Here is a 246470-nt window from a genome sequence, read left to right as displayed (position 1 = left end):
GGGGGCCCTTTACTTACAACATTCTCTCAGGAGGAAGCCTGCGGCCTCCGGGGCAGAAGTCTAGCTCTGACTCCGGGAATTGTATCATATGCACATTGATGGACAGGGAACTCGATTCTTCAGCCCCCAAAGAGGAAGATCTGCCTGGGTAGACAGAGCCTAGGAACCGTCAAGGACAGTCTGTCCCTCCTGCTGAGTCCTGTACAGAACAAACTCTCTGACTGTGGGGTGGAAAATAAAATCGAAGTCACTCGCAAACTTGAACAGCAACCTTCAAGGTTTCAAACGTCCTACAGCAGAGGGTGCGCTGAAGTCAGAAAGGATCGTGTCAGCTGGTCCAGAAATGAGCGTTTTGCTGTGTCTTAAAATGGCTTTGGGGAGAGCGTGATATCGTAATCGGATCAAGTCAGTTGTTCAAAACAGGCGGACGCTGTCTTCGTCCCGGCAGGTTCCATTCCTTGCGACTCATGATGTGGAAATGTTAAGCGCAGCCACCGGAGGTGTCAGCCCTGTGCAGCTCTGCTGAGTGGAGGAGGCTCGCAGTGTGTCTAGCCATAAGGGGGGTAGTAGGGCAGAGAAAGACAGGTACACCCAAAGTCTTTAGTCTCCACGTTAAATTCTATTCAGTTACATTAACTTTGCTTGGCCAGGTATGTCACTTCAGGAGCAAGTTCAACTACAGTGCTTGCATGGGTTTAGAATAGTGGTCGGCAAACTCATTAGTCAGCAGAGCCAAATATCAACAGCACAACGATTGAAATGTCTTTTGAGAGCCCCATTTTTTAAACTTAAACTTCTTCTAATGCCACTTCTTCAAAATAGACTCGCCCAGGCCATGGTATTTTGTGGAAGAGCCACACTCAAGGGGCCAAAGAGCCGCACGTGGCTCGCGAGCCGCAGTTTGCCTAACCACGGGTTTAGAATATAAGATTTTAAGCTCCTCCAACATTGCGCTAAAGCATTTCAATAAAATCATGCTGTCTACCTCTTCCTTTCACACACACACAAAAAAGTACTCAATTCCCACAAATCTATTCTCTGTAGGACAAAGAGTGTCTAGTTCACTATTGGATCCTTGCGCCTGAAAACCCGCCTAGCATATAGCAAGCCCTCAACAAGGGCCTGTTCACCATGGAAGTGGTTGGGGCAGCCGCAGGAGAGAGTGGGGTCCCTCTTACACAGAAGAGTGACAGCCTGAGATGGGAAGCACAGGGCTCAGGCTGGGGGAGGGTCTGGAGTCCTGGGAAATCGGTTTGGGTGACAGGAAACAGAGGAGACAGAGCTGGCCATTCTTTGAGATAAAAAGATTAAAAGTCACTGGTCTAGCGCTAGCCGGTTTGGCTCAGTGGATAGAGTCTGGGCCTGTGGACCAAAGGGTCCCAGATTCAATTTCAGTCAAGGGCATGGACCTTGGTTGAAGGCTCCTCCCCGGCCACGTCAGGGCTCCTGCAGGAGGCAACCAATTGATGTGTTTCTCTCACATCGATATTTCTCTCTGTCTTTCCCTCTCTCTTCCATGCTCTCTAAAATGGAAAAATATCCTCAGATGAGGATTAAAAAGAAAAAAAAGTCGTTGGTCTTTGTGAAATTACTGTTATCGGATGAAGTGGGGGGTCCTTTGCCCCCGTGGCTGCTGGAAGTAGAATCTTAGGTAGCTGGAGTAAAAGAATTGTCTGAGACTCGAGTGGGAGAGTGAATGTGTCTGCTTTATTTTTTCTCAACTTGAAATTCTCACGATTGACTGTATTTGGGGTTGTGCCATTTTTCAATCCATCTTGTCCTCAAAGGTGGAGCGGAATGCTGGGTGCCTCCGGCCTTCAGGATGTGAAACTCTGGCTCTGAGCCCAGCAGCTGTGCCCACGGGTGCGGTGTGACGTCACACTGGAGGCCCAGGAGGCTCTGTCACAATGGTCCTGGGTGATATATAGCTGGTGCCTGGTCCTGACGGCCACTCTCTGTGCTGAGCGTTTAGCAGGAGACATTGCTAGTTGTGTGACGACAAATCTTGGAATGGGGAACCTGGTTTTGTGTTTCGGAGGTATGTCCGTGGGGACCCAGGGCGTGCTGTCCCTTCTAATGGGCGAGGCGGTACTTCTCTCCCTGTCTTCTCGGCGTGTTCATTCCTTTCTTGACAGCTGTCATGTAGAGTTCTAAATACCTAGTGTCCTGTGATGTTCGGCACCCTCAGCTCTTAGAAAAATGCTCATTGGGAAACATGAAATGTACATTTTTACTTTCTCAAAAAATGTATTAAAATCATGAATTACAGAAGCCCTAAGTGAATCCAGAACTGTAGAGATGTGTAGGTAGGTAAGCATTTCACGCAGTAAAGGAAAATTAACATTGTGTTTAGCCCTCCTTATCTCTGTTTTATCCTGGAATGTTTATTGTTTTCAGGATAATTGGGGCATGTTGCTTCCATTGCTGTGATAGTTTCCCATTCGTGTCCTTAGAATGTGTGTCTAGGTGTCAGTTGGTGACATGGAATGCATTTCCTTTTCTACCTTCCATGTTGTCAAAAATTCTTCTGTTACAGAGATATCTTTATCTCATCACTCAACTTATTTACCTCCACAGAGGTAATGATTGTGAGAATGTAGTGTTTGTTTTTACTTAATTACCAACCAATAGCCAGTGTTTTAAACAAGCAATGACAGGTGGAGAAATAGGCTCGTGAAACGATGGGGACAGAGAGATGATCAAGTAGATAGAGGGTTAGACACAGAGAAAAGTAGGTAACGTCCACAGGTGAGAGAAATAAAACGTTATATAAATAGAAAATTACCTACTGTTTTATATACATTTGTAGCTCTAAGAAAAAAGGGGTCTCCCTTAAGGATATCTTAAAATAATGTCTGGCTGTGTCCATTCTCACCCTTCACGTGCATTTTCTATGGGTGGTGACCTGTCTCATTTCAGAAAAACTCCTGTTTGGGCGGAAGAAATACTACATGGGGATACTGATTCACGGGTCTGAGAATACAGACTTTTCCTAGATAAGACTCCTCCTCTGGGAAGCTGGGGTCCGACTTCTCTGCACACACAGCCCATGACCGTGTCAGGACCTGATTATGACTGTGCGTGTTTGTGACCTCTGAGTGTGGGCGGGGCATTCCCCAACAGCATTGTTGACACCTTTGCCTGATTCAGTAGAAGTGGGGTTGGCTTCAGGTAAATTGGTTGTTATAGAAAGAACAATGGCCTAGGAATTTTAAATCCTGAACTTGAGCAGATGTCTGAATCTTTTTTTTTAAATATATTTTTATTGATTTCAGAAAGGAAGGGAGAGAGAATCATTGATCGGCTGCCTCTGGCACGCCCCATATTGGGGATATCGAGCCAGCAACCCGGGCATGTGCCCTTGACCAGAATAGAACCCAGGACCCTTCAGTCCACAGGCCCATGCTCTATCTACTGAGCCAAACCTGCTAGGGCTGAATCTTCTAAAGTTGTGAGATCTAAGTGCATGCGTTTCACAATAAGGAACTTCTCTGACTTTGCACATCTACTTCCTTAACCCCCCAAAGCAGTGGTCGGCAAACCGCGGCTCGCGAGCCACGTGCGGATCTTTGGCCCCTTGAATGTGGCTCTTCCACAAAATACCACGGCCTGGGCAAGTCTATTTTGAAGAAGTGGCGTTAGAAGAAGTTTAAGTTTAAAAATTTGGCTCTCAAAAGAAATTTCAGTCATTGTACTGTTGATATTTGGCTCTGTTGACTAATGAGTTTGCCGACCACTGGTTTAGAATATAAGATTTTAAGCTCCTCCAACATTGCACTAAAGCTTATCAATAAAATCATGCTGTCCACCTCTTCCTTTCAAAAAAAACAAAAAAAGTACTCAATTCCCACAAATCTATTCTCGGTAGGACAAAGAGTGTCTAGTTCACTATTGGATCCTTGCGCCTGAAAACCCACCTGGCATATAGCAAGCCCTCAACAAGGGCCTGTTCACCATGGAAGCGGTTGGGGCAGCCGCAGGAGAGAGTGGGGTCCCTCTTACACAGAAGAGTGACAGCCTGAGATGGGAAGCACAGGGCTCAGGCTGGGGGAGGGTCTGGAGTCCTGGGAAATCGGTTTGGGTGACAGGAAACAGAGGAGACAGAGCTGGCCATTCTTTGAGCTAAAAAGGTTAAAAGTCACTGGTCTAGCGCTAGCCGGTTTGGCTCAGTGGATAGAGTCTGGGCCTGTGGACCAAAGGGTCCCAGATTCAATTTCAGTCAAGGGCATGGACCTTGGTTGAAGGCTCCTCCCCGGCCACGTCAGGGCTCCTGCAGGAGGCAACCAATTGATGTGTTTCTCTCACATCGATATTTCTCTCTGTCTTTCCCTCTCTCTTCCATGCTCTCTAAAATGGAAAAATATCCTCAGATGAGGATTAAAAAGAAAAAAAAGTCGTTGGTCTTTGTGAAATTACTGTTATCGGATGAAGTGGGGGGTCCTTTGCCCCCGTGGCTGCTGGAAGTAGAATCTTAGGTAGCTGGAGTAAAAGAATTGTCTGAGACTCGAGTGGGAGAGTGAATGTGTCTGCTTTATTTTTTCTCAACTTGAAATTCTAACGATGGACTGTATTTGGGGTTGTGCCATTTTTCAATCCATCTTGTCCTCAAAGGTGGAGCGGAATGCTGGGTGCCTCCGGCCTTCAGGATGTGAAACTCTGGCTCTGAGCCGCAGCAGCTGTGCCCATGGGTGCGTTGTGACGTCACACTGGAGGCCCAGGAGGCTCTGTCACAATGGTCCTGGGTGATATCTAGCTGGTGCCTGGTCCTGACGGCCACTCTCTGTGCTGAGCGTTTAGCAGGAGACATTGCTAGTTGTGTGACGACAAATCTTGGAATGGGGAACCTGGTTTTGTGTTTCGGAGGTATGTCCGTGGGGACCCAGGGCGTGCTGTCCCTTCTAATGGGCGAGGCGGTACTTCTCTCCCTGTCTTCTCGGCGTGTCCATTCCTTTCTTGACAGCTGTCATGTAGAGTTCTAAATACCTAGTGTCCTGCGATGTTCGGCACCCTCAGCTCTTAGAAAAATGCTCATTGGGAAACATGAAATGTACATTTTTACTTTCTCAAAAAATGTATTAAAATCATGAATTACAGAAGCCCTAAGTGAATCCAGAACTGTAGAGATGTGTAGGTAGGTAAGCATTTCACGCAGTAAAGGAAAATTAACATTGTGTTTAGCCCACCTTATCTCTGTTTTATCCTGGAATGTTTATTGTTTTCAGGATAATTGGGGCATGTTGCTTCCATTGCTGTGATAGTTTCCCATTCGTGTCCTTAGAATGTGTGTCTAGGTGTCAGTTGGTGACATGGAATGCATTTCCTTTTCTACCTTCCATGTTGTCAAAAATTCTTCTGTTACAGAGATATCTTTATCTCATCACTCAACTTATTTACTTCCACAGAGGTAATGATTGTGAGAATGTAGTGTTTGTTTTTACTTAATTACCAACCAATAGCCAGTGTTTTAAACAAGCAATGACAGGTGGAGAAATAGGCTCGTGAAACGATGGGGACAGAGAGATGATCAAGTAGATAGAGGGTTAGACACAGATAGAGAAAAGTAGGTAACGTCCACAGGTGAGAGAAATAAAACGTTATATAAATAGAAAATTACCTACTGTTTTATATACATTTGTAGCTTTAAGAAAAAAGGGGTCTCCCTTAAGGATATCTTAAAATAATGCCTGGCTGTGTCCATTCTCACCCTTCAAGTGCTTTTTCTATGGGTGGTGACCTGTCTCATTTCAGAAAAACTCCTGTTTGGGCGGAAGAAATACTACATGGTGATACTGATTCACGGGTCTGAGAATACAGACTTTTCCTAGATAAGACTCCTCCTCTGGGAAGCTGGGGTCCGACTTCTCTGCACACACAGCCCGCGCCCGTGTCAGGACCTGGTTATGACTGCGTGTTTGTGACCTCTGAGTGTGGGCGGGGCATTCCCCAACAGCATTGTTGACACCTTTGCCTGATTCAATAAAAGTGGGGTTGGCTTCAGGTAAATTGGTTGTTATAGAAAGAACAATGGCCTAGGAATTTCAAATCCTGAACTTGAGCAGATGTCTGAATCTTTTTTTAAAATATATTTTTATTGATTTCAGAAAGGAAGGGAGAGAGAATCATTGATCGGCTGCCTCTGGCACGCCCCATATTGTGGATATCGAACCAGTAACCAGGGCATGTGCCCTTGACCAGAATAGAACCCGGGACCCTTCAGTCCGCAGGCCCGTGCTCTATCCACTGAGCCAAACCTGCTAGGGCTGAATCTTCTAAAGTTGTGAGATCTAAGTGCATGCGTTTCACAATAAGGAACTTCTCTGACTTTGCACATCTACTTCCTTAACCCCCCAAAGCAGTGGTCGGCAAACCGCGGCTCGCGAGCCACATGCGGATCTTTGGCCCCTTGAATGTGGCTCTTCCACAAAATACCACGGCCTGGGCGAGTCTATTTTGAAGAAGTGGCGTTAGAAGAAGTTTAAGTTTAAAAATTTGGCTCTCAAAAGAAATTTCAGTCATTGTACTGTTGATATTTGGCTCTGTTGACTAATGAGTTTGCCGACCACTGGTTTAGAATATAAGATTTTAAGCTCCTCCAACATTGCACTAAAGCATTTCAATAAAATCATGCTGTCCACCTCTTCCTTTCAAAAAAAAAAAGTACTCAATTCCCACAAATCTATTCTCTGTAGGACAAAGAGTGTCTAGTTCACTATTGGATCCTTGCGCCTGAAAACCCACCTGGCATATAGCAAGCCCTCAACAAGGGCCTGTTCACCATGGAAGCGGTTGGGGCAGCCGCAGGAGAGAGTGGGGTCCCTCTTACACAGAAGAGTGACAGCCTGAGATGGGAAGCACAGGGCTCAGGCTGGGGGAGGGTCTGGAGTCCTGGGAAATCGGTTTGGGTGACAGGAAACAGAGGAGACAGAGCTGGCTGTTCTTTGAGATAAAAAGATTAAAAGTCACTGGTCTAGCGCTAGCCGGTTTGGCTCAGTGGATAGAGTCTGGGCCTGTGGACCAAAGGGTCCCAGATTCAATTTCAGTCAAGGGCATGGACCTCGGTTGCAGGCTCCTCCCCAGCCAGGTCAGGGCTCCTGCAGGAGGCAACCAATTGATGTGTTTCTCTCACATTGATATTTCTCTCTGTCTTTCCCTCTCTCTTCCATGCTCTGTAAAATGGAAAAATATCCTCAGGTGAGGATTAAAAAGGAAAAAAAGTCATTGGTCTTTTTGAAATTACTGTTAACGAATGAGGTGGGGGGTCCTTTGCCCCCATGGCTGCTGGAAGTGGAATCTTTAGATAGCTGGAGAAAAAGAATTGTCTGAGACTCGAGTGGGAGAGTGAATGTGTCTGCTTTATTTTTTCTCAACTTGAAATTCTCACGATGGACTGTATTTGGGGTTGTGCCATTTTTCAATCCATCTTGTCCTCAAAGGCGGAGCGGAATGCTGGGCGCCTCTGGCCTTTAGGATGTGAAACTCTGGCTCTGAGCCGCAGCAGCTGTGCCCATGGGTGCGTTGTGACGTCACACTGGAGGCCCAGGAGGCTCTGTCACAATGGTCCTGGGTGATATCTAGCTGGTGCCTGGTCCTGACGGCCACTCTCTGTGCTGAGTGTTTAGCAGGAGACATTGCTAGTTGTGTGACGACAAATCTTGGAATGGGGAACCTGGTTTTGTGTTTCGGAGGTATGTCCGTGGGGACCCAGGGCGTGCTGTCCCTTCTAATGGGCGAGGCGGTACTTCTCTCCCTGTCTTCTCGGCGTGTTCATTCCTTTCTTGACAGCTGTCATGTAGAGTTCTAAATACCTAGTGTCCTGTGATGTTCGGCACCCTCAGCTCTTAGGAAAATGCTCATTGGGAAAACATGACATGTACGTTTTTACTTTCTAAAAAATGTATTAAAATTATGAATTACAGAGGCCCTAAGTGAATCCAGAACTGTAGAGATGTGTAGGTAGGTAAGCATTTCACGCAGTAAAGGGAAATTGACATTGTGTTTAGCCCACCTTATCTCTGTTTTATCCTGGAATGTTTATTGTTTTCAGGATAATTGGGGCATGTTGCTTCCATTGCTGTGATAGTTTCCCATTCGTGTCCTTAGAATGTGTGTCTAGGTGTCAGTTGGTGACATGGAATGCATTTCCTTTTCTACCTTCCATGTTGTCAAAAATTCTTCTGTTACAGAGATATCTTTATCTCATCATTCAACTTATTTACTTCCACAGAGGTAATGATTGTGAGAATGTAGTGTTTGTTTTTACTTAATTACCAACCAATAGCCAGTGTTTTAAACAAGCAATGACAGGTGGAGAAATAGGCTCGTGAAACGATGGGGACAGAGAGATGATCAAGTAGGTAGAGGGTTAGACACAGATAGAGAAAAGTAGGTAACGTCCACAGGTGAGAGAAATAAAAGGTTATATAAGTAGAAAATTGCCTACTGTTTTATATACATTTGTAGCTTTAAGAAAAAAGGGGGTCTCCCTTAAGGATATCTTAAAATAATGCCTGGCTGTGTCCATTCTCACCCTTCAAGTGCTTTTTCTATGGGTGGTCACCTGCCTCATTACAGAAAAATTCCTGTTTGGGCGGAAGAAATACTACATGGTGATACTGATTCACGGGTCTGAGAATACAGACTTTTCCTAGATAAGACTCCTCCTCTAGGAAACTGGGGTCCGTCTTCTCTGCACACACAGCCCATGACCGTGTCAGGACCTGGTTATGACTGTGCGTGTTTGTGACCTCTGAGTGTGGGCGGGGCATTCCCCAACAGCATTGTTGACACCTTTGCCTGATTCAGTAGAAGTGGGGTTGGCTTCAGGCAAATTGGTTGTTATAGAAAGAACAATGGCCTAGGAATTTTAAATCCTGAACTTGAGCAGATGTCTGAATCTTTTAAAAAACATATATTTTTATTGATTTCAGAGAGGAAGGGAGAGAGAGAAACATCAATAATGAGAGAGAATCATTAATCGGCTACCTCTGGCATGCCCCATATTGGGGATATTGAGCCAGCAACCAGGGCATGTGCCCTTGACCAGAATAGAACCCGGGACCCTTCAGTCCGCAGGCCCGCGCTCGATCCACTGAGCCAAACCTGCTAGGGCTGAATCTTCTAAAGTTGTGAGATCTAAGTGCATGCGTTTCACAATAAGGAACTTCTCTGACTTTGCACATCTACTTCCTTAACCCCCCAAAGCAGTGGTTGGCAAACTGCGGCCCGCGAGCCACATGTGGCTCTTTGGCCCCTTGAGTGTGGCTCTTCCACAAAATACCACGGCCTGGGCGAGTCTATTTTAAAGAAGTGGCGTTAGAAGAAGTTTAAGTTTAAAAATGTGGCTCTCAAAAGAAATTTCAATCGTTGTACCGTTGATATTTGGCTCTGTTGACGAATGAGTTTGCCGACCACTGCCCCAAAGTAACAGCCCGCATGGTAACGCCCTCAGCTCTTTTCAGTTACCGTCTTATTGTCAGTTGTCTGACCGCAGATGCTGTCAGTTAGAGGCGAGTTGCTTCTCCCACAGCCGTCAGTGGCCTTTGCTTTCGAATGCTCTGAGCTCTGGTCGCCCTGGGAAGCAGGAAGAGCCCTGGTCCCTCGGAGTGGTCGCTAATCTTCATAAACAGCAGGAGGCAGCTGACAGTGTAAGGAGAGGAGAGAAAAAGGTCAACTGTGTGCCCTCTCCGAGGTCACTCCCTCACGGGGCTTCCACTGGAGGAGAGGCATTTATTCAGGCGTCTTTTCCAGGGCTCCCATTCTTCCATCTGTAACCTGAGGTCAGAGACGATGAAAAACTGCTCAGTACAGTTTGTCAGGAGTCTCTGTCTCCAGGATTTAAAAAAAAAAAATCCCGCCGGGCCGGCGTGGCTCAGTGGTTGAGCGTTGACCTATGAACCGGGAGGTCACCGTCTGATTCCCAGGTCAGGGCACATGCCCAGGTTGCAGGCTCGATTTCTGGTGAGGGGCTTGCAGGAGGCAGCTGATCAATGATTCTCTCTCATCATTGATGTTTCTCTATCTTCCTCTCCCTTTCTCTCTGAAATCAATATAAATAATAATTTTTAAAAATTGTAATGACAGCCCTGATCCGTTTGGCTCAGTGGATAGAGAGTCAGCTTGCAGACTCAGAGGTCCCAAGTTCGATTCTGGTCAAGGGCATGTACCTTAGTTGCAGGCACATCCCCAGTAGGAGGTGTGCAGGAGGCAGCTGATCAATGTTTCTAACTCTCTATCCCTCTCCCTTTCTCTCTATAAAAAATCAATAAAATATATTTTAAAAAGAAATAAAACAAGTAAAAATTGTAATGACAGTGAAGAAAATGGAGGACAATGGGCCAACACGACTTTCCCAGGTTCTTGTGGCTTCTGTGTGGGATTTGAACCCAGGTCCTGAGACACTAAGCACCCAGAGTCTATGTTGTTATGATCCGCTGCCTTCCAGATGGTCTCATCTAAATAAAGTGTTTATCCCACACTCACTCTGATAGGTGTTCTATTGGGGCACACAAAACTCCGTGATATTTCTGAAGTCCAACGTTGACTCAGATGGCACGTCTGGGAACCCCTTAAGCAACGGGTGCTAACTATTGAACTGACAATGATTCATGCTTTTCCTCTGGTCTTTTACCAGCAAGGTGTCCATAGCTCTGTGTGGTGTGAATGCCTTTCTCACCATCTCTCCTGATGGGTTTTCTTATAGGAACTAGGGGCCCGGTGCACGAAATTCGTGCACTGGGGGTGGGGGAGGGTCCCTCAGCCCAACCTTCCCCCTCTCACATACTGGGAGCCCTCAGGGGATGTCCTACTGACAGCTTAGGCCCGCGCCCCACTGGCCTCCCTTTGTGGGAGGCAACCGGGCTGATCAGGGGAAGGCACCAGCCCCATCACCCCGCTGCTGCAGCCACTGCCAGTCACCACAGCCACCAAGGTGTTTTCATCAACATGGACTCCAGTGCCTTCACCAAGAAAAAATGACAACTTTCTTTAGGCATTTTCAAGATGTGTCTTTCATAGGATATGCACTTCTTTATTTTTTTATCCTTACCTGAGGATATGTTTCCATTGACTTTTAGAGAATGTGGAAAAGAAAGGGAAAGACAGAGAGAAACATCAAAGTGAGAGGAACACTTTGATTGGTTGCCTCCTGCATGAGCCCTGATCTGGGCCCCGGCCAGGGAGGAGCCTGCAACCTAGGTACAATGCCCTTGATCAGAATCGAACCCAGACCATGCTGTCTGCAGGCTGAGGCATTATCCACTGAGTCAAACCGGCTAAGGCAGGATATGACATTTCTTAGCCCTCCAGCATTTTTTTCTCCAGAAGTGTGGTGGAAAAACCCTAGATCACCTTTTTGGATTCTTATTACCCAAGTTACTAAGAATATTACCAGTGGCATACAGGAAGCTTAGCCAATGAGCAGTCAGAAAAGGTGTTTCCTCTATAGTTCACACCAATCGAGGGTTGGGCCCTGCCCAGGCCTAAAGCCTCTGGCCGAAGCTTTAGGCCTGGGCAGGGCCCCTCCAGCTCCCTCTGATCACCGGCTCTGCCCCTGCCCAGGCCTGCCCAGGCCGAAAGCCTCTTGGGCAGGAATGGACTCTCAGCTCCCTGCGATCAATCACGGGGGTCCACTCGTGCACCAGGCCAAAAGCCTCCAGCGGACCCCCAGTTCCCTGCAATCGATCGCAGGGGGTCTGCTCTGGCACCAGGCCGAAGCGACCCCCAGCTCCCTGTGATCGATTGCAAGGGGTCCGCTCCTGCACCAGGCTGAAGCTGATTGGCTATAGGCGTAGCGAAGGTACAGTCAATTTACATGTTTGTCTATTATTAGGTAAGGTATATCCAGATGACCAAGAAATTCAGTCTGTCCATAAGGATTTCTACTGGCGAACGATCCAGGTCTACCCTATGGATCAAATAAAAGGTACTGTGGGAATTCCATCATTAACTTGATACACTTTTAATAACTGCCACATATTCCATTTCCCATGTGTAAGAAAATATCTATAACAAGATTTCTCAGCCCAGCTGGTGTGGCTCAGTGGTTGAGCATCAATCAGTGAACCAAGAGGTCAGGGTTCGATTCCCGGCCAGGGCACATGCCCTGGTTGCATGCTCCATCCCCAGTGGGGGGCGTGCAGGAGGCAGCCAATCAATGATTCTCTCTCATCATTGATGTTTCTATCTCTCTCCCTTTCCCTTCCTCTCTGAAATCAATAAAAATACATTTAAAAAAAAAGATTTCTCAACTCATACCTTTACTTCTCTTCTTCCTTGCCATCTTTCCCACCCAGTACGACAACCCAGCAGTGGCTCATCCATACTTGGTACCCAGCCCCCTCCCTACACCATGGCCCCTTGTCCACAGCAAGCCGAGCTCCCTGAGGAACTCATGGTGAGCAGCCACCCGTGTGCTGACCGTTGTTCTGTGTTCCCCTAGCTGCACCTGAGACCTCCTCGGAGGCACGTTCTCGAGGGAAAAGAGCTGGTCCTCCGGTAAGCCCCCTTCGTTCTGTTCTGTGGAAATGTTGCTCTCACAGTGTCGCCCTGTTAAGTCCACTTCACATACAAGAACCTGACGAGGTGAGTGCACAAGACATGCACGCTGCCCTGGATCCTGTGAGTGAGTATTGATGGGAAGTCTTTCACGGGCTCATCACCGGTAGAAGGAGACGTCTTGAAGTGACAGCACCCAGGACGTAAAGTACAGCCTAAGGAATGTAGCCCATCATATGGTAAAGCTATGCATGCTGACCGGAGGGGACTAGTCGTGCTGGAGTGACATGTATGCTTGTACGGTACATGCATGTCTGATCAGTATGCTGTAACCTGGAGCTAGTCCAATATATATATATTTTTTAAGTATAAGTTTGATTTGGGGGCAAGGAGACTTGTCATGTGTGACCTTCAGTTCTGTTAGGTTTTATACTGGTCACTCTACTTACCTTAGCCTCTGCTAAGCAAGAGTTTTCTTTCAATCAACCCTATTGTCCAATGAGAACACAGAGGCTCATACATGATACGATTTGGGTAATGATACTAATATAGGAATGCAGAGTGCCTGTCTGGGATGGTGCAAAAGTGCTGGAGATGAATGGTTGTGATGGTCACACAACAAGGTGAATGTCCTTAAGGCCACTGAACGACACTTTAAAATGAGCCCCGCTGGTGTGGCTCAGTGGTTGAGCATCAACTCATGAACCAAGAGGTCACAGTTCAATTCCTGGCATGGGCACATGCCCAGGTTACAGGCTCAATCAGTGGGCCCTGAGCAGCTGTGGGGCCCTGAGGACCTGGAGTAGAAGGGGACAGAGAAAAAGGACAGAATGCCCTGGCCGGGTGGCTCCGTGGGTTAGAGCGTCATCCCCTACACCAAATGGTTGCGGGTTCGACTCTAGGTCAGGCACATACCTAGGATGAGGGTGTGATCCACGGTGGGTAGGTGTGTACGGGAGGCAACCAACTGATGTTTCTCACATCAATGCTTGTCTCCCCTCACCCCCAGCCTCTCTCTCTCTCCTGCTTTCTCTCTGTAAACACATCCTCCTGGCAAGGATTAAGCACTGAATAAATAAAAACAAAATAAAACAAAAACACCCCTCTCCTTTGGTTTTAATGTGGTTTATTTTTGGTATCAAGTTTGTAAACTGTCAGGTGCTGTAAGCAGAAGATAAACCCGTCCTAGTTTTTGGTTTTTTTCCCCCCTTGAGAGCTGAACGCTTTTGTGTCCATTTAAAACCTATATGAGATATCCAACTTTTCAAATAGAACCTTCCTGAAGGTTTTCATTGACAACCTTCCTGATGAGGGGACACAGACGCTTGTATTTATTTGTGCAAAAAGCTCAGCACAGACTGGGGCTCAGCGAGGGGAACGGGCCATGATCCCTGGACTTGGAGAACCTCTGACATTTCACATTTCAGCAACGTTTCCCCAGCTCCGCCTCCCTGCCGGAACCCGCAGCGACCATATGTGCAAGTCAGTATTGTCTGCGAATTCCCTCGGCATTCTAGTACAAAGGCTGTTTTAACAGTAAGAATAGGAAACTGGCAAAGTACAGTAATTCAAGGCTTTCTATGTGATAGAAATCAAAACAAAGAGTGTGACATTGATTTCTAATTCATATTTTATGTATATTTCATTAAATAACGGTTAAACCGCTCACATTGGAATTATCTTTAAAAAGTTATATTTGATCGCATAGATAACATGTCCTGGTATATTATAGACAAAGAGTTGATTTATTGGTATTTTCTTAGAGTCATTAAGCGTTGGCACAGGGAAGGCCAAACAGATGGATTTTGTTTGGGGAAACCAATGAATGGCCCTGGAAATGAATGAAACAACTACCCTACAATGGAGATTCTAATTTAAAATACATGTACTTACCTGATTATGTTTCTTTCACAGCCCTTTTATCCTCCTATGAACTATCTCCCCACCGAGGATGCAGTCGTTGTCGTGAAAGCGAGACGTAAGAAAAATCGTCTCTGGTCAACTTGCGGGTGCTTCTCCCCTTCCCACCTCTTTGTGAGGAGGCACTGAAGAGGCAAGTGAAAATGAGCGGGCATTTCCCTGCCCGAGTGAGAACGATGTCAATGCTTATTCTACTAGGAGAGCCGCTGCATCCTGGTGTACTCATAGAACCAACAGTCCATCCCCATTCTAGTCTCGGTCAGCCTCAGTTCCTGGTCCCATTTGAAGTGTGCGGAGACATGGTGGGCACTCGTGGGATGTCTGTGTTTGTGATGTTTACACATGGGACGATGCTGAAGAACGCAGGGTTTGGGTCAGGCTGCCGGGATCCAATCCTGGCTCTGTGTCTTATTCGCATCATGTCCGTAAGCTTATTTCTTGACTGTCTATAAAATGACGATGAAATGTGTACCTGTTTTATGAGGTTAATAGAGGCCCCATGCACGAATTCGTGCACTGGTGGGGTCCCTCGGCCTGGCCTGTGGGGATTGGGCCAAAACTGGCTCTCTGACATCCCCCGAGGGGTACCGGATTGCGAGAAGGCATAGGCCAGGCCAAGGGACTCCATCTGTGTACAATCGGGGCCAGGGAGGGACCGTGGGACTGCTCCAGGGCGTGTCTGGCCCTTCTCGCCCAGTCCCGATCGGCAGGACCCCAGCAGCAAGCTAACCTACCATGGGAGCGTCTGCCCCCTGGTGTTCAGTGTGCATCATAGCAACTGGTCAAAAGGTGGAATGAACAGTCGGACACTTAGCATATTAGGCTTTTATTATATAGGATTACAAGGTTGAATCACATAAAATAAGTGAAGTGCTTTGAAGAAGGCCTAGCACACAAGTATTCCAAATATGCTCATTACATTGTGATTAATGCACGGTACAAGGATTACTGTGGACCATGTCCATTGTTCTTGAGTGGTCCCTGTTGCTATGATTTCCCACCACAGAACATGTGTGGTGAGTTTCATCTCTCTGACCCCTGCACATGGTACTTGATATTCGTAACGAGGTCACAGGGATTCAGACTCCAGTCTCCCTCCATTGGTAGCCCATGTTGATCTCTCTCCCATATTGCTGTCCTTAAAGGGAATATCTTGAGCAGGAAACACAGGGCACACATTTCCACGTCTATTGACTGCTCAGAGACACTAAATGCTTCCATATTTTTTCAGAAACGTAATGGAAGAGTCAAAATGATCAAAGCTCAGCTCTGTTTATCCCACAAAATTAAATAACATATTTAGAAATATAGATACAAATAATAATAATCCTATATAATAAAAGCCTAATATGCTAAGTGCCCAGTCATCCAGTTGGCCATTCAACCAATCAAAGCGTAATATGCTAATGATATGCTAAGGCTGCTCAACTGCTCACTATGACATTCACTGACCACCAGGGGGCAGACAGTCAACGATCGACCAGTTGCCATGACATGCACTGACCACCAGGGAAGTGGACCTAAGCCATCAGTCATACATCCCCCAAGAGCTCCCAGACTATGAGAGGGTGCAGGCCAGGCTGAGGGACCCCCGCCCCTTCAAGTGCACGAATTTCGTGCACCGGGCTTCTAGTAATAATAATAATAATGGAAATGGTCAGCCTGGGTCCGGGAACCTTGTAGTGTCCTGGAACTGGAAATCAACAGTGAAGTGATGTCAGGCTCATGGGAGCAGCCCCTTCCACACACCCTCCCTCTCTTGACAGACAGGTCTTAGAAACCCACCCACTTTGATAGTGTGGCAGTGACAGCTATGACTTAACGGAATAAATTTCTCCCATTTTCTAAAACTGTGCTTTTATATTTTTCTTTTACAGGGGGTCGTGCTCTGGCTGCAATTATTGGGCTGTGGTTGGCCTCATTCACATGATGCCAGAGCTCATCTCTGAAGCAGGGGATTGCCTGGCTGCCAGTCTGTCCTCGGGGTATCTGTGGCATGAACTACCTGTACTTTGCCATAATCACATCTCGAAGTCTGTCCTGGGTGTCCTGGGATGTTTCATGGTCACTAAACCCATTCCTGTTGTACGTGTGAGTAATGAGCAATAACTTATGTTCCTTTGAAAATAGGGTACTTTGCCTTCTAGCACTGCAAGTAGACTCCAAGTCCTAGGACAATGGGTTTTTTTTAAAAAAAAAAAAAAAAAACTAGAACAAGAAGAAACCAAAAATACTTCCATCTAGTCATTCAGCTTCACAGTTTGCACCTAGGATAAGCAAAGCACCAGTGAATTAAGAAATACACAATTAAAAAAGAGACTTCTACTCAGATAACTCCACAATGCATTCGGAGGGCCGTCTCCACCCTTGTGGATAGGAAACCAGATAGAGAAGAATTTGTGTTGCCTAAGAAACTGAGAAAAACTAGATAGCTGAGCTGACATCTGGGCTGAAACTGGATCAGGGCGAGTAGGAATTCAGCTACCACATGAACACTGGAAAAGGGACAGTAACAGAAATAAAATTATAACAATGACATGCATTGGTGTGACTTTCAGCTTGACATGTATTTAATATGAATAATGCCCAGAGTGGGTGAGAGTGTAAAGAATGCCCGCTCTCCAACGTTGCTGGTGAGCATTTTGAAAGCCTCATGAACAATGAGTCAACAATCTCACTACTTCTACTTCCAATCTCACTTTTTCTACAACTAAAAATATTTGTCCACGTAAGAAAATGTACATAGAAATATGTCCATAGCCTTGATTGCTGCATTCAGCGTCACGTTAGTATATTTGCCAATAATATAATTACAGTCTAATGTGTGTGTGGCTAGGTGGGACAGGGGGTCGGGCACCAAATACTCAACATGACTTGCAAGACATCACCCCATTTTAGCGATGAGAAAACTGAGAATCACAGGGGTCAAGTCATCAACTTAGAGGAGTAGGGATCCAAGTTCTGAGGTTACTTCTACGCACATTTATGCTCAGGGTCCATAACAACGTCTATGTAACATAGAACTCGCCAAGGAGAGGCGTGCCTTCTCTGAAAGCGCCCTCCCGGTGTCTCATGCTGTGTTGTGTTTCCTGGTAGGTTACTGTGCGGAGCTGCCTCTCGGTCAAGGACACATTTCAGGTGAAGGCCTCCTGCCTCGTGTGTGGTCCCCTGAGCTGCTGGCCGTGTTCCTCTTGGAGATGCTGAGCTGCGTCCTTACACAGGCAAGTCTGATCCCTGTAGCTCCCCCCTTCATGTTTACATTCTGAGGTATGTTTGTAACAGGCTGTGAAACCTTTATGAATTAGGAACTCATATATATATATATTGATTTCAGGAAGGAAGGGAGAGGGAAAGATAAAAACATCAATGATGAGAGACAATCATTAATAGGCTGCCTCCTGCATACCCCCTACTGAGGATTGAGCCCACAACCCGGGCATGTGCCCTTGACCGGAATCAAACTCAGGACCCTTCGGTCCGCAGGCTGATGCTCAATCCACTGAGCCAAACCGTCCACGGCAGAACTCATTTCTTAGGAACATAGAAACAGAACTTCAGGGGGAAGGAGCGGGTCACACAGAGGTTCAGAGGCAGGAATTCTGGCCCATCTGGTGCTCTGTTCACTTAGAACTTTTATGCCTCTGTATGACTCTTGCAGATGTTTGTGTGTCCTGTTTAGCTGAGGGTTTGGATTTAAGAAAGCCTTAGAGTCAAGAAGAGGACTTTAGAGCAGGAGCCCGAACTGGGCAAATAGGAGTGAAGTGAGGTGGGGTGGCAGTTTGGTGACGTCATGGACCGAGGCGGCCTTCTGAGATACACGGTCACTGCCTTGTCACTCCGAGGCATGTCTACCATCGCAACACATGTCACTGCCTTCAGGTCATGTTGCTTCAAGTACATTAACTTGGGCGTCAGCTGAGAGGAAGCTCTTGTGTTGAAACCGTTCTTTAAAAAAATCATCCTTTTTCTTTATGATGAAGAATGAAGGAAGTAGAAGCTTAATTAGCTAATCACTGCTGCTGATTATTTTGGGAGAAAGTCATTAGGTTCCACTGAGCCCACGCGAGGTTTTCTCAACTGGGCGCTTTAGTGGGAAAACATGGTTGCAGCGTCCCTTGCAGAAGGAAAGACTGTGCAGATGGTCACCCAACAGGAAGCGACTCCAGAAATGAGTGTCTACGCTTAACTGAAAATTGCACACCCGAGAATGCCATTCTTCTCAAAGCCTCTCTCAATCACGGTCTAGAAAAGAATCTTTAGACAATAATAAGTGGATGGGCGTAGTGTTCTGGACGGTTCTTTATCAAATTAACAAATGATGCTTCTTTAACAGCCTCTGACAGCGGGCGGAATGCAAACAGCAGTCCTGCTCCTCTCCTCCTACCCCAGAACCTCCGGTCCTCCTCGGCGCTCTCACTGACTGGGGTCAGGGGCCACCCAGGTAGGACCCCCTCAGGGCACCCCGGAAGGGCAGTGCTTGTGCAGACCACTCTTCCTCGGGCACTGCTGGGTGTTCGGTGAGAGACGGTCCGGGAACACGGACCGCCTGCCTGTAAGACTGTGATTTGTGGGTGACCATGATGGTCGTTTTAGTACATCAAACCCTTGTGGCTGGGAGATTCCAAGGTCTCCCCTTGCCCAGATCTGGGCGAATGCTGTCAGCGTGGGAACAGTAAGCCCTCAGGGTCTGTGCTGGGGAAGTGCTGGCCTGCAGTCCAGGAGGCCCCGCTGCAGGGGTCTCCTCCATAGCTATACGGGGGTCGGCACAGAACCTTTTAGTGTCAGTGATAGCCCAATGGCCCTTCCTTGGTCTCTCCCTCTGTGAGCGACGTCTTCTCTTCCCCACGTCACCTTACGTACGTCTTTGGGGGTGAGACAGACAAGTGGTTCCAGTGGCCCCCCTCGGAGGGAATGAAAGAGCAGGATGGCAGCTCGCTAGCACAGGGGCTCCCTGAGTCCTCCTTGAAGAGGAGGCACCTGAGCCAGAGCCCCGAGGAAGTGTGGAGGGAGCCCCGGGGCTCAGTGGGAGGAGCGGTGAGTGCTGGTGCTCCCCAGTCACCTGTGGGCGTGAGGCAGCAGGAGGGGAGGGTGGCCCCTGCGCAGAAGTGGGGCAGCGGCAGGAAACAAGGTGGTGAAGGTGGTGGGAGGGGAGGACACGCAGGACCGTTTCGGCCCCCGCAGGGCTCTAGATTTTATTCCTCACGTGACACTAGGGGAACTGCAGCGAAGGGGCTGGGTGTCACAGGGTGTGATGTCTGATGCCGTAACGGTTAGACACGGGAGGTGGTGGTCATGGACTCCTCCCTGTGTCCTAGGTGCTGGGCTCGGATTCCCAGGGTTTCTCACGTTCGGTCATTGGAGGTCACAGGAGGTTCGTAAAGCTGATGGGGTCACTGAGCCTCAGTCTCCTGCCCACATGTCTGCCTTTCTCTTCTCCCAACCCCCACCTCTGTCTCAGGTGAGCACGGAGCGCTGCTGGCCTTTCTTTGGCAGTCTAGAAAATTCTTTTTGTTTTTATTCTCCACACACAAAAACAGGATAATTTGGGTTTTGAAAGATCAGTGAGTCATTCTCCATGGACTTCAGGAGCCTCTATTAGGTTTTTGCTGCTCCCCATCATTAATCAATTCTTTCTTCCTGTGGGAGTTCATTAATATTAAAATGCAGCCCTAGCCGGGTTGGCTCAGTGGATAGAGTGCCGGCCCTGGGAGTGAAGGGTTCCGGTTCGATTCTGGTCCAGGGCATTTTAAAAAAAATATATTAAAATGCACAAAAATATCCTTTCTTCCCAATTCACTGTGGAATTGGCTGTTATATTTATAATATCCATGAACTGACATAGTTTGCTTCATGCATGTAAAAACAAACACAAAAATTGCTATCTGTTTTACGATACAAATCATTACATATGAATAGAAAGAATATGTTTTTCATTTTAATTAATAATCAATTATGTACTTCGTGTTACAGGATGATTTATCCATTGCTTACCTGTTAACCATTATCATCAACGAATGCTTAATCCAGGGGTCCTCAAACTATGGCCCGCGGGCCACATGCGGCCCGCCGAGGACATTTATCCGGCCCGCCGGGTGTTTTTGCCGCCGCTGCCTGTCCTGCTTAGTAGCCGACTCGTCCCAGGCCCACAGTGCGCATGTGTGGAATGTGCGCCCCGCACTCTCCGACTCCCCTCCTTCTCTCTGAGGGACAGTGAACTGGCCCCCTGCTTATAAAGTCTGAAGACCCCTGGAGACGAGACTGTTGGTCCTGGGCATTCTCCTAACTGGTCATCATGAAGCATAAGGTGGGTTCGTGTGCGGTGAAGAAGTTGATATTGTCTGGAAACTAACCAACGGCCCCAAATAAAGGCAAGAACTAAGCACATTGAGCAACAGCCCCCCTGGACACCAGGGGTCTGCCGGCTCCCCTGCCCCAGGCCCCTGGTGCTCATGGCTCCCCTCTTGATGATTGCTAGGCCAGGAACGCAGGTGGGTGACCATGAGGACCCCTTATTCTTCCTAAAATGCCTGGTGGTGGTGTTTCTTTACAGGCGGCCTTCTGCAGACAAACCCTGCAATCTACGTCCGGTGACGAGTTTCCCAAGAGCAACCCCCAAACCTCGACAGGCCCAGGAGTACAGCCCTGAGCCCTGGTGTGGGACCTCAGAGAAGCCCCGGGTCTGGAGCACAGAGGGGCCAGAGGCCCGGGCACAGCCCTGAGCCCTGGTGTGGGACCTCAGAGAAGCCCCGGGTCTGGAGCACAGAGGGGCCAGAGGCCCGGGCACAGCCCTGAGCCCTGGTGTGGGACCTCAGAGAAGCCCCGGGTCTGGAGCACAGAGGGGCCAGAGGCCCGGGCACAGGCAAGGCACGGCCTGCATCCTCTGCCTGAGAGGGGGCTGGGCAGGTGTGGCCTGGCGCAGGCACTCAGCACACCAGGCCGTGGGTGCCCTCCCCTGGGGTAAGAGGCTGGGGGAGCACAGCATGGGGACCCTCCCCTGGCCCACGCCACCCTCAGCCACTGCTGCTGCCACCGCCGCCACCACCCTGGACATGATGCTCCCTGGCCACTGTGCTGCCCGTGACCGCCTTCCGTGGCGACCGCCCTGAGGCTGGTGCAGCCGCCGCCCTGGACCTGCGGGAGCCGCGAGCGCTGCTCAGGGAAGATGGAGAGCCCGCGCCCGCTGACCAACCGCCTGCCCGTCGGAGGGTCGTCATGTCTTCATGTGTTGATTTGGGAATGTTATATTTACTCTGTTGATTTGGGAATGTTATATTTACTCTGTTGATTCGGGAATGTTATATTTACTCTGTTGATTCGGGAATGTTATATTTACTCTGTTTTTCTTCAATTTCTACACATTTTGAATTTGTTCCTTATGTATTGCATTTTATCTCTGCTGTCCTATAGTTATGTATTCCTTTCATTTATAATAAAACTTTGTTCTTTTGTCTTTCATATGTCTTTTCATATATCACACAAAAATGTCCATTATATGTTTTACAAAAATTTAATTTTGGCTTTGCCATTTCTTCCTACTATTATCCTATTTTCATTAGCTTCGCTGTACATTTCCCTGTGCCCATCCTTTTTTGCTTTATCTAACATTTCCATATACATCCTTTTTTAAAAATATATTTTTATTGATTTTTTTTTTACAGAGAGGAAGGGCGAGGGATAGAGAGTTAAAAACATCGATGAGAGAGAAACATCGACCAACTGCCTCCCACACACCACCTACTGGGGATGTGCCCACAACCAAGGTACATGCCCTTGACCGGAATCGAACCTGGGGCCCTTCAGTCCACAGGCCGACGCTCTATCCACTGAGCCAAACCATATGGTCAGGGCATATATACATCCTTCTTCCCCCGGATTTGTTTTCCCTTCGGCACTCATATAGACGTGTTATTCTGAGAATTATAATTAAGCATTGCGTGGATGATGCTCGCCAGGTAAGTGTGGGCAGCCTAAGGTTGACTGCCGCAGCATTCTGACCAAGAGATGGAGCAGAATGGTCCCTGTGCCCCCACTTCAACAATTCCCAACTCATAACTCCCACCGGCAGGAAGAGGGATTCAAAGGCCAGAGAGCAGAATGGGAGACCCTATGGACAAGTCCTTCCAACCGGAAACCAAACCCTGGATGCCTGGTGACCTGTGACAAGCTGTGGATGGGGGAGGAAAGAAGGGACCCGGATGGAATGTCTTTCATTGCTTAGAATGGAGCAGACACCCCACTTCTAGCAGCACCTGAGAGCTTGCACCAGCTCCAGGCTAACTCTCCCTGCAGAATCTACTTGCATTTCCTTTCTTTCTCAAAAACGTCAACAGCTCCCACCTAAATCCTTCCCCTTCTTGATCCTGTTTCTTTCCTGTTTGAAACCAACTTTCTTGGTTCTCTTTTCATGAAAGCTTAATTCGGATTTCTACCGTCTCCAGCTATCCCATCCTATGTAATCACTTTCCCAGCTCACACTCCTCTGTAGGCCTACCATTACCTGGTACTACAGCTACTAAATGAGGCCTTTAAGACAGAAATTACTTTAAAGTTTGCAGCATACCCATACCCTGTCCCCCTGCAGTGCCAAGCACAGTTCCTTACAGAGAATATGCAATCAAAACAGAAGGTATTTGTCATAGCTAAAGATGTATATTTTAGTCTCTCTAAACCCTGACTTGTAGTTAACAAAATATTTTGGTTAACAAAATATTTTTCTGTAGAGATGAGGGGATGGAGTAATACAATGGCCATTTGTAACAAGGTTCTCTATAAAGTCTCCATCTTTGAATATTACTTTACATCTACTTTCATAAATCATAAACAATGCTTAGTTAGTAAAACTAAGTAATTTAAGGAAACTTTTAAAAATTCCTCTCCCAAGGACATGCTTTTATTGGCTTTAGAGAGAGAAGAGAGAGGGAGAAACAATGATGTGAAACATCGATTGGTTGCCTTCCAACCAGGGATCGAGCCCACAACATGGGTATGTGCCCCGACCGGGAGTCGAACCTGCAACCTTTGGTATATGAAACGACACTCCAACCAACTGAGCCACACTGGCCGGGTCCAGGGAACTATTTTTTTTTAAAAGCCAATTAGGTCGAGAGTTTTTTTGTTTTGTTTTTTACTCTAAAATCTAGTTAAGTGTTTAATTAAATATTTTTAAATACATTTTTAAAAATAGTTGTAAAGGCTGAGAGACAGAATAAAAACCAACTTCAGTGGAGCTTGAGATGGTACAGAAAGGGATAAATTTTATTTATCAATCAAAGACCTTTAAAAAGAGGAACAGCTTCATAAAACAAAAAAATGTAGATAGAAAAAATATACCCCAAGTACTTCCTAGAAAGGGTTCTAGAAACTTTGAACACTATTTCTAGATGCTTCTTAAAAAGAAAGCAATATTCAAAGTTCCAGGTCGCCTAAGGCCTTGATTCAGGTGGTCCAGACGTCTAGACCCTAAGTCACGGTCAGGGCCACGTTCCCCTAAGGCCCCATTTACCTCACAGGTGTGCTACGGAGGTTCACCCACAGAAAGGAAGTGCGCCCACAGGAACCTGCGTCTTCAGCTGAGGTGCAGGAGACGGAAAAAGACAGGCCGCTTCCTCCACTTCCCCTTTCCCACGCCTTTGCTTCATAAATAGAAACACCCTGCACGGAGCACCCAGCTTCCGGGAGGAGGATCCGGTGAACCAGCACCCGCAGGCAGACCCAGACGACGTGGATGCAGAGAGGACTACGGTCGCTGACGTGTCATCATCAGTCACCTTGAGCTTCAGGAAACACAGCAGTGTCCTCGGGACACGCCACCAAGGCCGCTCCTCCAGGCCTCCGACGCCGCCGAGGGAGGTCCTCCTAGGAGGGCTCGGTCCTGTGACCTTATTCATGACTCATTTGTAACAGAACCGTCCAGAGTGGGCCACTCGACCCTAATTCAAGTGCACAGTCCACACCGTGGCAGGGCACGTCTAGGCTACTGCTGAAGCAGGCTTCGCGAGATCAGCATCCTCATCACCTCGTTGCTGCCTGGAAGAGGGGGGAGTCAGGATGAAGGAGGGAGTAGCAGCAAAGTCGGCCTGAGAACTCGGCAGCGTCTGACCAGAGTGTCCATGCCTCGCTCAGGGTAGGCATGATGCAAACTACGATAGTTGCTTTTATCCCGGCAGGGGACCAAATCACCACAGACTTCTCTCCAAAGTACAGGGGAAGGTCAGAAAGTGAGGATTCAATTTACTTTCACAAAGACCTCTCCTGCCCTGGCCGGTGGGGCTCAGTTGGTTGCGCATCATCCCGTGCACTTGAAGGGGGGGTGCTGGTTTGATTCCAGGTCAGGCACGCGCCCAAGCTGTGGGCTGTCCCCAGTAGGGGGCATGCAGGAGGCGGCTGATGAATGTTCTCTCTCCCTCTCCCTTCCTCTCTCTAAAAATCAATAAACTATTCTTTAAATAAAGAAACCTCTCCTGATGGTCAAGTGCTTATATTAGGTAAAAGAAGAAGAAATGATAAATATAGTATAATTCTATTTTTTTTAATGTACCTATCAAAGCATAGAAAAAGACCAAAGGAGATATTTTTGGACTTACATAATTAATTCTAGATGTGGAAACCTAAGTGATTTTTTTTTTTTTTACTTATCCTATATTTTATAAATTTTCAACAATAAATACACAAATTTCTTTGGTAATCAGAACACTCAATTTTAAAAGAACAAACATTTTCCCTGACCCAGGGTGTGTGTGTGTGTATGTGTGTGTGTGTGTGTGTGTATGGATTGCTTCATTTTTACAATGGATTTTTAATGCAAAGAGAGATAGAAGCCCCTGTGAGGGACGAGTAATCACACAGCTCAAATAAAATCAAGTCTAAAATTCCTGATTTACGCAATAACAAAGCCCATGAGAGATAAAGATCAGTGCCGGGTTTTTCCACGAGTGGATGACGTGTGGCCTGATACAAAAGTGCCTGGCTTTTCCCACTTACTCTGAGGGGGTAAAGGCTGGGTTAAATGAAGGCAAACTTTCCTACACTCACAACGCTGGGTGAGAAAGGGATGGCAGGAGCAGAGGACCCTGCAGTAGAGGAGTAAGACTGAATCATTTGAGCGCTGAAATTGAGCTCACAAACACACATTGGGGTGAGGTGTGCGAGTGTGGTCCTCAGGCGAGCAGCAGCAGCCCCACCTGGAAACTTGCTACAGATACAAATTCTGGCCGCCCAAGACCCCGAGACAGAAACTCCGGGGGCGGGGCCAGCCACCTGCTCTCACAGCCCTCCAGGCGACTCTCAGGGGGGCTCAGGTCTGAGAAGGCGGCTCTGAAGCGAGGGGAGCCAGTGCTCAGAGGCCTCTGCTACGCCCATGAAACAGCCCCCCATTCTTCCGCTGAAAGCGGCTTAGACCAGCCGTTGCCCATGTGCTTTTCCTACAGTGTAACAACCCCGGGCACCTGCACCGGCTGGAGCAACAGGGACGGGACTTCAAGGCGTGTGCACTGGTGTGGAGCGTGAAGGCCATGCTCTGAGCGTGACTAACAGCTTACAGTGTAAGCCTTACTCATTTCCCACCAGAACATGTGATGACCAAGAGGATGCCCATATACTGATGACGATTTCACTGGAAAAAGCAGCAGCCATATTGACAGAAACGTCTTTTACCGTCTGGCTGGTCACCAGTCTGGAAAGGCAGTGGTGGTCACACTGGCTCCCATTTGACCTTTAAATCACTGTACAGAAGTCAAGGGATTCCTGAGGACCAAGTACTTACTTTACAACAGTCAAGAATAGTCGCTGCTAGAGTTTTCAAAGTGTTTTCTCATATATCATCAGCTTAAGCCTTCTCTAAAATTTACAAAGAACAAGACGAAAAGAGAAGTGACTCCCAGTGGCTGCCCTCTGGGGGCGGCACAGGCCCTCCCGGAGCAGGGCAGGAGGCGGCAGGCAGGAAGGTGCCGCCGCCAGGGCCTGGCTGGCGATCCTGTGAGCGCCCTGGAGGGAGAGAACCGCCTCTAGGAGGTTTACCTTCCAGGATCTGATGGACCCTGCAGTCCCGCATGTACTGCTGGACGGCATAGTCCTTCAGGTAGCCGTAGCCTCCGTGCATCTGCAAGGCCTGGTTGCAGATCTGCAGGGGGACACAGATTAGGCATCTTTAACTCAGGAAGCCGGAACCAGGGGCTGCTCTCTCCACCCCAGCCCGCAAGCTGCTGTGAGCTAATGTGAGAAAGAGAAGAACCACCTCCAGATGACCAGCCAAGCCGAAAAGGGCTCCACGCTCTGTGGTCAGAGACAAAGATGTCCACCTGCTGAACGTCAGTCCCCACCGGACAGGCAGAGCAGAGGCCCAGCTTCCTGGCTCGCAGGGAGGAGCCATCTGCAACCGCCCCGGCTGGGATTCTATGAAGCTAAGGTGCCATCTAGTGGCAACAACACAGCCTCAGTGTGGAATGGCCTTGCCCCTGACATTGTAAACACAGCACATGGGAGCAGGAGGCGCTGGGCTGCTCTGCACCTTCTTCCAAAGGCAGGTCTCAGCCAGCTCACAACCGAAGGGCAGGGACAGAGGAACCTGGGTGGCGGCCTGGACCAGGTGCAAAGCCAGCTGGGGCGCCCCTTGCAGGCCCTCCCGAGTTAACTCTTATCCCTAAGCCCCAAGGCGCTCGGTCCCTGCAGCATCCCAGGAGCTGACCGAGCAGCTGCTCCCGGGTCCCAGGAGAGCCGAGCGCATCATCACTTACGGCGAAACATTCGTCTGTAGCAAAGAGCTTGGCCATGGCGCACAGGGCCACCGCATCGTCCCGCTCCTCCTGCAGAGCCACCGCCGCGCTGCGGACCAGCAGCCGCGAGGCCACCAGCCTTGTGGCCATATCAGCCATTTTGAACTGCAGGTACTACGGCAAGAGGGGAGAAGAGAACCAGTCGAGCAGCCGGCTCCCAGCAGCACCTGATCCGGGGCCTCTGTAAGATCTCCAACGAGGCGCTTTTCCTAAGTGACTCGCAGCCTCAAAGCCTCCTGCCTCTCGCAGAGAAAATGCACTGCCTGAAGTTCAGTCCCCTGCACTGATATTATTGCCTCTGGCAAAAACTACTGACAGACAGAGAGCACAGGCTCCGGCTAAGACGGCAGAATTCCACACTCTCCCGGGGAACGTGGGCCACAGACCAGGTCTCGGGCCAGGACTGGGCAGTTACCTGGTTACTGGCCAGAAGCTCTCCAAACTGCTTCCGGACATTGAGGTGGTCTCGGGCGAGGATGACTGAAGCATGAGCAGCCCCGACGGAGCAAGAAGCTAGGAAGGAAAAGTGCAGACACTTGGACTCAGCCAGAGGGCAGTGCTGCCCGCCCCAGCCCGCTGCCCGCCCTGGCCCTTCCCTTCGAGTTCTCACCGACATTGATCCTCCCTCCATTCAGGCCTTTCATGGCAATATGGAAGCCCTGCCCCTCGCTCCCAATTCTGTTGGCCGCAGGGACAGCACAGTCTTCAAAGATCACGGCGCGGGTTGGCTGTGAGTTCCACCCCACCTGGCAAAAATCAGGGACTCCGTGGCTGCCCAGCCCCTCCCACTCAGGGCCGTGCCCGCTGCTGACAGAACCTGTGAAGTGCAGGTTCCCTTATCCTGAAATTAGACCCTTGAGAACTTAAAACGAAGAAAGTTCAGACTTACACATCTGGCAGATTTTTTTCTCAGCTAAACATTTTTTAACACACGAAAGCATCCATTTTCTAATGTCCACTCTCCCGAATTAACCTACTCAGAAGCATTTCTCACAATTTCCCTTAGGATTGGGCAGGACTGCTACCGTTTTTTGATGTCTCGATGTGACACTTTATAAAGAACATAGATAATATGAGAATTATTTGGGTGATTTGTTATACATGGAAGGACAATATTAGGATTGTTAACAATAGCTACACTTCTCCTCTTATGAGCTGAGTGTCCTACGAGGGTGGTGTGACTGGCACTCACTGTGCGGGCAACACCTAGTGAAGCGCTTAGCTGCAGAGCCAATGACGTGTGGGCACCGGCTCCCGAGAGCCAGTTAAGCACATGTCCTAACTCGGCTTCTGTGACATCACATCAGTGGCTTGACATCGGCCATGGTGGGAATATTTAAACCACAGAAACTGGCAAACCATGAGGGTTTTTTGGTTTTGGTTTTTCCTAGATAGCTGATTTGCCAGGACAACCTTGAATATGCCAGTCATAAGCCCAGAGAAAATTTTGAAGATCTAAGATCTAGTCCATGTCATGCAACTAACTAGCTAGCTGTATTCTTCATCTTTCGCCAAATCAACCTGGATTTTGTGTGGCCTCGCTATTCCCTTACATAAGGGAGTTGCACTGGAAAGCCAGCAAAGCCACTTTCTCTAAATAAAACCTTACTCAGATGTTTCATATAAATAAAGGCTCTCAGGACTTGACCCTTCATCTTCTCTTTGAGGTTTGAGATGCAGATTTTATTTTCTTTAAATGTTTTTATTGATTTCAGAGAGGAAGGGAGAGGGAGAGAGAGATAGAAACATCAATGATAAGAGAGAATCACTGATTGGCTGCATTCTGCACACCCCACACTGGTGGTTAAGCCCACAACCCAGGCATGTGTCCTGATTGGGTACTAAACCGTGACCTCCTGGTTCATAGGTCGATGCTCAACCACTGAGCCATGCCAGCTGGGCAATACAGATTTTAAAATGACACTATATAACATGTCCCAGTTCCCTTTTAGCTCTGAGAAAACTACTGCCTTCCCATCACCATCACTTCCTTATTTTAAAATTCAATAGCTCCCTTCCATTGGGGTGATAAACACTCCTCATCCCTTCACTTAGAGTGAAATGTAGCCCAGCCTTTCTCCCCAGCCTTCTCTGCTACACATCTCCTGTCAGTATCGCCCCCCAACCCCAGTCTGGTCTAAACGAAGCCTCTACGTCTCCCTGGTCACCTGGGCCAGCAGTGAGCCTGTTCTCCTTCAGACTCCTGTAATCTGACCACAGGTCAGATGCCTTCAGTACTGGCTTGCATTATCTGTGAACTTGTCTCCCCCTCCCCATCTAGGCCACAGACACATGAAGCGAGAACAGAAAGTTCTGATCAACAGTATCTCATGATGAAAGAACCAAAACTAACAGCTGCCACCTTGTAACCTCTGCCTCTAAGCCTTATGGGAACACCTCTTCCCCTATGCAGAGAGCGCGCTCCTAACCCCAGTGGAGCCCCTGGGAAGCTGCCCTCGGTGAGAAGAGATGATGGCCCCTCACCCTTCTGAGGGCCCCCAGCCCTGGACCACGACCGCTAGAGCCCGTTCCTTCTGTCTGTCTTGTCTTCTGTCCCACAGATTACCTTCATACTCTCTTCCAAGAGGTCTCACTTCCACCCCTCCCAGGGGAAAATGCATTTTTCTACTCAATTAAATCCAAGACAAGGCTAGCCTTCATTACGTTCCCATAAAGTCAATGCACAGTTGCTGGTGTAAAGCTCTTAGCTGTACAAGGTTTTAAATATGCCAAGTCCAAGCACGTGCTGGCAGGACAGAGGGCCACAGAGCAGGGAGGGGCAAAGGCCAGCGGCTCGGATGCCCAGAAGTCTATTTAGGGGTTATTTCATTACCTGACTTCTCCCCAAAGGTCCTAACCAGAACAGTACGTGTCACAGGCAGGTAACTGTGCCAGTCATCTGGCCTAACAAACCTGAATGGGCCTCACCTTAACTACCAGCCACAGTTACGTAATTACAGCTGTACTGTTCATGGCTTGGCGGTGAGCTTTCTTCATCCTATCCATGTCTTCCCAAAGCACCCAGGGGAATACTCTCCCTTTGACCCTGGCTGAAATACCCACAATCATCTCCAATGAGTTATACTTCGCTTTTACGGAAAGAAGAAAAGTGGCCCATCTACATCATTCCCGAGACTTCTAGTCAACTCCAGACCTTCCATACGTATGTATTCTTGGGATAACAGAAGCTGGATGAGAAATACAGGCCACCATGGCAAGAGGAGAGAAGACAGAGCAATCACTCACATTGAAGCTCAGGCAGCTGTGGACTGACGGGCCAACTGCCACTGTCACCGGCGGCCTAGAGTTGTGTTGACGATGCCTTATTCTGTGTTATGTTCCCGTCAAAGTCCTACTAGAAGCAACTGCCTCCAAGGCAAGTTGGAAAACATGAGAAGCTACTTCGTAGCGCAACAGAGCAGAGCGTAGTCTGGCAGGGGTGTCTCATAGCTTGAATCACTTGTCAATAGCCACTTACCTTTTTTTCCTTCTTGCCAAAGCTGAGGCCAGGGGTCCCCTTCTCCACAACTATGCACGAGATGCCTTTGGGGCCTGGTCCTCCCGTCCGGCACATGACCACATAGATGTCTGACTCCCCTCCACCACTGATGAAGGCCTGTGGGGTGGCAGGAGGTGTGCACAGGTATCAGGAACGCCGGGGTTCTCAGAGCCTGCCATCCGGGAAAACACCTGGGGGCCTCCCGACCATGGGACACTAAGACAAGCATGTCAAACTCGTGTAGCCGCAAGCCTCGTTTAATGCGGCCCGCCAGCGCGAGTTTGACATGCTTGCACTAAGAGGTACAGTGGCACAGATATAAGGGGCACAAAGAAACGGCACTGACTGGGAAAGCAGGGGTCTAGCTGATGAGACTATAAGAAGCATAGACAAAAACGAATGAAATAATCTGGAACCAATCAGAAGAGAGAGAAACAGGGAAGGGGAATAAAGGGAAAAGGGTCAGAGGCTCTCTTCCCAACATGTCAAAATCCTACGGGAATATCAACTCGCAGACAGCAAGGATCCAGGCGCTGTCAGCAAGGAGATGGGAACAATCTCAAGTTGTTCTGGAAGGAGAGCATGCTGGTACCTTGGAGCCATTGAGGATGTAATGATCTCCTTGCCGTTTAGCTGAGGTCAAAAGGGAGGCAGCATCGCTCCCACTTCCTAAGGCAGGGATCAGAGAGACAGCAGAGGGTGGGGGAGAAAGTCAGTGAAGTGAAGGGAGCTCCAGCTTGGTCCCATCTCCTAGGAAACCTTCCCTTACAAACAAACTCAGAGCTTGGTACTTTAAAATCCCGATGGCCAAAGGAACGCTCTGTACTGGGTAAAACTGCATAGACGTTCGGACTGTTTCTACCTTCCTCTCCTAGGTTAGAGTGAGCCGCCTAGAACAGCGGCCGCCAACCTGTCGGACCTCACGGGCCACCAGCGGTCCGCAGCCCACCGGTTGGCGACCGCTGTCCTAGAGAAACGGTGCCCTCAAGGCTCCTTAGTCTTGTACCATCAAGTCACGACAATCTGCTCCTCTTGGCAAGTACCGGGTTCTGTGTGTCAATGGGCTCAGGGGTGCTCAGTGACCGTACCTGAGGGACATCCCACCTGGAGAACGGCAAACCCACCTGGCTCCGTGAGGCAGTAGGAAGCAAACTTCTCCATGGTGCAGAGCGGGGGGCAAAACCGGTGCCTCTGTTCCTCATTGCCAAAGGTATCGATCATCCAGACACACATGCTGACAGGCACAGCAAGAAGAAGAGACATTCACGGAGATAAGGATGGAAAAGGACATTTGAGGGGGCAGGGGAGGGGGAAAGGGAACAAAGGCAGGAAGGCAGACAGAAGCAGAAGAGACAGTGAGAAGGGAAAAGTCACAATTGAGAAGATTCAACTTCGCCCTGGCTGGTTTGGCTCAGTGGCTAGAGCGTCGGCCTACGGACTGAAGGGTCCCAGGTTCGATTCCAGTTAAGGGCACATGCCCGGGTTGCAGGCTCGATCCCCAGTGGGGGGTGTGCAGGAGGCAGCCGATCGGTGATTCTCTCTCATCATTGATCTCTCTCTCTCTCTCTCTCTCTGCCTTCCTCTCTGAGATCAATAAAAATATATTTTAAAAAAAAAGTTTAAAAAAAAAAAAAAGACTCGACTTGAAAGGAAAGGCCTGGATTAGAAACCTATTCCTGGAACTCGTCTCACCCAGAGAGAACCAAGCCGACGTATTTCTCACTTGGATGTTCACGCTGCTTCTAATTAGGTTAACGGAGCTCCCTAAAGTTCACAGAGCTTAGGTACTTTCCCAAAGTCCTGGAGGTTTCCTCTTGGGGCTGAGGAACAGGGGAGCAGGGCCCTGATGGGTGCTTGGTCCCTCTCCACCTCGGCCGTGGGGGAAGGCAGGAGGCCTGACTCTCTGAGAACATACTAGATAACAGACTCGAGTCCAACAGGCAGCAGCAGACCTCCTGTGAAAGAAGAACTCTTAACAGTCTGGTTCTGAGAAGATAAACCTTTTCCCTGTTTATCGGAAACTTCCTAGTCAACCCAGGCGAGACTTCGCTGTGCTTTTCAATGCGGGCACTCACTTGTGGATGCTTATGTAGGCGGTGGTGCTGGTACAGCCCGTCGCCAAGGCTTCAAAGATGACAGAGGTATCGAGCCGGGACAGTCCAGACCCACCTACATCTGTTCGTACGTAGACCCCACCGAAGCCTAGCTGGGCTGCCTTCCGCATCACGTCCACGGGGAACAGTTCCTGTGTACGAGAGAGGGGGTCAGTAGTAAGTGATCCACGGATGGACTTTTCTTCAGAGGGCTCACTGAGGGGTTAGGATGTTTGAGTTTGGGAGGGCGGGGATTCTCTCCACTTAATATGCCCGTCTGTCATCTATGCCGGGGTATCAGTTAAAATGCCTTCTGTGAGAACCGGTTTTCCGGCGTTCAAGTTTCTTTCATTATCTACAACTGCCTTGGTTTCAGAAGTGGTCTGAATCTTTGCACAATATAAACTAAACAAAACAAAACAAAACAGGTATCTGCAGGATGAGGAGGATGCCTCGAGGAAAGGAATCACATCATTACCAGTACTCTCGCACGCAAGTGGAGATTAAACACCGAACACTTAAGACGACAAGCAGAGGAAGGAAAGGCAATTGTTGGAACATCGAGCCGCAAGGAAAACTCCTACCTTCTGGTCCCACTCTGCCATATGTGGAGCCATCTCCCGGGCTGCAAAGTCAAAGGCCACTTTCTGATATCCTTTCTGTTCCTCATTTAGTCCGATGGAAGCTGTGGGCAAGATTGCATGCATGCAGTTCCAGAACAGGGGTCCGGGAAGAGGACCGCTAATAAGGGTCACCAGGAAGCTGGGACGGTGGCCTTGCTATAGCATTTTCCATACACAGTCTTTCCCTTGACACCCAAAGACGGACATCACTCACCATCAACCAGTTCTGTTGAAATAGTGTCACCTTTCTCCTTCCTTTACTCCCAAGTGGATCAGCTGACTTTACTGACCTACCAGTTTATTCTTTCAATACTCACCTCTTCCTCCGCATAAATCCACATTGAAATCCTATCTAATAAAAGAATATTCAAATTGACCATCACTCCAAGACACAAGATGGCCACCCCCATGTGGTCCAAGATGGCTGCCCCCATGTGGACACAAGATGGCCGCTACAAGATGGCCTGCAGGGGAGGGCAGTTGTGGTCAGTCAGGGGTGACCAGGCCAGTAGAGGAGGCAGTTGGGGGGGACCAGGCCTGCAGGGGAGGACAATTGTGGGCAATCAGACCAGCAGGGAGGGCAGTTAGGGGTGACCAGGCTGGCAGGGGAGGGCAGTTAGGGGCAATCGGGCCAGTCGGGGAGCAGTTAGGCGTCGATCAGGCTGGCAGGGAGTGTTTAGGGGTGATCAGGCTGGCAGGCAGAAGCAGTTAGGGGCAATCAGGCAGAGGCAGGTGAGCGGTTGGGAGCCAGCAGTCCTGGATTGTGAGACGGATGTCCAACTGCCCGTTTAGGCACTAACGTCTTTTTTTTGTTTGTTTTTGTTAATCCTCACCTGAGGTTATTTTTCATTGGTTTTTAGGGAGAGTGGGAGAGAAAGAGGGAAAGACAGAAACATCAATGTGAGAAACACATTGACTGGTTGCCTCCTGCATGAGCCCCGACCAGGACCAGGGCCCGGGCTGGGGAGGAGACTGCAACCTAGGTATGTGCCCTTGACCGGAATCCAACTTGGAACCCTTCGGTCCGCAGGCCGACGCTCTGTCCACTGAGCCAAACCGGCTACGGCGGCACTGAAGTTGGGTTTTTTAAAGTCTGCATTGCCTTGCCAAACACGAAACATATTTTAGGTCTTTCTTCACTAGCCGGTTTATTTGCAAGCTCTGCTCTCCAATTCACTCCTCGCTCTCACTCTGCAGATTTTTAAAAAGTTGTGAAAAATACATAATGTTCATGTCATTAGGGGAACTGACTGGGTAAGAAAAACTTGTAAAGTAATGATATTGTACGTTGAATAGTCACTGTTTTAAGCAGGCAGATATAGGTATCTTCCTCCGGGAGGGAACCACCCCTGATGAACATCCAAGTGAGAAATATGTCGCCTTGGTTCTCTCTGGGTGAGACGAGTTCCAGGAATAGGTTTCCAATCCAGGCCTTTCCTTTGAGATCCACGGGCAGTTGGACATCCCTCGAGGGGTCCCAGATTGGAGAGGGTGCAGGCTGGGCTGAGGAATTTCGTGCACCGGGCCTCTTAGTAGTAATAATAAACACACACTGACCCTCAAATTACGGTAAACATATTTTTCCTTTAGGATGTCCTACCTGTTCTGTGCTAGTGTCCTGGGAAAACCCTGTCCTATCTATGTATACTGGTACCTGTCCGTAGCTGTCTATCTGCACCAATATTCACTTTAAAAAATCAATTGGGAAAGGAAAAGCTGTATACTTTGGCTAACGTTGCAAATAAGGACAAGGTCCTGAAATAAGGCCAGGCATTTGGCAAGTCTCGGACGCTCACTGAGACGTGCTGATGGGAGTGTTTCAGCGCTGAAAGCATGGCTAAGGCCTTACTGAATCTGTGTTCATCCCATGGACTGGGAATTCTCAGAACACTCTCTCTCCTAACTATCGGTGCTGTGCCTGAGTAATTCCTTCGCTTCTCGTTCTAAGATACTTAGAAGCTAAAGACAATGAATAACTGAGCAACGCCAACGGGAGAAGTTTCTCGAGAGCCTACACGCCATGTGGAAGACTGCAGCCCGTGTACTGCATCAGGGTGGTTCCCTCCCGGAGGAAGATACCTATATCTGCCTGCTTAAAACAGTGACTATTTAATGTACAATACCATTACTTTACAAGTTTTTCTTACCCAGTCAGTTCCCCTAATGACATGAACATTATGTATTTTTCACAACTTTTTAAAAATCTGCAGAGTGAGAGAGGGGAGTGAATTGGAGAGCAGAGCTTGCCAGTCAACCGGCTAGTGAAGAAAGATCTAAAATATGTTTCCTGTTTGGCAAGGCAATGCAGACTTTAAAAAACCGACTTCAGTGCTGCCCTAGCCGGTTTGGCTCAGTGGACAGAGCGTCGGCCTGCGGACCGAAGGGTTCCAAGTTGGATTCCGGTCAAGGGCACATACCTAGGTTGCAGTCTCCTCCCCAGCCCGGGCCCTGGTCCTGGTCGGGGCTCATGCTTCAAACACATGCGGCTCATGTTTCAAACACATCGATGTTTCTCTCTGTCTTTCCCTCTCTCTCCCACTCTCCCTAAAAACCAGTGAAAAATAACCGCAGGCGAGGATTAACAAAAACAAACAAACAAAAAAAGACGTTATTGCCTAACACCAATGCACAGCCCTTCCGGCAGGGAGCGTTTCAGGTGGCAGTGTTTCTCTGGGGCAGGAGGAAGCAGTCTGTCTGTCCCAGGCCTCTCATTAAATGGGAAACTCAGAAATGAGTCACTGTGAGGATTAAAGATTAACCCTCACAACCTTGAGAAGCCCAGAGCAGAAACCTATGGTAGGTGTTACTCGCAGGAACATCATTAGGGATAAAATCATGAATTCCCAACTGGGAGTCAGGTCACTTATCTGCACAGTCTTGCAGAAATGCCCTGTAGAGATCGCTTAAAGACCATTCCCCAAAGAGAACTTATTGACTGTCTACTGTGGAGCAGTGCTGGGATTACCAAGGTGAACATGGGCCACTCACACATACATGGCAACAGTGCAAACATCTCACTAGGTAAAGAGACGTGCTACAGAATTTCAGTCCCAGCAAGGGCTCCATAAACGCTTACAGTCATTATTGACAGAGTAAAACAAGTAGTTCGAGGAAAAAATAGACTTAAATGACAAGCTAAGTAAAAAAAATAGGGAATAGGTGTATGCAAGTCATATGTATAAGTAAATACAACATCGTCACATTTTTTAAGATGACCAAATAGTCGATGTTAGCTAAAGGGATGCTAACGAGAGTATTACTTGAGGGGGGAAAAAGTGGAAGAAGTAAATTAAAAGGCAAATTATACACATGAAAGCATGGTTACTAATGAAAAATACCTACAGTTCCAGAAAACACACACCATAAACATGAAACAAACACCTCGTGATGTTGGCTGGAGTTACTGGCAGAGTTCAAAAAGCCAGCACGCGCGCGCACACACACACACACACACACACTAAAATGGTAAAGCCAAGTGGAAAAAGAGTCCAAATGAGACGAGGAAAGCCATCACTGTGCAGCAACTGAAGTATAATAAGAAAGAGGTGAAAACACACAAAGAAAAGCTCCAAATAATATAAACCTTTAAATGCACCCACAGTACAGAATCAATGCTCTATTTGAGAATCCTGGTGTCCAAGGAATGTGCGGGAAGGTGCAGCACCGGACAAGGAATTAGCCATGTGAGCTCTGATTCTGAAATGATTAACCATGCGATGTCCATAAGTCAGGTGCAGCTTGAACCTCAGCTATCACAATGTAAAATGAGGGGCTCCACTAGACACGAAATAAATTCCCTCATTTGTAAAATGATAGTACCTGCAAAAGGAGGAAACTTTAGATAAATGCGTACTATATACTGAACTATTATAAAACCAGCTTTCTTCAAAATTATTTTTCACATTAAAATATGCAATGAGGAAAACAACCAAGATGGCGGCATAGGTGAACACCTATACTTGCTGCCTCTCACAACCACATCAAAACTACAACTAGCCGAAACCGGTTTGGCTCAGTGGATAGAGCGTCGGCCTGCGGACTCAAGGGTCCCAGGTTCGATTCCGGTCAAGGGCATGTACCTTGGTTGCGGGCACATCCCCAGTAGGGGGTGTGCAAGAGGCAGCTGATCGATGTTTCTCTCTCATCGATGTTTCTAACTCTCTATCCCTCTCTCTTCCTCTCTGTAAAAAATCAATAAAATATAAAAAAAAAAAAAAAAAAAAAAAAAACTACAACTAAAAGACAAAATGGATATCACCCAGAACCACGGGAAAGCTGGCTGACTGGAAGTTCTACAACTAGAAGGAAAGAGAAAAGCACACTGAGACTGGTAGGAGATGTGTAGATACGGAGGTGCACGTGAAACGGGCTGACAATTGGGCGCGCTGTTATTGTTTTCAATCGGGAGAGAGATACAAGCTCCCGACTGCTCTGAACTCCAGTTCTGGGTGAGACTCTGGGGACCCAGACTCATACGGGGAGAAACTGGACTGTCTGGCATCGGGTTGGAACACAAGGGAGGCTTTCTCTCAGAGGTGCTTGCAGTGATCATTGTTCCTGCACGGGGCCGTGGGACACAGAGACCCGGGGACATCTCCGGGGCAGGACTGACTGGCAGCCATTGCTGTTTGCTCCACCCTGGTGATTCCCCGAGACCCTGCCCCACCCAATTTACAACCCCACCCAAGCTGTGCACAGAGGCTTTTGCATAGGAATGGCCTGTCCTTTTGCAACCTAAAACCTAACAAACTGCAGCTGGGTCAGAGAGCTCCAAAGCTTGCAAAAGAAGGCCTAAGGCTCTGCAGCAGCAGCCTGCATTGCTTCACAGCTGGGCCTCATCTGGGCACTTCCAAACCCCAAACAAAGAGGAGGAATCTGCAGATCTTTCTGTAGCTCCTGCTGAGTGGCCTCAGGCAGTGTCTGACTTTGCACCTCCCTGGAGATCCAAGAGCCAGTGTACCCAGTGGTCAGTGTGAGACCATACCAGATTACAACTCTTCACATCCATAAGCGACACACTCAAGGGGCAGACTCAGTGAGCACCAAAGCCCCACTGAAACAAGTCCTGCCCCACAAGGGTGTCTCAAGCACAGCAGATCTCCCAATGTAGACACAGCTGGTCCTCACAGTCAATTGGCCTGGAGGTCAATTCCTCCCAGTGATACCAAAAGCAATCAAGGCTTAACTACAACAAGACTGTGCACCCAGCCCACAGAGGGGTGCACCAAGAGTGTCCACCTCAGGTAGCTGGGGAGGCTGAGCCACTGGGCCCTATAGGACACCTAGCACACAAAGCTACTCTACCAACACAGGGAAGCAGCGAAAATGCGGAGACAAAGAAACAGGTCACAAATGAAGAAATGGAGGAAAGCAAACGACTGAATAGAGTTCAAAACCACAGTTATAAGGTTACTCAAGAGTCTTCTAGAAACCTCTGAGAAATTTAGTGAGACCCTCAAGGATATGAAAAAGGACCAATTAGAAATTAAGCACACACTGACTGAAATAAAGAATAATATACAAAGATCCAACAGAAGACTAGAGGATTCCAAGAATTAAGTCAAAGATATGAAATATGAAGAAGCAAAACAAAACAAAGCAAAACAAAACAAAAAAACACCCAACTGGAAAAGCAAAAATAAAAAAAGAATCCAAAAATATAAAGATAGTGTAAGGAGCCTCTGGGACAACTTCAAGTATACCAACATCTGAATTATGGGGTACCAAAAGGAGAGAGAGCAAGATATTGAAAACCTATTTGAAGAAATAATGACAGAAAACTTCCCCCAACTGGTGAAAGAAATACTTACAAGTCCAGAAAGCACAAAGAACTCCAAACAAGAGTAATCCAAAGAGGACCACACTGAGACACATCATAATTAAAATGCCAAGGGCAAAAGACAAAGAGAGAATATTAAAAGCAGCAAGAGAAAAACAGTTACCTACAAGGGAGTACCCATACGACTGTCAGCTGATTTCTCAACAGAATCTATGCAGGCCAGAAGGGAGTGGCAAGAAATATTCAAAGTGATGAACAGCAAGAACCTACAACCAAGATTACTCTACCCAGCAAAGCTATCATTCAGAATCGAAGGTCAGATAAAGAGCTTCACAGACAAGAAAAAGCTAAAGGAGTTCATCATCACCAAACTAGTATTATATGAAATGCTTAAGGGTATTCTTTAAGAAGAGGAAGAAGAAGAAAAAGGGAAAGATAAAATTTATGAAAAACAAAGTGACAATACATATCTATCAACAAGTGAATCTAAAAATCAAGTGAATAAAAAATCTGATGAACAGAATAAACTGGTGAATAGAATCGAATCAGGGGCATAGAAAGGGAGTGGACTGACAATTCTCAGGGAGGAAGGGGATGTGGGGGGTGCGGGAAGAGACTGGACAAAAATCTTACACCTATGGATGAGGACAGTGTGGGGGGGTAAGGGCATGGGGTGGGGTGGGAACCAGGTGGAGGGGAGCTATGGGGGGGAAAAAGAGGAACAACTGTAATAATCTGAACAATAAAGATTCATTAATAATTTTTTTAAAAATGCAATGAAACAATGAGAAACATTTTTTGATCACTTCCATTAATTTGATATTTTAACATGCAGGATGATATATTGAAGCGACAACTTCCTCTTATTTTACCATTTAAAAAAGACAATTTCCTTTAAAAATGTGAAAAAGCACCACATTGGCTGAAGCTATACCACAAGGTTCTGGAAATCTCCATATTTAACCTATTTGTTGACAGAACTACTCCCTGTCCCCTCTGGCAAGGTAATCCTGTTTAACAAGTTCAAGTGCTAGACCAGGGCCAGCCGCACCTTGTGAAGGTGGTTTAGAACACTGAGAGGAAAACAGTATCCTATACCTTAGTGTACTTTCTACATCTAAGCGTCCATCTAAAGCCGTGGTCGGCAAACTGCGGCTCAAGAGCCACATGCGGCTCTCTGGCCCCTTGAGGGTGGCTCTTCCACAAAATACCACGGCCTGGGCGAGTCTGTTTTGAAGAAGTGGCGTTAGAAGAAGTTTAAGTTTAAAAAATTTGGCTCTCCAAAGAAATTTCAATCGTTGTCCTGTTGATATTTGGCTCTGTTGACTGATGAGTTTGCCAACCACTGGTCTAAAGGATTCACAGGCTCTCCTGCTGTAAAGAAAAGTGTCACTTATTTAAAATTTAAAAATGTATGTTTCAGAAGAAAAAAAGTAGTTCGGTGCTTGACAGAAGCACAGAGTGGCTAGGTGCTCCTGTCAGCTGGGTCCTCACCCTCCCTGTTATTCACACCTGTGCTACCTGCCTGACCCCCCCCACTGAAGACATTCAGCTCTGTAAACTCTGATAGTTTCCCATTTGCAATACTCCCTTTTCTTTGAGGAATTTCAAGAGTAAATGTGTTTTCTAGCGATAGATGTAGTTATAAAGTCTGATTAGCAAATCTTGTATTACCTAGAGCTTTTGTTCCTCTATTACCACCAGCACCAGACTTTTTACATTCTTACTGCCTCTATGACTTACTAGAGGCCCGGTGCACGAAATTCATGCATTGGGGGGGGGGCGTGGAGGAGAGGGTCCCCCTCAGCCCAGCCTACACCCTTTCCAATCCAGGACCCCTCAGGGGATGTCCGACTCACAATCCAGGACCACTGGCTCCTAACTGCTCACCTGCCTGCCCTGCCTGATCACCCCTAACTGCCCTCCTGCTGACCTGGTTGCCCCTTACTGACACACACACACACACACACACACACACACAAACCAACCCACACCCCACCCCCCCCACCCCCCACCAGCCTGGTCACCCTTAACAGCCCTCTGCTGACCTGGTTGCCCCTTACTGCCCCACTCTACCAGCCTGGTCGCCCCTTAACTGCCCCTGCTGCTGGCCTGGTTGCCCATGCAGCCTGTTTGGTCGTCGGTTTGGTTGTTTCGGTTGCAATGGTCAATTAGGCTTTTATATATATATAGATTGTCATGATTTTTTTTTTAAAAACCACCACCAAAATCACGGGTTTCAACACCCATTCCTTATCTAAACGCTGGAATAATAACAGAGGTTGTGAGGGTAAATGTAAGGCCCTTAGCTATTGCACTTATTTCATAAGTGAACTTATGAAACATATCAAGGGGTTAACAGAAACTAAGCTTAAGGATGGTCTGAACAATAAAGGAACGGCATTAGCGGCCAGGAGTAATCTGTGTTAGCTGCCAAGTACTTTCACATCTTGATCTAGCTTCAGAGGGCCCCACGTGGTAGGAAGACACTGTTTCAGCCAAGAATCTCCATATGCCTCTAGAGCAGCGATTTTCAACCTTTTTCATCTCATGGCACAGAAACTAACTACTAAAACTCTGCCGCACTGGATTCATTCACACCAACACCAGACGGCTATGGTTGTGTTGGCTGTTATCACTTTTTTTTTTTAAATCTGGCAATCTAAGGAAAAGCAGGTCAATGCCGGTGACTAAATAGCCCAGGTACTGCATGTTTTAAACATTCCCGTGGCACCCGGTGGAAAATCGCTGCTCTAGGCGGTGCGGTGGGCGGCGAAAAGGACGGGGCTCCGGAACCCGTGAGGCCTGGACCACACGGTTCAGAGCCGGCTCCGAGGAGGGGAGTGGGGAGGTAGGGGGGGTGCGGAAACAGCAGGTGAGGCCGAGGGGCGCAACAGGCTGACTGAGGTCCGACAGCGCGAAGTCCGCTCGGAGGCCACCCAGGTGGATCGGACAGGGTGACCGCCATGGGTGACAGGCAGCAGCGGGCGCCGGTCTGGGGTGACCGCGGCGCCGACCTCCCGGGGCAATAGCGCGCTCCGCGGGCGCGGAGACCACGGCCCCAGCCCGGGTCCCGGACACCTGTTCCCCAGGGGGAGCCTTACGATCGATGCAGGAGACCAGGCTCCGGTGGCCGCGCTCGGCGGGAGCCCGGGCACCGCCGCGAGGGCAGCAGAGCCGCGCTCCAAGTCGCAGGCCGCTGCTCCGCCACATCGCTCCGCTCCCAGCTCCGGCCAGGGCCCGAGAACTCCTGACCTAGGCGGGCCCTCCCCACCCAACCCCGCGGCTGCGGCCCCATTCCCGGCCACGGCCCTGCCCCGCACGCTGGGGGCCGTGGTGCACTCTGGGAGTTGTAGTGCACTCTGGGAGCACCCGCTCTCCCGGCGGCCCCTGCGATCCGGGCTCAGGCGAGGCTGCGTCAGGAACAGGGACTACAACTCCCAGAGATCCCCGCGGCCTGGGGGCCGGAGGGATGCGCGTCGAAAGGCTTGTCTGCGGATTAGTGTGTAGGGTTCTAGATAGAGTGGCGAACGAATGAGCAAGGGGTCCAAGGAAAATTGGAGAAGAGTTTAAGGGTTAGGTTAAAAGAGATGGAAAGTGGGGGTGTAGATAATTGGAGGAGGATTTGAAGGGTGGGAACCCAGTCTGTTCTTGGCTAAGGAGCCTCAGGGCGGAAACCCTCTTTAAATTTCATTTTCTCCATCTTGCTCGGCGCACGTCTAGGGCTGGTGCAGAGCTGCCTCTTGTGACTCGTAGATTCCAGAATCTTCCGCTCTTGAGCCCAGTGCAGGGAGACCATGCCGAGACCCAGGAAGAGGCTGTATGGGACTGCTGGGCAAGGTGAGCTTGCACCCAGGCTGCAAAAAGACGGCCTCCCTGAGAACGTTTCTCTGTTTAATACTGTTCACTTCCACTTTCTGCTCGTGGGGAGAGTCCTCTGTGGCCCTCCGCCTTCTTTACCTCCTGCCAAGCTTATACCCAGAGCCCCTTCTGCTTGTTTGGTAAGCACACACAATAGTTGATACAGGGTGGCGTGTACTAAGGTCAGTAATGTAGTTCCTGCCCTGGCCAGTGTGGCTCAGTTGGTTGGAGCATCGCCCTGTACACTGAAACGTTTGCAGGTTTGATTGCGTCTTGGCACATACCCAGGCTGGGGGGAGAAGGGGGGCGATGGGATGCCGGTGGGAGGCAACCCATGGATGTTTCCCTCCCTCCCTTCCTCTCTCTAAAAATCAATGAAAACATAACCTCCGTGAGAGTTTAAAGAAAAAAAAGAATATAGTTCCTGCTCTCAGAGATCGCAGACAAGTGAAAGGGTCCAGGAAACTGGATTGCTAGGTGTGAGAGAGCAGGGAGGAATCACCGGGAAGTCCTTGGAGAAGGAAGTGGAATTTGAGACTAGCCTTAAAGAATGGGAAGGCTTTCCCCAGGCAAAGAAAACAAGGTGTCCTTTTTATATTCATAAGGATAAGTGGCATTCTGAGTACGTAGATGAATAGCAGGAACAAAACAAGGTAGAGAAAGTACCTCTTTGGGGGCATGGCAGTGCTATTGAACAACACATGGGTGTTTAGGGTGCCCGTTAACTCTGAAGGGACCACTAGGAACCAGGCTAGGAATGCTCAGAGCATTAGACATCCACAAGTGATGTTTAGGGATGATTGACAAGAGGAGCTTTGACGTGATTCAGAGGCTGTGAATCGAGTGTCATAAAGTGTGGATTCAGAAAGACCAGATTGATTACTGGTCTTTGTAATCTGGGCTATATTTTCCAGATGCATAAATCATCCCATAGAATATATAGATTAACTGAATTACAATTAGGGTAACAGAGCTTAGGGACTGTCATGTAGTAAGAATGTCACAACTGTTAGCTACCGAGTGCCTACTATGTCCCAGGCACATTTTCTCCAATTCTCTTCGGATGAAAGCCAGTCCTTATCATGTCTACAAAGTCCAGAATGAGTTGTTTCTTCCAACTTCTCTTGACAACCCTCAAGGAGCAAAAAAGAGCAGGCCACGAAAGCACACTGATCAAGCAGGAAAGAAGTATGAGATGATGATAATTAGCGCTAATATTTATTTTAATGCCAGGCACTGTCTAAGGCCCTTGTTTCTATTATATAATTTTTCAGAACAAGTCCATGAAATAGGGTCTTACTTTTCCTCATGGGAGAGGATAGCTTCAGCAAAGACGCAGAATGAGGGAAGGAAAAACACCGATTTACAAGGGGTGGGGAACCTTTTTTCTGCCAAGGGCTATTTGGATATTTAGAACATCATTCACAGGCCATACACAATTACCAACTTGAAAATTAGCCTGCTATATTTGTTCAAACATTTAATTAACTCACCCCTAATGCCTTGGCAGGGCCAGACCAAATGATTTCTCAGGCCTTATGTGGCCCAAGGGCCGGATGTCCCCCACCCCTGACTTAATTAATGTATGCCCTAGTACTCTGCTAGGACCCTTCATTGTAAGCCACAACCATGTAAGGTATTCTTATCCCATTGAATGGATGTCCCAAAGATATCCTGTGAGGTAGGCACTCTTCTTCCATTTTTGTAGATAAGAAATACGTTCAGCAGTTAAGCTGCCGCTGCTGGTAACAGAGAGATCCAGGATTTGAATCCAGTCTGACTCCCAAAGGCTGTGCTTTTGCCACAATGGAACCTTGCCTCTCAGCAGTCATGACAGCTCTCTTCTTGCTTCTCCGCTGGCAGACAAGCAGGGACCGGCAGGAAAGCGTACCAAGACTAAGAACCCTGGTGAGGCCCCAACTACAGTGGAGAGATCCAGCCCTCAGGAGACTTCAGCCCTTAAAAAACGTGGGAACAGTGTAAGCAGCTACTGGCTGATGAAGTCAGAGCCAGAAAGCCGCCTAGAGAAAGGTGTGGATGTGAAGGTGAGACCATGTCCCTGGCTCCAATCCCGTCAAGCTCTTCGTATTTTATTTATTTATTTACTTATTTATTTATTATTTTTAATAAGAAATGAACATGGGACACCACAGGGTTCCATTACCAACTTCTTATCTTTGAAGGGCAGGGAACAGGTAATAAGGAATAAAATCAGCAGGACTTGCTACCATCCACTGACTTTTTGGGTGAATCCTCTAACTAGGGCAGGGATGGCAAACTTTTCTGTCAAGGGCCAGACAGCCAATACCCTAAGGCGCTCTGGTCTTCTAGCTGCTCTTGCAACTCCGCTGTTGCAAGAACGTGGCATAGACATGAAGGTAAACAAATGATGTGGCTGTGTTCCAGTGAAACTGCATTTACAACATCAGGCTTGGAGCTAGATTTGACCTGAAGGCTGTAGTTTGCCAACCTGATAACCTTTCTCTTGCCACCTGTCATGTTCTAGCATTATCTCACACTAATCCAGGGAATTAATGTAAAGCAATTTCAAAATAGCCCAGAGGAAACAGAATTAGATATAGATAACATTTTAATATGTCAAATGCAAATAACCAGATTACTTGATGCTCTGGATCATCCATTTAACTAATCCTCTTAATTAGCGAGGTTCAAGTCACACAAAGCTCACTTAATATTCGCCCACTACAGGTGCCTCTCTCGAGCTATTTCCTGGTTAACTGCATACTCCCGCTGTAGCTGGAGCACCCGCAATGTATGGGAGGGAGTGGTCAGCTTCCCTGTATTCTTGCCAATTGGCCCAGGATTATTTAATGAGCGGCTTTCTTTCCTGTTGCCTAGTTCAGCATTGAGGATCTCAAAGCGCAGCCCAAGCAGACAACATGTTGGGATGGCGTTCGCAACTATCAGGTAAAAGCAGGACCCTGAGGCCTGGAGTGGGAGGAACGCCTGCCTCCTTCTTAGGCCTTATTCGGAAGCAGAATCTCAGCCAAGGTTGCATTTCCCCAGAACCCAAGCCTAAAAACGTCCTCAAAAATAATTACTCGGATTGCATGCACCTTACAAATGGTGTGTGTTTTAGCCAGCGTCCCGATACAAGTCTGGGTATCTTGGCAAAGGCAAGAACTGAACTGGGGGGATGCCCTGACTGGGTGGCTCAGTTGGTTGGAATGTCGTCCCGCACACCAGAAGGTTGTGGATTCGATTCCCAGTCGGGGCGCATACCTAGGTTGTGGGTTGGATGGCCAGTCAAGGCATGTAAAGGAGGCAACAGATCAATGTTTCTCTTTGTCGCTCCTTTTCTTCTCTCTAAGCATACCCTCTGGGGAGGATTAAGAAAAAATCGAATTTGGGGAAACTGCAGTAAAGGAAAACTCACCTAATAAAAGCAGACCGGAGTTCTGCTCACACGAGCGTCTCCCAGCGGGCGGGGAGGGTAGTTCTTGTTTCTGCTTCCCTGGGGCAGGCCCGGAACTTCCTGAGAGCCATGAAGCTGGGGCAGGAAGCCTTCTTCTACCACAGTAACTGCAAAGAGCCAGGCATCGCAGGACTTGTGAAGGTGAGCCGCACAGGCTTGGGTCTGCATCCCTCCCCCCTCAGGAGCACCTGCTCAGGTAGACAGATTCAAAGGGTTCTAGCTTCAATAGGTAGCGGGGAAAAAAGTCCTCCTCCCATCCCTGCCCTCACAGGAATATGGGAAACTGCCCTGGCCCTGTCATGTGACCAGGACTAGGCCAAAGATAGGCCTTCATCTCAGGTCCTAGACGTCTCTCTGTTTCTACACCTTGGTCTCTTCACTCAAAAACAAGCCTGATGGCCCTAACTGGCTTGGCTCAGTGGATAGAGCGTCGGCCTGTGGAGTGAAGGGTCCCAGGTTCGATTCCGGTCAAGGTCATGTACCTTGGTTGTGGGCACATCCCCAGTAGGGGGTGTGCAGGAGGCAGCTGATCGATGTTTCTCTCTCATCGATGTTTCTAACTCTCTATCCCTCTCCCTTCTTCTCTGTAAAAAAAAAAAAAAAAATCAATAAAATATATATATTTTTTAAAACACAAAAAAACAAGCCTGATGGTAGCTCTTCTGAGCCAGGCGTTATCAGGATAAAATTATTAACCAACAATAACCTTGAATATTTGGTTTTAGAACATCCTTTTAAGATTTTTGTCAAGATGGGGTTGACATCCTGTTTGCCTTAGACCGTGTATTATTTCCAGATATTGGAGCCCGCATTGGCTCTAAAGCAAGGCAGATGGGGTAAGAATGTGCAGGGCCAGAAATGAACATTGGACTTGAGTTAAAGAATTGCCAGCTCTGACTGGTTTGGCTCAGTGGATAGAGCGTCAGCCTTCGGACTGAGGGGTCCTGGGTTCGATTCCGGTCAGGGGCATGTACCTTGGTTGCGGGCACATCCCCAGTAGGGGGTGTGCAGGAGGCAGCTGATCGATGTTTCTCTCTCATCGATGTTCCTGACTCTCTATCCCTCTCTCTTCCTCTCTGTAAAAAAAATCAATAAAATATATTTTTAAAAAAAACAAGAATTGCCATGGAGCCGACTATACAGGCAAGTGATTGGAGACTTGGTTTTGGTTTCAGATTGTGAAGGAGGCTTACCCAGACCACACACAGTTTGAGAAAAGCAGCCCCCATTATGATCCATCCAGCAGGAAAGACAACCCCAAATGGTCCATGGTAAAGACGATTTTTCCTATTTCATGAGGGGAAGGATGGACAAAGAGGGAGGAAGGAGGTTGGGGGAAGAGGGGGGGGTGTTTGTGACAGGTTACAGAGCTCAGCTTGGACTCCTCGGACGGGGTTACCCCGACTTTGGAGAACAGAACACCTGCAAGCAGCTAACACAGCGGACAACGTGCAGCAGCATCCCACGCATTTGTCGTGCAGGTGGATGTCCAGTTCGTGCGGATGATGAAGCGCTTCATCCCCCTGGCTGAGCTCCGAACCCATCACCAAGCTCACAAAGCCTCTGGTGGGCCCTTACAGCACATGGCCCTCTTCACTCTGCAGAGGCTCTCAGTTCAGCCCCTGACCCGAGGTACGACGGGTCCTGTCCTCTGTCACCCGCACACCGGAGTGGCGCCGGCAGCTCCCATTTGCTAACTGATCAGACTGGGGCACAGTCCTTACCCTGCGTCCGTCCTCGCCTTTCCTGTCCCTGCGGGAGGACGTATGCCCTGAGTCGCCCGTCACTGTGCACTCGGGGCCCAGCAGTGCTGGGCACACAGGGAAGCACTCCATAAGTGGTTTTTGACTAGCACGAGCGATGCTCAGCTTAACTTCCCCGTTCAAGAGGAGACCCAAGAACTAATTCTTCCTTTCCTTTCCCCCTTTGGTAGAGGAGTTCGATTTTATTCTGAGCCTGGAGGAAAAGGAACCGAGTTAGCCGAGATACCTGCTGGAATGGGCAAGACATGACTCCGACGACAACAGGGTGTGAGGAGGCTTGTTAGGCTCATCTGAGGTTGTTTGTGTACATCGGTGGGTTTTCTGTACTTTTCTCAATAAAACGCTAACGTCAGAGCTGGAAAGTGTTTCTTTTCCAGCAGCACCGGGTAGTGGGATACGCCACTGCAGGACTTTCATCTCCGGCTGGCTGTTTACCCCTTGGCAAATGCAGGGCTGTCTCTGTCATCTTCCTTCACAAGCAAATACCAGGGTGTGGGGCTCTGTCTGTTAACACCCCCTGAAATGAACTTTTGTCATATATATATAAATATATATATATATATATATATATATATGTTTTTATTTTAGAGAGAGGGATATCATATAATTTTATATATATTGATTTTATCCCTCTGCAGAGATAGAAACATCAATTGGCTGCCTCCTGCATGCCCCCCCCGCCCCTGGGGATCGAGCCTGCAACCCAGGCATGTGCCCTGATGGGGAATCGGACCTGCAACCTCTTGGTGCATGGGAAGCCTCTTTGCTGAGCCACACTGGCCCGGTGAACTTCCTGTCTTTTTACTAGCCCTGGAGTCATGTAGGCTCCACAGGGGTTTAAACCATCAGGGGCTGCAGGACAAGTTGCTAGATGGAAGTACACGGGGCTTCCTTTCTCAGTCGCGTGCTGGTCTGGAACAGGTATTAGGAAAGCGCCCATCACTGTTCACAGCCACACAGAGCGGGCAGGCGTCTGGCTGGCACCGTGGGATCTGTCTTCCCCTGTGTGTGAGGTGAGACAGCGTAAGGCAGAAGAGACCACAGAACCTGGTGGACCGTGGGCACGATGCCTCCGAGCACAGGGCTTCCTTTAATCAGAGAGACGACTGAAACAAGCGCTCTTTTTTTAAAATACAGCCATTGAAAAGACGATACATTAAGAAACATGTAAACACCGCAGCTGCTTACTTACAAGTTGCACTGCTTGGTTTAGTACCTATGCACTCCTAGGTGTGGAGACCTGTAACGGAGGGACAGGAGCCTCCCCTCACCCCCACAGTTGGGCAAATTAGTGGAGAATGAGGGCGGAGTAAGAGGAAACCTTAAGGTCTAGCTTGTGCACAGGTCCTGAGAGAATAAAAGCAAATTCTATCTTCTAGTTCTCCCAGAAGAAAGATTTAAGATGTTACAAAAGTCGGAGGCTGGATCTGTGTTGTCTGTGGGGACGCAGAGGAATTGTCTGGTGCTTTCCAGCTAGAACAGCATCTACGGGAGGCACACCAGAGCCTAGTCTCAGGCTCTGCAGAGAAGGCCAGGAGCACAGAGCCCACCTCCCCCACACACTTGCATCCCAGCCTTGCAAATCCAGGGACAGCTGGACGAGTGGCCCTGTCCCCAAGGGGATTGTCCGTTGTACTGAACTTGGGGCCCAGCCCAGGGAAACCACCTCACCTTCCTTGGTGCTGCCGCCCCCAGTGTTAGCCGAAATGCCTTTCTAGTCTCAGTCCTGATCCTCGGGCCTTGCCCAAAGGCCCACGATTGTACTGAAATTTGAAGGCGCGTCATCCCTATTTCCCACACTAACTGAAAAATGACACAGGAACCAACCAACCCCTCTCCTTGCCAAATTACAGAGACCCGAGACCACCGAATATTGCCCTTTTGGCCAGTGGGGTCTGCTTGTCTTCCAAGAAGGGACGGGAGGCCAAGAGAGGAATTCCTGTCATTTCCAGGTGAAGCAGAAAAGGATGTCAACACTGTTCCTGCAACAGGCCCAAGGGCAGCGCAGCGGCGGGAACCCCTCTAGTGGAACAAGAACACCCACCAGAGTGTTTTTAAAGAAAAACGGCAATGGTCCTCAACCCTGGCCAGTCACCTGGGGGAGACATGATTTGGCAAGCCGGTTCTGAGGCTGTGGCAGGTCCTGCTGAGTCCTCATCGCCCTCCTGAGGGTTAGGTGGGGAGTGGAGGGGCGTGGGCAATAGTAAGAACAAAATGTCCGAGTGTTTGAAAGCCAGCCCCAATTCTCAAAGTAAATGGAGAGCAAGGAGTGAGAGGATCCACGCTTAGGGAAGTAAGGGGTCAAGGCCCCTTCCTGGGATCTGTTCTTAAAGGAAACGTGTCCCTGTTTAGGCTTGTGGGCTGGGCACACAGAACAATACCCCAGAACCACACAGCCCCCAGGGCTGACGGGAGTGACATGGAAGGCAGACAGCTCCATGCAGTGTTGACACTGCTGCCATCCATACATGACAATGACCCCAGGGCGTCTCTGAGCCACGATTTTTCGTGGGTGAGGGGACAGTCAGCTAAAGGCCCTTCCACAGGCTCTGTCCCGGGATGTTACCGACAAGAGTCCACAGAAGATGGAGAGGAGAGGTGTCTGGGTCCCAGCAGGGAGGGAAAGGCCAGAAAGGAGGTGGCTTGTGGAAACGTCAAAGCACCACATCCAAGACTCCCAAAGAGGTAGCTTCCTAATCTCGAGTCTCACCCTGGCCACCTGGGATGGGGCAGGCCCAACTCCTGCCCCTCCCTCAGGGACGTAGAGGGGAGGACAAGAGGTGACTACCCGGGGCGCGTTGGCAGCTCAGGCTCCCAGGGACGTGGTCAGATCCTGCATCAGGAAGCCAGAGGCTGGGCCGAGGACGCTGGCACTCTGTCTTCCTATGCGACGCGAGGCAGCCCCGTGCGAGGCCCCTGCAGAGCCTCTTGCCCCAGAGGGACACTCGCTTCTAAGATGCTACCTCTCACTACTCCGCCAGCTGCAGAACCCCAAGGAGAGTGCCTCCTGGCCCAAGCCCCCAAGGTTCTTCAGAAAAAGAATTTAAGTCAAAAACATGATTTGTTTTCAGGTTGCAAGTAACGGGTCAGCTGAGCTCACACCATCCTCCCCTCCCCCAGCCGCTGGTGTCCGGTAGATGGGGCGCTGGGTGGGATCCCAGCAGCTCCTTGGCCCTGGGGGCCTACTGCCTGCAGTTGTTGTCAGACAGCTGGCTGGGGGTCCGCACTTCACCCAGGGAGGTCGTGCCCTCGAAGCGCTGTGAGGCGATGGCTGCCTGGTGGGACATGCTCTTCCGTATGATGTCGCCCTTCCGCCACAACACCACTTCCTGCAAAATGGGGAGAGGGGCAACGTGACGGCACGAGAGGAAGGCATGCGGTTGGGTTGCCCGGGGGCTCTAATGTTCTCTTGGGGAATCTTAGGCAAAACCCTCCTCTGCTTATCTCCCAGCAAAGACAGCAGCTGTCCCACCTCCGTCCCAGGGAACTCTGGAAGCTTTGGGCTGGAAGGCAGAGTGGTTGTGGGGTTGGGCCGAGGAAGCAGACTCTAGGTACCTGTGGGAACCCTCATTCTTGCTCTGGGGCTCTAGGTGACCCGTTTCCACCTCTGGTACACTAACAGTGGCAGAGACTTGCACCATACTGCTTAACCTGCCAGACAGGAGCCTGATCTTTGCAGAACGACGCCCTCCTGTTCTGTCGCTAGGCCCCCAGGGGTCGGGCGGAGGTGCCAGGCCTCACCTGCTGTTTGAAGTAGCGCCGCTCCTCCTCGTCTATCAGCACCAGGTTGAGATAGTAGCGCACGGAGAACTTCTTGTTGATGTCCCGCATGGTGGGGGTGAGCTCGTAGCCCGCCAGGAAGAGCCGGATCGGGATAGACTCTCCTGTAAGGGCCAGGCAGGAATCAGAGCGAGGGACAAAGTGGCCACTCGACCTTACACAAGTCACTCTGGCCAGCGTAGGGAGTCTGGGCATCTGAGCATGGCGTGGAACGCAGGACACTGCTGCCGCCTTTGGGAAGCTGCACTCTGCTGCCCAGTGATGTGCTGAAGCTAAAAGGTGACTACAATTCCCTTCTAGTCCAGCTGTGCTTCTGAATGTCCTCCCACTGTCCCCACACAGGACCGTGAGTGGCAGTGGGGATGGGCAGCCACTGTCAAACATCTTTTGATCACATGGAATGTGTCTCCTTGTTGGGTTTCCAAGAGCCAACTGTCAAACTCTAGCTAACTCATCATGTCACCCAGCAATTCTGATGCTACGTCCTTCCATCCTAATTAGGGCATGCCCCCCAAAATACATCACTAAGATGGATTGGCGGATGGTATAGTGGTCTGGGAAACATCCTCATTCTAGTCCCAGTTCTCCATTAACAACTAAGTCTGTTGCTTTCCCTGGACCTTAATTTTCTCAGGTGGAAAATTACGGAAACAAACTACAGACCATTTTAGATCCCCTCCAGCTCTAACACCATGCCTTTCCTAGCATAAGTGGGACAAAGTGAGGGCAGTAGTTGTACTAAGAAAGGCCAAACCTATAATGCAGTGTAAAGCTAAATAGAAATGATCTTTTCATTATCTGCTGTTTTGTATGTTTCTCATTGCCCCAATTCATTTGTACAAGGACAATGACAACTGGTTCTGCTTGCACAGCTGGTGGAAAACTGGAACGCGGGGAGTCTGGAGAGCTCAGTCCTCCCTCCCCAAGGACCTGGCACGGTGCTACTCAACATTGTCCCCAGTGTTCCAGGCTGCTAAGCTACGACACTCCTTCTGCGTGGATTAGACCTTGGCATCAACAAGCACTTCTCAGTGAAAGAATACACTCTTCATGGTCAGCTGCAGCAGAGCCAGTGCAGAACATAAGTGATGGCTTCTCCCAAATAATCACAGATTCCCCAAACAAAGCTCTCAACCCCACCCATCCCACAAGTAATGTTAGCTCCGAGGGGTGAGCGGGGGAGGACTAGTTCCCGTCCCGTCCAGTTCCCAGTGCTGACTGTAGCCCCTGATGGTGCTGGCCAGAGTATTTATACTTGGTGAGTGAATGCAGAGAATTAATCATTTTACCAGAGCCGGAACTAAGTAACAAAAATGACTATTCTGTATTAATCTCTTGCCCCTTAACAGCAAAGAGTGTCAGAATGTCAACAGGCAGAAGTTACAACATGTTCAAACTGTGTATGTTAACCAATTTGCAAGCTTTTTGTAACAGGGTTAACTCAGTCTCCAGTCCAAGCTCATGATGTAGTCAAGGCAGAAGCGGAGCTTCTCTGGGGGAAGGCAGGTGGCAGGCTGGAGTGTCACAGACTCAGCCCAAGTGTACCATTAGAGCTTAGGAAGTTATAGGTTAACAGAAATCTCACTTTGGCAGTACAGTCCCTCACGCCCCTCCACAGTTTTGTGCAGGGCCTGGAGACAAGGTGTGGTGGTGGGGGGGGGGGGGGGGGCCACGGGGCCACGAGGCTTACCTCTTACTGGTGCTCCATCCATGATCTCATACTTGGCTATCGTGTCGTTCTCATGGTACACGTTGGGGCCTGTGCCCGTCGTTTCCCGCTTGATGATGTCTATCTCCATGTGCTTGATTTTGATTCTCACCAGCAGGAAGTATATCTTCCCCACAATGACATCTTTCAAGTGGTATCTGGGGAACAGGAAGTAAAGAAAATAAGATGTGTGTACAGCAGCCAACCCTTTGTGTATTTCCAGGCCTTTCTGGTCTCAGGAGAAGGTACCCTATCCTGCGTGCTGGCTAAAGGTGGGGTCACAGTGCACACTCACCCACATTCCACCACGCTGCCTTGCAGCCTAATTTCCCAACATGTACTTTATTTGAATCAAAGTAACTTCTGTTCCTTCCATTCTTCCATATACAGCTCAAAGGATGTTTCTCCAATATGTTACATCACCCATTCAGGCTTGCTTATTTTATCTATCTGCTCAATTATAACTTTTTTTTATATATTTCATATTTGTTTGTTTTTTTAATTTATTTTCGTTTCTTTTCAATATGTTTTTATTGATTTTTAGAGAGAGAGGAAGGGAGAGGGACATAGAGAGAGAAACATTCATGAGAGAGAAACATCCATGAAAGAGAAACATCATTGATTGGCAGCCTCCTGCACCCCCTACTGGGGATGGAGCCCGTAACCTGGGCATGTGCTCTGACCTGGAATCAAACTGGTGACCTCTTGGTTCATGGGTTGACACTCAACCACTGAGCCACACCAGCTGGGCATGTTTCATATTTGTGTATGTTTTTTCGATATCCTAATGTATAAGAGGCCAGTCCCACAAATGCAGAAGCCAGGTCTTTCTATTCCTCTCTCAGCCCCATAGATGTCCTTTGGGAACTGGGCCTTGACGGCCTGCAGCCAAGTCTTGTGTGCTATGGACCTGACAGGCCAGGCAGGAGCAGCAGAGCAAGATGCCACATCCTATCCCATCCACCTTCTCTCTGGGCTCTGCTTACAAGGACTGTGCTCTGTGAGCTGTCGGGAATCTGGCCACGTAGGTCTCTGGGTCAGACAGGCATTCTGGTGGCCTGTACAGGCACAGCCCTATATCAGGAATAGCAGGCAGAGAGCAAAATCTCCAAACCTGAAGATCAGAGTCATAGGATGTGAGTGTTGGCAGGGACTTCAGAATTTAACCTCCTTATATTATAGGTTAAGAAAAGGAAGTTTGAAGAAGGTAAGTCATTTAACCAGGATTTGAGTAGGGGACAGACTCAGGATGTGAACCAAAATCCCTAATTCCTAAGCTTATGTTCTCTCCATTATTTCTTTTTTTGTCTTATGTTTTTACTGATTTGAGAGAGAAATGGAGAGGAAGAGAAGAAACAGTGATTGGCTGCCTCATGCACACCTCCTACGGGGATTGAGCCTACAACCCTGGCATGTGTCCTGATTGGGAATTAAACCCGAGACATCTCAGTGCCTGGGACGATACTCAACCAACTGAGCCACACCAGCCAGGGCTTTCCATTACTTCACATCACTTAGGCTAATAACCTAATTGGGAAGACTGCAGACACCTAAGAATAGTTACAAAAGCAGAATGTAGGCCACTGAGCATTTTGGAAAGAATGCTTAGAGAACACAGATTCTAGGGGTTTTCCAACTTTCCTAAGCTGAACATTCCTTTATTCTAAATACAATCTCATAAGAAGCATTAATATATAAGAGCTGCTCGGTGGAGGGTGGGCCTTGAGCCCTGGCTCCCCTCCCCTCTTTCACTTACCCTTTCTGTGTGTGCTTGAAACCGCTAACCTGATGCAAGCCCTTCATTTTTTCAGGAACCAGAGGTACAAACATTTTCAGAACCTGCTAACCTTAGCCCACGTCCTTAGTGACAGAACAGAACCTGGCTCACAGCGCGGCCCTTTCTGTTACGTCATTCAGACCTGCGCTCACGGGGTGGCTGCTCTGCGAGGGCAGGGCCAGATTCTGGGAGCGTCCAGTCCTCCACGTCACGCACTGACTCTGAGTGCCTTTCACATCCACGGGTGGTCCTGAACTCACTGCTGACTGGCTATTCTGAGCTCCTGCAAGTGGCACTGCCTGCCAGCCACCCCCTTTGTCTGGTGGCCAGGGCGTTGGTGGGCATGCACTTCGGTGGCTCCTTTTCAGGAAGGCACACAGAGCCCCAAAACTGTGAGGAGAAAGGGGAAGAAGTCTGTTCCCTTACACGTACCTTAGATCAACCTTCATTTCCTGTCGCCCTGCCCGTTCGGTAGGAGGAGCCCAGGCCACGCAGGCTCGCTCTGGGACACAGTGATCACTTTACTGACACCCCACTTGGTTCCAGACCACGGGGCAGGGGAAAAAACACACCTTTCCCTCACCCTGTGCTGAGAAGCACATATGTTCTGGTTTAAAAAGCCCCTGTTCCCTGCCCCTTCACAGGTGAGCCTCTGGCTCAGCTCCCTCTCCCCTGAGCTGGCTGGCTGTGGGGCTGTGGTAAGGGCGGTCCTGTGACTAGAATCCACTCTTCGCTCTGCACATTTGATCTTCAAACATTTTCAAGAATGCACTATGTTGAAAAGAAGCTGTGGTGCCTTTTTGAACTGTACACGGGATTTACAAGCCCTTAAGTATTTTCGTGTTCTAACAGTAAACACGGTTTAACACAGAGAAGGCTTCCCAACTTGCCAGTAAAAGTTCTTTCAAGGCCTTCCTGAAAAGGCAGCAGGTACTCTGCTACAATTCATTTCAGTTCAGAGAGGAAGCAGCGGCCTGAGGCGGTGTCTGGTTTCCTCATTCGCCTTCTAAGGGCATACTGGTCACAGGAGACAGATGACAATGGACCGGTATTTGAGGTGATTCTCAGCAGTAGAAGGAAACAGCTGTACTTTGAATCCAAAACCATTAGTCTTAAAGCTAGTTTAATTGACTCTGAAAGACATCATAAGCTGTTTATTTTAAGGTACCTTCTTAATTTAATAGAGTTTAGTTTAAGTCAAATGAGGTTTGATTTCCTGGCACATATATGCCCTGTTTATTTCTGTGCTCGCTCCTGCAGCATGAACCAGCCGAGGCAAGGGGCTTCCATCACTTTGCGTTCTGATCAGCTTCTATCTTAACCCCCCGAAACAGTTCTTCCACAACCCGGGGCACCGGGCACTTACTTGGACTTGTTGTACTCAAACTCGATGTGCAGGCAGTCCTCGATTCCAACCTCCATCTTGATGGAGGAGTTCAGCTCTGGGTACGTGCTGAGCGTGTGAACGACAATGTCCATCTCTTTGACAACATCGTTGAGGCGGCGGCTGATGGTGGCGCGGAGGAAATACCTGGAGAAGATGGACGTGGGGTGAAGGAACACTCCCTGTTTCCAGGGCTACCTAGGTTCATGCGCCGAACTGACCCACTTGAGAGAACCCCTACAGCGGTTCTTATTCCTTAGAGAATTTACCTCTGTGGATGGACCCTCCTCCCCGAAAAAATGCCCAGATGCACTTACACACAAGATTTTGCAGTTACAATTCCAGGGTGTGCAGAGACCCTTCCCCGAACCCCTTTTTGAGCTCATGCTCTGGTGGAGAACGCTGCTCTAATCAGTGATTCCTCCGCTCTGTATTCGGGGCGCATGTCACTCCTCTGCCTTTCGTGGCCCTCACCACTCTCTACCATGTATTTGTGCGCAGGTTTTATGTCCTCAAGTAGCTTCTGGCTCTTTGGGCACAGGAATCTGTCTTACACTCTTAAACTTGCACACCCGTTTGTTTAACAATATTCAAGCAAGAAGCATTTTTCAAGTCCCTCACAGTTAAACTGAGGAATAAGGAATGGAGAAACTAAGTCAGCTCTTCATTCAGAAAGCCTTCATTGCGAGGCATAGGGTGAATAAGAGACACCATCTCCGGGGACGCTCGCGGACCACTGCAGGAGGTGGGCAAATAAATGGGAAAATCAGAACAAAGTGCTAACTTGGATCCAGGAATGCCGGCCTGGGGGAGAGAGAAAAGGGCATTCGGGAGAGCAAGCCTTCTAAGTAAGCAGCAGAGGGAGAGAACCTGGTGTGCTCGGACAAAGAAAATCTCCGGGGAACTAGGCTCCTCGGAGAAGGGGGTGGGCATGGTAGGGGCAAGTCCGGAAGTTTCAGAAAGTATGCCAAGTCTGACTTCTACCGCCAGCCACTTAGGGTGGCCTTCCCCATCATGCCTGTCCCCTTGACTTAACTCTAATACCCGGGGAGGGAAGAAACACCCCTTTGATTCTATTTTCTTCTAAATAAAACTTAGAGAATGCCCCCTGTCTTTCAAGCATTCCTGGAGAAAACTGCTAACCAGATCAACTACAGACCAGGCCACTCTCTTCTGGGTGGCACCAACTGCTGCTTGGCAGTCTTCTTATTCATCTCAGTAACTTCCGTCACACTCCACAAGACATTTGTTCCCAACTCTTTTCTAACTGCTCAGGCTCCCCGCCTCCCCCTCCCCCTCTCAGGGGAAGACACTGCTTTTGCTATACTAAGATGAAGGCCTTCCAAGCCAAGGTTTATAATTCTCACCCTTCTCTGCTTTGAGCTGTTCCCAGGGCCTAACGTGTGTGTGTATCTGCCCATCCTTTCCTCCTTCCCACAGCACCTCATGGCCTCCTCCCTCTGGCGGAATGATGCTCCATCTGGGTGCACATCAGAACCACCTGGGGGAGGGGCTTTACAAATCCCGGTGCCCAGGCACGCCTCACATTTAACTGCTCTGGAAAGAGACAGAGGCTTCAACCCGAGTGACTCTAATATGGGAGCCTTGTCTGGCCATCTCGATCCTTCAACTTTTCCAATTTTCTTACCGCATCCAATCTCTCTCCAGCTAAAGGCTTCTTCCTTTGAGTTTATTAAAAAAAAAAAAAAAAAAAAGTCCCCAAATCATCAACCCCTTCCCCTCCCTCCACACCCACCCCCAAATACTGCCCAGACCTCACACTCCTGACCTTCCTTCAGAGACAGCTGTCACAGAGGGACCCACCCGTGCCTCACCCCTGGCTTCTGTTGCCACCACCCAACAGACACTGCCCTCCTGAAGTGACCGCCCAGCCTCCCACTTGCCAAATCCAGTGGCGTGTTTTTCAGCGTCAGGTCTGTGCTAGCGTAAAACGCGTCCTCCTCTTTGAAATGCTCTCCCCAGCGTTGCCCAGGAGCGCATTGCCAGGCTTCAGCTCCTACCATCCCCGCCCACAGGCCCTGAGCTCCCCTCCTGGAAGAGCGGATCAGCTGTGGGCTGAGCAGATGTTTCCAGCAGTGCACCCTGCGTGCCAGGCCTGCATTTCCAATCGGCCTGTGAACTCTCACACCTCTCTTTGCTGCCAGCGCTCCAAACGTTGAAGCTGGATGAGTCATTTTATCTACGAACCATCTCTTCCTCCTGGCAGCCCCCTCTGCAGCTCCACTCGCTAGGAAACTCTGTGGATGTCTACTAAATTCCTGGTTTTCTGCCTGTTCCCATCGTGTCCCCGAAAGCAAAACTCTTAGGCCCTCATTCCAGCCTTGTAACAGTTCTGTGTCCACATTCTACCCACCCACCAAATACCACATATTGACTTTAAATTCTTCCAAAATAACCACTCCCCTGCTTACAAAGCAAAAAGAGCCCCAAACAATCTTTTCACGTTTTCCCTCTGCCTTTGGAATAAGATACAAGCCCTAATGTGAAATTTATACCTTCTATACACTGCCCTTAGCTGATTTTCCCTTCTTGGCCTCCTCTTTCTCAACATGAATCCTAAAGCCTTTAATTTGTACAGCAACACCTTCCTTTATTTGCTTTTTTTATTGTGGTAAAATGAACACGGGGTTCGGAGTATGCCACCCCCAAATAAGCCACTCTGGCTCATACAGAGCTGAAAGGAAGTGAGAAGAAGCAGGCACATGAAAAATTCTTGTCCCGCCCCTCTTTCTTCTTTCTTTTTTTTTTTTTTAATATGGAACGCTTCACAATTTCCATGTCATCTTGCGCAGGGGCCATGCTAACCTTCTCTGTATCGCTCCAGTTCTACTACATGTGCTCCCGAAGTGAGCCGGATGTTCTTAAGCACCAGAGACAACTCTACACTCTCAGCAGCCCAGGGAATACACAGAGAAATCTATAGCCAGCCTCGCTAAAACCGCCCTCATCTTTCCCGTTTCCCCACAGGTTCACCTCCCACAATTAGTTGCCCCTAGGAGCTCAAAGTCCCTTTCCTTTGTCTTGTCACTTCTCTTTAATATTCATTATTGTTCTTCTGGTTAAATGCTTGCAAAAGCCCAAGTTCTGACCACCCTTTTGAGTTACTCATCACAGTTCCACGTGTATGCACAATGCACATGTGAATAAACTTGTTTTTCCTCTTGCTAATCTGCCTTTTGTCAAGTTTATTTTGCAGGGCCCAGTCAGTGAACCTAAGATGGGTAGGCAAAAAAAAAGGTTTTTGTCCTCTACAATATACAGGGATGGGCAAAAGTAAATTTACAATTGTTGTATAGAAAGTAATACAATAATTAATAAGTAATAATACAAGAATAAACTGTTTCATGTATTCATAACTATAAACCTACTTTTGCCCACCCTGTACATAACATTAAATTTACCATTTTAACCATTTGTCATTTGAAGTATACAGTTTGGCGGCATTAAGTCCATTCACATTGTTGTGCCATCATCACCATCATCCATCTGCAGAACATTTTTAACTTCCCTAACTGAAACTCTGTTCCCATTAAACACTAACTCTCCATTCCTCCTCCCCTCAGCCCCTGGCAACCATTGCTCTACTTTCTGTCTCTATAATTTTGACTCCTCTAAGCTCCTCATATAAGTGAAATCATACAGTATCTGTCTTACAACTGGCTTATTTCACTTAGCATAGTTTTCAAGATTCATCCGTGTTGTAGCATATGACAGGATTTCTTTCCTTTTCAAGGTTAAATAACATTTCATTGAATGTTTTGTTTTATCCAGTCATTTTCTTTATCCAGTCATCTGCCGATGGACATTCAGGGGGCATCCACATTTTGGCTACTGTGAATATGCTGTTATGAATGTGGATATACATACGTCTATCTGTTTGGAGTCCCTGCTTTCACAGAACAAATTGATGATTGTCAGATGGGAAGGGAATTGTGGGAGGGTGAAAAGGGGGTAGGGATTAAGAAGAACAAACTGCCTGTTATAAACAAAAGTCACGAGGATGTAAAGTAAATAATAAGGAATATAGTCAATAGTATTGTAATAACTATGTATGGTATCAGGTGATTATTAGACTTATTAGGGTGATCACTTTGTGTTATATAAATGTATAATCACTATGTTGTACATGTGAAACTAATACAATATTGTATGTCAACAGTAACTAAAAAATAAAAGTATAAGATAAAATAAAGGGGGGAAAAAAAAGTCTGCAGCAACCTAAACCCAGGCCTTCAGGTGAGAACAAGCTGATCTTAAAGACAGTACCAAGACCTCGAACCAGGTGTCCAGAGCGAAGGAGGAAGTCTGCTTCATCCCAGTGACATCACATAATCCTGGGTTACATCCAAGAGACTAGAGCTGCTCTGGATTTTTTTTTTAAACCCCAGAGCCCCTGGGATGAGTCCCTATCCTCAGAGTTTCCAAGACTGGAACAATAAAAGCAATCCTATGTCCTCAAATTGTATTCATTCATCTTTGAAGAACTTGTTACACTGTTACATTTTATTCTCTTATCAACCCCCCGAAAAAATGGAGCAGGCAGATCTAGAATTAGAAACAAACCTATTACCCACTTTTCTAGTGAAAAAGCTGAGTGACAGAGCTCAGGATCACACTGCTGTCCTGAGAACTGGATGGAGGGTCAGTATGTCCTGATGAAAGTCGACTGTTGAATTTTTAGGGATTTTATGAACCGGTGGTTAAACGCAGCAATTATTTGCAATTATATAAACTTACAATTGAATGAATTATATTAAATTCAATGGTAATACATACCAAAACAATGGTAATACATACCAAAAATTCATTGCTTCCTAATTATTTTGCTACAATTTTCTGCTCTTGGGGAATTTATATTTAGTGTCCCCGTATGTCGGTAATGTTTGCTAAATGTGGTTACTGTACATGTCTCCCCACCTGTGCATTCGGGATGTCAGGTTGGTAGCCTGAAATTGGCCATGGTGGGAATATCTACACTACAGCAATGAACAAATGCTAAAGCAGGGGTGTTCCTCCCGGAGAGCCTGTTGCTAACCATCTACCAGCATACCACTGCTCTCTGCATTCTTCCTTCTCGATATCTTCACAGACTCTCGAAAATGTGGGCAGCTTCAGGTCCTGCTCCACAGGGGCCAGTTTCGGGGGCGAGGTGGGGCACAACTTACCGGAGCTTCACATTCTGCCCTGTGTAGGACTCATACGGCTTCTCCACGTGGGTGAATTCGAAGTCGAAGGCCTGTGACTGGGTAATTTCTCCCGGCCGGGCCAAGTCCTTCACCAGCGACACGAACTCGTGGTGGTTCCCGCGGTCATAGTAGAGTTCTGGGGAGAGAGCATCGGCCTCCTCGATCAGACCCTGAGCTACCCCGGGGCCTGGCAACGGGCTTCATCCCAGCTGTGGGCGCCTGTCTCCTAAGAGACCTCCCCCCTCAACAGACCAGTGTTTTTCCTTGACCCGCTCTTTCACTGCATTCCTCATATACTGGTCTCGCTCCACCTCCCCCTTTCCCAACACTTCCGTTTTATATAGAGAAATCCCGTGGCACAGTAAGAACCCCATATAATCCTGCTCAGGACAGCAGGGCAGACCTCAGTAAGGGACACTTCAGGGGAACCACTATCAAAAACACCACATTTTTTAAAGCACATTAAAAAAATTTTGTAACTCTTAAAGCATATTCATCGGCATTTATCACCAGTTTAAAAGATAAGGGAACGGAGTCACAGCACGGTTAAATAACTGGCTTAGAGTCTAGGGTTGGCTGCTATGGGACTGAGCCTGTTTCTACAACCTAGTAAAATGGGGGTAAAACAACTCACTTCATAAGGTTTTGTGAGAATTAAAGGAGGCAATGAAGGGACATGACTTAGAATAGTACCTAATAGATAACAAACACTCAAAATATTAGCTATGCCCTAGCCAGTTTGCTCAGTGGATAGAGCGTCGGCCTGCAGACTGAAAGGTCCCAGGTTCGACCGGTCAAGGGCACGTACTTTGGCTGCAGTCTCCTCCATGGCTGAGGCCCTGGTCAGGGTATGTGCAGGAGGCAACCAATCGATGTGTTTCTCTGACATCAATATGTCTCTCTCTTTCCCTGTCTCTAAAAAATCAATGGCAAAACATCCTCTTGGTGAGGTTAATACACACACACACACACACACACACACACACATATATATGTATATGTATTAGCTGCTAGCTGATCCATGTGGCCAATCTGACATAGAAGTTTTAATGTTATTACCTCCATCTAAAACAGTGGCTCTAAGACTGCAGTGGGCATCAGAATCACTTAGAGGGCTTATGAAAACATAAGATTGCTGGGCCTCACCCCTAGTCTGATTCAGGGGGTCTGGGGAGTGGGCTGATCTCGCTGGTCCCGGGACCCCACTTTGAGAAGCTAGGCTCTAGGTTCACCCTCCCCTAGAAATAGTTTTGGTATATTTCGTTGATATAAGTTCATGCCACCCTCTATCCTATATTATTTTTAGCCTCTTTGTACTCTGCTATTTAAGTATTAACTTCTGCTAGTACTCTATACATCGTGATTAGAGGTAAGGCATATATGCCCAGCTTCCCCGCGTCCTCCCAACCCACCCGGCTGCATGGCAGACATTCAATACTGACTGACTACACATGGCCAAGGTGCAGTCCAGGTGCACCCCTGGGGTATTTCTGAGCTGCAGGCCAATGCTAGGCTGCACCCTGAAGTAGGAGAGACCATACGGGAAAATGGAGCAGGCAGAGCGCACTCGCCACTTCCGCTGCTTGGGGATGAAGAGACAGGTCCACAGGGAGGGGTGTCTGGGACAACCACCCACAGGCCTGGTCCTGGATCTTCAGGACACAGCAGGCAAGCTCTCTCAGGGAGACCTCAGCATCAGGGGGTGTGGGGCGGAGACGTATTTGCTCTGGGTCCACCCTGGACAGTGCAAGGTCTGAGTCCTCTAACAATCAAGGCCATCCTGGGTCAAAGAACCAGCTCTCCTGCCTCCCTAAAGGTGGCGGTGGTGTGGCTACATACAGTGCTGCTACATCTGTGTGAATGTACATTGTATTCTGTGATTACAGTTGTTGCTGGTTTCCTATGTAGTTACACTTTGATCCATCTTATCCATCTTATATTACAAACAATCCACCTTCTCTCCCAAACACTAAATGGAACCAGCAGTGGGCACCATTCTGGGTAGTGAGTGATAATCCACAAAGTTGCTAAATGGGAGAGGACAGTTGCAAACTATGGGGGGGGAAGGTGAGCAACCAATGCTAGTTCTAAAATCAGTAACTGTGCTCAGGAACATGATGTGCAGTGACTGGGTAGGAGCAGAGCCACTGGCCAGCCCACGTCAAGGGCTCCTCCACTTCTGCTGGTCCAGGGCCACCTGAGCCCTAGTGGATGATCCTGGCTCTGACGTGGGCTCGGACCCCTCCACTGGGGAACCTGGTACCTCGATTCCCAAGCACTGGATTCCAGCCATCGTTTCAGGGGACAAAAGCAGGCAGAGCAAGGCCCCAACATCCATGACCTTTATGTGGGAGATCCCAGAGCCAAGAGAAAGATGGGAAAAGGAGGATGGAAAAACACACGAACGTGATTACACAGCTCAGAGGCACCATGAGAAACAAAGCAGAGGAGGCCCCGTGAGCCCTCAGAGAGCAGTGAGGCTGCCAGCATCCGAGGATCCTAGCAACGGGCTGCCTGACCCAGCGGGGGGACCTGGTGGTGGCCAGGACCTCTGGCGGAAGAGGGCCTTCCCTGCATAGCATCACGCTCTGCTTCGGTTCTTTCCTCCTGGACACACACCACTACAAGCTCTTCTACCAAATGTCACGGAAGAGTGATCAGTGTCTGAGTGGGGCCGGACTGGACTTTCTCATTTGTCATTTAAAAGCTGTTTGCAGTGCTTTGGCAAACACTGCTAAGGCAAAGGGGCAGAAATAGCACCGTATTTTGCTCCTTGCCAGGAAGTTTGGTTTCCTCTGACAGGACTTAAATAAAACAATCCAAGGCTGTTCTAGTGAGAGGTTTGGATCCTAAAGAGGCAGTAAACTGCCTCTATTTTTTTTTCCCCCAAAGATGCAGGCACAAATCATGCCTAGCTCTTCCGGGCCCCCAAGACCCTCGGGGACTAGCCATTTCAAGCTAAAAGTCGGAATTGACCAAGTGGTTTTGTTAAGGTAACTTCCCTGTCTCCAGCCTCCCAGGAGGAAATGAATTTTGCAGGAAGGATGCTTTCATGGTGAAACCTGCCACCAACGGCTGAGGAGCGAACCTGCCACTTTGGGAGGAAATGGAGCTGGCTGGGCAGCCCAGGGTCATCCCCTGAAAGAAGCTGAGACTTGCTGCTGGTCCAGGCTCCATGGTGGTCTTGGAAGAAAAGAAGTTAGCAAAGGCAAAAAGACCTGCAACGAGCCTCCTCTTCACCCTGATTTTCCCGAGCACTGTTTGCTAACTGGCAACCCGTTACGATTCGTGCTGGCCACTCTGCTCAGATCTCCTGGACCCCAGTAAATCTGCCGGGCAGTCACACCCCTGAGCTGCTCTGCTCCAAGCCCTGCCACAACTTATTAACAGACTACAATCAATCGATTTCATCTCAATGTGCCTTTTACTTAGCATTTCCTGGGTAAATTAAAATAGAGAAATCCTCTGGAGTTTTTAAAGTACAGGCTTGATTGGTGAGGATGAGCTCAGATACATCCAAAGGCAGGGGCCAGCTCAGGAAAGAGTTATACCTACTTCCTCCCCTTTAACCCTGTACGGAATCGATAAGAATTTTAAGGAGAGGACTGACAATGTCAGAATGGCCTTTTAGATAGTTTACTGTTATAGACGGTGAACTGAAAGAAGAACAAAAACAAAGGCAGGAAAACTAGTTAGGAGACTACTTGCTACAAACAAATAATAAATGCATTAAGAATGGAGAGGAAGCCCTGGCCGGTGTGGCTCAGTTGGTAGGGTGTCATCCTGTGCACCAAAAGACTGCCCCTTCGATTACCAGTCAGGGCACATGCCTGGGTTGCAGGCTTGATTCCCCCCGTAGGGGGTGTGCAGGAGGTAGCCAATCAATGTTTGCTCTCACATCAATGTTTCTCTTTCTATCCTTCTCTCTGAAAGGAAGGAAGGAAGGAAGGAAGGAAGGAAGGAAGGAAGGAAGGAAGGAAGGAAGAAAAAGAAAAAAGAGGCCAATTAGATGTATGGGGGGAGGAATGAAGAGTCTCAGATGATTCCCAAATTTCTGAGGCTGAATGGATGCAGGTGCCATAAGCCAAAATGGAAAACAAAACAAAACTACAGAAGCGGTAGGGCTGGAAGAGAAAGGGGTTTCTGTTTTGGATGCCTCTTTGAGGGACCTGTGGGGTGGGGGTATTCAGGTGGTCATACTTAGCAGGCAGTGAGAAACACAGGCATGGAACTCAGAAGAGAGTACAGGTCAGAACACAGAAAGGATTTGGGAGTCACGTGAATATAAGAAGCCACTGAAGTCATGGGTGCAGATGAGATTACTAGAGCAAGTTATGGAGTGAGAAGGAGCCAGGAACAAAAGTTACCTCTAAATCATCATCAAGATAGGAGCATTGGCCCGTGGACCAAAGGGTCCCAGGTTCGATTCCAGTCAAGGGCACGTACCTTGGCTGCAGGCTCCTCCCCGGCCCAGGCCCTGATCAGGGCTGGTGCAGGAGGCAACCAATCGATGTGTTTCTCTCACATCCATGTTTCTCTCTGTCTTTCCCTCTCTCTTCCACTCTCCCTAAAAATCAATGGAAAAATATCCTTAGGTGAGAATTAACAAAAACAAAAAAGATAGGAGCTTTTCTGAGCAGGGCCTGGGCCACTAGGAGAATGGGGCACAAAGGGGTCCGGGTAGCTGTGTCTGCAAGGACCCTGTGCAGAGTCCCTTCCATAAAGTTTTGTGTGGGCTACTGTAACTTCCAGGAGAAGACACTAGGAAGGCAATGCGGCCAGGCCGACGGAAGGGGAGGCTAACCTGCTTTGAACATTCCCCATGGACAGTCTGCATAGGAATCAGGGGTAACTACAGGTGGAATGATTTACATGCCTGGCCCCTGGAAACTTCTTGTGGGTCCAGCTTACCATGGAAAGAGAAAAGGACAGTGATCATCTTAACTCCTTTTTACTGAGTACCTACTACGCGCGCCAAGCCTTGCACTTCATGTATATTATCTCTAGTCCTTACAAGTCTTGACCTCAGCAAAGTCTGTTTTATTATAAACTGAGCCTTTTCTAATTTACATAACCAGCATAGCTGCCCCTGCATGTACCAGGCTGTCCCTCTAATGAATACACAGGTGGGACAAATATACTTTCTTTTTTAAAAGTAATTCTTTTTAAAAATATATATATATATATTTTATTGATGTTTTTACAGAGAGGAAGGGAGAGGGAGAGACAGTTAGAAACATTGATGAGAGAAAGACATCAATCAGGTGCCTCCTGCACACCCCCCACTGGGGATATGCCCGCAACCAAGGTACATGCCCTTGACTGGAATCAAACCTGGGACCCTTGAGTCCACAGGCCGACACTCTATCCACTGAGCCAAACCGGTCAGGGCTTAAAAGTAATTCTTTATTGTTGAAAGTATTACATACGTCCCCTTTTTTCCCTCACTGACCCCCTCCAGCCAGCGACAAATACACTTTCATCAGGAGGAAAAATAAATTAGTCATAAGGATAAGGTTAATTACATAAACCACTTCATTTTCAAAATATGGAACTAACTCTTCTGATGGAGGAAGGAAGAAAGGAAGGATAGAAAAAAGGAAGAAAGGAAGGAAGGGAGGAAGGAAGGAAGGGAGGGAGGAAGGGAAGGAAGGGGAGACAGAGACAGGGAGAAGAAAAGAACCAAAGACTACGCTTTATAAGAAAAAAATTTGAGTTAAAATGGAAATCAACGAGGAAGGGAGGCAGAGCGCAATGATATCAATCAACTTCCTTACCATACAGCCAGATCTCAGAAAGAATCTGACCAAGTTCCACCCACTTCATACACAGCCAAGTGGTGCAATGAAGGAGAAAACCACAAGACCACAACTTCAACAAAATTACTCACTGGCCTCGCTCTGGTGCCCTGAGGTCAGCTGGCACACTGTCTCAGGTATATGGCACAGATTCGCCACACTCCGCAGGAAGCACAACTCTCTGACCTCACGACATTCCCACGGGGTGATTCTGTTATCCTCGTCTTACAGGGAAGAAAGCAGCCCAGAGAAAGGCACAGCGTCCCCAAAGTCACAAGGTCAAGTCAGCCCAGAGTGCTCAGGGGCCCAGGAAGAGTTGTCAGGGGGAGCAATAAAACGTTCTGAGAAAACTCGCCAGGGACGCTATTCTGGGATCCAAGGAGTTAGACAAGAAACCAGCCGGGGCAGGTACAGGAAGCAGCCTTCTTCGATTAGACTAGAACAGGGGTCGGCAAGCTGCGGCTCTCGAGCCACATGCGGCTCTTTGGCCCCTTGAGTTTTTAGCAAAGGCCAGCTTAGGAGTACCCTAATTTAAGTGAATAACAATGTACCTACCTATATAGGTTAAGTTTACAAAATGTGGCTCTCAAAAGAAATTTCAATCGTTGTCCTGTTGCTATTTGGCTCTGCTGACTGATGAGTTTGCCGACCACTGGACTAGAAGGTCTTGATCCCATCCCCCCTGAGCAGCTCCTTCAGTCCTGCTGGGGCAGCAGACATAGGGGTTACCTTTCTGTGTTGACGAGGTTTTGCCACCTGGAACGGTGGTTCAGACACAGGCTAAGCCTGCCTGTCTCCACTGGTATGACAGAGCCAAAGAATCCATGCAACAGTGTTCAAGCTACTACTTGAAAATCCGAATGCTAAGTAGGCAAGGACTTCACTATCTCATATGTTACACTCAGCTGAAAATATTGGGGATTCATCCTATCTACTCAGTGGCTCTTTATTAAGGGGGATTTTACCCTGTAGGGTACGTAAGGCAATATCTCAAGACATTTTTGAGGTTACAGCTAGGGGGTACTTCCGGAATTGGGTGGGTAGAAATAGGGGGGGGGGGGGGGGCATTGCTAAACATTCTACACCAAAAAGGAATGACCAGGCCCCAAATGTCAACAGCATGCTGTTGAGAAACCCTATGTAAGCTAGATGCCGGAGAGCAGCGGGTAATGAAACTCATTCTTTAGACCCATTTCCGATACATAAAAGGCCACACTCGTTCTGGATTTGACATAACTGACAAAAGGGTTCCTTGCGGGATCAGCTGGTCTTCCACCCGATTTCATTTTCTATGAAATGCCAGAGGTAAACAGTTCAGGCTGAGCACCGGCTGCAGAGACCTGCACAGGGACTCCCACCCCGCCCAGTGTTTCTGGCCTTTGTAAAAAGGGAAAACAGATTCTTCCCTGAACTCTGAGGACCTGAGAGAGAAGCTAACGAGCTTTCCCAGGAAGTGCCTAAAAACAGAGCTAAACATGCAGCATGTGGTATAGGGCATGAATTCCCTGCCAGAGGTTTTCAACCCACAGCGGGGGATTCACTGAGAAATCTGCTCCTGACCTAGGACAAAAACAATGTATTTCAGAAGTGCATGGGAGTGTTTAATAAACAGGAAACTCCAAACAGCCTTAGAATTGGAGACAATTGCATCTAGACTGGCAGCTTCCAAAATCTCCTGGCAGTTGTTTAACTGCCTTTCACTGTCCAGTTCCAATTGCTAATCACCATGATTAAAGACTGTGGGAGCATTGAGAAATTTTGACCACTTAATTTTAGTCTTTGGAGCATCCGTTCTTTGTCTTTAAGGAGAAAACGAGTCACCTGAAAACGAACACTCATCGAGAAGGCTTAGAAATACAGGCTTAGGTAGACAAGAAACGCTGGATCTGAAGACTGCAGCGTTTTTTCCCTCAAAACACGTATAAGACAGGAAGTTCAGAGATGAGGTGAGGGAGGAGGCAATGGTGAGCCATCCCTCCTCCCACATCAAGTCTAGAAGTAACAAGGGGTGGGTGAGACTGCAACTGAGGCACAGACCAGCTGAACTCGGGCCCCGGAGGAAGGCCAGGCTCCCCTCCCGCTAACAAGCCCACCTGCAGCGAAGGCTGGGCATCTCGCTCCGAAAGCCCCGGAAGGGTTTATTGAGACTTTGGTGGGTCCGTGTCATCTGAGCGGCATGTGGAAGGGACAACTGGGCATTCTGGGCCGCGGTGCCCGCCACCAAGAGGCGCACAGCAGGGTCGCGCCCGGGGCCCTGGGCACCGCCACGCCTCGTGGCGCGCTGTCCCTTTGGGCAGGGAAAACGGTAACGCAGGGGAGGCCACCACGGGCGGGCGGGCGGGCCTCAGACCGCAGGGGACGCAGGGGACCGCAGGCCTTCGCCGGAGCGGCCCGGGGTCCCGCCCCGAGTGGGCGCCTGGCGCGGCGCGAGGACGTCGGGGGTGCGGGGGGGGGGGGGTAGGGGGGGAGGGAGACCCCGGCCGCCGACTCACCGATCTGCCCGATGAACTCGATCTTGATGCCCTGGTGTTCCAGCCGCTTGTTGGGGTGCTTGAGTGCGAGGCTCACCTTCCCGGAGACCGTCTCGCCGTCGTAGAAGAGGAAATACTTCTCCTTCTTCCCGTCCTCCGTCTTGTGCTCGGCCCGCTTCCTACTCTCCGCATCGTTGAGCACGATCTCCACCTCCACGCTCTGCCCGAAGCCGAAGAAGCTCATCTCGCCGCCGGCCGGGCGCGCCGGGCTCTCCGGGGCTGGGCTGCCCTAAGGGAAGGCCAGCGGGCTGGACGCGCAGCCAGAGGGGGGCGCGGCACGACTGCCCGCTACACCCGGAGGGCAGGGCAGGGCCGGCTGCGCGCCCAGAGCGCAGATGCGCCGCGGGCCCGCCAGTCCCGAGCGGGCGCGAGCAGCGGAGACGGCGAGGGGGTGAGGGCGGCCACGCCACGCTTACGGGGGCGGTGCAGGGCCGGGGCTACCGGCTGCTGCCGCCCACCCGGTGCCCTGCGGCTCGGGGCGGCGGAGCGAACCTGCCAGCTCCTGCGGTGCGATGCCCGAGCAAGCTCCGGAGATCCCGGCGGGGGGCGGGGAGGAGGAGGCGGCCTTCAGCGGGAGGCTCGGGAGACGCCGCGCGCAGGCGCACGCCTCTGCCTCTGTAGCCCTTGCCACCCGGCAGCCGGGCCGGGTGCTCACTGCGCATGTGCAGTGGGGCGCAGGCGCTTGCCTTTCCCTTAGTTGACATGGTAGCTACGGCCTTTTCCCAGCATTCGGGCCCACACATCCCGTCAAATTAAGAGACCTGCAGATGTCCTGTCGCAGGGCTTCATTTCCCTGCTTTCCCTCTATTGTTTTGGTTCGGTAGACGTTTACCGTCCACATCTGGATACGTACAAACGTTCGACTGCTGTTTGACGGGGTAAAGGAAGCCCTTTGACACTCACGCGAAATGTCACTTGACAGGGGGCAAAGGTGACAATCCCTGTAGGAAGTCTCTTGTCTCAAATTCCCTTTAAAGTGCCCTCCCGTTTAAGGAAAACGAGGCGGGAAGGGCACTATTCGAATTTAACTTATTTCTTAACCCCCCTACTTTAAAGGGAAAACGAAAAAAAAAAAATCCCTTCGCGGAGCCTCGGTTTAAGTCTCCTTTCTTGGCCCGCCCCTTCCGCTGCGCATGCGGCAGAATGCCCTGCTGATTGGCTAGTGTCATGGGACCGGCGGGGCGCGATGATTGGTCCGTGGGAAGCTCTACGTGTGGTGACTGGCCCGCAGGGGCGGCTCGGAGCGCGCGCGGGAGCGAGCTTTGAAAGTTGACCGCAGCGCCGGGGAGCGGGTTTCCGGGTGATCATGGTGGCGCTGCCGGGCCTCGGGAGCGGCCTGCAGCCCTGGTGCCCGGTGGATCTCAGCCCAGGTGAGGAGACGAGGCCTCGAGAATCGGGGAGGCAGGGCGGTGGTATTCTGCGCCCGTGATGCTCTTCCAGCCTAGGCCTGGGCTGGGGTGGGGTGGGGTGGGGTGGAAGTGGGTCGTTTGGCTGTGCAAGGTCTGGGCCCTGCAGATCTGCACTCTCAGCGAGCCGGGTTTAGAACAGAGCTAAAATAGAATCACGTCAAAAAAAAAAAAAAAAGAGCTTATGTTGCCCGATATCGTTTAGTTCTTTTGCATGTTTTCTCGGCCTTCCCCTTCTTATTCTGCAAATCTGCACGCTAGGATCCCCTTGGAAGACTCAGATGTGACCTGACAGGTCTTTCAACCTTTCTCCTTAAGGTCTTTTAACCTTTCTTCTTCAGGTCTTTTAACCTTTCCCCTTGTCTCCTTAATAAATGGCCAAATCTTGGGCCTGCCATAGGAGAGCCTTCACTCTTCACCGCAATCTTTTCCAGTCGTGTCATCTTTGGAGTCAGAGATAACTCGGATTGATCTCTTGGCTCTACTGCTTAGCATCCATCAGCAAGTTGCTTAACCTTGCTAAGCCTTGGTTTCCTTATCTGTCAAATGGGACATCATAGCTACCTCTTAGGGGTTTGTGAAGATTAGTACCCTGTACTGCTGAAAAAAAAAAATACTAATAACTCACGCTTTACATTTAATATCTGCGCTGTAGCTATTTTGTTCATTTTCAATCATGTAGAGGAGACGCATTATATTTTCCAGGTCTTCTTTCAGGCAGTGCATTTTATACCTTTGGAAGCAGTGCTGTGGGAAGCTGCTTGAGGTAGAGTGAGACTCCCTCCTTCAGGGTCAAGTTCAAGTGCAAAAGACGATGGGCAAATTGTATCTAAGGAAGATGGATCTAGTTAACTGCAGGCTTTTTACCCGTTGAGCACAGTATACTGTCAAAACTGTGCAAGAAAGGTTGAGGCCTACCATCTCTGGGTGTTCTTCATCCATAAAACCCTGCCCAAGGTTTCTATATCGGTGTGAGCAAATATTTAAAGAATATTCATTTGAAGGAGCACCTGGTTTTGTGGTGGTGGTGGTTTTATTCAAACATGTTTGTTAAGCTCATCACCGGGGTACAAAAGAGGCTGGGGAAGATGCTCCCAAAATGCAGAAAAAACGATTAGGCCCTTTCCATTCAACACAGGGAGGCCGTGCCCCTCTCGAATACTGAGGTGAGGCCCCCCACCCCTCCAAACACACTCCGCTCAAACACAGGGACACGGCCCTGGTGCATGAGGAAGGATCGGACTTAAGGCTTCTCTATCCCAACATCATCAGAGAAAGGTTAGGTTACAAAGGCAGAGTCCACCTCTCCTGCCACTCAGGGACCCAGGGTGGGGCCTGGAGTGATGGTTCCTTTTGCACCTTTCTTCTGTTTGCCTTTTCCAAATCATATCTTTGCGGGGGAGGGGCGGGGGGGAGGGGGGAGCGATGGATATGTGCCCTGACCTGGAACCTCTGGCGTTCAACCACTGAGCCACACCGGCTGGGCTCTGTCAGTGTATTTTGAAATCACTGAATATTTCTCTGAGTGTGGATCTGGCTTGCCTCCTCTAGTTTAAACTTCTTGGGGAAATTGTGTCTTTTTTTTTTTTTAACATGCTAATTATTCTCCAAGGGCCCAATAAAGTATTTTATATGAGCTTATTAAAATAGTTATAAGACTTTCACAAAGGGACATCTGGAGCCATCTTTGATTAACTTCTTTCTTCTCCAGACTGAATGTATGGGACAGCTGGATAATTAAGTATTTTGAAATTTCATTCCCCCTAACTGTTTTATGTAAAAAGTGTTTTTCTCCTTGATATTTTTAGACGATAACAACCTAATAACCAAATGTCAGTTATAATTAAAAATATATATATTTTCTTAACTTTTTCTGCTCTCCTTTAATTATGCTTATATGATGGTATAATTAAATGTGAGTTGTGCCTAATAAACTTTTCTTGAATCTACCTGGAGTCCAAAAATGATTGGTTTCTTACTTTCTATAGAGCACTTACTGGTTTAATTGCATTTTCCTACCAGAATGGGTGGAAACAGTTTGGGAACTGGACTTCACGGAGACTGAGCCTTTGGATCCCAGCATAGAAGCAGAAATTATCGAGACTGGATTGGATGCATTCACAAAACTCCATGAAAGCCTTTTCCGCTTTGCTACTGAAGAACATGGATCTACAGAGGTAAAAGTTTTTAAAAAAAGGAAAGCAAGGAAAATCAAGCTAGCCACGTTTAGGCATTAGAAATAGAATATTAAAAGTCATTATTATCTTTTTAGTGAACAGTTCATAAGGAACATGAGAGGAGTAGCATAAAGAATGTGAATCATTCACTGGACTATCCTAATAGCTTTTTTCCAGAAGGTTCAGGTATTAATCTGTGATATTTTTTCAAGTCATGACTTAAAATTTTTTTTTTTCTTTTTACTGATTTTGGAGAGAGAAATGAAGTGGGGGGGGGGGAGAGAGAGGAGAGAGACATTGATTTGTTGGTCCACTTATTTATACATTCATTGGTTGATTCTTGTAAGTGTCCTGAGTGGACATTGAACACACAACCTTGGCGTACCAGGACGATGCTCTAATCAGCTGAGCTACCCGGCCAGGGCTTCAAGTCATGACTTTTTCTAACAACAAATTAGAGGAAAAGAATATAGGCCAAAACAAGGGGGATGGGGGCGGGGTAGGCAGATAAAACGAAGGCCAAGGAAAATGCAATAACAATTTCAGTATGCCTTAACTTTAAGAAAACCTGATATTATAAATGGAGTAGTTAATTGAATTCAATTGGAACAGAGAGTTCCTTTATTTATTTATTTATTTTCTGAGAGTTCCTTTCAATATTGAGTTCTACCTAATGTGTTTATTAGTATTTAGTTCATTGATTGCTTTTCAGAAAACTGAAGGGCTTGGTGCCAGAACAAAATGTACCCAAATTCATCAATGGTTCTAATTCCTAGCTGAGGAAATCAGAAATTTAAATGTACATTGATGAATTAGAATGATTGATGAATTTGGGTACAAGGGGTAACTTGTCTGAGTAATCACTAATATAGGTTGTCCGAAAAGTCTCAGTGTTGTTTTTAACTGTAATAATTTTAGAAATATATATGCTTCAAACCTAGCAAAATTTTTTTAAGTTTAATTATTTAAATCTCATATACTTACTTATCTTTGTAATTTTGAATAATGCATTTTTAATTTTTTGTTTTAGACCTTTGAAGATGGCAAATGTTTATAATTAGGAGCCAGACTGGTCTATTCCCCCCTTTTAAGGCACTAAGTAGTTATTAAAATCAAATAATAGGAGATTTTTACATTTCTGTAATTACTGGCTTTTGTGATTTACTCCTCCCCCCAGATCTTTTGGACCTTCTTCGCCGAGAACAATATTTCTCACCGTGCGCTGGTGGCTTTATTCTATCACTTTGTTCAAACAGTCCACAAGAAAAACGCCAATGTGCAATATCGAGAATATGGCCTTCATGCCGCTGGTCTTTATTTTCTGCTGCTAGAAGTACCAGGTACGTAATTTGACGTGATAGGGCATATCTTTTGTCATTTAAAGTTTTTCTACATTGTTTTGAGCTCTTTTAAAAAAATTTTTTTTTTTAATCCACACATGGGGATATGTATTTATTTATTTGAGACAGAGGAAAGGAGACAGAGAAAAACATCGATGTGCGAGAGAAACACTGATTGCTTCTTGTACTCGCCCCAACTGAGGATCAAACCCACAACCTGGGCATGTGCCCTGACTAGGAATCAAACCTGCCACTTTTGGGTGTAATGGACGATGCTCTGACCAATATCATGCTGTGTCGATAACCTGATAGGACTAATCCGACAGGGCCAAGGCTGGAGGGGGAATGTTTCCACGCTATAGGGCCTCCACTGCACCCACCCCCACCTCGTATAAAATTCTGTTATTTCCCCCGACTCCCTGTCCACACTGAGGAAAACTGCCGTGGGGCATCTTTGTGTTATATCTCTCCTATGTGCTGTGGAAAAACAGGCTTAAACCATTCTAAGAAAGCATGAGAAGACTAGCTAGTAATGCTTGATGAGGAAAGCCTAGGCAAGGAATCTACTTATGAGCTTGTTCCACTTCCTTTGTTGTCAGGACACTTAGGTGGCTGTTCCTCCTGTGCGCAGTGAGGGAGTTCCTCCTCCCGATCACAACTCAGAGCAAAAGAGGGCTGAACATAGAGGGGGATGTAGCCAGAGAACCCAAAGGTTATATAATAAAGAAAAATCACAGCATTGGTCAGCTTTCCCCCTCGTCATGGTTTACATAAGTGCATTTGCAATAAATGTTAAGGATTTATTCTCTGTGATTTGAAAATTGATTAAAGGATACATAAAGCCTTGAACATTAATTTGTACTGGTTTTTTGTTTTGATTATTTTTTTGTTTGTTTTTTTCATTTTTTTAAGTGTTATTGCTTTGTAACAAATTAGCACAAACTGAGCCATTTGCCCTACGTAACTTCATTATCTCAGTTTCTGAGGTCAGAAGTCCAGGCACAGTGTGGCTACTAGACTCTCTGCTGGGGTCACACCGACTGAGATCGAGGTGTCAGCCCCAGCAGGTGCTCCTCTGGGGCTCAGTGTCTCCTTCTAAACTCAGTTGTTGGAAGAACTTGTTTCTTTATGGTTGTAGGACCGAGGACCCCTTTCTTGCTGGCTGTTAGCGAGGGAGCTCTCAGCTCCTAGAGGACCCCCACTTTTCTTGCCACATGGCCCCTCCAGCAATGGAGACTCTACCCGGGTTGAATCCTCCTCTCATTTTGATTTCCAGTCCTGTCTCTGACTTCCACGCTCAGCTTTAAAGAGCTCAATGATTTGATCAGGCCTCTCAGGAGGGTTTCCCTCTCTTAAGGTCTATGATTTGGGACTTAAATTACCTCCGAAAAATCCCTGCAGAGTAGGACTTAAATTAGCATGTGATTGGATAATAGTATTTACGTATGTTTTAATATCAGTTATTGGTGGATTAACCTCATCTGTTTGCAACGTGTGTTGCTCTCCAAGGTCTCCATTGAGTGCTCCAGGGATTAACAAGGTCTCTCTATTGTGCTGGCCAGACTCAAATGTGTATCAGCCCTGTGTGAGCTCTGAAGATTATTCCTCTTCTGACTCCTTAGAAATTGTTGTTTGCTCACTTTTTGCAGTTTTACCCCTGCATGCATAGCTTGTAATCAGCCCTCTGCAGATTGCTGGAGCTGTTTTTCTATGTAGCTTCCTCTTCTCCATTATTCTGCCCCATGAATTCCAGCTCCCTCTGCCTTTCTGCCTTGATTTCTGTAGTCTCACTTAGTAAGACCATAATGATGTGCCTGGGTTCACAGTTTTTCTACTGCTGTCCAGAAATTGCCTCAAAAATACAAAAACGGGCAATTTTAGGGTTTACTTCATTTGTTTCCCTTATCTTATTTCTATGCCGTGTCTTGCTCCATGTCTTAAAATGATTATTTTAACATTTTTTTGGTCTAGTTTTATAGTTGTTCACAATTAGGAAGACAGGAATAAAACCAGTTACTCCCTCCTGGCCAAATACAGAAATCTTGTTATTTATTTCTGATCAGCGCTTTTGCTAACCTATGGCTAAAGTTGAAAATGGTACTTTTTTTTTTTTTTTTGCAAAAGTGTCATTGTTACTCAAAGTTAGTGCAAATCCTGTTTTTGCTTTTGACATTTTTATCTGTTGTTACAGACATAATTGAAGACAATTCAATCTAACCTGCTTACTCTTTATTCTTTATGAATAGGCAGTGTAGCCAATCAAATATTCCACCCAGTGATGTTTGACAAATGTATACAGATTCTAAAGAAGAGCTGGCCTCAGGAATCTAACTGGAGTCGGAAAAGAAGGAAAGAACATCCTAAGAACTCTCAGGCTAATCCAAGAGGGCATAGAAAGAGAGGAAAGCCACCCAGGAAAGAGGATATTGAGGTAAGAAGTAAGAGGAATAATAAAGCATATCTTCACCAACACGTGATTTAAGAACTAACTTATATTGAAATATGGTTTCAGGCATAATGATTATAATCAAACGGTCCTAAAGTATCATCAGCTCTCCAATAGGACCAAGTTCATTTCTGTTTGGCCAGCTTTCAAACCTCCCTATCATCTCTCCTCAGCCTTGTACCCAGGTGTGCTTGACAACTTGCTAACAGGTATATTTGCCACATTATCTCGTTGTCATTAGAGACGGTGGTTGAATTATCCTGAGGACTCAGATCCATAAGAATGTAGAAGAATAGCATTAATTCTAAATTCTTGTATGATTAGGTAGGATGGTAGAGGTTCATTGATGTGAAAATGAAAACTTCTAAGACACATAAGAATCCTCATTGACACAAAAATATAGAGCTAGAAAGTATTGTAGCCCTCATCTAAATCCAGTGATTTGCCATTGTGAGCCTGGAGACCTGGAGCAGTCAGGGTCACCTCAGCAACTCAGCAACCCCCTGGCGTTTTCACGGGATTTGATTTGAGTAAATTGAAAACCCTGGGGAAAGTGTTAGGCCTTATTTTACAGCCAGCTATATATTTCTTCATAATCTAGATGGATGAAATTGTAGAAGAACAAGAAGATGAAGAAGACATGAGTTTTTCTGCCTGGGACCTCGGTCAAATTCGAAAAGCCGTCTTTCATCTTTTAAAGAATTTTTTAAGGCTTCTGTCCAAGTTTTCCTTGAAAGAAAAGCCACAGTGTGTACAGAATTGTATCGAGGTAAGTGAAAATTCCAAGAAACTTGGGACAATCTCAGAGGGCACAGATGAGGGAAATACTTAATGAGTAAGAAAAATCAGGCTGCTTCTTGGTATCTGTTTTCTAGGTCTTTGTGGCATTAACTAATTTTGAGCCAGTTCTTCATGAATTTCATGTTACACAAGCCAGGTGAGCCATTAAATCTCCCAGTGTTAAAATTTAAACAGTATAATAACTTTTGCTCTTAGCTGAAGTATGAATGTCATTTTATTCTAAGTGGCACATAGGTAAAATTTATTCATTTAAATATGGCTTATTAAATAGGGCCATATTTTAAGTAAAATCATACCCATTAACTAATCTTTGCTCTTTTTTTCTTTAGCAACTTTAACCAAGCGAAGTTCATCCCAGAACTGGCCTATCATGGATTGTATTTGCTCTGCACCCCAATTCATGGAGGAGACAAGGTAAAGGAGACAAGGATCTAAGTTAGTTATTGATTAAATTGAAGCATGCAAATCATGTAATGGAAAAACATTAGAAGTATTTGATGTAATGGCATTTCAACTTACCAGGCTATTTTTCATGACCTTACTATATATATCTTCTGTATAATAGGAAGTATAATTTATTATATTATTTTTATGTGCTTGAAATGTGGATGTGATAGAATTCACAGTAATACTTTCAATTTCCATGCCCTTTTTAACATTTAAAAAATAAAATGGATGGAAAAATCTATCCTTTTAGGTCCACAGTATCTCTAAAGATGCAGTGGTTTTTAACTGTGGAAGTACTGACTTGATGTTGGACAACTTTGGTTTTAGCCAGGCCTTTAATTAATTAACTTTGGACAGCTTGCCTTTAGAGTCTGTTTTATTATTATAAACTAGAAACAATAATATTACATATAAAATGGAAATGCCTTGCTTACCTCATGGAGTTGTTGTGAGGTTTTAAGATTAAATGTGGTAGCCGAAACCGGTTTGGCTCAGTGGATAGAGCGTTGGCCTGCGGACTCAAGGGTCCCAGGTTCGATTCTGGTCAAGGGCATGTACCTTGGTTGCGGGCACATCCCCAGTAGGGGTTGTGCAAGAGGCAGCTGATCGATGTTTCTCATCGATGTTTCTAACTCTCTATCCCTCTCTCTTCCTCTCTGTAAAAAATCAATAAAATATATTTTAAAAAAAAAAAGATTAAATGTGGTAAAATCTAGTAATATACACGAATGCGCTTAATGCAATACCCGGTACATTATTAGGTTTTTAGTAAATGTTTTACTTACTGGAGGAATGAATGAATGATCTGAGTAAATTATATGAGATGATACATGGGAAGGTCCTTTGTAAACTTCAGGTAAAACACAAGTGTGAATTATCATTCCTTTTCCCCCCTTGCTATAACGGGATCAGCAGCAGCATCCTTTGCCATCTGGAAAGAGAGCATGCAGAGAGAAACTAGATGATATTCCTATCATTATCTGCAAGCAGTGTTCTCACAGTTTCCATTGTGCGTTTATTGGTAATTATTTAAGAAATACATTCCTAATGGTCAGCCCCAAACCATGTCAACTTGACTAATCTTTAGACGCTGCAAATGGTTGCCTGTCATCTTCAAGGATTCTCTGTTATGCCTTAAATGGAATTTTCTCTTCTCTTCTAGGTCATCAGCTGTGTTTTCCATCAAATGCTAAATGTGATATTAATGTTGGAAGTGGGTGAAGGGTCCCATCATGCCCCCCTTGCTATAACTTCCTCGGCCATCAGCAGCAGAAACCAGGCAGTCCAGTTTATCAGGTGACGCACACGGCTTGGATTGTTACTCTCTCCTCTTTATCACTTTCCCCTTCATCTTCCGGGCCCTGTACTACCACCAAGATTTCTGACACCTCTGGGAACCAACAAATTTCTGGCCTGTTTATGGTTTGGGGGGGCGGGGGGGGGGCGGGCAAAATAAAGCACCTCGTAGCTCACCTAGTTCATGTGGTCGGGGTCACTGTGGTGACCTCCGCCTTGGGGCCTCGTGGAAAGGATAAGGAATCTAGTTCACCGGCCAGCACCGGCCTCCACCTTGATTGTCCCCAGCTGTGAGGTCAGCCTCTCCAGGTGATGACAGCGGCTTCTCCTCTGCTCTCCATCGTCTGCTTCCGTATTGACCACTCCTGCAAGTCTGCCGCCTCCTGTTCCTTTTTCTATTTCTCCCTCCTCCCGGCCTCTTCCCTTTTGTTCTTTGCCACTTTCCTTGTTTCTTTTCCCTTTCCTATTCCCTTCCCCTACAGAAAACACTTTCTTGATTAAAGGAGTTCGTTGGTTTTTACTTCTGTAGCAATAAGCGATAGACTAATTTTTCCCGCACGAGCCACTGAGCTTCACCTAAAAAGTTTCATGTTTTAGCATTATTGGGAAAGACCTATTTGCCGTCATTGGCCATATTGAATATTTGGTGGGAAAAAAAACGTGGCCAGTATGCACCTGAGAGTGTGTACATTTACGGTACGTAATGTGCTTGACGATTTGAGGGTGGTGGAATCCATATAGAGACTGTCATTCAATAAATAAAACGTTGCAAGTGGAAACCCTCACTTTGGCTTTTCTGTCAGAGCTCATGATGCAGAAGTATCCATATAACACTACAAACAAACTTCACCCTACACATGGGTCCAATCTGGGCATTATAGTAATTTCTTCTTGGGCTAAAGTTTGGAGAGGTACTATTACAAATGCACTGAAGTGGTTGCATTTCAACGAGCTACCATGAGGTGGTACTGTGTCTTAGTCTATTTACCCCAAAATGATGTCTTTTCGAATCTTCATACGAAATGTACTAAGTAGTGCAATTAGTCCTGTGGAGATTGCACATTTGCTCCTCCCTGACCGCCGCTGTCTACTTGGCAGCAACTCTCCACAACCATGCCTGAGAGGAGGGCATGGGGTTCTGCTATGGCACTTTATGTCTTTACTCTCTAGTCACTGAAACAAACAGGTGTTTTTTTTTAAAGTTTATGACACTAATGCTTTATATTTCATTTTGCTATTTGCTTTCTTTTTTAAAAAATATATTTTATTGATTTTTTTACAGAGAGGAAGGGAGAGGGATAGAGAGTTAGAAACATCGATGAGAGAGAAACATCAATCAGCTGCCTCCTGCACTTTCCCTACTGGGGTTGTGCCCGCAACCAAGGTACATGCCCCTGACCGGAATCGAACCTGGGACCCTGCAGTCCGCAGGCTGACGCTCTATCCACTGAGCCAAACCAGTTAGGGCAAACAGGTTGTTTTTACTATTGAGGATTTCTAACACATAGGATTAGTGGGTTTTAGAAGAGTCAAGGAAAATGTGACTGTTTCATTGTAATTATAGGTATATTGTAAACAGAGGATGTGCTTTTTTTTTTTTTCATAGCTCACTTGTGGATGAACTAAAGGAAAGTATATTCCCAGTTCTTCGTATCTTACTCCAGCACATCTGTGCCAAGGTACCAGTTGCTTTCGTAATAATAAGAATAATTGTTAAATATTTAATATGTATGAAGTTAGATGTGTGTGTTTGTGTGTTTGTGTGCTTGGTAATGAGTCGGTGTCATTACTAAACATAGTTTTACTTAATATATTCACTAGCTGTTCTCCTGGACAGTGTCCTTTCGGGAATAAAAAAAAACTTTTAATTTTGGAAGTTTTCAAATGTATCAAGAAATGAAGGGACTAGGGTGATGAGCACCCATCTTCAACAATTTTGTGTCACTTGTACCCCAAAAAGATATTACTCCTGCACACTGGATTTTTTAAAACAAATTCCTTCATATTCTTTTACATATAAATATTTCTGTGTATCTCTAAAGAATACACACTCTCTAAGAACATAATCACAAAATACACAGTGATACTTTAAAGCCACCAAGTATCCAGTTAATGTTCCCATTTCTATGATTATCTCGTGAGTTTTTTATAACTGTTCAGAGAAATGATTCTTCACTTAAACTTGATGGATTCCAGGGGTTCATAAACTCCTTGCAGTCATGTGTTAAATTTGTATTTCTGAGGAGAGGTCCTACAGATTTCTTAGAGGTTAGTTTTTCAAGGGCTCTGAAACCTAAAATGTGTTGGCCATGTCTGTAACACTTGATCCCCGAACTAGTCGCGGTTACACCCACTAACTTTCCACTTGTGTCACAGCATGTTTCAGTTGCCAGGTGAGCAGCTTCTCAACCCTTGTGTTCCAGGTGGTAGATAAATCGGAGTATCGGACCTACGCAGCTCAGTCCCTGGTACAGCTGCTCAGCAAACTTCCTTGCGGGGAATATGCTACATTTATTGCCTGGCTTTACAGATATTCACGAAGCTCCAAGGTAAGGGAATACATCTGCAATAAAATCTTGGTTCCTGGTTCTGCAGCCTTCTAATGACAGCCAGATCCCAATGCACACGGGATCCTTCGGTTTTCATGACTGTGTGATGGAGATTCTTACGATTTTGCTCCACCAGATCCCACACCGGGTTTTTACTCTTGACGTTGCCTTGGCCCTGTTGGAACTGCCGGAAAGAGAGGCGGATCACACGCTGTCCTCGGAGCATCAGAAGTTCTTAAAGCATAAGTTCTTGGTGCAGGACATAATGTTTGACCGCTGTTTAGACAAGGCACCGACTGTCCGCAGCAAGGCATTGTCCAGTTTCGCACATTGCCTGGAGTTGTCTGCTAACAGCACATCGGAGAGCATACTGGAATTTCTGGTTAACAGTAAGTGACATGGAATTGGTCTTACGCTTGTCAAAAAATTGGACTTCAACCAAAGGACTTGTATGCATGCATATAAGCTTAACCAATAGACACAGACACCAGGGGGGTGAGGTCATGAGTGAGGGGTGTGGGGGGGGGGGACAAAGGGGACATAAGGACACATATGTAATACCTTAATCAATAAAGAAAAAAAAAATTGGACTTTAGGGGAATCATTCTTTGTTGTGGCAAAAATAGTTGTCTTTACTCTTGATATACTTTCATTCTTATAAACGTATCTCAGTATATTGTATTGTTGAATAACTTTTTAGACAGGCCTGAGGCATCTGAAAGGCCTATTTTATTTATTTATTTATTTATTTATTTATTTATTTAATTAAATATATTTTATTGACTTTTTTACAGAGAGGAAGGGAGAGGGGTAGAGAGTTAGAAACTTCGATGAGAGAGAAACATCGATCAGCTGCCTCCTGCACACCCCACACTGGGGATGTGCCCCCAACCAAGGTACATGCTCTTGACCAGAATTGAACCTGGACCCTTCAGTCCGCAGGCCGACGCTCTATCCACTGAGCCAAACCGGTTAGGGCTGAAAGGCCTATTTTAGAGGTGAGACTGGTGGCTGCCTTCACTGTCGCTGTGCATTGTTGGGTATTGGCTGTATGGGGCCTAATATCCCTTTCAAATGCGTTCCCAAGGAGAACGTTATTAATTGTTAGCAGTTTAGAATCGGCCTTCTGTTCAGGCCTAATTATTTTTATTTTGATTCCTCTGTGAATATTTACTTAGGGTTTATGATACTCTGGCTTTTTCCCTCTAATCTCTCTGCTTATTTTTAGGTCCTACAATTTTAGGACTAGAGAGCCAGCCTGGTACTTTCCTGAGAAATTCATCAGGTAATGAATGGGTCAATATGCTTTCAAATATTGAATAATTGTCTTTTTATTTAAAGGACTAGCTGGATATTTGAAATGTGTTTTTCATCTCCATATTTTTCTATTTTCATATTGCACTTGTTTCCTTCATCAAAGAAATTGAGATTCACTTCAGTAATGATGTGATAACTTAAATGTGTACTATGCCATGCTTGCATTATTAAAAGGTGTAATAAATTTTTACCTTAATGACTGAGCCCTTTTTCTAATTTATTATTTTTAAGCTTTTTCCTGTCAGAAGCAGACACTGAACTCTGGAGACTCAGGGGTGATCAATACAGACAGCAGTGGTGAAACAGTTGGATCCAGGGGTATGTCAGATTTTATCACAATCAAATGCATAATAACTATAAGTAGAGTCTAAAAACCTTGGATTTTTTTTTTTTATTAATTCACCTTAAGAATTGGAGCATCTCTTTTTCTTAAAAGTGGAGTAATTTCTGTTTTTTTATTATATCTGTACTTGATGTCCTTGCACTAGACTGTATTTGATTCTAAGATAAAGAATAAGCTACATTTCACTTTACATGTACCGAACACCAGTATTTCTTTAATACTTAAGAGAAGATTAGCAGATATTTTATTTTCTTATTAAAATCAACTGTTGTGAACTGTTGGAATTACTGACCAAAAAAGGACCAGTTACTAGGGAAAGTGCAGTAGAGATTAAATTTGTGTTTGGAGAAAAGTCGTCACAAAAAAGGGAATAGATGAACAATACTGTGGGACCCAGTCTTGTTCCCGGTTTTCGTTCCTTGTTCATTTGTCTACCATGTCATCTTGACTCAGCCATCCCTGAGGTTACTTTTATTTATTTATTTTTTATTATATTTTATTTTTTTATAAAACCTATTTCTTTGCCTATGGATTGCTCCCATGTGACAGAGGCCTAGTCTACCTTCAGGTGAGAGGATAATGGTTTTATTTTTTATTTTTTTTATCCCTACAGATTTACATTTTATCCAATATTTTTTTTTAAATATATTTTTTTTTATTGATTTTTTACAGAGAGGAAGAGAGAGGGATAGAGAGTTAGAAACATCGATGAGAGAAACATCGATCAGCTGCCTCCTACACAACCCCTACTGGGGATGTGCCCACAACCAAGGTACATGCCCCTGACCGGAATCGAACCCGGGACCCTTGAGTCCACAGGCCGACGCTCTATCCACTGAGCCAAACCGGATTCGGCCCTGAGGTTACTTTTAATGCATAGTAGGACTGTGAGTCCAAGCTTCCACTAAAAAAGACAATTCTGAATTTATATTTTAATTTCCCTTCACCAACAGAATGAGCCATTTTTCAATGGGTCCTACATATCGTACGGAGTGATTGTGGGGTCCTCCGTGGACTCCAGCACAAGATTCTGAACATAAGTGGTGCCTGATCACTTCCACTGACTTACTGAATCTGGGATGGTTTAAGTCTCAGTGTGATTCAGGGGAAAAACAAACCTGTACTAGGCAGTGGGTAGACCTGGAGCCTGCTCAGATTCTGTTGCTGTCTGGCTGTAAGGTCTTGGGCTCCTTTGTCATCTGTAATATGACATCAGAAAATAGTGGAGAAAACACTTACCACTATTAGAAATGAGAAGCAGTCTGAATTCTTGTACAGTTTTGTTACTAAATAGCTAAGTGACCTAAGACATGGAAGTCCTAACCCTTCCCTACCTTTCACAGGGGGCTGTTGTCAGAGTCTATAGAAATAAGGTTTAACGAAGTGATTTTAGAAGATGGATAAATAGATGAGAGAGAAAAGAGAGGGAATGTGTGTAAAGGATTAATTATATAATTAGATTTACTTGTTTATTTTAAAAACTTTTATATGGTCCCTTCTGTCTGTGCTGGGTATTGTAGATACAGACTTTAATAAAGTTTCATTTCTTAAGGAGCAGTGGGAGAGGCAGATATGTGTGTATATAAATTGGTGTTAATTTTTGTTTTCACATTTGGTAGGATTCTTCAGTAATGCCTGGACTTTTGTGCACCATGTGGGAAGTTTTTTTGTTAATTCAATATCTGTACTTGTTGTGGGTGTATTCAGACTATTTCTTCTTTAGTCAGTTTCCATACTTTATATCATTGTAGAAATTTGTCCATTTCACCTGGGTTTCTTAATTTGTTAACGTAAAATTGTTCATAGTATTCTTTTACAATTTTTTTTTATCATTGCAAAGTAGGTAATAATGTTCCCTTGTTCATTCCTGATTTTACCTATCTGAATCTTCTCTCTTATTTTCTTAGTCTGCCTTAAAAGTTTGTTAATCTTGTTACCTTTTTCAAGGAACTTTTTAATTTCATGTATTTCCTCTGTTGTTTTCCATTCTCTAGTTCATTTTTTATTTGTTTTCTTGGGGATCAGCAGTTCTCCAAATGTGTTTGAGTCTCTCAGTCTACTTCAGCATATCCTTGAAGTTAATACTGCTTTCATAATAATATCAGGACATCGTTCGCCTCTGCTCTCTAATTTTCCCACAAGTGTAAGTTGAGGTTTTCCGGAGATCCCATGACATGAAAGTGACAGGTTGAGGGCTGGAGAGATGAGAATCAGCTCTCTTCTTATTAAGTCAGACATTAAAAGAATTTGCAAAAACAGTGCCATTCTTTTTAGTTTTTGTGTTTTGGTTTTTTGTTGTTTTTTTCTTGCAGTATAATTATTTTTTATCTTAAATATATATTCTTCATAGTGGCATGTCTAATTTTTAAATTCACATTTAAAAAAGCTCTTAGGAATCTTTAGTAATTTTAATAGCGCAAATTGGCCTGTGATTGAAAAGTTTTAAAGCTGCAGGTATTTAGTAATATTATTTTATTTAGTCTTTTAAAAACTCATGGTTTAGATACTTCTACTTGTAGTTAAACAAAATAGAAGATCTAGATAATTTATTTAAAATTTTAGGCATAGGAGCCAGGATTTAAAACTGAATTTTTAATATTCCAGAATTTTTGCCCTTTTTTTACACAAATTTTGCCTTTTTCATTATTGTGAATAGCTAATTATTTCAAATGTTTTTATTTCTACCTCATTTCATACTCTGATTTAAAACAAGCGTATTAGTCAGTTTTTTAGAATTTGTCGGTATTGCGTGTGAGATGTCAGATCTGTATAGTCTGTCTCTGACTCTAATGAGGGGCATTTCCTCAGCGGAAAGGTGTGTCATGGCCATGCTGAGAAAGAGAATCCGGGATGAGAAGATCAACGTGAGGAAGTCTGCGCTCCAGGTGTGTTCTTCCAGACATTCTTTAATGCAGTCTCTCTTTCTGTTTTTAAATAAATTTTTATTGATTTCAGAGAGGAAGGGAGAGGGAGAGAGAGATTGGAACATCAATGATGAGAGAATCATTGATCGGCTGCCTCCTGCATGCCTCCCACTGGGGATCGAGCCCGTAACCCTGGCATGTGCCCTTGACTGGAATTGAACCTGGGACCCGTCAGTCTGCAGGCCTATGCGCTCTCTTTTTAAGCAGTCGGAAGTGCAAGAGAATATTTTAAAGGTCCCTCTGCCATATTTGTTATTTAATTTGCTTTTCACTTAACATTAGTTCATCTTGATCCTGTTATGTCTAAATTATATAGATGAACTAAGGATTATCTGATTTTAAGCTTTCCCACTGGGTTGCTTGCTGGCTTTTTAAGAATCATGACTTTATATCCTTAATGTCATTTTTTAGAGTAGGGATTCTTAGCTTAAGGCCATGGACAGATTTTGACTGAAATTGTTTGAAAATACTTGTGTGTATAAAATGTATGTCAGATTTTCTCTGGAGAGAAACCTTAGCTTTCATCAGATTCTAAAAGGTGGGATGCTCGTGGGAGGAGGGATGGATCTTTGACCTTAAAGATGTCAAGAACCAAGAACTCGAAGGAGGTATTTTTGTGTGTATTTGCCTCTTTGCACGCATACCACGCATGCATCATCACTTCATGTTGTGTGTGCACTTTCTAGGTATTGGTGAGTATTTTGAAGCACTGCAGCGTGTCGGGCATGAAGGAGGAGCTTTCAATTCTTCAGGAGCAGTGCCGGGACCCTGCCGTATCTGTCCGGAAGCAGGCCTTGCAGTCTCTTACTGAACTTCTTATGGTGAGGGGCTTCTTATTATGTGTCTAATGCATGGTGTTTTACATTAAAAATCAATTCAGCATAGTAATTGCTTTTTGCTAAATATTAAGTTGACCAGTAGAAACTCTACCAAGTCTATTATACAGTGTAAGAGAAAGGAAGAAGTATCTTTTACTTACATATGATAGACTGCATTTCATATTAAATGTAATTATGAACTAATGCTAGAGAATGCTAATGGTTAGCCTTTCTTTTTTTAAATATGTTTTTATTGATTTCATAGATTTAGGGAGAGGGAGAGAGAGAGAAAAATCAATGATGAGAGAGAATCATTGATTGGCTGCCTCCTGCACACCCCCTCCTGGGGATCGATCCCACAACCCAGGCATATGCCTTTGATCGGAATCGAACCTGGAACCTTTCAGTCTGCAGGCTAACGCTCTATCCATTGAGCCAAACCAGCTAGGGCTAGCCTTTCTAGACTTAAGCTCAAATCTCACATAGAAATATGAATTTTAAAATTAATTTGGTTAGGCCAGAGGCCTAGATTAATTTTTGTTCATTAAGACCTGTATAGATGATATCGCCAAAAGAGCAGTACCAGTGATCCTAGATATAATTTACTTCTGCCAAGTAATTCGCTCTTGAAGAATTTTTTTATTTATTTATTTATTTATTTATTATTATTTTTTTTTATTATTATTATTTTTTTTAATTTCTTTATTGATTAAGGTGTCACATATTTGTCCTCATCCCCCCATTCCCATCCCACCCCTCTCCCCACGCATGCCCCAATCCCCTGTTGAACTTAACCGTTGGATAGGCTTATATGCATGCATACAGGTCCTTTGGTTGAACTCTCCCCCTCCCCCCCACCCTCCCCCTACCCTCCCCTATCCTCCCTCTGAGGCCCGATAGTCCGATCGATGCCTCCTTGCTTCTGGTTCTGTTCTTGTTCCTCAGTCTATGTTGTTCATCATTTCCCCTAGATGAGCGAGATCATATGTCACTAGATATATACTAATAAGCACTGAATGTGAGACGAGCAATAATAGTTATGCTGACAGGCAAATGAATCAGTCTGTAGCGAGCTTCCCCCTGGACCAACAGTTCTTTTGAGACTCAATTTCAATGTCCAGTAGTTCCTTATGTGTACATGTCAGCACTGACCCCCCAGCTCTGGATGGTGGACAAATGGCGGTAACGGAGGTCCGACTCCCTCTGGTTTGGTCTCGGCCGAACCCAGGGGCACGGCGTCACCTGGACTAAGGGGCACGTGGCCTCACCCATACCCAAGGGGCGCGTGGTCTCACCCGGGCCTGGGACCCAGCCTCACCCGGATGGATCCAGGGGCACACGGCCTCACCCGGACCCAGGCTCTGGCTTCACCCGGACCCAGGGACACTTGGCCTCTCCCAGACCCAGGGCCACTTGGGCTCACCCGGGCCTATGTGCACGAGGCCTCATCTGGATCCAGGGACACATGGTCGCACCCGGACCCAGGGACGCTTGGCCTCTCCCAGACCCAGGGCCACTTGGGCTCACCCGGACCTAGGTGCACGAGGCCTCATCAGGATCCAGGGACACATGGTCGCACCCGGACCCAGGGACGCTTGGCCTCTCCCAGACCCAGGGCCACTTGGGCTCACCCGGGCCTAGGTGCACGAGGCCTCACCCGGATCCAGGGACACATGGTCTCACCCGGTCACAGGGACGCTTGGCCTCTCCCAGACCCAGGGCCACTTGGGCTCACCCGGGCCTAGGTGCACGAGGCCTCATCCGGATCCAGGGACACATGGTCGCACCCGGACCCAGGGACGCTTGGCCTCTACCAGACCCAGGGCCACTTGGGCTCACCCGGGCCTAGGTGCACGAGGCCTCATCTGGATCCAGGAACACATGGTCTCACCCGGACCCAGGGACGCTTGGCCTCTCCCAGACCCAGGGCCACTTGGGCTCACCCGGACCTAGGTGCACGAGGCCTCATCTGGATCCAGGGACACATGGTCGCACCCGGACCCAGGGACGCTTGGCCTCTCCCAGACCCAGGGCCACTTGGGCTCACCCGGGCCTAGGTGCACGAGGCCTCACCCGGATCCAGGGACACATGGTCTCACCCGGACACAGGGACGCTTGGCCTCTCCCAGACCCAGGGCCACTTGGGCTCACCCGGACCTAGGTGCACGAGGCCTCATCTGGATCCAGGGACACATGGTCGCACCCGGACCCAGGGACGCTTGGCCTCTCCCAGACCCAGGGCCACTTGGGCTCACCCAGACCTAGCTGCACGAGGCCTCATCCGGATCCAGGGACACATGGTCGCACCCGGACCCAGGGACGCTTGGCCTCTCCCAGACCCAGGGCCACTTGGGCTCACCCGGGCCTAGGTGCACGAGGCTTCATCTGGATACAGGGACACATGGTCTCACCCGGACCCAGGGACGCTTGGCCTCTCCCAGACCCAGGGCCACTTGGGCTCACCCGGGCCTAGGTGCACGAGGCCTCACCCGGATCCAGGGACACATGGTCTCACCCGGACACAGGGACGCTTGGCCTCTCCTAGACCCAGGGCCACTTGGGCTCACCCGGGCCTAGGTGCACGAGGCCTCACCCGGATCCAGGGACGCATGGTCTCACCCGGACCCAGGGACACTTGGCCTCTCCCAGACCCAGGGCCACTTGGGCTCACCCGGGCCTAGGTGCACGAGGCCTCATCCGGATCCAGGGACGCATGGTCTCACCCGGACCCAGGGACGCTTGGCCTCTCCCAGACCCAGGGCCACTTGGGCTCACCCGGGCCTAGGTGCACGAGGCCTCACCCGGATCCAGGGACACATGGTCGCACCCGGACCCAGGGACGCTTGGCCTCACCCAGACCCAGGGCCACTTGGGCTCACCCGGGCCTAGGTGCACGAGGCCTCATCCGGATCCAGGGACGCATGGTCTCACCCGGACCCAGGGACGCTTGGCCTCTCCCAGACCCAGGGCCACTTGGGCTCACCCGGGCCTAGGTGCACGAGGCCTCACCCGGATCCAGGGACACATGGTCTCACCTGGACCCAGGGGCGCTTGGTCTTTTCCAGACCCAGGGGCACGTGGCCTCACCCGGGCCTAGGTGCTCGAGGCCTCACCCGGATCCAGGGACACATGGTCTCACCCGGACCCAGGGACGCTTGGCCTCTCCCAGACCCAGGGCCACTTGGGCTCACCCGGGCCTAGGTGCACGAGGCCTCATCCGGATCCAGGGACGCATGGTCTCACCCGGACCCAGGGACGCTTGGCCTCTCCCAGACCCAGGGCCACTTGGGCTCACCCGGGCCTAGGTGCACGAGGCCTCACCCGGATCCAGGGACACATGGTCTCACCTGGACCCAGGGGCGCTTGGTCTTTTCCAGACCCAGGGGCACGTGGCCTCACCCGGGCCTAGGTGCTCGAGGCCTCACCCGGATCCAGGGACACATGGTCTCACCCGGACCCAGGGACGCTTGGCCTCTCCCAGACCCAGGGCCACTTGGGCTCACCCGGGCCTAGGTGCACGAGGCCTCATCTGGATCCAGGGACACATGGTCTCACCCGGACCCAGGGACGATTGGCCTCTCCCAGACCCAGGGCCACTTGGGCTCACCCGGGCCTAGGTGCACGAGGCCTCACCCGTATCCAGGGACACATGGTCTCACCCGGACACAGGGACGCTTGGCCTCTCCCAGACCCAGGGCCACTTGGGCTCACCCGGGCCTAGGTGCACGAGGCCTCACCCGGATCCAGGGACACATGGTCTCACCCGGACCCAGGGACGCTTGGCCTCTCCCAGACCCAGGGCCACTTGGGCTCACCCGGGCCTAGGTTCACGAGGCCTCACCCGATCCAGGGACACATGGTCTCACCTGGACCCAGGGATGTTTGGCCTCTCCCAGACCCAGGGCCACTTGGGCTCACCCGGGCCTAGATGCGCGAGGCCTCACCTGGATCTATGGACCCCTGGCCTCACTCGGACCCAGGGGAGCGCGGCCTCCCCCAGACCCAGGGGCGCTTGGCACCTCCGCAAGAGTCCCGCCTCTCCCCGCAGGCATCTGGGTCTCCCACGGGTCCCCAGAAGCTGGATTTCAGTGTGATGGAGAGCTAATCTCCCCTAGGTTTGGAACAAAAGCCCCTTTCCCCCGCCACCAACCAGACCCACGCGCCTCCACACCTCATCCCCTCCGATTTCGCTGGTTTCCTCTTCCCTCTTAGCTATAAATCTACCATTCAGCCATCTCTCCTGTAGTTCTGGATGGCAGAGGCTCTGTCCTCCATTCGTGCCCCTGAAATTGCTGTGTGCGGTGGAGTTCGCAGTTCCTTTGTTTAACTTAGCCGCCTTCTTGATTCTCCTCTGTCAAAATGGCTTAAAGGGCTTGAATGTAAGATGAGAACTCCTAAGAATCCTCCAAATCGGTGTTGGCGGCCTCCGGGGCCTCGAGGATCTCACTGCGCAGTTCGGCCAGGTCGGTGGCGCGGATGCGCCCCTCCTGCAGAAAGATGGTCTCTTCCTTCACAGAGAGCCGCTGCGCCGAGTCCGCGGCCGCCGCCACAGCAGCTGCTGCGGCGCCCACGAGCCCATGGCCCCGGCTGCGGTGCTGACTGAGAGGAGCAGCCGCCCGGTCTGGGGAGACGCGAGCAGCAGTCGCCACCCTCACTAGTCCATGTTCCAGTTGTATTTCCGAAACTGCCATGTGAGGCAACCCATCAGCCTTCACCTCCGCCGTCATCTTTTTCGAATTCCCCAATTTGTTCTTCTTAATCCCTTGAATTCAGTTAACTCTACTGGGGTCTAGTGGCGCCGGGAGGTGCACGGAGAGGGCGCCCGGGCCTCCGTCCGGTGTGCGGGGCGCGCGGCCCGCGGAACCAGGCGCGCGGGGGCCTCGCGGCGGGGATGGGCGCTGGGCGGCCGCCGGGCTCCGGGCGCCGCTGCCGCCGCGGCGTCCCCAGTGCCCCGGGCCGGGCGGCCTGCGGGGGTGGCGCAGTTGCGAAACTGAGTGAGTATCTACAGTTAAGTCTTGATTGTTGTTGGTGTCACTAGGAGGAACTGTCCTCCAGGCCAATTGTCCATGAGGACCCTCTTTGTCTATATAGGAAGAGTTGCTGTGCAGGAGACATGAGGCTCCTGTGTCTGTGTCCCTCTGTATTCCTTGCAAACACCTCTGAGAGAAACGCGCCCTGGAGTTTCGCCCGCTGCCTGGAACTGGGTTTCAATGTAGTTGGGACTGGGTCTCAGCGCAGTCTGGCGCCTTTGTCTCCTTCCCAGCAGGGCCGTTCAGTGGCGCAGGCAACAGTCCCTCCTCTGCGCGCCCTCCCGTGTGCGCCTCTGGAGCCGCCGCTCCTCTGTGCCTCTGCCCCACAGGCCAAATTCATTCCCCCAGCATGTGCCTGGCTTCCCAGGGTTTCGCCCGGAACTGGGGTTCAGTGCAGTCGGAACTGGGGTTCAGCACAGTCCGGAGCCCTTGTCTCCTTCCCGCTAGGGCAGTTCAGTGGCGCAGGCAACAGTCCGTCCTTTGCGCCCCTTCCTGCGCGCGCCTCTGGAGCTCTGCCTTCCGCCGCTCCTCTGTGCCTGCGCCCCACAGCCCAGATTCATTCCCCCAGCCTGCGCCTGGCTTCCCAGGGTTTCGCCCGGAACGGGGTTCAGTGTAGTCAGAGCCGGCGCTCAGCGCAATCCGGAGCCTTTATCTCCTTCCTGCCAGTGAACGCCGGCCAGGCCGTCAGCCGCCCCTTCCTCTCCGGCTCCATCCTCCCCGCAGGCGCGCGTGCTCGTGTCTCCGTCCGTTTCTCCATACCTCAGGCTTTTGCGGCTCCCCCGACTGTCCCCGTGGCCTTCTCCTTCTCCCCAGCTGTGGGCATTTCAGTCCGCCAGCTTTCCTGTGGTTCTGGACGATGACCGTTCTGACCTCTAGTTGTATTTTTGAAATTGTTGTGCCCGGCTGCGGGTTAGGTGTTTAACCTATGGCGCCATCTTGGTTTCTCCCCGCTCTTGAAGAATTTTAAGAGCATGGTTTTCTCTTGTTTCGTGATAGAAGGCATAGAGCAATGTGTATTTTTACTTTCTCTGGTAGCACTTATTCTAATTACTTCTTGGGATAAATATTTATTATTTGATCTTGAATTACCAAAAAATGCTGATTTATTACTAATAACAATAATTTTATAAGTTTAAAATTTCAGTATGGACTGATTTGCAATAATTGCAGATTGAACTTTGTTTTTACATATCGTTTGAATATTGTGGGTCTTTGGGTTTTTTGTTTGTTTGTTTTATTAAAGGGAGAGGGAGAGAGATAGGAACATCAATGATGAGAGAGAATCATTGATTGGCTGCATCCTGACAACCCTCACTGCGGATCAAGCCCGCAACCCGGGCATGTGCCCTGACCGGGAATCAAATCATGACTTTCTGGTTCATAGGTCGACGCTCAACCACTGAGCCACGCTGGCCGGGCTGTAGGTTTTTTGTTTTTTGGGTTTTTTTAACTTTATGATCTATTTGTAATTGTGTGTGCACAACTACTTTTAACATGTCTCAAAACGTTGATCACAACTTCACTGATTTGTAGTTACACTTCCAATAGGGTTAGACTCTTTGTGACTAACTGATTTTAACTCCTAAAGGCCCACCCTCGATGTGCCCAGATACAGAAAGCCTGGCTGATGGGGATCACCCCCGTTGTGATGGACTCGGAGAGCACGGTGCAGGAAAAGGCCCTGGAATGCCTGGACCAGGTCCTGCTGCAGAACATTAAGCACTTCAATAAGTTTCACAGTGGAGATGACAGCCAGGTGCTGGCTTGGGCATTGCTTTCTCTCCTTAGTACAGAAAGCCAGGAACTGAGGTATGTGAATTATGCCTTACTTTCCTTAGCGAAGGCTCTGAGGGTTTTTCTTAAGAAATTTCTGTATTCATCTTGGAAAGCTAGCTTTCTAAATGACGGAGTAGATTTGAAGCCTCAATGTTGGTCTCTTTTTCTTGACCTAATTCAAATCGCAGCATTTTTGTGGTGGCTGCTTTTTGCGAAGCCTTTGATCACTTTCTTTGCTTTTCTCTGAGTGTCCTCCCCTTTTAACTTGGTGTCTTGATACATATGTAATAGAAAACACTGCGGATATGGCATATTAATATTAACTTCCTCAATACTAGTTATTTTGAAAGATAACCTCCCAACCTCCCAGTCTTTACAAGTTAGACTTTTCCTGACATGTTATCGGACTGGTTGACTTAAAGGACACTGCAGTCTTTTTTCCACACGACAACACGTGTGGAACGCCCAGTGCACAGTGAGCACTGCGGTGAGGGGGTAGCGCCTGAGTGATGACCTTGAACCTGTTCTGCAGGAGTCCTGGAGTTAGTGTGTGCTTGTGCCACCTTGACTGTTTTTCCTTTCCTTTCTTTAAAAATTGTACAAGAGCTAGATCTAGCTGGTTTGGCTCAGTGGATAGAGCGTCTGCCTGTGGACTGAAGGGTCCCGGGTTTGGTTCCAGTCAAGGGCACATGCCTGGGTTGCAGGCTCGATCCCTAGCGGGGGACATGCAGGAGGTAGCCGATCAATGATTCTCTCTCATCACTGGTGTTTGTATCTCTCTCTTCCTCTCTAAAGTCAACAAAAATATATATTTTATTAAAAAATTTAAAAATTGTACAAGAAACACTTCCCTATTTGTTTACAGTAGTTATGAAGGAGTTATGCAGTAAGGATAAGAGACTTAGTGTCATAAAATACTGTTGTGGCCCTGGCAAATCACCTTAGTGTTCTGGGTCTTTATTTCCTAATTGGTAAGAACAGCCAGTTGGATTACGTGATCTCTTAAGGTCATGCAAGTTTGGTATTAAAACTAACTGAAAATCACCCTACCTGGTTTGGCTCAGTGGATAGAGCATCAGCCTGTGGAATGAAGCGTCCCCGGTTTGATTCTGGCCAAGGGCACATACCTCGGTTGCGCATAATGGGGAGTTATGTTTAATGGCTACAAAGTTTCTTGGGATTAAAAAAAGAAATGTTCTAGAAATGGATGATTGCACAGCAGTGTGAATATATTTAAGGCCACTGAATTACACTTAAAAATGGTTAAGATGATAAATTTTATGTTATGTACATTTTGCTATAATTGAGGGGGAAATTTTTTTGGCCCAAATTTTGGAAAGAGTGGGTAGAATTAGGGGCTTAAGTATAAGAAGTTTTGGAACAGCCATTGTAGGAAATGAACTAGGGTCATCAGTTCTCAAAGTGATGCATTCATGAGCTCAAACTGTTTTGATCATAATATTAAGATGTTCTGTGCATTTTCCACATTTATTATTTCTAAGTAGAGTTTTCCAGAAGCCATACAGTGGTGTTGGGACAGATTGAGTGCAGAGGCAGAAATGAGAGCCCACCTGTCTCCTGTTTCAGCCAGACTGTAAATATTTACAAAAAAGTAAAACAATACCATTCTCCTGACCAAGTTATCTTGTTTCAAAAAGATAGTTGTTTTTGTAAAACAATGCATTATTTATGTTAACATGTAATTAATTGGCTTATTCTTATTTTAAATGAATTGATAAATATTTTTAAATTTCTCATTCTTTTTTTTAAAATATATTTTATTGATTTTTTACAGAGAGGAAGGGAGAGGGATAGAGAGTTAGAAACATCGATGAGAGAGAGAAACATCGATCAGCTGCCTCCTGCACACCTTCTACTGGGGATATGCCCGAAACCAAGGTACATGCCCTTGACCGGAATCGAACCTGGGACCCTTCAGTCCGCAGGCCGACGCTCTATCCACTGAGCCAAACTGGTCAGGGCTAAATTTCTCATTCTTAATTCCTAGCATGGCAAATGTAGATGTAACATAAACAAAAGCATTTCAAGGTGGACAGTAATTTTTAGGAATTTCAAAGGGCCCTGAGATGAAAAAGTGTGAGTGCCACTGAGCTAGGAAATCAATGACAAAAATAAAATTATTGAGAACCAAACGTAGGGCTAGTTCAATAGAGTTCTGTTAACTTTTATAAACAAAATCTTATGAAATTTTATCATTTGCTTTAAAAATAAATACTTGATGAGGGCAGAAATAAATGTGCCTTATTGCGTATAATAAAAATTAAAAAGATACCTAGTTTGGTAGCAAATGTGCCAGAGGGATCCCGGAGCTGCAGCAGCAGCTGATATCCTCTTACTGAATGAGCTGATCTCACCAGTTTTGTATATTTATAGTTACCATTCTGCTCTCCCATCTTTTTTTTTTTTCCAGCCGCTATTTAAATAAGGCGTTTTATATCTGGTCCAAGAAAGATAAATTCTCATCTGCTTTTATAAACAACATGCTATCCCACACGGGCACGGAACACTCTGCACCAGCCTGGATGCTGCTCTCCAAGATTGCTTGCTCATCACCCAAGCTCGACTACACCAGAGTAATCGAGTCCTGGGAGGAAATCAGCAGGTATGCATGCTTCTAACGGAAATGGGTTCACTAAAGACTCTTGTAGATAAAGCTGATGGATTCACTAAAGACTCTTGTAGATAAAGCTGATGGATTCACTAAAGACTCTTGTAGATAAAGCTCATGCCTTAAGGAAATGGGGCTATTTTGTAGCTGTTCATATACACACATCTTTTCTTTAAATTCAGGCTGAAACCAACATGAAAGTAAGAATCACTTGTAAGCTTTCAGTTTACTCTTTGTCCAAGTATTTAAGTGCCTTAATGCTCTTACATCATGAATCCAAAACCATGCTACCCAGGTATTAATAACCCAGAAGAGAAGTATTTTGTTGGCAGCGATGTTTCCTTCGGCTCTATGTTGATATTTCTTCTGTCCTTTTCTTAGTCAACAGAATCCCAATGCAAACACCTTAGGACATATTCTGTGTGTTATCGGGCATATTGCAAAGCATCTCCCAAAGAGCACCCGAGACAAGGTGACCGGTGAGTGTCCACTGGGGAATCTTGAAAAGGCATTGCCTCTCACTTGTTATGTATATATTTTAAGCAGTTAAACTTCAAGGGTTTGCCTTCTCTTTTAGATGTTGTCAAGTGTAAGCTGAGTGGATTCCACTGGTCTCTAGAGCTGATCAGCTCAGCTGTTGATACGTTGCAAAGGCTCTGCAGAGCATCTGCGGAGACCCCTGTGGAGGAACGGGTATGCTACACTCTCCTGGGTGTTTGTCACTTGTGTGTACTCAGTAGGCAGAGCACTCTGTTTTGAAGTTGGAGAAGTGTTCTCTTTAGAGAACCTGTAAGGATGGGTAGTCCCAGTAGCCGTTACTACAACAGAAGGAAACACGTGATATGACAGGCAGTCGGCATTTCCCAAGAAGATCTTGGCTGCTAAAGGCATACAGTTCTCTTAGAAAGTCAGCACCTTGGTGGAGACTTTGCAAGGTTATCTTTTAATAAGCTGTAGGCTAAACGCTTGGGATAGCTTTGTATATCCTCCTTCACATCCACCCTCATTTCAAGAATGCATCATATGATTTTCCACCTGGTCAGGGGGTTGCTTCCCAACCAGAAGGTTTCTGATCATAGTTAAGTCATAATCCTAGAAAACGCCTATCCTGTTCCTATAAGGCTACGTTACCCTACCATCTCATTGTATCGTGTCCACAAAGCTAATGGGTTGTAGGATGGGATCAAACTCCCTCCCTAGCTAGTATAGTTAGATGTGTGGGCCAGAGGTGGTGCCTCTTTGAAGTTATTTTAACTAATAAGAGACACTGGGAAAAAGTCTCGGATGAATAAATTTCAGAAGAATAACAACTACTTGTTTTTATTATGCCTATTTATTACAGTGTCAATTCACCATCTACATATGTCAGAAGAATGGCAGTATTTTTATTATTGAAGGAGCAATGCTATTATAGATCTCTTATAAATTAGTGCACTAGATCTTCCCAAACACATGCTCTTTGCTCTTATAGGGCAAATGTTGAAAGAAATATTATTTTTATATAACAGATATATATATATATATATATATATATATATATATATATATATATATATACACACACACATACATACATACAGGGTGGGGCAAAAGTAGGGTTACAGTTGTGAGTATACAGAACATTTTATTCTGTGTTATTATTTATTAATTACTGTATTACTTTTCATACGAGCAACTCTAAACCTCCATTTGCCCCACCCTGTGTAATTCTTTATAAATTTCACTTCGCCCATTGCCGGATTGCTGAAAGAACAAAGGTACGAAAGCACAATGCCTGGGTCTTGCATGGCTTACGGTTTATACATTTGAAGCTCATACAGTTTCTTGAGAAAATTGTGTTTCCTGAATGGTCTGATGTAGCTGTACAGACTCCTTCAGAAATGACCTTTGACTTGCCTTAGGAGTTACTGAACCAGGTGTGCGAGGGTGTCCTCTCCACCTGCATGCACTGCCTCTCCAACATCGTCCTGAAGGAAGGTGGAGCTGGGAATATGGATGAGGACCTGTTGGTAAGTAACCACTTTTCTTAACCATTGGATTCCTTTAGATCGGTTGAGGGTTTTAACGATGTCTTTGTAATGTGCATTTATGTTACTATCAGCAAGAAAAGGATTTTCCTAGCATAGAACTTACTCTTTTCTTAGAAGAGTTTTTATTGATGAGCTATTCATTTTCTTTTCTCGTACTTACTATCTGGGGAAAACCTGATGGTATACGCTTCCTCCAGGTAGATCCTATGAGATACCTAATCCAGAAGGGGAAACAGTAAGTTGTTGTGTGCTTGGTAGAGTCTGGCTTAGAAATAATGTGAGAAAATAATAAGGCGAGTACACTTTTTTGTTCTTCTGACTGGTTTGTTTGATTTTAAAATTCTCACGTGTCTGCTGAGGCTTTTGAAAATCAGACCATAGAACTAGCGAGGAGTGCTGAGCCGTTCTAAAGCCACGTCTAACATAAGATGAGGAATTTGAAAACACACATGACTTTGGAGCAGCAAGATTGTCTGACATGCATCCTTGCTTTGAAAAAATTGGGCAGCGCCAGGGATTCCCGTGAGCCAATCCATGTGGAGCCGTGTTCTGATTCGAGTGGCTGTCCGTCAACAGAACACGTTGTGGTGATTCTGACTCCAACATCCGACACTGGTTAATGAAAAAAACAAAGAGCTTGTTTTTTATGTCCTTTAGGACAGGCCATTGTTTCACCCAAATTGGCTGTTTCCCTCATCCACTTGGAAACTAGTAGAGCAGCTCTGGTCTGTGTTCGGTTCCTGCGTTGCCACCTGGCACTTGTGCCACGTGATGGGTGGAAGAAGACGCGTTTGGATCTGTTAGAAGGGAGGACCATTTGTGTCCGAGGCATTACTATGCACACGGTTCAGTAATGCAACATCACTATCGAGGGCATTGGACGTGTTAGGTCAGAGGGCCGCGCGGTGTAGGAGGGGCCTGCCCCAGGCTCTGGAGGGGCTTGCTCTTCTAGCTCCTGTGGCAGTCACTGCCCAGACTCAGAAACAGGTTGTTATCGCCACTCGGCTAAAGATGTCACCAAACTCTGCCCTTTCGTAAAATATATATGGAAAAGTTTTACCCTGTAGATACGGTTTCCTTCACTCTTCTTTAAAGATGATTTAAATATCTCTTTAATTCACTAACAGATAAAGTATGTTCAGGGTTTGTTTGTTTTTTAAACACAAACTTCTTATTAGCTCTCTTAATTTAAAATGAGACCCTTTTGGGGATTATGAAAAGCAGCGTTACCTAGCTGTTCACCTGTGTGTCCGTGACAGACACACAGTAGTGGTGCCTCTGAGGAAGCAGTACTTGTAAGGTTTTGGGAGGAGTCTAAATAGTAAAGTACTCGGGGGCCAATTTGGAAATATGTTTAAAATTGTGCAACAGTTTATATGTCCTTTAACCCTGGATGTCACTTTTAAGGAAGCAGAACTTATCTAAAGGTTCAGAGGGCCCTGCCTGGGTGGTTCAGTGGGTTGAAGCATCGTCCCATACACCAAAAGGTGTCGGGTCCAATCCCCAGTCAGGGTTCATATGGGAGGTGACTGATTAATGTTTCTCACCTCTTTCTCTCCTTCTCTCTCCCCTCCCTCTTCTTTTCCCCTCTCCCTCTCCTCTCTCTCTCCCTCGCTCCCTCCCTCCCTCCCTCTCTTTCTTTCTCTCTCTCTTTCATCTTCTCCCTTCCTCTCTCTAAGCATGTCCTCGGCGGGTGAGGATTGTTGTTGTTTTTTTTAATCATCTGAAATGGCTCTGAAAAAAACACTCCTTTTCAATGTGGGGAACAAAAATAGTACTCCACTAACATGTCCTTAATCTATAGGTAGGGTTGATTTTTTCATTATTGCTTTATGTTTACTGCAAAACCAATTTTCTTCGCAGGTGAAGTATATTTTTACCTTAGGAGATATAGCCCAACTCTGTCCAGCCAGAGTGGAGAAGCGAGCCTTCCTTCTGATTCAGTCCATCGTAGCTTCTTCTGCGGATGCGGATCACCGTAAGGCACTTAAACTTATCCTCTGCGGGTGCTGTCTGAAGCCTGGGCTAGCCCCTGGAGTGTCGTAAATAAGCCCCCTTTCCTTCCCCTGCAGTAGCATCCTCCCAAGGTAGCAGCGACGACGCCCCGGCCTCGCAGCCACCAGCCCCAGTCAGAGGCTCCTCCGTCATGCCTTCTGTGATCCGAGCGCACGCCATCATTACCCTGGGTGAGCAAGAGTGGCCTGTGGGGCAGCACCCTTGTGCGGTCCAGTTCCCTGGGTAGCTTTTTGTCTTACGGAAGCCAGCGGTGGGTTGTACTCTGCTGAGCGTATACTTATTCTAGCTCTTGGGAGCTTTGAGGCAATTCTGTAGAGCACCCAATGCTGCCTGGGACACCAGACTCCAGACCCTCCCTGGAGGGAGCTTTGGTTTTTAGGTTAATTTGTTTCACTTACCCTGTTTCTGCGACTTACTTGTTTATACTCATGATGTAGCACCTGGAGGTCTCTTCATCAAGTACTGTATGCCATGCAGTACACTGAGTTCCAGGAAGGAAAAAATAAATTTGCAGTTTAGTTTCTAAAAGGAGATGGTTTATGTGATACTTTCCAGAGCTGGCAGATGCCAGCTCAAATTAATGGTAATCTTGAAAACATGAACCCCTGTTTATAAATTGATTCTTTTTTTCTTTAGTGTGATTGTGTATTTTATGCTGGATAAGAGTCATGAATGTTTTTTGTAATAATGTGGGGGGTTTTTTTACGTCTAAGAATTATAAATAAGAACAAAACATTCCCCAGGCCACACAACACACACACACACCACAAACAAATTCAACAATAGCCTCTTTCTCCGAATGAAAAAGAAATAAAATAAATGAGTTTACCATTCTTTTCTAACTACCCAACTCAAATTTCAAGTTCATTATTAATTTTATTGGTCATATTCCATGTCAGTAGATAACTCCAAAATTCAACTGTTGACTTCAAAAGGAAGATAATTTGCCCAGGCTGGTGTGGCTTAATTGGTTGGAGCATTGTCCCATGCACCCAAGGGTTGCGGGTTCGATTCCCAGCCAGGGCACATACCTAGGTTGTAGGTTTGATCCCTGGCCCCAGTCAGGGTACATAAGGGTAGCAGCTGATTGATGTTGCTCTCCTCCCACCTCCCTTCCCCTCTCTAAAAGATGGTGAGCGTGAATAAAAAAACAAACGGAAGATAATTTTACTATAGTGAAGGAATATACGTATATATCATGAGATCCGGAAGGGATGGGGGAGGTGTTTTTTCTTAAGCTATTCTGAATTTTCTAATATTTAATATGGGTCTGTCTACCTTTGATTTTTTAAAAAATATATTTTTATTGATTCCAGAGAGTAAGGGAGAGGGAGGAGAGAGAGAGAGAAACACCAATGATGAGAGAGACTCATTGATCAGCTGCTTCCTGCATGCCCCACAATGGGGATCGAGCCGTGACTTCCTGGTTCATAGGTCAACACTCAACCACTGAGCCATCTGGCCAGGCTGTGTTTGATTTTCTTGTGTCGGTTGACATGATGCTTTAACTTTGATTACATAAGACTCATTGCGACATATCTGTGGAGAAAGTGCAGGCGTCCGCCTGGTTAGCACGGAGGAGAGGCTTGACTTACTCTCTTCTGTGATAGGTAAGCTGTGCTTACAGCACGAGGATCTGGCAAAGAAGAGCATCCCGGCCCTGGTGAGAGAGCTGGAGGTGTGCGAGGACGTGGCTGTTCGCAACAACGTGGTCATTGTCATGTGTGACCTGTGCATCCGGTACACGGTCATGGTGGATAAGTACATTCCCAATATCTCCATGTGTCTCAAGGACTCAGACCCCTTCATCCGCAAGCAAACGCTCATCTTGCTTACCAATCTCCTGCAGGTTCGTATGAGAACAGACCTGTCACTCTCCTCCCTCCACCGGTGCTCTGCTGAAGGGAAGATGGGAGTAGCGTAGGAAATGTGCTGCTTTGTAGTAGAATCCAAAAATAACGAGCCTCATCTTTGGTTTAGAAAACACTCACTCTGCTAATGTTCTGTACAGCCTTTTAAACAGATCATTACTCCCTAATACTTGTTTTGGGTGTTTGTTCGGATATCCTGTCAAGCAGCATAAATGTTCAGTTTTGCCGATAAGCGCCATGTAGAGAAAAGCGCACTCAGTAGACTGGGAGGTCTACCAGTTCTGTTGTTCTTGACCTTGGAGCAGGTCAGTGTTCTCAGACATACCATCTTCGCTTGTGAAAGGAGGGTCACAGGTTTCCCCGCGTCTCACCGAGAGGCGAGAGGGCATTTCAGTGTGGGAAAGAGCTTAGCAGGCCCAATGTGAATCCTCCTGTGTAATGCTCTGCGTGCTGAGACTGCGGGTGGGCACAGGCAGACCTGAGCGTGGGTGGCACAGGCAGACCTGAGCGTGGGTGGCACAGGCAGACCTGAGCGTGGGTGGCACAGGCAGACCTGAGCGTGGGTGGCACAGGCAGACCTGAGCGTGGGTGGCACAGGCAGACCTGAGCGTGGGTGGCACAGGCAGACCTGAGGGCTGAGACTGCTGGCGGACACACACAGACCTAAGTGGCTGACAGGCGTGAGGTCAAACCAAAGGAAGTTAACAGTGGGGTTTGTGACTGAATACTTTTGAGGCTTATGTATTAATAATCCTTCATCGTGCCATTTCCCTTCGCACAGGAAGAATTTGTGAAGTGGAGGGGCTCTCTGTTCTTCCAGTTTGTCAGCACTCTGATAGACTCACACCCAGACGTCGCCAGGTACATCTCCCCTCGCGTGCAGGCAGCTCTGACGGGCCTGGCCTCTGGTCTTCATTGGGTCTTTCTTTAAAGGTGGTTTCCAGCGGAGTTCATTAGGATTCAGTGAGCTTCTTGGCAGTTGCCAAAAAATGAGCAGATTTTCTTAAACGCTAAGCTGTATAACAAAGTTTAATTTGCATACAAGTTTATGAAGAAAAACAAACTCGTTCAGATTGACCATTAAATAATCTCCACATTGACCACATTTGCTAACACTGTTCACTCTTCCTAAGCGGGGATGTGCCTTTGTCGTAGGAAACTATAGAATAGTAGCCATTAATGTTGACTTAACTGGGTTGATTTCTAGGCCAATAAAATGTGAGTTTTGATAAAGAGTTCAATTGCTTCTAAGTGCAGAAATTTTAAGAAGAAATGCTAGGAGCGAAGACACAATTGCACAGTATGAAACAGAGTATACAAATTACAAGGCTCCTTGAAAATGGCTGTTTCTTAAGAATTGGAAGGGAAGGCAATTGCTTTGCCACTTAATTCCTGTCGTTCAATAATTTTTTAAAAGATTTATTTTTAAAGGTTGAAAAGTGATCTCACAGAATTTGCTAACCTAGGTTATGTTGTATGAATAATTCTTCTTAAAGCAGATCTTCAGTTAGAAAATAGATTATTGAATACCATGGCAAAAGCTACCCCCGTGGGGAAGAGGTGTTTATAGATTCATTAACTATAAATAGCTTATAATAATGGGTCCCTCTGGTTCTAAATATGGTTACCAGTGATTTACTCTGAGTTCCCTGGGGGAATTTCTGCTGTTTCCTTTAGGTAGAATTTTCCAAGATGGAACATTTGACATCGTAAACTAGTACAGGTTAATGTTCCAATTAACTGTCTAGAGTGGCGGTCACCAGCCTTTGGGATTGCACAGACCGCCAGTGGTCTGCAGACCACCAGTTGGCGACCGATGGTCTAGAGTCAGGCAAAAAGCTAATGTTATTTTTCTCTGTTTACACAATTGGGAAAGGGACCGGGTAGCTGTGCAGTGCCCCTGACCTTAACCTGCTGCTGCCGACTGGCCCTCGGGCTCTCCTCAACGTGTGGCCCAGGAGCAGGCGCGCTTAGGAGTGCCTGGCAGGCTCTAGGTGGTGAGCCTGGCAGTGAATCGGTCATTGAACTTGCAGTTCTGTTTTTCCCACGTTTGTCAGCTCCTGTACATATATGTTAAGAAGAGCATTGATTAGTGTGTAAAATATACACAGAACTTGTGCAGGTGCTCAGAGCATGATTCAGAAAGAAATTAGGACAGATAGATGTTTACACTATAGTAAGATTATCAGTGCCTCCTATCATTTCCATATTTCCCCCTTAAATCTTTCCATTTTATCTGAGTCTGGGTTTGTTTAAACCATGGTTCCAATGTGGACCATGCTTTTCGGTTTCGCTGTCATTTAAATGAGTCTGTTCCCCACTTTTAGGCCAGCGGTCAGGCCTGTCTGCTTGCATTAGACACATTCCTTTTTCCACATGTCTCTGCTAACCCGCTCTGCCAAAGAGACCATAGTGGCAGAGCCTATGGAATTTATTTTTGGTCTAACTGGATTTCCTGAAGATTCTGGCATGAGCAAATTTGCATGGCATTCTTAATTGGTCATATGGTGATAAACCCAAAATTTAGGGGCTACAGAATTGTCTGATATATTTTTCCCTATGCCCACTGGATTGTTCCATTTAACTTGGTAAATGCAGAAGTATAAGGAGGTGGGGCCAGAGAGATTTTGAGGCAAAAAAAAAGTGACTAAGATAATGGACCACGGAGATAGAAAAGGCAGTGAGGAGAGATTGCTTGGTTTCAACCTCATGATTTCTGAACTACCTTCTGACCTTTAATTGGTTGTGTGCTGTGACTGCAACGGATTGGAATATTAGCCTAAGGAGAAACAGCGGGGGGAGGCACGCCCCGGCAAGTCCTAATGGATTCTGCACCAGGAATGAAATGTTCGGCTTGTCCTTGTCCCTGCTCCTCTCGGGTGGGAGCCCCGTGGGGCTCCTGTGTAGGTGGAATTTGCACTGAACTCTGAAAGGAAAGGGAAGCGTCGGTGTGGGCCGTGTGAGTGGGTCAGAGCCAGCCCTGGCCCACGCTAGGCTGACCCCTGGGCAGCAAGCAGCGCCCTGGCTGGTCTCACCTGCTGCCAACAGTGACAACACAGGGCTGTCAGGGAGCCTGAAGTTGGACAGCCTGGCTTCTGTCCGTGTTCGGTTGGCTTGGGAGACTGCTAGATTCTGCGCTTCAGATTGGCATGGCGCTAGAGACGTCGGCGCCCCACTGGGCCGCAGGCTGCGTGTGTGCTAGATGCCTCTTCCAGGCTGGGCACAGGAGGAGGAGGGCCCAGGGTGGGCAGAGGCTCAGAGCTCGATGCGAGGTCCTCGCTGCCTGTGGAAGGTACTTGTCCTGCTAGACCACCCACACGGAGGGGCGCGGCTCTTTAGTTAATCCGATTCTTGAAAAAAGTTGCAGTTACTAAAACTGGTTTTTGCTCATGATTGTGGGCAACAGACTTCAGGTCGGAGGAGGGGTGTGGAAAGGGGCTGGGCTCACAGGCTCTGCCTCGCAGCAGCGGCTTGGGGTAGGTGTTGTTTTCTCCGTTTGAAGTGTAGCTGACGCCGTGGTAGAATTTCGAGAGGAAACCTGGTAGAGAAAGGCTGTGCGGGCCTTGCTGTTGGGCAAGGATGACAAAGGAAGCGAATTCCGACCTTGTTTCTGATGCAAAGGAAGCTGCTTGGTGGGAAGATTTAGTCCCTTTTCCCCTAATTCAGTTCCCCTGTTCTGCAGAGTTCTTGCTAGAATTCTCTTGGCCCGTGGTCAGCAAACTGCGGCTCGCGAGCCACATGCGGCTCTTTGGCCCCTTGAGTGTGGCTCTTCCACAAAATACCACGGCCTGGGCGAGTCTATTTTGAAGAAGTGGCGTTAGAAGAAGATTAAGTTTAAAAAATGTGGCTCTCCAAAGAAATTTCAATCGTTGTACTGTTGATATTTGGCTCTGTTGACTAGTGAGTTTGCCGACCACTGCTCTTGGCTATCTGCTAATGGCCGACGGGTCTCCTCCTTTTGCAGTTTCGGGGAGTTTTGCCTGGCTCACCTGTTACTGAAGAGGAATCCTGCCATGTTCTTCCAGCACTTCGTTGAGTGTGTTTTCCACTTTAATAACTACGAGAAGCATGAGAAGTATAACAAGTTCTCCCAGTCGGAGAGGTCAGTGAGCTCCCGGAGAGCAGGGCGGGCAGGGAAAGGGGTGGGAGGTGGGGAAAGGGCTGCCCGCGTCCTCCTCCCGGGGTCGTGGCTTGTCTTGGCCGGGCCCTGCACGTCACTCCACTTGTGCCCGTGGTCCAAGGGACCTGCTGGGGACGCGCACGCTCCGGTGGTGGCTGTGAGATGCTGGTGAAGTCCGGCCATCCCTGCCCACGTGATGTGGTAAAATTGTCCCGTTTTGCCCTAGAGAGAAGCGGCTTTTTTCACTGAAGGGAAAGACCAACAAGGAGAAGCGAATGAAAATCTACAAGTTTCTTCTAGAGCACTTCACCGATGAACAGCGATTCCATATCACGTCCAAAATCTGCCTTGACATTTTGGGTAGGCATGCCGTGTTTGGGATAAAATGTCCGTTTGAAAATGGAATGCTGTGTTGCGAGGGGCCCAGCAGGTCCGGAGCCAGTGGGGCCCTGGCCCTCCAGGAGGATGCCTTTTGTCCCGGACACCGCCTGTGCCCGCGCACCCCCGGCAGCCGGCGTGCTCTCTGGCTCCGCGGCGCCTGCGCGCCGAGGCCGCGGGCTCAGGAGCCGGTCTCTGTGCTCTCTCCCAGCATGCTTCGCGGATGGCGTCCTGCCCCTGGACGCGGAAGCCAGCGAGCTCCTCTCAGATGCCTTTGAGGTCCTCAGCTCCAAGGAAATCAAGCTCTTGGCGATGAGATCAAAGCCAGACAAGGACCTGCTCATGGAAGAAGACGACGTGGCCCTGGCCAACGTGGTCATGCAGGAAGCCCAGAAGAAGCTCATCTCACAGGTGAGGGTCTGAGATTTAGTCCCCCTTCCTCTAATTCAGTCCATGTGGGTGGTCTGGCGAGTCCTGTCCGTTCCCTCTCCCTGCCCACCCCCCCCCCGCCATTCTCAGCAGGGGCCTTGATGCTCCCAGATGGTGATCATGCGCCCACGTCTCTCGTGAGCGGGAACCCGTTCCACTTGCCTGCCTGGATGTGCCACCGGCATCTCAGACTTACTGTCCTAACCCAGCTGCCGTCCCTCTTCCTCTTCCTCGTCACTCTTTCCCGCAGTCTCCCGTGGTGGGGAAGGGCCCGGCGCTGCCCCGGCCCCAGGCTGCATGCCAGGCACGGTTTCCTTCGGCCACGGTGGGTGTGAGTCACGTCCGGGGCGGCTGGTTGTCGGCGTTGTCGCCAGGCCCCGTCTCCCACCTGAGCCCTGAGGACTCCTGCGCCCACAGAATAGCCTGACCGCACTCCCTGTGTCGTTTTAGCTCCCGGACCCACCTCGCTCACGTCGCTCCTGGTTCTGCGTGTACGTGAGCCTCTGCCCTTCCCGATCATACACAGTGAAGAATACGAAGGCTGGGTCAAGTCCAAGTCACGGACTACCCAAGTGCATAACACTTTCCTAAATATACTCAAAGTCACACAGAGAGAGAGAGGGCGATACGGGGCTGACGGCCTTCACGGCCAGCCGTGCTGGACCGTTGTCCTTTCACCGACACGAATAAACCTGTGTCTTGGAGCCGCCGCCACGCCCTCCGTCCCTTCCGAAGGGAGGAGCTGAACGGAGCACTGAATGTGGAGCCGGGGTCTGCGGTGGGGTCGTGTGGAGGTTGGGAGCTTTCTGTCAGGTTATTCAACGTATTTCTAGTCCCTTTTTCTGGCTTAGAGAGTAAGAATACGTTTATTTGTGCCCTACCTTGCCAGCTCTCCTGGGTGTGAGGTAATGCTCGCAAAGCCTCCTGCACAGGCCGCAGGGCCATAATAAAGCATCAGGGGTAGGCTCGCGCCGTCTACCAGGTCTGCCAGGCAAAGGCCGCGGTCAACGAGCAGCCGCCCGGCAGCGCTGCCCGCGTCCCTGAGACGCGCCTCTGTGTCCCCGCAGGTGCAGAAGCGGAACTTCATAGAGAACATCATCCCCATCATCGTCTCCCTGAAGACCGTGCTGGAGAAGAACAAGGTGCCGGCCCTGCGGGAGCTCATGAACTACCTCAGGGTAAGACGCCCTGTGCTCGTGGGGGGTCTCCCGCCCCGGCTCACTGCTCGGGCGGCGGCGCTGCTGGGGCTGCTGCCGATTGCCTAGGACTGAACGTGCCCGAAGCCAGTGTCACGCTGGTTAGAACTAGAGCAGCCAGGCAGGCCTTTGGCGCTGGGGAGAGTTTGCCCAGAGGTTCCTCGAAGCGGAGCAGTGGAGTCTGTGCAGGGCGGGCCCACTGCTGAGCGTGTGCCCTTGACCAGGAGCAGAGTGATCACTTAGTTCCTTCTGCTGAGGGGGCGAGTGGGAGCTGGTCACTAAGCTTCACTGGGGAGGCTTCCCTTTACCACCGTCGGGTGGACGAATCACGTAGCTGCCCAGGACCTGCAGCCGTTGGGGAATACGGATCAGTGGCCAGGCTGCCCTCGCCGGCCACGGAAAGTCTGTCAGCTGTCTACGCAGCCACTGTGTGAACACAGACGTAGCTGAAGCCTCAGGCCTGTCTGCGAAAATCTTAACTCTGTCTGTCTGTGCTATTTTATTCCTCAAAAAACGCTGAGCATTTTTTTTTCAAAAAAGAGCTACAACAAAAATCACGTTGAAGATACTTTTTCAAATAGCTCTTTATCCTAAGGAAGTTAAGGTGGAAAAGATAGGCTCATTGTCTGGAAAAAAATGAGACCTTCCAGTTGTTTCTATATTTCTATTGCCCTGTATTAAACCTCAGGAAAGAAAAGAGAAAGAGCTCAGAGCCGAAGTAGACAGAACGAGCCTCCCTCCCGTTGCTGAGCCCCCGGCTCCCGCCGGGCCCTCCTGTATTTGAGCCTCGTGCCCCTTCCTCGGTCCTAGCAGCTGCCGTTCTCCTTCGACCTGGGCCCCGCTCGCGGCGGCGGCTGGAGCGGTCCATTCACCTCCTGCCCGTTGTTGGGGCGAGCTGGGGCTCCGTTACGTCTTTTCCTCCCTCTAACCCTGTGAGGGGAGCTGGTTTCCTTCTCCCTGCAAAGGGGCTTCGTCCCGTGCAGCCCCCTTTAAGACCTGAGCCATAGGTTTCCTGTCACATCTTCAGAAGAGGACACAGGGACACAGGTGGGACTGTGAGCCACGGCCGCTTCCTCTGAGGAAGCTGGAGTGGACAGAGAGCCCCCTTCAGACTGGAGTCCCCGGCTCCAGAGGCCTGAGTGGGGACAACGCCATGTCTCCCCTCCCCACCTCACCTCTGCGTGAACTCCCAAGGGGCCTGCCTCAGAGACAATAAGAGATCCTTGGAACTGGTGGTGACCCAGAGCCAAGCCAGATCACCCACACACGTCGCTCTCCCCATGCCAGCCTTCAGGAGTAGAAAGGGGGAGCCCCGTTAAAGCTCTGCTGTAGGCTAAGACCCTGGGAGTCCATGTCCTTTCTGCCGTCAGGAACCTGGGACGTTACCTGGTCACTGGCAGAGGGACACGCAGCTCCCAGGAGACTGGAGCTCTGATGCTCCCTCACGGCAGGCTCACTGCTGGTGTGCAGCGCCGTTGGCTCTTTCCTGGGAAACACCGCCGTGTTCATTGGCTTGTTGGTAGCTGTGATAGGAACGGTCCTCTCTCAGCAAACTGTCTTCCTCTTCCTGTTACTGTTCCTCAAGTCGTGTCGGGAGCTTACGTTCTCATTCGAGGGAGCACTGAGGTGCCTGTGCGTCTGTTTCAGGAGGTGATGCAGGACTACCGAGATGAAATCAACGATTTCTTTGCCGTCGACAAGCAGCTGGCGTCCGAACTCGAGTACGACATGAAGAAGTACCAGGAACAGCTGGCCCAGGAGCAAGAGCTGGCGAGACAGGCAGATGCACACCGGGCGGGAGGTGCTGACGGGGCCCAGGCCGTGCAGGTGGGTGAGCAGCACGGAGGCTGACCCCCGGCCGTCTGCTCTGCTGTGCGTGTAGCAGGGGCAGGTCTGAGCCCGGCTTCGGGCCTGCGTGTGGCCCGCTGCGCGTGGTTCGTGGCAGGCAGGGAGCTGGGTCACTCCAACTGGCCTGGCAAGTCCTTTCAATAATAGTTTGGGGAAACGTGTGAGCAGGCTGTCCGACCGGTGATCAGGGTGACGCCTAGATACCTAGATCTCCTGAGGCTGCGTGCTTGTTTGCCGCTCTCGCAGCAGCGCCTCCGAAAACCTGCAACTTGGGGTGTTTCTGGGGGAGCTCACCTCCCAATGCAGTGTGCTGCCTCCCTGAGAGTCCAGCGGATCTGCTGCCTTAAAAATGATGAGGACAAACGGGCATTCTCCTTTTCTCTGTAATCGTCTGCTAACAGTGCTGTTCCACTTACCCTGGGCTGGCATGCTTTAAAATAGATGCCTTATGGACGCGCCCAGAGCATGTAACGATTCTTCTTTTCTTCTCTGACAGGTTGCTCCAAGTTTAGAAATAACGCCAGCTTCTGACGGCCAAGAAAATGCCACTGTACCCCGTGGTGCCAGCCAGCCCTCAAAGCCCGGGCCCAGCGCTGGCCAGGCACCGCCTGGGCCTCTGTCAGCGGAAGCGGGGCAGTCCAAGAGGCCCGTGCCCAAGGCCAGGTACGAGCCAGAGTCCGTCGGCCGTTCCCACCCGGCGTGTGCGGGCCGAGTGTTGCCGTTGTGTTTGCTGATACTTACTCTGCGCTCCCCCCTTTCCGATGAGAAATGGGTGTGGAGAAATGGGGGGTGGCGCCTGCAGTGTGCTCAGCCTGCTTCCCGCCCAGCATGGCGTGCTCTCCTCCGCAGGTCCTTGTCCCTCAGTACCATCGCCATCCTGAATTCCGTCAAGAAAGCCGTGGAGTCCAACAGCCGGCGTGGGACTCGGAGCATCGGAATGCTGCCGTTCACTTTAAATCCGGAAAGCCTGGACAGAGCGCACACTCGCCGCGGTGAGTCCCGAGGCAGCCCCGCAGGCTGGGAGCCACGCGGGTTCCGTCTCCCTCAGTGAGATCACAGGCTGAACCGCAGGACAGGCCTCCTCTCGTGCCTCTTAAGATACTTTCTGTTTTACTCTCTTTAAAACGAAACACTTGGGGGGCTTAGGGTTATAAGTCACAAAACAGTGCATGTTTGTGATACAAGGTTTGGAAAAGATGGTGAAATAGGAAACTCCCCCATAGGAGGGAGGTGTTTATTCTTGCAGCCTTTCTCCTCTCTGCACACGTGGGCTCGGCTTTCTTTGTAAAAATCACGGTCTCGGTGCGCGTTCTGTCCCTCGGCCTTTTGGGACGTTTCTCCCAGTCGCCGTGCAGCGCCGTGTCCTGGGGCAGCACATAACCTATTGATTACTGCCCCGTTTTTGGACATGGAGGTGCTTCTCAGTGTTGGGAATAACGTCACAGTAAACCTCCTTGCAGACAGCCTGGTACATGACGGCTCTCAGGGGCCCTGACTATTTAAAGCTCCCGACAGCGTCCCACCATCTCCGTCCTTCCCTCCACGTTACGCTCCTGCCGTTTGCCTACTGGAAACACTGGTTTTCTAATTTTCTATTTTCTAGACCAGTGGTCGGCAAACTCCTTAGTCCACAGAGCCAAATACCAACAGTACAACGACTGAAATTCCTTTTGAGAGCCGAAAACCCACTTCTGCGCATGGGCCACGAAATTTCAATCGCACTGTCCGTGCGTGCCCGCACGTGGTATTTTGTGGAAGAGCCACACTCAAGGGGCCAAAGAGCCGCATGTGGCTCGTGAGCCACAGTTTGCCGACCACGGATCTAGACGAAAATGGCTGTGGTTCTCATTCCCATTCCTTTGATCCCAGTGGGTATGGACATTGTCCCTCCTGTCTTTTTGCACCTTTCTGAATGACCTCTTCTTCAGGACACTCTATATGGGATATTAACCTTATCACGTTTCTTACAGATGCTGTTTCTCATTTAGTTGCTTTGCTCTGGGACATGGCTTTGGGTTTTTGAACAGAGCGGACTTTCTCATTGTATCCTAGCCTCTTCGTACAGCCTGGAGCAGGAGTCCAGTGGAGCCATTGACCCCGTGGCCAGACGCGCCATCAGCACCCCTGAGAGTAAGTACTGTGGGGGCGAGCTGGCTCCCCGCCTGCGGCCCGGCTGCGGAGGTGGCAGGAAAGCTCCTCGTGCGAGGTTCTCTCCCTGGCCAGCAGCCCTGTAGTGCGTGTGTCGGACAGAATGTTCCGGAATAATTAGCACAGGTAGTCGTCATTCACATAGCAACTGGACTGAGCCCCAGCTGCACTCGCAGGGCTCGTCCAGGGGCCGTGACGTGAGAACGCGGTTCCACTGCCCACAGCCGGGAGGCGTCCTCAGACGCAGGCCCCTCGCGCAGCTTCTCCGGGCAGCACACTTCCTGGCGTTCTAGAACCCACACTGCCCTCCTGCCCAACTCCCACGCGGCTCCATGTGCTCAGCCAGCCCTGCTTTGTCCGAGGCCCACTCCGTCAGCGGCGGCTCGAAGGGTCCCTGCCAGCTGGGCTGAGAGCCTGTGTGCCCACTTCTGCGGGTGTTTTTTTAATGTCCTATCCTTTCCTTTTATTTCAAAGGGGAAACGAGTTAGAAGTGCAGTGTTTTATAGCTTCTTCTTGCCTCAAAACCCATAAGAACCATAATTCTGTCAAGAAATCCTCTTGACAAAATCTATAGTGTAGTTTGCAGGTGTCTCCGCATGCCCCCACTGGGTCTCCCGCCACCTGCACCCCAGCCCTGGGCGGTCCTCTCCGAGTCCCGGACAAGCCCTGCTCTGCCTGACATGGGGCTCGCACGTGACATGTCCTCACCCTCCCTGCGAGGATAACAGCTAATATATTACAGTAGTTGCTAACGCATCTGTAGGACAAGTACTGTGTTGAGGACTTAACGTAAATGACCGCACTTAATCCTGACCTTTGTATCCTGTTTTAGAGGTAAAAACACTTGGGGTTCCTAGAGCAGTGCCCACAGCTAGGAAGACACAGCCAGAATTCAGATCCAGGTTCTGATTCAGTCTCTGTTCCCGTTCTGCTCTCCTGCCCCCTGAGGGTGGATCGGAAGGGGAGGCCATAGGGGAAACCCTGTAATAGGTCAAGAGTGAGATGAGGGAGGAGAGCATGTGGACTAGAAGGTAGGAGGGATGGGACTCAGCTACTGATCAGACGTGGAGAAGGAGCTAAGGATGCCTGGCCCTGCCAGTGTGGACAGAGCTGATTGGATGAGCACATGCAAGCAGCTGAGGAGTGGAGGGAGTGAGTGGGTGAAGCAACTTGGGGAGTTCTGGGAGGTGCAGGCTCGGGAGGTGCAGGCTCGGGAGGCAGGCCCGGTATGGAGCTGGGGGTTGCTGGCATTTGGACCTCGGGTGGTGGGAAGCCGGAGGCAGGGAGCGGTGGGTGCTCAGGCACCAGCACAGCAGCCTGAGGAAGGGAGGTGGAGGAGGGAGTCGGACCACGGACGGGAGGGAGGGAGGGAGGGAGGGAGGTGGGAGCTCCAACACCGTCAGGTCCTACAGGAAGGTCAGGTAACCTAGGCCTGCGGCCGCTGGGCCTCACAGTGGCCGTTACTGACTCCACTACTGACCTTGCTCGGTGACTTCGTTTCCTGTAACCCTGCTGTTTTCCCTCCACCCAGAGACCATCGGTGACGTCACGTTTGAAGCGGGAGTCAGCTACATCGGCACACCCCGGACCCCCTTTCCCGTCAGAGGCAAGTGCCCCCCGCCCCCTTATCTGATGCCTTAGCCATCTGGAGTCCTGGGAGTCTAATTGTTTGTGTTTGACTTCCTTTCAGAGAAAATTGAAGCCCAGAATCAAGGAAATACTTTATGTTTATCATCGCCTGATAAGCCGTAAGTTGAGCATGAGTCCCTTTCACAGTTGTTTTGTCAGTTTTTTCTTAGTTCCAGAGTGAGTGTATCTTTTCCTCCGTAGGCCTCCGCAGCCTCCACAGTGGAATGTGAAGTCTCCAGCGAGAAATAAAGACAACCCCGTCCCCAGCAAGAGGTCCCTCCGCAAGACGCCCCTGAAAGCGGCCAACTAGAACAGTGCTGCGGGGCATGCGGGAAGCGGGGCTGGGAAGACACTTCTGCACGGGGACAGGCACCGTGTCACCTCCCGGAGCCCCGGGGCGCCTTCGTTAGGTGCCCCAGCACTTGTGCTGTGACTCCAGCTGGTTCCGTTTCTCCAGGAGCATGTGGTAAAAATTGTAAAATAATAGAGACATGTCTTAGCTGTGTAACGTTTTATCTTTACTCCATGTGGAAGGATCAAGCCCGTTCTGATGGTCCCTGAGGAACACAAAGCGACACATTGGCTTTCTCGTGTACAAATCCAACCTGTTAGCTGATATGAACCCTTTCTAGTGGATAGTTCCCTGTGGGTATGACAAGATTTTTATTGTAATATTTTTCTATTCTTATTTATGAACTGCACATTTGAAAAAGTGTACAGCTTTCTAAAACAATAATAAAGCATAAATACAGCCTTCTAGTATTCTATTGCAATAGAATTTTTTTTATTTTATTTTTAGAACAGGGCTTTTATTGGTAGTTATTTCAATTTACATAAAATATTTAAGTATTTTAAAAACCTTCCAAGTTAAAATAATGACTGTTTGTCCTTAAATTTCAGTGCCTATGTCCCCAGACAGACGCTGCCTGCCTAACAACAGGTGTCCCTCTCAGTGTACGGACCTAGTCCTGCTGATGAAAGCCTGCTGCAGCCCTCCCCCGAGGGCACTGACACGGAGCTGTGCCGACGGTCTGCTCCTGCGAGTGGCTCAGTCTCTGCCGGCCCACCAGGTAGCCTTGAAACATGCATGTGTTTTCACCAGGAATGACAGAAGCCCCGTCGCTCACCTTTGACCCCCAGACCACAGATGCACAGCACAGGGCACTGTGACAGTGTCTTTAACACATTGCGGGCGGATCATGAGAATGCTCATGGTTTCTGTTCTAAGGCTTGTGGCCAATCACGAGAATTCTTTAAAAAGATATTAGCTTGTCAGAACATAGAATATATAACTTCAAAATTGCAATGGGTATTTAATTTTAAAGCGTGCCTTTAACATTTATGTAAAACGTTTTTTGTACTCGTTCAATAGAAACTCACCTGGCCACCGGGTAAAGCTAGCAATAAAACTACTGGTCCGCAATGTGTTAATATCATGGTAGCTGGATTTGAGGGGTAGAATATCCTGTGACCTACCCACAGCTCTCCCGAATGTGAACTGTGACACATGGGAGTCACAGCTGCTCCTGAGGGAACCACTCCTGTCCAATCCGTGGACATGTGGTGGCGGGCTGAGTGTGCTCACCTGGAAATGCTGGGAAGAAGGGCAAACCCAACATGAGAGGAAATAAGAAATAATGAGGCAGAGGTGATTTTTTTAAAGCTTTTATAAATGAGGTTTAACACATACCGATTTAGGGGGGTGTTAGTACAAGTCTGCACACCTACGCACAGCCACGCCCAAGGCCCCGGCCGCGGACAGGCCTCGTGCCTCCGTCCCATTTGAAAAACATGAATGTTTCTTATCTGTCTACATTTTTAGTCACAGGCAACTACTTCCCAGACTCCACGCTTCACTTCTCTCCCGTCAGACCCAGTTCACATGGCCCCAGGGTAGGTTTTAGGCATAAGAAGAGGCAATAAGGCTGCCTTACCACTGTGATAACCAAGATCAAGGCCAGAGTATTGATCCTCAAGAATCAGAGAAAGGGGATACTATCCCTTCCTACCAAGAAGAGGTGAAGGTGCAGGGAGAGTCCTCATCCTACGCATTCACTACAAAGGCAGGAGAGAGGTACCAATACGCAGGTATGAAGAGCTGCCGACTGCTCCTGCCAACTACCTCATGGCAAAGTATTTCACATAGAAAGTCAACACAGTCTCTAATTAAAAGCCCCTCAAAGTATAAAAAGTTAAGACAGTTGAAGTGTAATGCCAAGATGACTATGTCCTACGTGATGACTACCCTCTAAGCACACCAGAGAGCCAGGGCGTCCCCGAGGGGCTCTTTGCCTCAAACTACTCCACGAGCTAACAGCGGCGCACCAGGCAAGACCGGCTCCTGCAGAAGGAAGGCGTGTCCCCTCGCGTCCCCACGGCGTGGGCAGGGCCGGGGTGCAGGAAAACTTGAAGATCAGAACCAGAACTCGGCCTTGGACTCAGGCCGGCACTTTGCTCACTGTCAGGCTCTGCCCTGGCTCCACTGCGAGGCGAACACACCGCGGCGTCGGCGCTTTCTTCGTGGCAAAGAGGGCAAGTGGAATTCGTCTTCTTTAAAATAAAGCTGGCAGACTCGATTCAGAACTGCCTTTGGCCTGCACAGTGTTATGAACCACACAAATAAGTTAAATACATTTAAAAACCAAATCGCAGTAGCTTCCGTTTCGTGAGCCATCCGCAACCAGAAAGGGCTGTGGCTCAGGAACCCAGCGGCGGGAGGCCAGGCGGAGAGGCCACCTTCCTGCACGGACACCTCACCTGTCCTGGGTTGGGCCAAGCGCTGGCGCCTGGACAACAGGCTGAAGCTGGTCAGCGCACAGCCAGGGCGGCGGCGGCGGTGCAGTGGACGTGCTGGCGGCCTCAGGAGGCAGCAGCCCACACCCACTCGGGGGCACATGACTCAACCCCGGGAGCTGACCGATGTGGTCTGCACGTGACCGACAGCTTCTGGGTGGTCTCTGGCCACAGGGGGTGGTAGGGATCTAAGGGAGAGGCAGTTCACGGCCGACCTAAGAGCTCCTGTGTTTCTTTGGAGAGAGGACAACTTGGACGTTACTCAACTGGAATGTTAAAGGTTCCCTAAGCAACGTGGTCCGATGTATCGATGGCATCCCTTCTCAAAAACGCTAAAGCACTTGTGGAGGGAATGGCCCAGCAAGCCACCGTGAGGACGCCGTGGGTTAAGATACTCTTACTGTTTACATTTTCCATTTGACACGAGTAGCTTGGAACTCCGACTGCAAGCTGAACTTTTTCTTTAAAAAAATAGGTTATTCAACATTGTATGACAACATATTTACAGTTTAAATAGAAATTTTCTTTTCAATAACCAAAATACATGTTTAGCAAAAATTTAGAATGTAAAATTCTATAAAACAAACACCCATAGAAAAGCAGGACGTTTTAGTACCATGTCACACTTGGGCTGAGGGAGGGTTCCAGAGAGACCCTCCAGCGACGAGCAGGGTTCCTACGGGGAAGGCGGCCCCTCCCAGTGAGCAGTTCGCCTTTCTGATTTTGGTTGTTTTTGTAAGTGCTGATCCAAGAGGATTCCCAAGATGGACAGGACAACACTGAGGCGCCTTTCAGAAGGGCTGGTGCAGACGGTCGGGGCCACCGAGGCGAGGTCACGGCCAAAAAGCCTCTTTTCTGGATGCACTGATTCAAACCGCAGCTGCAGGGCATCCTGCCAGATTCCCGCTGCCACACCCCACTCCCTCGCCCCCCCTCTCAGGGCGCTGGCCCTGGCTGACCAACAGCAAGCGGCAAATGAACTGGCTTCCCAGGCCAGGGGACCCAGCGGTGTGAGCTGGGAGCCAGCCTCGGTGAGCTCGCTCAGTTCTTTTCCTTGTGATGCCTGAGCCCACCTTGAGGAAAACGCTTTTATTCATGCGGCTTGTTAAAAAGTAGGAAAGGAGTAGCGGTCAACTTTGGCCAAAACAAAAAGCTTTTGCACGCGTGTCTAGCTCTGTCGGGTGCACTGCCCCCGGCTGCTCTAGAGAAGGTCCTGGTGGAGGTATTGCGTGTGCTCTCGGCCGCAGGTCAGGTTTCAGATCACAAACGACGACTTGTGTCTGAAGTCGCCCTGCAAGGCCAGCACCGGGTTAGAATACGGCCACCCTCCTATGCATTCAATACAAACCGAGGGGCCTGGTGGGCAGAGGGGAAGGGGAACGGTGGTCGTGTCCAATCACCATTTCCCTGGAGGAGAAACTGGCAGGACCGATCAGCCTGAGCATCCTAACAAGGAGCAAGCGCTCGCAGCTGTGAAGGCCGTTAGCGTGCACGTGTGCTGTGCAGGGCTGAAGAGCCCAGCGTCTGGGATGTAACTTGGGAATCTTTTTTCTGTGGGACCCACTTGGTTTCCAAGGAGGAATGTCCCTTTCCCTCCCGGGGACCCCTCGAGTCCTGGGTTTCCCCAGCGACCTGTCCCCTCGCCCCGTACCTCCTCATCTGTCCTGATGTAGTTCACTCCGTCAGGCCTCCCTGCACTCTTGAAACTGAAACAGAAGAGGGCAGTTGAGCGATGGCTGGGTATCACGTTAATGCCCGCTTGTACTTGATTCCTCCCACAAGCGGCAGGCTCACCTCTCCTCGTCCTGCTTGTGGATGAAGTAGCCGCGTCGGTACGCACAGCAGATGCCCACCGTGATCAGGGCCAGCACAGCCAGGACCACCAGGACGCCCCCGATGATTCCGCCCACGTTCAGGTCATCTGGATGGAAGGGAGGTGGAGGGAGGAGAGGATCCCCACTATCTGGTCTCACCAAGCACCTGACCCGGCTGTGCCTCCTCCCGCGCCAGGCCGCCCCAGCCAGAGAGACAGGTGCGGACACGCAGACTCTCCTAGAGCACTCGGGGCACGTGCCCGTCCTCACGTGGAAGGCCGAGGCCTGCACGTCCAGTGCTGCTGCACCTGGTACTGTAGGAAAGGGGCCTGGCGTGTACAGAAGCCTGAACGCTCCTCTGGCTAAATCCTGAGTGTTAGCACTGGGGGAGAGGGATACCCTGTATACAGAACGAGGAGCCTGGCGTCTTAGGAAGAAAACTCCTTATTCTCAGGGCTCCCTGTGCAGTGGATTATCGGGGAAGAGAGCTAGTTTCAGGCAGTAAAAGTCCAGGTGAGAGGATGGCCGCTCTCTGGATGCCCGGCCTGGTACCCACAAGCCCCCTTCGCGGAAGCCTGGACCGCCTTTCTCATTGCTGGACGGTGGGCAGAGGAGCTCAGTCCTGTTCCGTGGGCGGCCACTGAGGACTTCCCACTGTGTGTGTTTGCACGAAGGAAAGTGTGCAGGGGATGCCGCAACAAAGGGAGTCGAAAAATTCTCCCTCCCCCAGGCAGTGGATCTCAGTATGGTGTACACTTAAGTCAACTGGAGATTTCTATTTTAAAATCTCAGGTCCCAAGCCCGATCCCTAGAGATTCACCGGGTCTGGAGCATAGCCCGGGACCTTCCTCCTCCCCGACAGCGGAGCTTCCCAAACCTGACAGGCGGGGAGAGCCCCGGAACGCTCTTTCACAGGGACCCTCCCGACCTCCCGGACGGTCCGTGTGCGTGGTGGGGCCTGGATTCTGAATGAGAGCCGTGGTCCCAGATGATTCTCAGCATCGGGCAAGTTTGGAAAACTGCTCTGGAGGGGGGCTCAGTTCCCCACATGCGTCTGGCCGCCCCACCTGCCCCATCTGGCTCAGCACCTCCCCTGAGAACAGTACCGCAGAGACGGCATCGTCCCACAACTGGGTGATTCCTGGGGCTAAGACTGTGCCTCAGCTCCCTCCAAATCCTACCACCAGATGAGTTTCCGAAGACGACACAACCTGATGTTTTTATCAGTTACAAGTAATGGCGTTATTAAACTGGTTACAAGGGACATGATTGGCCATGTCTCCAACACCAACAGCAGAGGAAAGTCTGTCCTGAGGAGACCAGCCCCCTGCAAAGGACACCTGGTCACCATGCAGCTGTCCTCGCTTCCTCGCCGCCCTGCGCTCGAGTGGCCGTGGTGACGCAGTCGGCTGCCCACCGCTGTCTGCACGGACGGCCTGACACTAAATGTAAACGTGCAGTCGCCGGCCAGTCTAAAGAGAAACCCATCTTTTCAGAAAGCACTCACAGACTTCCATTTCCTGCGCCTCGCACTTGGCCGAGCCGACGTCGTTGGAAGCCATGCAGTAGTACTGCCCGGAGTCCTCCTTGCGAACCGCGCTGAACACCTAGTCAGGACGTGACAAGATGGAGGCCCGACAGGCGAGAAGAGGTTCCCACCTGCCCACGGGCAGTGTCTGCTCCGCCGCCTGGTTTCCTGCACTTGCAGGTCCCTGTCCAGGTTCTTTCCTGGAATTCCTGACACCCTCGCTTGAGAGCTTCCAACAACAGCTTCTCTGGTGTATGGACACTCAAGCCTAGCAGCATCCAGAGTAAGATGCTAGCGTGACTTTCACTCGGGAAGAGGGATGACCACGCCTGCCCCTCGAGCACCCCAGGCACTGCAGACGGGCCCACTGCAGCCGGGGCCCGGCTACGTGCTCAGACGTGCCGCAGGGCTGGTGACCTGCCTTCACCTCTGCCCCACCCACCATTCCCACTACACATCTTTTATCCACAAATACTCATACGTTTCCCTAGGACCGTGGTCGGCAAACTGCGGCTCGCGAGCCACATGCAGCTCTCTTTGGCCCCTTGAGTGTGGCTCTCCCACAAAATACCACGGCCTGGGCGAGTCTATTTTGAAGAAGTGGCGTTAGAAGAAGTTTAAAAATTTGGCTCTCAAAAGAAGTTTCAATCGTTGTACTGTTGCTATTTGGCTCTGTTGACTAATGAGTTTGCCGACCACTGTCCTAGAAGATAGGAGTCTTTTATAACTACCATACCATGATCATGCCTGAAACAGTGAACAGTTTTAACATGGAATATCCAGCCCCTAACCAGATTTCTCTGCTTGTCTCGTGAGTCTTACAGGTGGTTATTCAAACCGGCACCTGTTCCCGGAGGGCCTGATAGGGACGTTAGCTCCCCTGTAGGCTCCCTTCTCTCCCCCGATGGCTCCTCTTTCTACAGGTCTCCCTCCCCAGCAGACATTTCCATCCGCACCTCTCCCAGGTCTTACCAGAGTGCCAGTTTTGGAGTCGATGAGAAAAGAGGAATTCTGAAATCTGGGGTTGGCGCGGGAGTCCCTGGGCAGGGGTGCATCATTGCGGTACCAGCTGTAGTGAGGCTGGGGAAAGCCCTCCTTCTCCTGGCAGTGCAGCGTGGCCATCTTGCCTACGGGCACAGCCTTTGGTACCGTGCACACTGGAGGCACTGGCTTCACTGTAGGAGAAACACAGGCTGGTCTTTAAAATCAGCAACAAGCCTGCCGGAAATCCACTCCCCAAACGGGAAAGCCAGCCAGGGGATTCTGCACCAGCACTGGACCCTGGCCACGCCCGTGGCCCCGTGGCCACACCCACCACCCCATAGCCACGCCTGCTGTCCCGTGGCCACACCTTCCACCTGTGTGGTCTGTGGCCAGAAACCTGCCCCTGTAGCTCCCCCTCTCCCCCCAGGATTATCCCGCAGCATGTTCCCAAGGCCTCCACCTCCCCAGGGGCCTCCCACAGTGGGTGGAGGGAAGTGGCAGAAGTTTCCACCCAACTCGAGCCGCCCCAGGTCTCCACACCCTCCCTAAAGCGGGACACTTTCAGGGATGGAGCTGCAGAAGGAAGGAAAGTACGAGTTGATCTTTTTTTTCTACCTACAAACTCACGAGGCCTGAAAGGGGGAACATGTTTGCTGCACAGGAGCTCCTACCTTGCACAGTCAAGTCGATGACAATCTCGTCCATTTCTTTGGGGTCATCCTGAGCAACCACCTCACAGCGATAGAGAGCAGAGTCTCTCCTGGTCGCGTTCCAGATCTGCAGAGAGGTTTTCCCCAGCAGCTCCGCTCGGCCTGCCAAGTCCCCTGTAGGGAAGAAGGAACGGCACTAAAGACGCTTTCGAGATCTCTGTAACTTGAAGGAGGCAGTTTCTGGGGCCAGCCCTGGACGCCTCCATGAGAAGACTGGCTTCTATTTATGTTCCTTTAAGAGGTGGGCTCTGAGGACACTGGGCACCAACACAGTGCCTGGTGTGTGAGAGGACTCATCGTATGCCCCCGTCTTTATGTAGATACTAGAGGCCCGATGCACGAATTCGTGCAAGAGTAGGCCTTCCTTCCCCGGCTGCCGGCACCGGCAGTGGCTTCCCTCGCAGCCCCGGCTTCGTCCGGAAGGATATCCGGCCTAATTAGCATATTATGCTTTTATTATTATACATATATATTGATTTCAGAGAAGAAGGAGAGAGAGAGAGAGAGAAGCATTCGTCAGCTGCCTCCTGCACGCCCCATCTGGGGGTTGAGCCTGGCATTCACTGCCTCCTGCTGGCCCCGACACACCTGGTCAGCTTCACCTGGAGTCCCCCATGCCCCTCCTCCTTGTCAGCCCCAACAATAGAGCCCTTGCAGTGTCTCTAATAAGCCAAGCTGAGATTTGCCTCTATATTTTTATACACATCATTCTTTCTGGCCAACACATTTCTTCACCCCACGCCTCACCATCCTGCCCGGCTAACTAGCCTTCCTTCACTTCTCTGCCTAGAGGTCACCTCTGGAGAGCCTTTCCCGCCACCTGTCCTGCCCCTCCATCACGTCGCCCGAGAGCACCCACGCCTACCTCTGGGCTCACACAGGATCACACCCTGCCAGCTGTCTAGTGAGTGCTTTCTCAGGGCAGTATGGTTGCACCAAACACTTGTTGTCTCCTTGCTGTGCCATGTGACCCTCTCACTCACTTAACTGGCACCACTCATGTCATGGATCATGATAAAAAGATGGCCTGGGAGCATGCGGACTCTGATACTTCAGAAAGGTATTTTGCAGAGAGATTAAAACCCTAATGAATTGACATTTGCTGGAGCTGGGGGACAGGGTCAGGGAGGTTCAATATGCTATTCTCATTACCTTGACATGTTTGACTTTTCTGTAAGTAAAGCAAAACAAAACAAAACATCCTGGCAAAGATGCAGAACCAGTGGGAGGAGAGAAAGTCTGGCCTGGAAACCAAGGAGGGGACATGGCATCGTACCCTGTATTCTGTTGTTAAAAAACACGTATGTGGTCTGAGCATCTTTAATCTTCTTCCATTCAATCCTGGGCTCTCTTGTCTGTGAATCGGTAATGATACAGGACAGCTCCACACCTAATAAGAGAAAAAGAAAGGAACTCAGTGGAAGTGGAACAACTCGGGCTACTTACACCCACGCCGCGCAAGCCTCCTCAATGTTAGGTCTCTCGTGCAGATTAAAACCCAGCTATCTCCAGGCTCCAGGAGACTTTAAGAAGCAGATGAATTTTAGCCAGAAAAAGGATAAGATGATTAGCAGGAACCTTTATTAAACAGAGTAGACATTCCCCTTCATACTCCACGTGTATATAGAAATGTCTTTGTCGTGTAAGCACAAAGCCAGGACAGGGCAGACTTGAGCCGGTATCAGACCTGCAGCCCCTGTGGCCTCCGGAGGCCGGACCCCACCAACACCCCTGCACACCCACCAGCACCTCTCTGGCCCCACATGCTTGGCCTGAGCTGGCTGCAAGACTCCGGAATGTCCATTAGAGGGTGCCCATTCTCCCAATGCGTACTGGTAGTCTCCTGTACTTACTTTCAAATTCCTGTACCACTGGGTATCTGTTGCTGGATTTGAGATTGACGGCCCCGATCAAGCAGCCTGAGGGAAGAAAAAGAAAAGGTAAAGTCAGAGACAATGTGGCTGTAAAACAGCAGAGCCCTCGGACAGAGGTCAGATTTCCCCCTCTACATGGGCCACAATCACTAACCAGAAAGGACGGGAAAAGATTCTATAACACAACAAAGACACAGACACAGCCAGTTGACTGCTTTCTCTCGGTCTGACTTCACTGGAAGGAGCCAAGAGACAGAGAAGAGCTCTGAGAATTCCCTCTCCTTCCTAGTTCCAGAATAAAGCCCCGAGAGCTTTAAAGACTTCTCCTCTATCAATTTCCTCCTTGCTCAGGGTCACTGTTAATCCTCTCGACATCATCATCCAGACCCAAACGGGCCACCTTGTCACCCCTCCCTTTATGCTACTGATGATACAAACTACATCTTTACACACTGGATGCCTTATCAGTAACATAGATTTATGAGTACTTTTATTCTGTGGAAATTAAAAACTGCAGTTATAAACCAAAATTATAATAAGGCTAACTTTTATACTTGCCTCTACTGAAGACTTAGATCTTCACAGCTTTGAGTGACTGTCTAGTGTTCTTTTATGCCAACCTACATGAGTTCCTTTAGTAATTTTCTATAGAGTTCATTACCAGACCTAGCACATGTGATGGTAAGCTGCTTCTGGCAGTTCAGTTTACATTTCTGCTGGAAAGGAGACATGAACCCATGACGGCACTTTTCTCTGAACAGGACCGTCACCACAGCCTACAGGGCTGATGCCTGATGCAGAGAAAAGAGCAAAGCAGCCACTTCGCTTCCTCCCACCAACATCCGGTAATTAGCCAAGTAGGAGGAAGCTACCGGGTGAGTACACAGTGTCGCTGAAACTTGAAAGAACGCCCCATTCTCCTGAACACTGTTTGGGTTGTCTCACAGCCCTCCGTCCAGGCAGGAGGGGTGACTCCACGCAGTCCCAGCCAGGGGATCGGGTCCTGGAGAGGTTCGTGTCTATAAGCACAGAGCAAAGCTAGAAGCTCCCGCTCCCAGCCCCCACTTCCCTGCTCCATTTCCTAGTCGGTCCTATGAGGAGAAACATATCATGGAAATCTATCCAGCACTAAAAGACACAGCAGCAAATAGGTGTTAAGAGGATCTGGAACTAAAAGGGCACCATGACTCAGAACCTGACGCCTAAGCTTCTATCGCATTGTTCTCCTGAAGCCCTTCCTTAGGAGTTTGCAAGGGAAGTCAGTGCCCTTTAAAAATAACCTCTGGGATGATAACCAGATGGTGAGGCGGCTTCAGCGGGGCCATCTCTTCCTTCCAGGGAAGCAGGGGAAACAGGGAAGGGTGTGGAGGGAGCAGGCAGAGGGCACGATAAGGCAGGAGAGGAAACGCCAACCCTCACAATGTCTTCCCAGCTCTTACGAGCTCCTCGGACTGTTCCCTGGAGTTCTGTGTCTGGCTGCCTCCGCGTTTATAATCTGGAACCGTTTAGCAGCTGTGGACAACAACTGCAGTTTCCTATTCCAGTTGGGAGAGACCTTTCAGAAAGTCTGCCAGTGTCTGGGCTCTGACGCCAGGCAAGGCGTTTAAAATACCATTTCCTAACCCACCTCCGCAGCCCCTGCAGCACTCAGACCCCGAGCTCTGATCCAGTGGGTTGGAAAAGGCCCAGATCTACGCTGTGTTCCCAGTGCCCCCCTGGTTTTAATGTGCAGCCCCCTCTGGGGAAGCCCACTAAATCATCACGTCGGGGCCCAACCCACAATGGGCGCCGTGTCCACAGAAGCACAGCCCTCCTGCGGGGCGTGAGGATGGGGTCTACTTCCCTTCCCTATTCTGAAGAGCGAAAGAAACTGAGAACAACATAAAGTGTCACAATTACAAATACATGTAAGCCACAACAGATGCTGAGGTCATGTCAGTCTCGGCCCACGTTCTTCCAAGAGCCTTGGTCTCACACGGGTGAAGTGTCCCGAAGCTGGCGAGTCCATGAGCAGCTGAATTCCAAAGCTGACCATTCAGCAACGGGAAAACTACCTGTCTTTCCCTCTTGTGAACCCAAAACCAATTCGAACAGCAACACAGGCTTGCTGGCTGCTGAATGGGATCCTGCGAGATAAAGAGACCTCTTTCTGCCGTGAACAATGGCTGTTAGTTCACTGCAGAGAGAGCCGAGAGAAAAGGCAACGGCTGGCTCACTCTCCACGAAAAATGAAATTTATTTGGATTTATATGCATTACTGGAAACCAAGAGGGAAAAGACACTCGTTTAGAAAACGTTTTCACTTTCGGTCAGATGTGCTGCTAAGAAATAGTTTGTGCATGTCTGGCGCTCTGAAGAGTTATTTCAGCTTCTGGCATTCTGTCCAGTTGGTCTCCTGCTCAAAAGAAACTTTCTGACCAGGCAGAACGGCGGGGCTGCACGTTAGCACGAATCACTGTGGGGCCTCACTGGCCTCCTGGGGCCCGCGTCTAAATATAAAGTGGTATGCAGGCTTTCCAGCAGAATATTTACATTTTTATTCTGTGTGCATGCCGGGCATAATCCATCTTGGAGAAGAAATACCCCAAAAGACAGCATCGTTTCAACAATGTCTCAGTCCTGTAACCAATTTTGTAAGGAATTTCACAGCAAGGGGAGAAAGTACACAGTCAATAATATTTTCCAGACCCACTTACCCAGACAACACACAGCAAAGAATACATAGTAAATCAACTAACTATAAGTTCTGACAAGAACAGAACCAGCTGGAGCCCTGGGGCAAGACTGCCCATTGTTACTTGGGCTAAACTAAATGGTTATACGAAGAGACCCTCTGAGTAAGCACATTGCCCTCCCTATGGGGACAGGCCTCACCCGATCAGTTGGAAGGCATGAATAAGTAAAAAAGACCAGCCTCCTGCCCTGGCCAGTGTGGTTCAGTTGGTTAAGTGTTGTCCCGTGCCCCGGAAAGCCGTGGGTTCGATTCCTGGTCAGGGCACATACCTAGGTTACGAGTTTAATCTCTGACTGGGGTGTGTATAGGAGACAGAGGGCATGATATTGATGTATCTCTCTCACATCAATGTTTCTCTCTCTCCTCCTTCTTCCCTCTTTAAAATAAAAATAAACACCTAAAAAAAAAAAAAAAAAAAAAAAAGTCCTCCTCTGTTCCTTCAGCGATCCAGGGTCTCAGTCCGCTGCCCGCCCTGCAGACTGAACTTGCCAGCCTCCATAATCACAGGAGCCAGCTCTTTCTCACAAATCTCTCTATACGTATTAACCATATAGACCGAAAATAAATTAATGCAGTTCTATCTTACTCATCCTATTGGTTCTGTTTCTCTGGAGAACCCTAACACGACTGTGGCACTTCTTGTTTTGAATCTCAAGTCCAGAAGAAAAGTCTGTGTCATTTCACCGCACATATGCTCACTCCACGAAGAACTTTCAGCGGCAACCCTAAGTTCAGAGTTAGAGCCATCTCGTGTCGCATGCCGATGGTAAGCCAGCAGGAAGACATCAGATGAGATGCTACTGATCTGACATGCTATTGATTTGCAAGGATCTTGTTTCCATTTCATTCTATCTCCAAACCAAAGCCATTAAGGATTTCTGGACCACGCGTCTGCCTAACCAAGTCCGATAACACCCGAGTAAAGTCCCATCGGCTAGCCACCTTAGCTAGAAATGCCTGAAGAAATGACTCCCCTGGAAGGACTTCTTCCCAGCCCCCTTGCTTCTCTAACAGAGAGGTTTATACAGCTTCAGGGGGAAGCCCAGGGTGATCCTGGGGAAGAAATCACTGCCACAGTAATGGAAGCCACGGCAAAACACTTTCAAAAGGAGAAAAGAAGGACCAGGTCTCAGATGCCCTTTCAGCATCAAATCACCAAGTAAAATACGCACCAACTATCCTAAACGAGAGGCTGGGAAAAGGAAGAGGGAGAAAGAAGGGAAAGTAAAGGTGGGGGGAAGGGAGCAGAGGAGTGAGGCAGGGGGAGGAGAGAAAGGGAAGGCAGAGGGAGAGAGAGAAGGAAAGGGAAAGAAACACCCGGAATAATGGGGGAAGAATCACCCCGAATAATGGCTCCACTTCTACTGTATCAGTGCAGTGATTTCTCAGTTTTTTCAATGGCTCAGGAAGAGTCTATGGAGTAATTAACTAGACTTACAGAGGCTGGGTGGAGAGGTGGCCACCATCTTTACAGGAGCCAATACCATCACTCCTTCTAATCGCAGACCAATTAGACCCGCTGCAAAGTACTCTTGGCTCCAGAGCACAGACAAACACATAAAATTCTCCGTCTGTCGCCACGAGAGCCATCTCCGAGGTGCTGAGGCATGACAAATAGGTTTGACTAAACAGAGAACATGTGTCAAGGCATTTTCTTGTTCTGCAAAATACCTCATCTGGAAATAAATTATCCCTAACCACTGCCCTGCGAATAAGACCCTGGCATCAAACCATTCTCTGTGCCAGCCCAGTCCTGCAGCACTTCCCCATGTGATCACAGATGCTGGGATCAGAACATCCCGGGAGGAAGTGTGCTCGCATTCGCTATAGAGAAATAGTTCAAAATGACACCCGCATTCCAACTGCAGGCCCCGCAGCAATCCCCTCCGGCCGGTCCTCCGGGAGCCCGCTCTGGCGTGGGCTCCTTCAGAGGTGCATGCAAACAGCCTTATTACTGATGCTGCAGGCGGTGCCCCCTGCTCCACCGTCTGAATGGGGGGCACCTCAGGGGCTATGGCTTGAACATGTAACATCATTTTACCCACCAGGAACCACAATACAGAAGACAGGGACTAGTTATAGTTATTTTGTTTTTGTTTTATTCCACTGACATCATCAAGAGAAAAAACTATTTATACTACCGCATAGAAAAATAACAAAAGAAAAAGGAAAAAAAAAACACTACCAAATATAAGCTTCAATATGTTGTTTTTAACTGCTATGAAATATTTCAATGGGGACTGAGATGTTGGAGAGTGGGGAAAGTGGAGGGGGGCGGTCTTTAAAAAATGGTGAATCCTCACACGTTCACACTAGTTTTGGTGCAGTCCACCGGAGGTAGAATAGGTTATAAACCAGCAGGCATTTCTTCTCTAACCCACAGGTAGGACAACCTGTTTTCTATTGATGACCCCTGATTCATATACAGACTAAACAGATCATATTGAAAGCTTCCACCACTTCTAGTCAACACTGTATCAGAGGTTTTAGCCAGTGCTACTAGGCATGAAAAAGATATTTTTAAAAGTATCCAGGTTGGAAAAGAAGAAATAAATCTGTCTTTATTTGCAAACAGCAGGATCATCTATGTCAGGAGTCAGAAAACTACGATCGAAAGGCCGTATACATCCTGCTCCTATGTTTTGTGGTATTGCTGCTGTTTTGACAAGTAAAGTTTCAATGGAACAACCCACACCCATTCACTAATTTATTGTGTATGGGTGCGTTCACTCTAAAACAGAGTAACGTGATAGAGACCTTATGGAAGGCAAATAAACACAAGAAAAGATGCTCAACATTATTAACCAATAGTGACATGTAAATTAAAATAATAAGATACCACTACACACCTATAGGATGGCTACAATGAAAAAGACTGACCAGATCAAGTGTGGACAAGGACGTGAAAAACAGGATTTCTCATCCACTGCAGGCGGGAATGTAAAATGTTACAACCACTTTGGACAACAGTTTGGCAGTTTCTTAAAATTTAAATATACACTTATCATTTGATTCAACCATCCTATTCCCAGATACTTACAAGAGAGGATGAAATCATATGTGTGTACAAAGTCTTCACAGCAGCTCTATTGGTAGTAACTGAAAGCTGGAAACAATCCAGATATCTATGAACAGTGAACAGATAAACTGTGGTATTTCCATACAATGTGATACTACGATTCATAACAAAAAGGCAAAGAATTACTGATGCGTGCTGCAGTATGGATGGATATCAAAAGAAAGGGTGCATATGGCATGATTCTATTTATATAAAATTCTATACAATCCAAACCAGCATGTAATGACAGAAAACAGATTGAGGGGCTGCCAGGAAAAAGGTAGGATGGAGGGGGGTGTAGATGGAGGGACAGAAGGGAAGGATTGGCAGTGCTGGATGTGTTCAATATTTTGATTGTGGTGTTAAAGAGTTTACAAATATGCCAAACTTATCAAACTACACACTTTACTTATTGATTTGAGAGAGAGAAACACTAACCCATCACTCCATCTATCCATACACTCACTGGTTAACCCCTGCATGTGCCGTGACTGGGGATCGAACCAGAGACCTCTTGGTTGATGGATTGACCTCAACCCCTGAGCCACACCAGCTGGGCCCTGATGATTTATTTTAATGAGGTGGCAAGTTTTCCTTTTTTTTTTTTTAAATACGTGGGGAAGATATTTCATCCAAAGTACTAGTGTCCAGAATTTGTCCAAAAAACAAACAAAAATCAAGTCTTAAGTTTCAAGAGTAAGGAAAAATTTCTCTTTGACATTCTTGGATTTAAATAATGGCTCAGTGATATTTGTAGAAAAGATTAGACATCTTAAGCCTGGAGGAAATTTTTGTGCCTGATCTAGCAAACTCTGAATAATAACAAGTTTCAGTGGAAATTCCAGCATATCTTTAAGTGAAGGAGCTGCCAACATAAATCAGAGAGTTTACACTGAAAATAAACGTCTTAGTAGATAAACAGCTATTAGGAATGGATGAGTCCAGGACAAGGAGGTGCCATATGAATAAACAGGCCTCCGAGTTCCACTGGGTGTTTCCCCCTGAAAGTTTAGTGTGACCTTTGCCCAAACACTCAGTGAAATGACGTGACAGGCGTTTCGTCGGCTGAGTCCATGTGCCATGTAATGTTAGGAGCCCTTCAGAGGAGGCATGTTTTTCTCTTACATGTCAAGGGAAAGCAGGGGAGAGGAGCAAAGAAAAGGAAAGCACCCTATAACTCCACAAACAAAATGCCCCTGGGCGAGAACAAAGAGCATCTTTCAAAGAATGCGAAATAAACCGAGCGCTGGGCATTAAACTACAGCATTATGGGTATTAAGTTCTGGCCTCCCAGCTCTCTCTCTCGCATAGATTATGTTCATACTCATTTCAGAGTGTTAGTTGAAATCTTGAGCGTCTGGAAATATTCGTTACAGTTGAAAAGTGTGAGGCTCCCACTGGAGAATAAAAACCTGGAATCTGTCTCATTACAGACCCAGCTCGGTAAGAGACTTTAAAAAAAGTCTTCTTCCTTGAAAGCTGTCCATGTTGGACTTCTCTGGAAGAAGGCACTATCTTATTAGCCAAGTCTCATTTCTCAATAACTGGACTCCTTACCACCGATTTACAATATAATTCTAGCAAGTCCTTTAATCCTTTTGTGTTAAGTTCTCTACCCATGAAGGTAATATTTACTCCTCTCAGCTCATACAGACATATCGAATGTAGAGCTGGAAGATCCTAGACGGAAGGGTTCCCAGCCCTGGCACTGTTGGCATTTGGGGCCATATAACCCTTTGGTAGGGGGGCTACCTTATGCATTGTGGGATGTTAGCAGCAACTCTGGCCTCTAAATGCTAGTAGCAGCACCTTGAATTATGACAACCAAAAATGCCCCAGAACTTTCCAGATGTCCTGTGTGGCAGTATCTTTCCCAGCTGAGAACCGCTGCTGTAAGAGATCATTCACAAAGAGGCAGCTGCGGTTCAATAACCACGTTAGATCACATGCATATTAAGTGGTAGAGATGAAACTCGAACTCAACTCGACTACTACACTCCCAACCCAACCCTCGAGTTTCCCCCTTAAAGTAACTCTGAGTTTCATTTCATATCAAAAGTAGTGGCAGACATTTAAAATTCTGACACCAAAACGAAAATTGACAGGTCCTCTACATTTACCCACTCGCTTCCACACTACCCCTCCGAAGCTCTTACCTGATACCCTAAAGAACCCTTGCTTTCCTTGGCCTTTAGACACTTAAAAAACGCTTGAGCCCTAGTCAGTTTGGCTCAGTGGAAAGAGCGTCGACCTGCGGACTGAAGGGTCCCGGGTTCGCTTCCGGTCAAGGGCACATGCCCGAGTTGTGGGCTCAATCCCTGGTAGGGGGCATGCAGAAGGCAGCCAATCAATGATTCTCTCTCATCGTTGATGTTTCTATCTCCCTTTCCCTTCCTCTGAAATCAATAAAAATATATATTTTTTTAAAAAGCTTGAGCAACACTTCTTAAGTGCAATTGAAATGGATACTCTGGAAAGCCTCAATCTGCATTTGAAGTCATTTTAAATTCGATGTGATGTGTGGGGTGCAGGCATGCCTCGGAGATACTGTGGTTTCAATTACAGACCACTGAATACAGCGAGGATTGCAATGAAGTGAGTCAGGCCACAATAAAGTGAGTCATACCTTTTGTGTGTTGAGGGTTTGCCTTCAGTTTGTAAACAATCTTGGCAGGTTCCAGTCAAGTTGGTGGAGTGGGTGGAATTCACTTCCTCCCTGGACCACATCAGAATTTCAACTATATTCCAGATCAATCAACCTGGATAACCATCTGAAGACTAGCTGAACAGAAGTCCTATAACTAAGGATGTAAAGGAGGAGCCACACCCAGTGGAAGCGAATGGGCTGGCCCCACACCCACATGTGGCAACTGAGAATCCAGAGAGACATCCCAGCTCAGAGGTGCCCCCTGAGGAGTGAGGGGTCTCGGCCACACGCTGGGCTCCCCAGTCCCGAACACCAGTGCCAGAAGGAGGAGCCACATAACACCAGGCTGTGAACATTAACAAGGATTCTGTCCATCAGGGTGAGGCAGGAGGCTACTGGAAACCAGGCATTCTTTTAAAGGGTCAGCACACAGACAAAATTAACTCAGTAAAAAAAAAAAAAAAAAAAAAACTCCCACCAAACAAAAATCCTAGACCAGATGGCTTCACAGCTGAATTTTACCAAACATTCGGAGGAGAATTAATACCTATCTTTATCAAAGTATCCCAAAAAACCAACAGGAGGAAAGGCCCCTCAAGCTCATTTTATGAGGCCAGCATCACCGGTTCCAAAACCAGACAAAGACATTACAAAACAATAAAGTTATAGACAAATATCCACAACAAAACCCTGGGATGCAAGGCTGGTTTAATATCCGCAAATCAATTAACATGACACACCATATAAACAAAATGAAAAACAAACATCATATGATCATATCAACAGATGCAGGGAAAAAAGCATTTGACAAAATTCAGCAACCATTTATGATAAAAACTCTTAGCAAAGTGGGCACAGTGAGAACATACCTCAACGTAAGAAGGGCCATATATACCAAAGCCACGGCTAACATCCTGCTCAATGTGGGAAAACTAAAACATTTTCCTTAAGATCAGGAACCAAACAAGAATGTCCACTTTCAAAGTCCTAGCCAAGGTAATCAGACAAGAAAAAGAAGTAAAAGGCATCCAAGTTGGAAAAGAAGTAATAAAAGTGTCATTATTTGCAGATGACATGATATGTAGAAATATATAATTACAGAAAACCCTAAAAAAAAAGGATAGTCCCTGATGTTATCAAGAAAAAAAGAAAACCCTAAGGATTCCACCAAAAAACTACTAGAACTGATAAATAAATTCAGTAAAGTAGCAGGATATAAAATAAACATTCAGAATAAAATAAAATCAATAAAAACATTTTTTGCCTTTTTAAAAAAAATGTTTTTATTGATTTGAGAGAAAGAGGGAGAGAGAGAGAGACAAACAGTGATGAGAGAGAAACATCGATCGGCTGCCTCCTACGGGGCCCCCACTGGGGATCAAGCCCACCACCCGGGCATGTGCATGGGTCAACGCTCAACCATTGAGTCACACCAGCTGGGCCGGTTGCTTTTTTAAGGACCAATAATGAACTATGAGAAAGAAAAACTAAGAAAACAATCCAATTTACAATTGCATCAAAAAATAATAAAATATCTAGGAATTAATTTAACAAAGGAGGTAAAAGAATTATACTCAGAAAAATATAAGACACTGGAGAAAGAAGTTGAAAATACACATAAATGAAAGCATATACTGTGCTCATGGAGAGGAAGAATTAACTTCATTAAACTGTCCACACTACCCAAAAAATCAACTGATTCAGTGAAATCCCTATCCAATGGCATTTTTCATGGAAGTAGAATAACCAAAAAATTTTTGTGGAACCACAAAGACCCCAAATAGCCACAGTTTTGAGGAAGAACGAAGTGGGAAGCATCACACTACTTCATATCACACTGCACTACAAGGGCACTGGAATAAAACAAGACACAGAGATCTGCGTAACCTTGGCCAGTGTGGCTCAGTTGGTTGAGCATCGTCCCATGCACCAAAAGATTGCCGGTTCAATCCCAGTTGGGGCACATGCCGGGTTTCGGGCTCCATCTCCAGTAGGGGGCATGCAGGAGGCAGCCAACTAATGTTTCTCTCTCTCCCTCTCCCTTCCTCTGTCTCTAAAATCAATAAAAAAACATTAATTTTTAAAAAGACACATAGATCAATGGAATAGAATACAGAGCCCAGAAATAAACCCATGCCTATATGATCAGTTAATCTAATGTAATGAGGTAAAGGCAGTCTATTCAAACATGGTACTGGGAAAATTGGACAGATACATGCAAAGAAAATAAAACTAGACCACCTTCGCACACCATATACAAGAATAAACTGAAAGTGGATTAAAGACCTAAATGTAAGACTCGAAACCATGAAATTCCTAGAAGAAAACATATGTAGTAAACTCTCTGACATTGCTCTTAGTAATATTTTTTTCCAGATATATCTCCTAGGGCAAGGGAAATAAAACACAAATTTAAAAATGGGTCTACATCAAACTAAACAGTTTTGTTTGTTTTTTAATCCTCACTCGAGGATATATTTTTTTCCATTGATTTCTAGAGAGTGGAAGGGAAGGAGGGAGAGAGAGAGAGAGAAATATTGATGTGAGAGAGACACATCGATTGGTTGCCTCCTGCACTCACCCCTACCCAAGCTGGGGAACCTGCAATAGAGGTATTTGCCCTTGACCGTGATTCGAACCCCCAACCCTTTGGTCTGCAGGCTGACACTCTAACCACTGGACTAACTGGCTAGGGCTCAAACTAAACAGTTTTTGCACAGCAAAGAAAACCATCAACAACACGAAAAAACAACCTACTGATTGGGACAAGATATTCGCCATTGACATATACACCCCAAATTTATAAGGAACTCATACAACTTAACACCAGAAACACCAAACAAGCCAATTAAAAAATGGGCAGAGGACCTGAATAGGCACTTCTGCAAAGAGGATGTACAGATAGCCAACAGGCATATGAAAGATGTTCAACGTCAGCAATCGGCAGAGAAATGCAAATTAAAACCACAATGAGATAATCCCCTCACACCTGTCAAATGGCTGTCAGCGATAAATCAAGAAACAAGTGCTGGCGAGGATGTGGAGAAAAGGGAACGCTCATGCACAGCTGGTGGGAATGCAGACTGGTGCAGCTACTATGGTAAACAGTATGGAGGGTCCTCAAAAGATCAAGAATAGAACTACCTTATGACCCAGTAAATCCAGTTCTGGGTACTTATTCAAAAATACAAAACACTAATTCAAAAAGATATATGCATCCCTATGTTCACTGCAGCACTGTTTACAACAGCCAAGATGTGGAAGCCACCTAAGTGCCCCTCAACTGAAGATTAGATAAAGATGAGGTGGTACATACATACAGTGAAATACTACTTGGCCATAAAAAGGATGAAATCCTGCCATTTGCAACAACACCATGGACCTGGAGTGGATTACGCTGAGTGAAGTGAGTCAGCTAGAGAAAGACAAATAACACATCATCTCACTTGTGTGCGGACTCTAAAGAACAAAATAAATGAACAAACGAAAACAGAAACAGACCCACACAGAGAACAAATGGACGGCTGCCAGATGGGAGGAGGGATTCGGAGGTGAAAAGAGGTGAAGAAATTAAGACGTACACATTGGTAGTTACAAAGCGGTCACAGAAATGTAAAGTCCAGAGTACGGAATATCACCAGTGGTATTTATTTTAAACATTTCTTATTGATTTTTAGCGGGAGAGGAAGGGAGAGGTAGAGAGCGGGGGAAACATCGAACCAGCAACCCTTTGGTGCCCAGGACAACACCTAAGCCAACTAGCCACACGGGCCAGGCCTCGCCAGTTATACTCCGATAACCATGTATGGTGCCAGGTGTGCACTGGGCGACCACTTCGTCAATGATATGTCTAACCTCCATGCTGCACACCTGAAATTAATATAAAAGAATACTGAGTGTCAAGTGCAACTGGAAAAGAAAATAAGGCAAAGAAAGGAATGTGACTCCTATGTTAATCAAAAGGGGGAAAAGGTTGCTCTGGCCAGCTAACTCTATTGGTTAGAGCGTTGTCCATATATGCCAAGATTGGGGGTTCGGTCCTCGGTTAGGGCACATACAAGAACCCACCCATGAATGCATAAATAAATGGAACAACAAAGTGATGTCTCTCTCTCTCTCTCTCAAAAAAAAATAAATAAATAAATAAATAAAAAGTTTAAAAAGGGAGTGGGGGTTAAGTAAAGCTGAGTTTCCTGTTTCCAGCAGTGCAGTGGATTTGACACTCTGAAAGGTCTTTATTATCCCAGCAACGAGACTCTTCATACATCTGAGTCTTTAACGTATCTCTGGGCTCCCAGGAAGAGGGAGCATCCTTAAAAGAACAAATGAAATATCTGTGGGCTGAAACCAGAAAGTAGTAAGATGAGTGGCGTGTGACCCTGAGGGCAATACTTCAGGGGGGAGACTGCGCCCTTGGCCCAGCAGGAAGGCAGAGAAGCTGAGCCTGAGATGTTCAAACAATGCCGCCCAGTAGAAGGATCCTCTTCCACAAAAAGCTTCCTGGGGCTCAGATTTGAACAGATTGAGATCAACCGAATATCAGTTTACAAGTAAAGAAAAACCAACCACCATCAGCAAGTCCTAAGAAACAATAAACATTAGATTTAGATCCGAAAGAAGTTCACATATTTAAAGAATCAGATGAATAATATAAAACATTTGTACATGAAAGTTTTTTAAAAGGAATAAAAAAAAAATAAGCAAAAGAAACCAGATTATAAAAAGAACAAAGTGAAATTTTAGAAATGAATAATATAATTGGTTAAAAAAACTTTATGCATTGGTTAAATGACAGATTAAATACAGCTGGAAAAAGAAATAACTATAAAGCAAAATGAAACAAATAACCCAGAACAGCACAAAGAGAGAAGCATATGAAATTATGACAAAACCATTAACTGTTTTGGAAGACAGAATGACTGAACAGATCTTAGCAGAATCTCAGAAGAAAAGAATTAAGAAAATAGAAGCTAGGCAGCATGTGTACAGATAATACTTGAGAATTCTTGGGAAAGATATAAACTCACAGATACACAAAGTACAACATATTAACAAGTAGAATCATTAAAAAGAAATCCAGCCCTAGCTGGTTTGGCTCAGTGGATAGAGTGTCAGCCTGCGGACTGAAGGGTCCCGGGTTCGATTCTGGTCAAGGGCACATGCCCAGGTTTAGGGCTCGATTCCCAGTGGGGGACGTGCAGGAGGCGCGCGATCAATGATTCTCTCCCACCACTGATGTTTCCATCTCTCTCTCCCTCTCCCTTTCTCTCTGAAATCAATAAAAATAAAGAAATTAAAACAAAATAAATCCACCCTAATCACATTGTAGTAACATTTCAGATGCCAAAGACTAAGAAAAAATCTGTAAAGTAGCTGAGTAGCTGAGGGGAAAGACTGATGCCATGACTGCAAGACAGGAATGATGGAAACCAGGACGCATCCGTGTTACATTAGGTTGTAAGACAAAATAACTGTCAACCTAAAATGAAGCATCCAGTAAATCTATATTTCAAGAACAAGATTGAAACAAATATATTTTCAAATATAAATAAAAGTGAATTCAACACCAAGAGAGCTCTCCTAAACGAAGTGACCTTGAACTATTCCAGTAGCTCCCTAACTGACCTTCCCTCTCCAGTCTTCTTGAATATCAGAGTAATACTTCTAAAATCACTTTGATCAGAACACTCCTCTGCTTCAAACTGCCAAATAAATTTCTACAACCTACCTGAGAAGTCCCCAGTTTCTTAGCCTGGCATTGAAAGCGCTTTACAATCTAGTTACTCTTTAATGTTCTCTCCAATGGACAATTTGGCTCTCAATTTACTAGCTATGGCCTGGGCTAGGTAATTAACCTCTCTGCATCAGTTGCAAAATGAAATCTCTAAAGACTGACTGTTGAGATCAATGGAGACAGCCCAGGTAAAGCTATCAGCACAATGCCTGACACACAGTTTTCAATAAATGGTAGCGGTTAATATTTTTATCAGTATAACTCATTGGTCCCAAAATACAACATAGGGATTCCCAACTCCACACCTTTGCACATACTATTTCCCCCACTTAATTGGCCCTCAACACCTCCATCCTCCCAAATCTGCGCTTTGTCAATCAAAATTATCCCTGCAAGCCCACTCCCATCTTGAAATTCTCCTCCCCAAGGCAGTCCAGAGCAAGTGCTCACACATCTCAATACACACACCTTTTACCCTAAATGCTGTTAGTTCATTGTCTAAACTGCATGTTCCTTCTGGTATGGAAAAGAGTCCATCTTACATTTCCCTGTTTTGCCCAAGGAAAGCTTTACTGCCATGAAAATGGAGATTCCCAGGGAAATAGGGATTCACGGATTAAGTTCCAGCACCCAATCGAGATACCTTAGAGGGGGGGGAGGGGGAGGCAGCTGTTTTAGGGTTTGCTGCATTCTTCGTTTTGTACTCCTCCTGACAGCTGCACTTCCTTCTGAGGACTTTAAGTATCTTCTTAGAGAAAGATCTCCAGCAAGGAAGTCTGTGGTGGGCAGGAAGAATTGATAAGGGCGCATCCGTGAGGCTACTGCAGGAAACATCTTTCAGCACCGACTTTCCAAGGAAGTCTATTGGATCTGGTAACCCTCTCACCCACGACTGAGAGGCAGGCCCCTCAGGAGTGGCCTGGCTAGCACAAAGCAGGCGTTCCATAAATGTGGGCTAACTGACTCTAAACAGGCAGACCTAAGTCACTACTCGGATTATTTTGTTGGTTAAAAAAAAAAAAGCGGGGGGGGGGGGGGGGCAGGAGGAGGGGGAAGACAAGTGCTCTCATCAGCTCTTTTAGCTTTCCAGTTAACCATTTGCTGAGGATGACACAGCTGGCTTCCCCACCCAAAAGCAATGACGGCAAATCTCTCCAATGAGTCACTACGAATGCATAATCAAACAACTGACCTTCAAGTCGGCCCCTCCTTCGTCCACTGTGCCTGACACCAAGGACCTCGCAAAAGGCACAATCCACATGCTATCACACGAAACTAAACCGAGTTTCTGCATTTGAAAATAAAATCCTTACTAGTGTCAAATTTAAAAATCCACTATTTATCTATTGGAGCCCAAAACAAAATGCACTTATTTCCATGATACAAAAGCATCCTCATTAAAGAAAAACTTCAAAAAAAAGACAAAAGCACCAGCCAGAAAAGAGTAGAAAACAATGGGCCATGAGATGTACCACTCAAACACACACCTATCAATACTTTGATTCACTTCTTCCAGGTCTCCCCCCGCCCCCCCAAGCATTAGATGTTTTGTGTAATTGTAACCACCTGGTATAGGCAAACCGTGGCTCGCGAGCCACATGCGGCTCTTTGTCCCCTTGAGTGTGGCTCTTCCACAAAATACCACGGCCTGGGCGAGTCTATTTTGAAGAGGTGGCGTTAGAAGAAGTTTAAGTTTAAAAAATTTGGCTCTCAAAAGAAATTTCAATCGTTGTGCTGTTGATATTTGGCTCTGTTGACGAATGAGTTTGCCGACCACTGGTTTATATACTAATCATACTTGCAGCTTGTGCCACTTAAATTATAACATAAGCATTTCCCCATGTTCTTCTTCTTAACCTTATGGAACTGCACGGATTAGATGGTAGAAGGATTTTTAAACTAAACGAAGTCAAGAAACACTTGCCTTTCTTTTTCTTCCACAGACACTACTGTGGTAAAAAAAAAAAAAAAAACAACTAAGAATTTCCAAAAGTTTCTGGGCTGCTAGAACCAAGATAAGTTGGATTCAAAACGCCTGGACACACAGGCAGTGTTTAAGAAATGTTAACTGAGTTTCAAGTGACAAAGAGAATATTCACTGTAATCATCTCTGAAAAGATACAAGAGAAATTAAATTCAGCCTCTGTTCTCAACAAACTTTTTATATCGCTGACAAGATAAAATGCATTTGCACCCAACAACTGAAGCGCAACATAGTTCAGAATGCACTCACCCTGGCTCCCCAGAGCTGGGGATGCTGTGTTCATTCTGCACCCCCAGCATGAAGAACAGCACGTGGCATATTGCAGATACTCAGGAAGTTTCTGCTGCGCTGAACTGGACTAGAGCCCTGAGCCAGACGTAGAGCTAAGCTCATTTAGACAGGGAGGGTCGCTGGGAGCCGAGGCAAAGCACACAGCATGGATATGGCAGATTTCGATTTTGGCAATAATGTGCAGAAAGAAGGCTGAACCAAAGCAGCCTTGGGGTTCTCTGAAAATGAAAGGTGATATTAAAAAAGACTGCATACTCCTAATTTATTAAAAAGTTTGAGGTTTTGTCTCAACCAGCGTGGCTCAGTGGTTGAGCGTCAATCTATGAATCAGGAGATCATGGTTCGATTCTTGGTCAGGGCACAAGCCCAGGTTGCAGGCTCCGTTCAAGCAGGAGGTAGCCGATAGATGATTCCCTCTCATCATTGATGTTTCTATCTCTCCCTCCCTCTCCCTTATACTCTGAAATCAATAATATATATATATATGTATATATTAAAGTTTGCTATTTCTACACAACCAGCATTGAAACCCCTGCTGTACATATTAACTACTCATAGGAAATATATAACCCATAATAGATTCTCCTTTAAAACAAAGAAAACACACCAACACAAAATACAGCAGCATTCCTTATCATGGAGACAAGTACTCATTCTCAGGAAGCTTTCTGTGTGAAATGGCAAGTGGCAGAGCAGTAAATGAAGGCTTTAGATATCATTGTCGAGTTCCAGAGTGGATACTGTCCTTGCTAAACTAAGTGGAAAAGAATGTGCTTGCCCAAGCTTTCCGATCCCTACTCCAGTGAGGCGATTTGCATACACTGTTAGCATTCAGAGGGTTGATACAGAAGATCTGAAATCTGCATGCAGCTCTAACAGCATCATATTCATACCACCTGACTGCAAACATATCTTAAAAGAGAGAAGCTGGTGGGAAGAGATTAATCAAAGAACTTGTATGCATCCATGGACGCAGACAATAGACAAGTGAAGGCCTGGGTGAGTCGGGAGCCAGGTGGAGGTACACAAAGGGGGGCGGGAGGGTGGGGAATGGGAGACATCGGTACCTCTCACCAATAGAATTTAAGAGAGAAAGAATGCAACTTCATGACTAGGGTATCCTTCAGCAGACGCCATACATCCTAACTTCATTCACACACATATTTTCCTCTCTTTTCCTCCACTTGTGCTCTGAAAAAATTCAAAGAATGTATAGCGAAGGAATTCGCTAATATCATATCTCTAACAGCTGCTAGCTGGATGTACTCAACCCACCGCTTCTTCAGTTCCACTATTGGGTCCTTTCAGAAAGTGTGCTTACTACAAATCTGGTTTCCTTCAAAAGAATTGATTTCAGCCCACCCTCCCGGGCTGCCTTTAGAGCAAGCTGCAGAGAGCATAGGAGTTGGGTGTGGGATAATTCCACCGGGATGTAACTGCAATTTCTTATGATTACGTGTTTCTAACAGTTATCCACCAGGCTCCCTAGCCTGAAGCACCGAGAACAAATGCCTACCAAACAGTCATCAGTGTGAACAGCTGACATGAGGCACTGCTGGCATCAGACAGGTGTTCCTTGTTTTTCTGAAAATACCCGCACCTTCCAATCATGATCACACCTATCAAACCACTGAAAAGAATTAAAATAGCATAAAAACGGGTTATTTTTTTTTAAATGTTTCAAGAGTTCAAACACATGCAAATAGAAAGCTGAGAACTTTTTTCCCTTTGTTTTCTCTTTCAAAAATGTCCTGGAAGTTTTGATTTTTCTAATTTTCTTAGGCTTCAGCACACTCTCTTGTCCCAGGAATGCAAACTGTTACTGTTTTAATTCTAAATGGAGCACTTCACTCTAGGACATCAAAGATTTGGGAGCCTAACAGCAATAATCTTTAAAAAAAAAAAAAAAAAAGACATGTGGCAGAACATTTGTAAACTTGAATTGCACCTGTCACCCATTCAACAAAAGAATATTTTATACACAAACCACACAGCTTTGAACATCTGATGATTCGGTTACACTGATCCATAATAAGAACTCCACTGTCAAATGGAATAATACAAGTAACCAAAAATTGGATTAACACCAACTGTTGAAGATTTCCAAATTACACCTCCCTTAGCAAGTTACTGAGTTTTTCTGTACTTCTGTGTGTTTTTTTTCATTCACAAAATGGAAAAAAATAATAGCAACCATCTCTTAGAGTGGTTATTAGTAGTAAATGAGTGAATACATGTTAAGTTCTTATAATCCAGCCTGACAAAAGAAAACGAATGAAGAATGTTTGTATTATATCGGGAGCCCCGCGTTTTTTTAAAATGAGAATACTAAAAAGCAATAGCAATGAAAGAATAATTTTAAAAAAAAAAAGACACAGCTATCATGACTTGTGGAAGAATAAGGTTTTCAAGCTACTGGAAATATATTTAGAACATAAATTAATGGAAAAAGAGCTCCCTCCTAAATAAATAAATAAATAACTACGTCCCTACAAAGAGAATTAACACACCCTACCACCTTGATTCTTTGTCACTGGTCCCATTTTGCAAAATCTGATGCTTTCTCCTCTGCTGTCCAGGTAAATATCAGCCCTTTAAATCGAGAAAGCCACCGACAAGCTCCTCCAGGAGGGCTAAGAGGTCATGGGTCTGTGAAGTCCCTAGTGCCTCCCAGTTTTATTTTAAAAAAAACCCACCGCGTTGAAACTCCCTCCTGAACTACATTGCCAAATGCTCCTGCAATAAAAACTGCCAACTTTCATGTGAGCAGACCTCCGCAACAATAGGGAGTTGTTCCCTCTGTGAATAGGACAGTGTCCGTGTGACCAACGAAGCCGGGAGCCGGGCATTCCTGACACCCTTGTCCCCTGGCTAGCCTCTGACCACTCAGCTCACTCAGCCACCGTACGCTTCTGGAAATGACTTCCAGGCAACGTATACGGTGGAGACTTCCACCCTGAAACTCTGTTAATCCTTCATCACAGCGCCCGGTTTTCACAGCCTCTGTCCCAGACCCCCACCTTTCACCGCCACCATTCTGGACACTTGCACGTGAATGCGCATCACACACAGGAATGCTTTGTTCTCCTGTCCCCCCACCCCCACTCCGAGACAGTCCCTTCGTGTGTTCACTTATATATTCCGCAAAACATCACGGGAGGACGATGGTCAAGGAGCCAGACGATGAAAGGACCTAAGAACCAGGGGAGAAGAGAGTGGTACATACAATCCTTGGTCGGAATGGGGTTTGTGTCTGCACCCCTGACTTGGAATACAGCTTTGATGAGAGACTTGCCTTTGGTCTGCGCTTTCTGATCTAGAAAACTAGAGGCCTGGTGCACGAAATTCGTGCAGGCGGTGGGGGTCCGCCCTCAGCCCAGCCTGCACCCTCTCCAATCCTGGACCCAGGGACCCCTCAGGGGATGTCCCACTGCTGGTTTAGGTTTAGGCCCGATCCTATATAGACAGATGGTTTAGTAAAACCCAGCTCTCAAAGTTGTCCTAAAGACTAAGAACACTCTAGTTTCCAAGTGCCCCGGATACAGTACGAGCCCTCACTCCTCACAAGTTATTTCAGTCCTTCTGTCCAACTGTCCCGGGACACACGCCTCTAGTGGGAATTCCGGACAGCGGGACAGACAAGTCAGAACTCCCAAGCGCATCGCTGCGTCCTGATCGGAACCGCCCGGACGCTATTTCGGGGGTCTGCGAGCTCTCTCCTCCGTCGGGCTGGAGACGAGAAAGTACTTGAAGTGAGATCTGTTGCCATTTTATTTACACGAAAGGAAAGTTGGGTTCGCCCCAACCGAGTCCCTTTGTTTACAGCAAGACACGAGGGAGCCCCAGCGAGCAGCGCTGGGAGCCGGGCGGGCGCCGGGCTGCGCGTCGCGGGACCCCGCAGGCCGCCCACCCGCCTCTCCGCGCGCCGGGGTCCCCCGCAGGGTCCCGCGCCCGCGTCGGGCCCGGCCCCGCAACAGCTGCCGGGCCTCCCGCCCGGACCCCGCCTCCAGGCCGGCACCCGAATCCTCTCCCCGGGACCCGAATCCTCTCGGCCGCGGAGCCCGGGCCGGGACCGCTATTCCCGCCTGGATGGGCTCCAGCCAGCCGCTCGGCCCGCTCGGCTCCCCTCGCCCCCGACCTCCCCGCCCCCCGACAGGCAGAAGCACACTCACCCCTGAAGAGCAGCATCAGGAAGAAGTCGGGCAGCCGCGCGCAGAGCAGGAGCCCCCGCCGCCGCCGCCGCAGCGCCATGTCGAGAGAAGCCGAGGGGTCGCGAGCGTGCAGCGCAGCCAGGCTTCCCCCCGCGCGCGCGCGCATGCGCCCAGCCCGCCGGACCCTGCTACCCGCCCCCAGTTACCATGGCGACCACCGGGCCGGCCGAGCCGTCACCATGGTGACAGAGAAAGCTGAAGTCTGGTTACTATGGATGCAGGGATGCCCTGGACCGGGGCCCACAATGAATTGGGTGGGAGGGAGTACTGGTAAAGAAGGATGCTCAGGAATGAGCTGGGGTGAATTCCCATAGCTATAAAATGAATACATCGCTACAGATCGGAGGAGGAGCGCTCAATTAAAACTTGGAAAAGTTAAGTGCTTCTGGTTTTACAAATAAGTATGCAGCCCAGTTATCTTGGAAGCATTAGTGCCTGCACCTCTTTTGAGGCCCCGATTTCAAATCTGATGAAAGGAAAAAAGCTCAGAAATCTATAGAAAACATAACCAACACATATATTTTACAGTACATAAAAATGACGTCCTCAAATAAGCATAGCCCTGGCCGGGTTTCTCAGTGGTTAGAGCCTTGGCCTGAGGACTGAAGGGTCACAGGTTTGATTTCTGGTTAAGGGCAAGTACCTGGGTTGCAGGTTCCCCAGCCCTGGTAGGGGCGCTCACAGGAGGCAACCAATCTCTCTCTCTCTCTCTCCCATCGTTTCTCTCTCTCTCTCTCTCTCTCTCTCTCTCTCCCATCAACGTTTTTCTCTCTCTCTCCCTTCTCTCTCTCCCTTCCACTCTCTCAAGAAATCAATGGAAAAAATATCCTCAAGTGAGGATTAAAAATAATAATAATAAAATAAGCATAATTTGTTTCTGTGGTAGATGAAAGAATGATGGTATACCTAATATTTTTTCAGCAGGAAATCAGACTAATTATTTGCTCTGGTTTCTGAATATTGGGAAATGGTAAGGCTAGGAAGAAAAAAATGGAGCAAAATCTTATGAGGACAAGTGATAAGATGAAGGAAGAGAAGGATAAAGTATACTGGAAACTGGACCTAAGGATGCAGGTGGTTTTGAGTGTCATTTAATATTATGGAAAATTTTGAAACAGCTTGTATTATATCTAATATGGGAAGTACATTTTAATGTTCCAGGATATGATTAAAACCTAATGTTGAGTATAGGGATTAGTAAAATATGTTAATTTCCAACAACTAATATATTTTCATGTATAACTTAAGGGCTTCAATTTTTCATATAGCCATCCTAAATTTATTTTAGTGTTTTTAGTTCTTACAAAGTAGAACAGGATGTGTGTATAATTTACATATATACTAAAAGATATATATTTTAAAATTTATAATATATGCAAATATCAAAAAACATGACATAGATTGAGGTTGTTGCCCAGTTTATGTTTCAAATGCCATCATCATCTGACCTTCTTTATAAGCCTTTATAATGGCTCAAACCTTTGTGAGTATGAAGTCATGACATTCCCCCAAATCTCATGAAGACAGAATAACAATTTTTAAAAACAACTCAATCACCTACTCTGATTCTATTTGTCTTTCATTTCCCAAAGCTTTTTATTGTCCCAGTTCCAAAGTCACAAGTAAGATGAATACATCACTAAAGAATATTTCCACTGGCCTGGGGAAAAATGTAAAAATTATTGTGTGGCGGTGGTCTCTCTGCCTTCATCAAACACATAATAGAGAAATTAAAAGAGAAAAATTATTCTTCGGCCCACTGACTATTTTTCCTCCTGCTCTCTCTTTCCTCTAGTACTTCCTTTAGCTCCTGGTTATACCGCCAGCATACTTGCCTAACGGAAGGAACCATTTTGGTTACCTGGGAAATGCGAGATGGGGTCTGACTGTGGACAGAGGACGGTTTTCAGAAATCAATGCCTCTTTTCCCCTGCCGGATTGCCTGTGCACGCACGATGGAATGGCTCTGTTAATTAAATGGTCTTGTCTCCTAGGAAATCTTTGGAAAGTCAGAACAAGATCACAGAGAGGCTCCATGAATTTTCTATAAGGAGCAGAGATTCCTATGAGAGGGGAGGCAGGTACTTGATTGTAAAACACTGATAATCCTCCACAGACGGAGTCTGCAAGCTCTGACCTGCGGCTGAGAGACACGGTCCTGCCGTGGAGCCCAACTTAGCGATGCACCAGGACAGGGTAGGATGCCCTCGGCTGTCCAGTGATCTGCTCCTCCGTATGAGTGCCTTGTCCAGAAGGGAATCCGAGCTTTGGACGCATCCAGTGAGCTGGGTTGTGGGGTCTGTGTTTCCATCATCACATTATCCAACTGAATGTGCTTCCTTCTCACGTGTGGCTTCCTAAGGAGACATACGTTTCTTGAGTTCGGTGACCTAAATATGCTTGTGCTGAACTTGAGCAAGAGCACTTTGCAATACGTTTCAATGTCAACATAAAGTGCAAATCATGCGGCAAACAAAGACGGAGGTTTCCCGTGGGACTCGCCTCTGAACAGACTGGAGAAGTCCCTGGAGGCAGCAGTCACGGGAAAGGAAACGTGGGCTCTGGAGTCTGATGGACCCTGATTCAAATTCTTAGTTTTCATAAACTTGGGGCAGTTACTTATCTTCTCTAAGCCTTGGATTCCTTGTCTGTAAAAAAGGAATAACAATACCCACCTCAAAGGGTCATTGTGAGAATCATCTGAGACAGTGGTCGGCAAACCGCGGCTCGCGGGCCACATGCGGCTCTTTGGCCCCTTGAGTGTGGCTCTTCCACAAGATACCATGGCCTAGGCGAGTCTATTTTGAAGAAGTGGCGTTAGAAGAAGTTTAAGTTTAAAAAATTTGGCTCTCAAAAGAAATTTCAATCGTTGTACTGTTGATATTTGACTCTGTTGACTAATGAGTTTGCCGACCACTGATCTGAGATAAAGGTCTGGAATATACTAGGTTCTCAACATATGTTTATTGCCCATGTTTCTTCCCTTTCCTACTATTTTAGTTCTGATCAGGCAAAATGGTTATAATATTCCTGGAGAGTCTTTTTTTTTATTTTTTAATTGATTTCAGAGAGGAAGGGAGAGAGGGAGAGTTTAGAAACATCAATGATGAGAATCATTGGTCGGCTGCCTCCTGCACGCCCCCTACTGGGGATGGAGTTCGCAAGCCGGGCGTGTGCTCTTGACCAGAATCGAACCCAGGACCCTTCAGTTCGCAGGCCGATGCTCTATCCACTGAGCCAAACTGGCTAGGGCCGCAGTTGTTTCTTTGAGGAAGTGAAGAAGCAGGGATTGGCTGGGTGCCCGTCCCAAAGCCAGGGGAAGGTGACAGGAACAGCTAGTAAACAACACTCCACAGACCTTCAGGAAGGACACGGGGTGAGATAAAACAGACCAGGTCTTGGGTTTTTTTTTCTCTCTCTCTCTCCTTGACCTGAAGAATATTTCCACTGGCCTGGGGCAAAGCTGGGAAACTTTTCCTAATCAGTGCTTCCGTGGAGGCTGCAGGAAAAGGATCCAGACACGCATGTTATCTGAATTGTCTTAAAGCCAAGCCCAGGGCGAGAAGATAGGGGGTGGGGACCCAGGGTGCCTCCAGGACAGTCCAACTACTTTGCTTACAGATTGGGGGTATTTTCATCCTAACCTTCCCATCAGAGGTCATTTTCTCTTCACACAAATGTCCAGTGTTCCTTCGCGGGGTGGGGGCACCAGCGAGAGACCAGGGCCTTGCACCTCCCTCAGAGCCCCTTGCAAGGTCAATCCCTACCTGCAGGGTTTGCGAAGTTCTTCCGAGAGCTATGGGCCCCGGGGCCTGGTGCGGCGACTGCAGGTTCCTTCCCAGGAGGGAAGGAGATCTTTTCTGGCTGCCGATGTGGAGAAACTGTTTCAGGACAGGAAATAGGGGCGTCTGATTCCACTTCCCAGATGTCTAACAGGATGAGGATTATACTAGAGAAGCGCCCCCTCCCCCCGAGATTATTCAATACCATGCTTCTTTTTGTTGTTGTTTTTAATTCTCAACCAAGGATATTTTTCCATTGATATTTATTTATTTATTTATTTATTTATTTATTTATTTATTTTTTTAGGGAGAGTAGAAAGAGGGAAAGACAGAAACATCGATGTGAGAGAAACACATGGATTGGTTGTTTCTTGCATGAGCTCCCAGGACTCAGGACAGGGAGGAGCCTGCAACCAAGGTATGTGTCCTTGACCGGAATCGAACCCGGGACCCTTCGGTCCACAGGCCAACGCTCTGTCCACTGAGCCAAACCAGCTAGGGCAGTGGTCGGCAAACTCATTAGTCAACAGAGCCAAATATCAACAGTACAACGATTGAAATTTCCTTTTGAGAGCCAAATTTTTTAAACTTAAACTTCTTCTAACGCCACTTCTTCAAAATAGACTCGCCCAGGCCCTGGTATTTTGTGGAAGAGCCACACTCAAGGGGCCAAAGAGCCGCATGTGGCTCACGAGCCTCAGTTTGCTGACCACGGGGCTAGGGCAATACCATGCCTCTTAAGCAATCAGATAATGCTCTAGGTAAGACTCTCAAGTTCCTCCTTCATCCCGTGGAATTGTATTCCCGCAAAATGTGGGATTGGGAGGAGCCGCTGGGTTTTGTCCCGCAGGGTGATGTCTGATCCTCAAAGCGCTCAGGAGCGCAGTGGACGAATCCAGTGGGGGTGGCCACTCCCAGCCAGCAGAGGACAGAGGCCCTGAATACCTCTCTGACTCCACACCCTTACACTCTGATGTCTCGCCTTTCCCCAGTCATTTATCCAAGCTAGCTTTTGTTTCCTGGCCGGCACTGTTCTCTAGAGTTGCACTGTCCAGTGCACCCAGGCCTAGCACTGGCTCCTGCCCAGCATAGACCACGGGAGGGACAAGGAGCTCCGCTGAGCATTAAATACTCCTTGTGCGCCCCCACGGGCTGGCCACCCCACTGCCACCGGCTTAGTACAAGCTTCATCCTTTTTCATGTGGGGGTGTTCACCTGGTCTCCAGGAACCTGCACGTAGCTTCTGAATCTAAACCTTTCTTTTCAGAATGGTGAGCAGGACAGGCTATAGAACAATAGCAGGTGCTCAGTACGTATCTGTGGAATGAACGGACGCAAGAGGCCTGTGTCCTGCAGAAGTAACATCAGCTCATGCCATTCTGCTCCGTTCTTCAGTGGCTCCTTCTGACCTTCAGCCTGCAGTGAAATTCCCTTATGTGGCTGAAAAGACGTGGCTGGAAAAAAGAAGCACTTTTGTCACAAAGCATTATGATGTAACATCTCATTAGGTTAGGACATCCTCAGCTAGACCTGGGAATCTAGACACCCCGAGTTATTTGAACTTCTTGTAACGTGTCCGGCTCTCTCAAGTCTCCGAAGCTACCCATGTGGTCCCTTTTGCCTGCACTGCCTGCCCCCTAAGCCCCGTCAGTTTTCTAGCTCTAACGTGTCCCCTGGGACCCACTTGAAGCTCCTACTGTGTCCTCCTCATGGAAGAATGTTCTGACCCCACTGTTCCCTCCAAGATGACTTAGTGGCCCCCTTCTGTCCTGCCATAATACGCTGCATTGTATGTGCATCTATCTTACACTTCACCGCATTGCATCGCGATGCCATCTTTCCTCTGTAGTCCTCCCCAGATTTCTAGGGTTCAATACTGCTTCCACCCTTTTTTCTTTTCTAGTGCGTGCCCCCAAGACGGCCATTCCTTTCTAAGGGCTCCATTAGCTGCATCCTGCAAGTTGTACTATAGCTTGTCTTCCTGGGCACTCGCTTCCCAATACTTCCTCATTTCTTTCATTTCTGCTTGACCTTTCATCATGCAGATGCTTATTTTCTGATGACTGGATATAGAGCTCTAAAAATAGCCATTGTGCTTCTTTGCTTTTTTTATTAACCTTAGCTATCAATTTCTGAAAACGTTTTGTAAAAATATCACGATGATTCCGAGTTTCTCGTGATCTCATTCTAATCCTGTCCAAATGCTTTTAGTTTTTAACCCCGTGGCAGGAGCGTTGTACTACTCTGGTGACATCATGAAGCATGCATGTGGCTTTGACCCTCTCATTGCTTCCACTGCTCTTCCCCTCTCTCCCCCCCCCCCCCCTTCCCCCCCCCCCCCCCCCCTGGCTCAACCAGAAGAATGCAACCCTTGCCTGACTTCCATTCTCAAGTTCCCTGGAGACATAGCTGCTCTCCCACACTGGCCTGTTAAACGTTTTCTTCCAAACACACTCCTCTCCACAATGAAATCATGGCAAACACAAGATTTTCTGTTGCATCTCGAGACAGCCAGGCTCTCCAGGATGTCACATCCTCCAGCTGGAGGACCAGGCGGGCGGGCCTTGTGTCTCTCTCTCCATTTGTTCTTCTGAGGGCCTACGATGTAAACCAAAATTAATTTTAGGCTGCCGTAGAGAACAAAGAGCATTTATCTGAGCAGAAGGAGCTGCAGCCCAGCAGAAATCATCTTAGGTAGCCACCTCAGTTGTGCTCTACCAAGATACAACAGGGGCCACCTTCTATAGAGAAAGTTTCTGCCTACATCCCCAATTTTTTTTTTTTTTTTTTTTTTTTTGTTTTTTTTTAATTTCTTTATTGATTAAGGTGTCACATATTTGTCCTCATCCCCCCATTCCCATCCCACCCCTCTCCCCACGCATGCCCCAATCCCCTGTTGAACTTAACCGTTGGATAGGCTTATATGCATGCATACAGGTCCTTTGGTTGAACTCTCCCCCTCCCCCCTCCCTCCCCCTACCCTCTTCTATCCTCCCTCTGAGGCCCGATAGTCCGATCGATGCCTCCTTGCTTCTGGTTCTGTTCTTGTTCCTCAGTCTATGTTGTTCATCATTTCCTCTAGATGAACGAGATCATATGTCACTAGATATATACTAATAAGAACTGAATGTGAGATGAGCAATAATATTTATGCTGACAGGCAAGTGAATCAATCTGTAGTGAGCTTCCCCCTGGACCAACAGTTCTTTTGAGACCCAATTTCGATGTCCAGTAGTTCCTTATGTGTACATGTCAGCACTGACCCCTCAGCTCTGGATGGTGGACAAATGGTGGTAACGGAGGTCCGACTCCCTCTGGTTTGGTCTCGGCCGAACCCAGGGGCACGGCGTCACCCGGACTAAGGGGCACGTGGCCTCACCCATACCCAAGGGGCGCGTGTTCTCACCCGGGCCTGGGACCCAGCCTCACCCGGATGGATCCAGGGGCGCACGGCCTCACCCGGACCCAGGATCTGGCTTCACCCGTACCCAGGGACGCTTGGCCTCTCCCCGACCCAGGGCCACTTGGGCTCACCCGGGCCTAGGTGCACGAGGCCTCACCCAGATCCAGGGACACATGGTCTCACCCGGACCCAGGGACGCTTAGCCTCTCCCAGACCCAGGGGCACGTGGCCTCACCCGGGCCTAGGTGCACGAGGCCTCATCCGGATCCAGGGACACATGGTCTCACCCGGACCCAGGGACGCTTGGCCTCTCCCAGACCCAGGGCCACTTGGGCTCACCCGGGCCTAGGTGCACGAGGCCTCATCCGGATCCAGGGATGCATGGTCTCACCCGGACCCAGGGACGCTTGGCCTCTCCCAGACCCAGGGCCACTTGGGCTCACCCGGGCCTAGGTGCACGAGGCCTCACCCGGATCCTGGGACACCTGGTCTCACCCGGACCCAGGGATGCTTGGCCTCTCCCAGACCCAGGGCCACTTGGGCTCACCCGGGCCTAGGTGCACGAGGCCTCACCCGGATCCAGGGACGCAAGGTCTCACCCGGACCCAGGGACGCTTGGCCTCTCCCCGACCCAGGGCCACTTGGGCTCACCCGGGCCTAGGTGCACGAGGCCTCACCCGGATCCAGGGACACACGGTCTCACCCAGACCCAGGAACGTTTGGCCACTCCCAGACCCAGGGCCACTTGGGCTCACCCGTGCCTAGGTGCACGAGGCCTCACCCAGATCCAGGGACACATGGTCTCACCCGGACCCAGGGACGCTTAGCCTCTCCCAGACCCAGGGGCACGTGGCCTCACCCGGGCCTAGGTGCACGAGGCCTCATCCGGATCCAGGGACACATGGTCTCACCCGGACCCAGGGACGCTTGGCCTCTCCCAGACCCAGGGCCACTTGGGCTCACCCGGGCCTAGGTGCACGAGGCCTCATCCGGATCCAGGGACGCATGGTCTCACCCGGACCCAGGGACGCTTGGCCTCTCCCAGACCCAGGGCCACTTGGGCTCACCCGGGGCTAGGTGCACGAGGCCTCACCCGGATCCTGGGACACATGGTCTCACCCGGACCCAGGGATGCTTGGCCTCTCCCAGACCCAGGGCCACTTGGGCTCACCCGGGCCTAGGTGCACGAGGCCTCACCCGGATCCAGGGACGCATGGTCTCACCAGGACCCAGGGATGCTTGGCCTCTCCCCGACCCAGGGCCACTTGGGCTCACCCGGGCCTAGGTGCACGAGGCCTCACCCGGATCCAGGGACACACGGTCTCACCCAGACCCAGGAACGTTTGGCCACTCCCAGACCCAGGGCCACTTGGGCTCACCCGGGCCTAGGTGCACGAGGCCTCACCCAGATCCAGGGACACATGGTCTCACCCGGACCCAGGGACGCTTAGCCTCTCCCAGACCCAGGGGCACGTGGCCTCACCCGGGCCTAGGTGCACGAGGCCTCATCCGGATCCAGGGACACATGGTCTCACCCGGACCCAGGGACGCTTGGCCTCTCCCAGACCCAGGGCCACTTGGGCTCACCCGGGCCTAGGTGCACGAGGCCTCATCCGGATCCAGGGACGCATGGTCTCACCTGGACCCAGGGACGCTTGGCCTCTCCCAGACCCAGGGCCACTTGGGCTCACCCGGGCCTAGGTGCACGAGGCCTCACCCGGATCCTGGGACACCTGGTCTCACCCGGACCCAGGGACGCTTGGCCTCTCCCAGACCCAGGGCCACTTGGGCTCACCCGGGCCTAGGTGCACGAGGCCTCACCCGGGTCCAGGGACGCATGGTCTCACCCGGACCCAGGGACGCTTGGCCTCTCCCCGACCCAGGGCCACTTGGGCTCACCCGGGCCTAGGTGCACGAGGCCTCACCCGGATCCAGGGACACACGGTCTCACCCAGACCCAGGAACGTTTGGCCACTCCCAGACCCAGGGCCACTTGGGCTCACCCGGGCCTAGGTGCACGAGGCCTCACCCAGATCCAGGGACACATGGTCTCACCCGGACCCAGGGACGCGTGGCCTCTCCCAGACCCAGGGCCACTTGGGCTCACCCGGGCCTAGGTGCACGAGGCCTCATCCGGATCCAGGGACGCATGGTCTCACCCGGACCCAGGGGCGCTTGGCCTCCCCCAGACCCAGGGCCACTTGGGCTCACCCGGGCCTAGGTGCACGAGGCCTCACCCAGATCCAGGGACACATGGTCTCACCCGGACCCAGGGGCGCTTGGCCTCCCCCAGACCCAGGGCCACTTGGGCTCACCCGGGCCTAGGTGCACGAGGCCTCACCCAGATCCAGGGACACATGGTCTCACCCGGACCCAGGGACGCTTAGCCTCTCCCAGACCCAGGGCCACTTGGGCTCACCCGGGCCTAGGTGCACGCGGCCTCACCCGGATCCAGGGACACATGGTCTCGCCTGGACCCAGGGGTGTGTGGGCTCTCCCAGACCCAGGGGCGCTTGGCCTCGCCCGGGCACGGGATCCAGCGTCATCCGGATCCAGGGGCACTTGGCCTCACCCGGACCCGGAGTCCGGCCTCACCTGGACCCAGGGGCCTGTGGCCTCACCTAGACCCAGGGACGTGAGGCCTCACTTATACCCAGAGGCGTGTGACCACACCCGAGCCCAGAGGCGCGCAACCCCGCCCGCACCCGGGTCTCAGCGGGGCCCCGTCTTCCCGATCCCAATTCCTGCCGGTCAATCCCCCCTCAGCAATTCCCCTGGCCATCCTTCCAGAGCTCCAGTATGGCTGCTTCAGAACTCGTCGGGCGGCGGCTCGGCGAAGCTCCGGTGCACCCGGTGCATGACGGTGGGCCAGTCTGGCGTCGCTGCGTCGGCCCTTGGGTCTGCATCGGTGGCTGGTCGCCGAGCATGCGCACCTGGCCGCTTCCGGGGCGTTGAGATTCTTGACGGACTCAGAGGTCAGCAAGCGCGGAGTCTCCCACCCCATGTCTCATAGGGGTTCGTCTGTCCGTGCTTGGCTGCCAGTGGAGCCGTCCCCTCAGCCGGAGACCACCGGGGGATCTGCGCCGAGCACGTTCCAGGCCGCTGTTGTATCGCCTGAGCCTTAGTTCTTTTGTGTCGCCTGAGCCGTAGTTCTTAAAGTGTGGTCTTTGGGTCACCAGCATCAGCATCATCCCACATACCCCTCTTTTATTCTAGTTGTAGAGCATCTACTCAGCCAGCCCTATGGTGGTCTTGGATGGTGTCTGCTCTGCTCTCTTGTCGTAGTCTCAAAGTTGTTGTGGTAGGCAACAATCAGGCTTCCGCCCTATGCCTCCATCTTGGTCCTCCTTTGTATAGTTAAGTCTTGATTGTTGTTGGTGTCACTGGGGGGGCTCTCTTTGTCTATAAAGGAAGAGTTGCTGTGTAGGAGACACGTTTATGGGCCGGGTCTTGGTGCAACAAAGCTTTGGCGCTCACTGAATATTCCCGTTGAATGTGTCCCTTATGCACGTGGTTGAAATCTGGTGTCATCTCCCACAGACCACCAGATGCCCTCGTTTCTGGGTCTCCAATGGGGTGTAGATCAGCTACTGCCTTAGGCACTCAGCAAGGGTTACAGCAAAAACTGTAGTTTCTTCCTCCTGTCTGAGTGGCCCTGGAGCAGTCCGACTAGAACAGCAGATCATCTGGTCCGCTGCCAGAGGGCAGGCCACCCACATGCATAAGCCGTTGCTTGGGGCGCAGGTGTGCCTGCAAGATTTGCGGGGCAGGTCTTCAAAACGTGCGGGGCGGGTCCCAGGGCGGGGCGGGGTCTCAGGGCGCCCACAGGCCATGGTGCGGCGAGCCAAGATGGCTGTGAGTCTGGTCCTTCTGCCTTCCACGTATCTAAGTCCCCTCGTTCCGCACTCCAGCGCAGCAAACACTGATTGCTGGGCGCACCTCCGCAAGAGTCCCGCCTCTCCCCGCAGGCATCTGGGTCTCCCGGGGTTCGCCAGAAGATGGGTTTCAGGGTGATGGAGAGCCAATCTCCCCTAGGTTTGGAACAAAAGCCCCTCTCCCCCGCCACCAGCCTGACCCACGCACCTCCACACCTCATCCCCTCCGATTTCGCTGGGTGCGAGGCAACAGAACAGCCCCTAACCTCCGCCGCCATCTTTTTCATACTTCCCAATCTGTACCTCTTAATCCCTTCATTTCAGTCAACTCTACTGAAGTCTAGCGCCGCTGGGAGGTGCACGGAAAGGGCGCCCGGGCCTCCATCCAGTGCGCGGTGCGCTTGTCCCGCGGAACCAGGCGCGCGAGGGTCGCGCGGCTGGGACGGGCGCTGGGCGGCCGCCGAGCTCCAGGCACCGCCATCGCCGCGTTCCGGACGTCGCCGCCGCGGCTTCCCCCCAGTTTATACTTCTTAATCCCTTGAAATCAGTCAACTCTACTGAAGTCTAGCGCCGCAGGGAGGTGCACGGAGAGGGCGCCCGGGCTTCCGTCCGGTGCGCGGTGCGCGCGTCCCGCGGAACCAGGCGCGCGAGGGTCGCGCGGCTGGGACGGGCGCTGGGCGGCCGCCTAGCTCCAGGCACCGCCATCGCCGCGTTCCGGACGTCGCCGCCGCGGCGTCCCCCCAATTTATACTTCTTAATCCCTTGAATTCAGTCAACTCTACTGAAGTCTAGCGCCGCCGGGAGGTGCACGGAGAGGGCGCCCGGGCCTCCGTCCGGTGCGCGGGGGCTGCGCGGCGGGGACGGGTGCTGGGAGGCCGCCGGGCTCCGGGCGCCGCCGCTGCGCCGGCGTCCCCAGCGTCCCGGGCCAGGTGGCCTGCGGGGGCGGCAGAGTTGCGAAAGTGAGTGAGTTTCCCAGGGTTTCGCCCGGAATGGGGTTCAGTGGAATCGGAGCCGGTGCTCAGTGCACTCCGGAGCCTTTATCTCCTTCCTGCCAGTGAACTCCGACCAGGTCATCAGCCGCCCCCTCCTCTCCGGTTCCATCCTCCCCGCAGGCGCGTGTGCTCGTGTCTCCGCCCGTTTCTCCATACCTCAGGTTTTTACGGCTTCCCCGACTGTTCCCGTGGCCTTCTCCTTCCCCCCAGCTGTGGGTATTTCAGTCCGCCAGCTCTCCTGTGGTTCTGGACGATGTCCGTTCTGACCTCTAGTTGTATTTTTGAAATTGTTGTGCCCGGCTGCAGGTTAGGTGTTTAACCTATGCCGCCATCTTGGTTTCCACTGTACATCCCCAATTTTATGCCGAGGAGGTTTCCAAACTGTGCAGTTCTGATTGGTCCAAATCCTGACGTTCTGGTTGGTTGGTGTAGATGCAAATAAGGATACGATTTCTGTGGTTCTGATTGGCCATGGCAGGTCTCAGTCCATTGGTAGGCAGGTGAAACCAGGGCTCTTGCACACTGGTGGACTCAGAAGGCATAAGGAAAGCTTGGCGTGTGCAGGAAGCCAAGGGCTCAGTCTGAGGTTCTCCCCCGTGCACAGAGCATGTGTGGAACCCCTGTCAGCAAATGGCCACGAGGCTCTTACTATTCATAAAACTGGGACCCTCCGTTGACCATGGGGAGTTCCTCTCAGCAGCTAAATTCCTTCTCAGGGTTCACATCACATGAATCTTTCTTGTTGGGGCCTGAAACTGCATAGTAGTTGCTTAATAAACATGTTAGAATGTTAAGAAAAACATGCCGTAGCCAGTTTGGTTCAATGGATAGAGCATCAGCCTGTGGACCAAAGAGTCCCAGGTTCAATTCCGGTCAAGGGCATGTACCTCGGTTGCAGGCTCCTCCCTGGCCCAGGCCCTGGTCTAGGCACATGCAGGAGGCAACCAATCGATGTGCTTCTCTCACATCGATGTTTCTCTCTGCCTTTCCCTCTCTCTTCCACTCTCCCTAAAAATATATGTAAATAAGTAAGAAGAAGAAAGTTAAGAAAAACACAGTCACATAGGTGTTGTAATGACCTATGTTACTGAATCCCTTAGAACAATTTCTCATTCTAAGCACACTATCTCTGTGCTTAGAATGACGGAGGAAGCCTTTTTCCCACAGATGTAGAAATAACTGTATCAACGTTGCCACCCTCCATCAGTTAAGCTTCCATCTAGCACACAGCGTACTGTGTTTGTGTCTAGTACTGAGCTAGGGACCAGAGACAACGTGGGAACAGTTTCCGTCTTCAAAGATTCCACAGTCCGGTGGGAGAGACGGGGGGAGGGCGGGATGGTTACACCTCAGGGGTCAGTCCCTCACAGAAGGAGCCACTGTGGAGATCCACCGCTCGACAGCATCGCACAGGAACGTCCTGGATAACACAGAACAGAACAACTAAATGCATATTGAGCTTGAAACTGGGAAGACAGCCGAAACCGGTTTAGCTCAGTGGATAGAGCGTCGGCCTGCGGACTCAAGGGTCCCAGGTTCGATTCCGGTCAGGGGCATGTACCTTGGTTGCGGGCACATCCCCAGTAGGGCGTGTGCAAGAGGCAGCTGATCGATGTTTCTCTCTCATCGACGTTTCTAACTCTCTATCCCTCTCTCTTCCTCTCTGTAAAACATCAATAAAATATATTAAAAAGAAAAACCTTTAAAAAAAAAAAAAAGAAACTGGGAAGACATTCCCAAGTGACAGACCCAAGGAAGAAATTTAAAGCCAAATAGCAGGCTTGCAATCTCAAGCCACGTTAAGGTGAAGAGAAAGAGGGGGGAGTCCCAGGACTAGGAGCAGTAGAACACCCATGTGAGTGAGGGGGCTGGTCTTAGTGTAACTGGACAACCAGTGGGTCTGGGCTGCCTGTCACTACTTGAGCCAATGAAGCAGAGACAGGGTTGAATCATATATGAGCGTTGATTCCAATGCTGCTGGCAGCATGGGAGAGCAGCAGGTCATCCACAAAAATCTGCTCTGCCCCAACCCATGAGCCAGCTGCTTCTACTGGGTAGGAGGCAAAGATTACGTGAGAGAGTAAGAATTACAGGCGTGGGAAAGTAGGCAACGTATAATCGTTACAGGTTCCAGGCAATGCGGGACTAGACTGTTTCAGCCACGAGGTTGCAAATCTTTCCATCATGATAGGCAGTTCTCGGGACAGGAGGATGGACTGTGCCCATGTCCCCGGGGCACAGTTAGTGCCCATGTCCCCGGACGTACAACTCTTAGCCAGGTTAGAATGTGTTTTCTCTAATCAGGACAGAACAATCGCCTTAGCTGGTTTGGCTGCTCAGTGGGTAGAGTGTTGGCCTGCAGACTGAAGGGTCCCGGGTTCGATGCTGGTCAAGGGCACATGCCCAGGGTTGCAGGCTCGATCCCCAGTAGGGGGTGTGCAGGAAGCAGCCAATCAATGATTCTCTCCCATCATTGATGTTTCTATCTCCCTCTCCCCTTCCCTTCCTCTCTCTCTCTCTCTCAAAAAAAAAAAAAAAATATAATATAAATATCAATAAAAACATATTAAATTTTAAAAAAGAACAGAACAATCATGGTTAATAGACCATGATTAATATTTCTTATAATTGTAGCTAGTCCCCAATATTCTATTTCTGCCCCTAATATTAGGGCCCATTCCCAGCGGGGCTCTGAAATGGAAATCTCTGCCCTACTCAGGAAGCCACGGGTAGGAAAAAATCTCCATCCATCCCCTTGTGCCCTAGCCTCTGAGGGGAAAAGTTTTCTCTAAGAAACTCAGACTTTCCGGCCTTGTCACATTCTCCTGTAGGGTATGAACTCACACTATTTCCCCAAGCCCCCCCCAAAATTAATGTCAAACCTGTTCTCATACTGGGGACACCTAGCAAGTAGTAGAAGCAAGCACCCAACTCTTCCTAGCACGTCCTGAGAACATAAAGGCCCCATGAAATAGGACAGTCCCTGAGGAAGGCTAACCATCAACATGCAGGCCACACAGGAAACACCTTGCCAAGAGGTAGAGTTGGCATATATAACAAGTCAGAGAATCAGCCCCCTCGGTTGTGAAAAAAGATGATGGGAGATGTGCAATAGACACTGAATGGCCATATTATTATGATCTCTGAATGCATAATAATCTGGCCACTCAGTGTGTGTGTGTGTGTGTGTGTGTGTGTGTGTGTGTGTGTGTGAATTCGTGCATGGGTGGGGTCCGGCCAGCCTGGCCAGGGGGAGGGGACATGAGCGGTTGGCCAGCCTGCCTGCTGGTCGAACTCCTGGTCGAGGGGACAATTTGCATATTAGCCTTGTATTATATAGGATATACACTGAGTGGCCAGATTATTATGTGTTCAGAGATCATAATAATCTAGCCACTCAGTGAAGAATAAGAGTTCTGGAGGAATAAAATAAAACCAAGGAAAAGGCAGCGATTGAAGAGGCAATGGCTCAGAATATTCCCTTGATGAAAGACATGTGTTAAAAAAAATTTTTTTTTTTTTTTTGCAGGATTCAACCTCTCCCAAGAATGTGACCTTTAAACACTGAATCTGAAATTTCCTGATTAGCATTAGTGAGGCGATCTCCATGAAAAAAAAACAAACAAAAAAAACCCTGTAGCTCTCTAACTCCCAAAGAAGACATTCTGGACTGAGCCATCCTTTCTTTTCCTTTGCTAAATAACCACCTTGCCCCCTCCCACACCCTTTCTTTCTATAAAAACCTTCTGATTTTCTTTTTTAACCCTCACCTGAGGACATTTTTCCCCATTGATTTTTAGAGAGAGAGGAAGGGAGAGGGGGGAGAGAGAGAGAAATATCAATGATGAGAGAGAATCATTGATCGGCTGCCTCCTGCACTCCCCATACTGGGGATTGAGCCCACAACCTGGGCATGTGCCCCAACTGGAAATAGAACTGCAACCTCTTGGTTCATAGGTCCAAGCTTAACCACTGAGCCACACTGGCCAGGAAAGCCTTCCACGTTTACGTTTGTAAACCCATCAGAGTACCCTTCTAGTTGCTGACAACAATTGCCGGATGCTGCCCAATTCATAAACCACTTCATTAGACCAATTAGATATTTAAATTCAATTGGTTAAATTTGTGTGTTTTTTAACACACGAGTTCTTAGTTTAAAGAAGCTATCCCAACCCCAGGATCCCGGGTACAGGACTATATTCCATTTTGTTGAGTCATCCCCTAGTCATGTGGGTTATTCCTAGACATAACAGGGTGAAATATTAGAGCCTCAAACTAAAAGTAAATTCTCTAAGTTAGTTGGGTTGGAAAGATAGACTATTTACAAGGGAACAACAGTAATGGTAGAGGCTGGAACAAAATGGAATAATTACTTCAAAGTGTAATAGTGGGAATTGTAATCCACCCTACCATGCACTTGACATTGTAAGTGCTGATTCCGACTAGTATGTAGCTTGTAGATAAACAGCATGTTTGTATAAGAGGTTTTTTTAAAAAAATACTAGACAATAATGATATAAAAAAAACCAGAGTTGGAAGAAATATAAAGCATGGGGAGGATGGTAAAGGTTTAAATTAAATTTAAACTTTTAAAGCCTTTAGTTTAAACATGTTTTTTTCTTTAGCTCACTTTATTGTAAAAATGTACTATATAATACATACAAAATATGTGATTGTGTTATTGATAGGGGTTTTGGTCAAGAGTAGGTTTTTAGTAATTAAGTTTTGGGGAAGTCAAACGTCAGATGTAAATTTTTTTCATTACCATTTATTTCCTCTTCCACCTCCATTAGCTTAAACATTTAAGCATAACTCTTAAAAGGATAGAAATAAAATACACAACTTGCAAATTAGTAGAGTAGGTGAATAGGAAAGGGCTTTCAATTTTAGGCTAAATTATTTGTCATTTATTCCATAGGACAGTGGTCGGCAAACCGCGGCTCGCGAGCCACATGCGGCTCTTTGGCCCCTTGAGCGTTCTAACGCCACTTCTACAAAATAGACTCGCCCAGGCCGAAAACCGACTTCTGCGCATGGGCCACGAAGTTTCAATTGCACTGTGCGTGCGCGCCCGCACGTGGTATTTTGTGGAAGAGCCACACTCCAGGGGCCAAAGAGCCGCATGTGGCTCTCGAGCCTCAGTTTGCTGACCACTGCCCTAGGAGATAGGACTATCATAGGCATTCTAACAGCTAACTCCACCTTATGCTCCCCCTCACCCGCCTACGCATAAGAAATCCATATATTTTGGAGTTGTTGACATAAGGAATGTCCAAATCTATAGAGAATTTTTATGAGTTTATTTGAGCCAAGCTTGACAACAATGGCCAGGAAGCAAAATCTCAACAAATTGTGAAAATGCCCCAGAGAATGGCAGTTTTACAGCTTATTTTATGCACTAGAATCAAAGGTAGAGACATGGGAGGGGGGGGGGGATGACGTGAAATTTATTGGTGGTAGATTAGGGAGGCAGGAGAAAACAAAGGGAGGAAGTCTTTGTTTGAGACTGAATAAAAAGTAAAATACTGCGTTTATACTGGTGGGTGCAGGACAGTTCATAGCTAACATTTACCGCTCACAGAGATGGTCTTTGGGGAACAAAATAATGAGGTGTTTTGTGGTCTCATGCTCTCTGAGATGGGCGTGCCCTGAGGGATCTGGAAAAGGAAACGTCTCTGACAGTTCAAGGTCTGTTATCTTAAAAAGACAATAGGCCAGCTCTTATTAGGGCAAGACTGACCTTTGCAAAGGAAGCTACAGGCCTGGGATGAGGACTATTGACCACTTAATAGTTGATCCGCATTATTAGCCAGTTAATAGTTGGGATGAGCATTATTAACCCACATGACTGGCTTTTGCTAGTCGTACCGGTTAATAATGCGGATTTTTTTCAATAGATGGAGTTACACATATGTTGATATATATGCGGTTTGATATGTATGCTATTTTGTTGTATCGCTCCTTCAGATGACCACTTGTTCCAATCGATGGCACACGCACTTTCTGAGCAGCACTTCAAAACGTACGAAGAAGTGGAAAATTGGGTCTCTGAATGGTCTGCCTCAAAACAAGAAAAGTAAATTACCTGAAAGATGGGAGAAATGTGTAGCTAGCGATGGACATTACTTTGAATAAAGCACTTTTGATGTTTCTCTTGAAAGTATCGTGTTTTCTTTGATTACAAAATCCGAATTATTACAGTTAATAATTCGGATCAACTATTGACCGGTTAACAATGCAGATTAATTATTAACCAGTTAATAGTGTGGATTAGCAGGAGGTGGGGGGAGGAGACATATACTTACAACAATAGAGATTTTAAAAACTATAAAAAATAATAAAAGAGCCAAACCAGTTTGGCTCAGTGGATAGTGTGTCAGCCTGTGGACCAAAGGGTCCCAGGTTTAATTTCGGTCAAGGGCACGTACCTTGGTTGCAGGCTCCTCCCTGGTCCAGGCCCTGGTCAAGGTGTGTGCAGCAGGCAACCAATCAATGTGTTTCTCTCACATCCCTGTTTCGCCCTGTCTTTCCCTCTCTCTTCCACTCTCCCTAAAAATCAATGGAAAAATATCCTTGGGTGAGGAGAAGAAGAAGAAGAAGGAGGAGGAGGAGGAGGAGGAGGAGGAGGAGGAGGAGGAGGAGGAGGAGAAGGAGGAGAAGAAGAAGAAGAAAACAGACACAAACACATTTTGGACGAAGAAAAAGCAAGTGGCTCACACGAGGAGGATGGGTATTCTCTGGAGTAGAGAGAGCTTTCCAGCGATGGCTCCTCCCCTTCTCCTCTGGGCTGGAGCCCCGCCCACCTGCAGCCAGCGTCCCTTTGGCCAAGCTTTGAGGCTCGGGGAGGCCTCCCGACCGAATTAGGAAGGCTGTCTGGTTCCCCGTGCAGGGGCTGAAAAGCATGAATAGCTGTGGTGGGAGGATTAGCCACATGGCGCTTAGCTCCAGTTAATCAGGATTGAGGGAAGCTTGTGCGCGTGAGTGACAGATGAGCCAGGCCTCCTAGGAGCTGCTGGCACCGCCCCTGCCCTCTCAGGCCTGGCAGAGCCCGCTCCTCCCTACCCCCCCACCCCCACCCCCTCCTTCTGTCTTCAGGTTCCCCCACTCTGGTCCCTTTCTCCCTGCTCACTTCCCAGATTCAGTTTCCTTTCTGCTCGTCCACTTCTGCGTGAACATTCCTTTGCTTCTGTTTCCTGATTTACTCCTTCTCAATTGCTTGCTTTCACTGCTCTGTGTGTGTGTGTGTGTGTGTGTGTGTGTGTTTTAAATATATTTTTATTGATTTCAGAATGAAAGAAGAGAGGGAGAGAGAGATAGAAACATCAATGATGAGAGAGAATCACTGATTGGCGGCCTCCTGCACGCCCCCCACCGGGGATCGAGACTGCAACCAGGCATGTGCCCTTGACCGGTATTGAACCCAGGACCCTTCAGTCTGCAGGCTGACGCTCTATCCACTGAGCCAAACCGGCCAGGACTCACCACTATGGTTTTATCCTTTCCTCACTCTGCTTTGTTCTTCCCTCCTCTCCCCCCACTCCCCACCCCCGCCCATGACCTCATAGCTTCTCTTTTTTGCATCAACAAACACCCTGACCCTTGGTTGACCTGCAAAGGTCAAGCTCAAAGTTCTGAGGTGACCCTTTCTGGCTCCCACTGAGCCTGGGTGTGTCTACCTCACACGTTGCAGACCTCACAGAAGGTCCCACAGCACAGGCTCCCTCTCCGTACGTACTGTTTGCCTTCATGGATGAGGAAAGGTTGCAGTCAGACTGACAAGCTCTCCTTCCTTCTCCCCCATCGGCACCTCCGCAGCTGCGCTCAGGCCCCGTGCGTGTGCTGTCGGCCGTTAGATCAGACATGAGCAGAGCAAGGACGACGGGCCAGGTCCAGGAGGTCACCAGGTGTCCAGCAAGGGACAATCAATTGTACGTTAGGACCTTGACCCCAGGGTGACCTTTCCTCCCCTAGCATATCCTTGTCTTGAGGTTTGGACCCCCGACCCTTCCTCCCTAGAGATAACATCTAGGCCTCGGTTGCATTTCAGCTCCAGGCCCAGAGAAGCAACAAAACCCAGCCAAGGCTGACGTCAGGACCAGCTGCATGGAATGATGACCCCCAGCCCGGGTGCCCGCCAATCAATCAGTAGAGGCCACAACCCTGGAAAGCTGCTCAATATTCTTTCCCTGGAACCTCCCCTAAAATCTCCCCCCTTAAAACCCTTAGGATGGAGGACCCAGAGTGCTCTCCCTCCTGGGAGCATGCCTGTGTCTTCCCTTCCTCCTCCCTCCCCTCCTCCCCAGGCACATGACCTTGAGCTTCCTCACCCCCAAGCTCCATGAGCCCTTCATATACCTCTAGAACTTGTTTCTTCTAGGAATGACTTTTTCTACTTCTGTAACTTACCCAATCAATGTTCTCTTAGAGTTTTGGGTCTGGCCTTTGAATTCTTTTCCAGCCAGAACCCAAGTACCAAGGTTGCCGAACCCAGGTTTGGTCTGACCCACTAGCCAGACACCTGCCTACAGCACGTGCAAGATGAAAACACCTCCCACGGCAAGGCCAAACGCTGTGTGGCCCTCACCGTGCGTGGGCACTGTTATTCCCGGCTCTGTATTACACTGTGTGCTGTCTAGGTGTGTGTGTGTGTGTGTGTGTGTGTGTGTGTGTGTGTGTGTGTGTGTTGGTATGCGTGTGTGCAGGGTCACGCACCTATTTTTTCTGTGTGGGGAAATGCATCTGAGAGACCTATGCACACGACTCTTTGTGCAGCACCTCACGTGAGAAGAGAGGGAGAGGGAGACGTGTGGGAGGCAGTTAGACAGACGGGAGCAGAGCAAGGCCAGCTACAGAGGACACGGGGCGGCGGAAAGCCCTGGGCGCCTAGCAAAGGACAATGGGAGGGTGGGACCTTGTCCCCAGCGAGACACGTTTCCTCCCCTCGCATATCCTCGTCAGGCACTTTGGACCCTCTGACCTTTCTTCCCCGGAGATAACATCTAGGCTTCAGTTGTACTTCAGCTCCGGGCCCAGAGAAGCAGCAAAATTAGGCAAATGGCGGCTACCTCGGGACCAGCTGCATTGACTAATGACCCCCTGCCCCGGCCCCGACCAATCCATCAGTGGAGACCTAGACCCTGAAAGGACGCACCTGGAAAGCTGATGGATATTCTATGGAGATCTTCCCTGGGGCCTCCCCTAAAATCTCCCCCCTTAAAACCCTAAGGATGGAGGACCCAGTGCACCCTCCCTCCAGGGAGCACGCCTGAGCCTTTCCCTCCCCCATCCCAACCCCCAAGTGCATCACCTTGACCTTCCTCACTTCCAAGCTCTGAGGGCCCTTCCTTTGCCTCTACCACTTGTTTCCTAAGCCCATTTCTTCTAGGAATTGCTTTTTTAAAAATGTTTGTTTTTCTTTCTATTAATGTTTAGAGAGAGAAGAAGGGAGAGGGAGAGAGATAGAAACATGGATGAGGGAGAAACATCAACATCCGGCAGCCCCCCTACTGGGGATTGAACTGGTGACCTCTTAGAGCCTGGGTCAATGCCCAACCACTGAGCAACACGGGCTGGGCGTACCAGTGACTTCTTCTACCTCTGGGATGTTGCAAATAAGAGTTCTCTTGTAGCTTGAGTCTTGGCCCTGAATTCTTTCCTAGCCAGAACTCAAGTACCGAGGGTGCTGAACCCAGGTCCGGTCTGATGCCTGGTGTCGTTCCCGCACCCCCAACAGAAGTGGGTATGTGTCGAGGGCGTGGCAGGATGAAGATGGCATGCGTGCCTCTGTGTGTGCATAGATGTGTTTCTGAGAAGTATCTTGCGGAAAGCTATTGAGGGGTGCCTGCAAAGGGACGTTTGTAGATATGCATATTTAACAACCGATGTGAACCGAGGTGGGAGGCATTTTTGTATTTGTGGGGCCTGGTGTGGGATGAATTCTGGATGAAAAGAGAGAGGATGCTCTCCTGAACTTTTCAGAAGCATCCAAACCCTCTCCCTGGAGACGTCGAATTCTAGGGTAGCAGCAAATATTCAGGATATGGCTTCCTTCCAGGAATTGACTTTGTTTCCAAGCAGCTCATTAGACTCAGAAAAAAGCATCTTTGCCCCTGCCCACCAGTCTTCCAAACCTCAAGGACACACACACACACACACACACACACACACACACACACACGCATCACATTTCCTCTAGTTGTTAGAGCCTCCCAGCTCTTCACCCCGCACTTCAGGACTGCTCTGCCTCCCACCTGAGAGGTGGTTTCTCTTCCTTCCTCCCTCCCTCCCTTCCTTTTAATGTATTTTTATGGATTTCAAAGAAGAAGGAAGAGGGGAAAAGAGAAAAATCAACGATGAGAGAGAATCATTGATTGGCTGCCTCCTGCACACCCCCTACTGGGGATGGAGCCCGCAACCCAGGCATGTGCCCTGACCGGAATCAAAACCTGGGACCCTTCAGTCTGCAGACCAACGCTCTATCCACTGAGCCAAACCAGCTAGGGCAAGGTGGTGTCTTAGAGCAGGATCCTGCTCTTGCTGCCAGAGAGCTTATTAAATGAGAGGAGGTGAACAAAGAGCAAACACTGCTCTCACCCTTCCTCCCTCCTCCTGGATCCCGCTGCCACGCTGTGGTGTGTGGCATCTCTTAGGAGAAAGTTGCCCACTTGGGCCGCCCCCCAAGGAGTTTCTGCTCCCAGCCTGGGCAAACCCTTCCGCCAGCCTCACAGCACCACCTTGTGGCCGACTCTTCCTATTACAACTCCTTATCCCCCAACAACCAGCCCTTCAATGCCAAATGACGGCTTTCAATGCTTAGGGTTTTTTATGGTGTTCTGCGCTTGGCTGTTCAAAGGGAGTTCTGTGTACAGTATCCCAGGATTTTAAGAGTTTTCAGCCATAAACAGAGACATCCACATGTATGTGAGCACTCGTTCCTTTAGACAGACCTCGTTGGTTCTTAAACTTGGCTGACATCGTCATTTTTTTTTTTTGCTTGAAATGCCCTCCCGCTTCGTTTGTGCCTCTAATTTCTATCCATGCCCAAGACGAACTCAAATCCCGGTGCTCCCAGGGAGTTCTCCCTGCTCTTCCCACCTGCGTATTTCCCTTCCCCCCCCTCTGAAACCCACCCTAGGGCCTCCTGGGTCCTTCTCCTGGGTGGGGCTTCGTAGTACATTCTGGTCATTCGTACCTTTTCCAGGTGACAAACTCTATTTGCCGACAATATACTAGCCCATCTTTATGTAGCACGCCCAGCGCTGTGCTTTGGCCACTTTAAGTGTTGGTAAGACCCATTATTGAACGACATGGAATTTTCTTTTATTCCATATCTCAACTTAGATACGGTTTCTCCCAGTGAGTCTCTATGAACTCCCCCCGACCCCACCCCCACCCGGCCCTACCCCAAGCGGGATGACATGCCTCTCGGGCTTTTAGACCATGCAGTCTTCCCGCCCCAGGGCGTCCGGCACTGTATTACCTCTGCCTTTCCCTGCCTTATCGCTGGATGATCAGCTCCTGGAGCAAAGACCGCGTCCATCAGGCCCCATGCCTAGCTGCACGGCAAATAGCAGGAACTCAAGAACTATTTGATGAGTGCATAGACAGATAAATGCATGGGCGGGCGGACGCGTGAAGATGGGGAAGGAGAGAACAGGTTAAGGATGATTTTTCAGATTGCTTTAAGCTCTGACATTGGGCTTTTTTTGTTTGTTTGTTTGAGGGAAGGTAGTCCAAGCTATTTGAGAAATAACGCAGCGATCATGGCAGTCGTGTGGGGATTTTCCCTTTGAATGGACATGATTGGCTTCCGTGGGGGATCTGCCCCCATTCTATGGGAACACCATGTTCCCTGGCCTCCGCCCGGCTCAGAACTTGGCAACATCTCCCTCCCGGGGCATTCATTTTTGTCACCCAGCCTGGGTAGGAGGGGTGGACGGGTGGGAGGGAGCCGTTTTGGGAAAGAGTGTTGGGGAGTGTTTATGTGTGTGATGAGTCAGGCCAGGGAGCTCAGAGCCTTAATCTCTGCTCAGCTCTCTCCGTGGGGGCAGTTCTCACCGTCAGTGGCTGTGGGGGGCGGGGGGAGGGGGGTGAGGGAGGGGACCACCAACTGTCTGTGGAAAGTTTTCTTAGTCACAGCTTGTACCAGCTCAGCTGGAGCTTTATGTAACCGGGCCTTTGTTCTGCCACAAAAAAGGGTACGAAGGGTTCAGAGCGGCGGCTGCTCTTTCTGCAGCACCTCTTTCCCTCTTCCAGCCCCTCCCAATGTCAGGGCCAGGTGGCCTGCCCCCCAAAGTGTGGCACATTGAGGGCGAAAGGCCACCTTCTCACTGGGAGGAGGGTTAGGCTGTCTTCATGGGCCCCTACGGGAATGCCTCGGTGCCCGCAGGGGTGTCCATTCCTTCCTGGGGTGAGGACGAGGCCGGGCCCCAGAGCACGCTGGGACTCTTGCCTCTGCATGAACTTGAGCAGCAGGGGTCACCAGGGCCTGGGCTTCCGTTTCCCCAGCTGCTGGCAGCCCAGTCTCTGCTCCCTCCCTTATCGGCACGGGGTTTCCTGCTCGGATACCCGAGCCAATGGCCCCTGCAACAGAGAGATGCATACAGAGACCCCGAAGAAAGGAGGAGGAGCGGTGTGGATGCTGATGACTAGCCTGGCCACGGAGGCCGGCCACTGGGTCCACTGGGAAGAAGGAGCAGAGCTCAGAGGTCGTGGGGACGTGCAGGGCCCACAGCAGGGGAAGGCTTGTGCCTCGGGGCCGAGGAAGGAGCTGGGGCCTGAGCTTTGGAGAAGGTAAGACAGGGACCTGCTTTCGTGGGGGTGGGCCTAAGATAATAGCGTGATCGCAGGGGCAGGCCTGCCCCCCAAACAAAAAGGAATGGACGCGTTGGAGAAATAAACTGGGGAATAAGGGTGGATTTCTTGACAGGGAGGATGGCCGCGCTGGCTCAGGGGCCTGGGTCGGAACAAAGGTTCTGGAAGGAGAGTGACAAAATCAGGCGGTTAGTCCCTGAGCACATCTTGGGCAGCAGGAGTGAGAGCCTCTCAGGGAGGCTGGGGAGGTAGGAGGAGCAGGTGGCTTGTGGGAGCCCCAGTTCAGTGGCTGAAACCAGAGGGAGAAACCAGAGGGGAGGACTTCATGGGGGTCCGGAGACTGAGGGAGACCAGTGGAGAGAGAGAGAGAAGAGAACCAGGGCCAGGGGGCCGGACAGGGAGGTGTGAGAAAGGCGGGGAGGTCCCCCCACTTCTGAGCCCTGGCTGCAAGACACAGGCTCTGGCCCTAACCGGTTTGGCTCAGTGGATAGAGCGTCGGCCTGCAGACTGAAGGGTCCCAGGTTCGATTCCGGTCAAGGGCATGTCCCTTGGTTGTGGGCACATCCCCAGTGGGAGGTGTGCAGGAGACAGCTGATCGATGTTTATCTCTCATGGATGTTTCTAACTCTCTATCCCTCTCCCTTCCTCTCTGTAAAAAATCAATAAAATATATTAAAAAAAAAAAAAGACACAGGCTCTGCTGCTGGGTGGATGGGATGAGTGATACTAGCGCTGATGGGAAAACAAGAAGGCAGAAGCCCCCCACCCCCAACCCTCCCCCATTCCTCCCCCACCCCCACCCCCGCCCTCTCAGGTGCCTGTAGGCGGCGCTCCACAAGAATCCCCTGGGTCTGGCGAACTGTGAGTCCAAGCTGGGCAGGGGCTGGGCGATTCCTGCAGCCGGAAGAGCAGAAGGAAGCCCAGAGGGCCAGGAACGGAGGGGGAAGAAGGCACGGGAGTTCCACGGCACACCAGCAGGGGCCAGGCAGGGACAGCGCGGAGCCCCGGCCGAGCTGCAGCCCTGGGCAGAGCCCACACCTCTGAAAGGCGGTCTCCATCCAGGCTGCGGCCTTCTGTTCCCGGGCTGGTGCTGATCTACTTCTACCCTCGCACGCTGAGCCCCAAATCCCGGGGATGTCATGCTCCCCCGCCCCGCCGGGGCCGCCGTGCTGGGGCCTAATCCGGCAGATTACCAAGGGCTTTGGGGAGAGTCCCGAGCAGCTTGGACCCTGGCAGGTGGGGATCACCGTGATCTGTGTCCAGGCTGCCCTTGTTGAATTTGCTCCTGGGTCTGCCTGCCCCCGGAGGCAGCTCTTCCTGCCCTCTTTCTGGACCTCAGAGGATGGGCCACGACTTCTCAACAGCACTTAAAACATTATATATATATGTGTGTGTGTCTCTCTCCTCCTTTCCTCTCTGAAATATATATATGTATATATATGTGTGTATATATGTGTGTGTGTGTATCTCTCCTTTCCTCTCTGAAATATATATATATGTATATGTGTATATGTGTATATATATATGTGTGTGTGTGTGTGTGTGTGTGGTGTGTATATATATTTCAGAGAGGAAGAGAGGAGAGAGAGATTGAAACATCGCTGATGAGAGAGAATCATGGACTGGCTGCCTCCTGCACACCCTCCACGGGGGATCGAGCCTGCAACCCGCAGGTGTGCCCTTGCCCGGAATCGAACCCGGGACCCTTCAGTCCGCAGGTCGTCGCTCTACCCATTGAGCCAAACCGGCTAGGGCCCTCCCTACCTGCTTTTAAGAGGCGGGGAGGCAACAGAGGTCCCGCCTGCAAGCATCACAGCCGCACTGCCTGGGCTGAAACCCCGCTCTACCACCGCTCACGGCGCCTCCACCCCAAGCCAGTCAAGTTCATCTGGGATCGGGTGCCCGCTGCTAGTGATGGGACTACCTGGAGGGCGTGCTGTAGGGAATGCACGAGATAATGTGGGGAGAACCATCTTTCTCCTGTGGCTCACCGCAGAGTACGCTCTCAATCAATGATGGCCCTTGTTTTTACCCATGACCGGCCACACATGGATAATCTTATTTGCCCCAAACAAAGGCAGGGCGTTCCAGCAAGCTGGCCTCCTCCTTCCTGTTCCCAGAACAGCCCGTGCTCGGCCCCATTTTCGTGCACAGAGCTGTCTTCCCACCTCCAGCGACTCCCCCCGCCCCCACTCCCTCGAGACCTACCTAAAACGCCACCTCCTTCCCAGAGCCTCCCCTGGTGATTCAAACCGCTCAAGTCTCTCCCTCCTCTGCCTTGCTGTGCTTCCAGCCGGGGCCTTGCCGTTGAACACGGAAACCACGGAGTCATAGGATCTGAGAGCTGGCAGAGCCTCACAAAGGACCCCGGACACTTGGGGTTAATCAGGGATGGCTAAGAAGCAGCACTCATTGCCACAGTCTTCTTTGGCGTTCACCGTGGGCATCACTAACGAACCCCAGCACGTCTTGAAGCCCAAATGCTGCCTCAGAATCCTTCTCGACACAGAGCGCCGGGCAGTGAGCACCGGCCATCAGCAGTCCCCTGCCACCCAGCATCCAGGCAAGCGGAAGTCATCGACACGGATGGGGTGGATGGAGCTCCTGATGGCGCAGGCACCTGCCTCGGGCCTGGGCCTCGGGGCACAAGGGTGGAACTCCGGCCTAATCGCTGCCCAGGCTCCTTCCACCCCACCGAGGCCTCTGGAATGGTCTGTGGCTGTTCTCCGCCGTCTGTCTCGCCCTCCCAGTCGGTGCAGTATTTGTGAGGGTAGGAATGACACCTCAGAGGGCTCTAGACGTCCCTCCGCAGCAGGCACAAACCGGGCCGCCTCACGTGGGGCTTCTCCCCAGCTGCCTTGCTTGTCTTTGGAGCTCAGTCCCAGGCAGGGGGAGCTGGGCTGTGAGGAGGCTCAGTCCCAGCGCCCGGCGCTCCGAGGCCCTTCCTCTGCCCACCGCAGGCCCCAGGAGCTCCGGTCGCTGGAATGTTGGAGACAAGGGCTGGACCTCAGGGGCCAGAGTGGCCATCTTCACTCTTGGACTGGTTTTCTGAGGGGCCTTGGGGTGCTCAGGCAGGAGTGGGGGTGGGGGAGCCATAAGGGAAAAGGAGAGAGGTTGCATAATCAGAGGCCCACCTCTCCTGGGCCCCAAAGAGCATGGTAAGGGGGTCTCTCTCTCTCTCTCTCTTTAAAAATATATTTGTATTGATTTCAGAGAGGAAGGGAGAGGGAGAGAGAGAGAGAAACATCGATGATGAGAGAGAATCATAGATCAGCTGCCTCCTGCATGCCCCCTATTGGGGATCGAGCCCGAAACCCAGGCATGTGCCCTGACTGGGAATCGAACAGTGACCTCCTGGTTCATAGGTCGACGCTCAACCACTGAGCCACGCCGGCCAGGCGATAAGGGGGTCTCTGAAAGGGTGGGGAAGGGTGGGAGCCGGTGGCATGGAGGGGGCACAGCTGACATCAGATCATTAGAGACACCTTCACCCCCCCCCCCAGCCAGGACTCCTGGGGGCCAAATAGAGTCTCCCCTTCAAGCTGTTGAAAGATGGGGCCACCACCCACCTAGTCCCACAAGCTGCAAGCTCCGGTGTCACCCCGACCCCCCACGCCCGTTGGTCCCTCCTGCCGCGCAGCCGCAGCGGGTTCTCTCCAGCCTCCCCTTCCCAAGCCCCTGGCGTGTGCCTCCTCCGGGCCTCGCCGCCACTCCCAGCCCCTCTCCTGGAATCTTGATGATCTGCGCTCTGCGGTGGCCTCATTGCGCTCTCCAGTCATGTCACCTCTTGGCTGGGCTTTTCTTTCTAAAACTTAGATTTCATTATGTCATTCTCTGCTGAAAAATCATTACCACCTCATTGTGCTCCGGAGAGAGGCGAACTGCTTAGCCCGGGCTTTCTCTCTCTGCACTGCGGACATTTCGGATGGCAGAACCCGCGGGGAGGCCGCCCTGGGCACCGCGGATGTCTGGCAGCACCCCTGGCCTCCGTCAGCGGCATGCCAGTGGCATCGCCCCCTCCCCCAGGTTACAACCACCCAAAGTGTCCCCAGATATTGGTGAATGTCCTCTGGAGAGCCACCACGAAACAGGCTTCGTGAATTAGCACATACTTAGCTCCACAGCTTTGCAAGCACTGGATCGGGAAGGAGGGTCTCCGGGCCAAAGGCGGAGGGTGGGCTGGGCTGGCATGAGTCACAGGAGATGCCTGGGTGGAGCCGCCAGTGTTTCTGATTCCCTATTGGCAGTCAGAGCAGGGAAAGAGCTCCTGGGAAGACGTCCATATTTTGGGGTGGAGATGGCTAAGCAGAGACGAGAGAAGATGCAGGGCCAGACGCACACGCCAAGACAGGGCCCCAGGACTGTGCCTGCGGCCCCGTGTGCACGTGAGCGTGCCCGCCGGAGCGGTGTGAGGCGGTGTGAGCCTGAGCTGCGTGGTAGTGGTATGAGCACAAACGCCAGCCCCCCCCCCGAGAGTTCAGGCAGCTGGCGTGGGAACGTCTGACTTGTGCGCCTGCGCAAGTGGACACACCAGAGAAGGACATTCCGTGTGTCAGTGTCCCCGCTGTGTCCCCAGATCCCGGGGTGCACTGGTCTCTGCACCTCCAGGGGCTCCCACCACTCTGTCCCACTTAGAGCCACACGGGCACACACACACACACACACACACACACACACACACACACACACCACTCATGTAACACTCGCAGCCCCAAACTCCTCTGCATTTGAAAGACAAGGGGGGGAAAGGGGCCAGGAGACGAGAGGAAATAAAAATAGCTGAAAACAAGCTCTTCAGATAAGAAAGCTCCCCTTTTCAGTGAGTCACCAGTTTTCCACACTGAGAGTACACACATGCACACACACACACATGCACACACACACTCACAAAACACAAACACCCAGGCACGCTGCCAAGCCCCGCACATGCCCTCACTCCGATGCCCTTGTCTCAGACCCTCTCACATGCTGTCCCCCTGAAATAAAATGACCCGCCAAGGGGTACCTTGGGCCTCTGGGGTGCTCCTATTTGAGGCTCGGAAGGCTCCAGCCACCTCCCCAGTTCCCTGCAAACACACATCCCCCTCCCCCTCCCCTTCCCTGCTTCTTCTGACTTCTCTGTAGTTCCTGCCCCTCCCCTCGGAATGGGGCTCACCCAGGGAGGGGTGGCCTCGTGTCCCGTGAAGGGGTGACTCTGCTTCCTTCAGGAGGCCCCGGCACTGGGCTGGCCAGCTAGGTCTCCGCGCAGGATCGATCCCCGGAGCCGGCCCTGTGCTGGGGAGAGAGCAGACAGCCCCGGATGCTGTGCAAGATTTATGAATGTGCTTTGTTAATTGCATTAGTGGCTCTGCAGGAGGATCGTGTGTGCTTTGGCCTTAAACACGGCAAGTCCAACCGTGGCATCCGGAGAGGAGACAGGACTGGAGCAGCCTGTACGAGCCCCCTGAGGTCCCGTGGCCACCCTACCCCCCATTCCCCACCCTTGGTGGACAGGAGGGCTCTCTCTCTCCACCGCTCCTGTTTGCAGGCAGGGACACCAGCCTGCCCTCCCAGGCTGCTCAGGTAGACAGAGCTGCCAGGTGGGCAGTCTGTCTTCGAGAACCCACTTCCTCTGCCACTCTTTTTCTCTCACCTCTCTTCTTCCTTCCTCTTCCTCTTCCTCCCTCTTCTCTTTCCTTTCCTGTCCCTCTCTCTTTTTCCCTTTCGCACCTTCCCCGGTTTCCTCTCCCCACCGTCACCCCTGTCTGTGCAACTCAAATCGGCTTCATTCTCCGCATCTAAATAGCTCAGGATTGAGGTCCTTGGCTGCCCCTCCTGCCCGTTCAGGGAGCAGGATCCGCGGTCTGTGGCTTCGTTCCTCTGAGACGCTGGGGCCCTTGCTCCGTGGGAGCTGGCTGAGCATCGGGTCCCTGCACCTTTAAAAAAACAAAAAGGGGGGAAGTGGCGGCCTTTGGGGGTGGATGGGGCAGCTAGAGAGGACGGACCTAAAGCTTCAAAGCAACTCTGAGGACGTGGCTGCTGGGTGTGAGCCTAGGAGCTCATCCCATGTCTAGGATTCGAATGAGCGCTTCAGAAGGTGGGCGCTTAGGCCGCCTCACCCATCTCACGCGGAGCGCCCTCTTCCTCCACCCTCAGGGCCCTGCTGTGGTTGGGGGTGTGGGCTCTGCACCTGGGATGCCTGAAGGGGAACCCCCTCCCCACTGCCCCCCAGTTCTGGCTCTGACAGTTTGATGAGTTTGTCTCTGGGCCTTTGCTTCTTCAACTGCTAAAGGGAATCATAATAACAATACCTTCATCATTGGAGGGTCTTTTTATATCTGTGGGGCCGAAGGCAGTGACAGCGGCACCTGAGTTTGTCATCAACATTAGGTCCTAGTGCCTGACCCTGGGCAGCCTTTCGGGCCTCTCTGGGCCTCAGTTGCCCCCCAGAACCCTGGCTTCTCCCTCAGGGACTCTCCAAGAGACAGGGGAGACCAGAGCCAAGATGCAGGACTCAAGACGGTGCCCTCCCTGCTCCTGTCTCCCTGGTCTGTGCCCATCTGGGGGCATGTGTGACTTGCCCCGCCTTCTGCCCGCTGTGCCCCCCCACCTGGGAGCTCTCTGCACAGCTCTGCCTGGCCCTGAGCTGGACATGGACACGGAGCGGCTATTTTTAGGCCCAGACAGAAGCAGCAGCTGTGCAAACCCCACTCAGCGCTCCTCTCTCCACAGGAGGGTCCAGCCTCGTGGGCGAGGCTGAGGAAGGGGGAGCTGAGATCCCAGCTCCATCTCCTCCATCCTCACAGCCCCAGGGTGAGCGTCTCTCCGGCTTGTCCCCCTCCCCCAGCTTCTTCATCGCCAGAGGTCTAGCCGCCAAGCTGTAGAGGCTGCCAAGTGGGAGGAAGGAGGAGGAACAGAAGAGGCCGAGGTGGAGGAGGGAAGGCTGTGTCCTCAGGTGAGGTCCCCCCCCCCGGATCCTGGTCTCATTTAGAATTCTTCTGAGAACTCAGATTCCAGACGTCCAGGGTCCGAGGCCAGCTGCACAGTGGCCCCTGCTCCCAGCAGCCGTTCCTTACTGTGTCAAGGAGCAAGTTACCCCAGAGGTTCTTGGCAGTCGTGGGACACACCACGAAATGTGTCAGGAGATTGGGACTGCCTTGATTTCCCCAAGACAACTAGTCTTTTAACAGTACACAAAAAAGGCCCTTCAGCCAGCGTGGCTCAGGGGTGGAGCATCGACCTATGAACCTGGAGGTGGTGGTTTCATTCCCGCTCAGGGCATATGCCCGGGTTTCGGGCTTGATCCCTATGGCGGGGTGTACGTGAGGCAGTTGATCAATGATGGTCTCTCATCATTGAAGTTTCTCTCTCTCTCTCCCTCTCCCTTCCCCTCTGCAATCAATTAAAAAATATTTTTTAAAAAGGTCCTGAAATTCAACGTTACATTTTTAAACAATCTGTGCAGGTTTTGCATCAGGGTTCCCCTATTTTGTAATTCTTGTGGTTTTTGGAGGCCACATACCTGGAGTGGGCCTGGGAAGAGAAGTACTGTACAGATCAGTGAACGCGTCAGACTTTTATTTCGATAAGGAAACCTTCACAGGCGCCCAAAGAGTAAGGTGACCAGAAGTCCCGCTTTTGGTGGGACAGTCCCGATTTTTAACAATTTGTCCCGCGTCCCGCGGCGTTTTAAAAAAGTCCCAATTTTTGGAAAGAATGCACGACAAGCTAGGGAACAGCGGGAGAAGGGGAAGGGAATACACGGTTTTCGGCGGCCATGTGGCTATTTAGCCAGGATAGGAGTTTTATATTATTTTTGTTAATTTTATAACGTTAAACTTTAATAATAACAAGTAATTGTTGAGAACTGATTATCGAGAACTGCTGATCAAAGTTCGCATTGTTGATCAGTTGTTAGAATTCGACCACCATTGTTTGGACTTAATGAACAATGGCATTTTTTGGGATTGGCAACGACAAAAACATTTTGTAACTGTCTCTCAGACGATACACATCGTACTGCGTGCTAGTAAGCTAGTTAAACAAGTGTAAGGTGACCAGACGTCCCGCTTTTGGCGGGACAGTCCCGATTTTTAACAATTTGTCCCTCGTCCCGCGGCGTTTTAAAAGAACCCCCCCCCCCCCCTGCCCCCGGTCAATGGTGTCCCGCTTTACCTATGTTAAAATCTGGTCACCTTACCAAAGAGACAAGAACCTTACCCTAGAGGAACTTGCATTCTAGAGCTGAGGAGCTCTTTCCTGTGACAAAATACAGGCTCCCCAATCTGGGGAACAATAGTCCAAACCCTTTCTTGTCTGTGGCTGCTGCTGAGGTGCCTAGCAACCGATGGCGCGGATCCGATTTCTCCGGAGCCTGGATTCCTGATGCTTGCGGGCGGGGATTCTCAACCTTTCCCAGGCTATGCACCTGTAAGGAAATTGATCAACACTGTGAACTTCTCTCGGGGGGGGGGGGGGGGGGAGTCCAGGGCACAGACCCTCAAATATCTGCCTGCAAGTGGAGGGGCTTACGAGCCCAGGAAGCTGGCACACGGGCCTTGGTTGTGGAGATTGGGAGGTGGCTGCTTGGCCTGCACTGAGGCCATGTCACTGCCTTTCCCAGCAGGAGGTCTGCGGCTGCATTTTAATCACCGCACCCACCGTCTCTATCAGCGCGGAGTAGGGGAAGCTGGCCACTTGGCCTGGACTGTCTGGCCTTCTGAAAAAATACCCAAGTCCTACCAAACTAGGGAAAAAGCCCATTTGCAAAAGCCCTAGTAAGTTATCATCTTGGTGCAGTCACAAGGGACTCTGTGACCTTGGGCAAGTCTTTTCCTTCCTTTGTGTGTGTGTGTGTGGGGGGGGGGGGCTCAGCTTTCTTATTTGTGAAATGAAGCGGGGTGGGGGTGGGGGGCTGGGACACGGAAGTAGAGCTGAGGTTCCTTCCAGCTCTGATGTGCCTTGAGTCTGTCATGGCATCATACAGGTGAGTCCTCTTTAGGGGAAAGTGGGAGAGAGAGAGCCTCCAGGCACTGCGGCCCTCAGAGGGGCCAGGCCCAGAGCCCCGGAGAGGAAATTTTCCCACTGCTGGCCTGAGCGGTGCTCCTGGCCACCCCGAGACCTCAGGCCTCCCCCTGGGGCATCATGCCACTGCCCGCCCCGCCCCCGCCCCCCCTGCAGCTGACTGCTCCTGGGATTGGGGATTAAGCATCTGCTCCCTGATTGACGTGGAGGCTGCCTCCTCGGGCAGAGGTTACTGTCTTAAAAATCACAGATGCAGGGATAGCGGGCTCCTCTGTGCTGACAGGGGGCTTCCCGGGCAGCTGGGCCTGTGAGTGGGCGTGGGAGGGCTCTCTGCTCACGGGACTCACTGCACACTTTGGGAAGGGGTGCCTTCCTGCCTGCCCTTCTCTGCTTGGGGCACCCGCTTGGAAGGGTAGAGAAAAGTAGTCTGTCTGCGTGAAGTCACGGTGAGCAGCAGCTTGGGGCGGGTCCTTCCTAATGTCACCCTCCGCTTTGCAGCTTATGGCCCGGCCATGGCTTCAACACAAACCAGGGGGCGCTGGGTCCGACTGGAGGACTGGACACGTCAGCCGCCAAGTGACAAGATCTGCTAACTCCAAGTCCTTCTTTAGAGTCCACACCGCCTTTTCCTTCTTCCCCTCCCAGGGCTGCCCCTGCCCCTCCTGGACAGAATTTAAATGTTATTAGCTACAGATGATCTGCTCAGGAGAGGAGAGGAGAGGAGAGGAGTGGAGGCCCGAGGTGGTGCGTCCAGGTAGCCCAGTGCACAGAGCCCTGGGCTCAGATACTCCACTCGTTGTTTGCCTGTCCCGGAAAGGAGGACAGAGAAGCATCAGACTCGAGTCTGAGCCGGCAGCCCCAGGAAGCGCCTCCTGCAGCTGGTGCTAGTTTTCTTTCCACGTGTCCTCACCATGTGTACACACAGCCACACACTTGCACACCCATACACCAGCTGATGCTCACAGACCCAGTCGTAAACCCGTCGCGATCATGTTTGTCTTACCGTCACCTGGGAAAATGTATGCAGATCATACTCACGTCTCCACACACACATCATTCCCATCCTGCACATGCGTGTGCGTGCCATCAGGATACATGCCACTGTCATAGCTGTATGAGTTCCCTCGCGCTCATGCATGTACCCTTTCCTAAGTCACCCTTTAAAACACGCGATGTGTGCACACGCCGGAGACAGGCCTGCACCTCCCATATGGGCATTCTGTGCCTCTCCTTGCCCCGTGCTCGGTACTCTCTGCCATCCTCAAACAGCGATCTAGTAGGTGGGGGTTGCCTCCCCTAGTCCCTCTGGGCGTCTCTTCTTTGGGGGCGAATATCCCGGGCAGTGTCACGCTGGGGAAGGATGGGGACGCTAGGAGTCTAGGAGGAGCCCAGGCTCTGGGCTCAGCCGGGTTCATCATAAATTATTTTGCTTCTAATCTCACATGCCTTGTGAGGCTTCCAATAAACAGATGCTCATATTCAGCCTTAGTTTCCTCATCTGTAAGAGGGATTAAAATACCATCTGCTTTGTCTCAAGTCATGGCCACGTGATGGGAACCAAACCTGATCGACAAGGAAGCAGCCTGAAGCCAGCAGGATGCATGATGGCGTGGGCTCTTAGGGCAACTCGTTTCCCTGTGGAGTCTGGGAGCCGGCGGAGGAAGGGGCAGCGTTTTCCTGGGGGGCGTTGGGTCCTAGCGCTGGTCTTGCCCAGGGCCCCTGGTCCAGGGCTCAGTGAGGCAGAGTGGGAATTTCTCTCCCAGTCCCTCCTTTCTCCCTGCCAGTTTCACCCCCACCCTCACTTCTGTCTGTCCCGACACATCATGGCTGCAGAGCCATGGGCTTGGTAAGGGCTAAGAGCGCGTGGCACCGAGCCAAGCATCTGCCCTGCGCCCGCCCGCACGCACACACGCACGCACGCGGGCACACGTGGGCCTGGCTCCCCGGCTCCTGAGGGCTTGCACCTGGAAGGCCCCTCGCTCCTGGGCCCCGAGGCTGTGCCAAGCAGCTGAGTCTGGAACAAGAGGCCCTGTGGTGTGGTGAGTTTCGCGGAACAGGCGGGGCTGGCTCTTGCATCTGTTCCACCCCAGCTCGGTACACGGCTGCCTGTGGTGTCCCCCATAGCACCTTGACATCTAAGTGGGGGGAATGGGAAGGCCAGATGATGCCAGCCCCAGGGATCTCAGTTACCCCCGGCCACAGTGGCTAGGTTGGGGGAGCCTGCAGGAGGGGAGGCGGGGTGCTGGGGCCAATGCCAGCTTTGGAAGCTGGCCAGCAGCTGGCATCAAGCTGGCTTCTGTCCAGCAGCGTATGGGAGAGGTGAAGGGACCCATTCTGCGGGGCCGGGAACAGTTAGCAAGATTCATCTCACAGCTTTAATGCTTTAGCTCAGCATGAACGCACCCAGGCGAGTGCTGGTCTCCCCTTACTCCTCCCTGGGCTGGTATTCGGAGAAGAAAGTTCAGTGGGACACCTCGGACGCATCCTTTGCAGATCAGAAGGCCATTCTGGACTTGCTGTGGGTTGAGGGGGGGGCTGAGGCTGGGGTACCAGGAAACTGGGGTCCTAGCCAGCTGGCTCAGGGGCCTTGGAAGCTCAGGGCTCCACTAAGTGAAGCTGGGAAAGAACATGGATGTGGAAGACGAAGGCCCCGGGGAAAGTAAGCCCATCCCCTGCCCAGGCCCGGCTTCCGCAGGGGGCGATGCTGCAGGACGCCTCCCTCCTCCGGCTCCGAGGGCACCAGCTCGGGGTTGCCAGCGGGCGGATCTGGAAGCCGCAGCCAGCGGGGGGATGGGCAGACGCGCCCCGAGGCAGAGCTGGTCTGGGGGTGGAGCCTGTCTCCTCCGCAAAGCCCCCGCCTGGCTCCACCCCTTCCCGCCGGGAGCTCAAAGGGATGACGTCACCCCGAGCGAGGCTTCAGCCCGGAGGGGCGCCTGCAGCGTTCAAGGTCTTCCCCGGTGTGCCCTGCGGCGGTTCTCGGCTCCTCCCCCCGAATCCCGTGGAGCTCTGGGGGAGCTCAAGCGTTGGGGTCTGGGGAATGGCAGCTGGCGACTTAGCCTTCCGGGTCTGGGGCTCGTGCTTCCACCAGAGACCAGTCCCTTGGGCAACCCGTGCAAGCACTGCCTCCCCCGCCCCTCCCTCCTCCTCCCCCCCCCCCCCCCCGCTCCCCCGCAGCCCTGCATTGTTCTGAGGTTCCCCGGAGAAGGACAGGGTCCCTGGTGCTGACTGAGCAGCAGTCAGCCCACAGCGAACCCCATGTCCCCTCCCCGTGGGTCCGCAGCCCTCCCCACCCAAACCCCTACTGGGTGCTTGTGTTGCCGGCTTGCGGAGCATATGCTTGGCGGGTTGATGGTGTCTGCTGTTTATCCGTCTCTTCCTACTTAACTTCTGTTTCTGCTTGTCCATCTGGCTCCGGTACCTGCCTTTCTCCCCGCCTCTGTGCTCCCACCCGGCGCCCCTCCCTCTGCCACTTCCCTCCCAGGGCAGGGCTCTGGTCCACTCTGGGGCCACCGGCAGGAGCCCTTGACCTTGGGTGTAGGAGCCGTGAGGGACTCCTCCAGCCTGTGCAACTGCCCAGGCACATTGGGGAGCCTGACATCGGGTCACTTCGGGGTCCTGGGGATGCCACTGGGGGGTGGAAGTGGGTGGTGGAGGGCAGCATGGGGTGGCCTTGCACCAGGTAGAGGCAAGCAGGCACTTCTGAGCTTCCTTCCTACCAGAGGGCATTCTTGGGGTGCGGTCCCGGACCCCAGAGTCCTGGTGTCTGCTTCTCTCTGTCCGCAGCAGGGAGAGGAAACAGACCTGGGAGTGGCAGCAGGAGAGAGGGAGGCCAGGAGGGCCCCAAAGTTCTTTGGACTCAGAACCCCAGAGCGCACCCGGCTCCTTCCTGCTAAGAGGGGTCTGTGGCCGGGCTGGCTGGTGGCTTGGACACAGAGACAAGGGCTCTCAGGGGAGAAGGAACGCCTGCCGCTTCCCCTGGGGCCACTCCCACCTCCGTGCAGCCCAGATGCTGGACTAGGCCCTGCACCCCGAGTCATGGCTCCGCCTCTCTGCCCCTCTCCCCAGCTGGCACATCCATGAACACACATGCACACCCATGGCACGGCTCACACTCACCCTCCATGCAGCCACCTCCTTCCAGGGCGAGGTGGCAGCTGACCGGCTTCCTTGGACTTGCCAGGAGGAGGGTGGAGGAGAACTGGACCCTCCTACAGGGCCCGGCTGTCCTTCCCCGGCCTCTCTGGACCTGGCTGCCCCTCCGGGCTCAGGCTCGCTGCCGAGGAGGTGGCCCTGGGCCCGGAGTCAACAAGGCTCCACGTGCTCCCTGTAAGCATCTGCTTCCCACGGAAACCCGCGGGGCTTGGCTGCCCGGCTCGCACGGGCCTGCTCCTCCGGGGCTCTGCTCTCTGTCTCTGTTGCTCCATCTGCTGCTCCACCAGATCCTGGCTCAGCTCTCTCGGGCTCTTTATTTTTCTCACACAGCCTTCTTCCTGCTCTCCGTTCCTCCCTATCCTTTCTCCCTGTCTGCATCCGACCACCTTCACGCCATCGTCCCTGAGGTCTTCCTTCCCTCTTTGTCTCTGTCCATCATATCATTCTTCTTGCTGCTCTCCCCCATTTTCACATCCTCTCTCTCTCTCTCTCTCTCTCTCTCTCTCTCTCTCTCTCTCTCTCATATTCAGTGGCTCCTTGGAAATCCACCTAGTTCACTCCACGTGCTAAAAGCCTACATCTGCTCCGGGAACACTTCTTAGACTCCAGCTCCAGATCCCCGTCTCTGACCTCGGTCTGGAGTAATCTCCCAGAAAATGTGGGCGAGTTCGCCGACCCCCTCCACTCAAATGTGGCTTGCTCTCCACCATGCCCCCTCTTCTGATTTGGAACCAGGTGGCTATGAGGTGTGCAGGGGCAGTCACACAGGCCACCGTGCTGGGTCAGGTGATCCGACAGAGGACTTGAGCGTCTGGGGCGAGGGGCTGCCCTCCAGGGATCTGAGGGGTTCAATCCTGGAAATAGCTTAAGATCGATAATGTCTGACCCTAGCCGGTTTGGCTCAGTGGATAGCGTCAGCCTGTGGACTGAAGAGTCCCGGGTCCGATTATTGTCAAGGGCACATGCCCGGGTTGTGCGCTCGATCCCCAGTAGGGGGCGTGCAGGAGGCTGCCGATCAATGATTCTCTCTCATCATTGATGTTTCTCTCCCTCTCCCTCTCCCTTCCTCTCTGAAATCAATTAAATATATTTTAAAAAATCTATAATGTCTGATCCTTCGGCGCCATTACAGTTATTTTACGACTGCTCTGTTATCCCCTTACCACGCTCATGGGAGGCTCCTGAATGAAGAAACTGGTGTTTAGGCTGGGGGTCACTCTGCCAGCACCACCTGGCACTCCAGGAGCAGAGCCCGAATCAGGGTCCTGGCTGCCGGGCTCTCAGCCCTGGTCTGTGGCAGGTGCATGAACAGAGAGGGCCGGAAAGGTGCCGTGCGTGGCGGTTAAAGGATGAGGAGGTGGGAGACAGATGACAGAGGGAGAACGGGGAAGAAGGAGCGTGGGGCTGCGCCGGTTCGTGTCTGTCCAGGAGGAGCAATAATAATCCCACCTCCCAACGTTGTTGAGAAGATTAACTGAGAAAATACAAGTGTAAGCCCTTTTTATAAAATTATAAAGAGCTGGAGAGAAGCTATTATTGGTGAAGCAGACGCGGAGCGTTGGGACGTCAGGACGAGGAAAGAGGAAGGCAGCGGGCACACTTGCACTAAGAGGCTTAGGGGATTGCGAGACAGCACCCAGGGACCGCAGGAGAGGAAAGCAGCTCTCCCCCGCCTCCCCTACCTCCATCTGCAGTCTCCTCATCGGCCTGGACAGACGCGGCCCGTGAGTCACAGCCCTCAAGCCCTTGCCTTCGGGTTGCAGAGAGGTGGGGACAAGGTCAACACATCCAGCCATGAAGGAGAGGCCCCCGCGGGAGGAGGGATGGCGTCGTGGAGCAGCTTGCCTTTCTCCATAAATAAGAAGACAGAAGGCAGGAGAGTGGCTCGAAGACAGGCACCAAGTATATGATAGGATTTTAGCGACCAACGTGGGAAGAGAAGCGGGAAAAGGCCTTGAGAAACCCGGTGTCCTTGCCCACCGCCTGGGCAAGGACCCTGTCCTTTTGGACGCCAATTGTGCGCCGTGCCTTGCAGACACATCCACTTAATACCCATTCCTTGACTGGGTGATTGGAAAAGCGCAGGAACAAAGCGAGAGGGGAATAGGAGGCGAGCTGTTTTTACACAATCCATTGTGTTGGAAGACCTGAGCAACCTAGCTTTTGTGCTGATTTGGGGCACAATTTAAATCCCACGTCCTGCCTGAAAAGGAACCGTAACACCAACACCGCATTGCCTTGTCTGTTTATATTTTGGCAGGATCTGGATCAGATAGGAACATCTGACTGTGGGGGGTGGAAGGCAGGGCTGGGTCTGGGAGGGAGACAGGGAAGAGATGGAAGGAACAGCAGAGCTCAGGGAAGCGATGTAGAATATGAGAATGGACCAGTGGGTCCAGTGATGCTAGACGAGGAAACTGAGGCCCCGAAAGGCTCGGGGACTTGCTCAAGACCCCAGCTGGTTGGTGGCAGAACTGGGAACAGAACAAATGTCTTCTGACTCCCAATCTTGAGCTCCTCCCAGGACTACAAAGGACCCCCCTAAGAAATGATTCCCAAAGGGGACACAGCACCAACACCAGGCTGAGCGGGAGGTCTCCTTCTGGCGTGGAGGGGGAAGAGAGACGGAGGCTGGGAGAGTCCATCCTGAGAATGGGTGGTGTCCCGAGGAGACTCGCTTTCCCACCTGGGATCCGGCAGGGCCTGCGGAGGCGAGGACTTCCCTGGGAAGCGGAGTCAGGGAGGGAAATTGGGAGCGAGCACAGCCTGCACCCAGCCAGCCTCAGAATGGAGACTTCCTCCCCACCCTGACGACCCCTCCTGGGCCCTCAGGCTTGGCGAGGGCTCCCGTCGTTGGAGGAAGAGATGGACTGAGAGCCTCGCTCTGGCTTCTGGCTTGTTGGCTGACTCCCGGTCTCCTCCTTGGACAGAGCCAGGAGGGTAAGAAGAACAGAACAAAGAAATAAAAATAGCTGGAGGGTGCTCGGTGCCCATCTGCTGTGTGGGCGAGAGAGGCCCTAGGAAGAAAAAGAAGACTTAGACTGGCAGTTAAGAGGCTGAATGGGGGATTCCTGGCTTCAGCAGGCCATGCGGAGGTCAGAGAAGAGAACAGAAAGCAGACATCTTTCGGGGCCAGTTGAATTTGGGCTGCAGTCCTTTTTCCCCAGGACAGGGGTCGGCAAACTCATTAGCCAACAGAGCCAAATATCAACAGTACAATGATTGAAATTTCTTTGGAGAGCCACATTTTTTAAATTTAAACTTCTTCTAACGCCACTTCTTCAAAATAGACTCACCCAGGCCGTGGTATTTTTGTGGAAGAGCCACACTCAAGGGGCCAAAGAGCCGCATGTGGCTCGCGAGCCGCAGTTTGCCAACCACGGCCCTAGGACAAATTACCTAACCTCCATAAGCTTGGTCTCTAACTCCATAACGTGGGGGTGATAATAACATCCACCGTTGGGCGTTATTGTGAAGATGAAACAGATGCATGTACTAGAATTTCTAGGCCATAGTAGGCGCTTCTAAATGGTAGCTCCCTGATCGCGGCCCCGCCCCGCCACCTTCCTTTGCTCTCCAGGCTCCTGAGAGCAGAGAAGGCCAGGCGAGGTCCTCGGGCTGCCGCCCCCCTGTGGTTTTGGCAGTGGAGTATCCAGGGATTCCCATCCAGGTCCTCTTCCTAGGGGAGCCTCCTGGGGGTCACCACCAGGTCACTAGAGCCCTGGGCCACAGGTGAGATCCCTCTACCTCTGTACACGTTTTAAAAACAATGATGCACACCCTAGCCGGGTTCGATTCCGGTCAAGGGTCCTTACCCTGGTTGGGTTGCAGGCTCCTCCCCGGCCCCGGTCCTGGTGATGGCTCATGCAGGAGGCAACCGATCGATGTTTCTCTCACATCGATGTTTCTCTCACATTGATGTTTCTCTCTGTCTTTCACTCTCTCTTCCACTCTATAAATCAACGAGAAAATACCCTCAGGTGAGGATTAACAATAAATAAATAATAAAAAAATAAAAGCAACGATGCACAGTGATCACCATAGTAGGTTCTGGGGTTCAAAAGCAATCAAACTGGCTGCTCTAAAACTACCTGTGGCAGGATGCACGGTGGCAGGCCCCGAACCCCAACATCCCCCACTGAGGTGCTTGCTGTTGTCTTGAGAGGTGAACAGGTCTCACCCACTTGGCCGTGCTCCTCTCTGCTCTCTGCTGGCATATCAGTGAGGGATAGGCTTCGTAGGCAGACAGACACAGGTTCAAATCCCAGCTCCCCCACGTTCTGGCTGCATGGCTTGGGCAAGTAATTGGACCTCTCTAAGCCTCAGTTGCCTCCTCTGTAAAACGAGGACAAGACCTCACTCAGAATGTTGCTCCAAAGATCAAGTTGACATAGGCACACACTTATTTTTAAAGTTAGCTATTATTACCATTATTATTTTTACAAACCTGTTTTTATTGATGAGAGAGAGAGAGAGAGAGAGAGAGAGAGAGAGAGAGAGAGAGAGAAATAGCGATGTGAGAAGTATCGATCAGCTGCCTCCTGCACGTGTCCTACTGGGGATCGTGCCCACAACCTGGGCGTGTGCCCTTGTCTGGAATCGAACCTGGGACCCTTGAGTCCACAGGCCGACACTCTGTGGACTGAGCCAAACCAGCTAGGGCCAACTTCATTTAAATGAGACCCCGTGACCATCGGTTCCCAATCTCTCAGCCCCTCCTCATCCACCTGATCTCCCGAGTCACTGCACCCTGTGGATGGCTCTGCTGGACGTGACCACAGCCCACCTGGCTGCTGGCTCACCTGGCACATAGCAGGCCTCTCCCTAGGATGACTCCCTGGGCCCGGAGTGGGAGCTCCTGACAGGAGGGGCAGAGCTCCCTGGAAAACACATCTTTGTGTCTGGGGGCTGTCTCCTCAGCAGTTGTGCCCTGTGCTGGGGGAGCTGGCTTGGAACCCTCCCTGGCCTCAGCCCCCCAGGGAGCCTGCTCCATGCAGAACACGCAGGTGACGAGCCCCTTGCCCTCTGCGCCCCTCGTCCACTCACGGCAGACCCTTTCACACCTCAATTAGCCACTTAGGGAGAAGAAAGAGCAAGTGCAAGCTGGGGAAATCTGTCCAGACCATGATGAATAGTTTCCCAAGCCTGCTGTTGCCATGGCAGCCAGCTGGGAACACCGTTTCCAGGGCCTGAGGCGCTCAGACATGCACGGGGTGGGGGTGGGGGGGGGCTGCCCTGCTGGGCTGCTGCCCACTCGCCTTCCCCCACCCTGGCCTCCTGGCTCCCTTAGCAACAGCCATCACCATTGCCATCGCAACCACCCTGCGGCGTCTGCTGTCCAGGAGCAGTGTCCAAGGAAACTTTGGGAGGGGGAAGGTAGGGAGCGTGTGTGTGTGCGTGTGTGTGTGCGTGTGTGTGTGTGTATGTGTGTGTGTGTGTGTGTGTCAGAGTCAGGGTATGAAGTTGGGAAGGAAAAGGCTTGGCAAGCTTAGCCATGATGATGATAAGGATGCTTCCCGATTATAGAGAAAAGAAGCTCATCAACTGGAGGTCCAATGGACCCCTTGGTGATCTGATGGTCCCCTTTGAACCTACAAGAACAAGCTCGTGTATCTGGGCGTATGTGAATTTTTCTGGAGAAAGGTTTTATAGTTTGATCCATTTCTCAAACATGAGGAAGTCCCTAGTAGGTAAGAATCATAAATGACAAAAGCTTTTGCTTTTCAGAATCAGAATTACCTTAGGGACCAGTTGATCAGACTGGCTGCTGAGATATGCTTAGAAGAAAGAACAAGCTCAGCCGGTGTGGCTCAGTGGTTGAGCGTCGACCTATGAACCAGGAGGTCACTGTTCGAGTCCCGGGCAAGGCACATGCCCAGGTTGCGGGCTCGATCCCCAGTGCGGGGCGTGCAGGAGGCAGCCGATCAATGATTCTCTCTCATCATTGATGTTTCTCGCTCTCTCTCCCTTCCTCTCCGAAATCAATAAAAATATATTTAAAAAAAATAAAGAAGGAGGAATGAGTACAGGGCCAGGTGGGAGCATATGCATGCCCCCCCCCCGGCCCCCTGTCCCTCTCCAGAGTCCCCCAAGGCCACTTGCCCCGCTGGGGACCGCTGGGAGTAGTGACTCGGAGTATTCCTGCGAATGCCATCCTAAATATTCTGTCCTTCTCGCCCGCCTCGGAGCTGCAGCTTTACCCGGGGTTAACTGTGCGAATGGCTAGTGTGTGCTGTGGGCCAGGCCCGAGCTCAGGGCCGAACAGACACTGTGCACATCGTCTCATTTAGCCATCACACAGCACCGAGGGGGAAGGGCCTCTTACCCCGGCCATTCAAAGATGAGCATCCTGAAACCCCAAAAGAATGCAAGCGATTTGCGCAGGTTTATGGAGGTAGAAGTTGGAGACGTGAGGGGCAGCTTAGCGGAGAGCACAGCCCTGGACCAGAGTGCCTGAGTCTGGCCTCAGCCGCACCCCTCTTACCCTCCGTGGCCCGAGCCCCTGTTCTCGAAGCTGTGAATCGAGGACGCGGATCATCCCTACCCCAAAGGGCAGTGACGGGAGCTAAAAGAGTTGACGTTGTATTTGAAAAGGGCTTAGAACAGTATCCATCACCAGATCAAACGGGCTTACTAGTAAATGGGGAGTAGGATTCGGTCCCAGGTCTGCCTGGTTCTGAGGCTCGTGTGCCCCACGGAGAGGTTTTCAGGGGCGTTTGTCATCCGAATGCTGGGCTGGGTCGTGACCCCAAGAATACCACGAGCTCTAGACAGAGCTGCGGCCCTGTGGCCCCTGAGTGAGCCTCAGGCTCCCCCCCCCCCCCGCCCCTGAAGCAAAGGGGCAATAATCCTCTGCACACTCTCAGGGGCTGGTTTGTGTGCCAGAGTCACCACCGATTACAACCCATGACATGAAGATCCAATGAAACACGACCCGGGAAGTTGTTGCAAGCGGAGCCAGGCCACAGGCGCGTCCTCAGTCCCTAAGCCCAGTTCTCCCCGTGCCGGCTCAGCTGGCAGCGCGGGGCAGGGTGCCCAGTGTGACACCCCGAGGCGGGTGGATGGCACGGTGCCTTCCGTGCCCATGTGCCTGGGTCAGCAGCCAAAGCCAGGATGCTTAGGAATTCCGCAGAGGGAGAGAGAGGCGCGGAGCCCAGCAGCCTCGGGCTGTGTTGGCAGCGTGGAAGGGAGGCAGGTGCTCATGCGAGGCCACGGATGGCAATGAGGGGTGTGGCGTGGCGGGGGGGGGGGAGCCACGGAGCAGGGTCCAGGCCACGCCAGGCTGGGTGGCCTCCTTGTCTGTGAGGAGGGGTCATTAGTGGAAATGAGAAAAAGCTTTCCTAGTCCCTGCTGAGAAGAATCAGCGGCTGATTATTCAATCAGCGAATAGAGGGCTCAGTCATCTCCAGGCTGCTGGGGCGGGGAGGGACTTGGTGTCCCTGTACTTTTGCCACGCCCCCCCCCCGCTCCCCCCCCACCCCCCACGAAGACTCCCGGTGTTGAGAGCAGATGGTGAGGAGGAAAAGGTGGGTCCTTGTTCTTGAGTCACTTGCTGCTGGGGCACCTTTCTGGGGCGCTGGGAAGTGTAGCACGCAGCCGGCATCTGGGACGAATCAGCAGCCGATGGCAGGGAGGCGAGGGCCCCACAAAGCGGGCGGTGCTGTGAATGACTCGCGCCCCGTCAGAAGGCATCATCGGAGGTGACTCGCCTGTGGGGGAGAAAGCCGGGGAGCCATCCCTGACTCAGGGCTGAGGTGGCTCATGCCGGCTGCTGTCCTGGCCTCCGGGTGCCCCACGCGCAGCCCAGCCCGAGGGGGCGCTGGTTGGAAAGGGAGTGATTCAGAGGCTGTTACAAAAGCAGCGTTTAAGACGGAGGAGCTTCTGAGAGTCTGAATCAAAGCTTTGTTCTTTAACCTTTCAGCTTCTCATGGTCATAACGAGACGGTGGTGGGGGTGGGGGTGGTCTCCTCTGAGAAGTAGGGCAGGAGCTGGCTTCCAGGGCCCCGGACAGGCCAGGCGGTGCCGTGCCCATGGCAGAAGTGGGCGCTGGGAACGTCTCCGCTGTGAGGTGCTCGGCCAAGGCTGTGCCGCTGAGGACACCTGGACCCGAATCCGGGTTTGAGCTCACTCGCTCCAGGCAGGTCCCTCTGCCTTTCGGCCTCTGCTTCCTCAAGTATAGAAGGAGGATGGGAGTCGCACTCATGGGGGTTGAGGGTCCACGTGCAGGGCTCAGGGAGCAGGGAATTGTCCACTCCGGGCAGAGGTGACACGGAGCATGCCCACCAGGAGAAGTGACCTTTCCTTAGTCTCCCTCTTCTCAAATCCCAAAGAGGAGCAAGAGGAACTGACGGGTAGAACAAGGCTTAGATTGTGTGTTGTCGCAGGGAAGCAATAAGATGGGTGAGAGGAAGATGCAAATTGCAGCAGATACTTAATAAAAGAGGCTGTTTTATTATTGGCAACTCCTTTGGGGAAGGGTCCAAAAGCCACACGTCTTGAAAAACGCCCAGTTGGCTTTTGAGGGGACCCGGAGGGTGCTGTGGAGGGGGCTGCTCTCTGTTTTGGGTGCAGAGTTTGGGACATTCCCAAGTCAGGGAACCAGGAGCATTCAGGGAGCGGAGTATGGGATAAGCAGGGTGGTTCCGTCTAGCTGTCCTCCTGGCGCCACGCGGGGAGGCCGGGCAGACTGACCGTGGGGCTGGGGCCAGACCTGGACTGGTTTTATCAGATGCTCCATCCATGTAAGGCTGGGGAAACGCCAAGCGTATGCCCCAAAGAAGGCCTGATTCTCTGTCGACATTTTTTACCCCAAAGGATAAGAAAACCTGATGGTGCATGGTCGCCGGAATGCAAAGATGGGGTGATTGCCATGGGATGCAAATGGACCCCATTAGGGATGTCATTTCTTTAACCTCTAGAGCAGCGGTCGCCAACCTTTAGGACCTCACGGACCACCAGTGGTCCACGGACCACCGGTTGGCGACCGCTGCTCTAGGGCACAGCTCCCCAGGTGCCCAGAGCTCCTGAGAGAATCCAGAGCTGAGGGTCAACCACTCAGGGAGTTAGGGCTCTCCCAGGGCTGACCCGAGATGCCCGCTCTCCATTCCGCTTGCCTGGCACCGACCCGGACTGCCTGACTGTTCTAGGGACTCCTGCCATGGGCCGGCCTGCTCAGCAGGTGCAAACAATGTGGCGCTCTCCTCCCACTCCCCAGTGTTTACCGTGAAACCGGAAAGAGCAAAGGCCATTGGTGTCAGGAGTGTCCCTCGGCAGGTCTGGGCTTCAGGCCTCTCTGAATCCTGGATGCAAATCATTAGCCACAGAGCTCTGAAAGCCAGGATGATTTAACCATCAGAGTGAGTAGCCAAATGATCAAGATACTTACCCCTGGAGACCATTAGAAATAAACCCCGATTCTTACACCAACCTGGAGGTCCGGCCCTCCCGGTGGGAGAGGCCTGATAGCGTGAGTCCCCTTTCTCTGCTCCCAGGAACCTGTCGGTCTCCCCAAGTCCTGCTGCTCACACGTGCTGCAGCCTCGGTCAGCTGGAGAGCAACGGGCTCTCTCCGCGAAGCTCCCTCCCTCTCACCCTTCATGGGCTGCAGCCCGCGCCATTTAATGCATGGATAACAACAATCAGCATATAGATCGAGCTGCTAATGGAAGAAGAGCGAAGCCAAAAGGGAGACACTGTTCCAGAACTGAGTGGGCCTCTCCTCGGGAGAAGGTAGCTGCTCAGGGGAGGGGTTCCTCAGCTGCCTCTGAGTTTTTATTTTTCATTTATTTTATTTAAAAAAATATTTTTGTTGATTTCACAGAGGAAGGGAGAGGGATAGAAACATCAATGATGAGAGAGAGAATCTTCGATCGGCTGCCTCCTGCACCCCCACCCCTGGGGATCGAGCCCACAACCTAGGCATGTGCCCTTGACCGGAATCGAAACTGGGACCCTTCCGTCCACAGGCCAACACTCTATCCACTGAGCCAAACTGGCCAGGGCCACTTTGAGTTTTAATAGGAGGTTGATCACAATCCACCTCCCCCACCTGGAGCAGAAAGTAAGGGGGAGGGAAGACCTAAACTGGGCCCTGGCTGCTGGCCTTGTTCTCTGTTTTCTCCTCCATCTGTTAGTCGGCAAGCGACCATTCCAAAGCTGTCCTCTTTGCTGGCAAGATTTCCGCCGTTCATCCTCTATTTGTGGTTTTGGATCTTGGTCCTCCTTGAAGCCACCTACTTTGAATTTCTGCCCCATCCAGATCTCTGCTGAGTCTTGTCGCCATAAGGCATTTCAGATGCAATGTTAGTCCCCAGGAGCAGAGACCAGGACGGGGGAGTGGGGCGCTGGATCACTCTCAGGACGGGGAGCTTGAGGGCAGACAACCATGGAAGCATGCATTTAGAATTTATGTTTGGGATTCCAGACAAGGGAACTGACGCCTGGTGAGATGAAATGGTTTGCCAAAGATCTGGCTCCTTTGTAGAAGAGAAGAATGAAACTCAGGTCATTGAACTCTGGCCCTCTGGCTGCTCTCTTAGCAGGGAGCTCTGCTGATGGGATGGCTGCACAGCTCTGCTGGTTGCCCTGCAGCCCTGCCAAGCACTGTTACCTCTAACTCTCTGCAGACATCCTGTGCTGGAACCAAGGGTCAGTGGGGGTGATGCTTGGGGGGAGCAATGGAGGATGACTGGGCTAAGAAGGCCCTAGCCGGTTTGGTTCAGTAGATAGAGCGTGGCTTGCAGACTGAAGGGTCCTGAGTTTGATTCTGGTCAAGGGCACATGCCCAGGTTGTGGGCTTGATCCCCAGTGGGGGGCATGCAGGCGGCAGCCGATCAATGATTCTCTCTCATCATTGACGTTTCTATTTCTCTCTCCCTCTCCCTTGCACACTAAGACCTCCTCCTAGGAAGTCAGGTTAAGAGTTTGTGGAAGATGGTGGTGAGGACCCTGCCCCTCCCTGCTTGACAGAGTGGGCTGGAGGGGAAAAGGGAGGCTCAGTCCCCTTTGTGTGGTCAAAATTCCCTCCGCCTGTGAACAAGAGGACACTGGGCCCAACACATCACAACTGACGGAGATGCCAGTGGGAGCTCTTCCTGTCACGATGTTTCACTCTAGCGCCTTCATTTCTATTATTATACCAAGTGATTTGTTCCCCTAACATCAGCCAAGCAGCGAAAGAGTCACTGGCTCCATAGGTCTCTTCCTCTCCCCCTCCCCCCTCCCCTACAAGCTGGCTCCCCACACAGAGTGCCGGCCTCGTGGATCTTGCTGAGGCCCATGCGCTGTGGGAAGAGTGGCAGGAGGGTTAGGGAGAGGGGAACTTGAGGTCTCATCTTGAGTCTGCCCAGAATCCTTGGCCTTCAGGGTTCTGACCAAGCAGTACTCTCCAAGTTTCTGCTTTAATTTATTTAAAACCTGGGTCAATGTCCTTCTCTACTTAGTGCCGTAGCTTCTTCACCTCTGAAATTGGGAGAAACGTCTTTTTTTTTTTTTTTAATGTAAATCAAATTTTATTTTTTTCCTTGCAATAAACATTAATATTTCAAGAAAAACGATTTTAAATATATTAACATTACATGCAATGAACATTAATATTTCAAGAAAAATATTTTAAATATAATAATATAACCAAGACTGTACTAACGAGAAAAGTCTTGACGGTTTCCCTTTACTTGGGATGCTGAGACTTGGGTTCTGGCCAGATGATTGGTGAGATTGAAACCACGCCCTCTCTTCTCTGTTTGCCGGAGTTCCCACCTGAAGAAGATGAGCACAGATATGAGCGGTCCCCTTCTCCCACAAGGCCATCATTGTTCCCCAAACCAGGGGGCCCGCCAAAATCATGCTTTCATGGAAGGCCCGAGGACTACCTGCTAAGTCTTCGAAAACTAAAAACAGTGAGTTGTTGTTGTTTTTTTAATCCTCCCAATAATTCACTTGGCTTGGCTTCCTCTGACTGAAACGGGCACTGGTTCAGCAAAGTCAAGTGGAGCCTGAGTCAGGTGGGGGATGGGATGGGCAGAGGCTGTGACCATGGCACCTTGGGTGATCACTTCCTCCTGGGAATCCAGGTGGACAGTTTGCTTATACAGTTCCATTCATTTGTCACTTGGTATATGCTATCTTATATTTTAGGGATCAAAAGATGCCCTAGCTCAGTGGTTGGCAAACTGCGGCTTGTGAGCCGCAGTTTGTCGCTCTGTTGACTAATGAGTTTGCCGACCACTGCCCTAGCTGGTTTGGCTTAATGCAGTGGTCAGCAAACTCATTAGTCAACAGAGCCAAATATCAACAGTACAATGATTGAAATTTCTTTTGAGAGCCAAATTTTTAAAACTTAAACTTCTTCTAATGCCACTTCTTCAAAATAGACTCGCCCAGGCCGTGGTATTTTGTGGAAGAGCCACACTCAAGGGGCCAAAGAGCCGCATGTGGCTTGAGAGCCACAGTTTGCTGACCACGGTTCTAATCCAAGCTCCGTCACCCCTCACTGTGTGGCCGGGGCAGGCTGCAAAGAGAGAATTGGGCGGTGAAAGATGCAGGCCTTCCATCCGCATATACCTCTTTATGCATTTTAAAGACAAAAACCTTATAACCTATGCCAGTGGTCAGCAAACTGCGGCTCGCGAGCCACATGCGGCTCTTTGGCCCCTTGAGTGTGGCTCTTCCACAAAATACCACGGCCTGGGCGAGTCTATGTTGAAGAAGTGGCGTTAGAAGAAGTTTAAGTTTAAAAATATGTGGCTCTCCAAAGAAATTTCAATCGGTGTACTGTTGATATTTGGCTCTGTTGACTCATGAGTTTGCCGACCAGTGGTTTAGAACACCATCGGGCTCAAGGCTTCTCGCCTTTCTCCACATCGTGATTCCTCCGGCTGAACGATCAAAGGCAGCGATTTCGGGGCAGTCCTGTGAACCCTGAGACTGAGGCTTCGGGGGAGAAGGTGATGATGGCTCACGGTGCCCCGGGAAGTAAGAGGCCGAGCCTGGCATGCCTCTCGGGCCTCGTGACGCTGGGCAGGCATCGGCATTCACTTGGGGCAGCCTACACGCCCTCAGCCTCACTGCAGAGGTGCTGAGAATGTGCACACGTATGCCAACACCGTGCAGATGTTCTAACATGAGGCGGTCAGGCTCTCGGGCCCTAGCGCAGGGACAAGTGCAGCCAGGCCCCCCCTCTGCCACGTCTAACTTCCCGCAGGGGAGACACAGCGCTCACTGCGGGCCTGTGTTGGCAATGAGGCCTCCAGAATGACCTCTGGGGGAGGCTGGTGCGGGTGTAGAGGGTGGGGAACGTCGTGGGATTAAAGGGTGCTTTCTTTTCTCTCGCCACAGGGAACTCCCTGCAAAGCGATGAGACGGCAGTGAGCTTTAAAGAGGGCTTTTCCCCCCCGCAGCAGCCAGGCCTGGATTCCGAGGCGACGGCGTTTAGCGCTGTTTCGTTCCTTTCCCACCAACTGTCTATTGTGACACTACGGAGCTAACTAGCAGAGCTGCTGAAATTGCAGTTGAGGGAAAGGAACATTAAGGCACGTGAGCGAGGGAAAAGGGATTTGTGTGAAGTAAGGAAGGGAACAGAACAGCAAGCAATAAGACAGACGGGAGCAAGACGTCTGTCCCAGGCGGCGAGAGGCAGGGCAGTCATTTGCGTGGCAGCTAAGACTCGGAGGTCAGGGCCGCGCTCCACAGAGAGGGCAGCGGGCACGGCCTGTGATGACACGGAGCTTCTCACGCACCTCCACGGCCTCCATCTCACTGCCACCCTAGGAGGAGAGGCTGACATTGGACTTGAGGGGCTAAGCATATGGCTAACATGCTTGGAAGTTCTGATTCTTTTTTTTTTTTTAAAGATATTTTTATTATTGATTTCAGAGAGGAAGGAGAGAGAGAGAGAGAGAGAGAGAGAGAGAGAGAGAGAGCATCAATGATGAGAGAGAGAATCATGGATCGGCTGCCTCCTGCACATCTCCTTCTGGGGATTGAGCCCACAATCCAACATGTGCCCTGACCAGGAATTGAACCCTGACCTCCTGGTTCCTAGGTCAACGCTCAGTCCCTGAGCCACACCAGCCTGGCTGGTCTAGTCTTCTCTTGTTGAAGTGAATGAATCCAAACTTCTAAGCTCGCAAGCCATATGCTTAGCTCCTAAAGTCAAATGAAGGTTAGCCCCTTGAAAAACGGACTCTTTGCCTAATGACAGAAAAGTAATAACTTTAAAAGCTTTCTCTTTCACGTTATGCCAAAGTGTAGGTTAATTGATTAGGCTAGACCCAGCTTGGGCTTCTGGCCCCCAGACACGTCAGAGCAAAACTGGGACAGAGAGCAAGACAGGAGCCTTCCTCTTATGGGGGATGTGGCATAAAGAAGCAGGGGACAGGTGTTGGGAGAGCTCCCCAATTTTGTACTATGGAGCTCTCAATATGTGCCCACAAGCATCCTGAAAAGCATGGGAGAAACTGCCAGGAAGCCAAGCTAAAAATACCCAGGGAACAGCACAACCCAGGAGACGTGCAGAGATGGGTGTGAGCACGCCGTGGAAGGTGTGAGACTCCGAGCATGAGAGCCAGGCTGCTGCGCTCATCCCAGGCTCTCCTTCTAGGGGCCTGAACCATGAGTCAGTCGGATATAGGTGGGAGGAGTGTGTGCATCTGGTTTTAGACTCCATGTTTTATCTTTGAATCAGTCCCGTCTAATAGGGCAGCACGTGTGTAATGAGCACCTGTCATGTGCCCTAGAATTAAAACTATAAAACCACACCCACTACTTGGGGAAGTGTGCATGAATTTTTGAGACCTTCTGATGGTGCCCCATCTCCCCTGGTAACAATTATAACTTGTGTGTGTGTGTGTGTGTGTGTGTGTGTGTGTTTTAAAAATATTTTTATTGACTTCAGAGAGGAAGGGAGAGGGGAGAGAGAGAGAAACATCAATGATGAGAGAGAATCACGGATCGGCTGCCTCCTGCACACCCCACACTGGGGATCAAGCTTGCAACCGGGGCATGTGCCCTGAACAGGAATCAAACCGTGACTTCCTGGTTCCCAGGTCAATGCTCAACCACTGAGCCACGCTGGCTGGGCTATAACTTGGTGTTAATGGCTTCCCAGTTCTCTGTCTACCCCACTTTCAGGATCATACTTCTTGTAACACCTAATCATGCGTCCCTGACAAATATTTTCTCTGGTCTCCTTTTTCATTTATGAACTATCTGCTCCTAATTATTGGAAATACGTTACCATTGGTGCATTCCCTCCTTTTCCTCCAGGGCTTCCATCCGCAGTTCCTACTTCCTTGAACCTTGTTTCTGAATGTCATAAGCCTTCCCTCAAGTCCCTCTCAGGAGAAAGCAAAGAATGAGGTAGAAGAGAAATGGTGAGTCATGCTTTCTTCCTGAGGGTACAACCAAGATCAGGTTCTTAATGTTGCTGAAAAGCATTCAAAATCACACACTGTTCATATTTTTTAACCTTTATTATTGAAAGTATGTGTCCCCTCTTTCCCCCTCCATTGACTCCCTCCACCCCTGCCCCATGTCCCCCGCCCCAGGCCTTCACCACATTGGTCTGTGTGCATGGGTTGTGCATATATCCATACAAGCCCTTTGGCTGATCTCTTCCCACCCACCCACTCCTTTTCATTTTAACTACTCTCTTTGTGGTTTTAATTTCCATTTCCTTGATCACTATGGAAGCTCAGATATACATATACATATATATATATAAATATAAATATAAATATAAATATAAATATAAATATAAATATAAATATAAATATAAATATATAAATACTAGAGGCCCAGTGCATGATTGAATCATGCACGTGTAGGGTCCCCTACACACTTTCGCTTTCCATCGCGGGGGAGCTGGGTGCCTGTCTGCTGGTACACCACGCCTTTCAGAAGCCTCCGGCGCGGTGGAGGTTTCTGAAAGGCCTGGTGCCGGAGCAGACAGGCACCCAGCTCCCCCACTTTTGATGGTCCGCGGCGGGACGTGAGCTCGCTGCCCCAGAGGCCCCTTCTGTGCCACAGCACAGCCATGGCGCAGACGCTGAGCTCGCGCCGCCACTGGCGACGTGAGCTCAGCGTCCTGCTGGCCCAATCGGCTACCCCGGCCACCCCGAGTCCTGCCCCCTGCGCCTCCCGCTGGCCCAATCGTGGGCGTAGCGGAGTGATGGTAATTTACATATTACCATTTTATTAGGTAGGATAAATATATATAATGGGCAAAGGTAAGTTTATATTTTGTGAGTATGCAAAACAGTCTATTCTTGTATTATTCTCCATATGAACAACTGTAAACCTACTTTTGCCCCACCTTGTGTGTGCGTTTTGTTTTAAATCCTCACTGGAGGATATGCTCATTGACTTAGAGAGAGGGAGAGGGGGACAGGGGGGAGGGAGAGATGTGAGAGAGAACATCGATTGGTTGCCTTCCATACATGCTCGGGGATCAAACCCACAACCTAGGGATGTGCCCTGACTGGGAATCAAACTCTCCAACCAACTGAGCCACACCAGCCAGCGTGCCCCACCCTGTGTTTAATGGCCTTTAGATGGTCTCTTCTGTGAATTGCCTGTTTAGGTTTATTATTCATTTTGGGGGGGTATCTGACTTTTAAAATATTCTTTAAATATATATTTTCTAATATATGATTTTCTTAGACTGTGTGTACATATGTATATGTATCTCTATCTCTGTCTCTCTATCTCTACATATGCAAGCCCTTTGTCAGGGCAGGGGTGCCATTGCTAGACCATTAGGTAAGGGATTAGGGACTCAGATATCTTTCTTCTCTCCACAGAGGGGAAAATATGCATCTTCCTCTCTTTGGGGACAGGATGCTGGAAGAAACCAAGAGTGAATAGTGGAGCACAAATGGCTCTAAAACAGGTAGCATTTGATGCAGGTATGATCCAATGTGTGCAAGGCAATAGGGCAGAGCTTGGCACCTCAGCGCTCTCCGGAAGTGGGATGGCCGAGTCCATCTGAGCTGTAGGGCAGGGACCCAGAGGTGCGACCCTCAGGCGAGTGTACCAGGACGGCAGGCACCTGGGCAGGAGCAGAGGAGCTGGGGATGGCCTTGGCGTCTCCAGGCAACTAGAAAGCTCCGTCCCTGGATGACCACTGCTGCGCTAGGTGAACAGTCTTCCTGCTGGGCCAGGGCTTAGGGAAATGCTGGCCTCTCTGCCCTCTGCATTTGCATTTCAGCTCATCCTTCGGCAGGTCAACCATTTGCATAATGTCTTTGGGGCCAGACCGGCTGCATCCAGGCAGAGGTGTGCACGCTGCCCTTGGCCCTGAAGGGTGTGGAAGCCTGTTGAGCAGCTCTCCCCCAGGAGGGCTGAGCTCAGGGATCTCCGCAGGTTTCTTTTGTCAAATGCCATTATTTTCATGGGTGACAGCATCCCAGCTGCCCTGGCATCTCACGGTCAGCTGTCCTGCCCGTGTTCCCCTGAGGACAGAAGCCAGGTGGTTCTGAGCAGATCAGCCTGATTTTATTACTCACCAGGGCACCCAGTGCCAGCACAACCCACCCATCTCTGAGATCATGTCTCTGTTTCACAGAGCCGGGGGTCCCCGGGGGCCACCCCAGCTCTCGGCTGTCAGCCCGGAAGGAGTCACGCACTGACGGGCAGGTTTTCCTCGCCTTCCTTTCATGTGGGAACTTGCGGGCTGGACGGGGAAGGGAGAGAAGAGGTCGGCTTACTTGCTTGTCAGCTTCTCCGGGGGCAGCCGAGACATAATCATCTGTGCTCACAGGGTAGAGTCAACCCCAAATGTGGCCTCACTCCGGGGTGGAGACCATAGGGTACCACCCAGCCCTGGCAGTGTGGGCAGTGCCCCTGTGACAGACTGCCAGGCCTGGGCCTCCAGGCCAGGAGGCGCTCCCTCCGGGACATGCCGCAGGCAAGGTAGCTGGGCCCGAGGACCCCACACTGATCTGCTCAGCGGGGGAAATGGGAGCCTTGGAATAGTGCCTTAGAGCCGTGGTCGGCAAACTGCGGCTCTCGAGCTACATGCGGCTCTTTGGCCCCTTGAGTGTGGCTCTTCCACAAAATACCACGGCCTGGGCGAGTCTATTTTGAAGAAGTGGCATTAGGAGAAGTTTAAGTTTAAAAAATTTGGCTCTCAAAAGAAATTTCAATCGTTGTACTGTTGATATTTGGCTCTGTTGACTCATGAGTTTGCTGACCACTGCCTTAGAGGATAACAACTTTCAATGTAATTTTTTTTTTTTTTAAAAATTGATTTGAGAGAGAGGAAGGGAGAGAGAGAGAAAAAAAACATCAATGTGAGCCGAAACCGGTTAGTGGATAGAGCATCGGTCTGCGGACTGAAGGGTCCCGGGTTCGATTCTGGTCAAGGGCATGTACCTCGGTTGCAGGCTCGATCCCCGAGGCCCTGATCAGGGTGTGTGGGGGAGGCAACCAATCGATGTGTCTCTGTCACATAGATGTTTCTCTCTCTCTGTCTCTCCCCCTCCCTTCCATTCTCTCTAAAACAAAGCTTCAATGGAAAAATATCCTTGGGTGAGGATTAACAACACCACCACCAGCAACCAAAAAAGAGCTGCTGTTCACTAAACACAAGCCACCGGATGAGGGTAAGCCTCAGAAGTGAAATGGGCATAGAGGATGGCCAATTATAAGTTAAAGAGGGCCATGGGTGGTCTTTCAATGAAGTGACTAGTCCTGTGTGTGGCTGGGTCTAAGTCTAGACCTTCACAGGTGACCTCAGTCGGCTAGAACAGCGGTCGCCAACCGGTGGTCCGCTGACCAGCGGTGGTCCCTAAGGCCCGAAAGGTTGGCGACCCCTGGGCTAGAGCACAGCATTGATGAGATTAGCGTTGCAGGTATCCCAGTCGAAAACAAGTCTCTCATCGCATCTAGTTGTATTCTTTGGCTTCCCTCACCACGGAGAAGAAATTAGAAGGAAGAGGGAATAACGCCATCATTTATTCTCTGTCAAAGGCTTTCCTGACATAATTACATTTAAACTTGACAGCAACCTTGTGGGATAAGAGCTATGATTATCCCTGTTTGATGGGCCCCATGCTATTAAGCAACTTGCCCAAGTTAAACACACACACACACACACACACACACACACACACACACGAGTAAATAATGAAACCATCATTGAGCCCCGGGTCCATCTATCTGATTCAAATCTTGCCACGAGTCTTTCTCCAGGATCTGGAAGGCGACTCACGTCATCATTCAATCTAGACGAACTCTACTGGTACGCAGGAGAGGCAGAGACTGGAAGAGGTTAAGGGGCTGATCAAAATAGCTCAGCTATTAATGGTGTGACCCAGATTGGCTTGGGACTTCTGGTTTGATTTCCTTTTCGCTTCCCCACTTGAGACAGTGAAGATTGACTTTGCGCCTCCCCTCACAATCCTGGAAAACCAACTCCAAGTTCATGAGGACTCTGATGATCGACAGAATCGTAATCTTCCTGGTTAAAGACATTCCATTAAAACAAATACAACGGTGGCGTTGCCGAAAATGGGGTAAAGACAGGGTTCTGACTTCCCTGCCAGCTTTTGTGCCAATGGGTGCTTTCAGTGGGCTGAGAAGGAGGAACACATGGTGGGGACGTGGGGGTGGGGCGCCAAATACAGCTACGTCATCACGGGGGGGGGGGCGTAAAGGGAGCGGGTGGTGATGCTGTAGACTGGGTAGGGCTGGTGGCTTCAGCAGTTACAGGAGACCCTTGCAGCCGATGGCGGCACATTCTGTGCTCTGCTCGGATAATAGCGCCAGTTTAATTATAACCGGGAAGTGTTAATTTCAGTTTGCGTACATCTCTAGTATGTTTCATTTCAAATGTGACTTTCCAGCTCCTCTCCCTCGCTCTCTTCTCTTCATGCCATACAATATTTGCATATCTGAATGTCAGATTTTTTCAAGTGCTGGAAGGAACAGGCTCTGGTATGTTCTTGAGTTATTTTGTATAGCAGCATCTGTCTTGTTTCAACAGCTACCAGAGCTGAGAAGTGACCCAGGAGCAGCCTGGCAGGAAGAAGAACGTGGGATCCAAGGGGGTTCCTTCTAGTGCAGAGCCCCACAAGGCCTGGGGACCCTCCCGGCCCAGGCAGCTCGGAACAGATGTTTCCCCCAGTTTATTTTTACTTTAATTATTTTTATTTTTATTTTTTTTAGAAAGGCAGATCACCAAAGGAAACAAATACTGAATGACGACTACAGAATGTATCTTTGGAACTTGCTAGACTAATTACCAAGGCTCCAAAATCACTTTAAAAGCAACACATTTTGTTTTGCAATATACATTCTTGTTGCCAAAAAAAAATTTTTTTTTTATCGTTTTAATCAGAAGCCACCTCGAAATGGAGAGTTGATTGTGGGTGATGCGGAATTTGGAGGGACTACTCTCATTAGGACAGCACATTGCAAGGAATTCCGTGACTTTTTTTCTGTATGTAGAATGATGTCAGGAAGATTTTCCTACAAGAAATTCTAAGAGCTTTAAATAGCTTCCTTCTAATTAGTGATGCCTCTGTTTAAGCAATTATAATAAAACTGCTTACTATGTGCCAAGCAATATCTAGTTTAATCTTTTCAACTTCCCTAGGTGGTAGGCATATATATATATCTGAGTATATATATATCTATATTTCAGAGAGAGGAAGGGAGAGGGAGAGATAGAAACATCAATGATGAGAGAGAATCATTGGTTGGCTGCCTCCTACACACCCCTCAGTGGGGATCGAGCCTGCAACCTGGGCATGTGCCATGACCGGGAATCAAACCGTGATCTCCTGTTTCATAGGTCGACACATAACCACTGAGCACACTGGCTGGGCTCGTCAGAGGTAGTTTTTGCCTCAATCAGGGATGCTTCAAGGCTATAGTAATCAAAACAGCATGGTACTGGCATAAACACAGTCACCTATATCACTGGAACAGCATAGAGAGCCCAGAAATAAACCCATGCCCACAGGCCAATTGATGTTTGACAAAGGAGGCAAGAAGAGACAATAGGGTAAAGACAGTCCACTCAATAAACCGTGTTGGGAAAATTGGACAGATAATGTGCAAAATAGTGAAACCAGACCACCTTTCTACCCCATAGACACGAATACACTCAAAATGGATTAAAGGTAAGGCTTGAGCCCATAAAACTCCTACAAGAAACATAGGCAGGAAACTGACATTTCTCTTAGCGATTTCTTTTCCTGATACATCTCTTCAGGCCAGGGAAACAAACGAGAAAATAAACAAGGGGACTACATCCCATTGAAATGTTTTTCCACAGCAAAGGAAACCGTTAACAAAATGAAAAGACAACCCACTGAAGAGGTGAAGATATTTGCCCATGATACATATGAAAATGGGTTAATATCCAAACTTTATAAAGAACTCATACAACTACACACACACACACACAAAAAAAAACACACAACACAAAACAAAACAAAAAAAACACAAGCCAATTTGAAAAATGGGCAGAGAAGCTGAATAGACACTTCTCCTAAGAGGACATGCAGATGACCAATAGGCATATGAAAAGATGCCCAAAGTTACAAATCATCAGAGAAAAGCAAATTAAGACCAAAAAGAGATATCACCATACACCTGTCAGAATGGCTACCATCTATACATCAACAAACAAGTGTTGGTGAGAAGGTGGAGAAAAGGGAACTCTCATGCATTGCTGGTGGGAATGCAGACTGGTGCAGCCATGGTGGAAAACAGTATGAAGGTTCCTAAAAATAAATAAATAAATAGAAATGGACTTCCCTTATGACCCAGTGCTTCCACTTCTGGGTATATATCTGAAGATTCCCTAAACAGTAGTTATATATATATATATATATATATATATATATATATATATATACACACACACACATACACACACACACACACATGTTTATTGCAGTGTAGTTTGCAATAGCCAAGCGTTGGAAATAACTCAAGTTCCCATCAATATACAAGTGGATAAAAAGCAGTGGTACATCTCTACAGTGAATTATTACTTGGCATAAAAAGAACGAATTCCTATCATTTGCCCCAGCATGGGTGGACCCAGAAGATATAATGGTAAGTGAAATCAGTCAGTCCAAGTAAGACAAATACCATGTGATTCCATTCATATGTGGACTCTAAAGAACAATATGAATGAACAAACAAAACAGAAACAGACTCATAGATACAGAGAACGAACTGATGGCTGCCAGAGGGTAGGGGTGTTGGGGAACTGGGTGAAAATGGTGAAGGGATTAAGAAGTACAGATTGGTAGTTACAAAATAGTTGTGGGGATGTACAGTCCAGCATAGGGAACATAGTAAAAAACACTGCAATAACTCTGTATGGGACTGGTGAGTACTGGATATTTCTGGGGGAACACATTGTAAAATATAAGATTGTCTGACCATTCTGCTCTACAACGGAAACTACTACAAAATAATATTGAATGTAAAGCAGGCGTCCTCAAACTACGGCCCGCGGGCCATATGCGGGTGTTTTTGCCGTTTTGTTTTTTTTACTTCAAAATAAGATATGTGCAGTGTGCATAGGAATTTGTTCATAGTTTTTTTTAAACTATAGTCCGGCCCTCCCAGCGGTCTGAGGGACAGTGAACTGGCCCCCTGTTTAAAAAGTTTGAGGACCCCTGAAAAGTGTAATAGAAAAGAGAAAGAACTGTCAGGCACGATGATCCCGAGAAGGTCACGGGAACAGACCGGGGAGCCCTGATTCTCTGCCTTTGCCTCTGTAACATCTGTCTCCCCATGAGGGCTACTGCCTTGGAGGAAGTCCTACATGGAAAACACGCTATTTCCTGCCCTCCTCAACACTGGCATGCACTAGTATGTATGGTCTTTTCACTCCTCTCACTTAGCAGGAAATAACCCAGAAAATGTAGTGTTTTGCTGAAAGCTTCTTTAACTTGGAAGAACGATAGAAAACGCATCTTTGAAAAAGAGCTGACACCTCTGTTATATTTTGGTCCCCGCTGGAAGGCGGGCGGAGATTCAGAGGCCTGCGGCGCGCTCGCCGACAGCTCTGCAGGTGCGGTCCGTCCTGTGATGTGTCTCCTCTGGCCGCAGGCCGGGCTGAGAAGCCTGAGGCGGGGCCGGTGGGGGCCGCACATCTGGACCAGGTCTCAGGTCCTCGAGGCCTGTGGCTCGGAGCTCATCGGAATATGGCTGTGACACGTTCCCCGTCTGCCTGGGCCGTCTCAGAGCCTGGAGGGCCTTGCTTGGTGATGGTGTTGATCAGCAAAGCAGAACAGGCCAGAAGGAAGAGCAGCAGAGCCTGGACCTCCGTGTGGCTCCCCCGTGCGACCTTGGTGGGGACGACCCAGGCTCTGGGAGCTGCGGGTCTGTGAGGGTCGGGAGGTGACGTGTGTTGAAGGTGTACAGCGTGTGATCTGACTTCCACGATGTTATATGTCTATTCTAATCTCAATAAAGTTGACAGAAAATAAAACTCTTCCGGAAAAAAAAAGAAGAGAGAGATGGTGTGTGGATGATGACACTTAGAAAGGATTATAATGCCCTAAAATGCCCAGTCCTGTGACTGCCAGCCGTGGCCCAGCCCTGTGACTGCCAGCCGTGGCCCAGTCCTGTGACTCCCAGCCGTGGCCCAGCCCTGTGACTCCCAGCCGTGGCCCAGCCCTGTGACTGCCAGCCGTGGCCCAGCCCTGTGACTCCCAGCCGTGGCCCAGCCCTGAGACTGCCAGCTGTGGCTCAGCCCTGTGACTCCCAGCCGTGGCCCAGCCCTGTGACTCCCAGCCGTGGCCCAGCCCTGTGACTGCCAGCCGTGGCCCAGCCCTGTGACTGCCAGCCGTGGCCCAGCCCTGTGACTCCCAGCCGTGGCCCAGCCCTGTGACTGCCAGCCGTGGCCCAGCCCTGTGACTCCCAGCCGTGGCCCAGCCCTGTGACTCCCAGCCGTGGCCCAGCCCTGTGACTCCCAGCCATGGCCCCAGCATGGAAAACAGCTTTCACTTCCTCTCGTGGGGCCATCCCCTGCCTACTCCACCCCACTCCTGGAGGTTGGCAATATTTCATTACTTTTTCTTTTAAAACATACAGGGTGGGGGCGAACGTAGGTTTACATTTATTCGTATGGAGAATAATACAATGATTAATAAATAACAATACAAGCATAAACTCTGTGTTCCACCTCCTTACAACTGTAAACGTAATTTGGCCCCACTCTGTACGTAATAAGCTCCTACTGTGTGCCGTGCACTTTTTATTTGGAAATATTACTTACAAAGCCACTGTCTTTAAAAATAAAACTTCCCCCCACTTTCCTTTGGATGAGGAAAAAAGGAAGCAAAATCTCCCTGCTTGCCCTTCTCACCGCAGCCTCTCACTTGGATGGGCTAATGAAAAAGACATATGGGGCAACGGTGCTGTGGGGGGCCAGGGGCAGTCATTTCCCCGGAAAAAGTCCCAGAAGGAACCAGGGACTGGGATGAGGCAGACATCACTATCCAGACGAGAGGAAGCGATGGCTTCTAGCCAGCTCTCACAGCCTCTGTGCAAGGAGCCGGCGGCGGCGGGAGGCTGAGGGCGGTGAGAGGGTTTCCTGCTTTTGTTCCGGAGAGAAAACCTTCCCTTGACATTCAGCATCTGTTCGCTCAGGAGGGCTCTGTAGCACTCAGCAGACCCAAGCTCCACCAGGAGGCACTTGAGTCAACATTTGGAAGATCACACAGCGGCAGCCTGCAGCAGGAGGAGCCGGACGATCACAGCTGGGCGAGCAGGAAGAAGCAGGAGAAGAGGGACTAGAACATCCGCCTGGCATCCCCGGCACCCTCCCCCTCTCCGCATCCTCTTTACAAGCTCATTCATTCATTCATTCATTCATTCAGCAACAATTTTTTGTGGCCCCAATAAGGTGCCAGGTGCTGCTCTAGGTATTGGAGATGTCGTGTAGAAGGAGAAAGCCTGCCTTCATGGAGCGTATTTGCTAGTGGGGGAGACAGACAATAAACAGATAAACGATCAGGTAGTGATAAGGGACATGGGAGGGAGCAAGGCAAGGTGAGGGTTAGAAATGTCACATGTGTGTATGGGCTGTGGGTGGTATAGGGTATGCATGTGTGTGTGTGTGTGTGGTGTGTATGTGGTGTACAGAGTGTATGTGATGTATGTGGTGTAAGGTTTGTGCATGAGATTACATTTAGAGTGATTAGGGGAGGCTTCACTGGGGAAGATTAAAAAAAATGTTTGTATTGATTTCAGAGAGAAGAAGGGAGAGGGAGACAGGGATAGAAACATCAATGATGAGAGAGAATTATTGATTGGCTGCCTCCTGCGTGCCTCCCACTGGGGATCGAGCCCACAACCCAGGTATGTGCTCTTGACCGGAATTGAACCCAGGACTCTTCAGTCCATAGGCTGATACTCTATCCACTGAGCCAAACCAGCTAGGGCCCAGGGCTTTAAAATAGATTCTCTGTCTCTCTGTTGACACATCCTATTGGTTCTGTTTTGCTGCAGAACTCTGCTAAATACAAATGGGTATTATCCCCACTTTACAGACAAAGGCATTGAGGCTCAGAAAGCTTAAGTCACTTATTCATAGACTAGAGTCCCGGTGCACAAAATTCGTGCATGAGGCGGGGGGGGGGGGGGCAGGGGGGGTTTGTCCCTCAGCCTGGCCTGCACCCTCTGGCAATCTGGGACCTTTCAGACATCCCTCTCGAAATCCGGGACTGCTGGCTCCTAACTGCTCACCTGCCTGCCTGATCGCCCCTAACCACTCTGCCTGCCTGCCTGATTGCCCCTAACCGCTCCTAATTTCACCTCTAAAATTCAAGCTTCTTCTTTTTTTATTTTTAATATTTATATTTCTTCTTTAATTTTTATTTTAAAAGTCAAGCTTCTGGAGAACATGAGGCATTTAACATTATTCCATAATTCCTTACAGAGAGCTAAGCATGGTAAACACAGCAAATACTTAATATTTAAGGGCTTCTATACAAACACTTCCCAACCAGGAATGTTTTAATAGGCAGTCTCCAAAAACCTGAACTGGAAAACCTAAAAGTACCATCCCGCTGGCCGTTCAGCATTTCCTCGGCCTGCGGGCGGTTGATCTTGCCCACATACCAGGCTCGTTCCCCATGGTGGGGGAGGTCATCCTCATCCTCCATCAGTGCATACTGCTCTTCAGTCTCATTTTTGATTCCCAACCACTGGTTGATTTTCTTCTGCGGGCGCCTTTCTGGGTGAGCCATACCAGGTGCCGGTCTCGGATCTTGCGCAGCTGCATGAGGTCTGGCTTCAGGCTGTTCATGCGCTTATGGATCTCCCGGTTGTCCAAGGCCTGTGTCGGCAGCTCCTGTTCCAGCTTCGTGCGTGCGGCTCTCGTGGATCTCCACGATGTGAGACTTGAGCCGTTCTGAGTTCAGCGGGATCCTCTGCATCTCTTTTCATTGCCCTCACGCTGGAGCGCTCCAGGTACTCCTTGTGCACTTCTCTTGAGTCTGGCCCTGCTCTTGGAAGATCTGGATGGTTTCACTGAAGGCTGCGATTGCGTGCGCTTCACCTGCAGTTCCTGGGAGGTGCGTGTGCACCCCTCGTAGAGCTGCTCGTACTCGCTGCTCTTGTCCCCCGCTTCAAACCAAGGTAACAAATGAAACCTTTAATTCTGATCTTCCTCGCCGCAAGGGAACAGCAAACCTCAATCGAAATAATTTCCCGCCAGAAGTCACGTCCAAATACCGCGAGACTGAGGACTGTAGGGCTGACTATGCACATGCGCAATAGCAGGCTCACGATCTAGCCGTAGGCGCCCAGGCGTCCTCCACAATCCCACAATCCTCCGGTCGCACACTTCCGGTTCTTCTAGCTCCTCCTCAAGTGGTGTTTCCTTCAGTCCCGTTGCAAGTCCAGGGCCTCTAGTTGGAGAGGATTTTTCTGTTTTGGCGTTGACAGCTGTTTGCTATTTGGAATCAGTGAAGTTTCGGGGGCACTGCCGCTGCCGTGTACATGTGGGTCCCAAGCGCCCTCATGAAGCAACCGCCCATTCAGTCCACGGCTGGCGCCGTCCTGGTTCGCAATGAGGAAGGTACTGTGCTGAGCCGTTTTCCAATCGGATCTTCCTCTTCCTTCCCCAGCACACTCCAAACCTACTCCGGGCCGACCACCCCAACCCCGCAGACCCTTAAGGCCTTCCCCCCTAATTATTTGTCTTTCCCCCATCAAATGTGCACCCTATCGCGTTGCCTAGGGGCTCCCCTAACCGCTCCCTGGCGGGCAGGCCAGCCTGGGCGAGGGGCCGTGGTGTTCTGGTCTCTGGTCGTTCTGGTCCTTAGGGTGGCTGGCTTTTTATCTATATAGATGTGCTTGATAAAAATGTATAGATCAAATAAAAACACCTGGTATGCCCGGCTGGTGTGGCTCAGTGGTTGAGCCTGTGAACCAGGTCACCCTAAGAACCAGGAGGTCACGGTTAGATTCCCCGTCAAGGCACATGCCCAAATAGGGGGTGTGCAGGAGGCAGCTGATCCATGATTCTTTCATCATGGATGTTTCTATCTCTCTCCCTTTCCCTTCCTCTCTCTGAAATCAATAAAAATCTATTTTTAAAAAATACACGTTATTAGAAAGTTTGCCAATAAACTATATTGTAATTTATGTTATTTATTAAAGTAACTGCTGTGGTGCAAAAAAGTTATATCACAACATAATCAAACTTACTTGGATATAAGTTTGATGTTATTTTACTGAACAGAAATCTCAAATTCTGAGGACTCTTGAAAATTCTATTAGTAAGCAAGATCTTCCCACTTTAGAAAGAGATGTAGTGTATGGGGAGAAAAACAATTGGTTGCGTTTTTTTTGTGTGTTTTTTTAAAAAAAATATTTTGTTTTTTTTTTACAGAGAGGAAGGGAGAGGGATAGAGAGTTAGAAACATCGATCAGCTGCCTCCTGCACACCTCCTACTGGGGATGTGCCCACAACCAAGGTACATGCCCTTGATCGGAATCAAACCTGGGACCTTTCAGTCTGCAGGCTGACGCTCTATCCACTGAGCCAAACCGGTTTCGGCTGGTTGCGTTTTTTTAAACTTTATTTTTATTGTGGACAGTGTGGCGGATGTCCCCATTTCCCCCTTCTTTGCCCGCCTCCTGGCTGCATTTTCCAATGTCTCATTTTGCTTTGCTCCCCTTACACTTTGAGAATTCTCTTTGAATAATTTCAACCTGTGTGAACTAATCTAAGGCAACGAGCTAACTGTCCACACTGCAGGGCGAGTTCCACCAGCAGATGAGCATCTGTAAAGGAGGGGTGGAGGGGTGGGCAGTGGTGGTGGTTCCCTGGGGAGAGCAGGGCACAGCTGAGGGGCCTGTGCAGGGAGCTGGGTGACATCTGGGGGTCCCTTCTTGCCTGGGGTGCTCTCCCTTACAGAGAGAACATCTCCAAGGTGTGACCCGAGGGGAAATGCTGAAACATCAAGTGTCTGCTATGCTTCTTCCCCTCCTTTCCTCTCCACCCTTTTCTGGCTTCTTTCTTGGCCGGGATTTATCTGTTAGTCTGATAAAATGATAGTGTGCTAACTAGATGCGTTACTCCCCCCAGTTTGCATGCTAATAATGACGTTTACATGGTTAATAAAGAGACAGCGATGGGGTGACAGGCATGGAGCGGGCACCTCCAGTCCCAGCGCGGGGCTGTGGAGCTGTGGAGATGTCTGGGCCAGGCCCCTGGCATGGCTGCGGCTTCCTCTTCCATTTGCTGTCTCGTGTCAGCTCCCTGGTCTCTGCAGGCAGCCCTGGAACTTGGTTTCCAGGTGTGCTGTCACCTAAGAGATTTGCCCATGAGTCCCTGAGACGTTGCTGGCCTGGAGTGCCACGGGGCCAGGACGGAGATGTTTGGGACCAAATTAAAGGTCAGCCAGGCTGAAACCGGTTTGGCTCAGTGGATAGAGCATTGGCCTGCGGACTGAATGGTCCCAGGTTCGATTCCGGTCAAGGGCATGTACCTTGGTTTCGGGCACATCCCCAGTAGGGGGTATGCAAGAGGCAGCTGATCGATGTTTCTCTCTCATCGATGTTTCTAACTCTCTATCCCTCTCTCTTCCTCTCTGTAAAAAAATCAATAAAATATATATATATAAAAAAAAAGGTCAGCCGGAATGCTAACACTCTCCTGAAGACCAAATCCTGGCCAGGCAGCGTCTTTAGGCCTGAACCTAAGTGGGTGTGTGCACCAGGCAGGCTCGGATTCTGGAACCCTGAATTGGAGGAGAGGGGGCCGTGGGAATGTGACCACGTTCCACGGCTCTTCCTGCACTGACAGCTGGCACCGATGAGGTATTCAGAGAGGCCGGGCACACTCAGGCCAGCTCTAGGGTGGCAGAGGGGAGGAGGGCCACTCGGGCAGGTAGGGCCCAGCAGGGACTGAATGCAGTGCCCCGGTGGGTCATTGGCCCACTGAGTCAGATGCAGGAGACGACTGGTTTGGAGCCCTGCAGGAGGAGCTGGGGACAGCAAGGCTAGGAAGAGGGGTTCTGTGGGTAAGCGGGCTAGAGGTAAAGGGGCATCCGCACTCCTGTGGACTGAAGCCCAAACATGGTCATGCAAGCTCCTTGGTGAATGTTCAGTGCCTGGGACTTGCATTCAGAAACGCCAGGGGCCAGGATTGCTTATGTCAGCTGACCTCCGGGGCCTGCTCCTACTCCGGAGTGGGTGAGAGCTTATTCTGTTTGGCAGCATCTGTGCCCAGCACCACGTCTGGCTCATTGTAAGTTCCCAATCCAGGTTTCATCAAGATTGCCTGAGCTCCTACTAAGTCACGGCAATACAGGAGCGGAGGGCAGGATGTTCTTGTCCTCGTGGGAGTCCATAGATAACAGGGAAGTGAAGCAAGGATGCAAATGGACACAGTTATTTTCCAGGGAATGGAGGTTGGCAGGGCCTCCATCTACCTTCTTAGAGGAGTGCTATTGGATTTGGGGTAAGGCAAGCATGGATATCAGGGGGCACTTAGCATCTCTAGCCTTTGCCCACTAAATGTTAGTACTGCCTCCTCTCCCAAGTCATTCTGGCAGCCAGAATAGTCCCCAACACGTTTTCATTCCCACACACTGCCTAGTAGGGACCACTAGTTAGGGTTTTTAAGAGAAATAGAGCCAGCAGGATGTGTGTGTGTGTGTGTGTGTGTGTGTGTGTGTGTGTATGTGTGTATGTGTGTGTGTGTATGAAGAGATTTATTATAAGGGATTGACTCAGGCAATTCTGGAGGCTGACAAGATCTGTAGTCAGCAAGCTGAAGACTCAAGAGAGCCGATGGTATAGTTTCAGTCTGAGGGCCAGCAGACTCAAGACCCTGGAAGAGCTGATGTTTCACTTCAAGTTCAAAGGCAGGAAAAAGCTGATATCTTAGCTCAAGGCAGTTGGGCAGGAGGAGTTCCCTTGTACTCATAGGAGGGTCAACCCTTTTGTTCTATTTAGACCTTCGACTGATTGGGTGAGGCCCACCCTCATGAGGGAGGGCAATCTGCTTTACTCAGTTTACAGATTCAATGTTAATTGCTTCTAAAACCAGCTCGCAGACACACCCAGAATAATGTGTGACCAAATATCTGGGCACCCTGTGCCCAGCTGACACATAAAATTACCATCACAATCATGTGGGGCCCAGATATTCTTCCTGTGGTTCAAGACCAGAGTGGAGCTGAGGTTGCTGGGGTAAGCTGTGAGGGACTCCTGCAGAATCTGACTGGGGAAGGTAGGAGGTGACAATCCCTAGGCATTAAAACTGCCCTCAGCCTCGCTGGGGCGGGTGGGTTGTGATACAGGAATAAGGAAAATAATAACCAGAGTCTGTACTTTGCAAATCCACATACGTAATCTCATTTCACCTCCCAGCTGTCTTATGAGGCAGCCAAGGATGCATTACAATTGCTTCTTTAAAAAAAAAAAATTTATTGATAGGAAGAGAGGAAGGGAGAGGGATAGAGAGCTAGAAACATCGGCGAGAGAGAAACATCGATCAGCTGCCTCTTGCACACCTCCCACTGGGGATGTGCCCGCAACCAAGGTACATGCCCTTGGCCGGAATCGAACCTGGGACCTTTCAGTCCGCAGGCCGACGCTCTCTCCACTGAGCCAAACCAGTTAGGGCTACGATTGCTTCTTGACAGATGAGAAAGGGTTAGAGGTTAGCCAAGGTCGCACGTTGCCGGGGAAAGCCAGGGCTGGGGTGACTCAGGTTTCCCCCAGATATTGGGGAACTCGGGGTGGATAGAACAGGATGCCCGCAGAGTGTGGCGGAAGCTGCAGAGGGCAGGAGGACAGCCATGTGTGTGTGCTGCAGGCAGGAGAAAGTCCTCAAGGACACAGTGAGCTGCCTGAGCTGAGGCGATGTGACAGAGCTGTCACTTACAAGGAGAGGCTGTGGCCAGCAGAGCCTGCTGGTGGTGGCGGCTGGGGTCAGGGTGGCTCAGAGGGAGCAGAAACCCAGGGCTGGCAGGGAGGCAGCCAGACAGGGGGATGAGGGTCAGCTAAATCTGCCACCTACAGCCTCGGAGGATAAGGCCCGAGAGGTGGTGACAGAGCGAGGACAGCTCTGGCCCCGCAGTCCGTCACTGGAGAACAGTGTGGGGGAGCCTGGGCTCAGAGTGTCCGCGGGAGCCTGGTGAAGGGCAAGCTAAGGTCTCCGTGGCCTCCCCGCAGCTTTTGCTGGAGCCGTCAAATGACCCGGGGCTGTACCGCCCTGGGGGACCCGAAGGGCCCTTCTCCCCTCTGTAGCTGGGTGTGTGCTCAGCCTCATGTGGCCACAGGAGTCCAGAGCAGCCACCCTGTCCTCAGGAGTTCCCAGTGTAGGTGGAACGAGGCCACCTGACCAAGAGCGCCCTGCCTGAAGGGACGGACAGACAGCCTTCCATAGACACTCAGAGGCCGTCTGGGCCCAGCCTGGGGGCTTGGTGGGGACAACAGCCAGCGTGGGTGAAGCTGGCCTGGGAGAGATGGGGATGCAGGCCTGGGCTGAGGCTGTCTCTCTCAGTGAAACAAGGCCACAGGGAGTGTCGGAAGAAGAAAACCTGGAAAACAATGCTCCCCCCCTCCTGCCCCCCAGATGCCTCCGAGGTGGCCTGATGTGATGTGGGCAGTGGTTTGGGTGTGATGGGCTGGCTCCCAGGGCAGGGATCCAGACCGCTGTGGCCCGTGGCGCTCAGGTGAGCACCTTGGCGGACCCCCCTGCTTGGACCCACCCCCCCAGGGTTCTTATCGTCTAAGACAGGCCTCGTTTCCCCCTCACACAGCCAAATAGAGCCCTGAATTGCGCTGTGACTAACCCCAGGGCCTCTGGGGAGGTTTCTGACCAAGAGACTAGGCACAAAGATGTCCAGGGGTTCTCTTCCCTGGACCCTGGTCACTACTTACTCTTCCCACCTCTGAAGTGGGAACCACAGCGCAGAGCAGAGGCCTGGACCGCTCCCTGCGCTGAGCTGGGTCAGTTCACGGAGCCCTTGTCCCAGCTTATTCTTGGTTTTCTGGCACTAAGGGCAGACAAGGGCAAACGTCATCTAGCGAGGCCAGGGCGTCCTGAGAGCCAGCCTGTCCTGCTAGGAAACCGCCGGGGATGCTGCGGGCAGGAACACAGTGATGGATACAATTACTGGGAAGCTGTCACCCGGTCCTTTTTCTCTCTTACACTTGTGTCTGGGAGGCAGGGGCACCCGCAGGCCACAGAAGAGCAGTCTGGGTCCAGGAAGGCCTGCCTTCCTCAGGGCTCCTTGGGGCGGGCCCTTCCCTACTGTGCCCTGAAGTGGTGGCCTCCCACAGGGGCCTCTGGGAAGCCTGAGCGGGGGTTGGGGGGCCTCTGCTGTGGAGGGACATCTGACACCTTCACCCCTGTATAGTCACGCCGTGGGGTCCCCAAAGTGCTGAGGCATAGCCCCAGCAGGCCACCCCTGGTGTGCAGGCGGTTAGGGGCTCCTCTGACCCTTGAGAGAATGACAGAGGGGAGCTCTGGAAGCTCAGCTGAACTTGACCTCAGAGGCTCCTCCTGGCTCTAGCATGCAGCCCTGGACAGCGGCCCGCTAGGATGCCACTCTGGGTGGAGTCGGTTATATTTCCTGTGCTGCCCCCGGCCCTCAACGGGACGTGGAAATGCTAGTGACTAACTGCCCCCTTGAAGTAAGAGAGGAGCAGTCCTTCAGGAGAGAAAGAACTGGACAGTGACAGTGCCCCCTTCCCCCCCCCCCCCCCCCCCGCAACACATCTCTCCCTGCCCTTCCGTGCCTTGGCTGTGGAAATGTGTTCTGGGCTCGATCCCCACTGCGGGGCATGCAGGAGGCATCAGATCAATGACTCTCTGTCATCATTGATGTTTCTATCTCTCTCTCCCTCTCCATTGCTCTCTGAAATATATAAAAATATATTTAAAAAAATCTTTGCCACCGGTTTTCTTTTTTAAAAAAAGGCAAACAAGTGGATATTTTCAGAGTTTAGGCCTCTGGTGTACCTTTTCCCCATGAAAAAGTCCCCCAAATAGTGAATCCTCCCTCGAAATGCTCTTGTCCTGCCTGATTCTCTCTCTCCTCTCTGCTGAGGGAGCCAGGGTCCCCTCCCTGGCCATACCTAATCCGGGGCTCCAGCTCCTCCTCACCTGGTGCCCGGTGCCGAGGGAGACCTCGCAGCCCTGAGAGGGTCTGCAGGGCGGTGCAGGGAGGAAGCCCCCTGGCACTTGGATGGGGTTCAGGAACAGCTCATGGCCTGCTCCTCATTCAGGCTCTTGTTGTGTCTTAGGTGCCAGAGACCGGCTCTGTGGCTGGTGATTATGGCTGTTCTGCAAACCAGGTGGATTAATCAAATACACCAGCATCCGAGGGTATTTATGGCCACTTCCCCTGACTTCTTTGTTCTTACTTTATCATGGGAGAGGGGAAGAGACAGAGAAACATCCATGTGAGAGAAACACATCGATTGGTTGCCTCCTGCACACGCCCCGACCAGGGCCCGGGCCATGGAGGTGACTGCAGCTAAGGTACATGCCCTTGACCAGAATCGAAACCGGGACCCTTTGGCCCACAGACCGATGCTCTATCCGCTGAGCCAAACCGGCTAGGGCCACTTCCCCTGATTTTAATGTTCAGCTTTTATTTGCTAACTAGACACGTATTGCTCCTCCGTCGCCGTCATTTCCATGGTAAAGTGGGACTGGGACCTCGAAGCCTGTTTGAGCTCCGAGACCCTCATGAATAACATTCACAGGAAGGGGCTTCCGGGAGAGCCTTTCTTTCTTCCAGTTCGTCCCCTGCCCCGTTTGAACACATCTCCAAGCAGAGAAGCTGTGATTACATTTCCTCCTCTAATGGAACATCAATGTCATTTTAGACGGTTTTCAAAGGAGCCAGGGCCCTCTTTGCTCTCTATACTGCTTCTTTGTAAGGCGGTCTTTCTCGCTGCAGGCTAGGGAACTTAAAGTAGCCGATGGGCGTTCTCCCCAACTTCTGAGTCGTTTTTAGTGCTTCAGGCCCACATAGACCTTGAGAAGTGTCCTCCCAGGATCAGAGAAAGAAATAGCGCGATCGGTTCCCGGGCCCGCGGGAGAGAAAGCCATGAGGTGCAGACCTCCCTTCAGCGGCTCCCTCCCAAAGCTTGTTGGCTTCCTCCATCCAACCTTTACTATCTGCTGAGTGCAAGGACTTCGGTGAGGTGAGACGTTCCCACCGTTGGGGTGGCCAATATCCTCTCCAACCTCAGGAATCCTGGGGTGCAGAAAAGTCAAAACACTTGTCCAGCCTCCCTTTCGGCAGCTCCTCTCGTGACGATGGGGAGTCTCGGCAGGTCATCCGGCCCAATGTTCTGCTCTGAGCTGCTCCCCTTGGCCCCATCCACTCCCTGGCTTGCTCTCCTGCACATTTAATAGCCAGGGAGGGAGGGAGGAAAGAAACTCTGGAAGGAACCCAAAGTGCCCATTAGATGATTGTGATTATGGCGGTGCCTGTTGCAACAATATATAAGTCTGAGGTCTTAATCAAATTCAACGTTTTCCAATTAGCTGTTGCTTAATTAGCATCACGAATATTCAGAGCCCTCACACCCTTTTGCATCCTCCCTCTCCAAGTCTCCTAATTTAGCCTATTCCATCAGACTGGGTCCCTGACATGGTGCAGGGGGAGGCGGGGGGGGGGGGGGGGGCGGGGCAGGGGGGGGACGGGAGGTGGAGGCCCACAGAGCTGAGGCCTCCTCCCGGCCTCCTGGCAAGGCCGGGCATTTGCAGGTCTGAACTCTCACTACCTCCCCTCTTCCAGGGGCCAGAGGCTCAGGACATCGGATCTCCCCCATCTGAAAAGATGCAGAATGCAAAGGTTTCCTTATTTGCCATAGAGCCTGAGGCTAATTCCTTCCGGCAAAGGCCCACCCGAGTGTTAAAATATACAGTGTGATCCTTCGGCCCTGGTCGGCGGTTGTCCCCTGCACCGAAAGGTTGCCTGTCCCATGGCCCAGGTTGGGGGCTCGATCCCCCGTGGGGGGTGTGCAGGAGGCAGCCCATCGATGTTGCACTCTCACATCGTCGATGTCTCTCTCCCTCTCCTTCTCTCTCTCAAAACCAATAAAAAAATATACACATGTTCCTTCAGGCACATTATTAGAGCCGTTAGACGTCTGGTGGCTCCTGGTTGCCAGTGGTTTCCACCCTCCATCTTTCCTCTCTCTTCCCTCCCTTCCTTCTTCCCTCCCTTCCTTTTGCTTTTTTAAAAATTAGCAACAGAACCTTTTCCCCAAAGGCATCCTCCCCGGAACCTCAGTATACAGAACATAAAAACAGCGCCGATCTAGTTAACATGCAGTTGAGGGTTTAAAGCCTTCTGCCTTCTCTCCCCACCCTCCCATTCGGTCACCTCTGGGATCCCTTCTGGAAATCTAAGGAGCACAGTGTGTGGAAAACATTGATTTTAGTCTCCCCCACTCCCACCCCCACCCCCAGGAAAGAACATGGAGGGCCGGGGAGAGGAGGTAAGTGGCCCAAGATCAAACAGCTCATTAGGAAAGAGGGCGGGGCTTAGACTTGGGCTCCTGCCCTCCAGGCCGCCTTTCCCTTCCCAGCCACTGAAGCCGGAGGACCAGACAGAGATCCAAGCCGGGGCCGCCCCTAACTGCACCGAGAGCCAGTGTGCTTCCCCGCCAGGCGGTGCTGCCTCGCCCCACTCCCGACTGTGGGCAGAGAGAAGAAGAAAATGTCTGTCCTCGGCCCTCCCGGCCCTTCCCTGGCAGCCTCTCACCCGGGCGGGCTTGACTCTGCTGCACTGGCTGTAATTTGGGTTTAGCTTGGAGGTAATTTCCCGGTGGTGCCCGCAGCTTCCTCATGCAGGCTGTCAAAATGATGTAGAATTGGGCTCCGCAAGCCGCCCTGGCTGACTTTCGTCAGCTACATCTAATGTGACAATTTTGTCAAAGCTGGTTTTAAAGAGCTGTTTTGACTGGGTATTAACGCAGCCTTCCTCATCAGCCAATTCTGCATCTGATCCCCAACACCAGGGATGACTGCTCCTGGCCAAGTGTCTCCCCTGTCCCCTGGCCACCCCTGAGGCAGATGCAGGCGTCCAGACGGTGGCTGAGCCCCCTTGCCCCACTCCCACCCTCACCCCTCCTGATGGTGGCGGTGGTGCTGGGAGACTGTCAGACCCTTAGGCTCAGGAGCTGAGCAGAGAAGAGCCCACTGAGAGCTGAGGGAGCAAGGGAGGAACGGGGCTCGGGGAGTTGGTGCTAATGAGGGCAGGTTACAGACCTCAGATGTGCTCTGAGAGGCTGCAGCTGAGAGCTGGGTCAGCAGAGGGCCCAGGCCTCTGGGCTGAAGGGGTGTGTTGTTATCAGAGCCTCTGTGCTGGGCTGAAGGTCTCCTCACTGCACGTGTGGGCAGCAGGGAGAGCAGCAGCCGGGGCTCTGGGCCAACAGAATTCCAGACCATTCCCCAGTCCTGGGCAAGTCACCAAGCTCCTCCGAGTTCCAGGCTCCTCATTTGCAAACCTGCGAGGGTTGAATGTGATACCGCAGGTGGGTATGCTTGATAGGTACCAGAAGATCTAGCCTGGCAGCTGCCATGGCGCCTGGGCAGGCAGATCTGAGCAGCCGGCGAAATCTACATGAGAGTGTCGCTATCCACAGTCTCTGTCAGCCGCCGTTCCCCCAGGTCAGCGGACTGTTTACAGCACCCCTGGGTGATTGCTAAGCTCTGTGTGGGTAGGCGTTGGGAATTTATTATTGAATGTATAGTGCAAGGTCCTTGTGCATACCTGTAGAATCCCTGGCCCTTGATTTAGCACGAGATGTTTAATCAAGATTTTTTATCTTCTGTAATTAAAACAATTTCTCTAAACAGTGGGTCTTGTCTTCTGAGGGAATGGAAAATGAATGACTGGGTAAGCGCTTGCTGAGCACTGATTATGCACTGGGCCCTTGCTGGCTTGTACCTGGGTCACATCACAGAATGAGGCGCAGTGGGCCTATGGCGCGTCCCAGCTCACACAGCTGGCAAGTGGCGGAGCTTGGATTGGCACCCTTGCCTTTCCCATGCAGAGAGATCCAGGTTTGTCCGGAGTGCCACTGCTGACTGCGGGCACTGGGTACCACAAGCCACTGAAAAATGGGCAGCTGCCCTTCCGTGCTGGTTCCTGAGAGGTGTGGGGCGGGTGGGTGGCCTCCGAATTGTCCTCAGGCCAGGTGTGCTGAGGGGTCAGAGGTTAGCCATGTCTCCTTGTCTGGTGTTCCCGCTTCATTTGCATCTCAAAATGTCACCTCCCTTCTCCATGCTGCTGGTTACTGCTGCTTGTGTTTAACTCGCACTCGATGAAGATAAATGGGAGCTGTCTCTCCCAGCTGCAGCTGGTGCTGATGGGGGCTTCAGGAGTTCGGGTCTTCTGTGCTCTTTGGGCATCCCCTCTGTTCCCGATCAGTTGAATTGTCCCTTCAAATCTGATGTCCTCTCCTCTCCGACCCACTGGAGATTCTTTGACCCGTGCTTCCGCTGCACCCCTGGGACCATCAGTTGGCAAAGTGTGACCGGATTAGTACTCTCCTGGGTGCAGAATGTGGTTTCTTGGTTTGGGGCCTGGGAGTCCTTTGGTGTGAGTGTGATTTGCGGGTTGGGTGTAGTTATGATGGGGCTCAGGGAAGGCCGCCAAAGGCTCCCCACCATGGGCACGTGCTGCGGTCTGCTCCGGGAGCCTCTTCTGAGCTTGGCGATCAGGAGGGTGAGAGACGCTGTCCTGGACGTTCTGCGGGGCTGCGACCACAGGGCCGGGGCAGGGGCGCGGTGTGGTGGAGCTTCCCCCAAACCCTACTGCCTGTTGCTTTTGCTCCAGCAGAGCCCTGCAGGCCCTTCTTCCCGACAGGTGTCCCCTCTGCCAGCCTGCTCGTCAGGACTCCGAGGAGCTCTCTCATCTCCTCAAGTCTTCACTTGAATGCCTCCTCCATTTCTGAAATGCAACCCCTGCCCGATCAGTGTGGCTCAGTGTTGGAGCATGGACCTGTGAACCAGGAGGTCACGGTTCAAATCCTGCTCAGGGCACATGCCCAGGTTGCAGGCTCGATCCCCAGGGTGGGGCGTGCAGGAGGCAGCCGATCAATGATTCCCTCTCATCATCATTGATGTTTCTCTCTCTCTCTCTCTCTCTCTCTCTCTCTCTCTCTCTCTCTCTCTCTTCTCTCTCTCTTTCCTTCCTCTCTGAAATAAAGAAATATATATTAAAATAAAATAAAATGCAACCCCTCCCCCATGCTTCTGGCTCCTCCTGCCTGTTTTTCTCTATTTGCCCCAGAGCACATTACCACCTCGTAACCTCCCGCCCCATTCATTGGTCAGGTTTAGGACTGTCTCCTCCCTCAAGAGCTGGAGTTTCCTAAAGGCAGGAGAGTTGCCTGTTTCGTTCAAACAGCGGAGCCCAGTAGGTGGTAGACCCAGGCAGTACTTAGTGAGAGGATGGCTTTCCTTCTTTCTTCCCCGGCCCACTCTGGGAAAGATGCTAGGATTTATGAAGTGGTCCACAGAGCAGGGGAGCAAACTGGGCCATCCATCCCGTGGACCACCAACTCGGCAGAAGAGAGCATGAGCTGCTGCTATGGGGAACATTTTGGTGAATCTCCAGGACACTGTGCTGGGTGAGAAAGCCAGTCTCCAAAGGCTACATACACATGATTCCATTTATTTGATAGGCTGTAGAAGACGAAATTATAGTGATGGGAAGCAAATCAGTGGTCGCTAGGGATTATGGGTTGGGTGAGGGCTTGGGTATAACAGGGTAGCCTGCAGGAATTTATTGGGTTTAGAGTTCATACTTATCCCGATCGTGGTGGTGGTGATTACATAAATAAGTAAAAATTCATAGAATTATACACCAAAGGAAATAGGAGTCAATTTGGCTGCATAGTAATTTTAAAATAAAGAAAACTATCTCTAAAAAAAAAAAAAAAAGGCATGGAATTGATCCAGAAGCTCAAGTGCCTGGCTAATCCATCATTACCGTGTTAGTCCTGCTTGAGGGAGGGCGTCTCCCGTGCAGAGGTGCCTCCCCCTGCCCCACCCGACTCGGTACGCCCTCGGCCTGCATTTGCAAGTGGGAGCTGTGCTTGCTCTCTCTGGATGTGCACACAGCAGACACATGCATGGGTGTCTGTGTGCAATTTTGAAAGGACTCTGGCAGACCAGTTACAGCGATAAGAAGGAAATATACCACGGGTAGAATTTCCTTTGCAAATCCCCTTACTGGCCTCAGTCCCAGCTATGGATTTCCTGCTGTTAATAGGTTTCAGTTCTTTCATGTGCCTCCTCTTGCCTGTCCTGCTGTGGTTGCTGCACCCTCTGCCTCCCACAGCCTTCCCATCACGATCCTCCTCACTCACCGCTGGGCCCAGCCCACGCCCTCCACCCAAGTGACAGATCCCCCCCTGGGAAATAGTTTCTACAATGATGCTGAAAGTTCTTTTTTTTTTTAATTATCTTTATTGATTTCAGAGAGGAAGGGAGAGGAGAGAGAGAGAGAGAGAGAGAGAGAGAGAGAGAGAGACATCAATAATGAGAGAGAATCATTGATTGGCCGCCTCCTGCATGCCCTCTACCTGGGATCAAGCCCACAAGCCGGGCATGTGCCCTTGACCGGAATCGAACCCGGCCCTTTAGTCCACAGGCTGATGCTCTATCCATGGAGCCAAACCGGCTAGTGCAGTGGTCGGCAAACTGCGACTTGCGAGCCACATGCGGCTCGTGAGCCGCGGTTTGCCGCTCTGTTGACTAATGAGTTTGCCGACCACTGACCTAGACTCTCGATTCCAATAATTACAGGCTGTTGTTGTTCCTTGTGATCAAGCCCCTATCCCAGTGGTCGGCAAACTCATTAGTCAACAGAGTGGCAAACCGCAGCTTTCGAGCCGCAGTTTGCCAACCACTGGGCTAGGGCAATGCTGAAAGTCCTTTCTGCAACGAGTCCTTCGGTGTGTCCTTTTGTGACTCACCCCTGGGTGAGCCTAAATGACTTTTCCTCCACCACTCAGCGTCCATTCTTTTGCTCTTTGGTCCACAAGGTTACCCGTGTCTTGTATGGGATCACTGTGCTAGAGCTGGGCATGGCCGTGAGTGGGGAGCCCCTCCTGGGGCTTACATTCTGGCCTTTTCTCCTCTAAATCGGCTTCTTCGCCTGGCTGGCGTGGCTCAATGGTTGAGCATTGACCTATGAATCAGGAGGTCATGGTTCGATTCCCAGTCAGGGCACATACCTGAGTTGTGGGCTTGATCCCCAGTAGGGGATGTGCAGGAGGCAGCTGATCATTGATTCTCTCTCATCATTGATGTTTCTCTCTCTCTCTCCCTCTCCCTTCCTCTCTGAAATCAATCAATCAATCAATCAATCAATTGGCTTCTTCCACCAATCAAGTAAGAAATCTGGGAGGGGTCCCTGGGTGCTCTATTGCCACATTCAGCCATCGGCTGTCCCCCAGTCTTCGGTGTTCTGCCTGAAACCTGGCTCAGACCTACCCTCTCTTATCAAGGGCTGCCAGAGCCTCTTGTGGGACCACTGGCCCGGGCTCCCCATATCCTCCCAGTTCCTCTCCAGCACCCCTCTTTCCTCCAACCCACCCCACCCCACACCCCCAGGCACTGCAGATGTCCCTGAAGAAAGTTTGCCCTCTGGCTGACATCCCCACCTCCCTCAGACTGTTACTGGAAAGGGGACCTGGCCCAGAGCAGGTCTGCCTATGGCCAGCCCGTAGTGTGTGGGTTCTTGACTGTGCAGGAAAGATTTTGCAATATGAGTCAGGTGATTTTGAGAGGACGTTTACTTCAGCTGGGACAGTGAAGCCAGGAAGGGCCTAGGGTAGAAGAAGCAACAGGAGAGCCTAGGCGGGGCTGCTCTGGCTCACTGGGAAGTCAGGGCAAAGCGGGCCTTGGAAGCAAGTTTATGGGGTTAGCCCGGGACGAGCTGCCACTGCCCATTGCTGCCCTGGTTGCAAGTCTCATGGGGTCCCTTAGAGTTTAGGAGATGCGGGCCTGAGAGTGGAGAAGAGGGGGGCTAGAAAAGGCATGGGTGTGCTCCTCTGGGGGAGAGTGCATACTGGGACCTTAGGGGATGGGGTGGGGTGGGGTGGGGCGGAGTTGAAGGTTTTTAAGGGCAGGATGTTTAGGAGAGGTCTTAGGGGAGGATCTCAATAGCATAGTCATCTGTTTTATGCTGATGTACCAAAATGAGATTTATTCCTTTAACTTCATTTGTCCTTGGGTGTGGTTGGCAAATGGCACTCATTGGATTTCTGCTCTGCCTCCCTGAGTAGGGTGACTTAAGCTATTTCCCCTCTGGTTGGGGAGGAGAAGCGCAAACCATCTACTCTTACATGTCCCTGGTTTAGGGAAGAGAGGACGTACTAGATGGCAGTAAACGGGTTGGCCATTTAACTATCTGTTTTCATTTCCCTGTTCTCCTTGCCAAGGAGTTTTCCTGGCTTCTTACTGTCCTGCCTGAAGACCAGGCCACCCTGGCCGCCTTCCCTTTGCAAAGCTGCCCTCTTTGCAGCACCCCCAGCTTCCTCCCCAGGGGTCACAGGATGCCTTTCCTGAGAAATCTGCCCCTCCCGTTCACAACCCCCCTAGGCAGAATGAGTCTATTCTTTCTCTGTGCCCTTATCACACTTTATTCATAACAACCGCATTTCAGGTTTCATGCCATGACCTTGGATGAGTTTTCAGAGGGCAGGAGGTGACTTTACGTCTCTTGGCATTCCCAGCACCTGGCAGGGTACCCTGCATAGAGCAGATAATGTAATGCACGCAGGTTTGTTGAATCAAATTGATTTCAATTTCACAGATATCATCTTTTCTGGGGGCTGTGTGTGTGTGTGTGTGTGTGTGTGTGTGTGTGTGTGTGTGTGTGTTAGCGCCTGAGTGTAAGAGGGTGAGGGAGGGAAAAGGTTCAGGGAAGAAATGAGGTCTTTTCATTACCATTTGGCCTTAAGCTATCCTGACTCCCCTACCCCCAAGTCATGTAGACCCCTCCACAGGGCTGCTTAAGCGTGCTCATGGCATGGCAATGATTTCCCCCAAGTGAGAAATTCAGGAGACCAAGGTGGAAGCCACAATGCCTTTGTGATCCGGCACACCATCATTTCCATTGGGTTCTACTGGTAACACTGGTCAGCCCTAATGGAGGGGACTATATAAAAGCATGGGTTACCAGGAGGGCAGGCAGGTCACATTCTGTATCCTCCTCATATTGTGGGTAATCATACCAATGACCTTCAGAGGATAGAAGGACTCCTGAAAAAAAAATGGACAGGCCTCCAAGGGCCAAGAATATGTCACAGGCATGTGGCATGACCCCTGAAACAAGGCAGATGTACTCAGTGACATCTTCCCCGATAACTCCAACAGGCCCATCTCAGGAGCACATTCTCTTGGTTCCTTGGTGCCTCATCAGTTGTAGAGTATTTGTTTATACTTTTTTTTTGTACTTGGCTTGATATTCCTTGAGGTCAGGGAGTGAGTCTCCTCCCTCAGTGGCATCTTTCTGCTCCTCTAAGTCAGTGTTCTAGTTCGGGACCTGGACCAAACCTTTAAGTGCCTGGTTTGACTGTCCTCGCTAGGTGGTCAAGGACCAAGACCTTTCACTGTTGTGTCCCCAAGGCCTGATGTGAAACCTCTTTTAGGATTGCAGTTCCATGAAGGTGAGAACTTTGTCTGCCTTGCTCATTTTGCCTAAGACAGCCCTTACCAAGGAAAGGCTTAACAGAGATGTAGAAAAATAAACAAATGAAGGCTGGCACAAAGGAGTGCTAAGGCAGCACTTGGATGGGTTAACCAGCTTCATCCGCTTTATCTCCCGGGTCCCAGGAAACTATCAAACTATCTTTAATCTTTTCTAGACCTTATTTTGCTTCCTAGACCTTTTCCTGCCCTGGGGGGTAGAAAAGAGGGGCGAATGGGTAACAAAGCTTTGTGGGCTCCAAACTCAGGCTTTGGACACTGTTAACTTTGAACATGGACACCAGAAATTTATCCTGCTCTGACCCTACCTGTAAGAAAGGGTGCTGAGCCCAAGGCTAGCCCCTTAGGGTGTGATGGGGGGAGCGGGGGCGGTGCAGACTCAGGGCGAGCTGTTGTGGTGCCTCGGGATCCAGGTGGGATCTCCTAACAGACGGAGGAGAGACGCAGGGCGAGTGTGCATCATTATCCGATGATTAATATATAGTAATACAGTAATCACCAAGCAGCGCTGTGTTAATACAACATTAGTCTTGAAATAATACCCACAGGAAGCACCATTTGAAGCCTCCCACAGCATCAGTAATTTGGCTCCTCATCCTGTTAGCTCAGGTGAAAGTAAGAGGACCCTGAAGACAATGGAAATACAGTTGGATTCCTAACTTGTTCAGGCAGGGAAGTGCTGAATGGCTTAGCCACTTGGGTTGCTGGGATATTGGCTACCAGTCAAGCTTCAGGTTTCTCTGCTCCCTGTTCCCTCCCTCATATTATGCACAAGTGGAAAGAAGGTGGGTTTCCGTGGGCCAAGAGCAATAAAGGTTTGGGGTCAACCTGCTACAGATATGGTCTCTCTCTCAGGATCCCGGGGCCTAGAACTTTCCTTCTCTCCCACCGGTGAACTGTCACGATCTGTGAACTCTTGTCAGAGAATTACAAAGAAATGCTGTTGCCCAGCTGGTGTGGCTCAATGGTTGAGCATTGACCCAGGAACCAAGAGGTCACCGATTCCATTCCCGGTTGGGGCACATGCCTGGGTTATGGGCTTGATCCCCAGTAGGGGGTGTGTAGGAAACAGCCAATCATTGATTCTCTCTCACCGTTGATGTTTCTATCCCTCTCTCCCTCTCCCTACAAATCAATAAAAACCTATTTTTTTAAAGAAGAAATGCCATGCTTTCATTTTGTGCTTTGCTTGGGGTCCCCTGTCCTCTCTGGTCAAGTGGGTGTGGACCTAGAGAGAACAAGGAAGAACATTTGCCTCTGGTCTTGGCCACAGGAGATCACCATGGCCATAGCCTCCTCCCCAGAACGGTCTTGGGGTTTGCAGCACAAACGTCAGGAGCAGAGCTTGGTCTGGCTTTGCTGTCCATGCGTGCATCTGTCTCTGTGTTGAACACTGCAGGGTCCAGATGGAGGTGAGGATGAGCCGTGCTGGGCTCTGGGTCCCTGGCTAAGCTTTATCTCCTATCTTAACATGACTTCCGCATAGTAACAGAAAGTACAAGTCTCTAGAGGGTAGGGGCTGAGTGGCTTGACCTTGACATGCTCCCCAAAATCCAGTACATCTTTTGCATTTCCAGTTGTCCATCATCGCTTAAGAAGATGACCCACGTGAGAGGAGACAGTCGCCGGAGTGAGGCCAGTGGCATGTTTGCCACCGTGGAAGCGGATCCCAGAGGTGAAGAGCTGAGTGGGAGATGCTTGCTAGACACAGGAGGGATGTAAAAGGTAGTAAGTGCATAATTTATTTATTGTTTGTTTTTTAAGTATATTTTTATTGATTTCAAAGAGGAAAGGAGAGGGAGAGGGTGAGATAGAAACATCAGTGATGAGAGAGAATCATTGATCGGCTGCCTCCTGCACGCCCCCTACTGGGGATCGGGCCTGCAACCCAGGCATGTGCCCTTGACTGGAATTGAACCTGGGACCCTTCAGTCTGCAGGCCGATGCGGTATCCATTGAGCCAGACCGGCTAGGGCAGTGGTCGGCAAACTCATTAGTCAACAGAGCCGCGGTTTGCCGACCACTGGGCTAGGGCGTAAGTGCAGATCTTAGCTGGAGAGACTGACCGGGCCAGCAGTGGATCTAGGCAGATTCTATGCTGGTGCCTGCTCTGCCCCATCTGCCCCTTCATGTCATTCACCTCTCCCTTAATCCCCTGGAGCCTGCCTGAGTCCTGGCTTCTTGGCTAGGCCTCCATTTCCGGCAGTTCCTCCCCATCTAGGGAATGTCCTACGGCACAACGTGAGCCCTTCTTCAGTCTCTGGCTCAGGCTCTCCCTGGAAACAAGAGCCCATCTAATGGTCGCTTGTGCGCTGCCCGCCTAGTGAGCCGGGAGCCACCATTCGACGTGTCTCCTTGGGAACAGGAGTGGGGGCACCCCGCCAGGGACCTGGGGCTGGCAGGGCCAGGTGCAGTTCCACTGCTGTGGCATCCAACGTCTCCAGACAGATTTCTGGGGCCTGTTGCTGTCGATTTCTCTTCTGCACCGAGGAGGTCTTCTCTTGAGCCAGTCCCGCCCTGATAACCACCGCCCAGCTTGTTGGCAGGAAAAGGCAGAGGTGAGGGAGCAGGCGGGGCTGAGGCTGAGGGCCGAGAAGCAGACAAGCAGACCAGGTGCGAAGATGCTCTGGGGAACTCCCTCCCCCAGCACAGCTTGTCCTGTGTGGGTGACTGGCCTCCCAGGAGTCTGTAGGGGGTGTAGGACCCAGGACTCCTGGCTTAGAGGTGAAAAGATCAAATAAACCAAGATGGGAGCTCCCCCCAAGGCAGGAAGCACGCGGCCCTGGTGTCAGTCCCCTGGGCAGAGGCTCTCCCGCAACGGGTCGCTGTGGCATTGTCCTTCGGTCAAAGTGCAGGAGCCAGGGCACCCTCCCGGCTCCTGGACGGTGTCTTTTCTCTCTGGGCATGGCTGGCTGAGGCCAGCTAAGGGACTGCTAAGGATCGGCTCAGACGATCCATTCCTTGCGGGCCGTGTTGTAACAGGGCTGCCACTGCCTTCCTGAGACAAAGCCTTGCTTGTCCACCCCAGGCTTCCAGCTGCAGAGAAAGCAGACCTCCCTGCAGGCCGGTCAGTCACCCACTGGCAAGATGCTGAGATGGCGGGGCTGGGGAAAGCATTTCAGGCCGAGTGGCGTGCCCGCTGCCAGACCACGGCCCTGGGGGTCGCCCACCTTTGGTGGCTCACAGGTCCCATCACACTGCTCAGAATTCACCGCAACCTAAACACCAGCTCTGCTTGTGGCATGTAATAAAAAACACATCCTGCCGCTTTATGCCCTTAATTAATAAGCTCGGGATTAACCCCCAACTACCTGCAAGCGTAACCCATTCTGTGCGGTGACCATTGGCTGCGCTGGTGGGAGTCTGCTTCACCCACCTCGGGCTCACCTGATGGGGGAGAAAGGATTAGGACCCTCCTGTCTTCCAATGCTTATTCCCTTGGAAACCGAAGTGCATTGGCCATTTTATGCCTCTGCCAGTCAGTGCTTCTCCCAGATCCCTCTCTGGGGCTCACAGCTGCACTCTTCCTGCTGGGAAATGCTTGGGAGGTGATGTCCCCAACCTGGGGTGACCTGCAGCCATGACTGACCGATGCAGGTTACCAAAGGCCAGCCCTGCCCCCCCGCCCCCCATTTCCTCTGTAGCGCGATCAGGACAGCAGGGGAGGGGGGCTGGAGTTAGACTTCTGATGGAGCCCACACTTCCTTGGCTTCTTCCCCTGCCCATCCTGCTTCCCTCGACTTCTCTGAGGTCCCTCCTGAGACCCTCCCTCAAGAAGTCCCTCTGCCAGAATCCCCGTCTCAGGTTCTACATTCAGGGAATCTGGACTAAGACAGTTTATTCCAGAAGAGTGTGTGTGTGTGTGTGTGTGTGTGTGTGTGTGTGTGTGTGAAAGAGGAAGTGTTAAAATGGAAATCAGACTCATTCAATCTACTGAACATTTCCTAGGAACCACGAGGAAAGGGTTATGAGAGAGGTTAGCACAGGACAGAGGCCCGGAGGGAAGAGGTCCAGGAAGCCCAGGGAGACCTGGGGAGAGGATGTTTGCCCTGCGTCTTGAAGGATGAAGGATAACGAGCATAAAGGAGAGCAGGAACAGCAGTTTAAAACAAGGAACTGCCCCTCTGCTAGAGGGCAGGCAACGTGCCCAAGTTCATGTGGAAAGCACTGAAGCCCAGACTCTGACTCCGAAGGCTGCCTTCCTCCCACAAGGCCTCCCTCCCTCCCTCCCTCCCTGCGGCTCCTCTGCCCTTCCTGCCCCTGCCGTGTCAGGGCCTTGCTTACACGTCTCTGCGTTTAGGGGCCTTAAGTATCTGTCAGACTGGCCTGAACCCAGACTCACCTCATTTGTCAAGGTTCCGTGAAGGAACGTGTTTCCATTTGAGAGACTGTAAGCAGAACAGAATTCAGAGCAGAAACGTGGGTGCTCACGGATTGCTGGAAGGGCAGAAGCAGACTCAACGTCAAGACTACTCAAGTGGCTCCTACGATGATGGAGGATGAGGGGCTGGGATGCTGAGGCTGTCCCTGGCGCGAAGTCCCTCGAGGCTGAAGCAGCGTCTGGCCCCGGAGCAGCCTCTGGAAGCCCCGAGGTGGGAGACTAGACAGTAGAATCCAGAGATTAGATAGATGAAGAGGCTGCTGTTACTATTGTTGAAACGTAGAAAATGACTAATGAACATTGGAAACTCCTGCAAGGCTATTATGACCTTGAAAACTGCCCGGTTGGTGTAGCTCCATGGTTGAGCTTCGACCCATGAACCAAGAGGCCACTGATTGATTCCTGGTCAGAGCCCATGCCTAGGCTGTGGGCTCGATCCCCAGTAGGGGGTGTGCAGGAGGCAAGCCGATTGATGTTTCTCTCTCTCCCTCTCCCTTCCTCTCACTCTAAAAATCTATAAAAACATGTAAAAAAAATCTGAGCAGCATTGTTCTTCAGGATCGTTTAAAAAACACACAATAACCATCAACAGCCAAGTCTGCAGGAATATCACCTCCACCTCTGGCTTGTCTTCCAAGGATTGCACAAGCATCTGTCACGAGTAGACAGGAGCATAGCTATCAGGTGGTTTGGCAAATGGTTTCTAACCTTCCCATGTACATGGTGAGGTGGCGGAAAATGACATGGTGGGTGACAGAGCCAGCCTTAGGGATCGCCCACAGACTTTTCCCTATCAGATGAAGCTTCTGTTGTCCCTGCAAATGACTGACAAATGGCAAGAACTGTCCCTCAGTCTAAGCAGTTATAGTTAGTGTGGTATGGGGGGGTGTTTCTGGGGGGCATAGTGGATGGTCCTTGGGCTCTGTGTGGGGGAGGTATGGCAGTGGGTTGCACAGAGCAGCTTCCAAGCATATCCCCTGTGGAGAACAAGTTCAGAGACTCCACTTGCAGGCACTGAGGTTCAGATAGAGATGCTGGAGTCAGGCCTGGGTGTGTGTGCATGGGCATGCACAGCGCTGAAATGTTCTCCTCAGACCTGAGACAGATCAGCATCGGTGAGAATCCCATGACCTCACTTTATTTTTCATTTTTTAAAAAAATATTTTTTTATTGATTTCAGAGAGGAAGGAAAGGGAGAGAGAGAGAGAAATATCAATGATGAGAGAGAATCATTGATTGGCTGCCTCCTGCACGCCCCCTACTGGGGATCGTGCCTGCAACCCGGGCACGTATCCTTGACCAGGATCAAACCTGGGACCCTTCAGTCTGCAAGCCGACACTCTATCCATTGAGCCAAACCAGCTAGGGCATGACCTCACTTATTTTGAGGGAAGCTGACCCCAGAGAGAACCAAGAAAGAACTTGCCCACGGAACTTTCCTTTGTCACACAGGAAAATTAGCAGACACAATTGAGACCAAGCTCGAACTGGGCTTCCTCCACGGGTTGAAAGCGATGTTGGACATTTTCAAGATCTCCTCTCGCATGTGATCTTGCACAGGATCTCCACCTGCACATCCTTCTGGGAGTTAGATGACCTCCAAGGTCTCAGTCATCCTCCTCTGGACAGAGTCCTGTTTTGAGCACAGGGAGTAGAATTGTAAAACAGGGTTCCTTCCTATAAGGAGCTTCAGTAGAACCACCAATCATTTATAATTCAGTGACTCTCCTTCTTCATGACAATGGTGGACATCAAGGGAGAAAGACTTTGACAGGATTTTAGAGCTGTTTAGCCAGATACCGGCTTCTTGATGAGAGTTCTCAGTTCCCGAAGGCATCCCAGTTACCATGTTTGATGGACAGTCCCCTGTTGAGAAGGTCATGTGGAAATTTGCGCATTTGGGAGAATGGGCAGGGAGTGGCCTAATCATCTCTAAGGGCTCTGTTATTCCTGATGTTTTGTGTTTCTGTCCCTTGACCCAGAGATGGACTTGGCATGAGACCAGTGGTCTGGGTGTGTGTGGTGGAGAGTAGAACAACTAGAACACAGGGAAGGGGGCAGTGCCACCTGAGGCCTTAGGCACCTGCTTGGGCTGTATCGAGTGGGTGGTCCCGTTCTGCTTCTCTCTCTACTCTGACATTCTCGCTGTGCCCCCATATCTGTGCTGTATGGAAGTGGGCTGGTGGCTGTCACGCTGCATCGGCTTCTGTAAGTCTTGGCACCTCATTTCCTGTTGTTCGGGGCCTCAGGTGCAGATGTGCTCCCAGCTCCTCTGAGGATGGAGGTGTAGGGAGAGCCCAGCTGAGTGATAATGGGCTCTGTCTGGTAGAGAAGGCGCTGGGCACTTCTGGGCACTTTTCCAACACCCCTGAAGGGATTAGCAGGCAGGGCACGTCCCGGGGCGGGGGGGGCGGGGGGGGGGAGCAGAGTCCTACACAGCTGGCAGAAGAGCTTGTGCTCAAGGTGGGTGTCACAGGAAGGTCGGGCTCGTTACGCTGTGACTCACAGGCAGTGCGTGCCTCTGAGTGTGCTGTTTGGTGGGGCGAGGGTGGGGGGGACGGGGGAAGGGATGGTAAGGAGCTGGAATTCTGCTCATCACTTGGCCAGAGCACTCGTTCTGTGGTTCTAAGGGCCCTCCTCTTCTAGTCACCAGCATGTGTATATGCCCCATGTATGATTATATGTGTTTGTGTACCACGTGTAGACATACAGGAGAGTAGCCAAGCATGTATATAGACTATTTATGTGTCTACATGCACATCTCTATGTGTGGCCCAGTGCATTTTGTGCACATACTCATCCACATGCCTTCTTAAGCGTGGGTGGGTGTGGGCGGGCGTGGGCGTGGGCGTGGGCATGCACATGCGAAGTTTGGGCGGACAGGTCTCTCTGTTGGGCTTTGCCCTGGGCCGTTCGTTTCCTAGAGGGTCAATTTGGATTCGTCCTCCCTGTTTTGGGTCGATGGCATTGATCCAGGAGGAGTGAAGAATCGATTGTAATTTGGTTGGAGGGCCTGGCGCCAGAGTGTGTGAAGAGTAATTAGAGGGAGAGGAGCTGATGCGGAGGGCTGGGTCCATTGCCCTTGACGGGCGGTGGCCTGGGGGCAGACTGGGACAGGGAGTGGAGAGGAGACTCATTCAAGGGGATCAGGGCATTCTCCTGATCCCCTTGAATGAGCCAGTCCAGCCTTCTTTCCCCCATCACCTGGCTCAGGATGGGCTCTGAGGAGAGAGCCCGTGAGTGGCGGCGCTGGAGGCCCGCCTTCATGGTGTCTGATCTGCGGCCTGGGAATGGGCTCTCCTGACAGATACTCATTTACTCCCACGTGACTCTTACATAATCAAAACACGTCATTTGTTCAAGACTTCTAGCTTTTCAACCAGCGTTCACTTTTCTCATGTGAACCTTGCAACATAATCATGAGGCAAAAGAACAAGTATAGCACCCCATCGGATGAGCAGGAAATGGAGGCACACGTGCCAGGTGACTTGCCAAGGTCCCATGTGAGTTCATGGTAGGGCTGGGTTCACGGTCTAGACCCAGCTCTAGGCTATAACAGGTTCTCCTCTGCCGGTGATTCTCCAGGGAGACCGAGCATCTGTGCATCTGAGGACCTGACGCCCCTCGGTGAAGGTGAATGGTAAAGGTCGTGACCCAAACGGCGTGGGAGGCTTGTTCCTGCCACCCTGGGATCGGAGCTCCTCAAAGGGCAGGAAGTCTGAGCCATGAGAGGCTTTGTGGAGTGCAGATTCTCGGGTCCTACCCCGGCGCATCTGCTTCAGTCTGGGGTGGATCTGGGGTGAGGCCCAGAATCTGAGCTTTATCAAATGGTCCAGGGGATGCTAAGGCAGGTGGTCCAGAAACCATATTGAGAGAGGCACAGCTTTAGGGGGTGAAAGAAGAAGGGAGGATCTCAGGAAGCAGCTAGTTCTATAGAAGAAGAGGCAGCTAAGAGGGAGCATGCGTGATGGGGCCCTGTCTGCCTGGGGTAGGCGGGGAGAGAAGGAAAGCTGCTGGGCAGAGTGAGGAATCTCCAAGCCACGAATAAAGAGGGGAGGGTAGAATGACGATTTTTTTAAAACCTACGCTATTCTGGGGTTCGCTGGGACTCCCTCAGGGTGTTTTCAGCCTCCTCACATTCAGTAGGAACTCCTTAAGAATCTCATTCCTTGAAATGTAGAGAAGAAGCGATTGCAACATTTTGAGGCAGGAAGGGGTCCAGATGGAGTTGTAAGGGAGCATGATAGGAGATGGGAGAGGAGCAGGAGCAAAGGAGAGAGCTGGCAGCTTGGGGGCCTCCACAGCGCTGCTGAAGGGGTCAGGCTCACAGTCATGCCTGTTAAATGCCAGCTTGAGGGGCACACAAAGAGAACTCTGTCCTAATGGGTTTCTCATCCAGGAGGGGGAAGGAGGAAGGACTAGGCTGGGGGGGGGTAGTCTGGAAAGAATAGGAAGATTGGGGAAAAGCAGGAGGTGGGGGTAGTGAGGGACTTGAAGGACCCTCTCGCCTGGCCAGTGACTATTCTCTTACATGGTGGCCCGTCAAGGAGGAGGAGCATGGGGCTCCTCCCTCCCCCCAAAATGGGGCTTTTCTCATCTATGTGGAATGATTTCTTTCTGAGAATCAGTGACCCTTCTCCAGGAAGCAGTAGGTCATATCAGGATGAGTCCGGTTGGGCACCAAGGAGCGTGTCCAGAGGTCTCCGTTTCCTCCATATGGAGCTCCTGGTCTCCATGTCCTGCTCTTTGAGACAGCAAAGGGACCTGCTCTGATCCACAGGGGCCTCTCGACTTGAACGCACTTCCGAGACCTGCCCTAGGAGACTCTGGACTTAAATGGTGTTTTTCCCATAACAGTGATTCTCAAGTATGTCATGAAGCAGGACATAGGAGAGGGGACACTAGAGACTGGCTGACGAGTTGTGGACGGGGGTACAAAGGGGATAATACAGTGGTTAGAATGAAGAGAAACATTTCAGGGTGATTCGAAAATGATCATCTTCATGTTCTACAAGGTAGTTTGACCTTCAAGCTTGACAAGGAGGGAACCAGAAGCCACGCAGGGATGCCCGTGGCTGCGTGCCCCTTTCGGCCCACCCTTTACCCATTTCTCTCTTCTTGGTGTGATGTGCCAGTCCCAGATGGCACCCATCCCCATCCCGTTTCCTGTATTCATCTCGGTTCTCACTTCTTGTGCAATTACTCATCGCACGAGCCAGGCTGGGATGCATAACAATATACCCCTCATGTTTGTGTAATGCTTTGCAGTCTTCGAACTACTTTTATTCCCATGATGTCATATGTGAAGGAGGCACTGTCGTGTGATGGGTAAGAACACACGTGCTGGGGCAGGCTGCCTGGGTTTCAACCCTGTCTGTGCCCCTACAATTGGTGTGATCTTCGGCAAGTGCTTTCACGTCTTCTCCTATGACGTGGGGACGAACACAGATCATTCCACTTAATGCCATGAGAATTCAATGATTTAATCTTCATCAAGTGCTTATACCAGGGCCTAGCATGTGTTCGCTAATATTGCCAGGCAATAAAGGGGGGAACTAGAATTTGACAAGGTTGGGTGTGATCTCAGATCACCCAGCTCATAGCCCCACAACACGGAAATGCCACATCACCAAGCAATTGGATTCTTTGCACAGGTTATTCACCTCCTTGTCCAGAAGTTCGTGGGGATGGAAAACAGAGTAGCTGTCACTTGTACAGGAGTTTCGTCTAGAATGTGCCAGGCACTATGCTCAAAGCTTATGGTAGTCAAGTCATTTGAGCCCCACCACAGCCCTGGGAGGCCTGCATGTTTACCTCCTAGTTATGAAACTCCAAAGCTGAAGGAGCTGGGACTTGAGTATGCCTGGCTCCAGCTGCTCTTCTGCAGAAAGGGAGCTCCATCGTCAGGAGAGCTGCTCAGGGCGGGCCTTCAGGTCCCTGCTGGTTGAGGCGCTGTCCAGAGTGCTGGGGACCTCAGCAGGACCATCGGATGTAGGGGAGCTACCTCCACTGCTCAGACTCCAGCAAAGGGCGTGTGGAGTGGTTGTTCTCTGCACGCCTTCCCCAGTACCCAGAGAAGGGGCTCTCGGATTTCATACTTCTCTCCTGGACCTCTAGAGGCTCAGAAACTAGGGTGTTGGACAGGATAGGGGAGTCATCTCCTCTCTGTTACCCTTGTCCCCCTTTCCTGGGAGTGGTGGCGGGGTGGGGGGAGCACTGAGAAGTCACGGATAGAGTATAGAATGTGCAGGCGTGCGCACACGTGCATGGGCGTGCAGAGCCCATGTGTGCTGGGTGGCAGTGTGCGTCTTGCCTGCATCTATATGTATTCCCATGGTTCTGCACACGGCCCGTATATATGTGTGAAAGTGTGTGGGTGGGCAGGTCTGTAAGTGGCAGCACAGCACCTGTCTGTGTGGGTGGTGTGAGAGTGTGGTGTGTGTCCCTGGAGTGTACATGGTGTGGTGAGTGTGTGGGAGGGGGCGAACAACTAGTGTGTGTGATGAAGGTGGTACTGTAGTCATGAGGAGCCGCTTGCGTGGCTTCATCTTTATCCCTCCCTGAGTCACACTACATGCAACACACACACACACACACACACACACACACACACACACACCTACACACCTACCTACAGTCTCAAGTACATTCACACCTACTCCTTCATACCCACTGACACCCAAGTAGCCCACCAGCATTACGGCCTGGCTCTCAAATGTGTATGCAAACACTAATGCATAAGCACCCACATGTGCAAACCTCTGACAGCCCACACAGGAGCGGGCTCTCCACTCCCCTTCCTCTTTTCTATCCCTGGTCTTCAGCTTCCCACCTCCCCTAGAGTGCCCAATCTTTTGTCCTCTCCCTCCTCTTCCTTGGGAGTGGTTTCCTGTGGCCTGGTGCTCTTGGTAGATCCATTTATTGGGCTCAGCCTTGGACGCAGTAAGGAGGCTAAGGACCAGCATAGAAATGTAGGTTTGTTCTCAATACCAATCTTGATTACAAGAGTTCCTGCTGGCGCCACCTGCTGGTGGCTGTTCCCTAGTGTCTTTAACAGGTGGGGGTGGTAGCTGGTTACTCTGGGGACAAGAATTATGGTGACAACTAGAACATTCTGGACACTGGGGTCAGGTGAGTTTGAGAAGGTGGATTTCATGGGAACAGGTCTCTTTGGGATCAGACTTAGACAAGAAGGGAGGAACGTCCTAGGGGCATCTGAGCTCGCAGTCCTAATGTGGGAATGCAGGAGGTCCCATGTATATATGAACTACGGGCCGGTGTGTGTTAACCTTATGACATATGGTGAAGATATGGTGCACATTGGCGCACATCAGCAGGTCAAGAGGATGTGAACTCTGCAGATACACAGATGCAGATATGGCACATGTGTGGTTATCTGAAGAGATGTGGCCTGGGAGTCCGTGCACAGGCGTGTCCTGCAGTTGTGTGTGTGATTTTGCATACGTGTGTGAGTTCCTGTAATGGGTGTGTGTGTACAATGAGTTTCTTGTGTGTGTGTGTGTGTGTGTGTGTGTGTGTGTGTGTATTTATGGAAAGATGTGGGTCTCAGTTGTACTGACATATCGTAAGACGAAAGCCTTGACACTCTCATTATGTCAAACCCTCCCACCTAGACACAGGCCCGGAGCTTGGGAAGTATCAGGATTTTCTCCTACACGCTCAGCTCCTGGTTCCCCTCCTCTAGGTACTGCTTAATTCTTAGTGAATACTCAGCGTTCTCCCCTTTTCTCCCTTTGTGCTTTTCTCTAAGTACCCATAATTCATGGGAGATACCAGGAGCCAGACTCTGGAATTCCCTGAATAGAGACCCCCTCCCCCCACCAGTTACCATCATCAGCTGGTTCAGGGGCCCAAAGGCAGCTGAACCAGTCACTGACCCCGTTCTTGTCCGCTGGGTGTAGGCCACTTGCCTGGATGATGAATGGCAACCCACACACCCCAGGCTGTCTCAGGGAGCTCAGGCCTCCACAAAGGAGCAGCAGCCCGGGCCAGAGAAAGGCCCCTTCTCCCGGCAGCAAATGCTCTTTTCAAACCAGCCTCCCTCTTGTTGGGATGTCTCGGCGGCTCCTTGGTGCCCCTCCATTAACCTTGGGAAGCTGCCAGGAGAGCAGCCGCCACCGCAGCCTGCCCCTCCAGCCCCTTCTCTCCACGTCCCTCCTCTATCCGCTCATTGTCCTGGACTCCCTATGAGACTCTTTCAGTGCCTCAACTGGCCTCCATGCACTCACCCCTCCTGCTCCGCCTTCCCTGGCAGCTGTGGCCACCCCCAGTCCACAGGATCTTCCACGTTGGTTTCCTAGAAAGGGAAGGGGAAGGAACACCGCTTCTAAGTCCTCAGAAGTCAGGGCTCTGGGTGAATTCTCCCTTCCAAATCAGTTCCCATCACGATTTATATATTTCTCCCATCCTACACCTGGAACACATACATCTCAAGCACACACACCAGGATCTCGCATACACTCTGGGTCTTCCCAGGCGGGGCGATCCTATCTCCTAGTGATACCTCACTAGCTCATGTGGTTCCTTCGTTTCCATCCACCTAGAGACTGACATTGGGCTGCATGCGAGGCTAGAGGGTCAGTACCATCTTCTAATTTGAACCAGCACCTAGGAGAGCGTGTGGCTCACTGTAGGTGCTCGTTACATATCTGAGAATGCCAGCTACTGGCTAGACGGCTGGACATTGATGGACTTTCCAGTGAGGCTTAGGGAAGTTACGGCTCGTTGGTGAGGTCAGGTAGGGATGGGACTCAGGCTTCTGACTGTGAGCCCAGGACTCTCCCCTTTACACCATATGTACCTTGAGTCCCAGAAACGTGTGGCTCTGGTCCCTCCGTCATGAATGTTTTCTACAGAATAAATCTGGTTTTGTCTCTAGGCTCTTCATACCACCCTGAAGCCAACCAGGAGCAGAACGGAGAGGAAGAGAAGGAGAAACGAAAGAGAAGTGAGGTGTGTGATAGAGGGGGCAGTGAAAGGAGGATAGGGACAGGGGCAAAGGGCAGGGGTGAGAGGAGGGGGCTGGCTAAGGGGATGAGACTGAGAGGAGGCAGCAGGGAGCAGTGGAGACTGAGGCAGGGAGGGCTGACTTTTCCATCTGACCTCTGGCTTCTGTCTGGCTTCCTGTTTCCTGCACCTGGTACAACGATGCTCATGCCAAGGCTTTGGGGAAGGGGAGGGGAGGGCAATGGAATAAAGATGCATTTGGCATCTCCTAGCACTTATACACAAGGCCCTTTTGTGTGGGGTTTGAGAATTGAGTGTGGAGGGTCCAAGAATGAGAGGTCTGGGGGTGGAATGTGTGCCAGAAATCGACCCCCTACGGCCCTCCAGCTGTGTCTGCAGAGCTTCTCTCCCCCCTACCCACAGCCTGTCCATCTGTGGGTCCAAAGCAGAACCACAGCCCCTTCTCATACCATTGCTTGGGCTGCTTGTCACCACCCATCCCCCACCTCTTTACCCCTTGGTTTTATTTGAGCCATGAGAGATGCTTTCTTCTTAGCCTTTTCTTTCTTTCTTTCTTTTTAAAAAATATATTTTTATTGATTTCAGAGAGGAAGGGCTAGGGAGAGAGAGAAACATCTATGATGAGAGAGAATCATCGATCGGCTGCCTCCTGCAGCCCCCTACTGGGGATCGAGCCCGTAACCCGGAATGTGCCCTGACCTCCTAGCTCATAGGTCCACGCTCAACCTCCAAGCCACGCCAGCCGGGCCTCCTTAGCTTTTTCTTAGGCCCAGACCCGTTTCTCCCCTTCTCCCTCCTTACTTCTCTAATTAACCCAGCACTCCCTTGTGTTACTCCTCTTTGCCTACTCCTCCTTCTCACCTTTCCCAGGTGACCTATTTCCTCATTTTTCCCCTAACATCATCTCTGCTCTAAACATGGACGCCTTTTCCTGGTGCCTGGATCTGCCAGCCATGTCACCTATGACCACGTGGGTGCATTCATTCCCCATGAATGCCTACTGAGCACCCACTACCTAGAAAGTACCAGGGGTGCTAGAGAGCAGGAAACTGGGTAGACCAGCTCTTTGCCCTCAGACCAGCAGCGTCTCTGGACCGCAGTGCCTTGTTTTACCCATCCAGTCTGTCCCCTCCTCTGTTTGAGATTTAGCTCACGCCTCACTTCCTTCATGCAGCTCTCACCTACCTCTGCTCTCTCCACCTTCTTGAGGTTCTAAGACACTGTCCTTCTCCAGATTCCATGTGACAGAGTCTCTTAAGTGGTCTTGAAGCCTCACCTTTCCGGCTAGATGCTAAGCTTCTGCGTGACAGTGGTTGTGGCTTGTCACTTTTGGTCCTCCTCAGTGCCTAGCACAGTGCCAACCGCCGATTGGTGTTTAGTGGCTACTTGTTCATTGGAGAATTCTTCCTTCTGATGCTTCTTGGGCCCAGGCCCCTGACCTTTCCGCTTCTCGAGTTCTAGCATGACTTCTTCTTTGGCTGATTCCCTCCATCTTCCTGGTCCTGTGCTCACATCAATCTTTTGCCAACTTCAATGATGACAGCGACTCTAATCCATGACTTCTCGCGCCTCTGCAGAAGCTTCTAGACTACACGAGAATCCCTGACCATTCAAGGGGCTTTGAGCTCTGGAATAAGGCCAGGTTCAATTTTTCTTCTATGTAATGGAACAGGGACACAGAACTGAGCTATGACTTGAGACTGTTGGACAGTGTGTGACAGAGAAACAGCACACAAGAACCTGCAGATTCCTGTCCCCTGCCGACCTTCATTCCTGTTACCTTCTACTGTCCCTTCTATAGATAGAGAAAGTTTAATTCAGACAAAAGAATGGCCCAGGCCCCCAACTTGCTAGGACCAGAGCACAGAATACTCAGCAGAGCCCTGACTCCTACTGTCTTTTAGACTCTGGAATGCCAGAGTGTGTAAGTGGGGCCACTGCTGGCTGTCTGTCCCAGCAACTCGCTGCTGGGGCCGTTAGCCCTGGGCAGGCGAGGGCATACGCAGGTGCTCCCCAGTCGCCCAGGAGGTCAGCGAACTGCATTTTCTATGCTGCAGCCCTAGGCAGAGAGATGGCTTGCTGAAGACTGATGGCAACATATTCCTGTGGGCACTTCACAAGGAGGGCTGTCATCAGGGCTCCAAAATTCTGGAGGAAAAACGTGATGTAAAGCAGAGAACATATTTTCTGCATCCTTAGATACAGCCACAAAAACACGAAACGTGTCTTCTTTTATTTATTTATTTTTTAAAATATACCATTATTGATTTCAGAGAAGAAAGGAGAGGAGAGAGAGAGAGAGAGAGATAGAAACATCAGTGATGAGAGAGAATCATTGATCAGCTGCCCCCTGCATGCCCCTTACTGGGGATTGAGCCTGCAATCCGGACATGTGCCCTTGATCAGAATCGAACCCGAGACCCTTCAGTTCTCAGTACGATGCTCTATCCACTGAGCCAAACCGGCTAGGGCCATGTCTTCTTTTACGTTGTTCAGAGCTGGCCTGGGAAGCCAAGAAGGAAGAGTAAAGGCTGATCCTGCGGTGGCCGGAACAGGTGTCTGACACCTGGAAGGACTGGATCTGTCTCGGGGCCAGTCACTACCACCAAACCGAAGAGGTAGCCTTTAGGGGGACTGCCACGCAGGAGGGGAACACTGGGTATTCTGGGGAATTTGAATCATAATGAAGTTTGAGTTTTAATAAGAAGAAGTCTTCAGGAGTTTATTTTTGGAGCGAGCAAGGTGGACTGTTAAAATAGCTACTCAAGTCCAGAAAGACCACCTGTGAGCAGAGCCACCTGGGAAGAGCAGGGACCTGGGAGAGAGGGAAACGGGCAAGGGGCCTGCAAAGATCTGTGCCCATTTTGAGCCCAGTTGAGAGATCCTTAGGATAAGGAGGTTTGAGAATCTTGCAAAGCTTTCCTCCACTTCTCCTGTATCAGATCTTAAGATTAGATATTTATATGTCGGAAATCCAATTTCCTTTGTTTATTTTCTTCTCTGCTTGCGAGTTCTTTTAAAAACCTGCTGACTGGTCTCTGGCATATCAAGAGAAAGCAGGTGCCATGACTGACTTCACAAACGGGCTTTACTTACACAAAGGATTGTCTAAGGGTCAAGCTCCCCTCTCGTGTGCCTCGGACTGGTGGCAGCAGCTTGAATTAAAGTGAGAAAATCCTAAGATCTAGATACGGTTCTCGAGCCCTTCATTGCTAGGAATTTCTTGTGGAGTTCATTTTTTTGTTTAAATTTTGAAGCCTGTTTTCATGGCAGGCTGTATCATTCCCAAATGGCGACAGCCCAACATCTCCTACCACAAGCTCTTCATGCAATGGGATGGGGAGACTGCTCCTCCTGGGAGGTGGGGATCTACATTCTCTGCCTTGGAATTGGGGCAGGGCTTTCCCTTTGGCAGAAGTGATGAATTGCCTCTTCCAAGGCTAGGACAGGAAGGGATTCCAGCTCTTGGAACCCAGCCACCATGCTGTGAGGAAGCCCAAGCTGCCTGCGGAGAAGCCTACATGGAGAAGGACTGCGGTTCTTTGCCTCCATCCCTGGTTGGCAGCCAGCACCACCTTGTTCGCCATGTGAGTGAGCCATCTTGAAAGTCCGACTTCCACCCTGTTGGTCCGATGTTATATGAAGTAGAAAGGAGCTGTCCACACCAAGCTCTGCCCAAATTGCAGATCTGTGAGCAAATGAATGAATGATGTAGTGTTAAGTCACTATATATTGTGATTTTTTTAAAAAAAATACAGCAAGATAGCCCTAGCCAGTTTGGCTCAGTGGATAGAGCATTGGCCTGCGGACCGAAGGGTCCCGGGTTCGATTCCGGCCAAGGGCACATGCCTGGGGTTGCGGGCTCGATCCTCAGTAGGGGGTGTGCAGGAGGCAGCCAATCAATGATTCTCTGTCATCGTTGATGTTTCTCTCCCTCCCTCTCCCTTCCTCTCTAAAATCAATAAAAAATATATTTAAAAAATATGGCAAGATAACTGATGTAGTTTCCTAATTATATAAAAACCCAGCATGCTCTTTGGTGTGTATTTGGGTAAATTGTTTTGACTTAGACCTGCCTCTTTTCCTCACGCGCAGCTGTGCCAACAACTGTCCTAACCTCGATTCTACAAGGAGGTCTGGAACCACTGAGGAGGGTAACAGGCGATGCAGGAGAGAACCATTGTTTCTGAGTCCTGCTTGCTCAGTGGAGATGAGGGAGGAGTGAAGACTGTCCTTTTCTTTTGGACTTGAGGCTCTGTCAGCCGCCTTTCTCACTTGTTCTCCGAGGGCCTGGGGGGATGTGTGGGTAGGTGGCCAGCTGTGGTTTTTCATGGAGCAACTGGTAAGACTAGCATTTTGAATTTCCAAAAAGGAGAAGAGATGACCTATACTCCTATACTTGATGTACATCCACCAAGGTTATCAGGGACCTCGATGACGAATCAGGTCCACCTACGAGCTACTCATGGGCATGGTTCACAGTCTTCCCTCATGTCCCTCTCGGACAGCTGGGATCCATGCTAACTTTCAATCCTCCCATGGATGTATCCATGCCAGGGAGGGACTGCCATCCTTCCTGGGTCCAGAGATTAGCCATATGCCAAGGGGGAAATACTTCATTGGTCCCATTCCTCACTGTGACCTGATGCAGCATGTCTCTTTTGAGCTGATACGAAACCAAACTAAGACATATCTGGCGATGATGTTCACTTTTCCCTTTGTATCTTAACTTTCCTCACTGCCTTTACTCCTTTGTACCACTCCATTTTCAATAAATTTATCTAGAAGAAATTCGGTCTTCTTTTTATTTAAAAATATTTTTATTGATTTCAGAGAGGGAGTGAGAGATGGAAACATCAATGATGAGAGAGCTGCCTCCTGCACCCCCCACCCCCCACTGGGGTTCGAGCATTTTCTCTGTCTGACCAGGAATTGAACCATGACCTCCTGGTTCATAGGTTGATGCTCAACCATTGAGCCACGCCGGCCAGACTAGTCTTCTTTTTAGATAGTTCCTTTGAACCCTTTCTCAATCCAACTCATGCTCTTAAGCTCTTTATGTGGGTTTTCTCCCTCCAATTGGACAGTCTTAATTCCCTCGCAGAAACCAACACACTGAGTAGGGCAGATGGCCAGCAAATACAATCAAGATGATGGTGAGATTGCTTCTCTTATTCTGCGGGCCCCTAGGAGAACGTTTCTCTGAGCACAGGTGCTTCTCTCTCCTCCGCTTTGTCTGTATCTGAAAGGGGCCAGGGACGGGGGCTAGCCCTTAAGAATCCAGCATTTCTCTCTACGCCAGTCAGCTGCTGAGAGCCGGGGTCGGCAAACCGCGGCTCGCGAGCCACATGCGGCTCTTTGGCCCCTTGAGTGTGGCTCTTCCACAAAATGCCACGGCCTGGGCGAGTCTATGTTGAAGAAGTGGCGTTAGAAGAAGTTTAAGTTTAAAAAATTTGGCTCTCAAAAGAAATTTCAATCGTTGTACTGTTGATATTTGGCTCTGTTGACTAATGAGTTCGCCGACCACTGGCTTAGAGGTTTTGCAAGGAGAAGAATCCTGCCATCACCAGCTCTGGCAGTGGATCTCAGTAGGCTTTATAATGCTAGGTATATGCTGAGGGTGGACTTGTTCTTGGGCATGCTAGCTGGTAATTAGCCAGACAGGGGGGACCTAGAGTTTCCAGCTCACTTTATATCCCCAAAGAAAGGCATCTGTGCAGAGAAAGAGAACCTAGAGTAATTGCTCAGTGAGAGATGTCCCCAAAGTTATGTATCTTGAGTGTGTTTGCATGACCGGAGGGGGTGGGTAGAGTAGCAGGTTATTCAAGGGTTTTGGTTCTTTAGATTACATTCAGATGCTAAAACTCGACCATTGTATTTGCTGCTCTGCTGCGGATCCCAGCTTTCCATCTCCTGCCTGGCAGTGAGCTCAGAAGCTTCAGGTTTAGGGAAAGTTGTTTGAGGCCACTTTTGATGTGTGGTGTGTGAGTGTGTGTATGTGTGCATGTGTGTGTGTTCACAGAAGCAAATCTCCTTCTTGTTCTATTGGGAGCTTCATGTCCTAGAGCCAGTGCTTTGTGACCAAGAAGCATTTTGAGAAGGTGAAATTCCTAAGCTCTCCTTCGCTCCCCCCTGTCTTCCTT

The 246470-nt window shown here is 50.0% G+C and overlaps 5 protein-coding genes, 1 long non-coding RNA gene, 1 other non-coding gene and 1 pseudogene across 9 annotated transcripts; 3 read left to right on the top strand and 5 right to left on the bottom strand.

Moving 5' to 3' along the window:
- The first annotated feature begins 18749 nt into the window (after positions 1 to 18749).
- Positions 18750 to 21803, top strand: LOC129148104 (uncharacterized). The gene is made up of 4 exons (XR_008555276.1): positions 18750 to 18853; positions 19728 to 19870; positions 20383 to 20716; positions 20963 to 21803. It is a non-coding gene; the product is annotated as an uncharacterized LOC129148104 (long non-coding RNA).
- A 1837-nt stretch (positions 21804 to 23640) lies between these two features.
- Positions 23641 to 42473, bottom strand: ACAD8 (acyl-CoA dehydrogenase family member 8). Of its 2 annotated transcripts, XM_054712682.1 has the most exons (12): positions 42281 to 42345; positions 40275 to 40550; positions 33359 to 33459; positions 32757 to 32926; positions 31806 to 31915; positions 31274 to 31350; positions 30661 to 30798; positions 27793 to 27928; positions 27598 to 27695; positions 27144 to 27296; positions 26428 to 26530; positions 23641 to 24438 (listed from the first exon to the last, which is right to left on the bottom strand). In XM_054712682.1, exons 3-12 carry the CDS (start codon positions 33389 to 33391, stop codon positions 24386 to 24388), a joined length of 1071 nt encoding a protein of 356 aa, XP_054568657.1. In that variant the 5' UTR covers positions 33392 to 33459; positions 40275 to 40550; positions 42281 to 42345; the 3' UTR covers positions 23641 to 24385. The 2 variants fall into 2 exon arrangements, with proteins under 2 accessions (XP_054568657.1, XP_008141070.2); XM_008142848.3 differs by lacking the exon at positions 40275 to 40550 and having other exon boundaries at positions 42281 to 42473.
- A 130-nt stretch (positions 42474 to 42603) lies between these two features.
- On the top strand, positions 42604 to 48588 carry THYN1 (thymocyte nuclear protein 1). Of its 2 annotated transcripts, none has more exons than XM_054712757.1 (8): positions 42604 to 42682; positions 42900 to 43016; positions 44901 to 45082; positions 45897 to 45965; positions 46522 to 46614; positions 47649 to 47744; positions 47955 to 48105; positions 48407 to 48588. In XM_054712757.1, exons 2-8 carry the CDS (start codon positions 42974 to 42976, stop codon positions 48451 to 48453), a joined length of 681 nt encoding a protein of 226 aa, XP_054568732.1. In that variant the 5' UTR covers positions 42604 to 42682; positions 42900 to 42973; the 3' UTR covers positions 48454 to 48588. The 2 variants fall into 2 exon arrangements, with proteins under 2 accessions (XP_054568732.1, XP_054568731.1); XM_054712756.1 differs by having other exon boundaries at positions 42604 to 42751.
- A 701-nt stretch (positions 48589 to 49289) lies between these two features.
- On the bottom strand, positions 49290 to 71069 carry VPS26B (VPS26 retromer complex component B). The gene is made up of 6 exons (XM_008142523.3): positions 70383 to 71069; positions 62072 to 62228; positions 56868 to 57032; positions 53707 to 53882; positions 51978 to 52120; positions 49290 to 51565 (listed from the first exon to the last, which is right to left on the bottom strand). Exons 1-6 carry the CDS (start codon positions 70603 to 70605, stop codon positions 51419 to 51421), a joined length of 1011 nt encoding a protein of 336 aa, XP_008140745.1. The 5' UTR covers positions 70606 to 71069; the 3' UTR covers positions 49290 to 51418.
- Positions 59656 to 59758, bottom strand: LOC114231960 (U6 spliceosomal RNA). The gene has a single exon (XR_003617995.2). It is a non-coding gene; the product is annotated as a U6 spliceosomal RNA (small nuclear RNA).
- Positions 71070 to 71698: 629 nt separating the features above from the next.
- Positions 71699 to 116147, top strand: NCAPD3 (non-SMC condensin II complex subunit D3). The gene is made up of 35 exons (XM_054712747.1): positions 71699 to 71791; positions 73850 to 74004; positions 75182 to 75344; positions 77591 to 77775; positions 78392 to 78559; positions 78666 to 78727; positions 78921 to 79005; positions 80201 to 80334; positions 81941 to 82013; positions 82758 to 82883; positions 83020 to 83272; positions 84112 to 84168; positions 84432 to 84518; positions 87352 to 87428; positions 88154 to 88288; positions 94904 to 95124; positions 97523 to 97714; positions 98102 to 98199; positions 98298 to 98413; positions 99622 to 99729; positions 101614 to 101728; positions 101823 to 101936; positions 103377 to 103615; positions 104419 to 104498; positions 107602 to 107739; positions 107984 to 108117; positions 108347 to 108546; positions 109632 to 109742; positions 111408 to 111587; positions 112105 to 112271; positions 112458 to 112600; positions 113661 to 113738; positions 115288 to 115362; positions 115447 to 115504; positions 115587 to 116147. The coding sequence occupies exons 1-35, from the start codon at positions 71728 to 71730 to the stop codon at positions 115693 to 115695; spliced, it is 4500 nt and encodes a 1499-aa protein (XP_054568722.1). The 5' UTR covers positions 71699 to 71727; the 3' UTR covers positions 115696 to 116147.
- Positions 116148 to 119252: 3105 nt separating this feature from the next.
- Positions 119253 to 145836, bottom strand: JAM3 (junctional adhesion molecule 3). The gene is made up of 9 exons (XM_028146872.2): positions 145709 to 145836; positions 125068 to 125133; positions 124491 to 124604; positions 123176 to 123328; positions 122493 to 122695; positions 121500 to 121599; positions 119973 to 120099; positions 119830 to 119884; positions 119253 to 119469 (listed from the first exon to the last, which is right to left on the bottom strand). Exons 1-9 carry the CDS (start codon positions 145785 to 145787, stop codon positions 119434 to 119436), a joined length of 933 nt encoding a protein of 310 aa, XP_028002673.2. The 5' UTR covers positions 145788 to 145836; the 3' UTR covers positions 119253 to 119433.
- A 61091-nt stretch (positions 145837 to 206927) lies between these two features.
- On the bottom strand, positions 206928 to 210511 carry LOC103287167 (phosphatidylinositol 3-kinase regulatory subunit beta-like; annotated as a pseudogene).
- Between the last annotated feature and the right edge of the window lie 35959 nt (positions 210512 to 246470).

The sequence above is a fragment of the Eptesicus fuscus genome, chromosome 23 (genome assembly GCF_027574615.1).
Source record: "Eptesicus fuscus isolate TK198812 chromosome 23, DD_ASM_mEF_20220401, whole genome shotgun sequence".
NCBI classification, from domain to species: domain Eukaryota; kingdom Metazoa; phylum Chordata; class Mammalia; order Chiroptera; family Vespertilionidae; genus Eptesicus; species Eptesicus fuscus.
This window is presented reverse-complemented; position numbering and strand designations above follow the sequence as displayed.

Excerpts from the sequence above, each read along its gene's own strand:
- ACAD8 (XM_008142848.3), bottom strand. The coding sequence starts at position 42,389 with ATGTGGCGGAGCAGCGGCCTGCGACTTGGAGCGCGGCTCTGCTGCCCT. Across the intron at positions 30,799-31,273 it reads ACATCCTCAATGGCTCCAAG|GCCTTCATCAGTGGTGGAGG; the intron begins GTACCAGCATGC and ends GCCACCCCACAG. Across the intron at positions 26,531-27,143 it reads CTACAGACGAATGTTTCGCC|ATCTGCAACCAGGCCTTGCA; the intron begins GTAAGTGATGAT and ends GTCCCCCTGCAG.
- THYN1 (XM_054712757.1), top strand. The coding sequence starts at position 42,974 with ATGCCGAGACCCAGGAAGAGGCTGTATGGGACTGCTGGGCAAG. Across the intron at positions 43,017-44,900 it reads GTATGGGACTGCTGGGCAAG|ACAAGCAGGGACCGGCAGGA; the intron begins GTGAGCTTGCAC and ends CTCCGCTGGCAG. Across the intron at positions 47,745-47,954 it reads ACAACCCCAAATGGTCCATG|GTGGATGTCCAGTTCGTGCG; the intron begins GTAAAGACGATT and ends TTTGTCGTGCAG.
- VPS26B (XM_008142523.3), bottom strand. The coding sequence starts at position 70,605 with ATGAGCTTCTTCGGCTTCGGGCAGAGCGTGGAGGTGGAGATCGTGCTC. Across the intron at positions 57,033-62,071 it reads GGGCAGAATGTGAAGCTCCG|GTATTTCCTCCGCGCCACCA; the intron begins GTAAGTTGTGCC and ends CATCTTCTCCAG. Across the intron at positions 53,883-56,867 it reads TTTGAGTACAACAAGTCCAA|ATACCACTTGAAAGATGTCA; the intron begins GTAAGTGCCCGG and ends CCTGTTCCCCAG.
- NCAPD3 (XM_054712747.1), top strand. The coding sequence starts at position 71,728 with ATGGTGGCGCTGCCGGGCCTCGGGAGCGGCCTGCAGCCCTGGTGCCCG. Across the intron at positions 71,792-73,849 it reads CCCGGTGGATCTCAGCCCAG|AATGGGTGGAAACAGTTTGG; the intron begins GTGAGGAGACGA and ends TTTTCCTACCAG. Across the intron at positions 77,776-78,391 it reads CCAGGAAAGAGGATATTGAG|ATGGATGAAATTGTAGAAGA; the intron begins GTAAGAAGTAAG and ends TTCATAATCTAG.
- JAM3 (XM_028146872.2), bottom strand. The coding sequence starts at position 145,787 with ATGGCGCTGCGGCGGCGGCGGCGGGGGCTCCTGCTCTGCGCGCGGCTG. Across the intron at positions 120,100-121,499 it reads GGCGCAGGAAATGGAAGTCT|ATGACCTGAACGTGGGCGGA; the intron begins GTGAGTGCTTTC and ends CCTTCCATCCAG. Across the intron at positions 119,470-119,829 it reads ACATCAGGACAGATGAGGAG|GGCGACTTCAGACACAAGTC; the intron begins GTACGGGGCGAG and ends CTGGCCTTGCAG.